Source organism: Cydia amplana, chromosome 14 (genome assembly GCF_948474715.1).
Source record: "Cydia amplana chromosome 14, ilCydAmpl1.1, whole genome shotgun sequence".
Taxonomy (NCBI): domain Eukaryota; kingdom Metazoa; phylum Arthropoda; class Insecta; order Lepidoptera; family Tortricidae; genus Cydia; species Cydia amplana.
Window position 1 is genome coordinate 2,779,634 of NC_086082.1, and position 266,899 is coordinate 3,046,532.

Below are 266,899 nucleotides of genomic sequence, written 5' to 3' on the forward strand. Positions count from 1 at the left end.
AATAAATATCTAATAATTTTACCAAATAGGAACCACAGCTAATATTTAATGTAAAAAAAAGGTTCAAGGAAATGCCTTAAGAGCACAAAAATTGCTAAAAAATAATTTAATTTTGTAACAATACATGTTTCACAAGGCACTAGCGCAAGTATACTTCAACACCTTTGTTTTTCTTAGGGTTAAGTTTCAAAGATGGCGATCCAAAGTGCCGAAAATACCACTGTCAAAGTACCACTTGCGTATACTTTTAAACATGCGCCTATGTTCTCTTCAGGTTAAGTTTCAGCCGAAGTGTACGGACACTGCGAAGGGCGCTATAGAGGTGCCAACATGGTAGTCCCTAGGGCTTCTGTTGGGACAGAAGGAGGGGCCGCAATGATTTAAGTCGCAAACGCCAGGAATATCACGCTTCGCAAGGCACTTACGTATACCTCAAACAAGCGCCTATGTTCTCCTCAGGATTAAGTTTCAAAGATAACGATCCAAAGTGCCCAAAATGTCCACTTCATGCTTCGCAAGCCACTTGCGTATAGCTCAAACATGCGCCTATGTTCTCTTTAAGATTAAGTTTCAAATATAGCGCTCCAAAGTGCCCAAAAATATCCACATCATGCTTCGCAAGGCACTTGCGTATACCTCAAACATGCGCCTATGTTCTCCTCAGGATTACGCTTCAAAGACGGCGGGCCGAAGTGCACGGACACTGCGAAGGGCGTTATGGAGGTGTCGACGTGGCAGTCCCTAGGACTTCTGTTTGGACAGAAAGAGGAGCCGCAGTGGTGGGGGTCGCAGACGCCAGACATCAGGGCAGAGCTCTGAAGGGGACAAATAACAGAGTTTAAACTTAGAGAACCAATAAAACGGGTAAGATAGACCAGATAAAATCATGACATTTATTCGTGGCGTATACATTCAGATATACGACTACATAAGAGTATATTCGAAGATTAAGGGTAATAACATTCCATTTCTGACCGCAGCTGCACTACTGGTACTGAACGCGTCGGTGTTACTGTCAATTTCCATAGTAAAATGAACAGTAGTGCAGCTGCGGTTGGAAATGGACTGTCACCTTTAGTTGAATATTTATTTATTTAAACTTTTTTGCACAGAAAAAATATACAGTGACAAAAGACGGACTTAATGCCACACGGCATTCTTTACCAGTCAACCTTGACCAAACAGAGAAGCATAGTTGGATATATTTGTTAAGATGTGACTATTTTTTTAATTGATGCAATTCTGAGATTTCTGAGGCATGATTTTTATGTTCATAAATGACAAACATAGCTCAGACAAATAAAATAAAAATAGGTACCTATTAATATTGAGACAGTGACCCATATAGTGGTTGTATTGGAATTTACGGTGACCCTTATTTTGCCAAAAATATCAAAACCACTCACCGACACAAAATACTCGTTCTCACACGGAATCGTGATCCTGTCCCTGCATCGCAGCCTCCCATAACCCCCCTTCAGCCCCTCCCCGAACTGCCCATAACCGGTGTACCGGATCCTGTCATCTTCAGGCAGCGCGTAGTGTTGAGCATAGGGCGACCAGTGCCAGGACAGCGTGCGGGCCTGCCAGAGCCAGGGGGGCCAAATATAGCTCCAGATCTGTGGGGTTAGTTAGGTTAGGGGTAGGGGCTACTTGGAACATGGGGTTTGGAGAAGGGGCTACTTGGACGTTTTTTGGGATAAATTATATGATTAGGTGGAATTTAAAAAGCCATGTTACCAAAGTATGAAAGGACTGATAAGCTGGCATTTGAAAAGTAGGATTTTAAATGCATAAAATATATAAAGGTATAACGAAAATAACTACGTTGTGAATATCATTTGGTATCTTAAACTCAGGGTTTTAGGGTTGTTATGATTCTTAATAAGTATTTCTATGTAATTATAATAACCAGACACTTATACAACTATACAAATCAAATTATTTTATGAAATATTTTGATTTGTGTTTTTAAGTAGTCCACCGGTGGCCGAGGCGAGAATCAAACCCGCGTCTTCAGCTTACGCGGCTAACGTCCTTACCACTAGACCACCAGTTACGCGGCTAACGTCCTTACCACTAGACCACCAGTTACGCGGCTAACGTCTTTACCTCTAGACCACCAGTTACGCGGCTAACGTCCTTACCTCTAGACCACCAGTTACGCGGCTAACGTCCTTACCTCTAGACCACCAGTTACGCGGCTAACGCCCTTACCACTAGACCACCAGTTACGCGGCTAACGTCACCACTAGACCACCCGGCCACAAAGCGTAAGCGTAATGCGGTGGCTAGTGGTAAGGTAAAGACGTTAGCTGCGGGTTCGATTCCCGATTTCCCGTCTCGGCCACCGGTGGACTTAGTCACTTTTTCTTTAGTGTATGATATCTATTTCAGTGTATAATTCAGATACTTATACTTAATGTCTAAGGAACAACAAATTACGACTCCAAGAAATAAAACCGGCCAAGTGCGAGTCGGACTCGCGCACGGAGGGTTCCGCACCATCAACAAAAAATAGAGCAAAACAAGCAAAAAAACGGTCACCCATCCAAGTACTAACCCCGCCCGACGTTGCTTAACTTCGGTCAAAAATCACGTTTGTTGTATGGGAGCCCCACTTAAATCTTTATTTTATTCTGTTTTTAGTATTTGTTGTTATAGCGGCAACAGAAATACATCATCTGTGAAAATTTCAACTGTCTAGCTATCACGGTTCGTGAGATACAGCCTGGTGACAGACGGACGGACGGACGGACGGACGGACCACGGAGCCTTAGTAATGGGTCCCGTTTGGGTACAGAACCCTAAAAAGAAAATTAATATTGATCAAAATATCATACTATTTCAATAACTATTTTCAATAGTCCCAAGTTCGATGAATAATAAAAGCAATAAAGCAAGAAATTCAATATTCGAATACAAATCATCATTTTCTAGATTTCAAATGTTACCAATAAACAGAATTTTCTCTTTTGTCAGCATTTATCTGTAGCGTATTCAGATTTTGAAAATACGATATTGATTTGATTTTAATTTTATTGCGTCCTTCTTGCAACAATAAAACTACGAAGAAGATATAAGGTAAACGTACTAGTGCTCGACATGCTAATGCCCAATAGATGACACCCTGCTGTCACCTCTATTGGCAATGACTTAAGTTTCAAGATGACATTTACTGGGACCGCGACGAGCACCAGTACGTTTACCTTGCTGAGATTAAAATGTAATCAATATCATGATTTGCAAATCGAAATAGAGTTACAATTCAGACGAAGGCTTTTCAGACAAATAATAAAGATCTAGCTCCGATGATTTATATCGCCTAATAATACTAACATAAAATGAATTTATTACTTTAACGTGAATTGAGAGGTGTATTTGTCTGTGGATCTCTTGAGATATCGGAGATATCTGAGGTAAGTATAGGTTCTTATTATTTTCCTATAATTTACTGGACTTAAAACATCATGATTTTTTATAAAGTGTCATGATTTAACTGTAATTTAGTTAGGTAAGTATAAGTTTTTTTGGGTTACGCCTATGGATTTTTATTGTTCAAAATACATTTATTTTATTTTATTTATTTATTCAAAGCCAGGAAATTAGAAGGAAATAAAAAAAACACTGGCGCACTGCGCGACACTTGCTACATGTCAATACCTCGTGTGGACCTTAGGCACAGGGCGGACACGCCATACATCAAAAATGATTTGCGTTTTTATGTGTGCGCGGCACGTCTGTTCACGCGTCATTGAGTTTCTGACGGAAACCTGACATGCTCTCAGTAGAGCGACTTACGCACACATTCATGTCGCGGCCTATCGCGGGCGAGGCAATTCGAATCGGGGCGGGGCGGTGCGTGTCCGTTCTGTATGATAATACTATTACTTATTCTGTGCCTTAGGCTTAGGCCGAGGTCTTAAACACGAGGTATTGCCATGAAATCAAAGTTTTATTTTACTGACATCTGCCTATCTTTCATTAAACTCAGTGATTGCAATAACAAATAATCAAATGGTTTATAATAGTTCATACCCTGGAAGCCATACTGGGTGCAGGCGTGGCTTGCACAGCCGGTGCGATCTGAGGATCAGCTCCTGACCCTTCCATCTCATCCTCCTGGTTCTGGACCTCGTTTACTGGCATCATCTCGTCTTCCATCACATCTGAGGGTTTGACAAAGATTAGACATTTTATAATTACGTAGCAACAGTAGTAAGCACTTTAATTGTTGACGTCAAAATATCTCTTTCTCGCTGTAACTTATAGCTGCGTCCTTAACGCACGTACGGCGACCTTCTACATACTATCGATACGTGCACCGCACCGCGACCTTGGTGCGGTAGTCTGTTACAGCTTATTACAGAAATTGAGGTAGGTACAAAGGACAAACGCAATTCGCACGAACCTTTTGTCTTAGCCTACGTAGAAAATGCCCGTCAATATTAAAGATCAAAACTTTACAGACTTCGCAACAGTTTGGACACTGAGAAATTATTTTTCCGATAATCCTCTTTCATAAATTGCTTATACTTAACAAATATAGGCAATCTTATCGACTCCTACGCCAAAAAAAGAATGATGCTATAAAGATTATTTACGTAATTTTTTTAGATATTCATGCGAGGAAAACTATGTTAAACTGACTTAATTTGCCTCTTATTCTATTAAGCAAATCATTAATATGGAAACAAGTAAACTAAACATACCTAGAAGCTGTGGTAAAATTAAAGTAGTATCAATATTAAGGTTTTACTATACTCGATACTTATATTACGAATAGAAAAGGAAAATATACCTTAGAGAATAAAATAATATTTCAAGATAGGAGTATGTTAGGATTCTAATAAGACAAAAACTAATGAGAAAATAAAGTACCTAATATTACAAGCCAGAAGAAATCATCTTTTAACTGTGGACGTTAACAATGTTATTTAATTAGTCTAAGGTCCATATTTGTAATTTAAAGGTCTGTAGGTTTTTACTTTTTAGGTAGTTTTAGTTTAGTATATGTTTAGTTAGTAGTTTATTTTATTTTTGTTAGATGTAATTAATTACTTTTATTTCTATCTCTAAATATTCTAGTTATGTACCTATTTGTGATTAATAATTGATTATAGAAACCGAATGGTTACAGACATCTTAGGTAATATGGTATTTTTTAATTCCCAAGATTCATCAGGACCTTAAAATCCAAGGGTCTACATTTCTACAACGGAACCATCCCCAAGGATCCCAAAACCTAGGGTCAATTAACCATTCATGGTGTCCACTGGCATGAGGTCCGACACGGGAGTGGGAGCGGTGGAGGCCCCAGGCCCCGTGTTGACCCCTGGACCCAAGTAGGCCCCGTCCGGCCCGTAGAAGCCAGTGCCTGCACCACCTAGGCCTCCGGGGCCCGGCTCCAAGCTTATGTAAGCTGAAAGGTCACCAGGCACTAAAAATCCACTAAATCTTTGTAGAACATTTTATGTAGATTTGTAATAGAACATTTTTTGCTACGGGCACAGAATAAATAATAGTAGACTCACTCCCTAACAAAACGCGTCTGTTACGATCAGCACAGATATGACCGCTAGGTGGCGACAGCGCCACGCGCGGCTTATGGCTAGCCACCAAAATTGGTGTGGAACGGATGTACTTTTAGCTACCTGTAGCAAAGCGACGAAATCGCGGAGTGAGCCACGCCTGCTACGGGCCACCGTTTAAGAGTTATTTACGAAAATCTTTAAAAAGGGATCTTTCATATCTGCACTCATATTTTCATTCCGTGATTACGTAATCAACATACCACGTTATTACTTGATACGAATCTTATTTTCAAAAATGATTCAGAAATGGCTCGCTGCTATGGGGTAACCAACTGTACCGTTGGCTGCTTGCCAACTATTGACGTTTGAATGTATAACGTCTGATACCGCCCTTAACAACCTCTTGATACTTTAAAATGAAACATTTTCAAATACAAAATAAGGTCGATTATTAAATATCAGATTGATATGAAAGGAGGTTTTGAAAGGTATAGTTCACTTAAAACAAAGTGCCGATAATTGGGTGAGGCTCCAATGAAACGGCAAACAACGTTGGCTTAACGTTTCCTTTGCCAAATGTCGGGTGTCTTTTATGAACACTGGAATTTCCTGGTATTTGAAGCGCTTCTGACCTGATTGACGGTTCTGGTATGGCTTAGGAAAATAGCAATGGTTTCAAATTATGTTCTTTTTTCCCTAGCTAGGAATATCAAATGGCAGCCTCTTTCTTTATTTATTATTTTGTTGTTATGTGCATTAACTATTGGAGTGTAATTTTGACTACATCAGTAAGCAACCCAAGATTGCTGCAGTGCTTTGAAATTTGTTTGTTGGGGGGTCAACTATATCTGCAGCTGACTGTATATCAAGAGCATGTTCGCTTGAACTCGTAATGATCTGGGGCCCGTTTCTCAAAAGCTTGTAACTTGTAATACAAGCGGATGCCACTTTTTGACAGCTTTTGTTAGAAAGGGACTTCCACTTGTATTACTAGTTACAAGCTTTTGAAAAACGGGCCCCTGCTCTAAGATGATAAAAAAGTATCTTACCGTCTACCTGCTGCGCGCCTCCTATCCTAAAAGACCGGTTGTCACACGGGGTGTATCTGACGGAGCATATCCCAGAGTTACGTCTTATGCACGCTCTGTACTCGTGGTTCGCCAAATGTCTCCCGTTCACGGCGTAGTTGAAGGTCCTTATTGTGCCTGTGGACATACAATTCTCAGTTAGAAGAGGGTCACTATTGTTTTCCAAAAAGTTTTTAAGTTATAACGTATTGTTTGCCCGCATTTTCGTTAGTCATAAGTAATTCATTTGGTTTAGAAACGCGTCACTTCTCAGGATTGCCATAAAACAAACCTAACCTAACCTATCTATAAGATAACCTTACGAAAATCCTGAAAGTTAACGGTTTCAGTTTTATGACTAATGATAATATGACAAACTATACATTATGACTTAAAACTTTATTGGAAACAAAGGGATCCCGTTAAAAGAACATCGGCCAAGAGTGTGCCCGAACTGTGCCGTCGGAAAGTTCCCAAAATTGCAAAGTTTCTACATAGAAAATGTATAAAAATAAAGTCCTCGGTTCAAAAGTATATGTTCAATCACAAGTCGCTGTTATTTATATTTTAAATCCATCATACTCCAGAAGTAGCACTCAACAATGAGATTTGATTTCATCCGACCAATGTAGCACGAGAGTTCTTGAGAGTTGAGATAAAAATCTTAAGGGCCTTTCACACGGTACGAGTTTCTCGTCTATGAAGTTAATGACGTGCCGTCGGAAAGTTTCCAGAACTACGAAATTTCCACATGGAAATATTTCGGATCTTTTTTTGTAAGGGAATCGAAATTTTCCATTAAAATTAAAGTTTCCTTTGTTTTATGTGATCCTGAAAATTCCGAGAACTTTTCCAAACTTTTGGAAACTTTCCGCAATAGGTAATATATGAACGTCATCATCGAATACAAGATTGTGAAAGAATGCACTTTATACAATACTTTATAAATGAAACAAAACAACACAACAAATGCGTTTGTGCATGAAAGCTAAAGGAGGATATTTTGACGATACTTCATTTTTTTAGGGAAATACATAAAAAAAATGTTTTTTTTTTAAATTCTCAACGTAAGTTTTGACCAACCCGTATTATAGTAACATTGGACAAATGGCGATAACGAAAACCGAATTACGATTATTATTTTTATTTACAAATTATTTAAAACGCAGTACCTAGCTTACATTTCCAGCTCACTAACGACGGTGTTAGCTTGCTTTAATCAAGTCATATGAAACGCCTGCGTAAATAATTTATTGCTAACATAACCTGAAAAAATTGCTAATTTAAACATGTAAGCGCTTCGAAAAATTACTTGCATGTGTTAGAACGCGCGCGCAAAACAAAAGCACACAAGTAACGTAATACGTTAGCTGATTTTAGACTTTATACATCATTGTTATGGTTGATATTTGACTGACTTGAAAACCGATTTATTACATTTTAAACTTTAAGGCTGGCGTGGCAAAAATATGATATGTATACGCAGGATATCTCTTTTTGGTGCCACTGGGATTTCATGGATAGATTTAGCTATATGCCACGACTAGAGACATGTGGCTCAATATACACCACATATTAATGCTAAAGCAAACTCACCGTTATTCCCCGTGTAATACTGCCTACAATCATGCGGCGCAGAATGAGCTAGAAAAAGAGACTGGTTCATTGTGTACATGTGGCTCAATGTACACCACATATTACCATCAAAGCAAACTCACCGTTATTGCTCGTGTAATACTGTCTACAATCGTGTGGTGCAGAATGAGCTAGAGGCATCTGCGCGAGCCGTAGCAACCAAAGTCTGGGCATGTCACTCCCGCCATACAGACTGTACTTAAAGAGTCTGGTTCATTGTGTACATTTGGCTCAATGTACACCACATATTATCATTAAAGCAAACTCACCGTTATTGCTCGTGTAATACTGTCTACAATCGTGTGGTGCAGAATGAGCTAGAGGCATCTGCGCGAGCCGTAGCAACCAAAGTCTGGGCATGTCACTCCCGCGCATGCGCACTGTGATTTTGGTCGACGCTGATGAGGGCAGCTCGTCGTCGAGGTCATGTTTTTCGCTGGTTGTTGATAGAGTGTAGTATACTGGAAATAATCAGCACTTTTTTTACTGTCTAGTAGCGAATAAAGATCGATATATTATGTTGCAGAGATATTTGACCCCACCAAACAAATTTCTATAGAGGGGGTCAGTTATCACTGCAGTCGACTTTACATCGAGGCAGAGCGTGAGTATCTGGAGCTTAATAAAATAAAGTATACTAAAATCTACTTTATAGTCAATCAATAATCACTAATAGTATTTTTTTTGTAGTATAAAAATTGTACAACTTCACTACTATTTCCCCACAACACAAGACCGAAGGATAACCTAGAGTAGGCATATGCGTAGTATGCCTTAAGGGCAGTCTCGGTAAATGTATGTAGGTATAAGAAACAACACTATTGGAAATAATCGTGGAATAATCCCATTCGAGTTATGTCGTTATTAGTAATTCGTCGGTGCGAATAAAAAAATCGCCATGTATTTTTTAGCTACTTTACAGGAGACAAAAAAAAGCGGCCAAGTGCGAGTCGGACTCGCCCATGAAGGGTTCCGTATTTAGGCGATTTATGACGTATTAAAAAAAAACTACTTGCTAGATCTCGTTCAAACCAATTTTCGGTGGAAGTTTACATGGTAATGTACATCATATATTTTTTTTAGTTTTATCATTCTCTTATTTTAGAAGTTAGGGGGGGGACACACATTTTACCACTTTGGAAGTGTCTCTCGCGCAAACTATTCAGTTTAGAAAAAAATGATATTAGAAACCTCAATATCATTTTTGAAGACCTATCCATAGATACCCCACACGTATGGGTTTGATGAAAAAAAAAATTTTGAGTTTCAGTTCGAAGTATGGGGAACCCCAAAAATTTATTGTTTTTTTTTTTATTTTTGTGTGAAAATCTTAATGCGGTTCACAGAATACATCTACTTACCAAGTTTCAACAGTATAGTTCTTATAGTTTCGGAGAAAAGTGGCTGTGACATACGGACGGACAGACAGACGGACAGACAGACAGACAGACAGACAGACATGATGAATCTATAAGGGTTCCGTTTTTTGCCATTTGGCTACGGAACCCTAAAAAAAAACTGTTTATTTTCCTGTTTGTAATATATTTGTTGCACCTGTATTTTTTTTGTGGTAGATCATTGGTTTTTACATGATACTTATGCAGAAAATAAACAGTTTTTTTCGTAAATTTTCACAATATAAATTATTTTAACCAGAATTTTGATACATAGCGACTTTAATTTGGTTCACTTAAAATCGTCATGTGTAAAGTTTACACATAGCGATTTGTTGCCAAAGTAACGTAGCACGAAAAATGCTACATAGCGGATTTTAGGGTCCATAAATCGCCATGTGCAACATTTTCGCCATCACCCTCGACGGAAAACAAGGCATTTAATTTCATTATGTGCAAAAAAAATCACATAGCTATTTTTTTGTACAAATTTTGTTAGTTATTTTCAAAACTAGTATAGATATAAAAAAAATATTGATATAGGTCGACGGGAAATTGAAAAATCAATTAAAATATGCCACAATCAAAAAATCGTAAAAAAACACATAGCGATTTTATTATTCGCACCGACGAATTGGAAACATAATTAACTAGGTTACAATATCGTCTAGACCAGCTGTAGACTGCCTCCCGTAGACTCCACATTATGTGTTATAAATTCCATACATTAGTTTGCTTTACATTGCTACTGACATATCCAGTTTGACAGACTATAAATACATTTTTAGTCCGTAGGTAGCCGGCTGGGCACCATTCCCAGTTGTGTCGGACATGTAGTATGTGTACTATGCCTCACCCACACACGTACGTAGTGGTAGTATATAATAGCATGTACGCGTTAGTTTAAGGGAAGATATTCGTATTTAGACACCAACAGTTGTATCATTGACGCCACACCTTACATGGCGATCCTGCCAGTGCGGCCTCACGCTGCACTGGCAGCGCGCTGCGCTTGCCAGTCAAGGACGTGGACAAAAATCAAAATTTTAAGCTGAAGGACTATGTTAAACAAAATTGTATCGGACATTTGTGATTAAATCAGAACAAAGTGAAAATGGGATAAGTGAATATATTAAAATCGTGCATAATTGGACAGTAATTGCCAGGACTAGATACATATTATTTAAAACGAACTCTACACGCGGAAGGTTGTTGTAAAACATTGGTGGATGACTTTATTGCGGATTAGTATCATAAAAACGGTAAAAGTGGACAGTTTTGATACTTCAACAGAAAGACTCCAATAAAAAGTAAAATGCTGACGGGGGCAAAGCTAGTAATGATGGTTTGCAGCAGGGAGTTGTTGGTGTCCTTGGTCGAGTGTGGCGTCTGGAGGTCCAGGGACTACAAGGAAAGAGTAGGTTGGTGTGTGGAAAAACGATAAAGTGATAAGTGTAGTTTAGTGCTATGCCGTACAAAAAGGGACATTTAATTATTTTAATTGTTTATTTTTTATGTTAGCTCCATAGTTCAATTTTTTTTTAATAATAGATACCTACATTTTAACGTTTTTGTTGGACTTTATATTAAAGGTCCGTATGTTAGTTTTTTAATGTGACTATTGAATAAAATCCTATTTTAGTAAGTATAACTGTGCCGCTTGATGACAAAACCATAATATATGGGTGGTCTAAAATACATACATGTGATAGTTTCGTTTTATTAAATTTCATATATCTTATACTTAGTAAAATGACATGCTTTTATTCCTTATAACTTACAAATATGGCACATAACATAACGGCGGCGCGTGCACTCCTTAAAGGGATCGGTATGCGGCGTCTGTTATTTCATCTCTAATTTCATAGTTTGTGCACTGATTTAGATTACTTAAACATTATTGTAATGATATTAAATTGAAAGAATAAGTAGTAAGTAATAATTAAAATATTTCAAATCTCAGATCTTAAAATATAAATGTATGTCAGTACCGACTTTTAACCATAAGTACTTTATTTTTAATTAGAATTCGAATTGTGTTTTTTTTTATGATAGCGAGTTACAATTGTATCGGACAAGACTTTTTTTAATTCACGGATCTGACATATTTAACAAAGAAAATAATGACCAAGTATTATAATTATGGATATTATGACTTTTAAAGTAAATAGTGGTATTGCAAAGAAGATCTGTGGTATTGTAGGTATGGGCTTGTTTAGGAAAAGATTTAACGTTGGTTTTTAAGAATTTAAAGAGCGCAAGTTTCGTATAAATGTTAGTAAATGAATGTTTGTGGTAAGTTTAAGAAAGGTAAGGAATGTGAAATAATGGTTAGCATGGTTGTCGATTGTATTATTAGTAAAATGGAATTTGTATGTTATTGGAAAAGTGGTGTGAGTGTATGGGAAAACTTAAACACGTAAGTGTTTCAAAGAACGATTAGCCTGATCAACTAAGAGTTGCTGAAATTCTTATATGTTAAAGTATTCATGGTGTTTGAGTTATTATGTGGTTGCATTTTGAGTGTTGGTTTATTGTGAGTGGGAAATGAAAGAAAGTCATTGAAAAATAAATAATTATGTACCTATCGCATCTTCGGTGGCCCGAGAGGCGGCCTTGAGCGATTAGGTTAGCAAGGGTACGCCAGGATACAAGGCAGGCACGGAATCCTTGGACGTCTGACCATGATTCGGTCGAGTATCAATCGTGGAGACTCCTTGGACACACGGAATGATATTATGTATGGATGTGTTAAAAGAACTGCCTGTATGAATAAATAAATAGTATGTGTGCGCGCTTAAAAATAAATATCCTTGTATCCTGAGCAAATAAATAAATAATTATAGTAAGGTCGGCCGACCACGTATGTAAAAGCGTTGCGTACCCTTGATCTTTGATTTCAGTGAAGCATAAAAGATGCCACTATAAATGAATAAGTTAAATTAAATAAAACAAAGAAAATATATTTAAATGAATGACGTCATAATAAAATAACTTGCAAGGAACTGATAATGTACAATAAAAAATTAGAAATGATATTATAAGGTACCAATGACGAGTAACAAACCTATGTTTGTAACTAAGTAAGACTTAAAAGGACGAAGAAACGAATTGTATTGACGAATACACTACCAAATTTGGAAATAGTTCTTGTAATTTTTGAATTTAGTTCATAAAATATGTCTAGTGTAGTTTTTAAGTGTTTATCTTTTTTTTGTGTTTTTATTTTTATTAGAGTTAACATACATATTAGTAGTTTTTTTTTAATAAATTTTGTTTATCATTAATTTTAATATATATTTTATAAATAAGTAAATGAAGTTATTTTGTGTATTTAAGTAGGTATATTTCATAGAGTAAGTTATATAACGGTAATTAAAATAAATTGGTTCGATTCGTCATCAAGGCATTCATAAATATATTCTTATATTATAAATTTTTATGCCATAATTTTGATATCAATTGTATGTTTTGATTGTAAGTTAAATTGTTTTGATTTAATAAGCACATTAATTTCATCTGTGTCTAATTTTCTTTTAAATTTGAATTTATCTACTGCTTTGATTGTTTTCATGTACAATCCTTTTTTTTGTAATAATTGTTTTACTACAATGTATTCAATGCTTACGTAAAAAAAAATAGATTAAGTTTTATATTTTAATCATTTTTTTTTCTTCAAGGGGGGAGGTGTAGTATGTGTACTATGCCTCACCCACACACGTACGTAGTGGTAGTATATAATAGCATGTACGCGTTAGTTTAAGGGAAGATATTCGTATTTAGACACCAACAGTTGTATCATTGACGCCACACCTTACAGACATAACCGTCCGGTACGGGCCGGCGGCATGCATAAGCATTCTGTCCCCCACCGCAATAAAAGCTAAGAAGGAGATATTTGACCTGATAACGTATAAAAAAATTTAAAAATGTTTATTTCGCTAAAAAAGTACTTAAATCTACATACATATGTGTGAAAATTTTCTAGTATGAGATCATGTTTGATATCTTAGCTTTAAATTTAACGGTATATAATATATTACAAATTTCTACATGTTATTAAGGTAGCTGCCACACGCGTCACATCCCCGACAAAGTAGACCTGATTGTGGAATGCCTCATCTAGTGAGTGAGATCTGCGATTTGCCTTTCGATCAGAATATTCATCTCAGGCTGAGCTAGAATATTCTATGCAACGAAACGTGCATTTCTGAGCTACTTGCAACAACTGCAGACGTGCCATGTTTACGTTGCATTTACGATGGTAATTGGGTTCTACACTCAACACCAGCGAAAACAGGGTTTATTCCTGGTTCGTCGTATTCCTGTTTCGTCGTATTACTGTTTCGTCGGATTCCTGATTCGTCGTATTCTTGTTTCGTACGTATGCTAGAAAAAGTACGATCACTGGTGATTACATTAAATCTTCATATTTAGTAAATACTGGTTTACTGCACGACATATTTAATTATATGTATATAATTCCGACAAAACAAAAATACGACGAATCAGGAATCCGACGAAACAGGAATACGACGAACCAGGAACAAACCGAAAACAGGTAGCTTTATCGTACATGGTGACTAAAAATAACTGCATTCCCGTTGCCAGGGAGGTTTTGGGATTATACTGAGCAAATTTTACTGTGGGACCAACCCCGAAATCGCGAAAAAGTAGCTACGTACTGTGCTGGCCATGGTTTTGTCCACAGATCCTGAATTCGTTGTCTCCCTCGCCCACGCTCATGACGTCCTCGTCGCACTCCCCTGTCAGCCGGTTGGGTTGGCCCTGCACATTTCAAAAACAATAGAGGACACTGTCACCATCTTGATGAGAGTAAGTACATCGTATATTATATTAAAAGACCAGAAGGATGACAAAACAAACATTTAAAAAGAAACTAAGCAATTTTTTATTAAACAAAATACTAAGTCAATAATACGTTACATTTTTTTTTTTACTGTACGCTAAGAATATAAAGTTAACCCCTTACTTCATGTCATAAATAAAAAGTATTTGTTTAAAAATTAACTTTGATAGTTGCTATATAGGACTCCGCATGCGGTAAAGGGTTAAGTAGATACCTAAGTTTAAGTTACCTGTCAACTACCTAGCTTGCATAAACATAAAGGAGCCTCGTTTGCCAACAAACCACTCTGTGGTTTGGCGGAAGAATATATGTAATTAGTTGTAAGCAAGATTTCTGAATAAACGTTTTTTTTTTTTTTTACATTATTTCGCATTTTTAATATTAGTAGGGATACGTAGAATAGTTCCGATTTCGAGATCCTATTTTTGACGATTTTTGACCCCCCCCCCGCTCCCCCAATTTGAAATGACGTAATTTTATGAATAGCCCCTAAACAGTACAACTTACAAATTGTAAAATGTACGAAGTCGATCCTCAACTGCATGGATGCTGCAATCCCTCTCCCCGGTCCAGAGCTCCGGGAAACCGGGAGGAGTAGGGGGGTTGTTCACTTACAATAGTAAAATGTACGAAGTCGATCTTCAGCTGCATGATGCCGGCGTGCGTCTTCTCCACAGTGATGCTGCAGTCCCTCTCTCCGGTCCAGAGCTCCGGGAAACCTGGGGGGGAAGGTGAAGTAGGGGGGTTGTTCACTTACAATAGTAAAGTGTACGAAGTCGATCCTCAACTGCATGATGCCGGCATGCGTCTTCTCCACAGTGATGCTGCAATCGCTCTCCCCGCTCCAGAGCTCCGGGAAACCTGGGGGGGAAGGTGAAGTAAAGGGGTTGTTCACTTACAATAGTAAAGTGTACGAAGTCGATCTTCAGCTGCATGATGCCGGCGTGCGTCTTCTCCACAGTGATGCTGCAGTCCCTCTCTCCGGTCCAGAGCTCCGGGAAACCTGGGGGGGAAGGTGAAGTAGGGGGGTTGTTCACTTACAATAGTAAAGTGTACGAAGTCGATCCTCAGCTGCATGATGCCGGCGTGCGTCTTCTCCACAGTGATGCTGCAGTCCCTCTCTCCGGTCCAGAGCTCCGGGAAACCAGGGGATATGAAGTACGTGAGGTTGTTCTGGACCACCCCGCCGCAGGACACTTCAACTGGAAACAAATGTTGCAGGTTAGTTTCCATTATTATAGCCGGTCCCATATTGGAATACCCGCCGCCAACTGGTTTAAATCTTCTCGAGGCAGAAGTCTAGGGTTAGAGGCGGTGTAGCTTTATTGGACGTTCATAAGTGCATTGCATGTATGCATCACTCGTAGTGCGTGTCATTCGTATTTATGGCAATCTTAATGAGATCAATTTGAGATCAGTTGTAATTTTAATGCGGCTTAAGATTACATACCTACATTGTATGCGAGTTAAATTGATCATTATAAATTCTTCAACGATGTTAAACTTGAGTAGGTAGTTAACAATGCTGCAATGTGATTTCTGTAATTCTTTCAAAGATTACGGTTATTAGACAATGTATAGACAATGGTACGAGATGCTGTCACGAAGATGAAAGTTTGGATAGTAATAATTACCCACGGTTTAGATTACCTAATGACGTTACGACAGTCTTTGTTACTAAGCAAGAAACTAACGCACAACTAAAGCACCGGGCGGACACGCCATACATCAAAAATCATTTGCGTTTATATGTGTGCGCGGCACGTCTATACACGCGTCATTGTGTATGTGTGGGTAAGTCGTTTTACTGAGAGTACGCCAGACGGTCTAGCATGAGTTGCGTTCTCGTGCGCGACTCCATACATCTATAGCGCGACTTCAAGTATGGGCTCGCGCACGAGAACGCAACTCATGCTAGACCGCCAGAAGTCCGCCAAATTCATGTCGCGGGGCGAGCACGGGGCGAGGTAATGCGAGTCGGGGCGGCGGGCGGGGCGGTGCGTGGTCGTTCTGTATGATAATACTATTAATTATTCTGTGACTAAAGTCAGGAAACAGTCTTGTTTAATCACTATCACTACATAGTATAAAACAAAGTCGCTTCCCGATGTCTGTCTGCCCCTATGTATGCTTAGATCTTTAAAACTACGCAACGGATTTTGATGCGGTTTTTAATAGATAGAAGTGATTCAAGAGGAAGGTTTATGTGTAATTTGTTAACCCGTGCGAAGCCGGGGCGGGACGCTAGTAAATAATAAAAGGACAATATTTTATACATACTTTAGTTTTATAGACACACGGTAATGTAAGGTTACATCTGTCAATTTGTCAAGTCAAATGAGCCCCCAATCATATTAGCGCTCCAGTCATCTTACGACGGACTTCTTGACTTGAAAAACCATTGACTTATATAGGTATTACTTCGTAAACATGGGCCTTAAGAGCACTATAAGAGCGGTTTCGCACTACGTCCGATCCGAATCTGATCCGAATCCGTGAAAATATGGTCCGAAGTAGCCGTAGAACTATTTCTATGGTAATTTACGCACTAGATCCGTCTGATTTCTTTCCGAAATCGGATGACGGAGTACGGAGACTTTAAACTCGCGCGTTTTGTACACATATTTAATTTCACAAACGGGTCTAACGCGATATAATATTAAATTCCGACGTTTCAGCTGAGTTGCACCAGCTGTGGTCACGGAAAGATTGACAACCCAGCAAATGTCAACGGAAATATTAACGGACGGTGTTAAGAGCACTAACAATGGTGCCAGTCAGTAGGTACAGCGGTGTCACGCACACGAATTCGAACCAATCGTGCAGTCTATAACGACATAACGCCATTGGCTGTCGAGTTCACATCACGCGCGCGATAGGTCGCAACACTCGCAACTAGTTGCGTTAGACTGCACGATTGGCACGAATTCATGAGTGACACCGCTGAACTCGCACCATTCTTAGTGCCCGTCTTTATAATATAAGTCAATGTGAAAAAATATCTCACGATCTCTATTAAAACTGCAAGAGGCGAACAATTAAAGTTTTATGGACAAACTAAAGCCAGTACAATAAAGCGAAGCGTCGTAACCTGGTTTATGGCAGGTCAGTCTGGATTTAATGGCACCAGCGTACAATGTATGGAAAAACAATACAGTGGCTAGGTACAGTCACACTGTACCTGGGCATTTTCACTTAAAAGTGTACTCCATTTACTTATTTTTTTCGAAAATCCATCATCTTTTGGGTTAGGTATTTCTACTCAGGATCACGAGGACTATAAAATGTTTGACATATAGGTACCTAAGTGCTAAGTAAATAAATATTTTAAAGGTAAATCTCCACTGGCCTGACGGAATCAGATTTATAGCTAGAATTTTTAAGCGCACGTATGAAGTTGTAAACACTCGGAATTTTAAGCAAAAATAAAAAGGCAACACAGAAAAGGCGCCCACTTTTTTCTAATTAAAAGCGTTTCGCGGCTGCGGGTACTGTGATAAGGCTTATTAGCTGCTTTGCCGCAAACAGCCATAATTGCCTACCTGCGCTAACAAGGAGTTGAAAATATTTAGAGGAAAACAATTAAAATTAAGGAAAAGAGGAAAAAAATCGTCCCTGGAGAGACTCGCTCGAACTCGCCTTAGGGCTCATTCAGACCGTGCGAAAACTCGCATGCGAGTTTCATTACATTGCGTCATTTGATCGGTCGGCTGAATTGACGTAACCTCAATGGTCCGCAATGAAACTAAAATCGTATACGAGTTCGCGCGCCGTCTATTGCACTCTAAAAAAAATTTGGTTGGCCCTATCAATATCTTGATAGTCGTAATCAAGCATCTTGATTCCATACGAGCCTAACAAGAACTTAGACACATCAAATAAGGTAATTCTGATTGCTATTACTATATCTATGTAACTGAACCAATTAAGATCTTGTTCAATATTTACACGAAAAATAATTATGCTAACTAATTGATCCTAGCAAGATCAACTAAGGGCTTGATAATTATTATCATGATATGTTACTGTACCAACTAATACAAACAAGTCAGTTTAACTAAGATGTAGGTCAATATTAACATGAAGAATTACCGTATTAACTATTTGACCCAAATAAGTTCAACTAACAACTTGATTACATCGACTAATGCACCTTATTATCCTGAACTAAGATATTGTTAAATTTGAATCTCAATTGTTTAATCATTTCAACTAAGATGTAAATCAATGTTAACATGAAGAATTACTGTATCAACTATTTGACCCTTAAAGTTTAACTAAGAACATGATTGCACCGACTTATGCATCTTATTAGCCTGAACTAAGAAATTGTTAAATTTGAATCTCAATTGTTTAATCAGTTCAACTATGAAGCTTGTCTAGTACAATATACCAATCTTCTTCAATTGTACTATGACTCTTTGTCTTATTTACTAAGACATTTCTTTCAGATCTCTACTTTTTATGCGCACCGTGCTGAATAATGCTGATCCTCGTACTCATATTATACTCAAGGTCTTAAATGCTAAGATGTACATTTATTTCAGATCTTTTTGGCGATCGACCTAGACCGGTTTCACGAGCACGCCTCCTCCCGTGTTTGTAAAGCTAAACCGGTCTAGGTCGATCGCCAAAAAGATCTGAAATAAATGTATATCTTAGTATTTAAGACCTTGAGTATAATATGAGTACGAGGATCAGCATTATTCAGCACGGTGCGCATAAAAAGTAGAGATCTGAAAGAAATGTCTTAGTAAATGAGACAAAGAGTCATAGTACAATTGAAGAAGAATGGTATATTGTACTAGACAAGCTTCATAGTTGAACTGATTAAACAATTGAGATTCAAATTTAACAAAGTAAAGTTTTATGAAAAGGGGGTAAATGAATAAAACAAAAAATATATATAATAAGATGTTATTTATTCATCTAAACATTTAGAAAACTAAACGTTTTACATATATATTATAATTAACATTTAAAACGGGCTACAAATATAATGACCGTTTGGCGTACAACCGTCGATTTCCCCCTTATGGGTACCCGTTGGCGGCAGGCTCGGGGACGTCTGTCGCCTACACGAGGGTCCCTGGGATGGCCAATGCGCAAAAAATGGCGCACTCATAGAGAAGTAAAGGGAAACAGTTCCTCCGAAGTCGAGTCCGCAGTTCGGACAGCCACTGGCGGGGTTTCGGAAGCATGGTCCCGATCGTTTCCCGTGCCTCGCCTTAAAGCCTTAAAGGCGGCCAACAGAGGGGTTTTACTGGGTGGACCTGGGGTCTCATTAGCCCACAACAGGGATTCCCACATAACCATCCCGGCCCGTCCCCGCGCCGGGTGGTATGCGTAACGCATTTGAACTGCTATCAGTTAAGGGGTTAGGTTAGATTAGCACTTCCTCCATGTTGCACATACACTATTATACATTAGGTACACAAAGCAAAGGTAACACGTTCACTGTTCCGGGCTTGCCGTGAAATAAATGCACAAGTTAAGTTTATTTCGTTGACGCGTACTTGAATGGCTAAGTAGTTGAATACTGAACGTTGAGGCTGAGACTAGCTAGTCCCCGCTCGCATCGCACGGTCTCAGACGCCACAGGGGCGCGGGCGGGGAGGAACGCGGGTGCACCGGCGCCCCCCTACTTATCTCTTGATTGAACGGATTACCTGATTATTTAATTTAATTATGAAGAAAATCGATTTAACAAATAATTCTTAGTAGAATGGAATATTAGTTTCGTAATTAATACAATAACTTGATCATAATGGGATTGAATGTTTTATCTTCGTTGTTCTAAATATTATATGTTTAGTTGATTAAAATACCAAGTCTTATGTAAATCAACAAAGACAAAATAATCACATAAACTATTAAAATGTTCATAACTATTAACATATTTATCTGTTTTAATTAATTTGTTAAGGATTGAATCAACCTACGTTACATAATTATGCCAACAAGTTAATGATAGATGCAAAGTATACAATTGTTAGGATTAATAACATACCTACTTTATTAGTTCAATCACAGATACACTTATTGTTTTAAGAAATCAGCTTTCTTTGATTTATATAAGATCGTTATTGTTATAATTAACTTAACGTCAACTAAGAGAAAACTGCTCTTAGTTGGTCTTCATTTTTTAGAGTGATGGGTTCTGTGCTCGAAGGCGCATTAGGGATGATTCACGTAAGACAGGGCCGGGGCCGGGCCGGAGCTTCCGGCGCTTCGTTTTCTATGGAAGCACCACGTGATCACCGACCAGCCGTCATAGAAAATGAGATGTCGGACACCTCAGCCTGGGCACGGCCCGGTCTAGTGTGAGTCATCCTTTGTGATGGAAATATTCGCTTTCAAGCGCATATGAAGGATATGGTGGAAATATTCATTGTTAAGGGGTAAGTCTCATCGGTCTCAGTAGCTTAGTTGGTCGGGCGGCAGGCTAGTATCCCGGAGTCGAGAGTTCAGATATTTGTGAGCATTTTGGCCGCTCCGATACCTATATCTGATGGCGACTGTACTACTACTAGTGAGTGTAGTGTAGTCACAGTTCATACACAGCTGCTATCAGCTGATACTTGATACCTATCTCCCATATATGTATTTTACTATTTTACAGAACATTAAGTTAACGATGCCATAAACCTTGACTTACTGTAATTTGCTATACAATGGTTAATGACCATTGCCATAACTTCCACTCGATTAAACCTGTTAAAACCTTAGTATATAAGGCCAGCGCTTTCTACCAATATATTCAGTATTTTTACTCGACTCTTGTGTTATCATTGTAACCCCTGAACGCCGAACACTTCATAAGAGTGACTAGAAAGTTTTGTTTCCACCAATATTATTCCTAAGTGCATCTCATTATTATCAAAGTTGAGTTTCGTTCCGTCTAAAACTCTGTAGCTACATTGTATCTAATCTGCTACTCTCTACATAGTAGATAAATTACAGTCATATACTTACATTGTATGATAATATCGATCTCAGAACGACACGAGACATGTCACGCATTAAATGATGTCGATAAATTCTGTAATTCTGTACTACAGACCTAGAATACGCGTTCGCTTAAATATATTGAAGTGAAATTAACATTTCATGAGTGCGAAAGAGGCACACAAAGGACTACAAATAAAAAACGTGAACGTGCTTCACAGCGGCCGCTAACAGCCGCTAGCGGTACACAAAATCAAAATGTAATAGTAAGTAAAATAGAAAAAGCAGTATTCAGAAAATACGGTACCTATGCTGTTACAAGAGCAAATAACTGACATCATCATATTTATTTCTGGATTAAATACCTATACTTACTCCATCGTAATGAACATTTGACATTATTCAGATTTTGGTCGATATGGCCGTTGGCGGAAAGGTTCTCGAGTGGCGACCTCGTACCGGAAGGCGCAGCATGGGTAGACCCACGGTAGACCCCACAAGGTGGACTGATGACCTGGTAAAGGTCGCGCGAGTCCGCTGGATGCGGGTGGCGCAAGACCGGTCATTGTGGCACTCTTTGGGGGAGGCCTATGTCCAGCAGTGGACGTCTTCTGGGTGATATGATGATGATGAATGATATTTGACAGGGAATCTTGTATACCCTAGATCTGAGTTCTGTATATAGTTACTTACTTTTGAGCCCAACCTAGTTCGTATTTCATTGGGCTCGGTTGAAGTGTCCATTCGATTTTACTACTAACATTAATAGGCATACGTCCTAGTATTGTATAAATATTGGCCTAGACTTAAGACGTGTTCACATCAAAGAAATTTACCAATAAAATATCCAATAACGTTCCATCACATAGTCGCATACACAGAGATAGTAATAATACTAATAATATTAAGATAGTCTATGCACGTTTGCGGCACAATTGGACAGATGTGTGGTTTTATGTCAGATCGTGAAAATGCCCTGTAGGCATAGGTTGAAGCGAGTTAAAAGGTATAAAACAATTAGCTTTTGTGACACACACTTTTATTGCTGACTGTACTTCTACTCATTCGCATGTCTATCAAGTACTTCTCGAGGCCCTTCTAAAGAGCCTAAACTCGTTGTGTTTTTGTTACTCCGTCGAGGAGTTCCTTCGATTACCTTCCGACTGCATCATCAGATCAGCTCCATGTTAGCATATTATTGCATTGCCATCGGAATTACGATAGTGCAAATTTCAGCTGAATGAAATACCGGAAAGTGGTTCAAATTTTAGTAAAGGACAAGACTTGAAGCACACATATAACTTACTTAGTTTAAACCCAGTGAAGCTAAATAAAAGTGTGTAAAAAATCCAAGAGGGTTGACATAAATTGATTTGTTGCAAGACTCGTTCCATATTTTTTCGCAGATTTACAAGCAAACATTTCCTTACTTATTACTTATTTTTCTGCCAACCCTTATTTTCAATGATCAGCAACATTGAACGGGGTTTGGCTGCTAGTGAAAATGAGATAATCAGGCGGCCTAGCCATGGTGACAATCGCTTGTCGCAGCTATCGAATCGCTTTGTGTCTCTCTATCACTCTTGCATATTAGTGTGACAGTGACAGTTGCGTTTCGTTCACTACGGAGCGTTAGCGATTGGCATGTTGTCTACGGGGCCAGATGCCTTTAAAAAGTTCAAAATGTTATTATGCTCAAGAAAACAAACAGCAACACTCTTAACTGTCCATCGGTGGACCTTATGCCTCTTGTAATAAGGTTTATGAACAGTCAGTTAACAGTGTGGGCGATGGTAGTAAAAGGCAACATTCATAGGTATTCCGAAGCGACTCACGTAGTAGAAACTCCATTTAAATCCGATCGCTGTCGCTTCCAACTTTGAATACAAACGCAACGAGAAAACAATGGGGGGGGGGGTATGTAAAGTGGGAGGAGTGTTCTGCTGATTGAGATTTGATCTTATCCTGACAAGGTTTTGCTGAATCGGGAATATCTCGATTTAATTTGGAACAGTTCCACTAAAGTTATACTTACTCCTGAGTCTTGAATGTGGACTCCTCGTGATTAAATTCCCAATATCTCGGAAAACATATAAAAACTCAAAAATGCGCGTTTTCGCCCCTGAAAACCCCCATATAGCATATTTCATGGAAATCGTTAGCTCGCTTTGCTCGTTTAAAGCACACAGAGGTTCTACCGCGAAAAGACATACAAAATCGGGCTCATTTCGCCGCTGTCTGATAAATAAGACAAAACTTCGTGTGTAACTTCGTACCCCCCGGCGACACGAGCACGCTCGATGACGTATTCTATGGCGGTTAAAAGGTTAAAGGATGACTCCCGCTAAAACAGTCCGGGCCCGAGCCAAGCCACTTCGTCTTCTATGACGGGTGATCGGCGATCACGTGAAATTCACGTGATGCTTTCTATATGTTGACCTGTAGGACTCATTTTCTCGAAAGTCGAAACAAAATGTCTTAAATACCTACCTACGAGCTATCCATTTAATCGACACAGAAAACGTAATTTTAGCAAACAATGCATCATTTACACTTAGCTATGTACAAACGCAAAATCTTAAACAATATATCGTTAGAAGCAAAATTGCGTGCGGTTCTACATCCGTCTAACAAGCACGCTAAGCGTAGCGCAAGCGTAGCTAAGTGTTTTATTCCAAGTGTTATTTTGATTTCTTATGTGCCATTATAAGCTTACTTTTGTAAAATAAAGAAACTATGTGTTGTTTTGAAAAGATGTGTCCCGCCGAGTTTGTTGCCGGGTTAAATCTTCTCGGGTCAGAGGTGTAGGGTTGGAACCGGTTTAGTTTGACTTAAATAAAGATTTGAACGATTTCATGTGATCTTTTTATTTTTATTGAATTCCGATTCCATCGTAAGATCGTTTAGTTATTTTTATTATTTAGTACTGAAATAATAGTAGGCACTAGTATGGTTAATGAGTCCGAATGTTTATTTCATGCGTAGGTAGCATACCTACTATTTTGGTTGTGAAGTAATACATCTAGGTACTACCCCCACGCGCCCACCGCCATCGGGACCATCCGTCGCCGACATCAGCAAGTGGGATGGATGCGGAGTTTCATGTATTGCTTACACAGCCACCTGGGAGCGTGGTGTATTTCTGGTGACCTACATTCCATAATCTGGACACGTGGTAAATGGTAAGCTCACGTGTCTAACCTTCATTGAAAGGTGAGTGCAGTTCATTATGTTATTTGGTGTGAATCATTGTGAATTATGATTGGGGCTGTCGAACAGAGTGGTAGTGACGTGACGTCATCTCTGGTATCGCCACGTTTCTTTATAATTAATTTTTGTAATCCATTTAAATTGAAGCGATCTTGAGTTATTTTGATTTGAAATCCATACTGTTAATTAAAACCAAGTATTAGCTATCACGACGTGATATTATTTCATCGCTCACTTGTGAATCTACCCTCAATAATCGATTTTTCATGAAAATACAATTAATTTTTAAAATCTATTTAGATCTAAGTGATCTTAAGTTATTTTGATGTGAAAACCATATTGTTAATTAAAATCAAATATTGGCTGTCGCGACGTGATATTATTTCATCGTTCACTTGTGCATCAACCCTCAAAAAATATTTTTTTTCATGAAAATACAATGCACCGTTAGAAATTGACCCTGCTGATTTGCCAATGCAAGGATTATGTAATCTTTACCCTGTAACCGCCGCCTGTATGCCGTGATAGATCACAAATCGTGCATAATATGGAAACATGAGCTACGCATATGAAAATTAATGTTACAGTGTCCTGCAGCCAGAGCCGAGCGAACTTGCAGACATCATACCATTACGCCCGTGACACAGAAGCAGCTGTGCAGTATCTTCTGTGCTGGAGATTTGGAAATAAAAGGACAGGTTTCGTTCTAATTGTTTATTAGTGAATTTTATTTTGAGTGTAATGGCGAAGCATAACAGTCGAACGTAACTAATAAGCTGTCACTTTTCGTATTGGCCCATTTTACCTTGTTACTTATTTTTGGAACACGTGTTTGTTTGTTCATAGAAAGAAATAAAACGCACTCATTAAAGTTTAAATTTTATTCTGAGATTTTTGAAGTCCCGTATACATTGGAAACATGTTTTTTTTGTGTCTGCTACCTTGCATTTCATAAACCTTTTGAGTTTAGCCTGCATACATGATAAACCTAATACCGTGCAAATGATGATTTCAGTAACAGCCAGCTATGTTGAACCACATCGTGTCTCTCGCAATCTGCCGCAGCAACGGCAACGGCAAGCGGAAAGGATCAGCCTCCGTGCTTGGGTTGGACCTCACCACCACCACCTTTGACTTGGTCGCGTGCATCATACTTTATTAAGCTGGTGAGCAGTTCCCATTTCGTTGGGATTATTTTGAGATGTTTTACTTCTGCATAGAAGTCTTGAGCGAGTTTCTGTTGTTAAAGCTAAAGAAGAAAGCTATCTTTAGTGATTTTGATCAGTAATGTTCAGTTTCAGTTGATTTGTTGACGCTGATAGTACCAATGGTTCTGAGTAACATGATTTAAAGACCTGTTTTTATTTTCTTTTTTTTGGAATTCACTGTTAACATTGTTTTGCTTTCGACGGACTGAAAGCTTGTACTTTCGTAGGACTGAAATTATGCCCGATGGACTGGGCACTACTGTTTTGCTTTCAATAGACTGAAGGCACGCCCGATGGACTGGGCAATACTGTCATGCTTTCGATGGACTGAAGGCATGCCCGATGGACTGGGCAATACTGTTTTGCTTTCGATGGACTGAAAGTACGCCCGATGGACTGGGCACTAGTGTTTTGCTTTCGATGGACTGGGTATTGTTTAGTGACCGCATCAGAAGTGCCGGAGCATGTAAGAGGTGCACGTGGTCTGCTTTTTATGTGCAGAATGCTCTTTGCGAGGAGTAGCACTTACGCGGCTGAGATGGTTACTTCTGACGAGGGTCTGGTATCTGCCGAAGGACTGTCAATGCACCGAAGGACTGGTGTTGTTTTGTTAAAAATGAATTCCCGTTTATGTACTGTGTTCATATGAGTACAATTGGAACTATCAATTCAGAATCTTATTTATTTTAAGATGTCTTACAAAAATTTAGATCACATATGACCAATTTTTTTTTTATGCCAGATAATTTCCCCGTAAATTGATATTGACGAGTTTGACGACAATAGTAGTGATACTAGTGATACTGTCGAGCAATGAATTAGAGCTGTTGTGATTTGTGTTTTTGATGTTTGGGATTGTTCTGTTTTCACATAAATTTGAGAGTATCCGCCAGATGGAGGCGATGATTATTGGAGTGTATCCGTTAGATAGCGGCGATGATTACTGACGAGTATTTTTATTTAGTCGTTGCTCGATGGACTATTTTTGACTAGAGAATTGAGGATTGTTAAAGTAATTTTGACCAATTATTTTTTCTGGTTTGATTGATAACAAAGCTTGATTTTAATAGTAATTTGAGTGAGACCCAAATTGTGGGTCAGGAATGACCGAACGATGAGATACTGTGCTGTATATTTTGTTACAGAATCAAATGCATACATCCACACACGAGGACGTGTGTAGCGCAGGACGGCCGTGTCGGAGCGAGACACCAGAAAGACGTATTGCAGCATTACAGTTCTTACAGTTCATAGTTAGACGCCTGTATAAAATCGATTAGCAATGTTTGGCTACGTAGTATTTGCTTGTAACTAAATAATAAAGTTGCGTAGTGAATAACGCCACCATCTATTGGCGTATTAATGAACTAAAATGACAGGTAGAAGGCTTTGGAACGTCAAGAGGAGTATCTTGAGTGAACGTAGGCACGAGCAGGCATTTTTGTCGTTATGTTGGTAGACTGGTCAGGCAGGTTTACCAACTTGAATTGGAGGCGGGAGCGGTTGGCTCCGCCGCTGGAACTGGCTTCCTTCTTCTTGATCGGACCGCGCTAGAGATCGGACGTTAGCCAAGCTCGTGCCTAATTCGCTACGTTCCTGAAGGCTTACACCTGAAGGATTATTCTGAAAGCTAACGCTCACGTTCTTTAACCGTTTAGCTAAGTGTTTTATTCCAAGTGTTATTTTGATTTCTTATGTGCCATTATAAGCTTACTTTTGTAAAATAAAGAAACTATGTGTTGTTTTGAAAAGATGTGTCCCGCCGAGTTTGTTGCCGGGTTAAATCTTCTCGGGTCAGAGGTGTAGGGTTGGAACCGGTTTAGTTTGACTTAAATAAAGATTTGAACGATTTCATGTGATCTTTTTATTTTTATTGAATTCCGATTCCATCGTAAGATCGTTTAGTTATTTTTATTATTTAGTACTGAAATAATAGTAGGCACTAGTATGGTTAATGAGTCCGAATGTTTATTTCATGCGTAGGTAGCATACCTACTATTTTGGTTGTGAAGTAATACATCTAGGTACTACCCCCACGCGCCCACCGCCATCGGGACCATCCGTCGCCGACATATATAAGTTACCCTTTTTACCAACGTTGTCATCGACATAGCTCAGAGAATTGCCAGACCTTAAGTGGCAGTGGGCGGGCCACATTGCTCGCAAAATCGATGGCCGATGGGGCAAAAAGGTTCTCGAGTGGCGACCACGTACCGAAAGACGCAGCTTGGGAAGGCCCCAGACTAGATGGACCGTTCGTTGTGGAGATCCTTGGCGGAGGTCTTGATGATGATGACCCTTTTTAAATTTCCTGCAATAATGTTGCGCAGTAATATTGCAGCAATCATGCCGCTGTAGTATAAATCCGAACGGTGCGTCAATACTCGTACAGTGCGTACAATGTAGGGTAGTAGGGGAGACTGACCGTAAATTCTGTATGTAACGAGTAATAAGTATTAACTTTCTTAAAGTTGTCAACATTTGTTTAAGTTTCTGACGGGTAAATGTTTATTTATTCTTGTTTTACTTCAAAACAAAGGGAACTTCGTAATAATCACTTACAGGTGTAGGTATTTATGTCCACGGATCATTTCCCTGTTAGATGGTGCGCGAGACGCTTCGACTTTACCACATATTGTAGTTATAGTAATAAGTACTGCATATCATTCAAATTAATTATTATCTCTGCCTACCCCTCCGGCAAATAGGCGTGATTATAGTTATGTATGTATTAAGTAAATAGTTTTGTATTTGTATGTATGTATTAAGTAAAAAAAAGCGGGCCGTCTTGTAGTATGACATACGGGTTCAGGCAGATGCCGGCGCGAGCAGTCTTGTAGTGTGATATATACTTACACACGCAACAAACTCCCAGTCCGTGCGCGCAGTCGCCGGCGCTCTGTCCGTCCCTCTGACGACAGTCGTACGGGTTCAGGCAGATGCCGGCGCGGGCAGTCTTGTAGTGTGATATATACTTACACACGCAACAAACTCCCAGTCCGTGCGCGCAGTCGCCGGCGCTCTGTCCGTCCCGCTGACGGCAGTCGTACGGATTCAGGCAGATGCCGGCGCGGGCAGTCTTGTAGTGTGATATATACTTACACACGCAACAAACTCCCAGTCCGTGCGCGCAGTCGCCGGCGCTCTGTCCGTCCCGCTGACGGCAGTCGTACGGATTCAGGCAGATGCCGGCGCGGGCAGTCTTGTAGCCTGTCGGTTGACATTCGCGCTCGCCGCCCACTGGAAAGAAGTTGAGAACCTTGCCGAGAGTGAAGAGGCCACCTGGAAGAGAAAAAAACAAAAAAGACTATTAATGAGAAAACCCAATCTGTGTACAACTCAAAAACAGTTCTACTTAGTATCTCAGTTAATATTTTCAATATGCATATATTCCTACATATAAACACATCGCGAATCCGAACTACACAAAGGCTACCCGTGTAGGTATCAAGTTTTCCAGATAGCCTACAATTTTCAATTTATAGAGCATATTTCTCCAATTACATTCGGTCTGCATAGCACAAGCATACAAAATTACAGGCTATCAAATATTCTGTTTTGTAGACCAAGAGCTGACCCCCGAAAAATGACTTACACGTTTAATGTTTTAATTTCCCGTGCCCCCACATATGGGTCACGGCAAGCCTCTATTACAAATTACGGTTGAAAGCTGACAGTTGGGACAGTGAACGTGTTAAGTGTTAACAAATTCATGAACAACGAAAACTGGATAATCATATTGCTGTAATAAGTATTCTTATTATACTAGATACGATCGCGTCTGGCTGTCGTCGCTCCTGTGCTAGGCCTGCCGCTTTCTATTAATAAGACAACTTTGACACTTTTCACGTACTTTGGCATTGCTTTATCCTAAACGAAAAGTTTTGCTGGTTGTCACTCCGACCTTCAATGAACAGCTGCCAGATTCCCAGATCTAGTAATAAAGGATAGTACAGAAAACTTACTAGAAAGGTTTTGGTGCTCTCTAAATTGTTTTTTTTTTATGAATATCTACGAGTAAATAAATAATTGTTTCGGAACAGTCTGACACAGATCGACCAAACAACATCCATAACACACAATACGAGGGGCGTTCAATAAAAAGTGAGAATGAGTATGTTATATACAACTTTTATTAAATGTTATTTTATTTTTCGACATAGTCACCTTTTAGCATAATACACTTAGTATATCTTTTTTCTAAACTTAATATTCCTATTCTAAAAAAGGTTTTATCTTGAGTACTTAAAAAATCTTGTACTGCAGCGACTACCGCGTCGTCGTCTTCAAATTTCTTGCCTCTTAGGTATTTCTTCAATCTCGGAAATAGGTAGAAATCACTAGGGGCGAGGTCTGGTGAATACGGAGGACGCTTAAGGATATCGAACCCAGCATCACGTATTGCAGCCATTGCAACGGCGGACTTGTGTGCCGGTGCATTGTCCTGATGGAACAACAGAATTTTCGAGAGTTTACCTCGCCGTTTTTCACGGATCTCATTGCGCAATGTTGCTATTTGTTTGGCATATAAAGAGCCCGTAATAGTGGCTCCATGCTCGAGATACTCAATCACTACGACCCCTTTACCATCCCAAAAAACAGAGCCCATGACCTTATCGGCAGATGGGCCCACCTTGAATTTCTTCGGAGTTGGAGATGATGGCCTTTTCCATGTCATAGACTGCAGTTTCGTTTCAGGGTCGTAATGATGGAGCCATGTTTCGTCCATTGTTATAAATCGCGCCAAAAAAAGTTCCCGGTCTTGCTGTATCAGGTCCAAAGCTTCTTGACAAATCTCGACTCTAGTTTGTTTATGCGTGTCAGTAAGCATTCTGGGTACCCAACGCGCTGATACCTTTTTCATACCCAAGCGTTCATGTAAAATATTATGCACGCTCCCCGTTGAAATCTTTACATTTTCAGCAATAAAACGAACCGTGACACGATGATCCGCCAAAACTAAGTTTTCGACTTTTTTCACAATTTCTTCAGTTACTGCTGTAGTAGGGCGTCCGGAGCGGGGGTCATCCATGGTCGATGTTCTTCCACGTCTAAATTCGGCGCACCAACGTGTAACTGTCGAATATGGAAGAGCATTAGACCTTAAAGTGTCCCGTAAATCTAAATTGACTTGGTCCGTAGAAAAAATTTTCAAACACAAGTATTTAATAACGGCGCGCAGTTCAATTTTCTCCATTTTCGCTAACGTACTCAACAGCATCGCAAAGAAATCGCCGTATTTTTTTTTTAAACAAAAAACAGTTCGTTTTTTTTTTCATGGCAATCAGCTAGGTAGATTAGCTTTACCGGCCAGTATTTACTTTCCTAATATTTAAAGAGTTTGCATCTCATTCTCATTATATATTGAACGCCCCTCGTACACACATAATATGGGCATATTATGTGTGTTCTTCGTAAGGGCTTACCGGGATTCGAACCCGGACCCTGCTTCCGACTGGGTCACTGCCGACTAAGCTAGGAGACAGTTTTTTGAGACTAGCTCTTATCTGTTGGCAGTAAAGTACAATGTTGAAAACCAATATTGAAATGTTCAGCACCAACAAAATTCTCTCTGCACTTCATAAAAGATACATATTCGCGTTATTCTGAATTCAATCGGAAGTTCGCAATTTACCAGCGGTTTTCGCAAATAAAACTTTCCCCTAGGTGATAACGGCACCGCGAAATGTAAATTCTTCACCAATATTACCAGAGACGAGTTATTTATAAGGACAGTCTAACAATAAAGTGCGTTGGGGTAGCTTCGAAACCGTAAGCAAAAAACCTTGGTAAAGCTAGCAGTAGCGTAAGTTCTTCTGTGCACCCATAACCTCGTAGTACTCATGATCCTAATTACAGTATGTATCTCTCTCAGTTACTTAAAGGTTAGCTGGAAGAGATCCCTTAATGGGATAAGTTCGCCTTTGTACACATTTACTGTATTATTTCTGTGTTATGTACTTGTTTTGTGCAATAAACTCTTTACTACTGCTACTACTACTACTACAGTAGGTCCTTCAGTTCAATGAAATTTGAGTCATTTTCAACTGGAACAGAGTTGTATAAGGAATCGAAAGGAAGCACCTTTCGTGCTATTTTGAAACAAAACCAAATCAACTTTATTTCCTACACTACAGGTTCAAATATCACTAGCAAATTATGGATTAACCATTTGTATGGCTGGGATATCAGGAGGATATTTATATGAAAACAGAGCAGAATCAGAATCAGACTTGAGAGTACCCAAAAAAACACTTACATTGTTTGTTATAACGTTTTGTATACGTAACCAATGCTAGTCTATATTATTAACTTATCTTTGATATTGCTAAAACATGCACTGATGCATATTGCACGGAAAATTCCAACAACAAACCAAATTGAAATAAAATGAACCTTAAATATACACAATACGGTTTATTTTTACAAGTTTGTTAAATGAAAATCAAGTTGGTAGATATTCTAGAATTAGCATAAGATAAGCTCGGTGCTTCTGCGGAAATGGGTAAAATGGTGGCTTATTCGCTTTTAACGTATCAAAGTGGTAACAAAAACGTATTGATGGAGTCATGGAGGAAAAATACTGTACAGATGTAGAGCATTTATGCTTTATATATTTATGCAATTATAATTGTTTTCCATCGTATTTTCACGGAAACGTTCTTATTTGTCATGCTACTTCAATCAACCTAAGTACTTTTTGTACCGCGACTGACTGAAATTGAAATAGCAACACACGTTCGTACGTTTCCGTGAAAATACGAAGGAAAATAAATGCACTACATCTGTACGTAAACTTGCATTGAGAGGATAGTGGGCGACCGCTTCGCTTCTCGATACACACGTAGTCCTCATTTTCCTCCGTCTCCCTTTTGTCAGGAATTACATTTTAAAAACACGTTTATTTCTTTCCAACAACAACACTTAACACCCCCGAGGTCTTGGGCTCCGCGAGTAGGTACAGCTTGGCAAAAAAGAGTAGAAATTAAAAAGTTGCAACATTGTAGTGTCGTCCCTTTCAAACAAATTTATATAAGAAAACGGGACGACACTACAGTGTTGTCATTTTTTAATTTGTATTCTTTTTTGCCAAGCTGTATGTATCACCAAAGAATTTCACAAGCCATTTTCTGTCTTATAACCTATTTTGATTTAAGCAACTAAGTTTTTAAAATAAATATTGATAAAAAACACAGTAATGAAGAAATAAGTTTCCACTCTATTTTAGTTTGCAAAAAATGACTTATTTCGCCTTTAAAAGCGGAGTAAATAAGAATAAAGTGACTTGATAAATCCATAACGCTGTAAACTCGGAACATACCTCGGTATGTACCCAGGCTCGCCTGGGGCGCTTGGCTCACGACATACTAGATACTAGATTACATAATGTTTCAGTAGATATGCCACTTAAACACCTACTTTCACACACACACACACACACATACACACACACCCTACAAGCATTACTCTTACACCTTATCACCCACTCTCACACTAATAGTCACTAGTTTAACAGTTTTGAATGATTCACGGTTAGTTTCACTACCAACCAACCAACCGAGAACAGATATATGCATGTAACTGCGTCAAAATATCGGGAGCTCGAAAACAATGCAAAAGGTAAACACGGTTCATATCCCGGTCTATATAAGTCTAGGTACCTAGTCTAGGTTTAGTTTATCCAATGTCCCATCTGTTAGTTACTCTTTTTTGTGAGTACCCAAATACAGGCTCAGCCTAGCTTGGGGCTTACCACCTTTTGTGCATGCTACTGTATTTCTTAGTTAAATGTATTCTTATTCTTAAATAGAATAAAGTGAGTTGATAAATTCATCACGCTCTAAATTCGGAGCATACCGAACCGGGGGCGGGGTAGGTATGCCACTAGGCCACTACCTTTAGAGTAGTAGTTAGAGTCGGATCAAGTAAGTGCGCAATCTCCAAGCCTATAACTGGCAGGAGATTAGTATCGAGACAACTGGGGGCCTAGTCAAGATAACAATACACGCCAAACGAAAACAAAAATGTACTAACATTATTTGTTTCAATTGGCACATTGGATTGTGATTGTGTAATCTGGAAGAGGTCGCTTTTTAGCGATAAGACCGCGTGTTGTTTAACTACTTCTTTTCTGTATATTCTTTGTATTGTTTTCTGTAATGAGGTGTTGAATAAAGATTATTTGTATTGTATTGTATTAAATTGTAACAGGCGTTTACGTACTTTACGTGTAGGTCAATACTCATTTTTCGTCGCTGCAGGCCCACTTGCACCATTCCACTAACCTGGGGTTAAGCGGTTAAACCGTTTATCCAGTGTCAAATTATACTTGTAGCTATGGTAATTCCAGGTTTAACCGGTTAACCTGTCGAATCCCACGATATGACGTCACCATAAGCGTTCTGGCTCATATATGAGCCGTGGGAGCTGACAGATTAACCCAGGTTAATGGTATGGTGCAAGTAGACCTAAGTAATTAAGTATTCAGAGTGGCGTATTCTTGCAGGGTACCTAATTTAATCTGTGCCCGAATGGGTTGGCTCAGGGCATACGAGCCCGATACGGTGCCTAGAGCCTAGATGTATGCGCCTTTTGCATAAAAGGCTACAACGGGAGCACGAAACTCAAATAGGTATTGTATTATAATATAACTTAAACATGGGGGCTTAGCCAAGATGAAAATGGTTCGCAGAGAAACGAAAAGAAACTCTATCTAAAAAAATGAGTGACGTTCGCCGCCGCATTTCCTACTGCAGCGATTATATAAAGTACCTACATACTCGTATTCAGCATAGAACATTAACGTTATTAGTAAACCACAAACCAAAGTAAACAAACATGAGTTTTCCAATCTAAAGTCAATTAACCCTGCATTCGTTGACACGTTCGTTAACTCTAACTCGGTCTGACTGTATCATGGTTGACCTGCGGCCGTTTTGTCCGGCTTTTCTCTTTTCATCCTTTGACTTGTAATAGTAGATTGTTAACCAAAGGACGAAAGGCACTCATTCCTGCCGAGGTAGTTTTTCAGAGCATGAGAATTGAAAATATACTATCAGGTTAATTCGAACGTACAACGATATCAGAATGACATCTAAATAATATAATTCGCATAAAAGTATCGTGCATTTCGCTCGTATGTGTCCGTACATGTATTGCCGAGAGCGAGACTCGCGATAACTAATTTACATCATTCAGATCAGAACGATTCTGTTGTCAGTGTAGGTAGGTACGTTCAAATTACCCTGTATGTATTTGTGTATCTATTTGTGGCGTCGCATGTATACTTAGTTCAAAGTGTCTTAAACATTAGGTATCTACGATTTACAAGGACGATTTGATTTGATATTATTATTATTATTATTTTTTATTTATTTGGGGCATCAACAGCAATACAAAAAGTACATGATACATAGCACAATGAACAGAAAACAAAGCCAGTAACAGATGTCCACAATAATACAGCTAACATGCAATAACAAGTGGCAATAATATAAACATCTTTAGGAAAAATGAAGGGAGAGAAAAAAATATATATATACAAAGTAGGTGTGGGCTTGCGTAACGTGTGTGTGTGTGTGTGTGTGTGTTTACTTTGTGTGATTGTGTTTGTGTATGTGTGTATGTGTCTGTGATAGTGTGTATGATGTGAGACGAATGAGGTGTATGATTTACTTACCTAGTTATATTTATTCAAGTTGTCGCTCTTTTTGATTTCAGTAACAGTGATCGAACACGATTTTTTAAGGTTGATTTTGTGCAGTCGAACAAGTCGATGCTACTATTAATAGGAATTTAAATGGAATTATAATGTTTAAGCTGGTAACCCTGCGAGCTAGCAAATTGCTAATCTGTTTACTGGATTGAGAATCGAGCATACAGTGTGCTGGCTGACAAACTAATAGTTTAGCTTGGATCGCTTATTTTCGCGGTTTGGTCTGTTCTATATTAATTACTGACAGTCAAAGCGGGCCATAGATATACATATAACGATTTTGAGAAATACTGAGTAAAAAAAACATGGGCCTTACGGGCACTAATAATGGTACTACTTCAGCGGTGTCACTCACGAATTCGATCCAATCGTGCAGTCTAACGCAACTAGTTGCGACCAATCGCGCGCGTGATGCGAACTCATCAACCAATTGCGTTGTAGCGGTGTCACACCGCTGTGCCCCATTCATGCCCCATTTTTATTGTCCGTAATCAGTCCTGATATACGCGTCAATGAAAAAAAATTAATTTTATATACACATATATACCTATTTACTCATCGTGTTGATTTAGGTTTTATTTAATTTATTTGGCTAAATTATAAAAATACCTTTATATTCTATTTGGATGTAGCATAAAACAAAGAGCATAGAAAGTCGTGAAAATGTTTTCATGTTTATTCCTACTTTGAGATTTAGAAAACCTCTTACAACCTTAATTAGCAAACTAAATGCTACATAATTTGCTGACCGTGGCAAAGGCTACAAACCTAAAAGCTTCGTTTTCTAAAATGCAATTAAGTTACCTTTGTTTTACCCTAAAAGAGAATTGTCAACTAAAGTAACAATTTTACATTATTAATTAATATTAGCTCGTTTTTAACATTTAAGGAAAAACTTTTTGTACTTTAAATAACCTTTATGGGATACAAATTTTTGGATTTTAGAAGCATGGGAATATGTATTTGATCATAGATATATATACTTATGTAACAAAAAATAGTGGGGATCCGTTTAAGCATATTCGGAATCGTGTTCTCACTGATTTGGAAAAAGCAGAAGAAATATTTTTTGACGCGAACTTTTTTTGACCTTTGGAGAGAAAGTTTTGGTATGGAGGGTTGGCCGACTTAGACAACTTGCCCCATAGAAAAAAAAAACTACTTTTTCCTATGCAAATTTACGGCTTCATCGAAAACCGGGAAGTGGGTCAAATTTAACTTGCAAGATTTGACCCATACAAAATACAAACATTTCACAAAAAAAAACTTGTAAGTAGGAAAAACAATGAATAAAAATTCGTTTATTAAAAGAAAAAAGATAAAATTACATAACTAGCTCAGTGGAACACTAGGCTGTGTCGTGGTGACCGCTCTACAGAATCAATACAAACATAAACTTTTTGGGTATATCCTCTAAAACTAAAGTCTCTTACTTTGTATAAAAATTTGGCGATTTGGAGGTTTCTAAACAGGAAAAACCGTAACGAATATTGTAGCTACAAATAAAATTTATCATCTTTACGATCCGACGGCCGACGAAAATAAAAAAAAATACAAAAGGTATTTAAAAAGTGTACGTTCGGTTTTATTTTATCTTTTTTGGCCAGTTTTGGCGCCGCTGGATTTAAATCACTTTCTCTGGCCTAATATAATGCTTTAACTACCTAATCCAAAATGGTAGTAAGTACTTATAACATAGCGCGGAAATGTTTTTCCGGTTCCCGCCTATGTTACTGACGCAATAAATACTAATAAAGTGTAAACAGGCCGCAAAGTGAACGCCAGCCATATAACCTTTTACCGCATTAAAAAATTAATGCCAAGAAAGATAAAATTACCCAGTATGTTCACAACTTCAAGGGCGCTTAGAAAAATAAAACATACTGGGTAATTTTATCTTTCTTGGCATTAATTTTTTTTTAAATCCATTCAGAGATCTAACGATAGTAAATGTTACCATACTGAATTGGCCTATCTATCAGCGTAGCACACAAAAAAAATCAAGCATCTACCGCAATCTTGGAGGATATAATCAAACGGAGACGCCATATCTGTAATTTTCTGTACAAAACAGTCTGCCGATTTTTGCGGGGGAGGGGAACGTCAAATGTATGCGTAACGTAAAAATAGCCATGTCAGATAAACGTTAGTCCATACATTGTGTATGACCGTTGGCCGCCTATTTTCGACAGAGGGGAAAGCCTGTTAATGGCTACTACGTTTAGTTGTATCCTCCAAGACCGCAATAATTCACGTCACCATAAATAAAAATCTCATCGTACTCGGCGATAGGTGAAAAATTAAAAAAAATCATAACTCCGAAAATACGAAAAATCGCGGAACATACATGGGGGTGATTCAGATAGCCCTCTAGGTCCTCTACCTCCCAGCTTCAGCATATCACTACTTCTTGGGACACCCTGTATATCCAATTTACGTGCGCAAGCCCCATTTTTAGGGTTCCGTACCTCAAAAGGAAGAAACGGAACCTGTCTGTCTGTCCGTCCGTCTATCATAGCCTATTCGTGTATGGTCAAGGTGGATAATTCCATTATAGGGACTATTCCGTCCACGAGCATATATTTCTTTAATTTTCAATCGTAGGAAAAAACCATTTGCTTTTGATTGCTAAAACTAAAATCAATCGCTGTTTAGTCGATGAAATTATCAATTTTGTCTTTCTTAGTAGAGCTGTAAAGCATTTTAAGAATTTCAAGGTCATATTTTCAATCTTACAATTAGTAACTAAGTGGATTTGTTTAATATATTATTGAGATATGTCCAGGATTGAATTAGACTGAATTTGACTTGAATTAGGTAAGAAACAGAATCTCCCTTAGCGTATTCATAAGACCGATTTCATTCTTTATTCAATATATTTTTCGCAGAGAAATTGGCGTTCTCGAGATGGCGTAATGAATAGCAAATAAGTTGGTTAGCATTTATTCAAATGGGTTTTTTGCTTATTACACTAATAAATAGGTACTTATCAGCTGTATAATAATAATAATCGGCGTTTATTATTCATATTTCCTTTATATTTTGCCAACCCTTTTTATGACTCCTGGAGCCCGTTTCTCAAAAGCTTGTAACTTGTAATACAAGTGGAAGTCACTTTCTAACAAAAGCTGTCAAAAAGTGACATCCGCTTGTATTACAAGTTACAAGCTTTTGAGAAACGGGCCACTGTTCGTTTTTATTACATAATTTTATCATTTGTAGAAATGTATAATGGCAATCCACTAATTACATGAAGATAATAGGTAATTAATAATATACAGTGTAGAAAGAATTCATGTGCCTAGAGGGAAAGAACCTTAAAACCTTAAGTTATCTCATTATATTTTACTATATATAAGTAAAATGAAACATTATTTTTTATTTTTAAATAGAAACAAAAATGTAGTTATTCAAATCGGGAATCGAACCGCCTAACATTGTAGAAAACATTTTTCACCTCAGCAGCTCGAACAAGGGTACTTTGCTACTTAAAAACAGTGAGCAAAATCGCATTTTGCTCACTGAGTGAGACAAAATGACATTCAAGTGACCTTAATATTCAAATGTCATTTCAACATGCGGGGTCTAATACAAGTTCGAAATACTTGGATTTTATTATCTCTGTCCCTTTCACGTCGTTAGCAAAAAGAAAGAGACAAAAAAAATTTCAAACGACATTCAATGGTATATTGACGGTTTATAATAGACCCCCGAAAACCGTCAGAACGCATCGTTCCAAAACACATACAAGTATGAATTCTTAATATGTAATTAATGAAAATAAAGTTTCAGATTTGATAAAAACTGATAAAAACACTATATTTTACGTAATTTATTGTACGATTAAAATAATGAACTCAAAAAATACACAGTATATCACGTAAAATAAATAATTATACTTTTAATAATCTCTACAATAGTTTACAAATAGTAAGTATCCGTAATTCGGACCGTATCTTACAATGTTTTTTTTTACAAAAAAAAAGTTGCCGATTCAAATGTCAATCAATTGATGGTCGTTGTTTTCATATATTACCTATTTTACTGAAATTTACTACGTTTGTTTGTTTGTTTTTGTGTTTGATTGCGGTAATTATACTTAATTGTTAGTATATCTTAAGAAACATGACCAAATAGGTAAGTGATGAAGAAGGATTACATTTTTCGGGTTGTCTAAATGTTCTTACTGCTGAGGTGAAAAGTTTTATGAACTACACGAGATCAAAGTTATTTACATCTCGTGCGCTTTTGAGTCCCTTACTACGCTCAAGATTCTAAATTAGATTCACTCGCTACGCTCGTGAATCTACTATAGAATCTTTCGCTTGCACGGGACTCAAAATAAGCACTCGAAGATATATCAAACTTTGATCTCTTGTTGTACAAATAACTATTTCCGCAATTTGAAGTACATATGTACCTATATAAATCTCAGCTAAGCACCTTCGTTTGATTTTATTCGATTAAATTACTGTAAGAGAGTATGAAATTTCTTTATCGCTCATAAAATGATCAACAATATACCTACAGTAATTTATGTGCAATATTATCCAAAATGTCAACATCCCACGGAAAAAACTGGAGGCTCCGTTTGAATGGGATAGCGGTCCGGTCATGCACTACCATGTTAATCCGTGCTGGTAACCCATAAACCGTAGAAAGCAAGGATGGGCTACAGGGCATCCTCCGGCCGCATTCCGACGAGTAACTGCGACCGGTTATTTTTTGCGATTTATACTTGTAACCGTTTTCCCGTGGGCAGCTGACACGCGCCGTATTTTAGCTGCGCTATTTAACTTTATGTGACAGCTAACATACTAAAGGTATCTCGAAAGATAATAACTATGCTAATTTTAACTTATTGGTATTGGTAGGTATGTAACTTGTAGAAGTAAAGGTAGCAACATGACTTGGTAAGTAAAGTAAGTACTTACTTACCTATAATTTCGCAAATATCAAAAAAACCTTGATGTAGGTCGTGGATTATTTAATTTTATAATCATATTCCTGTTAAATAAAAATACCTACCTGTAAAATCTAAATCCATACCATATTTTTTAGGGTTCCGTACCCAAAGGGTAAAAACGGGACCCTATTAGGTACTAAGACTCCACTGTCCATCCTTCTGTCATAAGGCTGTATCCGTGATAGCTAGAAAATTGAAATTTTCACAGATAACAACAAATACTAAAAAGTACGAAACCCTCAGTGGGCGAGGCCTATTCGCACTTGTCCGATTTTTAGATTTTGCCGTAGGTCATTCACCTAAGCAATTCATAAAACCATATTTGTTATTTATGTCAAAAGTCTGAATAAATGTTGTTCAAACTCCAACATTAAATTCAAACAATATAAAATTCCTTTTTACCTCGCTACATTTCACAGTCGTACATTCCCGAAATAAACGACAAAATTGTCGACAACTTTGCAAAAAAACAGCCAACTTTTCCCACCAAATTAGGGAACACTCCTTCGTTATTATCCAGATGCTCGCCGCCACAGATAATGTACAGAATGCGAGTTTTATTTATTGCCAAGTTGGACCCAAGTTTTCTTTTGTTAGGTAGGCAGAACGGCCGTAAAGCTCTGCTTGCCGCATGTTGGTGGGAAAGTTTGTGTTATAATGTTGGTAATATTGTAAGTTATATATCTGTTTTGTTTTATGACAGTGAACTTGCTATAGAAAGTCGGGAGAAGTTTACGTTAGTTGGTACTATTATTAGTAATAAGTAAATTAAATTAGACACAAGAGTAGGTACAAGACATCGGAATATGACGGAAAGAAAATATACAAGCTAATATCAAGGACTAGCGCATAACTGTATGTACATATCTAAGTAACAAATATGTTTGATATTTTCAGTACCTACCAAATATTATTACAATTATAATCCCTTCTTTTAATCAGCACACAATTATTCTACCCTAGCACCTAACACGTGTCTCAAGTCTACTTCCAAAGTGAACTTTAATACACAGCACTAAAGTTTACTTTACTGTGCATGTGACGGTTGAAGATATTTATTCATCGAAGCCTAACATCGTTATCCCAATCTAGAGTATCTAGACAGGATTAATTTTGTTTCAGCAAATTAATATCTGAAATTGATTTCGGGAAAATACTTTGTTTCCCCCGAAACCAGAAATCCCTTTTATAATGGGTCTCCCTCGCGATCTCTAACAACGTTTGTCCTAAACTCACTTGCCCTAACTGTTTTTTCCTAATGGGCACTATCCCTAACGATCAATTGTCATAACAATTATTTTCCATAATATAATGGTTGTCCTAAAACTCATTTGTCCTAAGCATTTTTACCATAACTATCAATATTCCTAATGATATTTTCCATAATCCTCGCAATCCCTAACAACGTTAGTCCTTAATATCACTTGTCCTAACTTATTTTTCCTAATGACAATTTGTCCTAACTATCAATTGTCATAACAAATATTTTCCATAATGTAATCATTGGCCTAAAACTCATTTGTCCGAAGCATGTTTACCATAAATATCAGTATCCCTAATGTTTTTGCAATAACTCTGCGAAAACGAACCGCTGTATGAAAAGTAGGTTAGGTTAGGTTTGAACTGCGACCATTATGACATGAATGACCATTATGACAAATGATCATTATGACAAACCATATTAGGGAATGCAAAAATAGGATAAAAAAATTTAGGGATTCCGATATAGATCCTTTATAATGTATTAATATGAATAAATTATTTAGTTTTCCAAAGATTCTTTAACAAAAATACAATTTTGTATAAGGTGCAGAGGGTCAACTTAGACTGCGGGATAATTTAAACAAATCGAAATATCTTCCATGTTTTACATTATTAACTAGAGTCACACACAACACCATCATCTTTTTCGCTATCTGGACATATATGGCACTCTAGTTAATAATGTAAAACATGGAAGATATTTCGATTACTTTCATTTAATCCGCAGTCCGCAGTCTAAATTGCCCTCCTGCAGCGAGGGTCGCATTTTTATCACTTGTCACGCCATGCGTCACTTTCGCATTTACATATTTGTTAGAACGTGATAGGCATGGTGACAAATGATAAAGAGCCGACCATCTTAGCCCTACTGTACCTTATCTACTTGTTTTTGTGAATTTAAAAACTTTCAGTATAACCTAAGTAGTTTTTACTTGTTCGATATGTCACATTTTATTAACTCGTATTATTTACATATTTATTTTCGCCCTAGCTTTTTCGTCTTATTTACGTATTAACTTCACAATACTAAACTTTACACTTTATCGCAGTTCCCGACGATTCCTAAGAGATTTGGTTTCATAAGATTAATGCCTTCATCACGAATTTGGGACTGAAGGCTATCAATTATGTACAAAGTTTCTTAATGTACAACTCGAGATCGGGTGATCTATCGGTCAAACTGTCACTGAACTAATAAACATGTTCGTTATGTTCATTCTACGAATCCTTCACCGACGGTTTTGAGTGTCTCTTGCGTTACTCAATGTACAGGCAGGCGTGGCTCACTCCGCGATTTCGTCGCTTTGCTACAGATAGCTAAAAGCAGAGATGCGATTTATTTGAAATACTTCTATTTAAAATGCAAATACAAAATGCAAAATACCTATTTTGTATTTTGCATTTAAATGCCTTTTAGTAAAAAACATTTTGTATTTTATTTGAAATACTTTTCGAGATGTATTTTGCATTTTTAATATTCATTTCAAAATGCAAAATACTTTGTGATTAAGTTTAGCCAACATTACCAGTCAAACAAAATGAAATGAACGAATAACGCTTGTATTGCCGAATTTGACCGATAGAGGCGTCCGCCCTTTTTATTTCTTTGGTCAGAGTGCGCGCCTTATAGCCGTCATAGAGAAAAAAAAAAAGCGGCCAAGTGCGAGTCGGACTCGCCCATGAAGGGTTCCGTATTTAGGCGATTTATGACGTATAAAAAAAAACTACTTACTAGATTTCGTTCAAACCAATTTTCGGTGGAAGTTTACATGGTAATGTACATCATATATTTTTTTTAGTTTTATCATTCTCTTATTTTAGAAGTTACAGGGGGGGACACACATTTTACCACTTTGGAAGTGTCTCTCGCGCAAACTATTCAGTTTAGAAAAAAATAATATTAGAAACCTCAATATCATTTTTGAAGACCTATCCATAGATACCCCACACGTATGGGTTTGATGAAAAAAAAAATTTTGAGTTTCAGTTCGAAGTATGGGGAACCCCAAAGATTTATTGTTTTTTTTCTATTTTTGTGTGAAAATCTTAATGCGGTTCACAGAATACATCTACTTACCAAGTTTCAACAGTATAGTTCTTATAGTTTCGGAGAAAAGTGGCTGTGATATACGGACAGACAGACAGACGGACAGACAGACAGACAGACATGACGAATCTATAAGGGTTCCATTTTTTGCCATTTGGCTACGGAACCCTAAAAATACATAGAGTGCTCACTCCATACATCAGTTTTAGTACCAAAAAGACTATTAGCATCTAGTATCGAGTAGCGGAACTATCAGTACTGCTACTTTTTTTTTTTTTTTTGTTGACGGAGTGGGAATGCATTTACGCACGGTGTGTGGGACTCGCCGCTCCTTGTCCCTCTCTTGGCGAGAGGGGGGGAGAATTTGGCCCTACCCACTAAACCCACTCCGGCGTTTCATCCTCTTTGCCGTTCGTGAGGGCGCACTGGGATCGATATCATACCACCACGGCGCCCTCCGGCAGCCCCGGCTTATCGCCAGGGCACCCTCACAATGCAGGGGGGGGATCAGAAACGCTTGATCCCCACCCCTACGACGTGTGTGGGGCCGTGCAATGCAGGTTCGGTACCCGCCGGCCCCACTAGGGCTCGAGGCGAGCATATGCCCTTCGCCTTCGACCCTGCCGCCTGCGTCGGAGAGGAAGCGCGTCAGCAGCCGCTTCTCGCTCCCTTTCCGCCTCCTCCTTCTGCGACATAACCTCTTCGCAGAAGGAGGCCACCGCTTCCCATTTCCTCTCGCTACCCAGCATCGCCGCTATTATGACAATAGATGTAGCACCGACCGGAAAGTCTTATGCTGTTGAGATAAGACTTTCCGGTCGGTGCGAGATCTATTGTCAAGTAGCAGTACTGATAGTTCCGCTACTCGATGCTAGATGTAGACACTGAAATTAGTGAAATTAATAGTCTGAACTGATGTATGGAGTGAGCACTCTTGTCTTACTTATTTCTCTATGTAGCCGTTTAGACTCGCGGCTCGGCTCCCGGCGCGTCTCGTGGCTCGCCTCGACACACTCGCATTCGGCTTGTCATTCGGTTATAAACCTTATGCCGTGCCGTTAGTGTTTAAATTATATTAGCTCGACGAGCTTGCGAGCCACGAGAGTCTAAACCGGCTATTATGTCTGACTAGTGTCAATGTGAAACGAAAATGACAAACATTATCTATTCTATGGCTATTCTCATGATAAATACCTAAAATAAACAAAAATATCTGAGATTTGGTCAAAAGGTATTTTATTTTGAAAAAGCATTTTGAAAATACCTATTTTGCATTTAGCATTTGAAATACAAAACGCCAAACTATTTGGTATTTTGCATTTGAAATAGTAAATCTGAAAAGTATTTTGCATTTTGTATTTAAATGCTTTTTTAAAACCATTTTGTACATCTCTGGCTAAAAGTACATCCGTTCCACGACAATTTTGGTGGCTAGCCATAAGCCGCGCGTGGCGCTGTCGCCACCTAGCGGCCATATCTGTGCTGATTGTAACAGACGCGTTTTGTTAGAGAGTGAGTCTTCTGTACCTAGTACTATTATTTATTCTGTGGTACAGGGTCATCTTAAACTATGCTGGGCCCCTGGGCACATAAAAATTTGGGGCCCTTTTGGAAAGTAAAGAAAGCTAATTAAACTAACATTTTTCTACTATGTTCTTCTAATTATTATGGGTAATCAAATATACTGTTACTCATGTTACTGTCTGTCCTTGGGGGCCCCTGAGGATGGGGGCCCTGGGCACGGGCCCCGTGCGCCCTTATGGTAAAGACGGTACTTTCAATGTATCTCTGGAGTTACCAAGAAATCGGGCTCCAAATACATCGTTTCTGTTTAACAGTTGGGGCCTTAAATGTTTTAACATACACCATAAACTGAAACATAGAAAAGCTTTAAGTAATCTTAAAGGTGAAATGTTTTAACGAAGTAAAAAGTTGTGGACAGATTTGTGTCAGTCATAAATTCGCTCCATTATTAAAGTTATGATTTTTACACGAACGTTGCCCTTTAATTTATAGATACACTCTTCTTTTAATGAACTTAATACTAGGTATATTATCGCTACTTAATTTTATAAATGCGAAAGCAACTGTCAGTCTGTCACCTCTTGACGCTTAAAACGCTGAGTCGATTTTGTCGAGAGCGCTCTTTAGCGATAAGACAGCCTGTTATTTAACTCTACCTTATCTTTAATTAATTGTTTTCTACCCTAACCCTAATCTACCTATTTGGACATTTAGACCTATAGACAAGACGCAAAGTTTTTCCACAGCTGTAAAAGCTCGGCTCTCTCTCTACCGTATTTTTCGTTTGTACTGTTCATATAGACTTTCTTTAAAAAAATATCAAGCAAGTTATTTTGTAATTAACTCGATTGGAACAATCAGATTGTAATATGGCCCATAAATGTAAGTACTTAAACTTATTACCTAGCTATTTCTAGCAACTAACAGGTCAGGCATAGGTCACACCGAAGTAGGGCTAAAGCTAAAGGTCACTGCCAACCTGTTTCCAACCTAACTTTGCGTGACTAGAAATCTTGGATAGCCCACAAAATGTACACCTACTTATATGCTGACCGATATATGCTGAGAGTGGATGGGATATGGTGGTGAAATAAATTACTGGTGAACTATGAACTATGACTCATGCGATCTTGGCTAGGAAATTTGATTATTTTGACTCAGAATCACGAGCTTTTTCGATTTTAATAGAGGAAATTGTTTTGTGAAAAGGGGGCAAAGTTCTTCTTTAAGTCCTCGTGCTTATAGTGATACCCGAGCAAGCGAAATTTTCCACGAGCGCGGCACTAGCAAGCGGTTCGAAGAGTGGTAAAAAATAGGTACCTACTTTGTGTAACCCCAATTTCACCATATCAATATGAATTGTCTTCACAGAAATCACAGAAGGGTTTATTATACTAGATAGGTACTTGTATTTTCCCTAGTAAAGGGGTTATAGAAAGGTACTTAAGGGCCTACTGCAGCCGCGTCTGGCGCTTCGTAAACCACGCCCGCTAGTTCTTCCCTCCCCGCTAACACGCACACATGGAAACGCTTCGCGCCGCACGTGAAGTTTGTGTGACCTTTTAGCACCATCTAACGTTACAGAAGTTAACTACCATTATACGCGGTCGCTGCGGTCGGCCAGAAACTTAAATTCGGAAAAAATTTAAACAGATGGCGTTGTTACTTGTTCATAATAGCAAACAATAAAAATAATTAATAAACCTGAATATTTATTGTTGTTTTGGAAGATGTTAACAGCATAGAAGCAGCAGCGTATATAGCATATACGTTAAGAGTATTGATAATAAGAAAATAGCACAAGAACAGAAAAGAGATTATTTTTGATAAAATATGATGAAAACAGATTTACTTGATTACGCTCACCTGACTTTGCGGTCACTAAATGCAAATTTCAACCTTATTGTTATGGGGTTACAATACCCCTGGGGTTGCAGGTGTCCATAGTCGTTATTATTATAAATACTTTGGTTGAAATGCTTTTTAACCCTCGAATTTTTCATAGGTACAGTCACCTGCAATAATATGTTACTCTTCGACGGCCGCAAAAATATGCGACACGCTCGCTCTTATGGCTCTACAAATAAGATCTAACATGATCTACCGCAAAACGGCCTTCGGTGTGTAACATATTATTGCAGCTGACTGTACTCGTATTCATTGTTGTATAGGTAGGTATTAATATCTTTTATCCGATCGATTTGCATTTATTTGAAATAAATCACAGTGTTTAGTAATTATATGTTTTATTGAATAAGAGATTATTTAGGTATGTAATGAATACAGGGTGCCTTTTTGAAACACTCATTTTTAGGGTTTCGTAGCCAAATGGCAAAAAACGGAACCCTTATAGATTAGTCATGTCTGTCTGTCTGTCTGTCCGTCTGTCCGTCCGTATGTCACAGCCACTTTTTTCCGAAACTATAAGAACTATACTGTTGAAACTTGGTAAGTAGATGTATTCTGTGAACCGCATTAAGATTTTCACACAAAAATAGAAAAAAAAATTTTTTTGGGGGTTCCCCATACTTAGATAGAACTGAAACTCAAAAAATTTTTTTCATCAAACCCATACGTGTGGGGTATCTATGGATAGGTCTTCAAAAATGATATTGAGGTTTCTAACATCATTTTTTTCTAAACTGAATAGTTTGCGCGAGAGACACTTCCGAAGTGGTAAAATGTGTGTCCCCCCCCCCCCCCCCCTGTAACTTCTAAAATAAGAGAATGATAAAACTAAAAAAAATATATGATGTACATTACCATGCAAACTTCCACCGAAAATTGTTTTGAACAAGATCTAGTAAGTAGTTTTTTTTTAATACATCATAAATCCCCTAAATACGGAACCCTTCATGGGCGAGTCCGACTCGCACTTGGCCGCTTTTTCTGGATAATTTTGAATTTCAATTGTCAGGGGTGCCTACATTATTTTTTAATACATTTTACAACGACAACAAACAAAAGTTCAAATTCGCCGTATTTTTATTACCCGGGTCGATCGCAACAAAATAGAAAATCATGTTTTTCAAATCTAAGCGTTATTGTAATTTATCTCAAATAACCAAAAAGTCAATCTGACTAGAACTTAAAAACGAACTGAATTATTTTAATATGTCGATTTTTCTTGGTGACCCAGGAGAATTTTTTTTGTATCCCATATAAAAAGAGCGTATCCCAATTCCCAATCGCGTATCGGTTTTGGTTTTTACTTATAAGTGTGAAAAATATATTTCATATTTCATTTATTGCATAGTCATGAACATAAATTACATAATAAGATGTTACAGTTAAGTTGGTCAATTCATGACACCCTGTTAGGGCACACAATATTTAGCTTACTATCTAATACCTATAAAACATTTCATAACATATCTATCGTTATCAGTGTGTAAAAAAGAAATAGTCAAATAATAATAACATGGTAAAATTAAATAAAAGATAAAATTAAATAACATTCCATACATTAACATTTCATGCAATAATTCAAAATTCCATGTCACAACAAATTAAGTTTGACGTATTTTAAGTAGGTGATAGATGATATAAAAAAAAAACATCGACAAATTATGTTCAAAGAATTAATATCAAAACAGATGTCATAATTAGGATTGGCTACTTTAAGAAAGGGACAGAGAGATTTAATCCTCTCGCTCTGCACGTTTTTCTCATTCCTCCTTGTCAAGCCAAAATAAACTATAAAATGATAGTAACACAGTACATTGTAATATTCACTTTTTCCACGGTATCATGTCATTGTAAATTACTTATGTGAAATTGTAGTGGCGTGCGACTTTCAAACCGGAGGTCACGGGTTCGAACCCCGGCCCGTGCAAGTGAGTTTTTGTAAGTAGGGACCTTTTTTTAGTGGTACTTAAATATAATAACTTTTCGTATTATTGAAATAAAATATTTTATTCAAACAAACTTAATAATATAATAATTAAAACGAATAATATCCATTAGTTTTTAATATTTATACAATTATTTTAAATTATTTGAGCATGAAACATACTAGATTTATTTTTATCATTACAATAGAAAAAAAGCAAAAAATATATTCTTATAGATAGTTTATTTTCAAACAAAAATAAAGCAAAAAGTTACGGTTAGATTCTGATGGCTAAATACCAAACAGCTACCGATACATTTCAATATCTGTCTGACAAAGAGTATAGATTTCGACGTAGCATGACGTAGCCTAGCAAACACGCACACATGCGTAACGTATAGGCCTGTAAGAAGGCACCATCATAGGTTTACCTCCGATTCCGTTACTACTCAATGGAGTTACGACTCAACGTTTATTGGATATTAAAATTTTACGTAATTCGGAGCGCTGCGCGAAGTGACATAGGTCTTACCTCTTTGAGGCACGACGGCCATCTAACATTACTGGCATAAAGGATGCATTTATGACTTTGACGCATGACAGAATGAGAAACCGAACTGCGTAAAATGGGCGTTTGCTGTTGAATTCATAAAATCAAAAATCGATAATAAATCCATCGGTAAAGGATAATAAGTTAATATTTAGTTCTTTGAAAGTTAAGACGAGATGAAAACCTTTGCTGTAAGGTGGGTTGTGCTGGATATGGATGTGTTTTCTAGTTGCACGAAGCTAAAACCGAAAAATGAACACGTAAGTTTGGATTTATTTTCTATCGAGAAAATTTTAAGCATTCGTGTTTCGACTACTACGAAATCTCTTATCATATAGTCAAGAAACATATATCCGAAAATCACTACTGTTTGTTTCCGGGGCTAGCCACTGCCACCTTTCTAAGATCCTGTTATTTTTCGATGCACGGCCTTAACTAAACCACAATCCGCAATATAGGCGAAACCGAATCCTCAGGTTTATGCCATCCACACCTGCGTTACACTTTCTTCGTATTTATTTGTACGTGGTAGGATTACTGATTTGAGGATTTTTTCTCTTTGCGTACCTACGTATTCGAGTAGGTCACATGTTTAGTTTTTATTTCAGTTTTGATATGTATATAAGTACATATGTATACCTAATAACGCTAGAGCAGTAAAAGCGTGCGACGTCCGACATTCAATCCGAAGTTCGCTGGTTCAAACCCCGGTCGTTATGAATGAGTTTTTCGGAAGTTATGTATTAGGATATATCATTTGATACCGTTTCGTTTGTCGATCGTCGTCGCTTTTCGGTGAAGGAAAACATCGTGAGTAAACCGGACTCACTAATGCATTACCTAAGGCCTAATATCTTTGTTAAGGCCTAATGTCTAAGCTCGAAGGTCAGATGGCAGTCGCTTAGTGCTTACGCCAACCCAATTCTTGGGATTAGTTGCCATGCGGACGTCATAGGCGCCCATAAGCCGTGGCAAAAAGCCTTGTCATCGCCATGAAGGTGATGATGATGAGAATATACCAGAAAGTGAAGACTGTGGAAATGACCGTGAAAAATATTTACAAATAAAATATTATTTCAAGGAAAATGTTTAACGAATTCATTATATCAATCATACTAACTTAAATATAATTTCGTTGAGATAACTTTCTTGTGCCGGCCCTTCGTCGCAGTAACAATATCCAGTATTTAAAACACTACACTTTTCACTCAGAAGTTTTTTCAGGTCATGTAAGTACATCAGACATAACTAAACCGAAAACATTTATATATTAAATAAATTAATTAAAAATTAAAAAACACGACTGCAGTTTAAAACCGAACTGAAAAGCTAAAAATAATTTTTAGTTATGTTAGTTACTCAACTTAATGAATGTAAAATATAATATATAAGTGTCCTGTCAGGGTCGTAAACAGCAAACGGAAAAGCTTAGGCTCATTTAGGATCGTGATTGTACCTGTATATTTTATTTCGATGCAGTCGGGGACCTGTGAATGGGAGAAATTCAATATATCAAGGTCCCCGACTGCATCGAAATAAAATATACAGGTACAATCACGATCCTAAATGAGCCTAAGCTTTTCCGTTTGCTGTTTACGACCCTGACAGGACACTTATATATTATATTTTACATTCATTAAGTTGAGTAACTAACATAACTAAAAATTATTTTTAGCTTTTCAGTTCGGTTTTAAACTGCAGTCGTGTTTTTTAATTTTTAATTAATTTATTTTATTTTATACATTTTAGTGACCATACAAACCAATCACATTTTTTATATGATTTAAGGCACTTAAGTTGCTTCAAGGAGCTTTCATCATGTTGATATTTGATATGTTAGCATAAAACGTGCTTAAAAACCTAAGTAGGTCGGACCCAAAAACCAGACGTATTGAAAAGTGCTATGGCTTAATATCTCTGCAACTACATAATTATTTCCCATTAGTTGGCTTTCGGCCTTCGCAATTAAGATACTTAGGGAAGCTGCAGAAAACATGCACCTATCTTACGTTCCGGGCCTTCGGCCCTACGCGAAGCTCGGCCTTCGGCCTTTGCAATTAAGAATCTTGGGGAAGCTACAGAAAGCGCGCACCTTTCTCACGCTCTGGGCCTTCGGCCCTACGCGAAGGTCGGCCTTCGGCCTTCGCAATTAAGAAACTTGGAAAAGCTGCAGAAAGCGTGCACCTTTCATACGCTCCGGGCCTTCGGCCCTACGCGAAGCTCGGCCTTCGGCCTTCGCAATTAAGATACTTCGAGCTGCAGAAAGCGTGCACCTTTCTTAAGCTCCGGGCCTTCGGCCCTACGCGAAGCTCGGCCTTCGGCCTTCGCAATTGAGATTCTTGGGGAAGCTACAGAAAGCGTGCACCTTTCTTACGCTCTGGGCCTTCGGCCCTACGCGAAGGTCGGCCTTCGGCCTTCGCAATTAAGAAAATTGGAAAAGCTGCAGAAAGCGTGCACCTTTCTTACGCTCCGGGCCTTCGGCCCTACGCGAAGCTCGGCCTTCGGCCTTCGCAATTAAGATACTTCGAGCTGCAGAAAGCGTGCGTCTCTCTTACGCTCCGGGCCTTCGGCCCTACGCGAAGCTCGGCCTTCGGTATTTACAATTAAGAAACTTGGGGAAACTGCAAAAAGCGTGCACCTTTCTTACGCTCCGGGCCTTCGGCCCTACGCGGAGCTCGATCGGCCTTCGGCCTTCGCAATTAAGATACTTGGGGAATTTACAGGAAGCACGCACCTGCCTTACGCTTCGGAGCGTCGACCCTATGCGGAGTTCGGCCTTCGGCTTTCGTTATTAATATACTCGGGGAAGTTGCAGGAAGAGCCCATCTGTCTTAAGCTCCCAGTCTTTGCTTCTCTAAAATATTGTTTCACAACAGTAGGTAGCACGTGTGCTCCGGGATTTGCAAAATTTGTCGTGCAAACTTAAAATCAATTCAGAGTACCTGAGCATTTCTCAAATAATTTGTACATTTCGATCACATCTTAGATTAATTCTTCTTATTCTATAAAAATTGGTATGCTGGTAAAGTGAAGCTGAACAATTTCCTTACACATTTGGTAACAAAAAAGGAATGTTTCATACAAACTTTCTTGGACATTTTGGGAAATATGGTGGAAATTGTTCAGCTTCATGTACTTTACCAGCATACCAATTTTTATAGAAATCTAAGATGTGATCGAAATGTACAATTTTTTTGAGAAATGCTCACCTAGTCAATCGTTCAAACCGTTGCTTTCGTATTTGACACTTTCGCAATTGAAAATAACGTAAGCGCCACGTATGACGTTGTCGTATATAGCTGCAAAGAGAAATGTCATTAGCGCGATGTAGAACATTTCGTATTTTCTCTCCAACGATACAATTAAACATATAACTTATATATATTCGTATGATCGCCTTAAAAAATCCTTTCTTCTAATATCCCATTCAATAGATTTAGACAATTCATTTATCTTTGCGTTATACTTACATTTTGTAAAATCTTGTCCTACCAAATGAATAGTTTAAACCATATTTTGTGTACAGTTTTAGAATCGTCTTTCAAAATCCTTTATTTTAATACCCAACTCGATAGGTTTATAAGTTTTATTTTTGTTTCGGTTGCACAATTTGCAGTGCATAATCCGCCATATTGGTTTTGTGATGACGTCACATAGCCTATGTTACTCGGGATGACGTAAGGATTCCAATGACATATCAAACACCTAAATCGGTTCAGGCACTTAGCTGTTACGGTGTAACAAAGAAACTTACATACCCACATACAAACATGAACCCTGAAAACAATACACTCTTTTTTTGGGGCAGTCGTGTAAAAAAAAAACAGGTTATTGCTTTTTGCAAAATTAGCCGAATTTTTAGTCATCTTGAACAAAGAACTTAATCTCGAACAAAGTCGCAGGCGAAAACCAATGTTACAGAATCTCTGTATAAATTATCTGTGTCTTAATAAGGTTGTCTGGAAGAGATCGCTCTTTTGCGATAAGACCGCCTGTTGTCTACCATAGTTTAAGTTATACTTAATTTGTGTCATGTTCTTTTTACACGACTGCCCCAAAAAAAGAGTGTATTGTTTTCAGGGTTCATGTTTGTATGTGGGTATGTAAGTTTCTTTGTTACACCGTAACAGCTAAGTGCCTGAACCGATTTAGGTGTTTGATATGTCATTGGAATCCTTACGTCATCCCGAGTAACATAGGCTATGTGACGTCATCACAAAACCAATATGGCGGATTATGCACTGCAAATTGTGCAACCGAAACAAAAATAAAACTTATAAACCTATCGAGTTGGGTATTAAAATAAAGGATTTTGAAAGACGATTCTAAAACTGTACACAAAATATGGTTTAAACTATTCATTTGGTAGGACAAGATTTTACAAAATGTAAGTATAACGCAAAGATAAATGAATTGTCTAAATCTATTGAATGGGATATTAGAAGAAAGGATTTTTTAAGGCGATCATACGAATATATATAAGTTATATGTTTAATTGTATCGTTGGAGAGAAAATACGAAATGTTCTACATCGCGCTAATGACATTTCTCTTTGCAGCTATATACGACAACGTCATACGTGGCGCTTACGTTATTTTCAATTGCGAAAGTGTCAAATACGAAAGCAACGGTTTGAACGATTGACTAGGTGAGCATTTCTCAAAAAAATTGTACATTTCGATCACATCTTAGATTTCTATAAAAATTGGTATGCTGGTAAAGTACATGAAGCTGAACAATTTCCACCATATTTCCCAAAATGTCCAAGAAAGTTTGTATGAAACATTCCTTTTTTGTTACCAAATGTGTAAGGAAATTGTTCAGCTTCACTTTACCAGCATACCAATTTTTATAGAATAAGAAGAATTAATCTAAGATGTGATCGAAATGTACAAATTATTTGAGAAATGCTCAGGTACTCTGAATTGATTTTAAGTTTGCACGACAAATTTTGCAAATCCCGGAGCACACGTGCTACCTACTGTTGTGAAACAATATTTTAGAGAAGCAAAGACTGGGAGCTTAAGACAGATGGGCTCTTCCTGCAACTTCCCCGAGTATATTAATAACGAAAGCCGAAGGCCGAACTCCGCATAGGGTCGACGCTCCGAAGCGTAAGGCAGGTGCGTGCTTCCTGTAAATTCCCCAAGTATCTTAATTGCGAAGGTCGAAGGCCGATCGAGCTCCGCGTAGGGCCGAAGGCCCGGAGCGTAAGAAAGGTGCACGCTTTTTGCAGTTTCCCCAAGTTTCTTAATTGTAAATACCGAAGGCCGAGCTTCGCGTAGGGCCGAAGGCCCGGAGCGTAAGAGAGACGCACGCTTTCTGCAGCTCGAAGTATCTTAATTGCGAAGGCCGAAGGCCGAGCTTCGCGTAGGGCCGAAGGCCCGGAGCGTAAGAAAGGTGCACGCTTTCTGCAGCTTTTCCAATTTTCTTAATTGCGAAGGCCGAAGGCCGACCTTCGCGTAGGGCCGAAGGCCCAGAGCGTAAGAAAGGTGCACGCTTTCTGTAGCTTCCCCAAGAATCTCAATTGCGAAGGCCGAAGGCCGAGCTTCGCGTAGGGCCGAAGGCCCGGAGCTTAAGAAAGGTGCACGCTTTCTGCAGCTCGAAGTATCTTAATTGCGAAGGCCGAAGGCCGAGCTTCGCGTAGGGCCGAAGGCCCGGAGCGTATGAAAGGTGCACGCTTTCTGCAGCTTTTCCAAGTTTCTTAATTGCGAAGGCCGAAGGCCGACCTTCGCGTAGGGCCGAAGGCCCAGAGCGTGAGAAAGGTGCGCGCTTTCTGTAGCTTCCCCAAGATTCTTAATTGCAAAGGCCGAAGGCCGAGCTTCGCGTAGGGCCGAAGGCCCGGAACGTAAGATAGGTGCATGTTTTCTGCAGCTTCCCTAAGTATCTTAATTGCGAAGGCCGAAAGCCAACTAATGGGAAATAATTATGTAGTTGCAGAGATATTAAGCCATAGCACTTTTCAATACGTCTGGTTTTTGGGTCCGACCTACTTAGGTTTTTAAGCACGTTTTATGCTAACATATCAAATATCAACATGATGAAAGCTCCTTGAAGCAACTTAAGTGCCTTAAATCATATAAAAAATGTGATTGGTTTGTATGGTCACTAAAATGTATAAAATAAAATAAATTAATTAAAAATTAAAAAACACGACTGCAGTTTAAAACCGAACTGAAAAGCTAAAAATAATTTTTAGTTATGTTAGTTACTCAACTTAATGAATGTAAAATATAATATATAAGTGTCCTGTCAGGGTCGTAAACAGCAAACGGAAAAGCTTAGGCTCATTTAGGATCGTGATTGTACCTGTATATTTTATTTCGATGCAGTCGGGGACCTTGATATATTGAATTTCTCCCATTCACAGGTCCCCGACTGCATCGAAATAAAATATACAGGTACAATCACGATCCTAAATGAGCCTAAGCTTTTCCGTTTGCTGTTTACGACCCTGACAGGACACTTATATATTATATTTTACATTCATTAAGTTGAGTAACTAACATAACTAAAAATTATTTTTAGCTTTTCAGTTCGGTTTTAAACTGCAGTCGTGTTTTTTAATTTTTAATTATTCATATTGGTGAGCAATAAAAAATATTTGGTTTGTATTGTAATAATAATAATAATGAGTATAGTCCGCCGGTTCCTCTCTCTGCGGCCCTGACCACCGGTAGCTTGGGCCTTGCCCCGCTGCCGGCGGCACCCTAGGTTAGGTTTCTTTATAATATGTTTATATGTATTTTTTATTGTTTTGTAACTGTTTTTATATTTTACTTTTATATTCATATTGTAAAAAACCCTAACTTAGAGAAGATAAATAAATAAAGGAATAATAATGACTCCACGGCCGATTCGGCCACGGCGACTGCTTCAACTCCGTTGCTGTCTGGTGTGCTCGCAAGTGGCTGACGTAGCCGATCTTGTTACAAAAAGTTCGCAAACATTGCGGGCATGTGAGCACACCATTTGAGTAATTATAATGTATTGCCGCAGGTGGTCTGGCTTTTAATTCGGCGCGCTTGGCATCCAGCTCCAAGCACCGTCGTGATTCATATTCAGTTATTTTGGTATTTATTGCAGACCGCCATTCCGCTCGTGTGGCTGCCTGCTGCTCCTGTTTGTATTGTATCGGATCATTATACTGTCCGAGATGTTTTTACTACGTCGTTCGGACGCTCCGATTCGCATCGCGACTCGCGACCATGGCTGACCGTGAAAACGAAAGTGATGTGATGTTAATATAACTTTCTATGCGTTGCATCACATTATAGTTTATTGCCGTTGCATTCGATATTTTTCCGGTTAGACCTTCAAGACCGGCTATTATCTAATCTATCTAATACCTTTAAACGAGCAATTCTTGTTTATATATTTCGGGGATCTCGGAAACGGCTCTAACGATTTCGATGAAATTTCCTATATGGGGGTTTTCGGGGGCGAAAAATCGATCTAGCTAGGTCTTTTCTCTGGGAAAACGCGTATATTTGAGTTTTTATGTTTTCCGAGCAAAGCTCGGTCTCCCAGATACATTATTATAATAAATAAAAATAAATACCTACATAAAACTAATTTATTTCAGACAATTGAGTTGAGAGTCCATATTTTTTTATACCGGTGAGTGATGTTTGGTCTTTTTAATTTTCTTTGCCATTAGAGAGGAGAAAAGATGCCATTATGTTCTAAATGTTCAAATTTTTTGGCGTGATAAGCAAAAAGCCATATATTTTTGGTCTAAGGCATAATGATGAAATAGGTGTGCGCCTTTATTCGTCTAGTAGTACATAGGGTAAGCATCATCATCATCATCTTCCTCGCGTTGTCCCGGCATTTTGCCACGGCTCATGGGAGCCTGGGGTCCACTTGGCAACTAATCCCAAGAATTGGCACAGGCACGAGTTTTTACGGCTGCCATCTGGCCTTTCAACCAAGGGGGTAAACTAGGCCTTATGGGATTAGTCCGGTTTCCTCACGATGTTTTCCTACATACCTATAGGTATGCATAAGGCACAAATACTAATAAAATCACTATAGAAAACAAAGATACTGACCGTCGACAAGAGTGTATTTTAATCCATTTTATATTACAGTTATGTGTAACGTTAGAACGTTATACTTAAAACGCGGCCTAATCTAACCTGATCAGGTTTTTTGCACAGTTTTTGCTATGACAAACTCGTTTAAGAGTGATTGAGGACGGCCATTTAACATTATTATTTTGTCACTTAACCTATTATTTGGTAAGTTTTTGATCTGTAAGATTATTTTTATTCGACCTTAATCTTAACGACCCGAATTATAACTACATATTAGAGTTAACCCGACACACCAACCCGAAGAAAATATTGACTGCGGTATTAACTGTAATACAAAATATCAAACAAAATCAACCCAAATCAAATCCAAATGAATGTTATTAAATATTTATCATTCAAAATCATTATTTAAAAAGTCTATTCTACCAGCAAATATAAGAAAACAACTCCAAATTTGCATTTGATTACTTTGCCTCACATCTCACATGTCATCAATTAATAGTACATTATTGCAGAGGCCGGGAAAGGGCAATTCGTGGATGAGTTTCGATTTTGTCGGACGACGCGTAGTGGATTCCGACAAAGAAGACGAATCCACGAATTGCTATTCCTGCCGAGGCATATATATAGTGCTTTTCTCCAAAACATGCGAGGAAATAAAGTAAAATAATAATTATTTAAGCATCGAGCATCACTCAAATCGAAACTTCACATCAAAATCGTCAAAAACAATTTCCCTCTTTAATTTATTTTTAAAAGTTAAAGGCACATACTTATTCTGCCATTCAGTACCATTCAATATTCGTTCATTGAAAATATAGTTGGTGTAGTGTGTATACTACACCATACCCACACACATACATGCGCATAGGTACTATAGTATTTAAGGCCTTGTAAGTGTTATTTAATGCATTATACGTTTATACTCGAACCTAGTTGTTTGTCTCAACGCTCATCCCTACATGGCGACCCTGCCAGTGCGGCCTCGTGCTGCACTGGCGGTGCGCTGCGCCAGCCAGAAATAATGGCCGTTGTCCTTGGTGAAAAATATTGGACCATTTGAATGAAAAGGGGAAGTTAATAAAAAAAATGTAATATAATAAAAGGACTAATACAAGAAAAAGTGAAAGTGTAAGGTTGAAAGACTAATAGAACTTTGGTTTGGTGTTTTACGACAAATAAACATTATGTGTAATGTGGGCGTAACTAAATAGTATAAGTGTTAAAATACATATATTAATATTTAAAATTGGACAAGTGGCGAAAAATCAGAAGTGGAAATGGACTAAAATAAAACAAATTATATTTTTTTAAATAAAAGTCTGTGAAGCTGGAAGTTGCAGCAGGGAGCTTGTTCGCGTCCCGGGACCCAGACGTGACCTTGCTGGAGATGGAGTCGAGGAGAATGGCGTGTGATTTTGTCACGGTCCCGCCACAACGGAAATGGAATTGAGAGATTTGGGGAAAGCCAGGAGCAGTATGACTATTTTAGGTTATGTTATAAGCAGTTGACTTGGTTGATGTTGATGACATTCTTTTTTTTTTCGGGGAAACGTCGTGTTATATTCAACAGTTATTTTAAATTTCTTTTTCGTTGGTTGTAATATTAGCAATTGCTATCTTGGATTTTTTAACAGTGTTTTTATATAGTTTCTCAATAATAATTTCCCTAGTTTTTGGTGATGTGTGTTATTTTTTTTTATTAAATATGTATGCTTGATGACGAAATAACAATATGGTTAAAGGAATGGCACATATTCATAACGTTTCCTAGCTCCAAGTAAATTGAATGTATAGGTAATTTAATCTCATTTTAATATTTCGTGTTTTTATTTCATCTGTTTAACTTAACAATAGAACTTTTCTACACTTAGATACAATATTTGTCATAGCCTACAAATGAGGCGCGCCATCCGCGGCGCGTGTTCACATATAAGGAATTGGTATGTAGCTTCTGTTATTACATCTCAAATTTCATAGTCGTCGTGCACTGTTTTGAATCAAATATTTTTTTTGTTGTAACATTAAAGTTAAAAAGTAGAAAGAGTACTTAACACTTAGCACACTTATATTTTAAAATTTAAGAATGCGACGCAATATGTGCCTACTATTAACCATATACATATTATACTAAACTAACATTGTATACAATTTAGGATAATTTTAGTTGGGTTTTAAGACATTTATTATTATGAATCATAATGTGTATCGGACTTGACATTTTAATACGGATGTGACATATTAATACAGAGTTACGAAGTGGCTTCGTTATAATAATGAGTAAAATATATGGGGATGGTACTGTATCGAGATAATATAGGAATTTATGAAAGGATGTAGTTTTGTTGGTAAAAGAATGTTTTGGTTTGTTTCAATGATGGATTATATGGGTAGATGTTTCGTTAAATGTTTTGTTATTGTATGTTAGAATGGTGTAGTGTAGAGGTAAAATAAATACGTAAATGGTTTGGTTTTAGAGTTATAAATGGTATGATGGAATTTGTTAGATTTTTGGATGGCGATTAAGCATTTGTTGTTGGGAAAACTGATATATATGTAAGCTTTTCAAAGGACGATTAGCCTGATCAACTAAGAGTTGTTGAAATTCTTATATATGTTAAAGTTTTCAATGAATGAGTATTTTGTCTGCGATTTTGAATGGGTTTTTTTTGTTGTAAAGATTGGGAAATTATGAATGATAATAATTGAAAAAAATGCCAATCGCATCTTCGGTGGCCCGAGAGGCGGCCTTGAGCGATTAGGTTAGCATGGGTACACCAAGACACAAGGCAGGTAGGGAATCCTTGGAGGTCTGACCATGATTCGATCGAGCATCAATCGTGGAGACTCCTTGGACACATGGAAGGATATAATGTAAGGATGTGTTAAAAGAACTGCCTGAATGAATAAATATAAAGTATGTTTGCGCGCTTAAAAAAAAATACCTTGTGTCTTGAGCAATAAATAAATAAATTTTATTACAAGGTCGGCCGACCACGAAATATGCGTTGTGTACCCATGTCACAAGTATGTAATGCCCGCTTAAGAGGCACTATTGAAATGAGTCTTCTATAATTATAATTATTAACTGACGTCAGAAAAATAAAATGAATATGCATAAAGTAGGTAAGTAACAATTTTTATCACGGATAAAGACATTTTTTTTTTGCAAAGAAAAAAAACTAGGTGCCTAAAAAGAAACGATTTTTTTTATTGATTAATGTTAACATATATTATTTGTAGTTTTCTTTACATGTGTATCTTAAAACATATTTTTTTTTACTTTCACTTTGATAATTATATAGCTACTTGCATTGTTTCTTATATAAATAAAATTATTTTAATGTTACATTTTAAGTGTATTTTTATCAGGTTAGTTACTTATGTAAAATACTAACTAAAATGTTTCGTATGCAAAAATATTTTATTATATTTTTTTTTTACATAATGTTTAAGGTTAATGTAAATTGTATTTTTTGTGTAAACAAATATTAAACTTAGCACATTGTTGCTACATTTAAGTCCAACTTCTTCTGCTATACTCGTAATAGCGTAATAAATGTGTTTTCATATATGTAATCTCTTATTTTGTAATGCAGTTTATATTTTTTTAGCTTATCTGAGTGGCCCACTGTATACTAAAAAAAAATAGATTAACTTTTAGATTTTAATTATTTTTTTTTCTTCAAGGGGGGAGGTGTAGTGTGTATACTACACCATACCCACACACATACATGCGCATAGGTACTATAGTATTTAAGGCCTTGTAAGTGTTATTTAATGCATTATACGTTTATACTCGAACCTAGTTGTTTGTCTCAACGCCCATCCCTACATTGGTCAAACCAAATTGTCAGTAAATAAGAACAAAAAAACTATACTCATCCTTTTCTTTCGCGTTCTAGTACTGGTGTAAGACAAAGATAGAAACTATAATTGTGCAATATAAGCTTTATGAACACGGATGAGATCCTTAAAAAAATATAAAAATAATCTTTGATTTTATTAAGCAGTATTTGCACGATCATACACGAGCACAACGGTCTTGTAAGAACGAGACATGTAAGGTCGTTTATATTACTATCTCACTCTATCCTATAGCTTGAAATGATAGCTGATCGGGTCGTGTAGACGCGGCCCGCGGCTATAATAATTGGCTGTTTGCGTTTTTTATTTTTAAAAAGTAAAAAACACTACAGTAATAAGTTATTACTGTAGTGTTTTTTTACTTCCCGTCCGCTAGAACAGGAAAGCGATAGTTTTATTTTTTTAAATTAGAGTTTGTCAATAAAGAAGTACTTCCGGTACTATTTTTGCTACAATAAGGTGAACATTTCCGAGCATATTGGAGAAAATGCAACTTTGCTATCAGTTTTTGAACAATCAAGAGAGCCTTTACCAGTTGGTGCGGTGAAATTCTCACGGTTTTTTACCGTTTATTATAATCAAATGAAAACCAAAACTACACTCTTATTACCTATTTCACTAAGCCACTAATTAATAAAATAATCTGCGGAATGTGAATGTGTAAAAGCTACGGTTAATGTGCTGGCCTCCGCAAACACGCATTAAATATATAATACGAGGAGAGAATAACGAAATATTTTACGAGTGTATAAAGTACAGTCAGCAGCAAAAGTAGCGGTAGAGACTACGCGACAAAAGTAGGTATATCTATGGGTCGCAGACCGCAGCCCCAGGAAGGGCTTTGTTGAAAAAAAAACCGGCTAAGTGCGAGTGGGACTCGCGTTCCACGGGTTCCGTACATTAAGTCCGACTCACGCTTGACTACACATATCTAATAGGTTTTCCTGTCATCTATAGGTAAAGAACTATTTTGTGTATTTTTTTTTTCATAATTTTAGACCCAGTAGTTCGGATATAAAGGGGGGAATGGTCGGACAAATTTCAACTTAATTGGTAGGTACAGTAGTTTCCAAGAAAATAGGCTGTGACAGACGGACAGACAGACGCACGAGTGATCCTATAAGGGTTCCATTTTTTCCTTTTGAGGTAATCGCAATTTTTTTAATGCAATAATAATTGCTGTTGTATCTGTTTGTACCTACTAAAAATATTTGTATAAATATAAGAGGAAAGCAAATACTTTTATCCCGTTGTTCTAATCGCTACTGTTGATTCTGACTGTACCTATTTAATGGTAGGAGGTAACGTGACTTGGTTTATAATTGATAATATTGATATAGGCGTAGTGCCGCAGTGTCATTCGTTTTGCATAAACTTAAAAATTACAAGTTAAAATATAACAAGTACTTCTTCTAATTAATCGGATATATGCAAGAAGAAAAAAAACAACGGGTTGCACTCCGGGAGTGCGGGCAGAAGTGAAAACTCAATGACATTGTAACAGTTTTTCGATCAGGTCACGTGTCCGTCTTACGAATCTGTCGGTCCCGTGACCTGTCGCGAGTTTAACATTTTTTCCCCACCTCAAAAAGTCCACAGCGCCGCTAAAGAAGTTTTCACTTCAAAAAAATAGGCATTTGGAATATATGGCATTGTTATTCAGAGGTGTCTTAAAAAAGCGGCCAAGTGCGAGTCGGACTCGCCCATGAAGGGTTCCGTATTTAGGCGATTTATGACGTATAAAAAAAAACTACTTACTAGATCTTGTTCAAACCAATTTTCGGTGGAAGTTTACATGGTAATGTACATCATATATTTTTTTTAGTTTTATCATTCTCTTATTTTAGAAGTTACAGGGGGGGGGACACACATTTTACCACTTTGGAAGTGTCTCTCGCGCAAACTATTCAGTTTAGAAAAAAATGATATTAGAAACCTCAATATCATTTTTGAAGACCTATCCATAGATAGCCCACACGTATGGGTTTGATGAAAAAAAAATTTTTGAGTTTCAGTTCGAAGTATGGGGAACCCCAAAAATTTATTGTTTTTTTTCTATTTTTGTGTGAAAATCTTAATGCGGTTCACAGAATACATCTACTTACCAAGTTTCAACAGTATAGTTCTTATAGTTTCGGAGAAAAGTGGCTGTGACATACGGACGGACAGACAGACGGACAGACGGACAGACAGACAGACAGACATGACGAATCTATAAGGGTTCCGTTTTTTGCCATTTGGCTACGGAACCCTAAAAAGTAGACAAGTTTCAGCTCAAACAAATAGGCAAAGAGACAAGTGACGACATAACTGCTTTAAACATAAAATAATGTCCATCTTCATAAAAACGAACACCCCCCCAGGTACCGGTCATTGAAAGTGATAAAAACACCTTTTTGGGACATGCATTATCCAGTTATGGACGGGGAGATAAATTTTATCGCCTTTCTGTCGATAAACTTGATATGACCGTCTCAGGTCATGTCTTCATCTGAAAGGTCGTAACGGTTTACAAATTATGACTATTTTATGACTTTGGTTTAGTTGCAGAAAAGTATTGCAGGACATGAAATATATGTCAAAAGTCAATAGAAGAAAAAGTTTTGAAAACCTGTAACCTACCTACCTAAACTCCTAACCTATCATTATTTTTTTAGAATAGAGCATGTCTCTTTAGAAGCCATTTAACTCTTAATCTTAATATAAACATTCGGGAAGACATTTAAGACGAACCGATTCAAACATCTTTCATTAAAATTAATGGTAATACAAGCAATTACTAATACCCTCTTCCTGACAAGAAACAGTTAGAGGACATTTTCTAAAATCAATCAGAAGTAAGTAGATGTTGCAATCATTTAAATCCCCCTGCCGTTTCTTTTCGCCATCGCTCTACTCGACAACATTTCCATCACCACCACTTGAATGGTAGGCAGTCCATTCAGTTGTGGTGATGATTCTCAGGGCCATCCCACACTCCCACACTTAGCGTCTCCCGAGCGTAAAAAGACGCTAGTATGGGGTCTCTCAAACCTACAAGAAAACAGCGGTTCCCGTAACTAGCGTATCTTAAAAGCCGTGAACTCACTTGCAACGCCTCTGGTATTACAGGTGTCCCTGGGCGACATTAATTGCTTGCCATCAGGCAATTCGTCTGCTCATTGCCTCCTGTAAAAAATCTGCATGGGCATAACTACTTCGCCTTAAACACAAGTCGTAAAACATGCGCAAAATAAACCTAGGTACGGATCATTATGGTAATGAGGACCTAGTTTTAGCGCTGAATGAGCTTAATGCAATTGCATGCAACTGGCAAGGTCGCATTACGAGCCGTTTGCCTACTTAACAGCTTTCCAACACACCCTGTACCTGGCGGTGATTCACGTGGCTTAGCGAGCTTAGGGCGTCCGCTAGATGGCGCTGGTGAGCGGGTTAACGAAATATATATTTGATCTTTGAGCAACGCTACCGACGCGAACACGTGCGGCGGATTTTACCTCCAACAAAGAGAATTAAGAAGACATAGAGTGCTCACTCCATACATCCATTTTGTTACCAATACGACTATTATTTTCGTAGTTGGCGTCTAGCGTCAAGTAGCGGAACTATCAGTATCATCAATCATTTGAGTAAAAGAGAAAGATCCCCGCAATTTGCGAATTTCTTTTTTCGTGGTAGCCCCTCTGAGCAGTCAACTCGCCTGTGCAAGTGAAGCGATAGTAATAAGTGACACTTAGACCGGTTACTTACTTGCTCGTCGCCTGCCTGGTTAGTGGGATGAGCGGTTATCGGTTTAGTTGGACAGTGGGGTAAGTTTCCATCTGACATCTCTGTAAGATCCGGCTACAGAATGACTAGAATGGATCATAGGGATTTCTTTCGTGGAACAAATGAGTAGAGTTGAAGAGTTCAGTCAAAGAAATATGTAGCTGGATATTCTGGATGACAACTAAAAGGGTCTGTTTAACAGATGTATGTATGTTATATGTATAAATTACTTGCGGCCCGCCCTGGCTTCGCACGGGTTAACAAATTATACATAAACCTTCCACCTTGAATCACTTTATCTATTTAAAAAACCGCATCAAAATCCGTTGCATAGTTTTAAAAATCTAAGCACACAGAGGGACAGACAGACAGCGGGAAGCGACTTTGTTTTATACTATATAGGTAATTGATAGGTGAAAACCGCATGAAAATCCGTTCCGTGGTTTTTGAGTTTATCGCGAGCATACAAACAGACAGACGCGGACGGGGACTTTGTTTTATAAGGTATGATAAGGTGTAGTGATGATATATGATATGAGTTATAATTCAAATATTATTTACCCAAAGACAATTCATCCAAAAAATTGAAGAAAGGACTGTAATGTCTGTGATTAGTATACATTTATAATGTTATTGTTATTGTACGCAAATCACTACATTCACTATGCAACACTAAAAAAATAACACATGCTATAACAATATATTACATTTACATAATATATACCTACCTATATTTTCGGGCTGGGTGCAGCGAATAAATAATTAAATATATTCTCTTTTCACTTTCATTATTGCTAAGAAAAGTAGGAAAGTAATAAGTAGTAATAAAACTAATCACCTCCGGTAGGTAAATGGATATTTACATCACGCGATACTGTAATGTTATTAGTAAAATGTTGTGTTTTTCAAACATGAACCTTGGAAACAAAACTTTCTTCAGACACAGACCTATTAAATATATTAAAACGAGTCACTCACGTATTTGATTGATCGACATATTTCGCTCTATTATGAGGAGCTTCAACGGGAGCACGCGTTGGCAGACCGACGCAAACTGCGACTTAAAATACGTGAATTACCCGTTATAATAAATTTAACATGAATCTTATCTAGAGCTAATAATAATAAGCTATTATGTGTAGGTACCTTCACCATTTTAAGACGTACGATAATACGGGAAAAGGTTTATCAAATTTAAGGAAATAAGTCCGCCATTTGTAAGTACTTATATGTGCAATAATGTTTAAATAAATACATATAAATTTGGTCAACTTAGTTCATAAGTTTTGTCTTAATAAAAATAGATTTAATTGTTCCCAATTCAACTGTACTAGGTGTGACTAGGTTGAAATTAGGGCTAATACAAAATATTGTCAGTCCGGTAACACAACGGTATGCTGACGCCAGAGCGCCATCTATTACAGCTGTTAAAACTGTTTCTCCAATATTATACGCTGCTTTACGCGTCTATTTCGTCGCCTATGATATGAACAAGCGTAGCGTGACTGGATACAATGGAAATGGACTTTACTAGGTATCTGATCACTTTCACGCTATTTAAAATTAATATAAACGGTGGAGACGTTTTGTTTAATGTAACGCATATTATGTATAAAAAAATAAAAATAAATAAAATAACTTCATTTAGCATCATGTAGCTCATAACTGCTTACAAATAATAAGTGATACAAGATGATCTTATCATTGTCCGTAAATAACTACACATAAGTTTTTAAGGTAAATGCAATGAAACATTGAGTAAGCGTCATCTGATCCCCGTACTAGTAAAAACTGTATCACGGTGGAACAGGCTTTCCCTTGTCGTTGTTTACATTAATGTTTAATTATTATGAGTAGGTCTATTATATCATGATCTTTTATATTTCCTCCAGACTCTTCTACAAGTGGTTTTCGAGCTGGCTAAAGTTAGCCTGTGTTGGGTTAAAACAAGATTTTCAACTAAGGAACAAATAAAATTATTTTATGGAATATTGTGTTATTAAGTATGTACCTAGTCACGCTACTTAAATTATAAGCTGATATAGATATCATACACTAAACGAACTACACACAAACATAAACGAAACTTGGTCACTTTTTCTTTAGTGTATGATAGGTACATAATTCGGGATAAGAAGATAGCAGAATAATAACGGATAGGTAAACATAAAAAAACCGGCCAAGTGCGAGTCGGACTCGCGCACCGAGGGTTCCGCACCATCAACAAAAAATAGAACAAAACAAGCAATAAAAAAACAAGCAAAAAAAACGGTCACCCATCCAAGTACTGACCCCGCCCGACGTTGCTTAACTTCGGTCAAAAATCACGTTTGTTGTATGGGAGCCCCACTTAAATCTTTATTTTATTCTGTTTTTAGTATTTGTTGTTACAGTGGCAACGGAAATACATCATCTGTGAAAATTTCAACTGTCTAACTATCACGGTTCGTGAGATACAGCCTGGTGACAGACGGACGGACGGACGGACGGACGGACGGACGGACAGCGGAGTCTTAGTAATAGGGTCCCGTTTTTACCCTTTGGGTACGGAACCCTAAAAACTCCAACCAGTTTCAAGTCTTCTAAACCTAAAAAGATGGCAGAAAATGTGAGTCCAAATTGGAAGCCTTATTCTCAGACTCATTGGCGATCTCCCAAGGAAACCATCTGTTAGTGCACTTACAAGCAGTACATCGAAATATCTTCAGCGTATTATCCAGTAAATAAATTCTACAAAGTTCCCCTTTACGACCGTCCGTGCCAATACCTTGCAACAAGGGAACACGTTTTACGACACAACTTTTTCGCAATAACGTGGGCTCATCTGGTCAGAAAAAGCAATAAGAAATTTCACATCGCAACGAGCTTATTTATGTCCTGGCTGTACGAGTCAATTCCTTTGACCCACTTCAAGGGCAAAAAGACGGTCGTTGACTCCGTGATATTAAAAAGTTACAACTCACCTGGCGGGAAAAATCCGCGCGAAGTTTCAATGTCACTCGAGTTTTTGACAATCCGTTTAAGTGAGTTGCTAGTCACATCACTAAAACTTTCCACTTTTCTTTTAATTTTTCTCCTCCCCTCACACGTGCACATTAAAAATATCACAGCAAACAGCAAGCATTTTTTAAACATCGATTTCGTGACCATTTTAAATTATTCATATTGAGCAAAATCTTTGGTAATTTTAATTTGATTGGAACATCACTTTTTATTTAGGCTATTTAAATTAAGAACGAACGTAAACATTTTTGAAAATGGAATACGTTTTGGCGCGCATTTGCGACGTCCATGTTGGAACGGCCGGCGGCGGCGCGCTGCGGTGTGCGGACTGACCGAATGCGCGCCATTCGCGTATCTCGGCCACAAAATTAAAGCAACAAAAAAGTAATTTTGTTTTGTTAAAAGTGGACAGTACATTTAAGTGAGCAATTTTTCGAGTGATACTGCCGGTATGTTGCTTTCTCTCGTTTACTATGAAACAGTGTAATCTACTTAATCTAGGCTGCAAACTAGTCGCATCCTACGGGTGAATTGTCTCTTGTAAAGGTATTATGCATTCCGCTTGAGGTTGTAAAGTTAACATAATTACTCAGTTGATGTACCTAGTTTTTATGGCTATAAAACGTAGAGCATTAACGTTTTATAGTAAGTTCTTCATTAGCATGAACTAGGGAAAGCCGTTTTGTAGTTTACTGAATCCCATAGCCCAGAATTTAGTCTATCGCTATCGCTTTCACTCAATAGCCTAGTTCATTTTAGATTCCATCAACTCTCTATAGTCCTTACACCCTGGCAGGTTGCTAGGTACTTCTGCCAGGTGCGTGCGTCCCATGACATGTGCAAGGGCAACATCCGCTCGGTGGACCCTTTACATATCATTAGTGTCAAAATGGCATCTACGTGACGTGTTGTGACGCCCCCAAATGTCCGGAACACCATTGTTCCGTTATGGGTAAAGACATAGGGCATGAATCTAGTATTAAACTGGATTGGCCATGAGTGGTGGGGATAACTGACAGAACGGGATAGTCTTATGTATCTTTCAGTAGGAGTAGCAGCGAAAGCGCTATTATTGTTTGTCCTTGTCACGGTCTCACTTTTTTTTATTCCCCACCGTAAATTAGTATGCATGATTGGTCGAATTGATTTGTTGCCCACCATAACAAATAAATTCGACCAATCATAGCGTCGCATTGCGTATGTTTTGTCCCTCACGGAGGCACGCGTAGACCACTTCTATAGGATGCTACCTTCTATGACATAGGGTGACAGCTATAGTTATTGGACACTATAGATGGTCAACCAAATCTTGTCAGTAAAAAAAGGCGCGAAATTCAAATTTTCTATGGGACGATATCCCTTTGCGCCTACATTTTTCAAATTTGCTTTTTCTACTGAAAAGATCTGCTTGACCAAGTATATCATAGTCACTCCTAACAAGTCAGAATGAAACAAGCCAATTGAAGCCTTAAGGGGCCCACTGATTAACATTCCGCCGGACGGTATCGGCCTGTCAGTTAAGGGTCCTATCTACGATTGCGGATAGAGTTGACTGTCCGTACATGGTGCACTGTTGTGGGCTTCATGGGCGCAGTAGCGGTGTACTATTATAAGTTAAGGTATTTATTGTAACTAACATAGTTTATTTTTATTGTAGGTACATAACTAACATTTTATAAGCCATGAGCTTGAAATAAACCTTATTTAATTTAATTTAAGGGGCCCTCTGATTGGCCACTCTTTATTGTTAAGAGTGGCCTATTGTTAAGAGTGGCCAATTAATATGTTTTCTATTCTATGTAGTGGCCAATAACTTTAGCATTAACCCTATTAATGTTATTATGATTAGCGAAAAAGGGAAAAGAAAGAAAATGAAAGACTAGTGATGTCGTATTTTTTATATTATTTCGTTTATTTTTTCATCTACTAAATTGTAAACAATTCGTTGAAATTATTATTGATTATAAACAACTTTTAATAACTATTACTTAATTGGCCATATAAAATAAAAGTATAAGTACCTAAGAGTAAAACAATTCTATATAAAAATAATACCAATACAGAATAATATTTCAAACTTTAACAGATTAATATATACTTCCAAAACAATAAATTGAAGTTATATTACCATAGTTTTAATAGTTACTTTAAATACTGATTATTGTCAATTTCAAAATACATTTCAGCAAATAACGATATTTAATACAATATTTCGTTTTAAAAATGTACAATATAATTATATCAAAAAACAATATTAGCGAACAACTAATATCAAACTTAATATTAATATCAGATCAAATTAAAGTTAACTTATTAGCTAAGCTCTTGTTAGCCACCACTATGTCGCAATGTTTGTGCTGTGACCGTTCTAAACAAATTATAATATGGTAACTTTCTATTCACTCGCAAGATCGTCGAGGGTCTGGGCCCGATTCGGATTTTGTAATAGACATCTATTAAATATCTTTTAGACATCGCCAAGATACAATAACGATATGTTTAAGATCTAACCTGTCAAATTTGACATTTCCGCGATTCTGGAGATACTCTTGAACGATTTCCACAAGATATTACTTAGAGATCTAATTCACATCTAATAGATATCTAACACGATCTATAGTAAAAGTGACATTGGTTGCCTGAATTGCGCTGCAAAAGAGAACTAGTTGAAATCTAAACTATAACGTATCTAGAATGGATCTAGTACGTGTCGTCTCTTGTGAATATCTTGAAGTTCGAATACGGCAGTCTGTATGGAGTTATTGTTATAAATAAATTGCAGTGTACGGAATTCAAGACTGAAATAAACCTTTTAACCGCTTTTTATACGAGTCAGTGACCTAATAAATTGTTGAAAAGTAGAACATTTCGAGTTCAATTTCCGATATGAAGCGGAAAAATTGTAAATTTAAAAATTTATAATTTTACTTTACAATAAGCAGATAATTAGTGAAAATCTTTGCTCTATAGCGGACTTGAAGTACATACATATTAACATAGTTTTATAGTCAAAATATTAAGAAACAAATGAAACCTACTAAATACTTCAAAATTCCATCTTATCTCCCGTTCATACAAAATCCATTAAACTCTTGTCCTAACCAAATCACATCCAAGGGTTGAAAATTGTTTTTCTAAACTTTAAAACTTTTGAAAGATATTGGAACTGTTCAAGGATTAACAAATGATACCTATTACTGAATACAGTCAGCAGCAGAAGTAGCTGAGCGGACAACGTGCTCAAAATGATATGAACACAACTTTATTAACCCTTTACTAGGCTAAGGAATATTTCCCACATACGGCACTTCAAATATGTGTTCTATTTTCGATGAGTAAGACTGACATTCGATTGTCATTTTTGAAATGTCAGTCTGGTAAAGTGTAAAGAGAATAAGGGCGTGTACATGTAAAGGTAATTTAACAACATCTCGCCCGCTAAGTAACTTATACCGAGTGTCTTATAGTGAGTGAGTGTGAGTGTAGGTCTGTGTGTGCGAGTAATTTCGGACCCACTATCAAATAACGGTTTTGCGTACGGGTTCTTAAATCTAAATAAACTTGCGAACAAGCTTGTGGATGCAAAAGCAATAGCGTTAAAACGTAATATAAAATCATGTCTCTATACAAAAACTTAACTAAATGTGGTGAATAATAAATCGAGTAAAAAAAGCCTCACATGTAAACCAATGAGATCTAGAAACTGGACTGTCTTCATGAATTGCGTCACTTACATTCGATGCTATAACGTTATAAGTGCGAAAAGGACGACATGTTCTAAAACGGGGTTAATAGAAACGTATCTGGTCATGCGGCTCGTCGTAAACCGTCAGTTTTTGACCTAGTACGGAGCCCTGATTATTTCATGGCGACTTGCCGCGTTGTTTTTATCGCTATACTATCTCGAACTCAAATCTCTTGCCATAGCGACAAACGTTAAATAAATAATGTCAAAAACAAGGAAAAAACCCGGTCAAGTGCGAGTCGGACTCGCGTTCCAAGGGTTCCGTAGATAACCCAATTTTTAATAATGTATTAATTTAGTGGAACGTGAATGTAATGTCTTTAAAAACCCGTAGGGGTCAGACCAAAAACGAATTAAGTCCGACTTACGCTTGACAGCACATTTCTAATAGGTTTTCCTGTCATCTATAGGTAAAGAACTATTTTGTGTATTTTTTTTTTCAAAATTTTAGATCCAGTAGTTTCGGAGATAAACGGGGGGGAATGGTCGGACAGACAGACAGACGCAGGAGTGATCCTATAAGGGTTCCGTTTTTTCCTATTGACGTACGGAACCCTATAAATAAGAATAACGACTGTAGATCACCATAAACAAAACAGTATCTAACTGTGATAATTCCAACGATGTTTTGTTCATAATCATAATTCATAATATTTTAATAACCCAGTTAGATTGCGAAAAAAACGAACAACAAGCACTATATGATGAATCTAAACAATTAAAATAAGACATCGCAAAAAATCTCTCTCGTTAAAAACTATTACAAACCTCATTGCAAATTTCACCGACACCCGAATTTGATATCAAACTTCAAGTATTAGAGTCTAAAATCGTTTGACACGTAATTTGACGAATCACGATTTGACATCAAGGTTATTGTTTTGAAAAACACGCGTTTCGCCTCGGGCGGTCAGTATGTGGGACAGGGTGACCACACAATTGTTTTTTATGAGCTAGAATGTAGGACTCTTGTAGGTTGTGGTCACTGCTTAGATGTTCGCAATTTTTTTTTGCAAGTTGATAAATACAGTTTTAAATATGTCTTTAAGACGATTAGCAGTTCAGAACTTGAACTTATCTTATTTAGAGTCGAACCAAGCTCTCTCTGCCATGGCATTTGCAATGGCGAAGTGTGGAAATGTCCTCATTAATTGCAAATGTCTATGAAAATATGACCTTTATAATGACCAGTGATCGTTAATTTTCCAGCAATTTTGGTGCAGCATTGTTGGTTAAAAGCATCTGTATGCCCTGCTCTAGGTGGAATAGATAATTAGGGTTAATAACAGTAATATTAACCTTAACCATTCCTGTCCCTAGAAAAAAATTGAAGAAAATCCTTTATTTTTGCTATGCTGCACCAAAATTGCTGGAAAAGTAACGATCACTGATAATGACACTTCCTCAGTTCTGTTCAAGTTAAGTTAGCTTTGAAGGATTCTCGCAAATATGATTGAATCGAAAGGCTGAGTTTCTTTTTAAACTCCGTAGTCAATAGAAAAAATCTTTTTAGCCAATTATAGTATGCTTACACTACGATATAACTCGGTCCCTTTCGGTCATTTTCTAAAAAAAATTGCCTTTAAATGCATAAAATACAACGCTCTTGAACTATCAGTTTCACATTGCAATCTATTGCTACAATAATTATTTTACACGATTTGTAGATTATTGCTTATAGAAATTGAGTGAAAAACAACCATATGTTTGGCACTAACTATATAGAGTTGGAGTATTTTGGCGTTATTCAAAAACGGCTGCTAACTTAATCAGTTGATGATCGTCGTTTGTCCCTATCTATCGTTATGCCATACAGAGGGACAAACGACGATCATCAGCTGATTAACTTAGCATATGTGACGTTCCACGGTAAAAGGTACCTTATAGCCGCTGGCGCTTACGTCGCATAGCGCCGCAATAATATTGGAGCGGCGTTAATAATAGCGTAAGCGCCAACCGCCATAAGGTACCTTTACCCGTGGGACGTCACATATGTTTATGAATAACGCCGTTTATCTTTTGGCTTGACCGAAAATATAACATAATCTTAGTCTCGCTATGTAAGATCTAAGCATGAATACTCAATTCGAGATGAATCTATTCTGTACAATGTCGATATCGATTTCATTTCTATGGTATCTCGAATAGATAACATCTCTATCTAGCTGAATGATATTAAATGGGGTGACTTTAGAAATCCGGGATACATTCATAGACTCTAAACTGCTTTAATCGCACTGTTTGATGTGTTCTTACAACAGAAATCTTCGAAGACAATCACTTCACTTTCAAAGTCACCCCATTTTATGGTACATTATATAAGTATCATTACAAATTTATGAGACCACCGTTTTATAATTATTTTATCAACTTTCTTATTTAAAAACAACCTTTTGACATTTAAGTTATCTTTGTCGCTTAGCGGCACTTGCACCAACCCACTAACCCGGGGTTAAGCAGTTAAATCGTTAACCCAATGTCAAATTCTACTGGTAATCATGGTAACTCCAGGTTAAACCGATTAACCCCGGGTTAGTGGGATGGTGCAAGTGGAGCTAAGAGTCGGACCAAGCTAACTTTACATATCATTTGCAATGACAAAGTATGACAATGTCATAATTATTGACAAATTGATGAAAAACACTCCCACACAGTGCTCAAGGCGGTGCAAAGTTAGCTTAGAAGGACTTTACACTGTTGTTACCATTGAGGTATATACAAGAGACGACATTTCGAACAAAATGTTTCCGCACCTCAGAGAAGTGCATGCACTTCTTTGCTTTTAGTACGTCACCGACCACTGACGAGATGCCACACATGTACAAAAAAAAATATTAAAAAATGCCTTCGTGCGTGTTAAAAAGTTGCAACAATAGCACAAGAAAATATAATAAAAGGGATGGAATAACATTTCACCGGTAAGCAATGGAATAACTGTTGATTTACTATTATTTAGTTTTCAAAGTAAATGTTTGGTCGTAGAAAAAGTATTGTATGCAACGTTGTTTAACTAAGTCAAGAAATACTCGTGGCGTCTTTATTAACAATTTTCGGCTTCGCATGCATGCATGCACTTCTCTGAGGTGCGGAAACATTTTGTTCGAGATGTCGTCTCTTGTTATATACCTCAATGGTTGTTACCTACGTTACTCCAAACCCATATATTTATATTTTCGTCGGTTAAACCATAATTTTCGTATATAAAAGACGGCATCGTTAAATACGTGTACATATATCACTAGAACTACAGTCTGTACGATCGTAGGTATGCATAAGTTGCCTAAAACCTTCCCTTACTCTGGATAGCACGGAAATACATGTTAGTTAGAAATGTACTAAATAAATTAAAAATGTCTTCCAAAAAATGTCTACAAATCTGTCATAGCCCATTCTACCGGAGGGATAAATAACAGTTTAATTTATAATGTAAATAATGTATGTACTTAAATATAAGTTGTTTTGTCAATACTAACATAGTCGAATTTAAACTGTTGTAAGACATACTAACATTGCTTGGGAAAGGAGACCTAGGCCTAGGCTCTCCGAAACATGTCGCGCGAGTGACTTAAAACAAGTGAGTCTAAACCGTAAAATTATTCAACTAACATACATAGTGTTAAGTAATTGGATCTGTAATGTCCGAAATAAAGTCTTAATAATAGGGATCATCATTGGACGCGCGAGGTATAGTCTGTTCGACACGCATTTTCAAGCAAGTTTGGACGCGCAACAGCAGTACTGCCCCCTTAAGCCAATTAGCGGTATCTCAAAAACAAATAATGTTGAAAACAATGATATTATATAACCATAGAGTGCCATAGATAGGTTATACTCATATTTGAGGAGCACAAAAAATTCGAAGAAATATGTTATTTTTGATTAATTTTCTCATTCCATCCATCTTAGTCACACTACATAATCTCGTCTCTTTCTCTTTCGGTGTGCGAGAGCTCGTTAGCACGTGTACATGTCTCGCTTGCCCAGGTGCGACTAAAGGCAACTTGTCCAATTTGTCACAAGGTAAGCGCTTCAATATTGGAACGCCTATAACCTATCTTGAGTTAGGTATAAATCATTGGTTGAAAATGGAATTGTAAGATAAAGATTAAAGTATGTGTTTGCATTAAATTTTGATTTGTGATACCGCTAATTGGCTTAAGGGGGCAGAGTAGGTAATGGCTGTGACATTAACGCTTCCAAGCGAATTTTATAGTGTCTCTAACGCGCGCATTAATCTGGAGATGCAAACATTGATAGGCCCGAGTAATACTAGCATACCGGTCCACACCGACCACACATCTTATCTTATCTTATGTGAACTACAATGGCGCTATTTTTTTACTAATTTAAAAAAGTTTATGGCAGAAATTTCATTTTGGTACAGTCGCCATCAAATATATCGGAGCGGCCAAGGTGCTCACAAATATCTGAACACGCCTCTATTATCAAGGCATTAGAGTGCGTGTTCAGATATTTTTGAGCACCTCAGCCGCTCCTATATATCTGATGGCGACTGTACAAGCTTACCGCTGACCGTTCTTTTCTTTCCACAGGCTAATACTCATGGAGACAATTCTAACAACCCCAAACACAATTAGTTTGCGTTGTTTTATCACAGAGTTCCCATGGCCACCTCCTGTCGCCATCATCAGTTCAACACCATGTCATCATAATATTGCATTATCATCCGATTTACATATATATGCATAATTTCAGCTCAATCGGGAAGTAGGTCCAATTTAGCTTTCAAGATTTAAACCACACTAACAAAATATTTACAATACAGTCGGCAGCAGAAGTTGTTATGCGGACCAGGTATTCAAAAATGATCTTGACGCGACTTTATTGCCTAAACTTCAGACACCGGGAAGTGGTTCAAACTTGAGTTACAAGATTTGATCCACATATTATACAAATATACGCAGTGAAGCTAAATAAAAGTGTGTAAAAACATCGTAACGGTACGGTAGGTGTGGACTACGTCGTTAGCGATTTAATCTCGCTCGTTATATGCAAACGACAGTTTAAGTGACGTCACGCAACAGGTTCTCTTTACAGTCGTTTCACAGTTACAACTGGGACGTTTTATCACGGCGCCATCATTCAATCACTTCACGCTGTAGACAATTTAACACGTATACTTGGTCAAACAAATCTTGTCCGTAGAAAGTTGCGGCAAATTTGAAACAAGTGACCATCAAAAATATTTTTTGTTGCAAACTTTTATTGCTGACTGTACTTTCTCACCTTTACATATCTAAAAAGTGCTTCTCGAGATCTTTCTAATAAGCCTAAACTTAATGTGTTTATATTTTTCCATTGAAGAGTTCCTTTGGCTATATTCCGACTGCATTTTAAAACACTGCATTGGATTTTTTTAACGCGAAATAATGTATTGAAAACGCGAAAGGTTTTTTTAACATTATACACTAGCGTATTTCTTTTGCCTAGGAGAGGCCATAAAAACCCAAAAAATATAAAGGCTTGAAAATGTCCGATATACTTAGATATATATCATGGCTTTTCCTAAGCATTTCCGTGCTATCAGTATTTCAGTATGTTTCACATTACTCATATAAGAAGTAAACTACTCCTATACTTTAAAAGTTACTATAAAAACTTGATATATTTTTCTATAATACATAAACATCTATAAACACAACAAAAAGTATTTCGTACTATACATACACTAATAGAACCCTACAGAATTATTCTATATCTACGGATTGTCTTATATCGTATATGAAATACATATGATATAGTTATAATTATTATAAATATTGCTTGGAACGGTATACCATTATACAAGGTTATTATCAAGTGTAAGTTATACATATTGGTGCGAAAAATAACTAGTTAGGCCAACCATACATTTTCCAAGCATTTCTTTTTTAATCTTTTGACCGCTACAGAAGTCAACTGACGCGCGCGGCTACAGCCCAATATCAACCTTATTGCATTCCAACAAGGTTCACAATGACGCGCCGCGGATTCAAAAGGTAATTTTTTTCTATACCAAACAGACCTAAAACATAATGTAGGTATAGGTTACTACCTGTAACCTTACTAGGTTACAGAAAAATGATTATAGCAAATCCAAAGCTTTGAAAATGTACAGTTTTGAGAAGAGTAACGTAAAAATCATAATAACGTTAAATTCTCATTTGTTCTTTTACTTTTACTTTTTTAAATTACTATGAGCTAAATGTCATAGAAAATATTTATATTTTTATTAATTTTCTATGGAAACCCGATGATTTAAAAGCTAAAAGACTTATGCTAATGAAGTAGTCAAAAAAACGTTTTATTTTTTTATAATTTTTTTTTTAATGTAAGTTTTTTTTCGAGATAATTTTTGACGCGCATGACGCATTATTGCTTCGAAATATTCTCTTGACAATAGAATCAGTTAGGTACTAGGTACACTGGCGTTCAAAAGTGCATGGACATGTTTCAACCGTAATATTAAGGCATTACGGTCGACATCTATCCATGCACTTTTGAACGCCATTGTACTCGACTCTCTTTTCTTAAAAATATACTTAGCTATTACTATCGCTATCAAGCGTATACCTACGGAAAATATGAGAGAAATAACACCGTGATTTTTACGCTACTCATTTCAGCGGCCATGTGCAAACCTATGTTACAAATTCGTATTTTCGTCAAGTCCATAATTATTATTTATTACTAGAGATCGGACAAATTGGCGTCATTGCTCGCAATAATGTGGACATGACTCCAAATTTGATTAAATAATTTTATTATTTTTTTACCTGAGATTTAATTTTGTTCCCTAGTCAATAAATAGCACTTAAATATATTTTTGATATAAAAAAAATGAGTACTTACAGAAAATTTGGAAAACATTCTGATTTATTTCTGTAATAAATTTACATTATGAGAAATCTTTGTGTTATTTATTGATTAGGAATCAAAATTAAACCTCAAATTATTTAAATGATTAATTATTTAATCAATTTTGGAGTCATGTCCACATTATTGCGAGCAATGACGCCAATTTGTCCGATCTCTGTTTATTACATACGAATAAATAAGTATATTTTATGTTTTTCAGTTAAGAGATTAAACTACTACGAGCAAGATAAGAAAAATGCGTCTAAACATCTAAATTTAGGCATTTTAAAGATTATAGCAAATAGTTACGAGAAAAACTCTAGTGTGTCACTGAAAACTGTCTGTAGTTTCAGGCATTTTGAAGTTTGTAGAGTATAACGCTTGTCAGAGCTTATAAAAGAGTACTTAGCACCAAATACTTGGTTTACTACGATTTTAGACCATTCTGAACACTCACGTTGTTTCCAAATTAAATAACGGGACGTGCGTCCAAATAAGCACCAAATAAATTCTTTAAATGCACCAAGGTAAGAGCGATTTTAAGACGAAAGTTTTCATACAAACGTTGTCCTCATTTCCATTTCTGGATAATATTATAAAAAATATTTTGACAAATTGTTGTATATTAAAGCTAGAGTTAGACCAAGATAAGTCTGCAACGATTTTGATAGCACACGCAGTGCAAGTGTTATTTTAAACGTCAAACTTCTATGAAATAGTGACGTACCTATAAATAAAACTTGTACTGCGTGTGCTATCAAAATTGTTGCAGACTTATCTTGGTCTAACTCTATGCCCCTACGTACTTTTATTTTTTAATTTTTAAAAATTATTATAAGAGTTAGGAGCATTTAAAAATTGGTATGAAGTATGTTTTTCACTGCTAAATTTTACAATAGTCAAATAACCGGAAAAAATCAAACGTATGGGCATAGCTATGGTTAATATACATCAAAATATTTTCCATAATGCCAATATCCAGAGAGGAAAATGGGGACTACGTTTGTATAGAGGAGCGGCCGTTCCCTTTCCTCTTAATAGGATTTCCAAAGACCTTTAATCGCTTTGAGTTTTGGGGATTTTTTGGTCGCTTCGAATTCTTGCTTGAAGCTGATTATAAACTTGTCTCTTAAACTTAAGCGGGGTGGAGTCGGTTTCAGCAGAAACTGTTTTAAATCGTTAGTGAAACTCTTAGCTGTATAGTTCGGTTCATCCTTCCTAGACTCCTCATTGCTGGATTCCAAGAACGAAACAGATTTTATGGATTGCGTGGAATTCTTCCGCTCTCTAGTTTTTTTAGGCGTCGATCGCGATCTAGAGCTAGTGGTCGCTCGACTAGAAGGTAAGCTATAGCTTTTAGACACAAGGGAGTACTGATCATCATCTATAGAATCAAGCGTGTCTGTAGATTTGTTACAAACGCGACAGCATAGCTGGCAATGCTCCTGATCGCTATGGTATCTTCCATTGCAATACACGTAAGTCGCTTTAGGTCTAGTCGGTTTTTTGGTTTTCTCCTTTCTAGTTTCTTTATAATTTCTGGATCTTTTACGTCTGCATTTAGGGCAGTTGTGTCTAGCGATTTTCCGCAGCTCTTTCAAGAATTCGTAGTCGATTTCGAAGTAGTTTTTGGCGTCGGGTTCGGAGTAGTATTTTAGGTCGCTATCGGTGGAGTCTTGTTTGGGTTTTTTCTTCGTTTTGGGGTCTCGTCCCGGGTCTGAGTAGTAGCGTAGGTCGCGGTCTGAGAGGTGGTAGGGTTTCTCGTACTTACAGTGAGGGCAGAAGGTGACGGACTTGGGGCAGGGGCGGGGCGCGGGGGGCAGGGGTCAGGCCTGCACGGAGGGGACCCAGAGCGTCTTGTTCTGTTCCTCTTCGACTGCCTCTTTGATTTGTGTGCACATGTACGCTATGTTGACGCCTGCGGGGATTTCGGCTGTGGACAAACATGTTTTGTGAGTAATATGCTCGTTTTGTTGTTTTTTTTTTTATTTGACTGACAAGAAACTGATCCTCTCGAGGACCACGTAATTAATTCTGAAGTGCAAGTGTAAAAATCATAATAGTTTAAAGCAGTATATAAAAAAGCGGCCAAGTGCGAGTCGGACTCGCCCATGAAGGGTTCCGTATTTAGGCGATTTATGACGTATTAAAAAAAACTACTTACTAGATTTCGTTCAAACCAATTTTCGGTGGAAGTTTACACGGTAATGTACATCATATATTTTTTTTAGTTTTATCATTCTGTTATTTTAGAAGTTACAGGGGGGGGGGACACATTTTACCACTTTGGAAGTGTCTCTCGCGCAAACTATTCAGTTTAGAAAAAAATGATATTAGAAACCTCAATATCATTTTTGAAGACCTATCCATAGATACCCCACACGTATAGGTTTGATGAAAAAAAAAATTGAGTTTCAATTCTAAGTATAGGGAACCCCAAAAATTTATTGTTTTTTTTCTATTTTTGTGTGAAAATCTTAATGCGGTTCACAGAATACATCTACTTACCAAGTTTCAACAGTATAGTTCTTATAGTTTCGGAGAAAAGTGACTGTGACATACACGGACAGACGGACAGACAGACAGACAGACAGACAGACAGACATGACGAATCTATAAGGGTTCCGTTTTTTGCCATTTGGCTACGGAACCCTAAAAAGGGTTTGAGGTCACTTTAGAAGTTTAGAACAATGGTGATGAGGCGCCTTTGGAATGAGATGTAAATTACCTGCCATTTTAAGTCAACATTATAAATAAAATAGATTTAGGCAGGAAATAAACATCGCATTATTATTGTTGTGCATTTGTAAACTTTACGTCCACATATATACACATTTGGAACACGTATCCAAGTAAAAAGCGGCCAAGTGCGAGTCGGACTCGCCCATGAAGGGTTCCGTATATAGGCGATTTATGACGTATAAAAAAAAAACTACTTACTAGATCTCGTTCAAACCAATTTTCGGTGGAAGTTTACATGGTAATGTACATCATATATTTTTTTTAGTTTTATCATTCTCTTATTTTAGAAGTTACAGGGGGGGGGGACACACATTTTACCACTTTGGAAGTGTCTCTCGCGCAAACTATTCAGTTTAGAAAAAAATGATATTAGGAACCTCAATATCATTTTTGAAGACCTATCCATAGATACCCCACACGTATGGGTTTGATGAAAAAAAAATTTTTGAGTTTCAGTTCGAAGTATGGGGAACCCCAAAAATTTATCGTTTTTTTTCTATTTTTGTGTGAAAATCTTAATGCGGTTCACAGAATACATCTACTTACCAAGTTTCAACAGTATAGTTCTTATAGTTTCGGAGAAAAGTGGCTGTGACATACGGACGGACAGACAGACGGACAGACGGACAGACGGACAGACGGACAGACGGACAGACGGACAGACAGACAGACAGACATGACGAATCTATAAGGGTTCCGTTTTTTGCCATTTGGCTACGGAACCCTAAAAATGTACAAGATACGATAAATAATTCCAAAAAGTAGGAAACGTTCTCAGAAATTATGAGGAATTTCACAGGAGACAAGGAAAAGTTCATACATAAATATGAGAAGTTTCTGAAATGTTTCCTTGTACAGATTTCGCAAATTTGGAAATTTTTCAACGACACATCAGTAATAGGGATGATGACACATGTTGAATTTTATAACAAAATCTAGTAAAATAGATGGCAAACAAGCAATTTATCACAATAATGTGGATATTAAAATAATATATTGAAAAATTACAAAAATAGAGGACCTGAAAGTTTCAAAATTTAAGTTTTTTTTAAACTTCCAAAAACGATAAAAGTAAGGGTACCATTCGATTCCTTACATTTCATCCAAAAAAATATTGTAGAGAAACTATATACATACATAAACGCAATATTTCACCGACAAAAACGCAATTTTCTTGTTTTGTCCATACTACAAGATGGGCTCCCAGAGACCTTGACGTCACGTTCCCTTGCCGTTTTGTATAGGGCGTTTCGCGAGTGAAGTGCGACTGTCGGCCTTTGACTACAATTTCTGACTTTTGTGTTACTTTAATGCAATGGGTCCCATATAGACATTTGATCCTAAAAACAAACCCGATCGATTGATACCATAAATGAAAATTAGTCATGTAGCCTATTTCCCAGTGTAACTCTTACCTGAGATATAACTTCTGTATTCATTTTCAATCTTCAGTCCGTGTTCATACATCTCCTTCGCAGCCTTAGCGGACACCTTATCCGCGGGGTACCGGGTATCTTTGACCTCCTTGATTTGCTTGCACGATTTGAACTTTATGAGCAAGACAATAGGGTACATCTGTTGCTTGTGGAGTTTCTCTATGGTCGCCACGCTTATGTCGAGGATGCAATGCATGCCCTGAGAAAGAACAGATTAGATTATTAAATTATACAACGGGACTTAATCGCGTATCTAAGTTTTAAGATTTACCTCCGACGTTTCGAGGACGGCGTTGTCCCCGTGGTCTCGGAGAAGACTGGCTTAAGTTGACATCAGCATCGTCTAACCGCGCGAGTTTTTCGAACTACCCGCACTTGGCCTTGTTTATCCGCTTGAACGTTTTGCGCACTAGTTGTATAATTTAATAATGTGTAAAAATCGTGAAAGTTTAAATCAGTGTTAACAGATTAGATTGTTTATCAGATCAGAAAAAAAGTCTAAACAAACAACCAAACAAACAAACAAACAACCAAAACTAAATTCCCGTCAAGTGCGAGACGCACTTGCGTTCCAAGGGTGTCGTACATTACCCAATTTTTAATAATGTATTTTTTTTTATGTGAAAAAACCCGTAGGGGTCGGATCAAAAACTAAGTAATTAAGTTCGACTCACGCTTGACTGCACATAGGTTTTCCTGTCATCTATAGGTAAAGAACTACTCGTATTTTGTGTATTTATTTCAAAAATGTAGACCCAGTAGTTTCGGAGATAGAAGGGAATGGTCGGACAGACAGACGCACGAGTGATCCTATAAGGGTTCCGCTTTTTCCTTTTGAGGTACGGAATCCTAAAAAGTCTATAAACACAAGGCTTCTTTTTATATGGAATAGGAATGAAATAGAATAGGTTTTTAAGCGTTAAAAACTTAAGTCTTATTTTTAATCGTGTTTTATATTTACCCCACCTGACCCTAAGTAGATGAGAAATATATTATACTCCTTGATAGCCTGCAATGGTATACAGTCGAAATGCGTAAAATCCCTTCTCGGCCTTGGCTCCAAATGCGTGCCTCTCGCCAAGGCTCGTTCTAAGGCTGCTCCTTGGGCTGCGATTGGTTCGAGACGGACGCAAGCAAACACGCCCGGCCAATCAGAGATCAGTTTCGCGTACTGCATAGTAACTATAGTAATATTTACCTTCTCAGCGAGCTCCTTGATAGCCTGCAGCGGTATACAGTCAAAATGCGTCGAGTCTCGCCTCGGCCGGGGTTCTAAATGCGCGCCTCTCGCTAAGGCTCGTTCTAAGGCTGCTCGTTGGACCGCGATTGGTCCGGGACAAACGCGAGCGAACACGCCCGGCCAGTCAAAGATCATTATTATTATTATATATTACCTTCTCAGCGAGCTCCTTGATAGCCTGTAGCTGTATGCAGTCGAAATGCGTAGAGTCCCTTCTCGGTCTTGGTTCTAAATGCGTGCCTCTCGCCAAGGCTCGTTCTAAGGCTGCTCCTTGGACCGCGATTGGTTCGGGACGGACGCGTGCGAACACGCCCGGCCAGTCAGAGATCAGTTTCGCGTACTGCATAGTAACTATAGTAATATTTACCTTCTCAGCGAGCTCCTTGATAGCCTGCAGCGGTATACAGTCGAAATGCGTAGAATCCCTTCTCGGTCTTGGTTCTAAATGCGTGCCTCTCGCCAAGGCTCGTTCTAAGGCTGCTCGTTGGACCGCGATTGGTCCGGGACAAACGCGAGCGAACACGCCCGGCCAATCAGAGATCAGTTTCGCGTACTGCATAGTAACTATAGTAATATTTACCTTCTCAGCGAGCTCCTTGATAGCCTGTAGCGGTATGCAGTCGAAATGCGTCGAGTCTCGCCTAGGCCGGGGTTCTAAATGCGTGCCTCTCGCTAAGGCTCGTTCTAAGGCTGCTTGTTGGACCGCGATTGGTCCGGGACAAACGCGAGCGAACACGCCCGGCCAATCAGAGATCAGTTTCGCGTACTGCGTAGTAACTATAGTAATATTTACCTTCTCAGCGAGCTCCTTGATAGCCTGCAGCGGTATACAGTCGAAATGCGTAGAATCCCTTCTCGGTCTTGGTTCTAAATGCGTGCCTCTCGCCAAGGCTCGTTCTAAGGCTGCTCCTTGGACCGCGATTGGTTCGGGACGGACGCGTGCGAACACGCCCGGCCAGTCAGAGATCAGTTTCGCGTACTGCATAGTAACTATAGTAATATTTACCTTCTCAGCGAGCTCCTTGATAGCCTGCAGCGGTATACAGTCGAAATGCGTAGAATCCCTTCTCGGTCTTGGTTCTAAATGCGTGCCTCTCGCCAAGGCTCGTTCTAAGGCTGCTCCTTGGACCGCGATTGGTTCGGGACGAACGCGAGCGAACACGCCCGGCCAATCAGAGATCAGTTTCGCGGCGACGCAGTCACGGAGCGGCCCGAGAACTACAACAGGACGATGGCTGCCGTCTGGACAAAATTTTAAGTAGTATAGTATAACAATAATAGATGCTGTAAGTGGTGACATAGAGAAAAAATACATAGAGTGCTCACTCCATACATCAGTTTTAGTACCAAAAAGACTATTAGCATCTAGCATCGAGTAGCGGAACTATCAGTACTGCTACTTGACAATAGATGTAGCACCGACCGGAAAGTCTTATGCTGTTGAGATAAGACTTTCCGGTCGGTGCTACATCTATTGTCAAGTAGCAGTACTGACAGTTTCGCTACTCGATGCTAGATGTAGACACTGAAATTAATAGTCTGAACTGATGTATGGAGTGAGCACTCTTGTCTTACTTATTTCTCTATGGTGGTGATGACAAGGTGCCGTAAAGGGTTTTAAGGGTGTTATTTGACCTTTGACCTCCCACGTCCTTAGATTTTCTCCTTAACCGGGGTTCGATGGTTAAATCGTTTACAGTCGTATATACATATACAGTCAGCAGCAGAAGTTGCTAAGCGTTTTGACCACCTCGCCCGCCTAGCAACATCTGCTGCTGACTGTACATGAAAATTGTTTCAAGTGTAGAAAGTTTTTGATAATCGATTTTGGTTTCAAAATTGAACGAAACAAACAAATTACGGCACCTTTTCCTAAACCAAAACTAGATCTGTACTGGAGAAGGCACTGACAACTTTAGGCAGCGGGAAGATAATGTTACGTGGATACGCGGTTGCATACAAAAACTAAGTTGCGGCGCACCGTCGCGGCTCAATCGCAAGTGCGTGTGGTTAAGGAGACAAATCACGGAATCATCATCTTCCTCGCGTTGTCCCGGCATTTTGCCACGGCTCATGGGAGCCTGGGGTCCGCTTGGCAACTAATCCCAGGAATTGGCGTGGGCACTAGTTTTTACGAAAGCGACTGCCATCTGACCTTCCAACCCAGAGTATAGTAGGTAAACTAGGCCTTATTGGGATTAGTCCGGTTTCCTCACGATGTTTTCCTTCACCGAAAAGCGACTGGTAAATATCAAATGACATTTCGTACATAAGTTCCGAAAAACTCATTGGTACGAGCCGGGGTTCGAACCCGCGACCTCCGGATTGCAAGTCGCACGCTCTTACCGCTAGGCCACCAGCGCTTCACGGACAAATCACGGAATATCGTGGTATTATTTGTTTGATAGAAATACTTACAGTGCAACCTCTCGACACGCTGATATGTGAGCAACGTCTCGTGCGAGACGAGCGCGCCAGAATCACTCCAGCATCCCAGCTCCGTGTTGGAAAACGAGGCCAGTTCCTATAAATACCAAAAATATTAATCAATACATCTTATAAAACAAAGTCCCTCGCCACGTCTGTTTGTATGTTCGCGATAAACTCAAAAACTACTAAACGGATTTTCATGCGGCTTTCACCTATGAATAGAGTGATACTTGAGGAAGGTTTGGGTGTATAATTTGTTAACCCGTGCGAAGCCGCTAGTATTTCCTAATACTACTCTATAAAGAGCAGGCTTCACAATATATTACTAGGTCTTCATCAGCAGTTTTATTTCACCTATTGTCGCTTTCGAGAGAAATTAATTTGGAAAAAGAATTTCCTAAATCGGTTAATCATATTTGAGAAACCAGGGAAAATGCATAAAAAAACAAAGATGCCGACAAATTGATGTCAGACAAAAACAGAATTTCGTGTGTGAATAGATGACTACCAATACGGTCTAGTTTCGCCTCTGGGTTAGACGTTCAGTTCAGACGGGTCGCTTTCGTAAAAACCAGCCTTTCCAATTATTTGTATTAGGTAAAATACCGAATGAATTAAGAAATTTAGAGGATATGACAAGTTTTAAAAGTAAAGTATTTAAATATTTAGTTGACAAAACATATTATAGTGTAAGCGAATTTTTGTTAGACTATAATTAATGGTAACTGTGCACTACAGCATGTATATAGTCACCAGTGGCGGCGCGTCCATAAAAGCCGATTCCCACCGGCTTGCCTGTTTTTGGACGTTTGAGCAGAGTTGTAAAGGAAATATGTAAGCCAAATTAGGCGGCTTGCCTATGGATATGTTTGACGCGCCGCCACTGATAGTCACAGTCCATTAATGACAAAAAATTGTACACCTCACGGCACAACATAGTGATACAACAGTAATATTATAAGATCTGTAGTTATGTACTATCCATACCTGTGTTGGACAAATAAACGATTTTGTATTCTGTAGGTTGCCAAAAGCGAGGGTAAGACCCATTAGGGCCACCGCACACTAGCGTCACCCGAGCGTCGGCGTCTCGTCAAACTCTTTGGCAGCTGCTGGACGCAACGTTGGCGCAACTGCGCAGCGACGCTCAAACAGACGGCCTAGCCAAGGTGACAATCGCTTGCGCTTCGCCATCGAATCGCTTTGTTTCTCTATCACTCTTCCATATTAGTGCGACAGTGACAGTTGCGTTTCGATCACTACGGAGCGTAAAGCGGCAATTACACTGCGTCGTTCACCTAATGCGGTCGCCGAATTCATTTTAAACTACTTAGGCCAACAAACGTCGTCTTCACATTAGTCTGTCCGTCTACTACGGCGACCGCATGACTCTTGAATGGATTCGTTCAACGAACGTCGTCTTTACACTAGTCTGTCCGCCTAATGCGGTGGCCGAATGTTATTTGTGACAACTTCAAATATAAGTGGCCAATGCCAACGATATAATGAGTACATTTGCATAGAGGTTTTACTTTATCAAATGATCTGCGGTCGCCGCTGTCGGTAATAAGGCGGACAGATGTCGTATACACTGCTTCGGTCGCCTTATAAGCGTTGGCAGCTGTCGATCCCCGAATACGACCGACTAACGTGTTCTTTACAATTTTTTCTACTCCAGCACTTAAATGTGTCAATTAAATGACTGACAGTGATATCTAAAGCAATGTCATTTGAATGCTTTGTCTATAGGCTCATAAGATGACTGCTAGCAGTCATCTTATGAGTATAATACAACTGCTTTATTTTTTTTAAAGATACATGTTCCGATCATCTTGATTGAAAGAGGTATGTTTTCATTTACAATAATAACTCTTTTTTTTTTTAAATAATAACTCAATTTTTTTTAAATAATAACTCTTTTTTTTTAATAATAACTCTTTTTTTTTAATAATAACTCTTTTTTTTTAATCTGCAGCTGTCATAGAAAAAGTAATGTATGCAACAGCTCATAATTGGTTCCCTTATTATATCACTGTTGCATAAACTACTATTGCGGTCGCCGCATGCAGACGAAGTGTAATTGCCGCTTAAGCGATTGGCATGTTGGCTACGCGGCCAGAGCTTCTACGCTCAAATCGTACCTTGCTGTCTCGATGTTTCTTTCGGCGGAAGAAAGAGCGCCTCGCGGTGCTCGAGGCCCGCCTTTGCGCTTCGCCGTCGAGAGATCCCATGGAACGTCGAAGTAGTTCTTCAACCCTTAGGGATGATATGCAAAATATTTACAATTCGAAATATTCGATAAAATATAATAGTTCGTTTTTTTTTAGCATTAGAAATAAGGTAAACAATCTTGATGTGTCTTTTAATTGAAAAACACATTTTAAAAATAAGTTACGGCAAATATGTAACAATTATGAATCTAATACGATCATTTATATTCTTCTGCTTTCATAATAGTTACTGATTTTTAAAAAGCGTTTTTCAATTAAAAGACATGTCAAGATTGCTTACCTTCTTTCAAGTTCTTTCTAATGCTAAAAAAACGAACTATAGCTTGCCCTGTCAAACCCTAGAATTGTGTCAAAATTTTATTTTTAATGCCCTGGATGCCAGCCCTTTAAGCCAAATCTCATTAAAAAAAGGGGCAAGCTATGATGGCGCCATCTATGCAAACCTTTGACAGTTGCCAACCGTTCATCGTGGATACAGGGAGACAAATTTTCAAAAAATAAAATACGAAAAGAGAGAAATCCCTACATATATAGTTTGAACTTTGAACATTCATTGTTTTGATAGCTCAGTAAACTAAAAACGGCACATTGCTATTTATGTTATGACTTTGACACGTTAAATTGAACTATCATGACCGTTGTTTATGATAAGTTCAATCTGCTATGTCCATTTGTAAAAATGTTTGGTAAATAAACGATTTGTATTGTATTTGTATTGTATTGTCACAGGCACAACTCTATAACGAAAAGCATGTTATGTACACATTTAACCCTCTCAAAGACGTCACTGGCTGTATGAGTGTTGTCCACAAACAGATGTTATAGGGTGCATTGAGGAAAATCCGAAGACGGGATAATTTTGAAAATGGCAAATATCTACTACACTAGAAACGCTTTATTCTTTATTCTTTATTATATTGCAGTCATGTTCATTTTACATTAGGTGTTACGATTTGAGAATGGTAGGTACATGACACCCTGTAAGGGCACTCAATATTTCTTAAGTCTACACTTCATACTTTAGCAACACTTACGCCGCTGCAACGCTTACATGGCATCTTGCGTACTGTTGCTACACTAGAAAGAGTTTCTAGTTTAGTAGATATTGCTGGACGTGAACAAATATTTCTATAGGTAGAAAATTGGAATTTAGATTTAAATGAACACCTACTTAAATGTTAATACAGGCTATGAAGGCATGTATTCCCCTATAGCTAGCAATTCATATTTTCTTTTATATACGCAAAGAGACTGGTACGGGCTGAAAAACAGCGCTGTGCAGTCACCTGACTCGCGGCACAAGCTGAGTCCCGAGCCTATTGTCGCACTTAAATAGTAGGTATTTATATGTTAACAAATAGTTCTAAATGTTATACCTATTAGATAAGTAGTTATTAATAGATGTATGTATACTTATCGCTACTTTACTGCTGCTGTAATTAATGCTTATTGCCCTTATAGGGTGGTTGACTGTCAGGTAAAATCAAGTTCTTTTTTTTTCTCGAACTGTCGGAACGGTTAGATACTAGTGTATATGAAACGCACACACGACGTCACGTTCAAATTAACTCCTCCTTCTACATAGTTATAATTAAACATATATATATTTATACAGTCAGCAACCCTATTGGACTTATGTGCTTATTGTGTCTTTTTTCTTTTTCCTTGTTTGTTTTATTTTGTTACTGTGTTTTGCGACAATAAATGACTTTTTATTTATTTTTATTTTTTTTATATTTGCCATTTTCAAAATTACCCCGCCTTCGGACTTACCCCAATGAACTATACTCACTTAAACTTGCTGGGTATGGTGCCCCAGTGTCGTTTCTGCCCCTTGCAGTCTAATTGCCACGCCCGCCATAAGCCCGGAGCGCCGTTGAACAGAGTGTTGTCTACAAACAACACCTCGTCTTTCCGGAACCACAGCGAATATTCGTCTATCGTATCTACACCTGAAATGATAGTTTGTTAGACTTGAAGAGATTAAAAAAGTTTTCACCAAAAAAGGTCCCATTTGCAGCTAGCACGATACCTTTTATAAAACCTTCGTAGTTTTATCTATAAATAAATAAATAAATAAATATTATAGGACATTTTTTTTTACACAAATTGACTAAGCCCCACAGTAAGCTCAAGAAGGCTTGTGTTGTGGGTACTCAGACAACGGTATATATAATATACAAATACTTAAATACATAGAAAACAACCATGACTCAGGAACAAATATCACACAAATAAATGCCCTTACTGGGATTCGAACCCAGGACCGCGGCTTCACAGGCAGGGTCACTACCCACTAGGCCAGACCGGTCGTCAAAACACATCTATACATGTTTTCTAGCAAGTATAATTGCAACGGGACTAACTACGTATAAGTTGGCGGTGAAAAGCATTGAGCTACTAGTACTGACTGTTCCCAAAAGTCAACAAAATATATTTTTTCTCTTAACCTCGTGCCGCCCAATGTACATTAGGATGTACACTCAGTTTCAATGGAATTTCAACCTTAATTAACAATAAAGTAGGTAGCATTTCATTTGTCTCGTAAAATTTTCGAACAAATGAAATTCAACCTAATTGAAATTACAACAAGATTCCAACTTCTTTGGCTATAATTTTGTATGGTGGGTGGCCCAAGGTTAAGTATCTTAATCAAAGCCATATTCCTCTCTTGCATGAGATGAGGCCTGTGCCCAGCAGTGGGACGTACACAAAGTAGGTTGATGTATTATCAGTGTTTCTCTGTATGTTCAAATGGTGAAAAATTTGTTAATAGGCTAGCAACAGCAATAGCAGCACACAGTTCAAAAAGATTCTCGCATTCTCGAGTCTAGCTCGCAAGGCGAAGATAAAATCCAAGCATAGACAAAAATACTAATTTCTTCTAGTTCTTTTGTCTATGATTCAAGACATTTCTTTTAGTTCTTTTGTCTATGATTCAAGACAAGTAGTAACACCAAAAATACGCATGTACACACGTTTTAAAAGAAAATTCTTACATTCGAAGTCCACCGCTTCTTTGCTCTGCGTTTCTTGCCCTGACGAACCTAAATTATTTCATTTCATTATAAATTTGAACAACTATTTATTGAGTTACTCTGTTTACTGAGATACATACATACATACATATAATCACGCCTATTTCCCGGAGGGGTAGGTAGAGACCACGGATTTCCACTTGCTACGATCCTGACATACCTCTTTCGCTTCCGTTACTTTCATAACATTCCTCATACACGCTGCGCCTCGTACTGAGATACATTGGATTTATTTCAAATTTAGTTCCAGATATCATATACTTCTGCTGTAGTTGAGTAAAAATTGTAAAGAGAGATTTAAAAAAGGTATTCAAAGTGTATTGTGTAATGAATACTAATGATTATTCATAGTATAGCATAACTGTCATGTGTTAACTGTAAGTAATGTTCTCACGTTTTAGAACATTCTAAATTGTTTATATTGGAACGTCCATGGATTATTTCCTAATATCCGTGATTATTTCCTATAAAAAAAACTCAAAATAGATCCGACAACGGGAATTTAATATTATTTCTAATAAGATAAAGATAAAAGATAGTCAATAGGCATATTACAATGCGCTTATGAACGTCAAATAAAGCTACACCGGCTCCAACCCTACAACCTCTACCTCTGACTCGAGAAGATTTAAACCCCCCCTCAATTGGAGGAGGGTATCCCAATATGGGACCGGCAACATTAGGTGTATAGAGAAGAGACAGATAGTACGCTGATATCTGGCATCCGGCCGGATATAAAAATAAGGGCCGGATACTGAATAGTAACCGAATATTCGGTGCATCTCTAGAAGCCTCTGACTATTTTTTAAGAGTCCGGGCAACACGTTAAATAACGTACCTGTGGATGTGATTTTAGCACATCGGTCGAAGCCGGCTCGGATGTAAAAGGCGTCGCCAGGTTTATCCTTGATGTCGTGGTATTGCTGTAGGTCTAGGCGGACTAACACGGACACCTAAAAAGAGGGATTTAATAAACAATTCAACTCTTAGCACAAAATAGAAACGATGCAGAACCAGCAAGAAAAGCACTACCAACATCTGGTGTCTAATGGGGTTGGCAACTGTTTGCATAGATGGCGCCATCATAGCTTGCCCCTTTTTCTATGAGATTTGGCTTAAAAGGGCTGGCATCCAGGGCATTAAAAAAACAAAAAAATTACACAATTCTAGGGATTGACAGGGCAAGCTATGATGGCGCCATCTGCTAAATACTTCGACCGGCGTATTTCAATATATTGCTATAGATTTGTCCTAGCTTGAAGCCATCATCATAGCTAGAATGTCGCGATTAGCGCTGAATGGGTTATAAGTCTTAATTTCTTAGTTATAAATTTAACAATTAATCGGCGAAATGTTTCCGAGTTGTGTGACGTCAGCAACTAAGGCAATATGCAGCCCTAAATAAGTGTATGGCCTGAGTGGACGCTCGAGTTGGGCGTGCAGCGGGGCGGGGCGTGCGGCGTGCATGTTAAACAAATGCAAACGTATAGGAGCGGCCTTAGTACACGCTGCTCTAATTACTCCTGATCTTGACGCCACGCTGCACGTCCCGCCGAACGCTCCGCTTCGAGCGTCTACTCAGGCCTTACACTTAGATGAAAAAAGTTAAAATGCAACTGCAACTCACCTTTTCCGCTGGCTTGGCCAACTCCAAAGCGGCCTGCTCAGCCGTCGCTCTCCTCAAATCCACATTATTGTACTCCATAATCTGGTCCCCCGTCCTCAACCCCGCATTATACGCAGGCGAGTCGATCTGCACACTATGCACAAAGATACCCACTGCGTTACCCCCCACCAAACTGATCCCAAGATCGGAACAGTTCCTCATTTCTATTATCAGAAACCTGGGCAAATCTTTACTCGTCTGCGACTGTCTTAAAGTCGCGACTTCAGTCGATGGCGCTTCCATTCTTAAAGACTGCTGCGGACCTGGGGAATTCCTAGGAGTTGGGGACCCCGAGAGGGAAACTTCTTCATCATGAGAACTTTCTCCTGATGATGAACTCCCAGACACTTCGACCTCGTCCTTGTATTTCTCAGGGCTGTATTGCACTAGCATGGTTATCGAATTGCCTATTTGTCTTAACACGCTGGCGGCGAGACTGTAGGTAGCTGATCTCATGTTAATACCGCAAACTTCAAGCAACTGATCGCCGACTTGTAAACCTACTTGACTGGCAAGTGAGTTGTCGTTTACAGTTGACACGAACACACCTCCGCTGCTTGGTGGACAGTAGATCTGTATGCCTAACGGCTGTTGACTCTTATCTATGTGCACTCTCCTAAGTTCTCCCGGTAATGGCTTATTCCAGCCCAAGCCTGTGTATTCAGGCATTGAATTCCTGGTCGCTTTATGAGCTATCTGCTTCGCTCCCCTTCCTGGACTTAATATTTCTACATGATAGGTCGGCATCGGAGAATTTCTTTCTGAACTCCTCTCAATAGAGCCTGTGCTTAGTTTTCCAGCTGAATTCTTAGAAGTCACACTAGGATTTGAAGGGATTCTGAATCTCTGATTCTCTTTCTTTCTCGGGAATGTGCCGCCTTCGTAAACGTGAGGGTAGTCGCCTAATACTCTATTCGCACGTGGTACAGGCTGGAGATCAGACATGTTGTGAGTATGTGAGGGAAAGGAATGCATTTCATAGCTCGTGCCGATGCTTTCCCCTGACTGACTCTGTGGTATGTTAGTCGGGCTCGCTAAATGAGGGTATCGACTCGATGTGTGAGGATTCGAATTTACGAAAGGTCCTCTGTAATACTGAGATTGTAACCGCGATTGGGACGGCAATGTTCCTGTCATAGCGAAATTGGTGTTGCTATTTAAACTGTCCGGACCGAAGCTGTCACTGTCCGATGGATATTTGTTCACCGTTTTTGGCGATGAAGACTTTTTAGGAGCATAATACTGTTCTAGAATAGGGTGATTCTTCATCTGGTGCTCGAGCGAAGTTGGTGTTTTTCTCGAAATAAAATCTAAGGAACTAGGTCCTTTATTGACATTGAAGTCTAAGGAATGGGGGCTTTTAGTTCTGTTTCTGGTCACTGGCTGGTAGTCTAAAGAATCGTCGGACGGGTTCAGAGCTAGGCTGAGTCTGTTCGGTGTGATGTCATGTTCGGAATAGTCGCTCATGGACATTTTATCTTTCTCCAGCGTCCGGATTTTCTCGAAGTTCATGCTTGGGGACGTGAATTGCGGATGGGGATTATGGATAGAAAGTGGGGCAGGTTTCGGAAAATGGGCTATAGCTGGGGATGATTCTATGGATTTGTAGACGGAGTGTCGCGCTGGGGTGGTGACTTGAGTTAAGGGTGCGTGGCCTAGAGGTATGGGGTTTGAGTTCCGATTGGTATTAGACCTTTGTGGTTCTGGTTGTAGCTTTGTGGGTGGACTTAGGAGCATGGATAATGGTGGTCGTTCTTTCCTCGAGCGTGGTTGGACGATGGTCCCAGTAGGGTTCTCCTCTAGGCCGAAGTTAGCCCGTGCTTTAGGCCAAGTGCCCCCATTTTTAGAATCACTCTGCGACTCTTTGTTTTTTCTTCGCGACCGTTTCAGGACACTGCTGGTTTCTTTGACTGTAAATAATAAATACACGAATATACAGGAAAAGCTTTGATTAGAAATGCAAAATTTACTCATTACAGTTATGTTAACTTTTATCACAAAAATTATATATGTAATAGGGTTTACCCTTGAATTGCCGACAGACATTTCATCGAATGTTATTTCGAAGACAACGTTTCAAGTATTTTCATTTCATCGACAAGTCATTGCGTCGAGGAATCGATACTAGTTAATTTAAATCTCGGACTTTTAATTGGTACTTGAGTTATTTTGCATATAGTTTATATCGTGGTATTTCTTTACGGGTTTTCTTATTTCATTTTGGATTGCATTTAATAAAATTTATAACGCATAATATTATTTCAATTTGTAATATTTCATATTTATTTAATATTTGTAATACTTTGAAAGCCGTTCGTTTCTGTATGGGGTCGCAGTTCTAACCTAACCTAAACCTACTTTGATAGCCGTTCGTTTTTGTGTAGGTTCTCAGTTCTAACCTAGCCTAACCGAAACCTACTTAGTTTTATTATACATATTTGTATGACAAAATTATATACATAATTTGAAAATTCTTACAACAGAAAAATGTATAAATGTGTATTACGACATATAAAAATATATTAAAGTAATACGTCGAACAAATGAATTGCAATGTTTAGTAGTTGTGTCAATTATAAAATAATTTGAAACGAATCAGCGATCAAGTAATATTCATTGAATAGTATTTCTACGCAGTAAGAAAAATTGAAATAAATAGTATATGAAACAAAATAACGCCAAACAATATTACGAGTACTAATGTTTCGATGAATCGTTGTCGATGAAATAATATTCGATGAAAAGTTTGTCGACAAAACAAGGGTACACCATGTAATAGTTTACTAGTTGCTAGAAGTGGTCACTTACTTGTTTTTCCATGATAGCTGTCGATGACAGAATCCAACTCTGCTATCGCGTCTGACTCTGGTACCTGGATTATAGATTATTTATATCATTCAAATGTAATCAATTGGTACACGAAAAAATGCGAAAATATCGGGAAGACAATGATCGCTGAAAATACATTTCAGATAGAGAATCAAGATTGAAGCATTTGTCCGTAAGAGCGTAAATCAAAATACCTATGTATTATCATATGAATCATTTGCAATAAATTTCTTATTACGCATTCAATGACACAAGTACCAACCGGAAATTTTGCTATCGCGACAACAGAAATCTTTATCGCTGCTGTCAAACAATTATAACAAACAATCCGACTTCGTAAACAACTTTAAAGTACACATTATATTATACTAATAATGTTTTTTATACAAAATACTTATTATTTATTGACAAATGTTGATATGAAATATCTTTATCGTTAAAAAACATAGAATAAACGTAATCGTGTGACGTTCAGTTTTATAAATATGACCCGTTGAAATCTTACAAGTATCTAATAAGTATATAGTATTAGTAAGGTTGAATAGCTCTACTTTTACTACTAGGAAAAAACATCTCAGAGGCATGAATTATGTAACCATTTTATTTTATTGATACCATATTTAAAAACGGAAATAAACTTAACATCCTAAGACAAACCATACAAAAAATTTTGTCAAGTGAATTTGAAATCAATAATGAAGGAAATATGGTTAAAAACCTTTTGTTTTGAAATGGAACGAAACACATGAAAAACAATTCTGTTCCAATTTAAAACGGTTTAAATTACACTGAAGTAACTAAAACTACGTGGGCCTAAAATTGTACAAGAAAACACTTGGTTTGTAACTTTAACACATTCAGTGCCGAAAACCCGACTATCGGGTATTTTATGATTTCGTTCCCAGGCCGGACGACCCGATAGTCGGGATCCTGGCACTACAGTTTTAAATGACGAAATTTTTGTGGCCTTGCGGCAATTTTTGTGGGTGGCAATGAATTTGTTAACTAATCTTACCTTAACACTGATTTAAACTTTCACGATTTTTACACATTATTAAATCCAGAATTAATCCAGTCATTAGTAAATGTAAGCGTAAACGAATATCGACAGTCGATAAATCGAATATCGTTAGTGTTGTGTGTCGACAGAGTGACATCCCTAGTGCGCATAACGTTCAAGTTGATAAACAAGACCAAGCGCGGGTAGTTCGAAAAACTCGCGCGGTTAGAAGCTGATGTCAACTTAAGCCAGTCTTCTCCGAGACCACGGGGACAACGCCGTCCTCGAAACGTCGGAGGTAAATCTTGAAACTTAGATACGCGATTAAGTCCCGTTGTACAATTTAATAATCTTACCTTATTTTGTTTATCCTTCGACTTGCTGCGCCCCGTGACCGCTTCTATCTTCCCTCTGATCATGTCCCATGTACCTGATAACATCGATAACGTATCGATAAAGTGTCGATAGCTTATCTTATCGATTAGTTTCCTACTCTAGCGCCTTTGGCCCACATTAGGTATTTATCTTTATCAAACACAAAGATATAGAAATGAATGAATAAAGTAAGTATATAATTAAATTCGCTGAGAAATGTGATAATGCAATAATAGGTTAGTATGAAAAGGATTAAGAATCTTTTACAGATTTTTTTTTGTGTAACCCTGTGTAGTATATTCTTCTGGTGATGTACAGATGCTATTTATACATTTGATTTTTTACCTAGTAGTACCTAATCATAAGTTAATATTAAAAGTATCCTGAAGACCCATCACGACGATTATTCTACGGTTTTAGGCTTCTACTGCGATTGCTGAGGACAATGGTTCGATTCCAGCATTGGGTACTGGAGGCCTTGGTCACTTTTCTTTCGTAATATGACATTTATTAAGTTAAAATATTTTGGTATCATAAAATTGGTATTAATAATTATTCATTAAGTATGTACCAACCTCTCTCCTGATGTATCTTGCCCTGGCTTCCAGCTGCTACATGGTACACGTACCGACGGTCAAAATCCGGTACACCGTGCTCTATGTGGACCTGATAAAAAAAAACAATGTTAGTCACATGTTTCATATTTTCCTTCTTTAGTAGTTAAGGGTGGTATTCCACCTGTCCAATTTCTTTGTCAAATGTGCATCGCGTCTCACTCTCTCATCAAGCACAATGTGAGATGCAAATACACATTGGACAAAGATATTGGACAGATGGAATACCACCATAAGGAGCCGTCCATCAAAGATTAGGCTTGTTATATTGTTTCGAGCAGTGTCGTTTATGTCGCAGTAATCCATAGTGTTACTGCTAAACACGTAAAGTGGCAAATAGGGAGTATTACTGCAATGTTTTGCCGCCAGAGTGCAGCACTAGTGACTTAAGTATACCATAGAGTAACTTATACATACTGTACCTTAAAGTTTTCACAAACAATCAAATATGACATTGATACATCAAGGCGGTTTGTTTACAAAGGGCCTACCGGGAAACGCGAAATCGAAACTCAGCTACCTGCCTCTTTATCTCTCGAATACGCAAGAGTGATAGAGAGGTTAGATAACAAAATGTCGACTCTCTTCGTTTGCGGTAGACCCTTAGATTGTGACTTATTGTGGGAGTGACGCCACCTACGCAGAGTTTCGCGTAATATTCCCTATTACCATATTACAAAACTATCATGGGTGTGGTGGTCTAAAATCGTCGGTTTAAAGTAAACCTCGGTTGTGATGTATAAAGCAGAAAACTCGCTCTCGAAAAATTTCCAAAAAGTACTAAAAATTCTGTTTAGGGAAGGGAGGGGGGGCTAATACAGAGAGAAAATGCTAACTTTAAGAAAAAATACTTATTTACCTTAGAGTCGGAAGGTGGGTGCAGAAATGGAGACCAGTCTTCAGTCTGCGAGCAAAGACTTAGAATCTTGCCTTCGCTGGAGTCAAACAGTGATAGCCTGTAAAAAATATATATTTTTATGTCAAATTAGAGTGTCATGGACTCTTCATGCTATATTTTACCTAATTGCAGACAATAACTTTTGATTAAAACTAGAAAAAAAAAAACACAAACTACCTATAAAATAAAATAAAACACAAACTACCTATATACTTACCTACCTATAAACCAACTACAAAAAGAATTGCTGAGTTAAGATCTACTGAACGGTGATCTTAAAACCCAGATACTACAATGTCAGTTGAAATTGCTAATTTACCCTCATCGTTACCTACTGTTTTTGTACTAAAAAAACAGACCGGTCAAACAAATATAAAAACTAGGTTTAATTAGTACAAACGTCACGCCGGTTTTTGGGTTTCGATGTTTAGTAAGTCCCGCGTACTTGTACAAGTACACTTTTTTTCTCGTATATAAAAATTCCAACATTTAAAATGCAAAATTTGGGGTGAAACTTTAAATAGAAATACCCAGAAACAAAAGAATATAGAACATATTCAAAAATACAAAATGTTCCCTGGATCTTAAGAGATCAAATACTTACTACATGATTTCACTTACATAATACTTCATAAATTATTTCATGTCATCAGTAATCGTAATAAAAATGGTTGAACAAACTTTTAACACTTAAGTAGTGTAGCCCGCGAGAGATACAAAACACGATTGAGATGCATAATTGTGAAAACACTAACATATTTTCCTCCATTGTGAGATGCGATTGCGTAAATTCAAAAATGCGTAAACAGACCTAACGTAAATATTGATTTTATATGTCAATTCAATCCAAATGGAAAAGAATAGTCAAGTTTCACATTCGATTGGAGCTTTAATTTGACGGCGTATAGCATTATAACCAAATTATTCAGTAAGCGTCCTAATTGACGCGGCAATATCGGTTTGCAACAACAAGATTAAATAAGAAAAGTGACAACTACCTACAATCTGACCAGCTATGGTCGCATTTTTATTCCCTTGTCATGCTATGCGTCACTTTCTCACTTACATATTTGTTAGAACGTGACAGCCATGGTGACAAATGATAAAGAGCCGGCCATCTTAGCCCTACAGCATACAACTAAAATATACTGTATTATGGAGATGCACTACTGCAATACTGGTACAGTCCGACTTAGCTAAATCTGCACCTATAGGGAAACCAGTATTTGCTAGTACATCACAAAATTATTTGAGCAGTACATCAACTCATTTGCGCGTTGTCTTTGACGCATTACGTAAAAGGTCGACAGAATGATGAAGTCGAATGTTTCCCTCTTTGAGGAGTGCCCACACTTCCGACACGCTCTTCATGCCTTTCGACAATCTGTTGTTGGTCTGTCAATGTGCTTATATGTCTATATAACAGACGTACCTGTTCGCATCTAAGCAGCAGGGATAGAGCGGCCGCAACAACGTAAGTGTCACAGTTTCGTATTGACACTCGTTGAGGAGTGCCCACACTTCCGACACGCTCTTCATGCCTTCGAGCGATCTGTTGTTCTGTCATAATATGTCTATGTAACAGACGTACCTGTTCGCATCCAAGCAGCAGGGATAGAGCGGCCGCAACAACGTAAGTGTCACAGTTTCGTATTGACACTCGTTGAGGAGTGCCCACACTTCCGACACGCTCTTCATGCCTTCGAGCGATCTGTTGTTCTGTCATTGTACAATATGTCTATATAACAGACGTACCTGTTCGCATCTAAGCAGCAGGGATAGAGCGGCCGCAACAACGTAAGTGTCACAGTTTCGTATTGACACTCGTTGAGGAGTGCCCACACTTCCGACACGCTCTTCATGCCTTCGAGCGATCTGTTGTTCTGTCATTGTACAATATGTCTATATAACAGACGTACCTGTTCGCATCTAAGCAGCAGGGATAGAGCGGCCGCAACAACGTAAGTGTCACGGTTTCGTATTGACACTCGTTGAGGAGTGCCCACACTTCCGACACGCTTTTCATGCCTTCGAGCGATCTGTTGTTCTGTCATTGTAAAATATGTCTATATAACAGACTTACCTGTTCGCATCTAAGCAGCAGGGATAGAGCGGCCGCAACAACGTAAGTGTCACAGTTTCGTATTGACACTCGTTGAGAAGTGCCCACACTTCCGACACGCTCTTCATGCCTTCAAGGGATCTGTTGTTCTGTCATTGTACAATATGTCTATATAACAGACGTACCTGTTCGCATCTAAGCAGCAGGGATAGAGCGGCCGCAACAACGTAAGTGTCACAGTTTCGTATTGACACTCGTTGAGGAGTGCCCACACTTCCGACACGCTCTTCATGCCTTCGAGCGATCTGTTGTTCTGTCATTGTACAATATGTCTATATAACAGACTTACCTGTTCGCATCTAAGCAGCAGGGATAGAGCGGCCGCAACAACGTAAGTGTCACAGTTTCGTATTGACACTCGTTGAGGAGTGCCCACACTTCTGACACGCTCTTCATGCCTTCAAGGGATCTGTTGTTCTGTCATTGTACAATATGTCTATATAACAGACGTACCTGTTCGCATCTAAGCAGCAGGGATAGAGCGGCCGCAACAACGTAAGTGTCACAGTTTCGTATTGACACTCGTTGAGGAGTGCCCACACTTCCGACACGCTCTTCATGCCTTCGAGCGATCTGTTGTTCTGTCATTGTACAATATGTCTATATAACAGACTTACCTGTTCGCATCTAAGCAGCAGGGATAGAGCGGCCGCAACAACGTAAGTGTCACAGTTTCGTATTGACACTCGTTGAGGAGTGCCCACACTTCCGACACGCTCTTCATGCCTTCGAGCGATCTGTTGTTCTGTCATTGTACAATATGTCTATATAACAGACTTACCTGTTCGCATCTAAGCAGCAGGGATAGACCGGCCGCAACAACGTAAGTGTCACAGTTTCGTATTGACACTCGTTGAGGAGTGCCCACACTTCCGACACGCTCTTCATGCCTTCGAGCGATCTGTTGTTCTGTCATTGTACAATATGTCTATAGACCAGACTTACCTGTTCGCATCTAAGCAGCAGGGATAGAGCGGCCGCAACAACGTAAGTGTCACAGTTTCGTATTGACACTCGTTGAGAAGTGCCCACACTTCCGACACGCTCTTCATGCCTTCAAGGGATCTGTTGTTCTGTCATTGTACAATATGTCTATATAACAGACGTACCTGTTCGCATCTAAGCAGCAGGGATAGAGCGGCCGCAACAACGTAAGTGTCACAGTTTCGTATTGACACTCGTTGAGGAGTGCCCACACTTCTGACACGCTCTTCATGCCTTCAAGGGATCTGTTGTTCTGTCATTGTACAATATGTCTATATAACAGACTTACCTGTTTGCATCCAAGCAGCAGGGATAGAGCGGCCGCAACAACGTAAGTGTCACAGTTTCGTATTGACACTCGTTGAGGAGTGCCCACACTTCCGACACGCTCTTCATGCCTTCGAGCGATCTGTTGTTCTGTCATTGTACAATATGTCTATAGACCAGACTTACCTGTTCGCATCTAAGCAGCAGGGATAGAGCGGCCGCAACAACGTAAGTGTCACAGTTTCGTATTGACACTCGTTGAGAAGTGCCCACACTTCCGACACGCTCTTCATGCCTTCAAGGGATCTGTTGTTCTGTCATTGTACAATATGTCTATATAACAGACGTACCTGTTCGCATCTAAGCAGCAGGGATAGAGCGGCCGCAACAACGTAAGTGTCACAGTTTCGTATTGACACTCGTTGAGGAGTGCCCATACTTCCGAAACACTCTTCATGCCTTCAAGGGATCTGTTGTTAATCTGTCAATATAAAATGTACGGCGGTTTATTTTAATACCTTTTATAAAAACCCTACTAACTTGAAATAGAGTCTGTTCGGAAAGAGAAGAGTCGTGGAATGTATTGGGGCCCATACATTCCACGACTATTCTTTTTCCGCACACTCTAGCTAAAATTGTCTTCAGTCACTTAGAAATTTTAATAAGACGTGACGTGACGGACTTGACAGTGACAAAAATACACCCATTTATGACCATAATATGTAAAACAAAATCTAAATCAGCCCCAGTTCTAAAATTATGTATTTTAATTTAGATTAGTAGTAGTAGTTTTTAAATCTAATGGAAAATTGGTATAAAGTTGAAGAATTAGCTGGCACTTACACTAGCTATGCGATCTCCTACGAAGATGTTGTCGTCTTTTGCTATAGCGCTACCCGGAGATATTTTACTGATGAAAATACCTGGTAAAGACATTCGAAAATTAAGTAGGTTATTAAAAAAAACAACGTGTTGCACTCAGGGAGTGCCGGCAGAAGTGAAAACTCAATGACTAGTGCAAAATGCACTATGTATAATTGAGGTTAACGCCATCTACGTTAGCGTTAATTACATGAAACCCACTGTTAGTACACATCACTGTTAGTAGGTACTCGAGTTATATTAATACCAGTTAGAGCGAAACTCACTAGATGGCATTTAAATCAATAAAGAAAAACTCAATGACATTACATGTAACAGTTTTTCATGAATTGAGTTTTTCTTTATTGATAATTGATTTAAATGCCATCTAAATGAGTGAGTGGCCATCTAAATCTTACGGTCACGTGATCGTCTTACGCTGTCTCGAGTGTAAAATTTTTTCCCCACCTCAAAAAATGCACAGCGCCGCTAAAGAAGTTTTCACTTCAATAAAAACATAAAATACAAAACAAATGCAACTTTATGTGAAACGGTATTGTGAAAATTAGTCAGGCGCTAAGTTTGCTCACTTCAGACGGCTTACCGCGAACACCGAAGTTCGCAAATTGCCGACATCTAGCTTTCTCTGTCACTCTAATTACGCCCTAACTGGAGTAAGAGATAAAGATGCTTGCAATTATCGAATTTCGGTGTTCGTGGTAGACATTCAGCTGTCAATGGTTACAATATTTTAAATATCGTATGTCATAAACACAAACATCACTCAAACGCCAAAGTCCCGGGCGCAAGGGAGCTAATGTAAACCTTACTTGAAAGTGTGAAGGTTACTTTGACAACGTCCGCGATAATACCTATCCTCATAAGACCCACCAGATAAAGTTTTCTAATTTTTTAATTTGAACCCTATTCTATAATTTCGTTTGGTTTAAAAAGCAATGAATCAAAATAAATGCTACTTTATTTGGTTCAAGAAAGGTTCAAATTAGATTGCACGAATATGTACATTATAATGTACATTTAGTCTCAGGAGGCTATAGTTGTCCTTGAGGGCACGACTAGTAGTTTTCGTTAGAATCGCTAGAATTGTAAGTAGCTGTTAACATTTTGTGCCCTATCAGGGTGTCATGTACCAACTACCTGTAACTAACATCTTTTATAATGCACATGACATGTAATGTTGAAATAAATTGGAATTGAAATAGTAACGACGACGACGGTGTTCTTGGCGTTCAAAAGGTTTCCTCATTTTTCATTTCTTAAGAAAAGGCAGGGGAAGCCAGTAGTCACCCAGTCTACTCACCGTGCTGCAGGTGCAACGCGCTGGTGTCGGCGAGCCGCAGTGCGCGGCGCAGGCGGCGCGCGGCGGCGCGCTGCAGCCGCAGCTGCGCGCCGCCGCGCATGGTGGCTGCGCGTAAAGCCGCCGCGCATGCGCCAGCGCGCGCCCAGCCGGCCGCGCCGCCGCCTATTACGCGGTCCAGTACTCTGTAGGACAGAAACATGGTTACTTCAACATTTCAATAGGGATGTTGACACATGTTGAATTTTATAACAAAATTCTAGTAAAATAGATAGCAAACGAGCAATTTATCACAATAATGTGGATATTAAAATAAAATATTGAAAGATTACAAAAATACAAGACCTGAAAGTTTCAAAATTTAAGTTTTTTTTAACTTCCAAAAACGATAAAAGTAAGGGTACCATTCGATTCCTTACATTTCACCAAAAAAAAATATTGTATAGCAACTATATACATAAACGCAATATTTCACCGACAAAAACGCAATTTTCTTGTTTTGTCCATACTACAACGTGGGCGATGACGTCACGGCCTCTGTCCGTTTTGTATAGGGCGTTTCGCGAGTGAAATGCGACTGTCGGACTTTGACTACAATTTCTGACTTTTGTGTTACTTTAATGCAATGGGTCCCATAAAGAGATTTGATCCTAAAAACAAACCCGATCGATTGATACCATAAAAAAAATTAGTCATGTAGCCTATATTCACATGAGTCTCTAGGAGCGTACGTCGAAAAATCGAAAATCGTTATCTGCCTCTCTATCGCTCGAATGTGCAGGAGGGATAGAGGCAGAAAACATTTTGTGATCTTTCGATGTTGCCAGTTGGCGCTCTGTTATGTTCTTACACCATCACAACGGCCCTACGCAGACCTCGACATTTTCGCCATCGGACCTTCGGCCCTGTAACTAATTAAACACTATACCATGATTGTATGCTTAAAAGCTCTAACCTCCCGCAGATCGGCCTTCGGCCTCGCTTTAAATTACTGGAGTTTGACATACTCAGCAGCTCCGGGCCTTTAGCCTCCCGGCCTTAAGCTCGCCCTTCACATTCGCGAAACACAGTATTTATATTGGATTTTGCTTTGTTCATCACTTTCGCAACGAAGCCTTCGGTCTCACCCAAAATTACTAGGGCTAATCATTACGTTGGACCCTTACAGAGACTTAAGGTTTATTTATGCCCTTAATACTCACTTGATCTTCCCTTCAGCCACTGAACCCTTGGCCACCGAAGTGACGTAGACGCTAGGGTCGTTGGGGAAGTACGGCTCGTCTCTACCGCCGGCCAGTTCCACGCCGAGCTCGCCGTCTGCGTTGGAACCGCTCAGTTCTACGTCGATTACTTCTCACTATATCCTGTGGATACTCACTTGATCTTCCCTTCAGCCACTGAACCCTTGGCCACCGAAGTGACGTAGACGCTAGGGTCGTTGGGGAAGTACGGCTCGTCTCTACCGCCGGCCAGTTCCACGCCGAGCTCGCCGTCTGCGTTGGAACCACTCAGTTCTACGTCGATGACTTCTCACTATATCCTGTGGATACTCACTTGATCTTCCCTTCAGCCACTGAACCCTTGGCCACCGAAGTGACGTAGACGCTAGGGTCGTTGGGGAAGTAAGGCTCGTCTCTACCGCCGGCCAGTTCCACGCCGAGCTCGCCGTCTGCGTTGGAACCGCTCAGTTCTACGTCGATTACTTCCCATTCTATGTCCTGTGGAAAAATAATAGCCAAGATTAAGTTATATTAATGATTGTGTGAAGTTTGTGCTTCGGATTTGAAAATTAATAAAGGCTTCTGGTTGTCAAAATTAAATGTCTGAATGGAAAGGTGTTTTGTAGAATGAGGAGACTCAGAAAACTTTTAGGTAAGAATAGACATGGAAAAATCATTGGTAATTTGATACGATACGACCAGCTATTTAAAACTATTTTGGAGGAGTGTATCTGGGTCAATCAACTATTTCTTGTTGTTATTCTGTCCCATCAGCGAGGAGACAATAGTAGCATAGATTGTTAGAAGATCTGCTGTACCATGTTCTACTAACATGCTCAGTAGATGTCCCATTATGGAAAGGTCTTATAACTACTATAAAATGCAAGTTTGGTTCATTTAAATACGAAAAACCTAGAGTTTTAAGAGTGACTCAGGAGACCGTAACCATAGCAACATGTGACAAGAAAAAGTTGATTAACCCATCTCGTGTGTCCTATACGCTAGAGGCAGAAATGCTTTACCTGCACATGATCGACAGCCGTCTCCCGATGGTCGCGGCGCGCGCGCTCTGTGTTCGCGCCGCCGTGGCGCCGCGCGTCCGCCAACTCGCCCACCATGGCGTCCCTTTCCTGCACACGATATCATTTAAATCTAGGTTACAATTCCCATCTATTACCACCACCAAAAAAAACCGGCCAAGTGCGAGTCGGACTCGCGCACGGAGGGTTCCGAAAATAGAGCAAAACAAGCAAAAAAACGGTCAACCATCCAAGTACTGACCCCGCCCGACGTTGCTTAACTTCGGTCAAAAATCACGTTTGTTGTATGGGAGCCCCACTTAAATCTTTATTTTATTCTGTTTTTAGTATTTGTTGTTATAGCGGCAACAGAAATACATCATCTGTGAAAATTTCAACTGTCTAGCTATCACGGTTCGTGAGATACAACCTGGTGACAGACGGACGGACGGACGGACGGACAGCGGAGGCTTAGTAATAGGGTCCCGTTTTTACCCTTTGGGTACGGAACCCTAAAAAAGGCTGTGTGTCAGCTCCGACGCACGACTGGAGTTTACTCCTTATGAACGATTATAAAATACATTATAAAATGTATATTAATAGATATTTATAGACGGGTCTATCGCGAATTTTTACTGACGTTTCGACACAGGTTTCACTGGTCGTGGCCGCGGCTAACTGGTGTCCCAGCAAAATGTCAAAACAGAGATTTGTGCAGCTACCCGACGGAAAGTGTATGAAAAAGTTTGGGGTAGACGTCACATTAAAACGTAAAATGTATGATCAAAACTCCGCAAATTGACAGTTGTTATTTGTTGAAATGGGATACCTAAATTAAAGCCGTTGCTCGGGGATGCGCAAGCTAAGTTGCGCACAAAACCATGCACTCACCTTTCGTAATCGGTTGCAGAGCGCTTTGACGCTCTCTCGCTCTTGCAGCAGTTTGTCTCGTTCGGAGAACGCCCAGTCTCGACGCCGTTTCGATACCTAAATAAAAGTAGTTTTTTTTTAACATAATGAGTTGTATTTTCATTTTGACATAATTCTATTTCTATACAATATATGTTGGACCCAAATAGCAAGCCAGGATAAGTTTCACAAAGTTTATTTTGATGTCTATCAACAAAGACAATTTAAATAGAGACGTATTGAGTAATTTTTCACAATAAATTTACTGCCAAATGCGCCATTTGACTTTGATCCTAATCCGTTCACTAATATGTCTTAAATTTGTTAAATATCTAAAGCCTCGCCATCTACTCGAGTATAGCCCAAAGGTATCGACCTTTGGCCTTTGGCATACCATGGCACAGAATAAATAATGGTACTAAGTACTAAGTAAGTGTTACGATCAGCACAGATATGGCCGCTAGGTGGCGACAGCGCCACGTGCGGCTTATGGCTTTCCCCAAAATTGGGGCCGAACGGATGTACTTTTAGCTACCTGTAGCAAAGCGATGAAATCGCGGAGTGAGACACGCCTGACCATGGCTTGTTCGAGGTTATCTCCTTGTCCAAACATGCAACACTTATAGCACTTCATCGACATACCTTGGTCTACCATTGTACCTGGCTATTACTCACGGTCTTGATCGAGGTTGCTCCTTGTAACACTTTCACAACCACTACCAATAACTGGTCCCAATCTGCAACAATTATAACACTTCATAGACATACCTCGGCCTCTCGTGCGTCGTTCAGGTCGGCGACGGCGCGATCGAGTTGTTTCCGTAGTCGGTACAGCTCCTGGATAGCTTGTTCAAGTGACCCTTGTAACTTCCTGGATAAGTGGTCCAAACATGCAACAATTATAGCACTTCATAGACATACCTCCGCCTCTCGTGCGTCGTTCAGGTCGGAGACGGCGCGATCGAGCTGTTTCCGTAGACGCTACAGCTCCTGGATAGCTTGTTCAAGTGTCCCTTTGTAACTTCCTGGATAAGTGGTCCAAACATGCAACAATTATAGCACTTCATAGGCATACCTCGGCCTCTCGTGCGTCGTTCAGGTCGGCGACGGCGCGATCGAGTTGTTTCCGTAGTCGGTACAGCTCCTGGATAGCTTGTTCGAGATTGTCCCCTTGTAACTTCCTGGATAAGTGGTCCAAACATGCAACAATTATAGCACTTCATAGACATACCTCGGCCTCTCGTTGTGAGTCGTTCAGGTCAACACCGGCGCGGTCTAGCTGTTTCCGTAGTCGCTACAGCTCCTGGATAGCTTGTTCGAGATTGTCCCCTTGTAACTTCCTGGATAAGTGGTCCAAACATGCAACAATTATAGCACTTCATAGGCATACCTCGGCCTCTCGTTGTGCGTCGTTCAGGTCGGCGACGGCGCGATCGAGCTGTTTCCGTAGCCGCTACAGCTCCTGGATAGCTTTATCGAGTGTCCCCTTGTAACTTCCTGGATAAGTGGTCCAAACATGCAACAATTGTAGCACTTCATAGACATACCTCGGCCTCTCGTTGTGCGTCGTTCAGGTCTGCCACGGCGCGATCGAGCTGTTTCCGTAGTCGCTGCAGTTCCTGATTGGCTTGCTCGAGATTGTCCACGCGCTCTTTGTCGGCGCCATCGCCGGACATACCCACTAGACCTGCAAAAATTCAATTATAGTCTGGCAAAAAGGAGTAGAAATTAAAAAGTGGCAATACTTTTACTGTGATAGGTACTCTTATATTTTAGTTTTATTATTATTTTTCTCTTAGTTTATTGTTGTATGCACAAATAGCTCTGTTTTACTCTGTAGAAAACAATTTGAATTAACATGATGTTAAAATATTTTCATTAAGGAAACTGTAAGTCTAGTTTTAAGAAAATTTCCAGTGTTATATATAACTATAAAAGACTGTTTGTTTCTTGAATAAATAAATAAATAAATAAATAAATAAATAAGTAAATAAATACTGTAGTGTTGTCCCTTTCAAATTAATCTAAGAAAAACGGGACACTATATTGTTGCCACTTTTTAATTACTACTATTTTTGTCAGACTGTAGGTTTAGGTATCGCAACGCGAAAATTCCACACAAGTTTTCCTCATGCCCCAATATGAAAGACGTTGCGGTGCGACACACAACACAAAAATACATAAAGTGTCATTCTATGGAACTTGCTAACTGTGTAAACAAACCGCCATATTGAAATTGTATCTAAATGATGAATTTACTAGTGACTTGTTAACATAGTTAGCAAGTTCGATAAAATGACACTTTAGGCTAATCAGATACATTGACTCATCTCATAAAATCATAACACAGGATATGATTTGTTATTAAACTTAAATACCCCCAGCCCCAGCCCCATATGTACTGTAAAACGTTGTTCGATACACGTGCGAATAGGTAATTCGCAACTCGTGTCGATTTAAAACACTCCCTTCGGTCGCGTTATCGCCACTCGTTTCGAATTTCCTCTTTTTCGCACTTGTATCGAAAATAACTATTACCTTGTAACTTATCCAACGAGGGATCATTGGAATGTTGTCCGTTGAGGAACCCGTCGGTACCAACACCGCTTGCGAGCCCCAAGTGGTGATACGCTGAGTTGTCTTGTCTGCCAACAATATTTGAGTTATAGATGGTTAAGCAGATCTTGTCAGTAGAAAAAGGCGGCAATTTTGAAAAATGTAGGGGATAAGGGATATCGTCCCATAGAAAATTTGAATTTCGCGCCTTATTTATAGGGTTCCGTACCTCAATCATGCGCCTGTCTGCCTGACCATCCCCCCCCCCCTCTCCGAAACTACTGGGTCTACAATGTTGAAAAAAATACACAAAATAGTTCTTGACCTATAGATGACAGGAAAACCTATTAGAAATGTGCAGTCAAGCGTGAGTCGGACTTAATGTACGGAACCCTTGTACGGAGTCCGACTCGCACTTGGCCGGTATTTCATCACGCTGGCACCTATTTAACACTGAAAATGTCTGTCCATTTTATTTTATTTTTATTCATGAACAATATGACAATTGTTAATTGGCTACTTTCCTACTAGTCAAACCAACTTCTTTTTTAGACCTGTCAAAACGATTCGCTAATATGGAATTTATATGAAAACATGTGTAGTGACGTCACGGTCAACTAATCTACTTTTTATATTTCAATCCGATTTATTAAATTAAGTAGAGGAAAGTACCCAATTGTATTTGAACATAACTACATACTAAGTTCCTTAAATCTAGGTCCTTAAATTAGGTCTAAGGTCCATTCATTCACAAGGTAGCTGACGCTTGAACGTGCACGGCATTTGTACCGATTTTTTGACAAACTGCTACAAATTGACGAAGTGCTTATTTACCGGGATTTCCCTAGTGTGGATGTGTTCTGTGGAGTCTTCAGGTCGGTGCACTCCTTGATGGCGCGGTCGCGGTCCACGAGCGCGGGGTCAATATCTCGACGTTATTACTTAAAACTTGTGTGTGGACAGCATGACAACTGGCGCCGCCATGTTTGACGTTGATCAGTTTGTTGTTAGTATATTTACCGTGATTTTCCTAGTGTGGATGTGTTCTGTGGAGTCTTCAGGTCGGTGCACTCCTTGATGGCGCGGTCGCGGTCCACGAGCGCGGGGTTAATATCTCGACGTAATTACTTAAAACTTGTGTGTGGACAGCATGACAACTGGCGCCGCCATGTTTGACGTTGATCAGTTAGTTGTTAGTATATTTACCGGGATTTCCCTAGTGTGGATGTGTTCTGTGGAGTCTTCAGGTCTGTGCACTTCTTGATGGCGCGGTCGCGGTCCACGAGCGCGGGGTCAATATCTCGACGTAATTACTTAAAACGTGTGTGGACAGCATGACAACTGGCGCCGCCATGTTTGACGTTGATCAGTTAGTTGTTAGTATATTTACCGGGATTTTCCTAGTGTGGATGTGTTCTGTGGAGTCTTCAGGTCGGTGCACTCCTTGATGGCGCGGTCGCGGTCCACGAGTGCGGACTCGATCTCGCGACGAAGACTCTCCGCCTGTAAACAATTCAAAATTTGTGTTATACAGGGTGGCCAACTTAGAGGTATACAACTTTTTTTTGCCGCCATTTTATTTTGGCGGTAAATATGACAGTTATTGCATGAAAATTAGTTTGTGTAGATACGGCAAATTTATTATGGAGCGTTTTACGACGGAACAACGTGTTTTAATCATTAAAAACAATAGAAACATTAAAAATAACGTTTCCCGGTCGATTAATTTCGAGAAACGGTGACATTGACTGGCCCCCAAGATCGCCTGATTTAACAGCTCCTGACTTTTTTCTGTGGGGCTATCTAAAGGGACGTGTCTATGCTAATAGGCCAACGAACCTTCAGCAATTAAAACAAAATATTCGAAACACTGTCGCTGAGATAACGCCAGAAATGTGTGAAAAAGTGATGAAAAACGCGATGAAAAGGGTTCGCATCTGCCATGCTGCTAGAGGTGGACATTTGTCTGACATTATTTTCCATGTGTAATTGCTGACCCTACATATTATATTTAACAAGGAATACTTAATATTTTTTTATGTTTTATAGCATAAAATTTCAAAAATAAAGTGTATACCTCTTATTTGGCCACCCTGTACTATGCTCCAGGCCATAAGGCCAGAAAAACGGCCAGTATAGGCATTAACACAGAATAAATAATAGTACTAGGTACAGAAGATTCACTCTCTAACAAAACGCGTCTTATAAGACAGATATGACCGGTAGGTGGCGCGAGAGCCAGCAGGCGTCCGTTTCGTTCGTAGTACTATGACTAGACACCACAATTGGTGTGGGTTGCATGTACTTGTAGGTACTTTTAGCGACGCGACGAAATCGCGGTGTGAGCCACGCCTGGCATTAGTGAAAAATTTATTGCTCTTTGAACTGGAACTTTTAGTTTTCGTCGTCTGTACAAGGCACGTTTAAAAAAAATTGCTAATTATTGGACTAGAGCGAAAGGGGATTTGGTTATTTAAAATTGATCTTTTGCTAATGGGGTTTGTGTGGTAATTACTCTGCCACCAATGTAATTAGGCACAGATCTGAAGATGGTCTTTAAGATCACTACACCTTATAAAACAAAGTCCCCCGCCACGACGCTATAAACTCAAAAACGAATGAACGGATTTTCATGCGGTTTTCACCTATCAATAGAGTGATTCTCGAGAAAGATTTAGCTGAGGTGGAAAGTATATGTATCACCTGTAGAGCTTGTGCGCGTTGCTTTTCTCTAGAGAGCTGTAACGCGGATTCTAAAGCTGTGCCACCCTTTCCAGCACCGCATAGAGATCGTCTGTGACTGTCTCCATTTCTTAGTGGACTGTGTATTATAAAGACAACCTACACTATTTTAATATGAGCTGAGGGAACTATATGTATCACCTGTAGAGCTTGTGCGCGTTGCTCGTCTCTAGAGAGCTGCAACGCAGATTCTAAAGCAGCCACCCTTTTCATCGCCGCCTGAAGGTCGTCTGTGAGTTTCTCCATCTCTTTATGAACCGTGTCCCTGTGAAAAACATAATCATTAATACACGTATTTCATATCCTCCCACAGACAAGACATCCTCTAGACTGAGCATAGTAACCTGGGATGTTGCGGATGCCGATTTTTTGACATCCGCGGATGCGGATGCGGATGCGGATTTTTAAAGGCTCACATCCGCGGATGCGGATGTCAAGATAGGTACATAAAAAACGTCAAATATTACATTTTAGTAATTTTTATTTAAAAAAACCGGCCAAGTGCGAGTCGGACTCGCGTTCCAAGGGTTCCGTACATTAAGTCCCACTCACGCTTGACTGCTAATTTCTAATAGGTTTTTTTGGCTAATGACTAAATTACCTAGCAGTCTAGCACTTACGCCGATGCTAAGACGTTCCTGTACCGAACTGTTCCACATCCGCATCCGCATTAAATCCGCATCGATTTTATGCGGATGCGGATGCGGATGTTGAAAATAATGCGGAAGTTCCGCGGTTGCGGATGCGGATATTCGCAACATCCCTGATAGTAACGCTCACAGAACAAGTAGAATGGCGACGCGAGCAGGGTACGTGTCGCCGCCGGTTATGAGCAAACGCTCGCATGCTAGTACTCGCCCGCGCTGACCGAAAAACGTAAACATGCATTTTGCGCCACAATAACGTTCAGATTAAGAAGCCAGACATCAAATGTGTCTAAAGGAGGCGTATCCATTCACCAGGCACACAAGTTTTTACTACCGTTGCGCGAGAAATGTGGAAATGTGGAGAGGAACGAGCGGCGACACCGGTTCCGATACTAACTGCGCGCGATAGCCGTTCTAACCTCTTTAATATGTTCTGTGGTAACGCTAGCACCACGGTAGCGCCACGCCACTATATACGGTAGTTTTACGGTAAGTGTCAGAATCCCGTGCCGTGATTGGTCCGTGTCTTTGAACGCACCAATCACGGCACGGGATTCGCTCACCTCGTCCCCCGCACCCCCGTATTTTTGGCAGCATCGGTTTCATGAAATAATTGCTCTAAACTCCGTCTAGAGGATTCCTAGTCTATGTAACCTCCTAAGGCCCAAGTTCCTACCTATAGTACCTATTCAGTTCGATGTAATTTAAACCATGTTCAATTGGAACAGTCGCTTTTGCTTTGTTTCGTTCAATTTTCAAACAACGCAAAATCAACTCTATTTCCTACAGTTTAGGTTCAAATTTCAGTGGGAAATTTTGGATGTTTCGTTTGTATGGAGGATATTATTTCAATCCGTTGTAATTTATATCTTAACATGAATAAAATAGAGTTAATATTTAAAACACCCGCTCTCTCGTATGAAGGGTGTAACAGAGTCTATGATTATTACAAGGTAGAAAATCAGATTTTGATAACCTAGCAAACACAAACTAAAGATATAATAGCAATGTATGTAGCAATGCATGTGTGTGTGTGATGTCCGGTCTCGCCTAGTGGGTAGTGACTCTGCCTGTGAAGCCGATGGTCCTGGGTTCGAATCCCGGTAAGGAGATTTATTTGTGTGAGCACAGATATTTGAGTCTTTTGTCTGAGTACCCACAACACACCTTCTTGAACTTACTGTGGGCGTGGAACTTTCGGGCGTGGCTCGTCAACCACACGTGACAAGTCATGGCACTCATTGGGTATATCAGGTTTTCAGATTATTACTGATTTTTCGATCCAATTCCCCAGTTTTTTTTTTTACTTACATACTTGAATGCCAGCCTCGTGACACTAAACGGCCTCGCTTCAATATTCAATTCAGTTTTAATTTAATTTTAATTAAAAAATCCCACTTTTCGTAATTCTTATTACCTCTCGCTCATTATAAGCGTGTACTCGGCCATAGCAGCGTTCCGCTCGTCCGTTAGCCTCTTCATATCGGCACGGTCCCGAGCGCCGCCCTCCCATTGGCGGACAACGTTTGCTACTTGCTGCTTTAGAGTGTTTCGTTCACGAATCTGTAAAAAAAAATGGTCGTCTGTAAAGTCGGTTTACGGACGATAATTTTGCGTGATAACGTCATAAGAAATCATTGATGAAAAATTGCATACTTTTATACGTTACCATGGAGATCTGTCCACAACGTGACACTTTTTCGTGCATGCTACCGGTGTTCATCAATTTATAAGACGTTATCACGTCAACAAACACAATTTGTCTTTTTCAAAATAAGCGGCACATATGAAAAAGTAGGCGCGAAGGATCGAAATTTTATACAAATATCGAGTTTCGCGCCTTTTTCTACTGTCAAAGTTGCTTACTAGAGTATATTCTACATCGTGAGCCCGCGTCTACTGTTGGAGCTGTCATTGAACTATGGAACTTAACTTTTGTACAGAAGGTTCAAAGTCATTCTGTGAGATCGTGGTTTTTCAGGCGGTTCTCCAACACGATGTGTGGCACGTCTTACTAGAGTCAGAGGAATTTGAACCTTCTATACAGTAATTACGTTTCATATTTGAGTGGCGGAGATGTGAGATACGTAGTATAAAAACAAAGATCACACTTACATTTTCACTAAATAGTCCACTTTTGCTAAGCTAATACGTATATCGAAATAATAAGTTAGAACTGCTGTTTAATTACACAACTACCCTCCATGTATATTTCTTGACCATAACTGTCAGAACATTAGTAACGTAAATAAAGTATCCTATAATAATAAGCCATGATATTAAATTCGTATTAATTTGCTATTAATTATTCTATAATAAATTAAATTAAAATGTAGCAAATACATTTGTTAAATTGAATTATTATGATAACCGGATGTGCCGCAAACATCTTACTTGTTATTCCTACCAAGAAGTGGTGGAAGGGGTGAAGTCTGATCGAATATAAGCGGGTGTCTGACAGTTGTGGCTCACTTCTCAGTTGGAGAGCTAACAATGACAAACGAAGCTAAGTATCTATTTTATTGTGTTTTTATGACTTTTATGTTTTCTTTGTGTTATAGTCTGATGGTATGTACGTTACAACCTTTGATGACCTTTTAACAATTGCTATGTAACGTATATTCCAACTGATTACGGTGTAATACATCAAGTAGCTTATTGCTAGATCTTTATTACTGTTTTAAATTATGTCAAGTGTGTACGGTAAGGTAGCCAGTACTAACTATAAGCCACCGATATCTATTACGCAGCGTACCTACTTGACTAATTAATTTAGCAATACAATTATTAAGATTTTTGTGAATTATGTGGTAATAAAGCCGATTAATTGTTCAGTAAATTTACAATATACTTTTACTTACAATTTGCTTATATAAATATATTACTTAAATAATGTTTGCCATTTTTATATTCTAAACCTTGTAGTTGTCCCTATAATAAATACATTACTTGAGCAATAACTAACTGATCTTAATTAAATACTGCATTACATCCTGATTTCCTATGTTATTAATGATTTTACTGGTGGTAAATCTGACATCAGAAGTGGGATAGTATCCAGCTACATTTTACATATATACTTATATAATTTCAGATGAATTTGGAAGCTGTGGAAAGCCTTCTGATAGCGGTTACGAAAACCGTCTCCGGTGCTCGCGGAAGAGACAAAGACATCGCTTTGCCCACCTTTGACCCACTACAAGCGACAGTGGAGCAGAGTCCTGGTGTACCATGAAGCTATCGTCACGTAGGTAATTAATATGTTTAAATGTGCAATGATTCGTCAGATTGGCCGAACGATATTTGGAAAGGTATTTTTTTTTGTATTTTACACAAGATAATATCTACTGTAGATTTGATATGTGATCGCTATGTCTGTGTATGATTTGGCATTTATGATACATGCTACCGAGGCTGACGTGATGTGATAAGTAAAACAGTAGCATGGTGATTGTAACTAGGATTATTGCTGCCGAGCCAACGAGCTCTCGCTTGATGTAAGTGAAAAAGTAGCAATATAGGGACCTGCTGCAGAGCCTGTGTGCCCCACTTGATGTTATAAGTGGACCAGTAGCCAACTCAGGGCGATACATGCTACCGAGGCTGACTTGATGTGATAAGTGCCCGTAGCATGGTGATTGTAAGTAGGATAATTGCTGCCGAGCCTGCGAGCCCTCGCTTGATGTAAGTGAAAAAGTAGCAATATAGGGACCTGCTGCCGAGCCTGCGAGCTCTCATTTGATTAATGTGATATGTGATATAGTATCTGACTAATAAAAAATAGTCATTGCATACACTAAGTTTAATATGATTGCAGAAATAAGGTACTTCGAGAACGAAGCACCTGTCAGTATGGCCGTGTGAGATACGTAGTATAAAAACAAAGATCACACTTACATTTTCACTAAATAGTCCACTTTTGCTAAGCTAATACGTATATCGAAATAATAAGTTAGAACTGCTGTTTAATTACACAACTACCCTCCATGTATATTTCTTGACCATAACTGTCAGAACATTAGTAACGTAAATAAAGTATCCTATAATAATAAGCCATGATATTAAATTCGTATTAATTTGCTATTAATTATTCTATAATAAATTAAATTAAAATGTAGCAAATACATTTGTTAAATTGAATTATTATGATAACCGGATGTGCCGCAAACATCTTACTTGTTATTCCTACCAAGAAGTGGTGGAAGGGGTGAAGTCTGATCGAATATAAGCGGGTGTCTGACAGTTGTGGCTCACTTCTCAGTTGGAGAGCTAACAATGACAAACGAAGCTAAGTATCTATTTTATTGTGTTTTTATGACTTTTATGTTTTCTTTGTGTTATAGTCTGATGGTATGTACGTTACAACCTTTGATGACCTTTTAACAATTGCTATGTAACGTATATTCCAACTGATTACGGTGTAATACATCAAGTAGCTTATTGCTAGATCTTTATTACTGTTTTAAATTATGTCAAGTGTGTACGGTAAGGTAGCCAGTACTAACTATAAGCCACCGATATCTATTACGCAGCGTACCTACTTGACTAATTAATTTAGCAATACAATTATTAAGATTTTTGTGAATTATGTGGTAATAAAGCCGATTAATTGTTCAGTAAATTTACAATATACTTTTACTTACAATTTGCTTATATAAATATATTACTTAAATAATGTTTGCCATTTTTATATTCTAAACCTTGTAGTTGTCCCTATAATAAATACATTACTTGAGCAATAACTAACTGATCTTAATTAAATACTGCATTACATCCTGATTTCCTATGTTATTAATGATTTTACTGGTGGTAAATCTGACAGAGACGTATCACTAGCTCGCGACCATTGGAGCTGTCATTCAACTATGGAACATAAGTTCTGTACAGAAGATTCAAATTCCTTTGACCAGTGAATGTGAACTTACGACAGCGTTCCTTTCTTGCGTGAGTTCGTGGCACTGCGTCTTCAGGCGGCTGTTATCCAACACGATGTGAGGCACGTCTTACTAGAGTCAGAGGAATTTGAACCTTCTACACAGTAATTACGTTTCATATTTCAGTGGCAGCGACGTATCACTAGCTCGCGACCGTTCAACTATGGAACATAAGTTCTGTACAGAAGATTCAAATTCCTTTGGCCAGTGAAATACTTGTGAACTTACGACAGCGTTCCTCTCTTGCGTGAGTTCGTGGCACTGCGTCTTCAGGCGGCTGTTATCCAACACGATGTGGGGCACGTCTTACTAGAGTCAGAGGAATTTGAACCTTCTATACAGTAATTACGTTTCATATTTGAGTGGCAGCGACGTATCACTAGCTCGCGACCAGGGATGTTGCGAATATCCGCATCCGCATCCGCAACCGCGGAACTTCCGCATTATTTTCAACATCCGCATCCGCATCCGCATAAAATCGATGCGGATTTAATGCGGATGCGGATGTGGAACAGTTCGGTACAGGAACGTCTTAGCATCGGCGTAAGTGCTAGACTGCTAGGTAATTTAGTCATTAGCCAAAAAAACCTATTACAAATTAGCAGTCAAGCGTGAGTGGGACTTAATGTACGGAACCCTTAGAACGCGAATCCGACTCGCACTTGGCCGGTTTTTTGAAATTAAAATTACTAAAATGTAATATGTGACGTTTTTTATGTACCTATCTTGACATCCGCATCCGCATCCGCATCCGCGGATGTGAGGGTTTAAAAATCCGCATCCTCGGATGTCAAAAAATCGGCATCCGCAACATCCCTGCTCGCGACCATTCAACTATGGAACATAAGTTCTGTACAGAAGATTCAAATTCCTTTGACCAGTGAATGTGAACTTACGACAGCGTTCCTTTCTTGCGTGAGTTCGTGGCACTGCGTCTTCAGGCGGCTGTTATCCAACACGATGTGGGGCACGTCTTACTAGAGTCAGAGGAATTTGAACCTTCTATACAGTAATTACGTTTCATATTTGAGTGGCAGCGACGTATCACTAGCTCGCGACCATTCAACTATGGAACATAAGTTCTGTACAGAAGATTCAAATTGCTTTGACCAGTGAATGTGAACTTACGACAGCGTTCCTTTCTTGCGTGAGTTCGTGGCACTGCGTCTTCAGACGGCTGTTATCCAACACGATGTGGGGCACGTCTTACTAGAGTCAGAGGAATTTGAACCTTATATACAGTAATTACGTTTCATATTTGAGTGGCAGCGACGTATCACTAGCTCGCGACCGTTCAACTATGGAACATAAGTTCTGTACAGAAGATTCAAATTCCTTTGGCCAGTGAAATACTTGTGAACTTACGACAGCGTTCCTCTCTTGCGTGAGTTCGTGGCACTGCGTCTTCAGACGGCTGTTTTCCTCTTGAATTAGGCGGAGTTTTTCCAAGGTCACGTTGTGATTTTCTAGTAGATCGTCATATCTGTGCACAATGTTCAAAAATAAATTATTTATTATGTTCAAGCGAATGATTAACACTTTTGAATGATAACAGAAATTACTAGTCGAATAAGTAGTCGGCGATAAATAAATAGGCTAGATTTCTAGTGGTCACTTAAGTTCAATTACTGTCAAGTACACACGTAAAAATCTTCACTTATGTATGTTACGTCTATATGAACTTAAAATTGACCACCACTTCACTTCACTAAATTCTTCACTTTTAATTCATTTAAACGTAACACGTAAAAATCTGCAAGTCTCGCACCCAATAAATTCTAATGAAATATAACCAAGTGTATAATGCAGGTGCTTGCAATTTCAACGTCAAAAACTTTTATCAGAAACCTCAATTTTTTTTACAATACCACGAGTTTGTTATCTTGCTGGTGGGACTCAAATGGTTACATACCTCTTCTGGTAGCACTCAAACTCCTCCTTAAGTGCCTCGTATTTTCTGAGTGTGTGGACCAGAGCATCGGAGCTGCCTTCCGCGGTTCCACTTTGCTGTAGATGTTGAACTTCACGCTCCAACCTTTAACAATATTGAAGCATAAGTTAGGATTTTGTTCTGTCTACCCCATTATCAGAATCTCCGGGCCTAAAACACTACATAGAATAAAACAAAGTCGCTTCCCTGTCTGTCTGTCTGTATGCTTAGATCTTTAAAACTACGCAACGGATTTTGATGCGTTTTTTTTAATAGATAGAGTGATTCAAGAGGAAGGTTTATATATAATAAGTTATATATAATTCGGGGCGGGTCGCTAGTTAAGAATACAGTTAAACCTATAAGAGACATTAGTCTAAAGAAATTTTTGACTTTATGATAATTATACTAACGGAGAAAATAAAATGGATAAAAACAAAGCCATACTTACTGTTATTGATATTTACCAGTAAAAAAAAAACATTGTTAGTCGTTACGTTAGTTAATTACTTCAAGCTTCAAGTTAGTTACTCATCAAAATAAGGCCTAATTTCCCATATGAGTTGGAGAGCAGGTATCAGTCACGGTTAATAAAAGTGAGTTCTGGGCTAGAATCAGTGTGGGCCGAATCGTTAATGCAATTGAAAATGTTGGCCATTAACCATTATAAATTGAACCGTAAACTGTAATCGTCCGTTACGGTTTAAGGTTCAATTTATAATGGTTAATGGCCAACATTTTCAATTGCATTAACGTTTCGGCCAACACTGGCTAGAATGCAACCAGTAAAATACTAAGATGTATATGGGGACATACCTTTGATTGTCATTCAGCAAGTCCCCATACTTCCCCCGAAGACTTGAGGCCTCCTGTGCGGATACTTCTAGCTGGTTCATGGCTGCTCTGTGCTGTCCGCGGAAGTATTCCAATTCCTACAACAAAAACATATTTCACATTTGCGTTTTATAATTATTGTTCTTGATCCAGTACCCAAAGAAAGCAGACAATGTATTATAAAGAGGTTACAAAGAACGTGAGAGGTGCGTTGTAGGTACATCGCCCACACTGTAATGTTAACCGACAGTTCGTAAACCTTATTACAAAAGGCATAAGGTCCACCGATGGACAGTTAAGAGTGTTGCTGTTTTTACACATAGATGCAATTTCACTTGACTGGCCACTTGTAGACCTTATCTCGTTGCAATAAGGTTGACAAATGTATTATTTACCTTCATAACATGCTTGCAGCGCCTCGACGTCTCTGTATGCTGCCTCCTAAGCTGATTAAGCTCATGTAGCGCCTTCTCGCACTGCTGTTTCAAGCTCTCATTGGTCTGTTTGTGTTTGTAGTTTTGTTTGTAATTCAGTTAATGTTTGTAGTTAAATTAGTGTTGTATATTTACCTTCATAACATGCTCGCAGCGCCTCGACGTCTCTGTATGCTGCCTCCTAAGCTGATTCAGCTCATGTAGCGCCTTCTCGCATTGCTGCTTCAAGCTCTCATTGGTCTGTTTGTGTTTGTAGTTTTGTTTGTAATTCAGTTAATGTTTGTAGTTAAATTAGTGTTGTATATTTACCTTCATAACATGCTCGCAGCGCCTCGACGTCTCAGTATGCTGCCTCCTAAGCTGATTCAGCTCATGTAGCGCTCCACACACTGCTGTTTCAATCTCTCATTGGTCTGTTTGTGTCTGTAGTTTTGCTTGTAATTCAGTTAATGTTTGTAGTTAAATTAGTGTCGTATTTACCTTCATAACATGCTCGCAGCGCCTCGACGTCTCTGTATGCTGCCTCCTAAGCTGATTCAGCTCATGTAGCGCCTTCTCGCATTGCTGCTTCAAGCTCTCATTGGTCTGTTTGTGTTTGTAGTTTTGTTTGTAATTCAGTTAATGTTTGTAGTTAGTGTTGTATATTTACCTTCATAACATGCTCGCAGCGCCTCGACGTCTCTGTATGCTGCCTCCTAAGCTGATTCAGCTCATGTAGCGCCTTCTCGCATTGCTGCTTCAAGCTCTCATTGGTCTGTTTGTGTTTGTAGTTTTGTTTGTAATTCAGTTAATGTTTGTAGTTAAATTAGTGTTGTATATTTACCTTCATAACATGCTCGCAGCGCCTCGACGTCTCAGTATGCTGCCTCCTAAGCTGATTCAGCTCATGTAGCGCTCCACACACTGCTGTTTCAATCTCTCATTGGTCTGTTTGTGTCTGTAGTTTTGTTTGTAATTCAGTTAATGTTTGTAGTTAAATTAGTGTCATATTTACCTTCATAACATGCTCGCAGCGCCTCGACGTCTCAGTATGCTGCCTCCTAAGCTGATTCAGCTCATGTAGCGCTCCACACACTGCTGTTTCAATCTCTCATTGGTCTGTTTGTGTCTGTAGTTTTGCTTGTAATTCAGTTAATGTTTGTAGTTAAATTAGTGTCGTATTTACCTTCATAACATGCTCGCAGCGCCTCGACGTCTCTGTATGCTGCCTCCTAAGCTGATTCAGCTCATGTAGCGCCTTCTCGCATTGCTGCTTCAAGCTCTCATTGGTCTGTTTGTGTTTGTAGTTTTGTTTGTAATTCAGTTAATGTTTGTAGTTAGTGTTGTATATTTACCTTCATAACATGCTCGCAGCGCCTCGACGTCTCTGTATGCTGCCTCCTAAGCTGATTCAGCTCATGTAGCGCCTTCTCGCATTGCTGCTTCAAGCTCTCATTGGTCTGTTTGTGTTTGTAGTTTTGTTTGTAATTCAGTTAATGTTTGTAGTTAAATTAGTGTTGTATATTTACCTTCATAACATGCTCGCAGCGCCTCGACGTCTCAGTATGCTGCCTCCTAAGCTGATTCAGCTCATGTAGCGCTCCACACACTGCTGTTTCAATCTCTCATTGGTCTGTTTGTGTCTGTAGTTTTGTTTGTAATTCAGTTAATGTTTGTAGTTAAATTAGTGTCATATTTACCTTCATAACATGCTCGCAGCGCCTCGACGTCTCAGTATGCTGCCTCCTAAGCTGATTCAGCTCATGTAGCGCTCCACACACTGCTGTTTCAATCTCTCATTGGTCTGTTTGTGTCTGTAGTTTTGCTTGTAATTCAGTTAATGTTTGTAGTTAAATTAGTGTCGTATTTACCTTCATAACATGCTCGCAGCGCCTCGACGTCTCTGTATGCTGCCTCCTAAGCTGATTCAGCTCATGTAGCGCCTTCTCGCATTGCTGCTTCAAGCTCTCATTGGTCTGTTTGTGTTTGTAGTTTTGTTTGTAATTCAGTTAATGTTTGTAGTTAGTGTTGTATATTTACCTTCATAACATGCTCGCAGCGCCTCGACGTCTCTGTATGCTGCCTCCTAAGCTGATTCAGCTCATGTAGCGCCTTCTCGCATTGCTGCTTCAAGCTCTCATTGGTCTGTTTGTGTTTGTAGTTTTGTTTGTAATTCAGTTAATGTTTGTAGTTAAATTAGTGTTGTATATTTACCTTCATAACATGCTCGCAGCGCCTCGACGTCTCAGTATGCTGCCTCCTAAGCTGATTCAGCTCATGTAGCGCCTTCTCGCATTGCTGTTTCAAGCTCTCATTGGTCTGTTTGCTAAGCGCGTCATACTCGTACGGGGCGTGGACGTGGCCGTGTTTCACATAGTTCTTATCGTAGTTGCTGTCATAGTCAATGGGAATAGGTATGGTGGGCAGCTGGGATGCATTGTGGCGTTCGTTGCTCACGTACGTGTGGGACATTGACTCTGAATGAGAAATGGTGGTGATTAGAAAAAATATAAAACAAATAATTTACTGTTTCATTAGCCTAGCCTTTATTTAGGGTTCCGTACCCAAAGGGTAAAAAACGGGACCCTATTACTAAGACTCCGCTGTCCGTCCGTCCGTCCGTCTGTCACCAGGCTGTATCTCATGAACCGCGATAGCTAGACAGTTGAAATTTTCACAAATGATGTATCTCTGTTGCTGATATAGCAACAAATACTAAAAATAAAATAAAATAAATATTTAAGGGTTAGGTATTTTTTAGGTTTTGCCCACGATGGGTCTTGTAATATTAACATGCAGGTAACTTGTATTATTCAATAAATTAAAAAAAAAAAAAAAGAAAAAAAAAGGGGGGCTCCCATACAACAAACACGATTTTTTTTGCTCTATTTTTTGTTGATGGTGCGGAACCCTCCGTGGGCGAGTCCGACTCGCACTTGGCCGGTTTTTTAAATCAGTACAGTATGTAAGTCTAAATAAATTATCTAATTTAAAAGTGATAGTATGAACAATACCGTACATGGCGGGAAGAAGTTGATAACTGCCGGGAAAATATTGAAGAAATTTGAACCTTATGTAATTATATTTAAAGTTCTAATTTCTTCAATAAAATACCCGAGTTATCAACTTCTTCCCGCCTTGTATGTTATAATCCCATAGTTGCATTATCCCCGTTGACATTACTCAAGTAAGAATTAAAATCTTGTGACATGTACCTTACCTACATGTATGATGTATGTAACAAAGTTCAATTGCACCTACCATTACTGCCATTGCTCTCCAAAGAAGAGTTTCCAGATGCCATAATAATACAGGAGCTGTAGCAAAAAACAATACATAAATATATTAAATGAAAAAAAAAACATTTAGACTATTAAAGCCTAGGGCCATATTATTGCTCTGAAATACAATTTATATCTTCAGTGAATGTCTAATTAACATGTTTTTACTCTACATTGATTGATAAATATAGCTTTTTGCTTATCTTACTCCTTAATAAGCAAAAACCTTGTTAACACTTACTTGTAGGCTTAGGATCTGATGCCCATTATGTCAATCTCCCACAGGATCTGAAATACCAATTTCCAATAAGATCAAAAGTACAAGTAAAAACAATGTTTTACCGATCGCATCATTACTTCAGGGCGCCTGACACATTTTCTACGCTCTAACGACTATTGCAAAACTGAGAAACCGCAAAGGCGGATAGCGTAATACGAATAAAGTAAGTACGTAAGATAATTGACATTACCAATTTTGTGACACGATACAGTCTTAACAGTAAATGGACAAGGTCTATCAACAACTTCACCAAAGCACTGAATTACTTATCAGAGACCAAAAAAAGGCACAAAAGCTCTCCTTTCTCCAGAAAAAAGAACTTCACATCACACAATATAATACCTATCAAATCGACAATGTAAACAAGCTGAAATATCACCAGGAAAGTCCTTACACATAATACATACAGAGTTTCACACGAATCACAGCTAATCCAAGGAAATTAGTGCTAAAACAAAGAGGTAACACAAATTTCTCGTCACTAATTTGCCAACACTTGTCGTCCGTTGCGAGACCTTTTTTTAGCTAGTAGACAAGTGAATGAATGAAATGACGGGCATGACGGACTTGTCGGACATTTTGAACTAGTGTTGCCATTGTAAAAAAAAATCAGTAAAAGCATCTACAGATTGTCGCATGTTGCTATCATGACCAACTCACTTCGTTAATTGTTATTGCATGGGGTTGGCAACTGTCAAAGGTTTGCATAGATGGCGCCATCATAGCTTACCCCTTTTTTATGAGATTTGATTAACTCTGGGCATATTCCCACCTCTTCTCCATTAATTGTTTAAGGAGGAATAACTGGTCTACTGTGCTTCTGTTCCTTCGGAATACACACTGGTCCCTTCGGAATCCCCTATGGAGACAAAAGTTGCTGTCATTCAAACGCTTTTTTAGCGCGCGTTGTAAAAGCGCTCGTAGTTATGAGGCCTTACACAAAAGTGTCGCAATGAGGTTGGCCGGTCGAAGTATTTAGCAGATGGCGCCATCATAGCTTGCCCTGTCAATCTCGTGTAAATTTTTTGTTTTTTAATGCCCTGGATGCCAGCCGTTAAAGCCAAATCTCATAGAGTCTGTGCGGAAAGAGAAGAGTCGTAGAATGTATGGGGCCCATTACATAGTCATACCACGACCCTTCTCTTTCCAAACAGACTCTAGAAAAAGGGGCAGGCTATGATGGCGCCATCTATGCAAACCTTTCACAGTTGCCAATCCCATTAGTTAAGCTTTGGATTCCTCCGAAAAGCTTTGGATTCCTCCGAAAGCGGTGCCGTCAATAGCGGCCGCAAAAGACGGCTTATTTATTTAAAGAAGCTATAGCATCACATAGCATCTTTTTTCTTAAGATGTCAAAAGTAACGCAACGACAAATTCTTCGAGCAACACTGGCTTCCGACTCACGACGAAACCCAAAAATTAGTTTATACTATAGTCGGATTATTCGTATTTGCATTATTTGACACATTATGACTGACGTATATAGAGATGTAACTAACCCAAATCGATTGTCACAGCAAGCGATTACGATTGGATGGCACCTAGACTGAGGTATCGAATTGTGACGTTTAATTTAATAATGTTTAAAAATTTGACGTGTAAAATGTATATTTTATGAATAAAACATTGAATTGAATTGAATTGTTGCGACCTGAAATGAAAAAATTATATCGATTTACTTAGACGACTACCGATTCATAACGGTCCGTCTAAGTAAGTCCGGCCAACCCTAATTAAAAAAAAAACACAACGGTTTGCAATCAGGGAGTGCCGGCAGAAGTGAAAACTCAATGACTATTGCAAAATGCACTATGTATGATTGAGGTTAACGCCATCTAGCGTTAGCGTTAATTACTTGGAACCCCTAAGCACATCACTGATAGTACTCTAGTTATATTAATACCAGTTAGAGCGAAACTCAATAAAGAAAAACTCAATGACATTACATGTAACAGTTTTTCGATCAGGTCACGTGTCCGTCTTACGGTCACGTGATCGTCTTACGCTGTCTCGCTCGAGTTTAACATTTTTTCCCCACCTCAAAAAGTGTCTTCCTTTGTGATTTCGATGTGCAAGACATTTTATTTTACGTTGTATATTGCTGTTGTGAGTGACATGTGTCATATAATGCAAATACGAACGCACAAAGTATAGAATCTTATTTTCGTTTGTCGGATAGCCGGTTTAAACTCTCGGGCGAGCCACGAGACGAGTCGCGAGCCGCGCCACGAGACGCGAGTCCACCGCTTACACTCGCGTTCGGCTTGTCATTCGATTATAAACCTTATGCCGTGCCGTTAGTGTTTAAATTATATTAGCTCGACGAGCTTGCGAGCCACGAGACGAGCCGCGAGCCCACCACTTACACTCGCGTCTCGTAGCGCGGCTCGCGGCTCGTCTCGTGGCTCGCGCGAGAGTTCAAACCGGCTAGGAGAGATACAACAAGAATATTTTTTTGGGCAAATACGGTGGTCATTTGTGTTGTGTATGGTTGGCAGATAAAGTGACCACAGCAAAAAAAAGGAAAGTAAAGGCACTCCAACACAGACAACGAAATCAGATCTACGATAAAAAATATTATTTACATACAATTATGTTTATGCACGAGTAAAATTAAAATATAAAAAAAAACGTAATGTCCAAATAAATCGGCATCATTTTCATTTTATCTCGATGATTCAAGAAAGTTCATAATTGAGAACTGCCTGCAGTCTGCGCAAAGGACCACGTTTTGAGCCCTCTACACGTCTAGTTTTTTGCGCATCGTACTTGAATATTTCCGAGTGTAGTATAGTATTCCGCCGTACAAATAAATGACACGCAATAGAACCAATAAAAAACGATGCGCAGTTTTTATAAATCGAGTGATTGCATAGACGAAAACTGAACAGTAAATCTCTAATTTGGTTTGTAACAGCCGAGAAGTTTCATAACAGTGCGGGAACTGCAGGATAGTAGTAAAATTGAATGTTTTGATGTCATGCAGAGGCATGACTTCCATGCCCTGCGATACGGAAGGGCGTGCGGTGCATTACGTTTACTATGAATGATTTTATCTCTTTCTAAACTCTAGTGTCTGTGAATGACCGAGTGAAATAGCGTACCAAATTATGGATTGAATAGTGTTGTTGATGTATTTTGTTATTTTCATAACGTAACGCGATTAGGATAAAATTATTGTTATCGTGGCCGCGAGGAATCAGTGTGGCGAGTGGCTCGGCGCCTCGGAGCCGCATATACGGAACTGCGTCGGTTCGCGAATCGGGCGTTAGATTTATCGTCTGGCGCGTTACTATTTACGCACTTTTCGAAAAAGATAGTACGTATTTTTAGTCGCCGCGCGTGTTTCACGTGAACCGTCGGGAGCGTCTCGTCAGGTCGGGTGACCGCGATCGCGGAATTCGTAAACAACCTCAAGGTCGGCGGGCATGTGCCAGAGTCGCTAGGGCTGCGATGCGGGCACGCTGACATGTCTGCGGCGGGCGGGGGCGGCGCGGGCGCCGTGGTGCGCCAGGGGCACCTGCGGAAGCTGAAGACGATGAAGAAGAAATACTTCGTGCTGCGAGCGGAGAGTGCAGATTGCTCGGCTCGGCTGGATTACTATGAATCTGAGAAGAAATTTCGTGCTGGCGCGGCGCCTCGCCGAGTTTTACCTCTAAAGAGTTGTTACAACATTACGCGCCGCTTGGACCTTAAGCAGAAGCATGTGATAGCACTATTTACTCGTGAAGAACAGTTTTGTGTGGTGGCAGAGAACGAGCAGGAGCTGCATGGCTGGTTGACTGCCATCTTGCGGCAACACTCCTCCGATGAAAACAGTGATGAACTCCTACATCCTATCCGTAAGTAAATTCTTATTAGATCATCCTGTTTTGATAAACTATTTGGGACAAGTAAGGATTTTACATTGTGTACTAGTTCACTTGTAAACTAAAACAGTCAAGATAATAATTTCTTTTCTTATTATTTGCTACTTAATTTAGGTTATGTAGATTTCTACCACTTTTTAAATGATTTGTTTTGTGTGGCAAAAATAAGCAAGAGTTAGAACAACATGTCAACAACACACTGTTAATTGGAGTTTTATGTCTATGATTTATGAAAATCTTTATTTTTATTATAATCATATTTTTTTTTAAATTCTGCTTATAAATTTATCATTTATCCTTACATAACAAGTCAAAAATTAAATGTAAATTACAGGTATCATTAAATAGCTGTGTTCTTTCATATGAAAAAATATTTTTAAACAACTTCCAACATGGACTAGCTTGTACGTTTGGGTTTTCATACTTAAAAAAAAAGTCTTAATCATATATTTTAAGAGAATTAGATATAGTACATTATTGTCGAGGTTCGGAAGTAGCTACTTGCAGGCTGAGGATTCGTTTTAAACGGACGACCTTGGGAGTCCGTTTAATTGAATCCGAAGCCAGCAAGTAGCCTTCCAGCCGAGTCATATATAGTGCTTTTCTCAAAAATGGTGCAAGAAATAGAAATATTTTACAGAACTTACAGAAGCAACGTTCTAATTTTCACAGAAAAAAATACAACCATTAAAAAAATTTGCTTGCCGCCTTTAAAAAAAAAAAAGAAGTGTATTTTTCTGCTGAAAATACGCCAACCTATTTGAGACACCTAAATAGTCACGGTACCAACATTAAGCCTGTAACAGACTATCGCACCGCACCGCGACCTTGGAGCGTCGCACCCATAAGTGAGAGCGAGAAAGAGATATCTGTTTCTAGCTCTCACTTATAGGTGCGACGCTCCAAGGTCGCGGTGCGGTGCGATAGTCTGTTATAGGCTTTATAATAATAAGTGCTGATCATCTGTTTGGCTGTTTAAGGGACCTATGCCTTCATTTGATATGGCCATTTAAAGTTTTAAAAAGTTTGGAACTCGTTAAATAATGGAATTTGTATGCGACATTGCAGTCCCGAAATCGAGACTGCAATGTTTTTAACTTTTTAATTTTTTGAATGACCATAAACTACGCACTTCGCGACCTATTTTTTAACCGGCAACGTCGACTTTGCCGTCCATTTTTGAGAAAAATAAATAGTTATTTAAATAGTAAAGATATCAGTCAGTTAAAGATATAGTACTCCCCTGAATATCTCAAATCCTTCTTTCACTTTTTGGGTGACTCTCATGACCGTAAGCTTCGCTCTACCGGCAATAGAGCTCTTTCTATCCCTCTTCATCGGACGGGTTTTATGTCTGATTCATTCTCCATTCAGGTGGTCCACCTCTGGAATGGTCTTCCCCCTAACATTAGAAAAGCACCTAACAAGTATGCTTTTAAAAAATCTATGCGTGATTTCTTTGCTGGCAGTTCAAAGAAGAATTAAGTATCTGTCTGTCAAGTTGTATAATATCTATATATTTATATATATATATATATATGTATGTATTATTAATCTATATTTATGTATTAATGCCATATTTATTAAAGATTCATGTGATATATGTATATATGTACATTGTATGTATTTTGTTTCTAGTTTAAGTTCTCTTTTGGTTTTCTAATGCACCACCTACAATATTTTCTGCTTGGCCTTAAGGTTGACTGGTAGAGAATGCCTCATGGCATTAAGTTCGCCTTTTGTACATTAAGTTATTCTTTTGTGCAATAAAGTTTAAATAAAATAAATAGTAAAAATTATAGGTCTTAAGTCAAAAACAATAGTCATTAATTTCAATGACATTTTACTGGTGTTAATGTGGGTTGGAACATATGTGCATAACTACATACATGTAGAAATTAATTTTGCTTGTTAGAAATGTAGACGATTATGTATTTCAAGAATTGGGTTATATTGCCACGGCACTGATTTCAAGAATTGGGTTATATTGCCAAGGTACTGTTGCTTGATCATAATCACCGAAAATATGAATCATCTGAAAATATGGACAAGGCCTGATAGTTGCTTGTCAGTATAGCATAGGCATAGAGAATCATACTTTCTTTTTTATATGGTAACTAACAACCCAAGCCCTGTGAAAACCGCATAAAAATCCTTTAGTAGTTATAATAAACTATTATTGCAAACACAATTTGTTTTTAAAACTATAAAATATAGGCATATATTAAATTTTTCTTAGTAGTCTATTTATTTCCTGTCTGTGTTTTTACCATATGGCACTATTATTCTCCAATGCTCAAATAATTAAAAAAATTGTTTGTCTATGCTTTTTTGTCAATGTTTTTTTAATATACAAGGTGTCCCAAGAAGTAGTGATATACTGAAGCTGGGAGGTAGAGGACCTAGAGGGCTATCTGAATCACCCCCATGTATGTTCCGCGATTTTTCGTATTTTCGGAGTTATGATTTTTTTTAAGGTTTCACCTATCGCCGAGTACGATGAGATTTTTATTTATGGTGACGTGAATTATTGCGGTAGATGCTTGATTTTTTTTGTGTGCTAAGCTGATAGATAGGCCAATCCAGTATGGTAACATTTACTATCGTTAGATCTTTGAATGGAATTAAAAAAAATTTAATGCCAAGAAAGATAAAATTACCCAGTATGTTTTATTTTTTTAAGCGCCCTTGAAGTTGTGAACATACTGGGTATATTGAGTTGTTTTTTCTACAAACTTGGTTTTTTGGCAAAACACTGTGATAAAAAACATAATTTGAGAGTCGATTTTGACCTACTTCCGTTCATGTTTCTGAAATACAATATTTGAATTGAGGGGCTTTTCCGTTGAGAAGTTCTGATTACAATTGATCTTCTATTGAAATGAATCACAAATAAAACATATTCGCTAGGCGACTGGTGCTGCCCTCATTTTGTGGAATTTTCTACGTTAAATCTTATGAAGTAAAATTAGTTCCAACGGCAGCCACTAGCATTAATGTGCGTCATTCCATAAGATAGCGTGTGTTTATGACAATCAGCCACTTCTTCCTCCACCGACTTTGCACCTTCCCAATGTAAATAAATCATAAATTATTTATTTAAATTTTCAACATTACATGTCATGTGCATTACAAAAAATGTTAGTTACAGGTAGTTAATTATTAATTATCCAAAATCATTATTTAAAAAGTCAAGTCTGGTGGACTTTAGGAAACAACTCTAAATATGCATCAAATTACTTTGCCCACTCTTATGGATAAAATGCATCAGTTTTAGAGAAAGAGAGCCTTTACAAGCTGGTGTGGTGAAAAATATCTAAACTACAGATACTATTCTATTATTATTTAACATATTCAGGTTACCCTGAAATACAGTTACAAATTTATCAAACTACTGTATATGTATACCTACATGTCTTGTTTCATACAAAATTTATATTACTGATCATTTTTATTAAAAAAAAAAGCGGCCAAGTGCGAGTCGGACTCGCCCATGAAGGGTTCCGTATTTAGGGGATTTATGACGTATTAAAAAAAAACTACTTACTAGATCTTGTTCAAACCAATTTTCGGTGGATGTTTGCAGGGTAATGTCACGTAATGTACATCATATATTTTTTTTAGTTTTATCATTCTCTTATTTTAGAAGTTACAGGGCGGGGACACACATTTTACCACTTTGTAAGTGTCTCTCGCGCAAACTATTCAGTTTAGAAAATTTTTCTATTTTTGTGTGAAAATCTTAATGCGGTTCACAGAATACATCTACTTACCAAGTTTCAACAGTATAGTTCTTATAGTTTCGGAAAAAAGTGGCTGTGACATACGGACGGACAGACGGACAGACAGACAGACAGACATTACGAATCTATAAGGGTTCCGTTTTTTGCCATTTGGCTACGGAATCCTAAAAATGAACCCTTCAATTACAAGCACTGCATATAATCATACATACTAATTTAAATAAGCTAACTAATAAATTTCCTTTACCATTGCAAAAGTATTGAGGATAAATGTTTATGCAAATTAGGGAACTCCCGGCACTGAGTTTGTATGGCGAGAACCGGTAATTCCCGGTTCCGGTACTGTATTTGTATAGGAAACCAGTACCGGGAGAACTCCCTAATGCAAACAGTCAAACAATAATGGATCATATTGCCACTTCCTAAAGTCTATAGTCTAGTTCTAGTGAACTAACCAAGGGCGCTTCCAAAGACTAAAGTGCAATAAAAAATACCTAAAGGAAATTTGCTAAGGGGCTTTTCACTGGCAGAAGGAAATAAAAATGTGCCTAATGAAATTTGGTAAGTTATAAATTATAATAGTAAAACATGCAATTGGCTACTTTCCTACTAGTCAAATCAGCTTTTTTAGAACTAATAAAATGATTTGCTAATATGGAATTTATATGAAAACATGTGTAGTGAAGTCATGGTCAACTCGTCTACTTTTTATATTTCAATGTGATTTATTAAATAGAAATAGTGTTTAAAAATAACTGCCATCTATGTTTTTCTAATAATTATCTGGTGTTTTATTTCGTGCACAGTGAAAAATAATTTATTTTAAGTAGAGGAAAGTACCGAATTGTTAGCTAACTCAAAGCTGCTCAAAGTTAAAAACATGACATGATTGATAACTAGATACAAACTACTGTCAAAATAAGTTTTGTGACACATTTTCATTTCTTCTCATTTGTATGTTTAACAGTATTTTGACAAGTTTTCGCAGATAATTTGTTGCAAATAAATATGACATTGATGCATCAAGGCGGTTTGTTTACAGAGACCTACCGCATAAATTTAAATTTCGCTATCTGCTTCTCTATCGTTCGAAAATGCAAGAGTGTCAGAGACGCAGATAACGATATTTTGATTTTCATAATTCGCAGTAGACCCTCTGAATGTGCTAGTGGCTCGGCTACGCAGAGGTTTGAGTAATATTCCCTATTGCCTCTAACTAAGGGAACTCTCAAATAGTGAATGAATGAATGGAAAACATGCTCTCTAACTCAAGGCCCAAGTCAATGACCCTAAAGGTTCACTATAAATAAACAAGCACCCATTAATCTCAATGATATTAACATAAAGGGCCCTTCCGCCCACCTTTAAAACAATATGGAACATATTTACCAATTTGCGTCAATTTATTTTGAATATAAAGATTTCAAAGGTTTTTTAAACTGTTAATATGCGACTTACTTACATTTTTATTGTTAAAAGATGTTAGTGAAGAAAAATGTGGCTTGTTTGTACATAAAATGTTTTGATGTTATTATATAAAATAAACAAATCACATGGTTTTTTTTTGTATCTTCAAAATATTATTTTTATGTAAAATTATTATTGATTGGCCACTTATTTTGTTTTTATAAATGACAAATCAAATAAATTAAATATCTCGCTTTTTACAATTTTAAATTCATGTCCAAATTTGTTAAAAATGATATTTGTTCATCCTATAGCTCAAAAATTATTAAACAAATAAAAAAAAAAATATACATTATTGTACATATATACTTGGTCAACCAGATCTTGACAGTAGAAAAAGGCGACAAATTTGAAAAATGTAGGCGCGAAGGGATATCGTCCCATAGAAAATTTGAATTTCGCGCCTTTTTTTACTGTCAAGATTTGGTTGACCAGCTATATTAAATAATTTCACTTTAAAAACATAGCTGTAAAGGCCTCAGTATTTTGCATGATCTTAAAAAAAAATCAAATTGGCAAAATTATCTACAACTAGAATATTAGATTTAAAAATAATTTCAAAATAAAAGGTGAGTTTTAAAATATTATCAATTTATCATATGTCACTACTATTCAAAATATTATTACTTCAAAAAGTTTACAAAAATATGTCAGTACAGCTAAACATATGTATAAGATAAGATAAGATAAAGATAAAAGATAGTTTATTCAAGTAGGCATAATTACAATGCGCTTATGAACGTCAAATTTCATTTCATTTCATTTTTTATTCAGTCACAATTTACATTGTATATGAATATAAATTATAATTAAAATTAAAAATTTAAATTAAAAATAAATAAAAAATAAAAATAAAACTTAAATAATATCATGCAACTATAACAATTATTTACAAACTTAATAATATTTACAAATTTGGTATGTAGGTTGTAGGTTTAGTCAATAAAGATTATTATCATTAATAAAATCCTGGACAGAATAATAGGACTTCCTTAAAAGAAACGCTTTAAGCCTTGCATTAAAAATACAATGATCTACTATGGATTTCAACTCGATCGGTAATTTATTAAATAATTGAATAGCCTGGACACAAGCAGCATGCTTCGGTATATTGAACTTGGCTATAATCTTATTGGGGATGTCTTTTCTTCTAGACAAGAGCCTGCTCTCTCTTTCGCTCTGGTTTTCAACCTGATGTAAATGTTTTATTAGATCAGAGAGCAGGACAAGAATATACAGGGACGGCACTGGCAAGATTTTAAGTTCGGTGAAGTGATCCACGCAAGAATCTCTTTGCGAGATTCTAACTATGGTACGAATAGCCCTTTTTTGCATCTTGAATGCAGAGTCTGCATTGTATTTATAACCATTGCCCCATAGTTTAATGCTGTACCGAAGCTTTGACTCTACTAACGAATGATATACCATCTTCAAGTGTTTTAAATAAAGCTAGGTAGACCGGCTCCAACCCTACACCTCTGCCCCGAGAAGATTTAAATCCCCCCTCAATTGGAGGAGGGTATCCCAATATGGGACCGGCAACAAACTCGGCGGGACACATCTTTTCAAAAATAATTACATCTTATAATTAACATGCATTACGAGAAAATAAGGGAAAAAATACAATTTAAATTACTATAGAATTCATGCAATTATACACATAAGGTGTAATAGAAATTTGATTTAGAAAATATACATATGTACATGGAATCATACAAAATCGTAGCTCTTTCAGAAAACATATCAAATTCTTACAAAAGGAAAAGAAAATAAAGTTATTAAAAGAAATGGGAAAACATATTATATAAATCTGATTGATTATTATTAATTACCAACATATAATATTTGATGTGCTTTCCTGCTTACCTGAGCTACCTATATATACATATAATCACTTGTTTTCCAAAATTGCTAGCATATGTTAATAGCTATAATGGATGCCTATAGGCACCTACCGTGTGGCCTCGCCCAACAAGAACTATTCCAATAGCTTAGCAAGCAAGAGTTCTAAAAGGTTCATAATTTGTCGCGTATTTGTATGCTTTTTTTTTCAAATTTCAAGGTTTTTTTTAAATACCTATTATACAGTGAATTATTTCGTCGCGTCGCTACAAGTACATGCGGCCCACACCAATTTTGGTGTCTAGCCGTAGGAACCTGGCACCGCTACGGAACGGACGCTTACTCGCGCTTGCGCCACCTAGCGGTCATATCTGCTATAATTAAGCCGATTTGTAATTTAAAAAAAACAAGAGGCGAATGCTTGTTAACTATTCGGATTAACCCTGGGCCGATAACCCTATGTTTACGTCTGACTCACTTATAGCTTAAAACTCTTGCCAAATATACTTTTAAATTGCATCATGTTTGGATATTCGCTGCTTTGGTTTGTTATTGCTTATTAATGTAAGGGTTGTGTATAATAATGTTGAAAGAAAAAATTATGTAGTATTAGATAGCATAAATTCGGCTTCGATAGAAATTGGAATCGAAAATGTGGCATCTTAGTTTGGCAGTCGTTCTTCTCTGAACCCTTTTATCGCTAAAGACAGCCACAGACAGGTTACAGTTTAATATATACCTTCGTGCACTTAGATATAGTTTACGAAGGCGCGTCGTATGGTTCGATTTCGGCCAAAAAACTACGGAACCCGTCGGCCGCGGCGAAACTGTATTTTCGATAGTGGTAAATTTCGGTTTCGGTAGATTAAGGCTCAAAAATCAAGTTTCATCCGAAGGATCGATTTAGGTCGAAACTAGAGCAAAACAGAACCTTTGATTTCGGTTTAGGCGAAAAATCCGGTTTCCGTCGGACACTACTGATCATTCTTAAACCTTATCACAAAGGCATAAGATCCAACGAAATTCAGCTAAGAGTGTTGCCGTTATCGTTAAGTACAGTCCTCCATAAACATGTATACAACCTTTTATCCTACGCTATTGGAATAAGGTGCAAATACGTATACATGTTTATGACCGTGACTGTAAATCTGTTCTTACACTCATTACCTAGTTACTAAATATAGCGTCAATTATGTATGTCATAGTAAACATGCGCTATTTTAAGCCGCAACATTAGTGCTATGAAAACAAACAGATGTACAGTCAGTAGAAGAATAAGCGAGCGAATTTTCCAAAACTATCTCAACACTATTTTATTTGAAACAGGTTATCCTTTTTTGCGTCGGGCTTGCAAAAGTTTTCGCAACCACCTTTGAATTTCTAATGAAACTAAATGTATTGTTTTTTCCGCTACATTTAAATGATCACATGTTTTCCCCACAATCACAGAATAAATAATAGTACTAGGTACAGAAGATTAACTCTGACAAAACGCGTCTATTACGACAGATATGACCGCTAGGTGGCGCAAGCGCGAGCAGGCGTCCGTTTCGTTCGTAGTGGTGCGGGGCAACTACTATGGCTAGACACCAAAATTGGTGTGGGCCGCATGTACTTGAAGCGACGCGACGAAATCGCGAGGTGCGCCATGCCTGCCCAAAGCAACAGGTAAATATTTATTAAATATTTTGCACACCAGTTCTGAGAATTCATTGGTACCGGGATACTAGTGAGTTCTCAGAACTGATGTGCGTAATATTTGATATTTACTGGTAGGTTAGACCAAGATAAGTCTTCGGCGATGTTATTTTAAACGTCAAACTTCTATGAAATTAGGACGTGTAAAAGTATAAATAACATTTGCACTGCAGTCTGCGCTGTCAAGATCGTTGCAGAGTTATCTTGGTCTAAGTCTGTCTTCGTCAGCGACGTCGTCAACCTTATCCCTACGACATAAGACATACAAATGGTCAGTTGTATTGTTGGTGTTTGTACAGTCAGCATCAATAGTAGCAAATAGGGCTTGCAATTCGAATATTCGAATTTGTCGAATATTCGACCTGTTTTGATATTCGAATATTCGGCCGCTCAGGTTTCGAATATTCGATTTTTTTTATTACTATAAAAAATCTATTTTATCCGCTGTAGTTACAGTTTCTGTGTGTTTTCCGGGTATTTACAGTGAATGAGGAACGGTATAGGTACCCAAATACGAAGGAAATAATATTTTTACTGTATTCATCTCGATAGACTTCGTGAATACAGTGAAACCTAACTCAATTTGAAAGAAAACGAAATCAAAAAGTATGTTATTTTTACGGTGTGTAAGTTTTAAGTTAAAGGGTCATTCTGTTTATTCAGTACAAGCGTATGTTAAGCGAATTTTTGAAGTCTAAACCTTGCCACTTATCGCAATTCTCAAATTTGATCATACCAAATCTGCCCAACTAGGTAATCTATATAACCATGCACCTTTAGCTGACGAATAATCCACCCAGTAGTCAACTAACTTTTTCCCTTAAATATTCCAATATTATATAATTAGCCGACCATTAGGTATAAAAACTTGCCAAAACAAATAAAGTCAATAAAGATTCAAAATACAATGGAATTAAAGGCCTTTTTACAGGCCTCTGAGTGACTACAAGTTAATTTAAATCGGAAAATAATTACCTAATAAAAAAAATCTTACATAGGTACCTAGATGTTTGGATGGTTAGAGTTATATTATTTCACGCAACGACGCATTTATAATAAAAGTTTTATCTAGAAATATTGAATACGTCTAATTTTTGCGTTTTACTTGTTTTTATAAAATGTGGGCATCTCATAGTAGCATGATATAATTTTTAAGAAAAAAAAAACCGACTTCTATGCGGCCCGGTGAAAGATTATTGTAGATGGTGCGCTATGTAGAAAAGGAGGTAAAACCACCCACTTTTCTAGTAGCATTTCGTTTCTGTAAGGCTCGCAGTTCTAACCTAACCTAACCCACTTTTGTTCGGTTCTGTGAGGATAGCAGTTCAAACCTAACCTAACCCACTTAACGGCGCATGCGGTGCGGTGTACGGGGGTTTGAGCGGGAGGGGTTTGGCCTCATCATACTTTATACCTACATTTTATGGTAGGTAAGGTCCGGGTCTGTGTCCGAGTCCGGGTCCGAGTCCGGGTCTAGTCCAGGTCCGAGTCCGAGTCCAGGTCCGGGTCCGGGTCCGAACCGGATCCGGGTACGAGTCCGGATCTGGATCCGAGTCCGGGTCCCAGTCCAAGTCAAAGTCGAAATTCGAAATCACCAAACATGTACTATGCGTCGTTGAAGAGTTCTGTTCTGATCATCATCAGCAGTTCCAGTTCATCAAATGCGACAGTTTTTAATGTTAATGCTTTATTTTATGATGAAAATACAGAAAATTCTATACGTGTGCCTTTAAGATTTGAGGAGTTCCCTCGATTTCTCATGGATCCCATGTTCAGAACTTGAGCTTGACATAAATATGGCTTAAAAACCTAACTTGCTTAACAAACATAACGAAAAGGAAAAATCGCCAAACGCGAGCTATGCGTCCTTAAAGAGTTTCGTTCTGGTCATCATCAGCAGTTACACTTCCTCAAATGCTACTTTTTAAATGTATATGCTTGATTTGTTGATTAAAACACAACAATCACTATATGTATGCCTTTAAGATTTGAGGAGTTCCCTCGATTCCTTATGGATCCCATCATCATCAGAACTCAAGCTTGACAGAAATGTGGCTTCAAAACTAAACTTGCTTAACAAACATAACGAAGAGGACAAATCGCCAAACGTGAACTATGGGTCGTTGAAGAGTTCTGTTCTGATCATCATCAGCAGTTCCACTTCATCAAATGCGACAGTTTTTAATAAAAATGCTTGATTTTCTGATGAAAATACAAAAATCTCTATACGCACGCCTTTAAGATTTGAGGAGTTCCCTCGATTCCTCATGGATCCCATCATCAGAACTCGAGCTTGACAAAAATGTGTCTTAAAAACTTAACTTGCTTACGAACATAACGAAGAGGACAAATCGCCAAACGTGAACTATGCGTCGTTGAAGAGTTCTGTTCTGATCATCATCAGCAGTTCCACTTCATCAAATGTCACGTTTCTGAATGTATATGCTTGATTTGTTGATAAAAACACAAAAATCACTATATGTATGCCTTTAAGATTTGAGGAGTTCCCTCGATTCCTCATGGATCCCCTCATCAGAACTGGGTTTTGACAAAAACGGGACCAATCTGTATGCATATACATACAATAAAAAAAAAGAATTTTCAAAATCGGTCCAGTAATGACGGAGATATGGAGTAACAAACATAAAAAAAAACATACAACCGAATTGATAACCTCCTTCTTTGAGATTTGGAAGTCGGTTAAAAATCTAGTCAATTAAGTGGATTTCTGCAAAATATCATTAGTTTTAGCAATATGTGAAAAAATCTTTTGAATAAAACGATAATAAACCGATTTCTCGTTCCTTTTCTTATTTTTTATAATATTCGAATAATTATTCGAATACCTGAATGTTTCGAATATTTGCAATCCCTAGTAGCGGATGAAACAACGCGGAAAAAATATAAACGTTATTCCAAAGACAAAGTTCTCTGACAATCATTGACATCCAGGGTACGAAAGGATAATTATCAATGATAGTTATCTTGATAATTATCGTGATTGATATGCCTGATAATTATCGATTTGATAATAACCAAAAATTTAAAACCTGAAATGTAAGAAAAACCCAATAATTATTTTTTATATCCATCAATATCCATACGATATTTATCGGATAATTATCGCGATAATTATCATAGACTATAATTATCTGGATAATTTCGAACCCTGTTGACAGCACTGTTACTATATACTTACATAATCGTATGTTCTATTTCGAAACGCAACATTGCATGAAAACAAACAACATAATAATTAATTTACTGCCCGTTGTAGGTCAATAGGCCAGATATGTTAGGCATCTTAGTCTAAGATAAGGCTAAGTGCCTACAGATTATAGAACTGTAAAGGCCATTATGGGATATGGGTGAATTATCTAAAAGATGACGCGTCGGATTTTGGATGATGGATATTCGGTCTCAAAAGTTTGGAGAAACTTTAACATTTGTCATTAGTCATTAGACACTTTTACTTAATTTTTACACAACTGCCGAAGGAGGGTTACGATTTCGAGTGTATGGATATGTGTGTGTGTACATACAGGATGGCACAAAAACGCGTTGACTATTTTTTTTACTCCGGCGTATTGTTGATCATTTTAAGAAACGTTTGTGTATTATAGTTAAAGAAGATATTTTGGAGATAATAAGTTTTGTTTTAGTTAAAATTGCTGATGACATTTGGCAAAATACTTGTAAGAAAAAATATGTTTTCTGCACAACCTACACCGTTCGACGGATTACAATGTATATGAGATGTCAATGTCATTAGATTTATCCTTATGCCGCCGCCCAATGTGCAATACAAAGTGACACTTAGTGCTTAAATAAATTCAGTACTTATTAAATTTGTAAATTTCTGTACCTAATAAATAACATCACCCCTTAAAAAGACACAACATTTATTTTCTTGGGTTTGTGAGAATCGGCTTGCGACGTCATCGAGTCAGCAATTTAAAATTATAATATAATCAAATACCATAGCAGTATCATTTTAGTATTAAATATCTAGTGATACTTGCCTAAGGATTTGACAAGCAACGTTTTAAACGGAAGTATAGATACATTCAGAGTATTGAGGTAAAACTTTAAAATCCACGATTTCGCCAAATCTTCAGTCGCAAATATCACGCGGCACGCCATATCTTTTGTTACTTTCTAACTTCCTGGCTTTACGGCCCCACTTAAGTAAGATATCACACCTTAATATTTCAAAACTTTTTTAAACACTAGGAAGCGTGAAATGTTTATTTGTCCGTTTATCTATGCGACTATAAGTTGTTATCTTATCAAACCAGCGGCGTGGCGCCGTTTTCCGTTGATTGACATCTAACATTTTCTAGTTTTATACAAACACGCTACTATGTTTTTCTAGTCGTTAATCGTTCCGATAAAGTTTTTACGTCACCCCGTACGTATTAAGTACGTCATCAGATCAGTGGATCAGCCTGTATACAATTCCAATTATTTTATTGTATGTAATGTATGTATGTATATGTATGTATAAACTCTTTATTATTAAATTATACAACGGGACTTAATCGCGTATCTAAGTTTTAAGATTTACCTCCGACGTTTCGAGGACGGCGTTGTCCCCGTGGTCTCGGAGAAGAGTACTTCTCCGAGTCTCCAGTCTTCTCCGAGACCACGGGGACAACGCCGTCCTCGAAACGTCGGAGGTAAATCTTAAAACTTAGATACGCGATTAAGTCCCGTTGTATAATTTAATAATGTGTAAAAATCGTGAAAGTTTAAATCAGTGTTAAACTCTTTATTGTACAAAACACAGAACACAAATTTATGGCACAGGATAGGCAGTACAAAGGCGAACTTATCCCTTTAAGGGATTTCTTCCAGTTAACCTTTGACTAGTATTGTTTTGTATTTTTGTATGCAACAACTCCATCGCTCGCTGGTTTTCCCAGCTTGCTTGCGGCGAGCTGCTGGAGAGTAGCTCCCCACGTACCAGGGTTCGAAAGGATAATTATCGTGATTCTTATGCCTGATATCGATTTGACATCAACCTAAAATATAAAAAACCCCAAACATTATTTTTAACTGTATCAAAGAATCCAAGAAAATAAATATACTGCATCTGGCCTTCACGATTTTTCCGATCTGATCAGAGAAAGTCTGCCGAGGTCTACCCCCTCCCTCTCCCGCTTTTACTTCTCCCTTATACAGAAAAAAATATTAAAAGGAAATTCAACGTAATATGTAATTAGACTAATTAGATTAGTTTTCCTCGTAATTTCAGAAATACATTTTTTTTACCGCAAGGGAATTCCTTTTTTAGTTAATTAGATTAAATTAATTATACCGGGAAAGTTTTAGGCCAATTAGGAATTACCTAAACAACATTTTCCTTTAGGTACCGATACAAGTGATACAACCTATGTACAAATTAATATGAAACAACACTGACGCACTGTTTTAACACTTACTATAATTATAGCTGTGCTTATGAAAAATAGCGTATGACGCAAGCGTGTAAGGTTCATAATTAAATAGCGGAATGAGTATTTAAGCTCTTCCGATGAATAAGTACTGATTAAAGTTTACAAATAGAATATGTATGTAATTGCAGTTACAAAATCGAGTTTTAAGTCCAAGTCAATAAGGTTCATATTACAACGGCAAGCTATGTATGTAAGCTCTTCTGTTACATACCATTGCCTACACTGTTAATTGACAGTTCGTAAATCTTATTACAAAAGGCATAAGGTCCACGATTGTTGCTGTTTGTATATACAGTCAGTGAGTTGTTTACTATTATTGTTGGACGTTATCGACGCAGAATTCCCATGAGTAATCGCATCCGTGTTTGTGCATAAATATGTATACCAGAAAATGGCATTAGGCGTTTCGACGGTTGTCATTAAGGTTGTAAGGCTATAAAAAACAATTAGAAATCCGTCCTTATTGACAGCCGAAGCGGTACCGTTTGTGGGTGAACGTGTAAGGCGGTTATCACACTGCTCCGCACTTCGGAGCGACGTCCGGTATCGCGAATCGTCGTACGAATCGTACGATACGTCGGACGGAGATACGGTGCGAGTCGCAGGGTATACCACACCGAGCTCCGTAGTACCGTACGGATTTTTGTACATAGACGCGATACGTCGCGCAACTCGCGCACCGCAACTCCGGACAAGGATATGGAGCAAATCGCACCACCGTACCATCGTCGCCGCACGCGAATTCGTCACTTCGCAACGAATCATCAGGGTTCGAAATTATCCAGATAATTATAGTCTTTGACAATTATCCGATAAATATCGGATAATTATCCCAGGTATGGGTATTTTCTTTGAATTCTTTGATAATAAAACATAATTATTGGGCGTTTTTTTGTTTTTTAGGTTTAAAATTTTAGGGTATTATCAAATCGCTACCCACAATCGCTAATCGCTATCAGACATAAAAATTACGATAATTATCGAGACAACTATCATTGATACTAATTATCCTTTCGAACCCTGCAACGAATTGCGGCGGCACGGCAGTGTGATAACCGCCTAAATGTTGCGGTTTTTGGATTTCTCATTGTATGTACTAAATACTATAGCACTCATAACTGACCAATGGTAGGCCTTATGCCTATGGATTAAGGTTTACGAATTGTGAGAATTGTCTGGCAACCTTGGCATTGGAAGTTACAAGACGCCTTTTAGACTAAGTTATTAACTGGAGGTATATTAATTAGGAAAATCATTATTAGGTAAATGTTTTATTTTTAAACGACTTTTTAAGAAGGAGCCGTCAAGATTTTACGGTCCAACGTAGGAAATAAGCAAGATAATAGTATATTTAATAATGAATTAAATATACATATGCGATTAGAGTTCAATTGCGAGAATCATTAGTAAAGCTGCAAACAAATTATCGGACGCGGCTGACGGACGCGGCTGACGCGCGCGTTATAAAAGTGTGCACAGTCAGGAACATCCAGCGCGCCAGATTTCTGTCGGATGTCCGAAGGCTCAAGGTTACGTCCACGGCTTACCTCCGATAGTTTGCAAAGTTCAGTGTATATTCATTATCTAGATACCTATAAGTCGCGGCTGTGAGCCGCCTCCGTCAGCCGCGTCCGATAATTTGTTTCCAGCTTAATAGTAAGATTTATTATAATTGAATACACGATTACTGTAATTAATTGTGTTTATCTTAATTAATTATTAATTGCAATGAAACTGACCTAAACATAAAATTATATGCATTCATAAAATGTATATGCGCTGTTTTCAAATAGAACGGTACTTACAAAAGAAATAGGTATCATTAATGTCCAACAGAAGTTTTGGTTTCGGCAGGTTTCGGTATAAAATTCATGTTTCGGTCGGTCGGTACTAAGACTCCACTGTCCGTCTGTATCTCATGAACCGTGATAACTAGACAGTTGAAATTTTCACAGATGATGCATTTCTGTTACCGTTATAACAACAAATTCAACAAATTCGTTGGGACGACCCAACATTGTACATAGTAATTTATAATTTATTGTAATGTATTTTTATCTTTTTGCTGTCTTTGTCTTTTGTATGTTATATATTAATTTTGTTTTGTATTCATGTTACCTGTCATGATTGTTTCACCGGATGGTCTCATCGGAAGATCAGCGCTGGAAGTCGCCAGCAACATGCTGAGATGAGACCATTTCGTGGCACTTTATCCTTTTATTCTCTTGTGTTATATCTGTTACATCTGTTTCTATTTTGTGTTTGTGCTCACGAATAAAATTATTTATATTCTATTCTATTCTAAATACTAAAAAGTACGGAACCCTCGGTGAGCGAGTCCGACTCTATAAGCTATTTGCAACGTCTTGTTTTATGAATAATGCAATAGGTATATCGTTCACTGCCTGTGTGACCCTATTATCGTTACTTGATGAGTTTATAAACGTAACAAACAATAAACACGACTTGTTTACTGAAGTTAGAAGAAAACAAGTGCATCGTAAACATTGCATCATTTTGTTTGCGTGTTGCCCAATTTGTTTTGTGGAAATGCATTTCAAGGCAAACGGCTTTATACCGTACCGGCAATATAAATACAAATAATTGATTCAACTAAAGAACTATTAATTGGATGATTAATATTTTGAATAAATTATTTGGAGATTTAACACTGGCTTCTGTCTGCGAGTTCGTCTGCGACGAATCATGATTAAATTTTCGTTAATAGCCAAAGTACATAGTAATTTGTTTGCAGGGGGGTCAACTATCTCTGCAGTTGACGTACACGCAATTTTTATTAAACATTTTAGACTATTACGACTAATTATTAGCGATGTATCAATCACGTGTGCCTAAGAAGTTAAGAACGCATTATACACGTCTTGTAACTTTAACAACTTTGGACATTTCTCTCACAACTTAAACCAATTTAAATATGACCATTCTCTTTTCCAGAACACGTTTGGCAAGTAAACGTACAGAAGAAAGGTCTGGGAGCGTCCAAGAACATCCAGGGGCTGTACAACCTGTGCTTGACGGACAAGACGCTGACACTTGTCAAGATCAAGAGTCACAACAACGTCATCAGTGACCTTGGCATCCCGGAGAAGATCGAGTACTCCTTGAAGAACATTAGAAGGTACTTACATGGGGTCTTTACTGTGCTTGACGGACAAGACGCTGACACTTGTCAAGATCAAGACCCACAACAATATTATCAGTGATTTAGGCATCCTGGAGATCGAGTACTCCTTGAAGAACATTAGAAAGTACGTACATGGGGGCTTTATTGTGCTTGACGGACAAGACGCTGACACTTGTCAAGATCGAGAGTCACAACAACGTCATCAGTGACCTTGGCATCCCGGAGAAGACCGAGTACTCCTTGAAAAACATTAGAAGGTACGTACATACCAAGGGCTGTAATATACCTCACTGTGGTACTTGCTAGAAGGCCCAGGCCAAGATGACAGTCTTAAAACCCCGATCGAAAAGAAAAATGTATAGGGATGCCAAAAAGCAACGAATAGTCACGTGATCATTTCCATACATAGTTTCAGCTTTCAAACCTAGCACGGAAAAAGCGGCCACCTAGAGTCCAGAAGGGTATTGTATCTAAGTGTAGCCACAGAATAAATTATAGTAGCCAGACTTACAATCGCTGTTACTTAGATACATCCTTGTATCCTATGCTTTAAGACATGGGGGTTACGATGTGTACAGAGGATTAGAGCCCGTTTGTTATATGTATCTTGCTCATTTACGTGAATACTTCCCTTTTGGACACTTCAGTTATCTTCCGTTCGATTCCAAAGACCACCTTCTGAAATCGGAACCAACCCGGGACAAAGTGATGTACTATGCGAATGTGGCGACCTACAAACAACGCAACATATGTCCAACTACGTGCACTACAGAATACCCCAATAAGAGCTACTTACCCCCCGGGGGTTAGGGGTGGCAAGATCATAGATGTAAGTAAAATGAGGTAGATATGGTACCAGGCGCACGATCGTGAGCCACTAAATATAGGTTACGGAACCTATATTTGGTTAGTCGTATGTTTTACGTAGTTAGACCTATATTTAGTTGTCAAAATCGTTGTATCAAATTTTAGTTTTGTCAACTATGAACGTCACACGTCTACATTAAATAAAAGGTCATTGGGCAAGATATTGGCAAAATGTCCCTTCACACGATAAGAAGTTGTCTTTAAATGTCAGTGCGATAGATCTGTGATACTCAGATATTCATCCTCAACCATACCATTTCAGATGCGGCGATTCAGAGTGTTTCTTCTATATGGAGGTGGGCCGGCAGACGGCGACGGGCGACGGCGAGCTGTGGATGCATACGGACGACTCCAACATCGCTCAGAGCATGCACTCCACCATCTACCAGTGAGTGTAGCCAATTTTTTCCCAAGTTACTCGGTGCTGCGTTCTAACAATTTACATTTTAAACTGATATTTGGGAGCCTCCAATTCTCACCAGCAATATTAAGGAAATCCTACTTGCTGCGACTGCCGGTGCTTGTTCTCCTTTTAAAATATTTTCGTTAATATCAATGATCAATTGTATTGACCAAAGCCGCCAAGGCGTCATTGCTCTACTTCACAACCTACAATTTAAACATATTTAAAGCACTTAGCAGCTGTTTAAAGAAAATAATTACGACTACGTACTTAAGTATAATGCAGTTTAGATACTAAAGTCATCAAAAATATGCCACAGGAGTTGACTGCGATTTTCCTAAAGCGTTTGATTGCATGAGATGACCTATACAAACTAAACTAAAGCACCACGTTTGGCATTTAGGCCTAAATATTATTAGGTTTTACAAACACGAGTGATCCCAATAAATGTTTTTTACTGGAATCTTATAAAATCAACAACATAAAAGCATAACCGTAGCTCGGAATACCACAGGGTTCATCCTGGGCCCTGTTATCTTTCTAATAATCATTCAACTCTTTATTGAACCCAATTCTTACTATTCCAGTGCCATGCGCAACTGTGCGAAAGAGACAGAGAACGAAAGGGATCACATCACGATGCCGAAATCAGACGACGAGCACCCTCGTCCTCGACGGCAAACGGTCTCCGAAGGCCAGAGGCCTAGAGCAGGCCTCACCAATGGTAAGTTTGAAAACTCGACCTTATATCAAAGTGTGAAGAACTATTGTCGGTTGAGAATTATCTCAAGAATTAAAACTGGTCGCGACTTTTATTATGATCTTCTCACTCTGCTCTTAACTTAGTTGTGTTTACGATAAGCTATTAATGACATAAATTGTTTTATAAAAGTCGCAATCAGTTACAAATTAAGCAATGCACATTGAGTTGAAGTTAGACTTTAAATATGAAGGCAGCATCAATAATAGCGGTTAGAACGTGTCAAAATTATTTGTAATACTTTTACAAATAATGATACAGCTACAATTCGCTTTGAAAAGTATCTGCTACATTCTAAGTCACTTACATATTTAGACATATCTCTTTCTGTAAATATATTAGAGAGTAAATTAAGTATCTACACTGTAGGAATCATATTCTTAATGCTACTATTGATGCTGATTGTACACATAAGCGTTAGTTGGTTCCACATAATGTATTTTTTTGTAAATTGAGAGACTCGTAATGACCTCAAACCTACCCTATTGGAATTGGTTCTACCAATCATCATCCCATCGATCGTCGGCACCCGAACGCCTACTAGGTTGCTAAGTTGCTAAGCTGGCCACGTGTTCAAAATGATCTTGACGCGACTTTATTGTTAAGAGAATAAGAGTGTGTCAAGGTAATTTTGAACACCTCGCCCGCTTAGCAACTTCTGCTGCTGTACAAGAAAATTTTGGGCTATAGTCCCTAGTGGTCCATATGGACTACGACGCATATGTGGATCCAACTTAATAGTTTGCATAAAGAAAAACGTTATTTTTTCTTACGTTCTTACTCAAAACCGCTTTATTGGTTCTCAATAAAGACTACTAAAAGTAATCCTTATTGACAACTGACTAGAGTACACTTTTGTCTAAAATAGATTAAGATAAAGCTATGACCACGCTTTCTCACTTTAATAAAATGTTTTTTTTTTCTTTTCGCAAACTACTTTTGGGGTTGTAGCGGCGGATAGAGTAGCATGCACAAAATGGTTTTTGGGTAAAATATTTCATTAGAAAAAATAGGGAGATTAGAACTCAGGTTATATAAAGATATTTTTTAAATATGAAGTTTTATAGTAGTTTTTTTTTAGTGTTAACCTGTAGTATAGTCAGCTTCGCTTAAGTACCCTTTGAATAAAAATGTGACTAACCATTCATTTAGAATAGTAAAGTTATAGTGTAAGCAAGCATTGTTTTGTGTACAGATGCCTCGGAAATTCAAAATCCTATCCCAACTTGAAAAATATCCTTACATCTTGTCCAATAATTTATATTAACTTTACGAAAAACGAAAATATCTATGCGTCATTTAAGCAATAAAATATCATTAAAATTGTGATCTTCAATTCTTCACCCGTTTGTCAATATAGAGATTATTGACATTGACTACTTTTAGTTATTGTGTCCCACATTAACTAGCAAGCTAGCACCCCTAGCTCATTGAGCCTTTGCACTATTTCGCGCGTGACATAGACTATCCGTCTTTTAAGATAATCTATCTCGCGCGACATTGTACCGCGGCGAACATGTGCTAGAGCTAGAGGTTCAGTTTTTGGGAGGTATTCTGCTGGTTTCTTTCACTCATGATCATATTAGTCAAATGAGTCGCCAGTAGTAATGTTTATAAAAGCCCAAAATTTAAGAAAACGAATCAAGAACTTCGTTAAAACTTTGTACATTCAAGGTCTAAAATATCGATACGGATAAAGGGTTAAAAATATCTTTTCAATGTCGTACCTCACTTAGGCAACTCAGCAAGCTTCGTTGCCTAAACACGGTACTCGACTGAAAATCTCTCCATTATATCACGATTGTATAAAATACTAATACATTGTCCTATTGCCTACTTGTCTCGCCAAATAAGTCGTGTAGTGTACACATATTTTGGTCGTTTTGTCTGTGTCAATATTGTTAACTATGAATGTACTTGTGTAATCTATTAATATGAGGTTCTTTTTCCGTTGTCTATCTATTAATAAACTGAAGTCCACAACTGTGAGATTTCATAAGTACCTTACGCTAGCCCAAGACCATCAAAATTGAACCTTCCGACCAAGATGTAAGGTATAAATTAGAGCTCCCGATACACGTGTTACACGCTGACACGGGTACCCGTGTTCTTAAGCCCGGCGGTACTAAGAACCCGAACTACACGAACCCGCCCGGATCCAGAGACGTTTACACGGGTACCCGTGTACCCGTGTACACGGGTACACGGGTACACGAAAGAACGGATCTTATTTACCCGCGGGTTCAACCGTTCATTTTCGTGTAGCAGAGATTCGTGCTATGAAGAGATACGGTGGAATATAAGAGAGATTAGGAAAGTTCGATTACTTTGCAGTTTAACGTGTTATTGATTGGTAATATCAATAATAAAGTAGACTTTGTTTCAATAATTCATATGTTTTGTTTTACTCTAATTAAATTAAAATTAACAATAACTTAGGTACCGTTGAGTTCATTTATATAATTTTCTTCATTGATGTAGTTTTTTGATAATGAAAGTAAACCTATTCTTTATTATATTGTCATCTATAGTCATGCTCATTATACATCAGCTGTTATAATTTGAGGATGGTAGGTACATATATGACACCCTGTTAGGGCACTCCATATTTGTTAAGTCTAGGTAGGTACATGCATTTTATACGTATAGCAATGAAATCTATATTTATAATTTAATATCTAACGACCTAAATGATTATCTAACTAAGACAAATGCATAACTGAAACTACCACGAACGGGGTACTAACAAAATGAGATTAAGTATTTTCAATTGCCATATCGTGTGAAAAACAAAATACATGACATAGATAATAAACAAAGTGCAGAAGTTTCATTCAATAGAACGTGTTGTTTTTACAACGTGCGTTGGTGCTTTTGGTCTTATCTCTTTGTGATAAGCTAGATACATCTGCAAAAAAATACAACAACTAATCTTTCAGGTAGGATTATTCTATTGTTTGGTTGCCGCGCGGCTCTTAAAAGCATTTTACTAGTGACAGAGGCAGTAAACAATGAATAATATCTATGCCTAAGATTTAAAAAGTATCTCATAGAACTTTAGTTAGACTCCAGTTCGCCTATTGGTCAGTTGGATACTAAAGTCTATCTACGTTAATCGTACCGTTTTGTTGTTTTATGTTTGTGTTAATTTTTGTTAAAAAAAAATGAGAAGAAGTTGGGTGTGGAACTTTGCCAGATCCGGTGACAAAGCCTATTGCTCTTTGTGCAATGACCGGGCAAATAACGAGTTTTCGTGCCATGGTGGTTCAACAGGAGCCATAGGAAGATATTTGTTATCAATACATCAAAAATCACCCACCATGACGACCCCTGAGTAAGTACATTTCTTCCTACTTCGTATAGTGAAACCAAAAACTGCGTTAAAATGAATGCGATTTATTTACATTTATAACAGTTATAATTTATTAGAATGTTTAGTATATTTAAATAATCATTTCTGTAGTATATTTGTAATTAAGGTATTGAAACAATAAGGGTCAGAATGGGAATGAGGATGGGATTTAAAACTACCGTTCTTATCAAGTTTTTATCAATCAATCAATAAATCAACTAATGAAATCTTCACATTTTACTTGTAGATACTTTAAGTTTAAAGTAATCAATTCAGAAAATATTATGCACCATAAACAGTCACTACATATTACAAATAATTTTGTGATTAATGGGTCTTTTCTATATGGAAACAAGCACCATTTGTGACAATTTGTAGAAAAACATTTTTTTATATCTTTGAAAATTACTGTTTAATTTAAAATGAGTTTTTGGCAAAAATGTCATTTTTGTTACACGCTTTTATCGCTGACTGTACTTTTCTTACGACAGACAACTAATACTCATCGAGACAATTCTAAAAACCCCTAACACAATTAGGTTGCGTTGTTTCATCACAGAGTTCCTATGGCCACCTCCTGTCTCCATCATCAGATCAGCTCGATGGTACCATAATATTGCATTGTCACCTGACTTACATATGTATGCAAAATTTCAGCTCCATCGGAAGCCGGGAAGTGGATCAAATTTAACTTGCAAGATTCCATTACAATTTAGTTACATACAGGTCGAGTTCCTATGGCCACCTCCTGTCTCCATCATCAGATCAGCTCGATGGTACCATAATATTGCATTGTCACCCGACTTACATGTGTATGCAAAATTTCAGCTCAATCGGAAACCGGGAAGTGGTTCAAATTTAACTTTCAAGATTCCATTACAATTTAGTTACATACAGGTCGACCTAATAAAAGCGTGTTAAAAATGAGAACCGTTGTAAAGCATTTTACAGCCTGTGTCGAATAATAATAGCATTTATGTTTCTTTTTACAATACAATTTGATATTTTAACTAGTACACAAAAATAAATATTTTCATTTCTGTTCACTCTACCAATAACGGTGTCGTTTTTAGCAATTATTTGAAAGCGATATTAAGCGATTAAAATAAGCGGGTCCTGGAGTATTCAAATAAAGAATAAATAAGTTTTTGGCAAAACTTTCATTTTTGGTACAAGATTTTATCGCTGACTGTACTTTTCTTTCCACGAGTATATTCTAAAAACCCCAAACACAATTCGGTTGTTATATCACAGAGTTCATATGGCCTCCTCCTGTCTCCATCATCAGTTCAGCTCCATTAATATTGCATTGTCACCCGACTTACACACGTATGGAAATTTTCAGCTTCATCGGAAGTGGGTCAAATATAACTTGCAAGTCCGAATTTGAAAATCCGATAAAACTGGTAAACAATCGGGGCTCCTGACCCTGAATCTGTGTTTTATTTAATAAATAACTTTAATCTCCGCTACACGTCAAGAACGGGTTAGACCCGCGTGTATTTAAGATCCGTTTCGCCCTGTACACGGGTACACGAGTACACGGATCTTAATTACACGTGTACCCGTGTACACGTGTAGAACGGGTCAGAAAACCGTGTACGTGTAGTACGGAAACGGGTACCGAACACGTGTACACGAAACCCGGACACGACCGCGAGCCCTAGTATAAATTGGCACAAATCTATTGCAGAAAAGGGCCTCTGCGTTGGCTCATGCATTAGACAATGCGTGTGTTCAACCAACACTTACTCCATAGATGACTCGGCGGCCGCCATTGCGCCTCTCACGACCAACGGTAATTTGCACCTTAGCGCAAAGGGATAGGACGCTTTTTTGTATGGCCACGGATATGTGTTGCGGTGGTGATGTGCGGATGGTAAATTTGATGGACCAATCACAGATAAGCACTGACATTGTAAAGTATTGTGGTGTCACATGTCAAAAGGTGTCTTATGTTAGTAACCAAAAGGTACGTTTTGATATGGCAAGCCATTTATAATCTTTCGGTTTTAATCTTTTTATTTTAATAATAAAGAAATATTTCTAATTACTAAGAAACTCCATAGTCGTTTATACGATACAATTATAACGAAATATAGTCTGGCAAACGCAACTTGTAGTCAGTAAGAACCAGGAAAATTATACTCATCCTTTTCTTTTGGGTGCTAGGTCTAACGTAAGACAAGGATAGTATGTCATAATGTAACGCATCACCAGAAAAAGGCGGGAAATTGCCCTTTCGTCTACCAAATACCATCGGCATTTTCATCATGGTAACATATAACGGTGGCTGTACCTGCTTATAGAGTCACAGTGATATTCGAACCGATTCCATCTCGCTTACACCAAGCAAAAGGAAGCGAGATGGATTATCGAGTCGATTCACTGTGACAGCTATATATGTGCAAGCGCCTTGTCTGAACTAACAACGCGTGAACGCTAGAGGTCGCTACTGGCTAAGTTTTTCATTCGATATCAAAAGTGTAGAACGTATTAAAAGTGAAAGAATTTATATCAGTGAGAGTATAAAACAAATTAGGTTGTTTTATTCTATATCCGAAGTAAGTTATCGTTTGAGCCGATTGACTAAGCCCCTTGTAACGTCGAGCATAAACAACGTGTTTGCGCTTGTGTTATATATTCCGCTTCTCACTGTGATACAGATGTAGTGCATAATTATTTCAGTCAGTCTCGGCAGGCGTGGCTCACTCCGCGAATTCGTCGCTTTGCTACAGGTAGCTAAAAGTACATCCGTTCCGGCCCCAATTTTGGGGAAAGCCATAAGCCGCGCGTGGCGCTGTCGCCACCTAGCGGCCATATCTGTGCTGATCGTAACAGACGCGTTTTGTTAGAGAGTGAGTCTTCTGTACTTAGTACTATTATTTATTCTGTGGTCTCGGTCTCGGTACGAATAGTACAGAGGTTGACTGAAGTAGCATGACAAATACGAACATTTTCGAGAAAATACGATGGAATTTTTTTTTGCACTATATCTGTAATGAGGTAGCTAAACAGTTATATCGCATAGGTATATCAAGTTGTTTTTTTATCGAACCTATTTATAGTAGTTTATGTGACTGCTACATAATGAGGCATTAAAATACGAGTTTGGGATCACACGAGTATTTTAATGCCTAATTATGTACAGTTACATACTCTACTTTATCTAAACACAGCATACTTAAAACTAATTAAAAGATAAACTGTACGCCAAATGGCGGTGAATGAAAACTTTTTTCACGCATGTCACACATCCATAGTTTTTTTAAATTCCTAGACAAAAGAATGAAGTCCCTATACTCATGTCACTCGAGATCAAATATCGTGCGGTTTATATTAAAAATCATACTAAACTGACGTTTCGTATCGATAACTGTTTTAATATCTATGGATACTAGAATAGAGTACTCACTTGAGTTTTGAATGCTGTTCCAAATTTAAACTCATAACGATACTAAAAATTTGTAACGTTATAACTACTTATAACATTACAGTACAAATTTTCCTACTACCACAGATAAGAAAGTTCTCATAGTAAAATTGGTTGTAATAAAGCTTGTCATTTCCTACGGTTTCTGAACGCATTATAGAGCACTAATGACATGTGTGTAGATAAAAATTATTAATTATACTAGAACTTTGCGCTATTCATTATACGAATATCTTGGTAAAAATACTATTATAAGAGATTAATTTGTTTGCAAACTAAGAAAAAGTCGAGTGAGAGTCGGTGATTTTATTTACGTTTTTCACCACCGACATAGAATATTCATAGCGCGATGTAGAACTTCATATGGGCAGCTTTTTTGCCGTGACCACTCCATCTAGTACCTAGTACCTAAAAAGTAAATCAATAAATTTATATACCTAGTAAAATAAGTAAATCGTTTGAATCATAATTAGTCACTAGCGACCTTTGGTGAGTGCTAAAACTACCGCCTTGTAAACTTATCTCTGCCAATCCTGTGGTTAAACTATGTATATGTATCCTGCCACTAAATAATTGCCGTTAATCAAACTTTCTAGGGATATAGACAATATACAGTCAGGTTTTAACTATGTTTAATGTAAAAAATAGCATATTATAATTTATAAAATAAGTATGGAATTCACGTCTTACGGCGAATTTAAAACAGAAGAAATATCATTATTTTTACGGGCATTGCCTTGGTGACACTATTTGGTTTTTCTCTAATTTCGTTACTATGAAAGAACCTGGCTCTATATAGTCACATCCCTAAATTGATTTCGATTCGATAACATTCTAAATTTTCGAATGCAGCTTTGCACGGCGCTATTAGTGCAAGCGAGACGAATATCTACGGAACGTTATGTTATCTCGTTTCTTCAGATGATTGTTAGCTAATATTTGTCAAACAAATAGGTAATTACACCCGATAAGTGAACTCACTTTGAATTCACAGCTTAATAAATAGCTGAGTAGGGTGACTGCTATAGTAATTGGCCACTCTTAACAATAAGGCTTAAATTGGCTTGTTTCTTTCTGATTTGTTAGGAGTGGCCAATAACTACGGCAGTCACCCTAAAAGGGGCCATTCTTGTTTTTAGGGTCAGTCAACTATTTTTTGTTGTTATTCTGTCCCATCAGCGAGGAGACAATAAGTAGCATAGATTGTTAGAAGAACTGCTGTACCATGTTCTACTAACATGCTCAGTAGTCCCATTATGGAAAGGTCTTATAACTACCATAAAATGCAAGTTTGGTTCATTAAATACGAAAAACCTGGAATTTTAAGCGTGACTCAGGAGACCGTAACCATAGCAACGTGTGACAAGAAAAAGTTGATTAACCCTTTATCATTATTCATTAATGTAGGTCCCTTGAAGTTTGACAGATATTCGTAAAAACTCTAACCTTGTCAATTAATAAGCTTAACATCTGTTGTTTGATTCAAGACTTGACGAAGTAAATCTTAAGGCTTATAATGCTATAACCGTTTGAATGTATATCAAACTTATGCTTCGCCGCGCTTGGCCGAAAACAGCGAATTGTATTTATAATTATTTTTCTGAAATGATTTGGATGACAGATGTCAGTCACATAGATTACCATAGGTTTTTTTAAACGGGTGCAACAGAAATAAATGGGTAGGTACTAGTTCAGAGAATTCAAACGTTAAGTAGGTACAGTGGGCCAAGAAAGTGGTCTACCAGTTTTGACAAAAGTTTCTGCGAGCCCTAACGATCGCTAAGGTTCACTTTTCTAACGGAGTTTAAAGTAAATCGACCTTGTTGTCTCATGACGTTCAAACGAACCTCAACCGTAGGGTGGTAGACCACATTTTTGGCCGGCTGTACTGAGGTGTACATTTGTCATTCTAATCATTTCTGAAAAAACGCAATATATGCAAAAAAGTTGCTTTTAATGTACCTATTTCCAATTTCCAAGTCACAAAGTCTTGTGCACAAAATAACGTAGGTACAGTTGTAGTGCACGATTGTTTTCCATCGTATTTTCACATATGTACGAACGGTCTTTCTATTTCAGTCAGTCTCGGTACAAAAAGTATTGAGGTTGACTGAAGTAGCATGACAAATACGAAAGTTTCCGAAAAAGTACGATGGAAAACAATTATGCACTACATCTGTATGTTTCGTTGGAAGTTATTTTGGATATAAATTAAATGTACATTTATTGCTTTTGAGCCTAAAGTGTTTGTAATGTTATCTTTGCATAAACGACTTTTAGAAGTGAATATCACAACTATTTTATTCTAAATAACATGTTAATTTTCTCTAGATTAAGTAAAATAATTGTAATTATTTGTATTACAAATAACGATGAATGTGATAGCATGATAGGATGTTATTCTATTAGGTGTTAAGGCATTTTGAGCATTATGACTAATTAATTAAGAGTGATCGCGCATGATCATCGGTGTTCGATATTTGATATCGATTTTCGACATGACAATACATTATTATAATTTCATAATCAAGCCGAGAAAATATGGTATAGAAAATATTACAGAATTTTAAATGCTAAAATCAAAATTGCTAATGAATTTGTGAAATTTTTCATCTTGGGGCCGATACAGACGAAAATAATTATGCACTATATCTGTAAATAATGTTGTCTGTACCATATATTTGCCGGCATATTGTAATAGTGTTACGAGCGATGGTATTTATTTCATTAGGTGGTGGTTCACTTTTTAATGAATTGTGATTAATTTGCAATATGAGTAAGCAATATTGTCACTAACTGGTATTGGTAACATGGATTATTATCATCATGGAATATCATAATAAATATTTTTTTTTGCAATTATGGCACCGAAATAGTGAAATACAAAAACATCAACGCAGTGCCCCCGCCAAGTCGAAAAATAAATTATTTTAGATGTGAATCTTTATTTTAAATATAAAAATCATATTGCATACAGGTTTAAAACCTGAATATGCTGTTTCTTTAAAATGTACAAATTAATTTCTAGTATTTGAATGTCCAAAAAAAGTGTCTTCATAAGGTTTAGGTATTTAAAATTTTGTACAATTATTTCTAATTTTGCGTTTATTCAAGTTACTCTGATTAAAAATCTATGCCGGTGATTCTTGTTCTAATTTACAGTCCACTTCTATAGCTGTAGCAAAGAGAATTGATTGTAATAGAGAGGTAAAGTCTAAAGGAAAAAACGTGCTACTTAGTATGACATCCAAAACAGATGGCTCTGTACTGCGGTCACTGAATTGTCAAACGTCAACTTTTGACAATCAGAATCACCGCATAATATATGGAGCTGTGCAGCCCCATCCCGTTTAGATGTGAAAGTCAAAGCACGAAATTGTCTTAGGTTTTACACATCTTAATCAATGTAGGTATAGTATGTCAAGCTGGATATGTCAGTAGCAATGTAAAGCAAACTAAAGTATGGTATCCCTAGGAAACAAAAAGCAGCAATGTACTTCAAACAACGATGAAATGTAAACAAACAGTTCCACAGATAAGATATAAACGACACGCGATTTTCGAACAATTCAAACGTAGTGTTGCTAACCCGCGATTTTTGAAATTCACCGCCTTTATTTACTGACAAGATTTGCTTGACCAAGTATATTTTTGGCTGTAGGTACATAAACCAATTTTTTTTTTATAATAATATACCAAAAGTAACCAATTTTTTTTTTTTTTTTTTTTTATTAACCAATAAATACCATCGCTCCATCCATGTTAACACACCATCGCACCGGGTGCTTGGTGCTAGTTTGTGTAGCTTCCTTGTATTGTCCGCAGCCGAAAACCATCCACCGAATAACTCACTAATAACAGATAAAACAGAACATCCTCGCCTCATAAAACACCACCGAACCGTCTCACTCCCCACCGGATGCCCGCTCTTTCAAGAACCCCTCAAGATAGTCCACGAGCGAACGAGGTCCGCACCTTTAACTGGGGACGAAGTAGATAGAGTGACTATAGAGAGAGCTCAGAGGCACTCTTCGTGCAAAGCCGTCAATGGAACTGAAACAACGTCGAAGAAAACGCAGTGGAGCCGGCGCGCTAGTACGGGGGCGCGGCTGTCTAAACTATCGCCCGCTCATACAAAGAGTATGTATGCTTGTTCGCATGCTTTATAGTCGTAACACACTGTCGCACCGTTCAAGGTGCGCCGCACCAATAAGTGAGAGCGAGTAAAAGATTTCTTCTCGCTCTCACTTATTGGTGCGACGCACCAAAGTCGCGGTGCGGTGCGATAGTGTGTTACCACTTTTATATCGGGCGTAGTAAGGGTATTAGCTTGTATTAGTGCAACACGTTTATTTAATTTGGTACCTGAAGTGTTGTTAATCTAATGTGAAAATGCATTTGGAAATGTGAAAGAATGGAAACAGATTTTCGTAAATAATTCTTTTTAATTTACGATTAAGTGTTTGGATTAGTCATAGTTTAGTTAATTGGGTTTAATTAATGTTTTTTCTAATGGTTATAAATTATTATGCTTGCTGGAATGAAATAAGTTTATTATATATCCCGCCTTAGATTTAGGAAAACTCTTGCCTCTGTTATAAAGTAAACTTTGATAAAATAAACAACTCGAAATACGCTCAAGTTGATTTTAACTGAAAATTTGTCATGAGCCGGTTAAGAAATATAAAATAAAGCTGTATTCAATTTTAGAATATTAAAGTTTGTTTCAATGGGTTTGGCCGGTCGAAGTATTTAGCAGATGGCGTCATCATAGCTTGCCCTGTCAATCTCTAGAGTTGTGTCAAATTTTTGTTTTTTTTAATGCCCTGGATGCCAGCCCTTTAAGCCAAATCTCATATAAAAAGGGGGCAAGCTATGATGGCGCCATCTGTGCAAACCTTTGACAGTTGCCAACCCCATTTAACTATATTTAGGACTAGGTATAGAGTCCAGGGTTAAAAATTAAAACATTTATTATGATCATTATTGATATTACTTTCATGTTAATTACTAAACAGTACTATATGAACATTATTTAAAAAAATCATCAAGCATAGGTGAATACGTAGGGCCATAGATAATAACCAAATAAACTATGACTATCCATCGCAACTCTGTTTAAACCGTCTGTAATGGAGATACTGGGATCAAAACTAGAAGCGATACTTCTAAAATGCAAGCATACCTAGTTTATTTTATTTCTACCGTAGAAATTCATTCATTTTTTCTCCTATTGGGATTGAAAGAGGTCTAGATTCTGAGTGAATTAATTTAAAAATTGCAAAAAAACTTCACATTCAAAATTGTGGTATTTGGTATTTTTTTTTAAGAAATGCTCTTCTACGTCAACTACGCTAGCGCATATAATATATAATGTATCATTTTAGTAGCTTATAATTAATTTAACCTCGTGAGTTTAAGGGCTCATTTAGATGATGCGAGAACTTGCATGCGAGTTTCATTACATTGCGGGTTTTGATCGGTTGGTTAAATTTGACGTAACCAACAGTCCGCAATGTATCCGTATGTGTCCGTAATGTATGTCTCGCATGCGAGTTCGCGCGCCGTCTAAATGAGCCCTAAATGTACATATTCGTTGCAATCTAATTTGAACCTTTCATGAAACAAATAAAGTAGCATTTCTTTTGGATCACTGCGTTTTTAAACAAACGAAATTCGTTCCAATTTACTTATAGAACAAGGTTCAAATAAAAAAATTTAAAACTCTATGGTGGGTCTTACGAGGTTGAATATAAGTTGCGGTTAGTACGGTTGCACGACGATTCATTTACTAACCTAAGTTATTTTTAAAATTGGTTTTCCACCGGAATGATGCACGCTTACGCTATATCTTTTCATGCGATATATCCTCCTAAGGCCCAAGGACCTATAGTACCTATTCAGTTCGATGTAATTTAAACCATGTTAAAATGGAACAGAGTCGCTTTTGCTTTGTTTCGTTCAATTTTCATACAACGCAAAATCAACTCTTATTTCCTACAATTTAGGTCCATTTCACTGGCAAATTTTGGATGTTACGTTTGTATGGGCCTTAGGAGTATAAAAATTGTATAAAGTCAAAGGAATTCCCAACTAACATTTTGTTTTTCTATAGTCTGTCAAGCAGGATATGTCAGTAGTAATCTAAAGCAAACTAAAGTATGTAAACAAAACAGTTCCACAGATAAGATAGAAATGACGCGCGATTTTCGAACAATTCAAACGTAGTGTTGCTAACCCGCGATTTTTCAAATTTGCCGCCTTTTTCTACTGACAAGATTTGCTTGACCTAGTACATATATTTATAGTGCTTTCGTTTGCAGTGTTACCTTTGTACAAAATTAGCTGTGTAAATAAGCTTACAAGTTTATTATTTCATGTATTTGTAATATTTGTATGACTTGGTTTTTCAGACTTAGATAAAGTACCAAAGATGTTCTTTTTTGTAGTCGCGTATGTTTTAAGAGAAATAAAAATGTATTGGTGATATTTATCTGAGGATTGAAAACTCTTCGGCATGTATGTCGCTTTTTATTTGTGCCTTGGCATGGTCTTGGTCCATGATCGGAGAAACTGACATGATCAGGCGGTCTAGCATGAGTTGAGTTCCCGCGCGTGACGCCATGGCGCGATTTCATGTATGGACTGAAGCTGGGCGGGTATGGCTGTTGCGCGAAAACACAACTCATGCTAGACTACCAGGTTTATATCCGACATAAATGATATAATAAAGCGTTTGTAACAATAGCTATTGTTAATAGGAGCTATTCATAAATTACGTCATCTATTTTTGACGATTTTTTGACCCCCTCCCCCTAAAATCATCCAAAAATCATGTTTCGAATGACCCCGTTTCCTCCTACGTCATGCTACAATCATCCAATGTCCAGACCCCCCCAATTTGAAATGACGTAATTTATGAATAGCCCCATAGGCCAAACGTGAATCATCATCATCACGGTATCATAGTACTATGTGTATATCGACATCGTTATAAACTTAATACTTCTTTTAATTTAATAATTCTCTGTTAAGAATTAAATGATCCCTCTTTATTTATTAACCAAAACCAAAATATCGATAATAACGCCAAATTATACACATTACGCATCTCACGCTTTTCTTCTTAAAAAGCTTGTTTAAAAAATAAAAACTACTTAAGCTACATATGCGAAAAGGCCTCTTCTTTTTGGACATTCTTGTGACTAAGGGCTGATTTAGACGGCGCGCGAACTCGTATGCGATTTTAGTTACATTGCGGACTGTTGGTTACGTCCAATTCAACCGACCGATCACAACCCGCAATGTAATGAAACTCGCATGCGAGTTCTCGCATCGTCTAAATGGGCCCTAATCTAAGATTATAATTGTATATTTGTTTACAGACGCTGTCGGTCCGTTTAGGAATCGTTGCGATAGTATGCCTTCGAAGGCATTTAAGTCTTTGGAGGTGGAGAGGCCCCCTACACGGCATTCGGATCTTATTGAAGGTAACATGGGTTGGTATTGGTAAATAAAGGTTAAAAGAGTGTGGAATATACTGTGTAGGTCTCAGCGTGCCGCTCTTAGCCATTTTGATGACGTCATTACGCGGGAAATGTTCACTTGCGCCACTGTCTCCCGGCAGTTTAGGGGTCCCGGTTACTTTATCTGAACTATGTTCCCACAAGAGACCGTGATAGGTATATAGAAAATAATAGTATATATTACTATAGACTATACAGTATTTTTATAGTATAGAGCACGGGAAATTATTTCTAATAAATACGTTTAATTTGAAGGCCGAGATTTGTGGATACAGCATGTGGAACTCATTGAAGGGTGGTATAGGCAAAGAAAGGTTGCATCGGTCCGCCAACGCGCGCTCCCGATGATTATCGGTATGAATTGAAAAATGTCGCGCAATTTTCGACTTAACCTCCTCCTTTTTAGGGTTCCGTAGCCAAATGGCAAAAAACGGAACCCTTATGGATTCGTCATGTCTGTCTGTCTGTCTGTCCGTCCGTCCGTATGTCACAGCCACTTTTTTCGAAACTATAAGAACTATACTGTTGAAACTCGGTAAGTAGATGTATTCTGTGAACCGCATTAAGATTTTCACACAAAAAAAAACAATAAATTTTGGGGGTTCCCCATACTTAGAACTGAAACTCAAACATTTTTCTTTCGTCAACCCAATACATGTGGGGGATAGGTCTTCAAAAATGATTTATTGAGGTTTTTAATATCATTTTTAGGGTTCCGTAGCCAAATGGCAAAAAACGGAACCCTTATAGATTCGTCATGTCTGTCTGTCTGTCTGTCCGTCTGTCCGTCCGTCACAGCCACTTTTCTCCGAAACTATAAGAACTATACTGTTGAAACTTGGTAAGTAGATGTATTCTGTAAACCGCATTAAGATTTTCACACGAAAATAGAAAAAAAACAATAAATTTTTGGGGTTCCCCATACTTCGAACTGAAACTCAAAAAATTTTTTTTCATCAAACCCATACGTGTGGGGTATTTATGGATAGGTCTTCAAAAATGATATTGAGGTTTCTAATATCATTTTTTTCTAAACTGAATAGTTTGCGCGAGAGACACTTCCAAAGTGGTAAAATGTGTGTCCCCCCCCCCTGTAACTTCTAAAATAACAGAATGATAAAACTAAAAAAAAAATATGATGTACATTACCGTGTAAACTTCCACCGAAAATTGGTTTGAACGAGATCTAGTAAGTAGTTTTTTTTTAATACGTCATAAATCCCCTAAATACGGAACCCTTCATGGGCGAGTCCGACTCGCACTTGGCCACTTTTTTGAAGTCTGTTAAAAATACGGTCAATCGTTTTAACATATTTAATAAGTGTATTTGTCATCAGGCCTGAGTGCTTCCCATGACGAAGCTGATGCAGTGGAGTGGCACCGCACGCCGCGGATACCCGAGGAGCCTGACTACTGCGAAATGGGACCCCGGGATAGGTTTAGGTAAGTCATTACAATAGGCTACTACCAGCAGTAGTCTAAATTTGTCAGCCTAAACACGACCGGGTTTCATAATATGACGTGTATTTGTGTATACTTATGTTGTTTAGCATGAATAAATGAAATGAAATGAAATTACCCTGAGACGGACGCCATATCCTCCTAAGGCACAGCCATACAAATGAAAAATCTAAGATTTGAAATTTGAACCTATAGTGTAGGAAATAGAGTTGATTTTGGGTTGTTGGAAAATTTAACGAATCAAAGCAAAAGCGACTCTGTTCCAATTGAATAGGATTTCAATTTCATCGAACTGAAGAGGTACTGTAGGTAGGGCCTTGTGCCTTAGGAGGATATCACGTCAATGGGACTCGAGGAGTTTAAGTTAAATGTCCAAGGAAGTTGCTCATCAATTTAAAACTAATATTTCAAGCGAAAGTTGGAAATAGAGTTCCGATTATAATATTAGCTGAAAATAGTTGAGGATTAGACTTTCCGTCCGTCGCGACACTCGCGGCATCTTTTGTCAAGTAGCAGTACTGATAAATCCGCTACTTGACGCTAGATGTTGACATTGTCGACTACGAAAATAGGCAGCGTTTTGGTTACGCGCTGGTCAAAGGGATTTGCAGTTTAGTTTTAATATAGTCTATGCGCTTACCTAATTTAACCGTCCACTTCCAATTGGATTAAGGAAAACGTATAGCAAAGTTTTATCCTCCACAGTAAATTGGGTCGCGAACCAGCGAGTCACTCCCGGACCTCCTCAATAGCGGCCTCCGAGACGTCCCCAGAAAACGTCAACGATGGCTACCTGCCCATGGCACCAGAGTACCCTGCTGCGACTGATGGCTACCTTCCCATGGCGCCATTAGATCATGGCTTGGTATCAGCTTCCAGTGGGTCTGTGTGCAGCGGCACGCCTTCGACAGATCCTCGGTTTAGGTAAATATAGTGTAACTAACTCAGATAACGTCAACCATGGCTACCTGCCCATGGCACCAGAGTACCCAGCTGCGACTGATGGCTACCTTCCCATGGCGCCATTAGATCATGGCTTGGTATCAGCTTCCAGTGGGTCTGTGTGCAGCGGCACGCCTTCGACAGATCCTCGGTTTAGGTAAATATAGTGTAACTAACTCAGATAACGTCAACCACGGCTACCTACTCATGGCACCAGAGTACCCAGCTGCGACTGATGGCTACCTTCCCATGGCGCCATTAGATCATGGCTTGGTATCAGCTTCCAGTGGGTCTGTGTGCAGCGGCACGCCTTCGACAGATCCTCGGTTTAGGTAAATATAGTGTAACTAACTCAGATAACGTCAACCACGGCTACCTACTCATGGCACCAGAGTACCCAGCTGCGACTGATGGCTACCTTCCCATGGCGCCATTAGATCATGGCTTGGTATCAGCTTCTAGTGGGTCTGTGTGCAGCGGCACGCCTTCGACAGATCCTCGGTTTAGGTAAATATAGTGTAACGTCCACAGATAACGCCAACCATGGCTACCTGCCCATGGCACCAGAGTACCCTGCTGCGACTGATGGCTACCTTCCCATGGCGCCATTAGACCATGGCTTGGTATCAGCTTCTAGTGGGTCTGTGTGCAGCGGCACGCCTTCGACAGATCCTCGGTTTAGGTAAATATAGTGTAACGTCTTCAGAAAAAGTCAACCATGGTACTGAATAAATAATAGTACTAGGTACAGAAGATTCACTATCTAACAAAACGCGTCTATTACGACTAATATGACCGCTAGGTGGCGCAAGCGCGAGCAGGCGTCCGTTCCGTAGCGGTGCGCGGCAACTACTATCTAGACACCAAAATTGGTGTGGGCCGCATGTACTTGTAGGTACTTGTAGCGACGCGACGAAATCGCGGAGTGAGCCACGCCTGACCATGGCTACCTGCCCTTGGCATCAGAATATCCAGCGGCGACTGATGATCTTCCCATTGATCCACTAGACCATGGACTAGTATCAGCTTCTAGTGGATCTGTCTGCGATAGAACACCTACAAACCCTCGCTTGAGGCACATATTTGTCGTTAATACCCCCAAAAAACGTCAACAACGACCCCATGCCTGCATATGCCCACGGGGATTGACTTTTTTACAGAAGCGTCCGAATTTATGCCGCTAAATATTAATCGTATAGCAAATTAAGAAATGTTTTGATAGTTACTATGCCACTATAGGGTATTTGACTGTATTTAAAATAAATTATTTTACGCCATGCATGAAATAAAGCACCAGATTAATATAGAAACGTTAACGGCTATTTTTAGACACAATTTCTATTTTAAAACCGTGACGTCACATGCTAGTGTTTCATATAAATTTCATAGTAGCAAAATCGTTTTGACAGTTCAACAAAAGAAACCGATTTTACTAGTATTCATATATTCTATTGACTATAAGATTGGACGTAGTTTTGCTAACGGGAACTAGCCCCACAATTTTTTTTAAATCGAACCTGAAGTTAAAATTTAAATGGAGTTTCAAGGTGTCTGGTTACAGAACTACTTCCTATTTATTTTCGTATCAAGTTAGAAAACATATTTGATCCGAAACCTATTGTCCACAGCGAATACCAGCTGGATCCAGCCATGTCGCACATAATAGACGCGGACGAGCGGCCGCCCCGCGCCTACAGCGTGGGCTCGCGGCCCGTGCCGGCGCGGCCCGACGTCACCCGCCTCCGGGCCTACAGGTATGTGGGACCCAGCCATGTCGCACATAATAGACGCGGACGAGCGGCCGAGGTATGTGGATCCAGCCATGTCGCACATAATAGACGCGGACGAGCGGCCGAGGTATGTGGATCCAGCCATGTCGCACATAATAGACGCGGACGAGCGGCCGCCCCGCGCCTACAGCGTGGGCTCGCGGCCCGTGCCGGCGCGGCCCGACGTCACCCGCCTCCGGGCCTACAGGTATGTGGACCCAGCCATGTCGCACATAATAGACGCGGACGAGCGGCCGAGGTATGTGGATCCAGCCATGTCGCACATAATAGACGCGGACGACCGGCCGCCCCGCGCCTACAGCGTGGGCTCGCGGCCCGTGCCGGCGCGGCCCGACGTCACCCGCCTCCGGGCCTACAGGTATGTGGACCCAGCCATGTCGCACATAATAGACGCGGACGAGCGGCCGAGGTATGTGGATCCAGCCATATCGCACATAATAGACGCGGACGAGCGGCCGAGGTATGTGGATCCAGCTATGTCGCACATAATAGACGCGGACGAGCGGCCGAGGTATGTGGATCCAGCCATGTCGCACATAATAGACGTCACCCGCCTCCGGGCCTACAGGTATAGCTGGTCAACCAAATCTTGTCAGTAAAAAAAGGCGCGAAATTCAAATTTGCTATCCCTTCGCGCCTACATTTTTCAAATTTGCCGCCTTTTTCTACTGTCAAGATTTGGTTGACCAAGTATATGTGGATTACCTACAGTTACACTATACATATTCATTCATTCATTAACGCGTAAGGTGCAATTTGGCAATAAAAAACATCTTAGTATATTATGACATTTATTTCAGTTTATAATTTATATAGGGTAATTCGCCTGTAACTGGCCACTGTTAGTAATTGGCCACCAAATGAATTCTATTCAACTGTAAACAGAATTCATTTTAGTATAAGGTTTCAATAACTGGCCAGCCTTCAATAACTAGCCGCCTTATACTAAAATGAATTCTGTTTATAGGTGAATAGAGCTTATTTTTAGTTTAGGGCAGCTTCTTCTTCTTCTTTTGGCGGCCAGTTACTAGAAGTGGCATGTTACTGGCGAATTACCCTAGTAGTGTTTCTACTTGAAATAAAAAACAAATTAAAATATTTTCTGAAAATAATCAGAGAGAGAGAAACTCCCCTATTGTGAGTGTAGTTAATTAGTACCGTCCTTGCCGGTTTCGACCATGGCGACTGATTATTGAGAGCGACGTTCGTGAGCTCTCAGGTGACTGACATAACCGATTTTAGCAGCAAATGTTTTAATGTTTTAATGTTTATTTAGGCACAAACGGTACAATAATACTTACAGATATTAATATTATTCAATACATGAACCAATGAAGTTGCCACTAACTACTAACACGTATACAAAAAATAAACAACGGAATAACAATATCCACAGAACAAACATTTGTCGGCATTACTAATGAATTTAAAAATAAAAGATATTAGTGGGGAAAAAAATGAGTTAAAGTTAAAATATTCTAAGCATTAAGTATTCAATGTACTAAGAACCTCAAACTTAAACTTAACTAACGGAATGTTAAACATATCAATGTGTGAGAAAAGATTATTATTACACTTGCAGGCTTTATCAATGAAGGAATTTGCTTTGTATTTTTTTCGCGTAAAGGGGATGTGAAAGAGTTTGTGATGTCGTGTAAATGTACGGCCACATTCACTGCAGGTCAGCAGTTTGCATCCCTCCGACAAAATTGTAGTTGATGACCGTAGGTGGTCGGGCCTTTAACTCGTCACGCTTTGCGTTGAGTTCCACTCGCCTCTGCTCTTCGAAGGCTTGCACTTTTGCCATGCCTCCACTTCGAAGGCTTGCACTTTTGCCATGCCTCCACTTCGGCCGATCTTGTGCCAAAGTCACCCAGTCCGGTGGCTCAAACTCAGTCGTTGGCGCTTCAGCACATCTTTGTAGCCGTCCTGGTTCCGCTTGCCATTTTGTAGCAGAGTAAAAGATGCGCTTAGCCACTCTGTCATTAGCCCGTTTCTACACTTGTAAGTTTTACTTACAAAGCTATTTGTTAGAATGAGATAACTATATTCATTTCTCATTTTCTAGTATAGCTGTGTCCCTACTTACGTAAGTAAAATTTACAAGTGTAGAAACGGGCTTAGACATACGGGAGACATGACCACACCATCGCAGCTGTCGTCGCATTAGATAGGCTTCAATGCCGTGGTTGGAAAGGCGAGTGTAGTTTAACTATAGTATGGCTCTTCTGAGGTGAACTTTTCGCTTCGAACCTTAATCTTTCAAACAAAGGCCATTGTCTCTATTATCGCAAAACCGCTTGCTCCCGACTTAGCACGTGCCAGTACAACATTCATATTGAAAAACAACCGGTATCGTCATAGTATTAAGGTTCAAATTTAATGTCACTGATATTCTAGATATTACGTTTTGGTAGTGTAGGACGATAGACCGCCCCGAAGCGATACGGCACTCATATTATTTTGATACTTAGTGTGGTGTTAAAAATTAAATGTGGTTTTAAAAATATAATAAATAACCACATTTAATTTTTAACACCACACGTGCTAAGTCGGGAGCAAGCGGCACGTGCTAAGTCGGGAGCAAGCGGTTTTGCGATAATAGAGACAATGGCCTTTGTTTGAAAGATTCAAGGTTCGAAGCGAAAAGTTCACCTCAGAAGAGCCGTACTATAACTGTGTGTGATTGCAGTGTGGGCGCCCGCAACAGCCGCGTGGTGCCTGCGCCGGCGCACCGGGCGGGCGCGCGCGCGTCGTCGTCGGCGCCGCTGCTGCCGCGCACCTCGGCCGACGACCTCATGGAGCTCGACTTCTCACACCCGGACCCCACGCCCACACCCACCCCGGCCAAGGTAATAGCATAGAGAAAAAAATACATAGAGTGCTCACTCCATACACCAGTTTTAGTACCAAAAAGACTATTAGCATCTGGCATCGAGTAGCGGAACTATCAGTACTGCTACTTGACAATAGATGTAGCACCGACCGGAAAATCTTATGCTGTTGAGATAAGACTTTCCGGTCGGTGCTACATCTATTGTCAAGTAGCAGTACTGATAGTTCCGCTACTCGATGCTAGATGTAGGCACTGAAATTAATAGTCTAAACTGATGTATGGAGTGAGCACTCTTGTCTTTATTTCTCTATGGTAATAGGCTACATGACCATTTTTAGGGTTCCGTACCCAAAGGGTAAAAACGGGACCCTATTACTAAGACTCCGCTGTCCGTCCGTCCGTCCGTCTGTCACCAGGCTGTATCTCACGAACCGTGATAGCTAGACAGTTGAAATTTTCACAGATGATGGATTTCTGTTGCCGCTATAACAACAAATACTAAAAACAGAATAAAATAAAGATTTAAGTGGGGCTCCCATACAACAAACTTGATTTTTAACCGAAGTTAAGCAACGTCGGGCGGGGTCAGTACTTGGATGGGTGACCGGTTTTTTGCTTGTTTTGCTCAATTTTTTGTTGATGGTGCGGAACACTCCGTGCGCGAGTCCGACTCGCACTTGGCCGGTTTTTTATTTTTTTATGGTATCAATCGATCGGGTTTGTTTTTAGGATCAAATGTCTATATGGGACCCATTGCATTAAAGTAACACAGAAGTCAGAAATTGTAGTCAAAGTCCGACAGTCGCACTTCACTCGCGAAACGCCCTATACAAAACGGCCAGAGGCCGTGACGTCATCGCCCATCTTGTAGTATGGACAACACAAGAAAATTGCGTTTTTGTCGGTGAAATATTGCGTTTATGTATATAGTTGCTATACAATATTTTTTTGGATAAAATGTAAGGAATCGAATGGTACCCTTACTTTTATCGTTTTTGGAAGTTAAAAAAAACTTAAATTTTGAAACTTTCAGGTCCTGTAATTTTGTAATTTTTCAATATTTTATTTTAATATCCACATTATTGTGATAAATTGCTCGTTTGCTATCTATTTTACTAGATTTTGTTATAAAATTCAACATCTGTCAACATTTGTATAGGGCGTTTCGCGAGTGAAGTACGACTGCCGGCGTTTGACTACAATTTCTGACTTTTGTGTTACTTTAATGCAATGGGTCCCATATAGACATTTGATCCTAAAAACAAACCCGATCGATTGATACCATAAATGAAAATTAGTCATGTAGCCTATTGTTTCACCAAGTATATTCCAATTTCATCGTCACGACCCTAGTTGTCAAGTATTTTGTCGGTCTATTTTCCCAGCTGGCGGTGTCGCTGACGCCCCCGACGGCAGGGTTCACCCACCCGCGGGCCGGTCCTCGGCCGCACACTCGCGAGGAGGACCGCGCGGGCTACGTGGAGATGCGGCCCGGCGCGCCGCGCCCCGACCCCCACCCCCACCCCGCCCCGGCGAGGGTCGCCACCACGCCCGACGGCTACGTCGAGATGAGCCTCGGCTCCAGGTAAACCTCCCCCCTCCCCCTACCATCGCCCGCGCCGTTAACTATCCACCGAGCCCCCCCCCCCCCCGCGTCGCCACCACGCCCGACGGCTACGTCGAGATGAGCCTCGGCTCCAGGTAAACCTGCAAGATACTCGTAATGCCATTTCTAGGCAATGATATTATAACCATAGATAGGTTATACTCATACTTGAGGAGCATAAAAAATACTTCCATATTTATTTCTGTGCCTACGAAGAAATCTGTTATTTTTAGGGTTCCGTACCCAAAGGGTAAAAACGGGACCCTATTACTAAGACTACGCTGTCCGTCCGTCCGTCCGTCCGTCCATCCATCCGTCCGTCCGTCCGTCCGTCCGTCTGTCACCAGGCTGTATCTTACGAACCGTGATAGCTAGACAGTTGAAATTTTCACATATGATGTATTTCTGTTGCCGCTATAACAACAAATACTAAAAACAGAATAAACTAAAATTTAAGTGGGGCTCCCATACAACAAACGTGATTTTTGACCGAAGTTAAGCAACGTCGGGCGGGGTCAGTACTTGGATGGGTGACCGGTTTTTTTGCTTGTTTTTTGTTGATGGTGCGGAACCCTCCGTGCGCGAGTCCGACTCGCACTTGGCCGGTTTTGATTAATTTTCTCATTCCATCCACCTTTGTCACACTCGTTGTTAAACATAAGGTCGTCTCTTTCTCTTTCGGTGTGCGGGAGCTCGTTAGCACGTGCACATTTATCGCTTGTCCAGCCGCGTCTAAAGGCAACTTGTCCAATTTGTCACAAGTTAAGCGCTTCAATTTTGGAACGCCTATAACCTATCTTGAGTTATAAATCATTGTTTCTAAGAATTTTCTAAGCGGCGTGCCTTGGTCACCAAAATAGGGTCTGGTCAAAAATTACAGAGTAACATCATAACTCAAAAAACCGGCCAAGTGCGAGTCGGACTCGCGCACGGAGGGTTCCGCACCATCTACAAAAAATAGAGCAAAACAAGTAAAAAAAAAACAAGTAAAACAACGGTCACCCATCCAAGTACTGACCCCGCCCGACGTTGCTTAACTTCGGTCAAAAATCACGTTTGTTGTATGGGAGCCCCACTTAAATCTTTATTTTATTCTGTTTTTAGTACTTGTTGTTATAGCGGCAACAGAAATACATCATCTGTGAAAATTTCAACTGTCTAGCTATCACGGTTCGTGAGATACAGCCTGGTGACAGACGGACGGACGTACGGACAGCGGAGTCTTAGTAATAGGGTCCCGTTTTTACCCTTTGGGTACGGAACCCTAAAAACTGACGCATACGATACGACCTGCCGGCCTAGCCGAGCTGGCAATCGCTATCGCTTCGACGACGAAACGCTTTGTATCTTTCTATCGATCCTCCATATTAATGCGACAGTGACAGTTGCGTTCCGTTCGCTACGGAGCGTAAGCGATTGGCACGTTGGCTATGCGGCCTGAGGTGGTGAGCGTCCAAATGAGAGTTCCGCGGTACAAACAGCGGTAAAGTGCTCTGTGCTTTCGCATATTTTATGTTTAACATAAACGCCGTACAAACCGCCGAGCGTCCACTCAGTTCGTATACTAAAGCTACGCTAAGGTTGTCCGGAAGAAATCGCTTACAGAGATAAAACTGCCTGTTATACCTTTATTTACTTTATAAATCTGTTATTTTTTTGGTACAATAGAGAATATCAAATATACTTAATTTCTAAAGCGACAGCGTCGTTCATAAAGTGATATCGCTGGACACCACAGTTATTTGAAAGTTATAACCAGCTAAATGACATAATCTTGTTTCAGAACGCCCCTCCGGCCAGCAGTCCTCGCGTCCTCCCCACAAACCCGCTCCGTCTTATCGGACACCCTGTTCCCTCTCACGCTGGAGTCGCCTCCGGAAAGCGTGACGCCGGAACCGGCGAGGCAACCAGCGAAACCGGAACCCAAGCCGGAACCGACGAGGCAACCAGCGAAGCCGGAACCGGCGCCGGAGTTGCATCACCCGCTTACGACTTTGAGGGAGATTTCTGAGGAGTGTCCAAGGAAGTGAGTCTTTTACATACTTATTATATACCCCACAAACCTGCTCCGTCTTATCGGACACCCTGTTCCCTCTCACGCTGGAGTCGCCTCCGGAAAGCGTGGAGTCGGAACCGACGAGACAACCAGCGAAGCCGGTACCCAAGCCGGAACCGACGAGGCAACCAGCGAAACCGGAATCTAACCCGTAACCGGCGCCTGAGTTGCATCACCCGCTTACGACTTTGAGGGAGATTTCTGAGGAGTGTCCAAGGAAGTGAGTCTTTTACATACTTATTATATACCCCACAAACCCGCTCCGTCTTATCGGATACCCTCTTCCCTCTCACGCTGGAGTCGCCTCCGGAAAGCGCGGAGCCGGAACCGGCGAGGCAACCAGCGAAGCCGGTACCCAAGCCGGAACCGACGAGGCAACCAGCGAAACCGGAATCTAAGCCGGAACCGGCGCCTGAGTTGGATCACCCGCTTACGACTTTGAGGGAGATTTCTGAGGAGTGTCCAAGGAAGTGAGTCTTTTACATACTTATTATATACCCCACAAACCCGCTCCGTCTTATCGGATACCCTCTTCCCTCTCACGCTGGAGTCGCCTCCGGAAAGCGTGGAGTCGGAACCGGCGGGGCAACCAGCGAAGCCGGAGCCTAAACCGGAACCGGCGCCGGAGCTGCATTACCCGCTTACGACTTGAGGGAGGTTTCTGAGGAGTGTCTGAAGAAGTGAGTGTTTTAGACAATATTACCTAAAAAGGGACCTTTATCCTTCTTTAGGGTTCCGTTATTCCGTACCGTACCCACAGGGTAAAAACGGGACCCTATTAATAAGACTCCACAGAACGTCTGTGCGTCTGTCACCAGGCTGTATCTATCTCATGAACCGTGATAGCTAAAGTATTTCTGTTGCCGCTATAACAACAAATACTAAAAACAAAATAAAATAAACCATACAACCAACGTGATTTCTATTGCCGTTTTTTCTTTTTTGCTCGAAATTACGGAATGGTACCGGCGAGTGGCGAGTCCGACTCGCACTTTTCTGGTTTTTTAAGTCCCTCGCGGTTTTATTTATTAAGGTATAGTCTGTCAAGCAAGCTGGATATGTAAGTAGCAATGTAAAGCAAAGTAAAGTATGGTATTTCTAGGAAACGAACCAAAAGCACAGAATAAACAATAGTACAAAGTACAGAAGACTCACTCTCTAACAAAACGCGTCTGTTACGATCAGCACAGATATGGCCGCTAGGTGGCGACAGCGCCACGCGCGGCTTATGGCTTTCCCCAAAATTGGGGCCGAACGGATGTACTTTTAGCTACCTGTAGCAAAGCGACGAAATCGCGGAGTGAGACACGCCTGCCAAAAGTAGCAATGTACATCGAATAACGATGAAATGTAAACAAAACAGTTCCACAGATAAGATATAAATGACACGCGATTTTCGAACAATTCAAACGTAGTGTTGCTAACCCGCGATTTTTCATATTTGCCACCTTTTTCTACGGACAGGATTTGCTTGACCAAGTATAATTATTGGAAAGAATAGTGAATGGTTGTTGTTAACCTTTTCGACGCCGTGTCAAACACAAAAGCTGTCTCAGACGCCACGTCACCGAAGTGTCTAAACTGAAATTGAACTTTATGCATATGCACTTAGGTTTATGTTGCTCTGTGGTCTCATCTTCCTCGCGTTGTCCCGGCATTTTTGCCACGGCTCATGGGAGCCTGGGGTCCGCTTGGCAACTAATCCCAGTAATTGGCGTGGGCACTAGTTTTTACGGAAGCGACTGCCATCTGACCTTCCAACCCAGAGGGTAAACTAGGCCCGTATTGGGATTAGTCCGGTTTCCTCACGATGTTTTCCTTCACCGAAAAGCGAACTGTACATAAGTTCCGAAAAACTCATTGGTACGAGCCGGGGTTCGAACCCGCGACCTCCGGATTGCAAATCGCATGCTCTTACCGCTAGGCCACCAGCGCTTTTTGTGTTGTTGCTCTGTGGTCTATGACCGATTAATATGTCTTTGGCGTCGAACCTGCGGTTAATGTTGTTAATTAGTATTTATAATTTCAGAAGTCCCGAGCTATCGTCGTCGCCTTCGTACGTGGCTCTAAGCCGGCAAACCAGTCGCGTGGACACGGAGAAGCAAGGCAACCCGACTATTGTCAAGGTAATTTAAGATATCTTAAGGTTTCATATAAAGTGTCATTCTATTAGTGATGGGTAGGACATCAATTTAAAATGAGTTTGTATGAGTACCTCATTTTCTAAAATGAGGTGTTACAATGTCTTACTTCAAATGAGGTGAGGTACTAGCATATTTTCAGCGTCGACTATTCCATTAATTCCAACGGCGACAAAAATATTTAATGTATATACATATTTATGTATTCATCACTTCCTTTATAAATAAATAAATAGTAACATTTAATTGGAGTGCAATTCTGGAGGTTAAGAATAGAACTTTTAGGAGAAAGATAATTTTAGAATCAAGTAAAATGAATAGAGGAGTGAAGTAAGACATTTTTGCGGTACGAAGTACTGCGACAAATTAACAAAATGAGTGGTACAAATGAGGTGCCTCACGAGTGAGCGACTCAACACTACATTCTATAGGGGCATTCCACGAGAATGTCGCTTACGTAACGACATTATTCTAATACTTCTGAAAATGCTGAGTAAGCTATATTGGGTCTGTTAATATTTCACGACTTGGCTAAGAAATTGGCAGTATAATCTAGAACTTTAGGGATTTGATTAAGGTAGCTGCCATACAAGGCGAAAGCGTTACGTAAGCGACATTCTCGTGGAATGCCCCTATACAACTTGCTAACTATGTAAACAAGCCGCCATATTGAAACTGTCAAAAAATATGAATTTACTAGTGACTTTTGTTTACATAGGTTAGCAAGTTCCATAGAACTTGTGCACTCGTATTTGCGTCATTTGACACATGACACTGACAACAGCAATAGAACGTAAAATATCTTGCACATCGAAATTACAAAGATAGACAAATTGCACTGCGAACGTTTACGTTCTACGTCTTTTTAGGGTTCCGTAGCCAAATGGCAAAAAACGGAACCCTTATAGATTCGTCATGTCTGTCTGTCTGTCCGTCTGTCCGTCTGTCTGTCCGTCCGTATGTCACAGCCACTTTTCTCCGAAACTATAAGAACTATACTGTTGAAACTTGGTAAGTAGATGTATTCTGTGAACCGCATTAAGATTTTCACACAAAAATAGAAAAAAAACAATAAATTTTTGGGGTTCCCCATACTTAGAACTGAAACTCAAAATTTTTTTTTTCATCAAACCCATACGTGTGGGGTATGGATAGGTCTTCAAAAATGATATTGAGGTTTCTAGTATCATTTTTTTCTAAACTGAATAGTTTGCGCGAGAGACACTTCCAAAGTGGTAAAATGTGTCCCCCCCCCTGTAACTTCTAAAATAAGAGAATGATAAAACTAAAAAAAATATATGATGTACATTACCATGTAAACTTCCACCGAAAATTGGTTTGAACGAGATCTAGTAAGTTGTTTTTTTTTATACGCCATAAATCGCCTAAATACGGAACCCTTCATGGGCGAGTCTGACTCGCACTTGGCCGCTTTTTTTGTTTTTAATTTAGTGTTGGCCGGACACCACCGTTATGAATCGGTAGTCGTCTAAGTAAATCGATATAAATTTTACAGTACATATGGGGCTACTTTTCCGCACTAGTGCGTAAAATAGCACTTTTCGTGCGTATGTCGAAACTTTAAAGTGCCATATGTACTGTAAAACGTTGTTCGATACACGTGCGAATAGGTAATTCGCAACTCGTGTCGATTTAAAACACTCCCTTCGGTCGTGTTTTAATTTATCGCCACTCGTTTCGAATATCCTCTTTTTCGCACTTGTATCGAAAATAACTATTTCATTTTAGGTCGCGACAATTCAATTCAATTCAATGTTTTATTCATAAAATATACATTTTACACGTAAACTTTTTAAACATTATTAAATCTAGGTAAATGTTGTTATAAATCATTCATATTACAATAGTTATTCGATATTTATAACAAATGATTATTAAATTTATTATATCGTCTTATTATTATTTATTAACCATATATTTAAATCTCAAATAAAAATTCATTAAACGTCACAATTCGATATCTCAGTCTAGGTGCCATCGATTTGGGTTAGTTACATCTCTATATAAGTCAGTCATAATACTCATAATGTGTCAAAAGACGCAAATAAAAATAATTCCACTATAGGTGTGTGGTCCGATTGGGCGTCATATATTTTTTGTACTTAGTTGCCCCTCAGCCGATCTTTAAATGATATATTACACATATACAGGCGGGTGCAGCGTCAGGGCCCGCTCGGTTCGAGCCGCGGCCCGCGGCCCCCGCCGGCCTCAACTACGCGGCGCTCGACCTCGAGCAGCGCGCGCAGGCCGCGCCCCCCACCCCCCGCACCTACACGCAGATCGACTTCCTGCGCAGCGAGAAGCTCGCCGCCGACAACTAGCCCGCTCGCACACACGGTAACTACACGTAGCGGGAGAGGGATGGCCGCACCGTCTATGTCTATGGGACAGCGCGGCGTGTATAATAGGATGTGCGTGTGTGCGCATAAGCGCGCGGACGCCCGCCGCCGACTAATGTGTGACGAGCTCGCCGCCGACAACTAGCCCGCTCGCACACACGGTAACTACACGTAGCGGGAGAGGGATGGCCGCACCGTCTATGTCTATGGGACAGCGCGGCGTGTATAATAGGATGTGCGTGTGTGCGCATTAAGCGCGCGGACGCCGTCGACTAATGTGTGACGAGCTCGCCGCCGACAACTAGCCCGCTCGCACACACGGTAACTACAAGTAACGGGAGAGAGATAGTTAGGCGTGCGACTAGCCCGCTCACTCACCCGCCACATGTAGCGAGAAAGGGATGGCGGCACCGAATGTCTATGAGACAGCGCGGCGTGTATAATAGGATGTGCGTGTGTGCGCATAAGCGTGCGGACGCCCGCCGTCGACTAATGTGTGACGAGCTCGCCGCCGACAACTAGCCCGCTCGCACACACGGTAACTACACGTAGCGGGAGAGGGATAGTTAGGCGTGCGACTAGCCCGCTCACTCTACCCGCCACATGTAGCGAGAAAGGGATGGCCGCACCGTCTATGTCTATGAGACAGCGCAGCGTGTATAATAGGATGTGCGTGTGTGCGCATAAGCGCGCGGACGCCGTCGACTAATGTGTGACGAGCTCGCCGCCGAAAACTAGCCCGCTCGCACACACGGTAACTACACGTAGCGGGAGAGGGATAGGCGTGCGACTAGCCCGCTCACTCACCGCCACATGTAGCGAGAAAGGGATGGCGGCACCGAATGTCTATGGGACAGCGCGGCGTGTATAATAGGATGTGCGTATGTGTGCTTTAATAAGCGCGCGGACGCCGTCGACTAATGTGTGACGAGCTCGCCGCCGACAACTAGCCCGCTCGCACACACGGTAACTACACGTAGCGGGAGAGGGATAGTTAGGCGTGCGACTAGCCCGCTCACTCTACCCGCCACATGTAGCGAGAAAGGGATGGCCGCACCGTCTATGTCTATGAGACAGCGCGGCGTGTATAATAGGATGTGCGTGTGTGCGCAAAAGCGCGCGGACGCCCGCCGTCGACTAATGTGTGACGAGCTCGCCGCCGACAACTAGCCCGCTCGCACACACGGTAACTACACGTAGCGGGAGAGGGATAGTTATGCGTCCGACTAGCCCGCTCACTCTACAACTCTACAGAAAGGGATGGCCGCACCGTCTATGTCTATGAGACAGCGCGGCGTGTATAATAGGATGTGCGTATGTGTGCTGTAGTAAGCGCGCTAGCTCCGCCGTCGACTAATGTGTGCCCGACGACTAGCCCGCTTACACTAGTGTTCTTCGCGAGTAGCGGGAGCGAGATAGACATGCGCACGTGTGTGTATACCCGCTGACGCATTTAACTTACCGTTGGACCTTATGTCGTTGCGATAGGGTTTACTTATGATCAGTTAATTCTATCAACGATCTACATCAAACGGGTAGAGGCAAAGGGCACGCTAGAGACAAAGGAATTTGAATCTAGATTGTATAAAGTAATTACGTTCCATATTCAAATAGCGACACAACTAATCGCGGCCCTACCACTTCAGTATGAAAAATAAACTATTGTATATAAGATTCAAATTCGTATGTCTTTAGTAAAACGCGCCTAAAAAACTAAAATTACACACACATATGTCGTTGTCGACCTAGGTATAAATATGTATGTTGTCTGTACAAGGCGAAGTTATAGTCGACTGCCATTTATTGTGTTAAGTCGGTTAAATGATTGAGGAATTGGAATGCGGGCTAGCGACTGTTTAAATGTGAAGATTAATTTGTAAAAAAAAACAAGAGATTACACAAGAAATTGTCATTTACAGGAATAAAAAAATAGTTATGTTTAACAAAAAAAATGTATGTCTTACGTCTTCGCTTACGGTATTATACAGTCATGGTCTTAAATTGAAAGTAAACCCTAAGTTACTTTACATTGGACATTGCATACCGTTAGTACTGACAATCAAATTAACTTGAACCCTAAATGGCTCAACATCAGGGAGTATTACTGCAGTGTTTTGCCGCCAGAGTGCAGCACTAGCGCCTTTAGTAAACCATAGAGTAACTTATACATACTGTACCTTAAACTGTTTTTTGACAAGTTTTCACAGACAATCAAATATGACATTGATACATCAAGTTTGTTTACAAAGGGCCTACCGGGAAACGCGAAATCGAAACTCAGCTATCTGCCTTTTTATCGCTCGAATATGCAAGAGTGATAGAGAGGTTAGATAACAAAATTTCGACTCTCGTTTACGGTAGACCCTTAGATTGTGACTTATTGTGGGAGTGGCGCCCCCTACGCAAAGTTTCGCGTAGTATTCCCTATTAAAGTTAGTGAATGTACCCAGGCCAAGCATTAAAAAAAATCTGCGTTTAAATAGTTCGCAACGCCCATTATGACAGACTGTTGTTAATAAGTTGGTATCATGAGTCGATGTTACGAGTATAGCTTTGATGATATACAGATTCGTAGGGAGATGGAAACGCGAATTTGAACTCTAACGTATAGAGTTTAAGTCTTTATTGCCATGGTTCCATCTCTCCAGATTCTTGTAAGAGCGCGTGGTCATAGTTAATAGAAAAAAGTAGGAAGTTTAAATTGATTCGCAAACGTACATACTGCATGTCGTATGACGTTTCTATATTAATGTCCTACTTTTATCTGTATACTGTGTATAGTAAGATTAATGTATACACATTTATTTTTTATTTTTCAAGTTACGATCGCTCTAAATCTTCTCGCTAGCTTCTGATACTATTAATTAATATTTCGTTATTAATATTATTAAAAAAACGGTACGCATGTATTAAAAATTTCGAAATTGAATGTGCGATATCCATTTTAAAAGTGTATAATGTGTTTGTACAGCGGAAAAAAAAGATATTTTAGAAAGTATGATTATTATGTAACATTAATTTCGCTGGAAACTAAAGATATATTTCTATATTATTAATTCATCGTCATTCGTGTTGCTATGTAATGTCAGAGACAGGTAAAGTTACGACTGGTAATCTCCATACAAAGTTGCGTTATTGTTGTAAAAAGGGAAACGTAACTTTGTATAAATACTACCGTTTTGTTTTAAATGTCTTTGGCAATATCGTTTATTATAATTGGTATATACGTGTACTTATAGTTATTATCGTCTGTCTATATTTATAACTTGAAATTACTACTTCTAGTACAATAGCGGAATGCAAAAAGCAATAAAAATATAAAATAAATGTGCGCAGGTAACAACAGTGGCAAAGGAAAAAGCATAAAAATAAATAAAAATACATATATAAATAACCTCCTAAGGTTCAGCATACAAAATAACCTTAAACTAGAATTTTAAAGTTGAATAAAATAATTTCAACTCTATTCCTAACACGTGTAGTTTCAAATTGCGCCGTCTGTATTTTTGTAGTGGGCCTTAGGAGTTAACATAGGGTGTAATAGAGCGATTTTCAAATTTATTGTAATTATTTTCTCATTTCCTTCTGAAACCCAGAGGCCTTTATAAAGGACAAATTACATTTTTTTTTACTTTTGTCAAAGAACACAAGGTTCCAAATTCAAAAACAAAACAAAAGCGTCTAGGATTTAGAAAGCTATAGAAAACCTTAGAACAGTTTTTATTTAAACAGGGCTATAACAGCAAAAATCGAAGTTCATCAGCTGTGGGCATTTTTCTCTGTCACTCTAATTACGTCTTAATAAGAGTAAAAGAGAAAGATCCCCAAAGGTTCAGAACTTTAGACGTCTTGAGCGGTCAAAGGCTGAAAATGAGCATGAAAAGAAAACTTTTGATTTGAGAGAATAAAACACAAAAATGTAGAAAATCGCTCAAACGTCTGACTTTAACACATTCAGTGCCGAAAACCCGACTATCTGGTATTTTATGATTTCGTTCCCAGGCCGGACGACCCGATAGTCGGGATCGTGGTACTACAGCTTTATATGACGAAATTTTTGTGGCCTGGCGCGGATGTCTTGTTTGGCTGGGCAATGAATGTGTTAACACATTCACTGCCAGACAAAAAACGGCGCACTACCCCAGAAACCGGTCGTCTATAGCTGTGTACACAGACAAGACATCCTCCAGACTGAGCATAGTAGCGCTACCCCCTCTGCCACAAATATACGGTAGTTTTACTCCATCTTCGAGTCAAAGTGTCTTTGTGTGACGTCCGTGTCTTTGAACGGACCAATCACGGCACGGGACTCGCTTACCTCGTCCCCCGCACCCCAGTATGTTTGGCAGCATCGGTTTCATGAAATAATTGCTCTAAACTCCGTCTAGAGGATTCCTAGTCTATGGCTGTGTATAAAACAACCCGCCCAGCGGGTTGTCTGGCATCTGAGCAAAGTTCACGAGCGCCTACCGTGGGTTCCTGGTAGGGAATGTGTTAATGTCGGGCGCCTGTGCCAGGGTTGTGACGGAGGCCTAACGTAGCACACTCAGTTTAAGTTCCCTACGATATACTACCTATTGTGTTCTTATAGTACTCTGTTCACTAGAGTATTGTGCAATTTTTACCACACGAGTAAAATAGTTATTTCTACACTGTTACTGTTTGTTGTTGGCCTGTACTTGGCTTTTTGATCCATTCCTGATTATACTGATTCATGATTTATTTATACGTATGCGATTTCTGGATGTATCATATTTGATACATGGGCAGTCGAAAGTTTTAAGTTTTTATCGCTAGAGATTTATAAAGTCGTTTGTTCTTTAAAAAAGGTTATATTTTTTTTATTTATACTCCTTTAAAAGGCACAAAATTAAGGTTTAAAACTACACAAAATAAATGACTATTGAGACTTAGGAGATTATAGCGACGCCCACTAACCTCGCTTGTAAAGTTTTTCATACGTTTTCAATCATATAATCACGAATGGACATCAATTTTATAAATTAACAAGTAATCATATTACAATGAAATAAATATAATGAAAACAATTTTAAGGCTGACAATCGATTTTAAGAGATACGAAATCGATGTGGTTCAAAACTCGGTTGATTACTTGTTAAGAAAATGTAGTCAAGTTATAAATAAAATACTCTGAGCTTGTTTGGAATTGAACCTTTACTCGTTCCCTAAGGCGGGGTCAGAAACTCTACTAAAGTAAGGACGGTAGGCACGAAGGATTTCGTACATTGACCCACCATGTCGTGTAATTATATTGCTGTCCCGCTCGCACAGTGGCATTGACCGCCAGCGTTATCGGCGAGACAGCAATATAATTATGTGCTTGCCATAGTTAGCAAATAGCGGGTCAATGACGTCAATGTACTTAATTCTTCGTGCTTATTATTCTTACTTTAGTTTTCCATGCGTCCTTACTATACATTTTATACTAGCAGTCGGTCATGTCAAAATCTTCACACGGTATAAGGAATATTTGGCTTCATAGTAATTTTGCACAAGCTTGCTTAAAAACTGCTTTTACATACATTCTTTGTGACAAGAGTTAATGTTGTCGCTTCGCACACTTTGAAATAAAATGTACAGCGATGACTTTATAATATATACTAGCGACCCGCCCCGGCTTCACACGGGTTAACAAATTATACATAAACCTTCCTCTTGAATCACTCTATCTATTAAAAGAAACCGCATCAAAGTCCGTTGCGTAGTTTTAAAGATTAAGCATACATAGGGACAGACAGCGGGAAGCGACTTTGTTTTATACTATGTAGTGATATTGAATTCATTGGCGGTTGATACCTTTAGAAAGTAAAATATTAATACAGTTGTCTAAGACAGTATCAAGCATATGGAATTCTCCGCGCGGCCTTGGTTTTGTACCTACGCGTTGTGCACCGTAGAAGGTGCAAATTGAATACAATTCGATCGACCAATCACTGCTTCTATTCATCTTATAGTAATTCTTCCTAGCATTGCTCAATATTCTAAAACAGGCTCAGACATCATGTACGTAAACGATGTGTTCAATAAAGTATCTGTTCAGTGTTCACACCCAAATTATATCGTGAATTATATATTTCACCAGCGTTTGAGATTTTAAAACAGGTAGATCGCTTATTTTCTTTGTTATGAGTGGTATTTATTTCGAGTTGTTATATATTGTGGAAGTATTTTCGTTTAAGGCTTTACAGAACTTTACAATCAAAATGTGTTACGGAGTATTGATTAATACTTGTAATATGATTAATGTAATGTTTGTAATGTAGATTTTTTATTAACATATTGATGATAAATCTAGTGCATTCATCAATATGCTCAGCTAAGTGAAAAACAAATAGCGTTGGCACTAAAGTTGCAGCTAATATTAAGTTATGAAAAAATGCTTTCCAAAGTCAGCTCTCAGTTGTATCATATATGATACATAATCATTCGAGAGGTTTCGTTCTGCGTCGGAAAACAAGAGGTTAAGTCAATTTGTATCTTATTTGATACAAAACGGTTAAATCTCATCCAATGTTTCGTAACACATTGTAGCATGGAATGAAATGCATGGATATCATACTTTTACTTGTTGATTATTGAGTGTGTCGGCTCTGTGACCTATGGTCAATGTGTTGTTTTTATTTTCAATGTTGTCGTTGTCAAAAATATTCCATGTTGTCTATTAAAAAAAAATGATAGTAGACAATGTGGCATCTTTTGCATGTGAACGTCACAATTTTATGCATTTTTTATCCACCGATTGTTCCTTTTATTGATAATTTTATCTTATAATGGATTTTATCTTTCATTAGTATCTATAATGGAATGGTATTTTAAAGATTTTATTGTTTTAATAGTAGTTACCACTACAATTTACCAATGTATTATTTTGCTCCAGTGAGCTTTTCTATTTTAATTGGCATATTTTGACACCATAGAGTCGACCGCACTGTTTTTATTTTCCCGAAAATCGTTTTCGTTATTGTATTATATACGCTGTATAAAATAGTTTTAAGTGATCGTTATACAAAAACAATAGTTCCACAATATTCTTTTGTGTAAGTGCAATTTTAATGTAGTCTTGTAAGTAAAATGGCCCTCCATATTGCGACCTTTTCGCACGAGTTCTTAAAAAAGCGAGATTTTCACTCATTCGCATATTTAATATTCTAAGAGGAAATCTGCCGAAATGTCAGATACTCTATTAACTAAACAGAATGGATGTCACATTCCAGCGATCATACTAGTCTTGTGTGTTCAAAACTGAAACATAGTTAAGGGTTGGACGTGTCAAGTTTATTTACGATCGAAAATCAACCTTATGATGTTCACATAGAAACCGTTTTAGAAAATCCGCTGGCGGCGTACCGGTTCACAAACTTGTTCAAATCAACGATTAATATATTCGATAATTTAACTATTGATTACAGCGTCATCTGTTGTCAAATAATGATATTTGACATGAAAAATACCCTCATTTGGGCTGATATTGTATGAAACTGTGTAATCAAATTCCAATATAGTAAGCCGCTAAAACGGTTACTGTCAAAAGGAAAATAAGTCTAAAAACATGTTATTAAGGTTTGAAATCGTAAACTTGTCACGTCAATACCTGTCGGTCTGAGGATAGTTACATGCGAATTGAGTCTTATGATCATAAACATAGAACTGATATTCCTTTTTAACGCAGACTATCCTTAGATAAGTCGATACGCTTTTTGCCACGCTCTTAAAACGTTTATTAATTAAGAAGTAATGGGACCTGTATACAAATGCCTGACTGAGATAACACCAAATTTTTAATGTTAAAAACGTTATTTATTCTGAACTTGTTTGTACTGGTCTGGGTCGAGCTCGCACTCATTTTGAACCCTAACTGCTTATGAATAAAGCCCATATTTGAATAACTCACAAATCAAAGTACAAAACAGTATTGCCATATCCGTGAGGCCTCTTTTGATGTCAAAAACGACAGCTTTAACGTCTATTGTATAAGTTCAAAATGCAACGACAAAGATTGCTAAATGCTCGACCCAGTTATAACCAATGGAGCCACTGAATTGAAGCCACAAGTACAGGTCGATTCACGAATGGAATGAATGAGTGAATGAAAATATCTGTGTGTATCACGTTAGCCAATAAAACGATGGCTTTGACTATATATAGTTACCGATACAGGTGTCACTCATCATTATGAGTGACACCTGTATCGGGTATTACTTTCATTAAAGTTTCGTTCATTCCATTCTTGCCAGCTGTCATGAATCTACCAGTACTAGTATCGCTTAACACGCGCAATTTAACCTCGTAAGGCCCAATGTGCATTACAATGTACACTCTGTTTCAATCTAATTCAAACCTTACAGAAACTAAATAAGGTAGCATTTCTTTTGTTTCATTGTTTTCTAAAGCAAACGATAGTAACCCTAACCTACTATGCAAAAAGGTTCAAATTAGAAATAGGGAAACTTTACCTTACCAGGTTAATCGTGGTTCACATACTAAGTACTTAAAGCTTTAAACTGCCAGGGACATAACGGGTTTTTTTCTTAAACGAACTCGTTCTTTTTTTTTAATCGTGCGTCGATACTCCAATCATATAGTCCTGTTTGTGGTTATAATTCTTTAAATCAAGATGAAAATTTAGTGTTGATTTATTCACTTCAGTACTCGCCTTAAGCTGCTTTTCTTAGTGTTTTACTAATGTTTTTTGTTACGCTTGCAACTCCTTTTTAAAGCTTAGTAAATATCTAAATGCTTTTTATATGATCAACACACTAAAAATACAACTATAATTTTAAAATTAATTCCCTCACTCAAGGCCTAAATTGATTGGAGATTAAATTTGAAACATGCGCAATAATACAGCAATCGGGCTTGCCTGGCATAACGTAGTACAATTCGGCATAGCCATTTTAAAATTAGGAAATCGTTTTCTTGATTTAGTCGAACCGAACCTATGAGCCTTTTGTTTTTGTATACGAATAGCTAGCCCGAGGGGTCTGTGTAGTATAAAGTAGAACATTGCATCAAAAAGCATTATATTCATTTTACTTCGCGAACGGTTACATTCGAAAAACTGTATTTTGAATAAAGCGCCATCTATTGTCGATTTGTGGTAGCTAGAAGTTGAAACCTACCCTCGTTTTAGCTTAATAACGTAAAATTGCGAAAAATAGGTAATGTTTGCAAAATTTACATGTAATGACATTATTTAGCATGGATAAGACCTCAATCGGGTGACAGTATAGTCAAAATTAATTCAACGCTCACTCCTTAAGCGCTAAATAAGGGTTAGTTAATAGGTATATGATACCATAAAGGCAACTGAATAATCAGTTAGAAGAAAAAACTTTGCTTGGATTTTTTTACGCGAGATATGGCAGATAACGCTTTTTGCAAAACGCATAAATACTTATACGTTTACATACATATAGAAAAAAGTACGGTAATAAGTATATCAATTGTTTCGTTATATCAGACATTAAACCGTTAAAGGGTTGAAATAGGGCGCCTCTATACTTAATACCTACAGTCAGCAGCAGAAGTTGCTAAGCGGGCGAGGTGTTCAAAATTACCTTGACACGCTCTTATTCTCCTAACAATAAAATCGCGTCAAGATCATTCTGAACACCCGGCCCGCTTAGCAACTTCTGCTGCTGACTACAACAGGGGATTGTTGAAACAATTTGTCAGAGTAGTTCGATAAGATTATGGATATAACTGTCCGAAACTTTTTTAGCGTGTCAATTTTCAGGCTTCATGCGGCTAAGTTTGTTTTTATAGTCAAATTGAAGATATATTATTATTTTCAAAATTAAGAATAGATTTACACGGACCCCTGGCTATAAACATTAGTTAAGCCAATACGCAGATAGCTAGCCACCTCGCAACGTAGAACCATGGTCATTATCATTATTATATATACACTTTTATTCCACTTAGTGTAAGTTGTGTTGACTTTAAACTAGGTCTAAGGATAGATGGGTAGAGTTAGTATAATCTTAACTGTGCAGAACGATGACGTAACGAACCTCCTTTTAAAATATGCCATATACACTCATATATACATATATATTATATTAGATTATATACACAATTTTATACAACACGTTACAAGCACAAAAGTCTATTGAATTCGTAATAACTGCAAGGTCACAAAACAGGTTTACAAATTTTGAAAAACAAATATAAAAACGAGTTTTACATGCATATTCTAAAAGGAGCTTTAGGCTTCATTTACATTGGTGAGACTTGTGTTTGGACATCGAATACTAGTGTGAATGCGGCCTTATACACGTATATATAATGTGGATATACATTTACCATACTCCGTGTAGTGACGTCATGACAAGGAGTGTATGAAGTCTATACTAGTCCCATTGCAAGTTAAATAATGTTTTTTGCATAAAATGTTCCTGTACCGGCGTAATAGTGGTTTTTATAAGGTTAATCGTAAGTTTTACTATGTAATGTTAGAACAGATATACATTATAGTACCTACGTATACAGACGGTCGCGTAGCCGTCTGAATTTGAAAGATTATATTTTTTTACAAATGGTGCTACCGTTTTCTGTTTATAGACAACTGGCTTGTCCGCTCTTGTACTGCCATGTAGGTAAAGGTGTATCGCGTAGGCACCATATCACAAGCGATTTAGTATAGTAACATCACCACACCACAAACAAATGTATGATTAAACTCTAGATGTAGTTATAGCTTTTGTAACTTGCAATGCTATTAGGCAATTTACAGCCTTATGAAGTGCTGGTATGGTTGATTTTGCTGTGGATTGCCTCGTGTTGTATGGTCACAGATTCGACAGAGTAACAGCTTTCGTACGTTTACCAACTCTAGTAGGATAAGCGATGGCGGGGTCGCCATGTGAAGCTGATACTCGTCATTTTTCTGTGACCAATTTTTAATATCACAATGTAAGATCGTATTTTGCAATTCGTCAATGTAACGGAGCGTGCCACTGTCGGCTGCGGCCGACGCTCGTTGTTGAATGTCTCGTTTTTGGTACGTTACATTTTGTTTACTTTCATATTATATTGTAAATAAAAATAAAAGCTTTGGATTTGCGTGTTTGTTTTATTATTTACCCCTTCAGATTTTTGTTTAGCTGAACTGGCGGCCTAGCCAAGGTGACAATCGCTATTGCTACGACAACGAAACGCTTTGTGTCTCTATCACTCTTCCATATTAGTGCGACAGTGACAGTGATCGTTACGGAGCGTAAGCGATTGGCATGTTGGCGACGCGGCCTGAATAGGTGTGTTTACGAAATGAGAAGACAACATATTATTACATACTGTTTATTTTACACATACCCTACATACCAAGTATACTAGAGATATACAACATTTGAACCAGTCTCAATCGTATACATACAAACACACAGTTCAACCTTTTTTACGCCAACAACACATAAATGCACAAAAAATTAAACTGACAATATTTAATACAAACATTCAATTTCATTTAACAATGAATCATAGAAACGTAACCTAACAAATGATTTATGCAACAGTTATTATAAGAACATTAAGAACCATTTCCATTGTTCGAGGAACACAAAAACACAACTTGATCATGACAATTATACAACAATTATTTCATTAGAGCTTAGTATGTTAAAAAGTAGTTCAGGTAAACAGGAGTACATTGGCAGCGTCGATTATCTGACTGCGACTAGCTTGGTCACAAAAATGTATTTCGATTTTTAAATGCTTCATTATTATTTGTTCAATCGCCATCAGATATATCGGAGCGGCGGAGGTGCTCAAAAATATCTGTATATAATAGAGGCGCGTGTTAAGACATTTGTAAGCGCCTTGGCCGCTCCGATATATCTGTTGGCAACTTTACAGATTTGTAGACTGACGGAATGACTATATATTAATTAAATAAGTACAAGCGGTGGTAATATGATTTGTTATACTTGGTCAACCAGATCTTGACAGTAGAAAAAGGCGGCAAATTTGAAAAATGTAGGCGCGAAAGGCGGCAAATTTGAAAAATGTAGGCGCGAAAGGCGCATAGAAAATTTGAATTTCGCGCCTTTTTTTACTGACAAGATTTGGTTGACCAGCTATATATATTAAACTATGTAAGATTTTAATCTCGATATGATTAATTTGTGAGCTTTTTATTGGTAAAAACTAAGAATAATAGATAACGACAAACTGAACGATGTTGTATAGCTATTTCTGCTAGATTGACAAAGAATAATCTATGATAGGTAACTAGAAAACTCAACATATTAAAATCACGGATGTACCCCCCGAATCTGGATAGTTGTTACACTTGTTACTTTTTAGGGTTCCGTATTTCAAATGGAAATAACGGAACCCTTATAGGATCATTCGTGCGCATATACTAGGAATCCTCTAGACTGAGCATAGTAACGCTACCCCCTCTGCCACTTATACGGTAGTTTTACTCCATCTTCGAGTCAACCCCGTGCCGTGATTGGTCCGTGTCTTTGAACGGACCAATCACGGCACGGGATTCGCTCACCTCGTCCCCCGCACCCCCGTATTTTTGGCAGCATCGGTTTCATAAAATAATTGCTCTAAATTCAGTCTAGAGGATTCCTAGTCTATGTTCGTGCGAACCCCCTTTATCTCCGAAATTTTATACTGGGCCTAAAATTTTGAAAACAATACACAAAATAGTTCTTTACCTATGGATGATAGGAAAACCTAGTAGAAATGTGCAGTCAAGCATGAGTCGGATTTAATGTACGGAACCCTTGGAACGCGAGTCCGACTCGCACTTGGCCGGTTTTTTTAACTCACGTGATGTAGGTACATTACGCTCGTTATTTTGATCCATTAAGAGGAGCATCGACAGGATCAACATGTAGGAAAGCCCGGCAGACACTGCGCGCATTCAAGGATGAGTATTTCCAATAGCTCACAGCTCAATTCAGTTTGTCGACTATTATACTACTTGGGTGGCGACCGACCGTTCATAACGGTCGGGGCATTTTTCCACGACCTCCCTTTAGGCTTTACTGTGGTCACTTTCTTATTTACCACTCTCTTCTCCGTATACTCCTCATCGGACACGAGTATTTTCTCTCTCCTCTTAGGCTTTTTCTCCTCAAAAGACTCCTCGAACATGTCAGCGCTAGTATTCTTAGGCTCATTCTCTTTAGATCTCTTTAACGGTATCTTGTCTTCTATCACTAAACTTATAGGACTATCGAAGGAGACCACACGCGGGCTACGCCGTTTCTCTAAAGATGTTTGCGTCGCTATATTTATGTGGTTTTTCTTAACAGGCGGCGTGGCCTTTGGAGTTAATTTAGGTTTTTTAACTTTGACGAGAAGCGAGGGTTCCGTTGACTTTCTCTTGGCTTTCTTTTTGGTTTCTGATGCCTTGGGTTCCTCGTTTTCTCCGTTTTCTGCAGTTCTAGGTTGTTTATGGTTGGGATTCCTTTTTTTGACAACTTTAGCGTCTGTTTTCTTCTTTGGCGATTTTTTCACAGGTTCCTCATCACTTTTATCATCAACGGTGATGGTTTTAGCAGAAGTATTCGCTTTTTTGGTGGGTGTGAAGACGAGTTTGCTGTTTCTGGTGACGCCCTGGCTCTTGAGGTAGGTTTCGAAGATTTGGCGGCATTTCGTGTAGTTCGGCACCTCTTTCGGCTTCAACGTGTTTATGTATTCGAAGAATTTTATTAGGGCATCTGAAATAGATACATAATTGAAATATAAGTTGTGTTCATGTCACTGTGACGGGTTGAGAAAAAAAACACTGCCATAAAATTTGAGTAGTGCTAAACCCTAAAACAAGAACAGTCTTTCATAGAAATAGGAAATTATTACCGTAATTTTTAAATAAGAATTTTACCCGAGTGTGTGATTATGTCTGTTCATCATTCTAAATTTCTCTCCTAGCCTCTTTCTAAATTTCAAAGACCCAAAACTATAAGACACATTCGTGAATTCCTGACGATTAGCGACTACAGAAAGTGCAAGTTTCGATAAAGTTAGTAAAGATCTCGGAAATTTCACAAGAAATAAACAAAGAAAATTAAAAGTAAAAATAAACAAAATTGGAAGTATCAATTTATTAAAAATTATGAGAATTCCATGTGGAAATTTCGCATTTTTAGAGACTTTTCCAAGGCACATGGCCGCGTAGCCAACGTGCCAATCGCTTACGCTTCGTAGCGATCGAAACACAACTGTTACTGTCGCACTAAAGCTTTGGGTTCCTCCGAAAACGGTGCCGTCATATGACGGCCGCTATATAGCGGTGAATGACGTCACTAGAACGTTGTCTATGTAAACAAGATGGCGCGGTTTCCTAGACGGCGTTGATTGTCAACATGACGTAAAAAAGCGGTGCCGTCATTTGGATGACGGCCGTCATGACGGTGTCGATAGTTTCGTGAACGTATTATTAGATAGCGGTGACGCCATTTTGAATAAATGACACGAGATTTGAATAAATGATTCCGTATTACGATTATTTTCCTCTTTTGATGATATTTCATCCTCCAAGTAAATTATAGATGGTCAAGCAAATATTTTTTTTTTGTTGTGAATTTCATAATTTAAAAATTATTTAATCTTAATACCATTCCAATTAGCTGACCAAGGGCGGGTTTAAATTCAGCAAGCTGTACCCGCACCTTTTTCATTACTTACACAATTTGTTGCACAATGTTTAGATAAATACTTACCTACTTACTTAATATACCTAAGATGGACTAATTACCTACCTAACCCTTATATTACACCTAAGAACTGATGTAAAAAGTAATGAAATAAATGCATTTGTATTGTATTGTATTGTATTCAAATCTTGTCAGTAGAAAAAGGCGCGAAATACAAATTTTCTATGGGACGATATCCCTTCGCGCCTACATTTTTCAAATATGCGGCTTTGACCTTGGTGGCTGACGGTGTGTTATGACGCCGTGGTACTTTCCACATGTCACCGTAAGGACGGCCGTCTTTTTGCCGCCGCTATATGACGGCCGCTATAAGACGGCACCGCTTTCGGAGGAATCCAAAGCTTAATATGGAAAAGTGATAGGGAGACACAAAGCGTTTCGTTGTCGAAGCGATAGCGATTGTCAGCTTCGCCATAGAGAAATATAGTAAGACAAGAGTGCTCACTCCATACATCAGTTCAGACTATTAATTTCAGTGTCTACATCTAGCTTCGAGTAGCGGAACTATCAGTACTGCTACTTGACAATAGATGTAGCACCGACCGGAAAGTCTTATCTCAACAGCATAAGACTTTCCGGTCGGTGCTACATCTATTGTCAAGTAGCAGTACTGATAGTTCCACTACTCGATGCTAGATGCTAATAGTCTTTTTGGTACTAAAATTGATGTATGGAGTGAGCACTCTATGTATTTTTTTCTCTATGGCTTGGCTAGGCCGGCAGTAATCTTACCAGGTACATTGCCGTTCAGCTTCGCGATACTTGTCTTCACACTCTTCATGAAGGCTTCCTTCATCTCCTGAACAGCCTTGGGCTGTTTAAGCGACTTCTCCCAAGGCAAGGTTCCGACCAGCCACTGCAGCATGTTGTAACCTAGGATCTCAAGGTCGCCGCGCATTGTGGCCACTGGAAAAATAGTTATTTGTACAACAAGAGATCAAAGTTTGATATTTCTTCGAGTGCTTATTTTGAGTCCCGTGCAAGCGAAAGATTCTATAGTAGATTCACGAGCGTAGCGAGTGAATCTAATTTAGAATCTTGAGCGTAGTAAGGGACTCAAAAGAGCACGAGATGTAAATAACTTTGATCTCGTGTAGTTCACAAAACTTTTCACCTCAGCAGTGAGAACATATTAGAGAACCCGAAAAATGTATTCCTTCTTCATCACTTACCTCTATTCACTGATGTTTTCTTAAGATATACCAACAATTAAATTTTCACCTCAGCAGCTCGAACAAGGGTACTTTGCTACTTAAAAACAGTGAGCAAAATGCGATTTTGCTCACTGTTTTTAAGTAGCAAAGTACCCTTGTTCGAGCTGCTGAGGTGAAAATATTATTAAGTTAACCTTTTCGACGCCGTGTCAAACACAAAAGCTGTCACTCGGACGCCAACCGAACCGATCGAAGTGTCAAAACCATAAAACTGAAATTGAACTTTATGCATAAGCACTTAGGTCTATGTTACTCTGTGGTATGTGACTGATTAATCCGTCTTTGGCGTTGGACCTACGGTGCGTCATTATATATATGTATGTATATGCGTCATTGGCGTGCAAAAGGTTAACCTTTTCGACGCCGTGTTAAACACAAAAGCTGTCACGCTGACGCCACGTCACCGAAGTGTCAAAACTGAAATTGAATTTTATGCATTTGCACGTAGGTCTATGTTGGTCTGTCGTCTGTGACCGTTGAACCTACGGTGCGGATATATCGGTCATTGGCGTCCAAAAGGTTAACAAAGCTTTTTGTTGGAGGGTTAATAAATACTATGGTAGATGTTCTAGGCCGGATATGAACGATATGGTGAAAGTATTTGCTGCGCGGGAGTTACATTAACTCAGTCGAGCGGTGGACTGATATCCAATATTCGTGAGTTTTGTTAGGTTATGCTTAGTGAAATAAACAACATGAGGAAACACTTAAAAACAGGTTGGCATAGCTCATTGCCTTGTTTTGACGGGGGCACTACCAAAATCCTCAACCTAAATATTAGCTTTAACTTGGCACTCTGCCAGTCACGTGAATGTATGACTGCACCATATTTTACATAAAACTTGGCAGATAACTTAGCATGGTCCATAGACTAGGAATCCTCTAGACGGAGTTTAGAGCAATTATTTCATGAAACCGATGCTGCCAAAAATACGGGGGTGCGGGGGGACGAGGTGAGCGAATCCCGTGCCGTGATTGGTCCGTTCAAAGACACTGACCAATCACGGCACGGGATTCTGACACTTTGACTCGAAGATGGAGTAAAACTACCGTATATAGTGGCAGAGGGGGTAGCGTTACTATGCTCAGTCTAGAGGATGTCTTGTCTGTGGCATGGTGGGAATCAGGGATGTTGCGAATATCCGCAACCGCTGAACTTCCGCATTATTTCCAACATCCGCATCTGCATCCGCATCCGCATAAAATCGATGCGGAGTTTAATGCGGATGTGGAACAGGTCGGTACAGAAACGTCTTAGCATCGGCGTAAGTGCTAGACTGCTAGGTAATCTAGTCATTAGCCAAAAAAATCTATTAGAAATGAGCAGTCAAGCGTAAGTGGGACTTAATGTACGGAACCCTTGGAACGCGAGACCGACTCGCACTTGGCTCGTTTTTTGAAATAAAAATTACTAAAATGTAATATTTGACGTTTTTTATGTACCTATCTTGACATCCGCATCCGCGGATGTGAGCCTTTAAAAATCCGCATCCGCGGATGTCAAAAAATCGGCATCCGCAACATCCCTGGTCGGAATCTAAAATTCGTTAGACTATAAACCTTTAGCAAGCTTTTAGTTCGATAATTAGCAGTTTCTTACCTCCCATATGCGCATCCCTGCTAGTATACTCTATAGTTCCATTATGCGCACACTTCGGGTCAGGTTTGAACTCTTTATCATTGACTCTCGTGGCCAAGCCGAAGTCCACTAAGTACGCCTGGTTTTCTGTGCCTTTCTTCAGCCCTAGCAGGATATTGGCGCCTTTGATGTCAGCATGGACGTAGCCGCGGCTGTGGATGTACTCTAATACGTCCAACTGTAAAATTAATAAATCTTGATCAATGGAATAGTTAAGCTAGGGATAGTTTTTATGCCATAGTTATATGCCAGATATTAAAATGACAGTTTAATGGCATGGCGGTGGCAACAGTCTAAGATTTAAATAGATGACGCCAGCATAGGCGGCTTCGTTATATAATGCTTAAAGAGCATTCAGGCCATAAAACTAAAAAAAACAGGATTTCCAATTGTAGGACTATCAGGATCTGCCAACCCAATTGCCAATCCACTATCCAATCTACCAATTTGACAATTAAACTGTTGATTTAGTATGTGCGATATAAAAATGTTGATATATGCAAGTAAGTATAACAGGTTAGCACTGATTGACTAGCACGTTATCTTTCAATTCAATTCAATTCAAAATATTTATTAAAACAGGTGGTATATAAAGTTTTCATAATACTTCCTCATTTTACCATAATATGACGCGGATTAGCAAAGTATTATTTTATAAGTAACTAAGGTTTTCTCTTCTGAGCATATGACTAAGCTTACCATCTGCAAGCCAATTTGAAACACAGCTGTCGCTGGGAAAGACCTCCCGCTATCAGTGAACAGACTCCACAGGTCTTTGCCATAGCGCTCCAGCACCAAATATCGGTATTTCTCCCCCTTATAGTCATGTGAACCATTGCCGTAATAAGAGGGCATCCCGAGGCTTGACAGTTTCTTGCTTTTCATGAATGACGTTACTGAAATAATTCAATTAATATCTGGGAGACCGAGCTTTGCTCGGAAAACATATAAAAACTCGAAGATGCGCGTTTTCCCAGAGATAAAACCTAGCTAGATCGATTTTTCGCCCCCAAAAACCCCCATATAGCAAATTTCATCGAAATCGTTAGAGCCGTTCCCGAGTTCCCCGAAATATATATAGATATAAATAAATAAATATGCAAGAATTGCTCCTTTAAAGGTATTAGATTTATAGTTAGTTTTTTTAGCAATGTAAAAAGGTTTTATTGAAAAACACTTTAAAAAAATAAGTCACTGCAAATATGTTACATAGTCTGTAGGGGGCTTATGAATCATATAGGATTATTTACATTCTTTTGCATTCATAAGTAATAGAATTTACTGATTTTTAAAAAGCGTTTTTCAATTAAAAGACTCGCGTAGTCTGATTCTAATGCAAAATAAACGAACTATAGTGGAGTTTGAACCATTATTATTCTTAGAATAAATTTAAAAGTGGAAAAATTACTGTCTTGGGTGAGAATTGAACTCACGGCCTCTGGATCGATATTCCAGCACTCTGCCATCTGAACCACCAAGACCTCATCCATAGCTAGAAATCTTTCCACCATATTATGGGTCTAGGGGACCCTTAGCGACATCTACCGTAAGAGCGTTACACTTCTTAAACAGGTACCGGAGTTGCAAGTCATATTGGAAATTCACCAGTTACGATGTGCTACCCATACTAATTTAATTTTTTACAAGCTGAAATGTCTGCAACCGATGCTATTAAGCTTAGAATAAATTTATTATTATTCTTTATTCCGTTTTAGGCAGGCAGCTGATGCTGGTATGTCTAAATCATAGTTCACTTAGCACAATTTCATTGTTCAGATATCCACAGAAAACCACCAAAATATTAAAGACCAATGCTTGTAATCTATCTTTAACATGGGGAAATTCAGTGGCGATTTGCCCTAAGGCCCAGTAGTGGCAGTTGTGCAGTGCTGAGAAAGGGTGGCTAGTACTTACTACAGAGCCGGGGGCCTAGAGCGGACAAGACAGCAAAGCTGCTGATGGGGAAATTTAAACTTTTTATTTGACATCATGTTTACACATCATTATTAAACAATACATTTTAACTTACTGTCATCCATTTTCGCATTTCTGATGTAGAAATGTTTCTCCACAAACAATGGTCCATTTTCATGAGGTTCCTGGGTAAAAAAGAAATGTTACAAATTGTGGTTAAACATTCCAATGCCGTCACCCTATTTTCTGTCTTTTTAAGCAGTTAGATTTAAGAATTAATGCTATAGCTATAGTTCTCCAATAGACAGGTATCTATATATTTTCGTAGCAAAATTCACATATTTTCCAGTTCTTAATGGTCATCAATAATTATAGAGTCTGTGCGGAAAGAGAAGAATCGTGGAATGTATGGGGCCCAATACATTCCACGACTCTTCTCTTTCCGAACAGACTCTATTAAGCACTTCACACTATATAAAGGTTCGTCACACAGGCGTAAACTTGTAAACTCCTACAGTCCACTTCAACCATATCAAAATGTATGTTTGTACATGACGCCTCATTTGGACTAATTTGCGCCAATTATGGTAAAAATTATTTTAAATATGAAATTCTAAGATTGTCCTTCAACTTGACACTCCAGAAATTAACTATAATGTAGACAAATCACGAGTAAAGCCAAAGAATACATAAATATAGTAACAAAGTGACTCTACTTACAATTTTAACGACAAAAGGATAGTTAGAACCTTTCGGCGTACTATCATGATCACACGCAGAATAAATTTCTCCGAAGCCCCCAACTCCTATGGAAGGTCCGATGCGCCATTTCTTCTTCATGGTAGTATCATGTATTATTTCGCCAGTAGCAATAGGAGCTGGCATTTTATATCCATTAGCCTTTTTCTTCGGCACTGCGGCCTTTTTAGCTCTCCCAGTCATTTTGTGGTTAGATTACGACAGTAACACAATAACAGAAATTAAGTTATATTTAGCCCTAAACTATAAAATTCACAGCATTTTTTCTTACAAAATACACGATTGGATATGCGATTGAAATCAAAATAGCGTCGTTTGTTGACTGAATATGAGAAATGTCAGTTGTCGTTAACCGCCATTAATTTTGAGGTAGGGATGTGCTCTGTTGACAGTTCCGCGTGTTATCGGTTTTCCATTTAAAACCGGTTTTATTAACCATACAATGTCAAAACTATCCATAGATGGCGCTGCGCTTTAATGCTATTCTCGAAGAATTTCTTTCAAGGTGTGATCACGGTGTGATTTAATCATACAATTTAATCAGATTGGCGAAAAATTGTTCCCTTAGTAATAAATTGGTTTTGTGATTTTTTCCTAATTTGACACCATACCAACAAACCATACCGACACCATAATAATTATCTGCACGGTCCTATGTATATAGACATTAAATTTTGTGGAGACGCTTAATTTTTGTATAGTTTTGCAATTTTATCTAACATACATTAAACATAACATTACTATACCTAAGTAGTTATCAGCAACTCGCTTTAGGTGGTAAAAGTAACAGAAATAACCCAAAAATCTCCTTTTAGGTTTCTCTATATAAATAAATAGCACACTTTTCTGGCCTCTGCCTAGCTTATTTGCGGGTAAAGACAGGAATTAGGATAGGTGAAACAGAGAATGCTGTAAAACATTTAAAAATAATTTAATTATTAAATTTTGAAATGACAACAACGTTTATTTTTTATACACTAGCCTTAATTAAAATAAACTACCTATATAAGTTAGTAAAAACAAGAGATAAAATATAAAATCTAAATAAATTAATTGACTCGGGAGCATACGCGATTTACAGTCACAATGTACAAGTTCCATTCGAGAATGGTGTTTTACTTATGGTAATAAACATACAATTTTAACGCCATGGAATAAAAAAAATAACTAGAGAATAAATAAAATAATTTAATCACAAGGTGGGTTTAGATTACAATAACTGATACAGAAGTTCGATTTTCTTATCGCTGACATTATTTTGTCAAAATCAGTACCTGTAAGATGAGATAAAAATAAACCAAATATTATACACCAGTACAATAAAACAGATGTCATTGGGTAGGTACGTTAGTTTTCGTCCAGCTCTAGTTTTCGTCCACTTGACGAAATTTGAATATAAACCTACATTAGTGCAGAAATTTGTACGTATTGCAATTATTAATGTATAAACAATATATCTGTCTACACAAAAATGATATTTCGCTAGTAGAAAATTAAAAACCAAATATATAATTTGCGAATCTGTCAAGTAGACGAAAACTAGCGCACTGATCCTATACGAAAGAAAATGTGACTAAAGCGCACAGTGCCCAGGTCTGGGACGCTGGGTGTATCTCAGCCCTGGGCACTGGAGGTCATGGTCACTTTTTCTTTCATATATAGGACATAAATATTTCAGTTTTTAATTTATAATCGTATAATTTCTACTTGAAATAACTCAAATTAAAATATTTTCATAGTAAGTATAATTTGACGTGAGACATGTCAAATTATAAGGTAAATAGCTCACCCCCACCGAGTTCTGCTTATGACCTTATGCCAGGCCAGTGGTACCTTTCCACTTGTTTGAATATCAGATGGCAGTGGTTTTCGAGAGGTAGATTAGGACCCAAAGTAACTGGAAAAAATCTAAAATGAAAACATAGGGTTCGAATTAAACGCTTACATTTTAAAAGAGATCCTCTTCATCATCATACGCGGACATATACCAGTCCCTAGCAACGTCTTCATATATTACTCTCTTCACTTCTTCCCCGTACTGTGGATGTAATATCCGGGGAGAGCGGGCGCGAAACTCCAAGGGGACGTCGTAGCATTTGCAAACGCAGCAAGCTGGGAACTTGAACCAGTCGGCGAAGATCCCGCGGCATTCATTGCGAGGGTCATAGGCGAGCAGTCTGTGGAGACGATATTGCTGCTCACACCTGGAAATTTCAATCCAATTTTGTGGTTAATATTTTAAAATACAATGGCTTATAATTGGAGGATATATAGGTTGACTACTAAAATTGCTCTTTAAACTTTGCAGCGATAAACCTAATTAGGCTTCTTAGTAAGTACTCGTAGAAAAGTCAAGAGAAGCATTTATATTCGTTTAGAATAAAATGTTAAAGGTGCGCCAACATCGTTAATACACACGAAATAACACGAATTTTAGTAGACCATAACACTTAATTGAATACTGTCGTGAGTCTTACTAATATGAAAGCAATTTTATGGATGATCACATGTAGTACGCGAGTTATGCACTTATGAGTGTTTCAGACGCTATATCTTTGTATTGCACAGTAGTGTAATAAAATTCACAACGCTTCAAAGGGTCCAGGGCCTAGATTAATATTTTTTGATAAGTTGTTTTATTTCAGGATTGAGTAGTGAAACAATACAAACCTGCAGCCCTCCCTGCAATACATTTGCTTCTTCTCGTTCACACAGGTCTCTAGATGGATGTACTGCTCGAAGGGATACATGTTGAGCAGCGCCAGCACCTCGCCACGCGTGCTGTTCGCCCAGAACGGGGCCGCCATTTCCTCTTTGGACTCACATGCGTTCCTGTAATACCACACCTTTATTCATTACCCTGGCCGAGAAAGGAAGGGGTTAAATTAAACAGATATCTTCTGTTTAATTCCTTATTTTATCCAGATAAATTCTAAGCTTGTAACTTGTAGATACTGTTCTCGTTTTCGAATACATACAAATTAATTTTTGATTTGTTACATTGATTAGTCAACTTGTTTTACTGTTTTACTTGTGTTGCGAACGCAACCATTATATTTGTATAAAATCTCAATACCTATATTCCTAAGTGTAAGGCCTGAGTGGACGCTCGAGTTGGGCGTGCAGCGGGGCGGGGCGTGCGGCGTGCATGTTAAACAAATGCAAGCGTATAGGAGCGGCCTTTGAGCCCGATGCCACGCTGCACGCCCCGCCGAACGCTCCGCTTTGAGCGTCCACTCAGGCCTTACACTAATGCATTAGCTAAACGCGGTCGTCGGGCTCGGCTAGTATTCGGAAACTTTTTTTTTCTTCAGCACCATTAGGAGCGCTCCACATACTTTGTATCGCGGCCAATTACAGGCACCTAAATTTAAACCACCTTTTGTACTGATCAAATATTGCAAATCACTCTCTCATCAGCCTCCATGCAATATCCACCACTTCTACATTTAACCATTTTGGCAAGAGCAAGAACCCTTGTAAACCAGTACTTTGGAAAATTATATCAGTTAACTAAGAATTGAAGTTTTTTATTTGAGTCGTCGAGCTCCTGACCTGCACGGCGGCTACAACTTGTTAACTCTAACCCATAACAACCGTACGTAGGTCATTTTAGACTCTTTGAAAAAATCTTTTCCTACTCTAGGTAAATAGGAGTGAGCTAGTAAATTGTTTCCAACCAAAAACGAGTTCTGGTGATATTTATATGTACCTATACTTAAGTAGTGTACTACATACATACGAAGGCTAACAACATGCGAACGCGAAGCGATGCGGCGCGGGGTGATCAATCCGTTGATACGTGGCCAGCCGCGCCGCTTTGCTTCGCGTTCGCAAGTTGTAAGACGCAGCGTTAGGCTAAACTGGCTAAAGTAGTGTACCACACTATATATTTTTTTAGGAATTGGATGTTATTGAACAATAGATAAAACTTACGCTCCTCGTAATTTTATAACTGCAGGTCGCATAGCCTCTGGTTGTGCAGGCTTTGGATGGAACTCTTCCTTCTTCTTGTTGACAATGTTGACATTGGTGTCTATCCTGTCAGTCTTAACCTTCTCGTGCTCTGAAAACAGAAGTGTCGGTGGTAAAGTTGAAGTGTCAGGTGTCATTGGCTTCCAAGCGTCTTTACCCGAGTCTGTGGTCATATCGTCGTACTGCATATCCAGGGTTGTTGTCTCTGTTGAGTTCAGAATGGCTTCTGTTGTTGTTGTGATATTCTTATCCGATGAGCTATTTTTAGCGGCTAAAGCTACTGGTTCACTTTTTACGCTTCCAAAATTTGGGTAGATGCTATTCGTTTCGATGCTTTGTTTTATTACAGCTTCAAGCGTTATGACATCCGGATCCAAATTGTTAAGCTCAATATTAGCAATGCTTTCAAGCTTGGTTTTATAAGATATACCTTTGTCTTCATATACCGTCTCATTACTTGTTATTTCAGTTAAATTTCTATTCCCAGTCTTATTAATTTTGGTATTATTACCGTCAAACACTAACGGTTTTACTCTTAAAGTATCGTTATCAGATTTCCTATTGGAATTTGATTGGATTGGTCTGAAATGTGGCTTTACTTTCATGGCACGTCCATGGCTTTTCTTAGTGTACATCATTTTTGTTTTGATTATGTCTTCGGCAAAATCTGCAGTCTTTTTAACGTTTTCATCCTCGTCGTCTTCTATGAAGTTCTCTAGTTCTGCTTTTAAAACTGCTATGTGACGTTCTTCACCATACATTCTTCTCATGAGACCCTGAAATTAACAAAAAAAAGTTTTGTTAGTCAGGAAAGCCGAAGTTTAGAACTATGGACTCATTTTGAGTGCAACCAAGAAAATATTAAGACTATTTAAATTAATAATAGCAACATGTTTAAACAATGATAAAACGACCCATAAGATGTGTACCTGGTTTTCCCTCACGAACCTCCTGATGGCGTGCCACGGGTAAGCTTCTCCCGGGCTGGTGCAGTAGCTTTGCTTGCTGAGATCGCAGGGGGCGGCGGCGCGCGCGCGCCCCGCGCGTTTCGGCCGCGCGCACGCCGACGCATAGTCGTACCCCAACACGTGAGGCACCTACTTGCAAGAAAAAGGGAGAGTTAGCATATTTATTTGACTTAAAGCAAAGTTAAGTCTGAGAAACCAATTTTGTCAGTAGAAAATGTGTTTCATTTAAAAAATGTAGCCGCAGTGGTTTTTGATCCCACATAAAAAAAACAAATTGGTTTGCCAGACTATGTAAAAATCCCCTGACTCCGCGGATATACTAGAAATTAGGTCAGGGGTTTTGGTATCTTGTGTAGCGACACGAAAATATAAAGAAAAAAAAACCGGTTAACAATACTATGCTATACACCACTATAAATTCAAAATCCGCTGTCAAGTGTTAAGTAGCTAACATACTATCGCACCGCACCGTGACCTTGGAGCGTCGCACCCATAAGTGAGAGCGAGAAAGAGATATATGTTTCTCGCTCTCACTTATGGGTGCGACGCACCAAGGATGCAGTGCGGTGCGATAGTGTTTAACGGACCTTACGGAATTTACGGATACGGAAATAGGTTTTAGGTTCTTTATATAGTTGGTCAAACCACTTTGTCAGTCAGTAAGAACCAGGATAACTATACTCATCCTTTTCTTTTGGGTTCTAGAGTTTATCGATATAAGAACTCTCTACCTACATGTCACTAAATTTTTTCCCCTGAAACCCGACGTCTTAATATACTGATGGGTGGTTGATGTTCGGTAATAAGCGCGTTGGAACAATGACACATAAGTGTATGCCACAGACAAAAATCTACCATGTTGCAATGAGCTAAGGTATTGTTTTTATAATTTTACGTCGAAACGTTTTTGGATGCTGTTTAAGAGCTTGTTAACTCTGTGTTTCGCACCTGCGGGTTGTCGGCAAGATTGATTGTGAATATGGCGCTTAAGCTGTTTAAGGTCGCAGAATGTATAATTTAAATTAAGAGAAGAAAGTGGATTGAATTTAAAGATTTTGAAGCCCTTTCCATTGTATAGGAACACTTATTTATGAGCAACATTTACAAGATAATGTCGAATGTCGTACAGCTGTGCCTAGGGTTGCCAACCGTACTATATTATATAGTATTGTACTATATTTTGGCTCTCTGTACTATATATTTTTGGAAAATATATAGTACGCTAAAATACTATATTTCCGATTAAACGTATAAGTATTACACTTATGTTTAGTATTTTATCTAAAAATACTATATTTTTTGAAATGTACTATATTTTTGATGTCTTATTCTGGAAAATACTATATTCCACCAAAAAATAGTTGGCAACCCTAGCTGTGCCCCCTAGCTAGAGAATACAATGTGTAGGCAATGTGTAGGTACCTAACTAAATGTACGAGTATGAACACTCTCTCCTTGGCCATATGAACTATGAAATATCTCTGAGTCCGGAGTTGCAGGCGACCAAAGTCCGTATAGTATGCTTGTTTGCCACCGATGTGGTAACAAAAGGTCACCATTCACATCAAATACTAGTCTTATACGACTACTCAAAGTCAAAGTGCTATTAACCGGTTATTCTTATTAATTTTTAGTACTCAATGATAGATGTAAATGTAAGTAGACGATAAATGACAAATGTATGCGGGTCGCGACGACGTCGTGAGATCGCGGGACACCTGTATAACTGTGTGGTCTAAGTCACGGGAAACAGCGGTGTATTCTCATTTGTCCCCGGAACAGATGGGAGTAGGTGCGTTCATATGAATCATTCCCATCTGTCCCCGCCTCACGTATCGCGGAGGTATGTGTAGCGGGAACAAATGGGAATACACCGAAATAGTGGAGCGGAGTATCACTCCTTCCACAACTCAGATACCTACTGTTCGTAATTTTTTCGAGCCATAGGGCGGGATTCCACCAGTATTTTTGCAGCAATTTTGTACATAATATGCTTACCTTATTATTAAATTGTACAACTGGACACGGGACTTTATCGCGGATTTAAGTTTTAAGATTTACCTCCGACGTTTCGAGGACGGCGTTGTCCCCGTGGTCTCGGAGAAGACTGGCTAAAGTTGACTTCAACATCTTCGCCAAGGGTACACTACATAATTCCGAAATATTTTATGCCGAATTTTAGAATATCGAATTTTATTATTCCGTTTTTTAAATGCTCGACCCATCAAAATTCCGACTGTCGTAATTACGAACGATGAAAACCACGAAAGTGTATATTTCCGAATAGCAAAAAAGACGATTTTTTAAAATTCCGAACCACATAATTCCGAATATAAAAATCCCGATAGTGATAAACACCGAATTTAACATTTACGATTTTTGAAATCACGAATTCCGAAATGCCATTATTCCGAAAATTTTAATTCCGATTCCACGTGACTCCTATTTTAAATATCCCTATTTTTTTTAATTCCGAATTTATCGATTCGTGCTCCGGCGCTACGGGCAAAGCAGCCCCTTCGCCCTTGCGTATCAAAGCGCAGGCACAATAAATGCTCGCCTACGCAGCTTCGGCTTGCTGGTCGCCTTCGGCGATCAACAGTTTGTTTTCGTGGGGTCGCAGTTCTAACCTAACCTAACCCACTTTTCTGGCAACAGTTCGTTTTCTTGGGGGTCGCAGTTCTAACCTAACCTAACCCACCTTTAAGGCAACAGTTTATTTTCGTGGGGTCGCAGTTCTAACCTAACCTAACCCACTTTTCTGGCAACAGTTCGTTTTCTTGGGGGTTGCAGTTCTAACCTAACCTAACCCACTTTTCAGACAACAGTTCGTTTTCTTGGGGGACGCAGTTTTAACCTAACCTAACCCACTTTTCTGGCAACAGTTTGTTTTCGTGAGGTCGCAGTTCTAACCTAACCTAACCCACTTTTCTGGCAACAGTTTGTTTTCGTGGGGTTGCAGTTCTAACCTAACCTAGGCAAAAGTTTTTTTGTTGGACGCTACGGGCATCTACGGAGCATCTGCTCCGGCGCTACGGGCATTAGCAGCCTCTTCGCCGGGCTTTGCTACGGCGGGCGAGGGCTGATTCCCCTCCGCTCCTCCGGCTTTTTACATACACTCTAGGGGTAGGACAGACAAGACCACGTGGATAGTGGGGTACTCCGATTCGGATTATGGTTAGTTAGATTTAAAAAAGTGCGTTTAAGTCTTATTTTGAAAATCACGAATTTCATTATTCCGAGTTTACAAAAGATCGAATTTCTGAATACCGAATTACTTTATTTCCGATCGGTCAATGATTTTTCGGAATAGACAAATTCGGAAATAGTTATTTGTACAACAAGAGATCAAAGTTTGATATTTCTTCGAGTGCTTATTTTGAGTCCCGTGCAAGCGAAAGATTCTATAATAGATTCACGAGCGTAGCGAGTGAATCTAATTTAGAATCTTGAGCGTAGTAAGGGACTCAAAAGCGCACGAGATGTAAATAACTTTGATCTCGTGTAGTACACAACATTTTTCACCTCAGCAGTGAGAACATATTAGAGAACCCGAAAAATGTATTCCTTCTTCATCACTTACCTCTATTCACTCATGTTTTCTTAAGATATACCAACAATTAAATTTTCACCTCAGCAGCTCGAACAAGGGTACTTTGCTACTTAAAAACAGTGAGCAAAATGCGATTTTGCTCACTGTTTTTAAGTAGCAAAGTACCCTTGTTCGAGCTGCTGAGGTGAAAAAAATATTTTCGGATTTTTTCTAAATCGGAACTTTAAGCTTTCGTCCATATGAAAATCGGATTTTAAGTATTCGGAAATAACACAGTCGTGGTTTTCTTCTTTCGTGGTTTTCAAAGTCGTAATTTCGATATTTCGGACATATAAAAAATCGGGATTATGAAAATCGAGGTTATGAAAGTCGGAAAAACATATTTCGGAATATTTGGGTGTTCCCCTTCGCCAACGTTCAATAAACTAATAGACGGTAGTTCGAAAAACTCGCGCGGCTAGAAGATATTGATGTCAACTTTAGCCAGTCTTCAGACAACGCCGTCCTCGAAACGTCGGAGGTAAATCATAAAATGTAAATACTCGAAACGTCGGAGGTAAATCTTAAAACTTAAATACGCGATTAAGTCCCGTTATACAATTTAATAATGTGTAAAAATCGTGGAAGTTTAAAAAATCAGTGATATGTTTACCTACTCTACTGGTGGTATCCAGCATAATATGCATCGGGTCAATAATGTACAAAGTGAATTCATTCCATGGGATCAAGGGTCACAACGTTCCATAAACTTACCGAATAGAGTTACTTTATATACCGAATAGAGTTTTCTTCTCTTGTTTCCTAATGGAATTAGTGATTAACTCAATAAGCCAGGGGGGCTCCTCTGCCGGGCTAGCACATGATTGGCGCGACAGTATCTCGAGGCGAGAATAGACTAGGTACCCGTCCCTCTTTTAATTAACATAGTTAGAAAAAGACTGGTAGTCTATCTCGTCGCGAGATACAATCGCGCCTATTATGTGCTAGGCCTACTGAAGACTTTCTCTCATGACTTGCACCATCGCCGCTATCGAAAGTAAACGCCCACGCCTAATTGAGCCGTACCTAATGACATCCTCATTTCACTGCTTTCGATCGGCGACAATCGAATAACGGCCGATTGAGATTGTACAGCAAGCACCAAATGTGAATGAATTGCATTCATAAAGCGGGTATGCACTTTTGCAGCTCATAGTACCTCTAGTGTAATCTAGACCTAGAGCACAGAATAACTAATAGTACTACCCCTAGAGGAACATAGTTGTATTTGTGACAACAGGGATGTTGCGGATGCAGATTTTTTGACATCAAATGTCAAATGTCAATATAGACCAGCGGTTCTCAATCTTTTTTTTTGACGGAACCCTTTTGGAAAGCGAAATACCTACTTGATGGAACAATCGTTTTTAGAAGTGTATTTTTTTATTAATAAGCATAATAGGTAATTATGCTTATTTTATTATTCTAAATTCTTGCGGATCCCCTGCAGGGGTGTCGCGGAACCCTAGGGTTCCGCGGAACACACTTTGAGAATGGCTGATCTAGACTATTTCGTTATATGACTAAATTACCTAGCACTTACGCCGCCGCTAAGACGTTCCTGTACCGACTTGTTCGACATCCGCATCCGCATAAGCTCCGCATCGATTTTATGCGGATGCAGATGCAGATGCGGATGTTGAAAATAATGGAAGTTCCGCGGTTGCGGATGCGGATGTTCGCAACAACCCTGGTGACAACACTATACTTGCTTAGTAGGTAGTATTTGATTTGGTAGCAGTAGTAAATCATTTTATTTTATTTAAAAATAAAACTGATTTATAGAGACATTTTATTGGGTAGTTACTAGGTAGTTACCTACTTTTCGCAGTTTTTCAATTCTTATTCAAATTAATTGCTAATAATATGCACATTATGACTTGCTCTTGCGACCTTTTAGGGACATTGATTGATGGACAAGTCTGATAAGGATTAGCACTTTCTCTATCGATATGCTAACAAGTAGGTATTATGGTAGTGGTAGTAGAAATTATACTACTTAAGGTACCTATTATACATAATAGTAGGTGTAGCCGCCGTGCAGGTCAGGATCTCGACGACTCAAATAAAAAGCTTCGATTTAAAGTAAACTGATGTAATCTTCCAAAGATACTGGTTACAAAGGGTTCTTGCCAAACAGTAGGTATTATCGCCACTGGTGATCGTAGAGCTGGCAGCTTCCTCGCACAAATAATAAGTATTGCGATACAGCGAGGAAATGATGCCAGCATCTACGACACCATGCCGCAGGGGATCAGGGTAATCGTTTTTAGCTATTTATTATAAAATTAGTTTTATTTATTTTTAGTTTTAGCACGGGTTAACAAAATATACATAAACCTTCCTCTTGAATCACTCTATCTATTAAAAAAAAAACCGCATTAAAATCCGTTGCGTAATAGTTTTAAAGATCTAAGCATACATACAGACAGACAGACAGCGGGAAGCGACTTTATTTTATACTATGTAGTGAAGTGATATGTAGGTATATTAAGTTTGTATGCTTGAAATAAAATTACTTATAGTATTATGTTCGCTTGAAATATACACCCTAAATTAGGACGGGTGACTCTTCGCGAAACTGACCGTGTAGGAGGTTTTGCCTGTAAACGGCGTTGCACATTTAATGCAACTTAGACGTGCATTGTTTAACCTACGTTTTTTTTTAAAGAAAATTGCAGTTTATAAACATCATTAAAAGGCTGATTTGCCTGTGAGCAACATTATTTTTAGTAGGTAAGTATATTCTAAATAGTTGGTGGGTTCTTGGCATAGTGAGCTAATATTTTCATCAGTTATTTATTACATACATATATTAAATACGAACATTAATAAATACCATAGATAACAATTTCAATTACAAATTCTCAATATCTACAGTGTGTAAATCCAATACGGGCGAATATTTAAACGGTGGTTAGCGTTGGGAAGGACCTAATATGAAGTACCAATATTGAGATAGATTTTGTTTCAAAATACAATGAAAATGTTAACCATACAGAATAATTCGGCCTGCAATGTAATACCAACACTTAAGTTACGGGATACGATACGCTAATTGGCAGTTACTATAAAAAGCTGGTATATCGTGATGTCATGTCATCTTATGTTTCTTAAGAGCCAACAGGAGTGGTCATTTCTCCATATAAACGTACTCGACTGTTTCCTCCGTGGGTTTTGAAGCTAGATCAATGATTTTTTCAACACAGATTAATATTGTCGGACCGTTTTGCTTTTTTTGATATTTTTGTGTTTTAAGGCTCTAGAGCCCTTCAAAAATGGCCAAAATCGCCTAATTGACTATGCCGCAATGAGAGGCGTGGTATTCAAAACTGATATCAATTTCCAAATTTGGTTACGATTGGTTAAGTTTTGGAGGAGGAAACAGTCGAGTACGAAACCTCGATTTTTGAGATTTTTACGCAGGATTTTTCGCCTTGTCCTTATCGCACTAGTTTTAGGAGCCGCTTCCGTTAGCGAGACGGGTATATTTAATTTACCTAAAATATTTAAATCTCAGCTCCTGTTTCGTCTTAATGTCTGCAGTAGGTACATTGCTGGTCGGTACCTAAATCAAAAAAGAAAATTATGCGGGGTCATAATTTAGTGTAGGTAAGTTAAAAAAACTTCTTAATTCATGATTAGGCGGATACATTCTATATCTGGTTTAACTTATTGCCCGTATTAGATTTTCACACTGTATGAATATGACAAGTCTTGGAGTGCATCTCGTTTGCGCTTATTAGTGCACGTGAGCCGTGCCATATTTGGTATTACAATTACATACGCTAATAATAAAGAAATGTAGACAGGTATGAGCGCTTCCACACTAGCGGAACGGCGTTTTTTTTATGATGGACTCAAACTCTAATAGGGTATTTGACTAGGTACTGTACTAGCTTTTTTCGAACTGTTAAAACGATTTTGCTACTATAGAATTTAAACACTAACATGCGACGTCACAATCAAATGACCTTCTCTTTATAGTTTTATACGGGTTTTAAAATAGAAATTGTGTCTAAAAATAACTGCTGTCTACGTTACTCTATTCATCTTTTGCTGCTTTATTTCATGCGTGGTGTAAAATAATGTATTTTAAAACAGTCAAATACCTTATTCCTGTATTTAATAGTGTTCCGGCTCGACGCGTCAAGTGTGAATCGTTATTTGGCAAGTTCAGCACGATACGATGCCCACGCGCATACGCACGCTTTCTCCACCAAAAAGAAGATGTTTACAGCCGTGTGGGCATGCGTTACCGTTGCGCGTTCCGGAGTGTACTAAGATGAGATTTCGCTGCAATTAACATGTGTTTTGCTGTACATTTATAACATGTGTTTGGATAGGTCCAATACGGCATACCTACGGTAAATTTATATCAGTAGCGGAATGAGATATATGACTCTAAATTACCGGATAGCTTGATGGCAATTTGGCTCGCAAAAACTGCCACAATTAAGTTAAGTACATTATAAAACATCACACAATTTAATCAGATTTATGATTAATATAAGAAAAACAAATGTTAAAATGTGTAGTGAGTGTAGGTATCTACTATGCCTAAAGGGGCCCACTGATTAATAGTCCGCCGGACGATATCGGCCTGTCAGTTAGAAAAAGTGGACGGTTCCGAACAACTGACAGGCTGATATCGTCCGGCGGACTGGTAATCAGTGGGCCCCTTAACCCGTAAAACCCACACACGTGCATAATATTTATAGTATATTACAATGGCATGTGTGCGTTATTTGGTACATTACATACTACAATGACGGATAAGGTCACAGAACAAGTAGAATGGCGTGGCGATGCGAGCAGGGTACGTGTCGCCGCCGGTTATGAGCAAACGCTCGCATGCTAATACTCGCCCGCGCTGACCGAAAAACGTAAACATGCCGTTTGCGCCACAATAACCTTCAGATTAAGAAGCCAGACATCAAATCTGTCTAAAGGAGGCGTATCCATTCACCAGGCACACAAGTTTTTACTACCGTTGCGCGAGTGTTAGTAAATGTGGAGAGGAACGAGCGGCGACACCGGTTCCGATACTAACTGCGCGCGATAGCCATTCTAACCTCTTTAATATATTCTGTGGATAAGGTCAAACGATTATCAAGGGCTTGTTACTTAGTTGTTAGACTTCACAAGCGTTTGTGAATAACGCCTATAATTTTCCTTCCCTTTAGACTCTTAAAGGGACGGAAAAGTGTAGAGTTTAGACTTTAGAGCAATTATCGCTGAAATCAAATATCAAGTAACGTAAAGGATCTGACTCACGCTAGACCAGGCCGGGCCCGGGCCGAGGCGTCCAACATGTAATTTTCTATGACGGCTGATCGGTGATCACGTGGTGTTTTCCATAGAAAACGAAGCGCCCGAAGGTTCGGCCCGGCCCCGGCACGGTCTAGCGTGTCATTAGTACCTAGTGGTAATACTGGCGGTCTAGCATGAGTTCCCTTCTTGCGCGCGACTCTATACATCTTGCGCGACTTCAAGTATGGAGTCGCGCGCGAGAACGCAACTCATGCTAGACCGTCTGGTAATAATAATAAGTCAAGATCAAGAGAGAGATAGATGCATGTTGCGATGGCCACGATAGTAAACAACAAACAGATCAACACGCTTCGGCTAAACACACTGAGATGTTATCTCAAGCGATCTAAGTGAGAAAGTGAGATTGCGATGATCTCTACATTATGTCTACTGGGGAATGTTTGTGATTGTTGCTGTTATGACATGATTACAACTGTTACGAGCGATAAGAGTGTCACATCTTTTATTGTTATAGGTACTATGTATACTACTTCGTGAAATGTGTTGAGTATGACAAGTGGTGTACTAGAAGAGAGGCCTATGCTCAGCAGTGGGCGATAGAGGGCTGGTATGATGATGATGATGATGATGATGGTGAGTATGACACGAATCTGATGAATTGATGATGAAGAGAAAGATACTGGAGAAAAAGTGGATCTTTGCCCAAAAGTGGGAACGAAGCCCGGAGACAATGATTAAGTACCTGCTGGCCTAGCCAAGCTGACAATCGCTATCGCTTCGACAATGAAACGCTTTGTCTCTCTCTTTCAAATTAGTGCGACAGTGACAGTTGCGTTTCGATCGCTACGGAGCGTTAGCGATTGGCACGTTGGCTACGCGGCCAGGTCTACACCTACGGATGTGTATTAAGTTGTGAAAAAATTCCAAATTTCTCGGAAATTTCAGGAATATTTCAGGAACAACGCAGCTTTCATTTTTGAAAAGAATAAACATCGATTCCCGTACAAAAATATGAGATGTATCGGAATTTTTCATGTGGTGGTAATGTCACCACCATCACAACATCAGTAGTAGGTACCTACACCATTTAACGCGCAGACATATACATAATTGATATACCTATTGATACCTAATACAGTCATCTGCAGAAGTTGCTAAGCGGGCGAGATGTACAAATTTACCTTGACACGCTCTTATTCTCTTAACAATAAAGTCGCGTCAAGAATATTTAGATCTTCTGGCCCGCTTAGCATCTTCTGCTGCTGGCTGTACCTGTACAGTACATGTCTCAAGATAAAAAGTGATTTTATGGTTTGGCCAAGTCAATGTGGGACGCAAGTGAAATACTTGACGTCGATATCTACTGGCACTAAGTTAGGAAAGGCTTTAGACGTTCGATAGTCGAATGTTTACTAACTATAGGTACTGATCTACGAATGAGAAAGTCTAGTCTAGAAATTTCCGGTCTAGTATTCTCAAAACCTGTTCTTATAGTCAGAAACCTGACCGATTTGATAACAAAAAACTGGAGCCGATTTAACGTAATTTACAAACAAAAAATCTTTGGAGAAACTTAATAAAAAAACAAAAGAGGTTCGAAAGTGTTACATATCATTAGTTAGAAGTGAAAGTAAGTCGTGACGTCACATGGTGCTGATGTAAACATTAAGCAATGTTGTGTTGTGATGGGAGATGGAGCTGTCATTAACTTGAGGTCATTGATACCGTGATGGAGGGTGTTTTGACATTGGTTTGACAAGTTTTGATTATACAAGATATAGTCTGTGCGGAAAGAGAAGAGTCGTGGAATGTATTGGGCTCCATACATTCCACGACTCTTCTCTTTCCGCACAGACTCTAGACGGTAGACAAGTTCTCGAGTGGTGACCGCGTAGCGTTAGGACGCCCTCAAACTAGATGGAGTGATGACCTTTGCAAGGCGGATGGCAAGAGCTGGATAAGAGTTGCCGCAAATCGTGCTCAATGGCGTGCAATAGGAGAGGCCTATGTCCACCAGTAGACGAGAGTAGGTGATGATGATGATGATGATTATACAAGATAATGGCGCAATTACACAGCGTCTGAATCTACTCCCAGACCACTTTATCTTGGATATTTTTAAATCGAGAGTGAATAGACATATTTTAGGTCATGCTCCATCCTAGACCGCATCGGCATTTAAAAACGGGTGAGATTGCGATCAAATAATAAAAATAAGTTTTTGGCAAAAAATACATTTTTTGTACAAGCTTTTATCGCTGACTGTACTTTTCTTTCCACAGGAAACTACTCATCGAAACAAAACCCAGAACGCAATTAGAGTTTGCGTTGTTTTTTCACAGAGTTCCCACGGCCACCTCCTGTCTCCATCATCACCTCCTCTCCTCTCCCTCCACATCCTGTCTCCTCCATCATAAACCACATACCTACTTACATTTGATTGTAGACAGAGCAGTAGCTAAACTTAACACATTTGGTCAGCAAGTGTAACATGTGTGCTCCAAAATAGGGCCGCGAGCGCAGGTGAAAACCCGCCAAACTTTCACTTTGACGTAAGCACATTTGTGTCGTTATGCGGCTTATGTCACAATGTGCTATGTTCTATGTTCATCCTATGCTAAATGTCAAAATCATTTTTAACCAAATTTTTAAGGTCCTCACATAAATAACACTTCGGCCCCGATTTTTCGTAGACGGGTGGATTGATTAGGAAAATTATTGTTTTGTTTGAAAGGGTGTCCTTTACAGGTTGGTCCCTATGTCATCGAGTCAGGATCTGACAGTGGATCTGACGATGGAAGAAGTTATGAAAATTCTTCAAATATATAAGCTAGACCCACTTATAGGAATTTGGTTACAAAGGTGGATCAATTATTTTTTTGTTTTACAGTCGTGTCAGCCAGCCGGCAATAGTAGCATAATTTGTTAGAGGAAATGTTAACCATCATTCTACTAATATGCTAAGTATATAGATGACACATTAAAGAAACGCCTTATAACTAGAGTCTGTTCGGAAAGAGAAGAGTCGTGGAATGTATTGGCCCCATACATTCCACGACTCTTCTTTCCGCACATTAAATTAAAATGTACGTTTGGTTATTTTAAATGGCTAAAATAGATAAGTGACCCAGATGATCGTAACCAATGGGTGACAAGAAAAAGTTGATTCACCCATGTTTTAATAGTAATTCGTGGATTTTCTCTAAGAAAGGTACTTTTAGTGAACTGGAACTGCTGATGGTCTTGAGAAGTCGGTTCTTTATTTGTTAAAGGTTGTGTGTTATGTAGTCTCTTACTATTATCGTATGATAGGAGATAACTCACATGAAGATTGAAGATAATATATATGCCATTCCTTTGTTGCCGCACAAAAGCACAAAAGAACTTCATCACTCAGACTAATAAATTGTAAATATTGTCAGTTTATGAATATTTGCTATTCATAAAGATAATTGGCTGGTCTAGTCGAAAGCAATTAACTTGGTTACGTTACGACCCGCTTCTCACAATTCTAATCCAGTCTATGGTCGGACACAGTCAGACGCACGAGTGATCCTATAAGGGTTCCTTTTGAGGTACGGAACCCTAAAACATATAAGGAATATATTTCCCATAAGAGTTTCATGACCGAATGTGATACATTTGTTTACTTCATTGATGTACATATTAGATTCTAAGAAAGATAAAGTAAGGTTGGTCAGGTGTGTAAAACATTTAAAAGCTAATAATCATTAACAGATAACAAACCTCGTTAAACATGCTTCATCCAACAATGAGGTTCGTTGACCTCAACATAAACAACATTATGTTGAGCTAATGAGCTATTGTTAAAGGGTGTCATGTCAACTTTTGAAGTTTAACTGTTGTTTGCTATATAGTTTCCCATACTATTGATACCATTGGTATTTATTGAGCGAGTTGCGGAAACTAGAAACACAATCGAAGTACATACATTTGAAACTAACTGCGAACTAATTTTCTATGAGGGTTCGCCGGTTAGTCCGTTTGCGCCGAGATTTTTGCAAATTTGCCGTCTTTTTCTACAGAAAAAAATAGTTTCCCAGAGAATAAGAAAAATGTTAGCTTTAATTCCTTGTTACTCTTGTTAGTCCTAACCTGGCCCGATGAGTTTCGTGGAATTATTAATAGTACTTACTGAATATCATTTAATAGGTAGATGTCGTCAGTAACCTTTCGGTGAAAGAAAATATCGCGAGGAAACCAATACTACATTGCCATGGAAATTAAAGATATGTGTGTGACTGAAGTCCCCGTTCTGAATTGACATAGCGTGGGTTTTCGCTTACTACTTTTCTATACTTCAAGACCATCCTCTAAGTTGTCGATAGCGTCGTAAAACACACTGCTAATTGAATACAGTGGTCACTTTAACAGCAAACTAATTGCCTTGAGGCTATAACTCGTTTGCGTTTCCGAAGAAAGTTGAGTTAAACTAGTGTTTGATTAGAAAATGTGCGGTTGCCTTTTGGTTTCTTCAATATGCCATCTTGTAACTCCGTCCTATTATGATTTGTATGTCTTTTCACTTTATTATTATTATTGTATTAAGGACCTTTTGAGTGCCACTTCTACCAACAGTGATCTGTTATGGCAGTTCCTTAAAGATCATTACGAATGCCCGTTGAATCTAGGAAATTCCAGATTCCTTGGGCTCAAAAGGTGTTGTTCCTCATAAAGGTTGCAATATGTCCCGTTCTAAGGGCCACCCCACATCTGGCGTCTTTCAGGCGTCGGCGTCGGTCAGCGCTATGGAAAATAACGTCGCTGCGCAGTTGCGTCGACGTTGCGTCGACGTTGCGTCGATCAGGGCCGTAGAGTTGTAGACCCGAAAGACGCCAGATGTGGGGTGGCCCTAAGCTACCATCTGAAGGTAGAATTGACTTTACTGAGCTAATTACATTACAGATAACTATTGAAGAAAGTTGTGCGAAACGATATGAAATTGCGCGTAAACTTTTCGGTGTACAAACGCCTCCAACACCCCTGTCAACACAATTTGTCACCAGACACTAGCACTTTCGAACTCACCACAAATATCAACGCGATGGCGACTCGCATCTTATCGTACTTTCACTGATTCGCGAGCGTGCATCGTGGCGCGTGGTCTCGTGGCCACGGGTGGGCTCTAACTGGCTATCTTGGTCTACTTTCGCCCTGTCCTTGCCGTATATTCCTACACAGAATCGTACTTTCCAGCCAGCCAGTATAATTTTAACCTAGAGAGCTGCAATCTTGTATAATCGAAAAGCGTGCTTATACTGGTTTTGATAAGACTCCGGACTTTAGGAATGATTTCATGCACCTGTACTTGACCCTGTAGGAAAAGTTGCTTGCGATACGGATTTAATGACTCTTTTTATTGTGAATGAGCTTTATATGCTGTCTACTTACAGGCAATTGATTTCTCTTTGTTTTCGCTGTGAGGTTTGTTTCTATTGATTGACAAGTTAGATTTTCTGCTTGTCATGCTTAGCAAGCGTATGGACATTGGACACTCAATCAAGGTGTTAATGTGAGCCTTCGAGTCTGGGTCGATAGAGTTTTGTGTAGAGTAGATCGAACAAGTTGATAGAGTGCACTCTTAACTTAATCATACTTAATTCATTAATTCTGATGGTATTTCCATTTTGTAAACCTAATTGGATTCATTTAAGCTCCTTATTTTGGATTAGAGATTTATCAGATTTTTTTTACTCTCTTCTGAAATTTGGTAACTCCTTTGATTTTGTGGATACTGTGGCTAATCAGTTAGGTTAATTATATTCACCACATTTATTACTCAAGAAGCAATATATTCAATCAGGTAAATCAGTAAATCACTTACCTGTCACGCGGAGTCGCCAAACAGCCTCGCTAATTAGAAAACATCAATCTTCCACATTTCCTCCTAACCACTGATACCACGATTAAAATAACCCACATGCCTTGCGGCTAAAGAGCGCCACAAACCAGCAATTACCTTAATATCAAACTATTACTCGCTATATACACTCCTCCCAAGCAAAGAACACTATAACGTCCTTATTACCTATACGATAAGACATGTTTTTCACTGAACATGTGTCGCCGTTCGTACATTGCGAATTCTCACGATACAGAAATTAGGTTTCGCTTGGTTGCAAGAAAGAGTGTGCGCGGTCGAGTAGGTCAGTCGAGTAATCGCTTGCCAGCCGCCGTCTGCGACCGTCCCGCTCTAGCACACGCGTTTGCCCGTAAGTGGGAGAGAGGCGGGGCGATGCGCGTGCGCCGCACCGTTATCCAGCGGCGATATCTTGAATGGAGATGGCGTTTTCTCCCGCGCCACTACAATGGCGGGTGCTCGAAAAGGAGAGTTCCCTTATTAATTTAATTGCTTGCGTTAATTAGTGACAGGTTAATTTAGTTCAGTTGAGAGGCTTTAGTTTGGCGTGATAATGATAAATGGTTTTGAGTTCGTAAATATAATGAAATATATACTTATATTGTAGAATAATGTTTATCTACAGGGCAGAAAAATTTATTGAGCTTCGGAGGAATAACTACCAATGCCTGAAATTGTTGAGATAACTTATTCAGCTTTGTGCAGTTCGGCACAGCCATGATGACAATGTCTGTGATGGCAGCTTAGGAAAGCGTAGGCGTAAACTAAAGTCACTTAGAGTACCTATACCGGGCCCAAGATATAGCGGCTTAGAGCGCAGAGCAGTAAAGAGTATCCAGTCACGTCCCTGTCCCTCATTTATGAGGAAACGACAAAGATGTAAAAAAAAACATAGCAAACATTAAGAGATTCAGATCCTTAATTTGATGTGGTTGACTACCTAAATCATGACTTAATGACTCGTTTGCAAGCGAAATGCGAGTAAGCCAAAATTTCAATTCATTTACATTGAGTATGCGTTTTAATCTTATTAAATACCAATACGAGTGTAAGCAGATTTAATTTTGTAGGTATGCGTTAACATTCACTTTCAGAAAGTTGCATTCGAATTCGGATTAATGTTGTCAAAATGAATGGCGGCGGTAATTTAAAAGTAAGTTTTAATCTTACAGTTAAATACCTAAGCAAAATAAAAATGACAATTGAGGGGCTACCGCGAAAACCGAAATTCGCAAATTGCGGGGATCTTTCTCTTTTACTCCAATGAAGGCGTAATTAGAGTGACGAACTTCGATTTTCGCGGTTATAGCCCGGTTTATCTTTTACGCCACCCGGTTACAGACGGACAGATAGACGGACAGGTGAGGTTTTATAGATAGATCCTTTGGGTCCGAAACGCTATAATAGGTAATTAGCTCGAAATGGCATCAATGGTACAACCAACAAATATCTAATTTAATCTCTTTTGCTATTGCAGAAATGAATCGAGAGTACATTGGATTGTGTTATGTGTTTTTTTGGGCTTTTCACATCTTACACAATCAATGTATCATGTTAATTTTTAACAAGCAGAAGCACACTGATAGTTTCGACGCAATAATTAGAAAACGGTGTGCGTCATTAGTCGACCGTCTTCGCCACAGCCCAATAGTATTTTATACAATCGTGATATAATGGAGAGCTTTTCAGTCGAGTACCGCGTTTAGGCAACTCAGCAAGCTTCGTTGCCTAAACGCGGTACTCGACTAAGGAAGGTACGAGATTGGAAAGCTTGACTATATCACTATTGTATACAATACTTTTTCTACGAGTCAACAAAAAAAAAACTAAAAACTAGTAGAAGAATCATAATATATGTAGGTAAAAAAAAAAACAAAAGTATACAGCTAAGATGCGCAAGCAGCCGCGATACCTTCATACTCGTACGCGACCCGGCCCCCGCGCCCCGCGCCCCCGGCCGGTTGGCCAACGACACCTTCTCGTAACTCATGAGGCCCTGGTACTTGCTCCGCGCTTTCGATTGGTCAATTTCATTATAGTTGACTAAACTGTATCGAAATGAATATTATAGTTGCCTAAACAGTATCGAAATGAATATTATAGTTGAGTTGGGGTCCCATAGTGAAAAAAGTATGCGATTTCACTTTGGTATACGAAGTCTTAATTCAAGCATTGCAGTCGACGAGTAGAAAAACAGTAAGTATTCTAAACGTGCTGGCGCGGCGGTGGGACTCGCCTTTGTTCGCGCGCTGGGTGCGGCTGCACGCGCCGCCGCTCGCCGCACCACGCCGCTTTTAATTAGTTAATATTTTGTGTTTGTTTGTATTTGTATCTACTTTTTGTCACTAACTTAGATTTATAAGTTTTGTTTAGCCTTAAGTACTAACAATAATATCGTTTTTTTTATTCGAAATAAAAATATTGAATTGAATTGAAAAGAAACGTCTGCGAAGTCTAACCTAAGGCAGTAATTTTTCCACTTTTAAATTTATTCTAAGCTTAGTGTATAATTTGCTGATAGTGATAACTGAGTGACAATGAACTTATGTTCGCAGGATCTTTTGAATCAGGTAAAGGCCCCAAGGGACTCCAAGGGACTCCAAGGGACTCCAAGGGACGCATTAATGTGTTAGAGGGAGGATGTGATATTGCTATCTCATTCTACCGCATGGCTGCGTCCCTTGGACTGGCCGGCGATGGCCCATTGTGTACAGGGGCCTTAAGTCAAGATGTCAGTAGAAAGTCAGGTGTGGGTGAAACCTGCTGTGCTTTCTGTCAATATTGGCTTTATTGCACTTTCCTTTACGAACTTTCTCGAGGATAATGTAACCGAAACTTTATTCCATTCAACATAATACCTACCTATACTTCCTACTTAATGTTATAAGTCCGAAAGTAATCTAGCTGTCTGTTACCTATTCACGCTTAAACTGCAGAACCCATTAGATTAAAGTATGCCTCACGTTAGACCGGGCCGTGTCCGGGCCGGAGCTTCCGACGCTTACTTTTCTATGACAGATGACAGGTGATCACGTGATGCTTTTCATAGAAAACGAAGCTTCGGAAGCTCCGGCCCGGATTCGGCCCGGTCTAACGTGAGTCATCCTTTGGCATGGAGATAGTTCGAGGCCCGAGGAAGGACATAGGGTAGTTTTATAATCATCATCTTTCGAAGCAGACGAATGGGCAGAAGCTAGTTATAAATAAAGATAGTAGATTATCTTACAAGGGTGGCAAATGACTGAGAAATGTGGCAATCATTATATTGGGACCGTAATAAAGCCTTGATGTTTTAAATGATTATTAAATAGATACATTTAGCATAAATTTAAAAGTGGAAAAATAACTGTCTTGGGTGAGACTTGAACTCACGGCCTCTGGCTGGATCGATACTCCAGCGCTCTGCCATCTGAGCCACCAAGATCTCATCCATAGCCAGCAAATCTTTCCACCATATGGGTCAAGGGGACCCAAACACCATCGTTCACAGACGTTTCTGCTTGTTAAAAATTAAAACTATTAAATAGATAATTATTGATTTACTACTTATATTGTTTCAGATGGAAGGTGAATTAAATAAAATTATAAAATTTAAAAAATGTATAATAAAACAAATGATGAAACATGTTTTACTTCTTTGATAAAACATTTTTCAATTTCTTCCAAAATTCCTCTGGATTATTTTCGTCCCAGGAATGGTAAATCTTTGTCTTAAGAAGATACTTTAAAGTCGTTGTCAAATATTTGTTATCTATCTCACCTATTTTTATCAACACCAACGGATCATACGCAGATCCATCTTCTAGAAATAGTCTATGATATTCAGCTAGCTGTGTCTCCCATCGGCACCATTGTGACCTAACAAAACTGTTGCTTATGACTAATATTATATATCTACTCTCATTTATGCTTGATACTATAGATTCTGAGATAAACGTACCAATTTCGAAGTCTCTCTCATAAACACAAAGCTTTAAATATGGAGGCGACGATTCTAAATGCGATACCATCTCCATAACAAAATCCCTATCATCAGCACAATATGACACGAAGGAATCATATTTATAAGCCTTTTCAAACATGTTTTCTGTTTTTGGACTTTTGGCTATCAACGTTCTTCCTAGAGCTAATTTAGCCAAGAATATCCAATATCTAATGTATATCCTGTATCTGTAGATAATCGTTACAGAAGACACAATTAATAGAATCGTAACGAGAGATGGTGCTGTCCAAACGAGGACCATGATGTTTGAAATCTTTTGGTAAACTAAACAGTGTAATTTCTTCACGGATGATAAGTATTCTGAGACCTTTCTGTCCTCCCAAACGTCAGGACTGCTACATTGGAACTGTGATTGAGCAAAATAATCCTTAAGTACAGTAGACCCGTTTTTGTCGAGCCATAAGTATGTGTCGTACATTGTGCTGCAGTCACAAACGAAGATGTTGTCCATGAGATCCACTTCCGTAGTCAAATTTCTCCCATCTTCCAAAAGATAGCTGATATCTTGCATCATGCTGACTGAAAAATGTGATATCTTGTTGTTCATTAAATATAATCGCTTGGGTGCAACTCCGGCAGCCAAAAACAGAGGCTTCCACCAAGATATAATAAGGTTTTCACTTAAGTCTAATACCTGTAGAAACTTTAATGGTTTGATGGTTTCAGCTGTGATATAGTACAGTAGATTGTTTTTCAAGTTTAAATGTGTCAGATTTGGCATCGTTTCAAAGATATTGTCATGGTCGTAGAACCGTTTAATGCCACAGTTCATCAATATAAGTATTTTCAGTTCATTGAGGCCGTTAAACTGTGCGCTAGTTAGGTTCTCATTGGCGACTAAAGGATTGTTTGCTAGGTTAAGCATTTCAAGTTGTTTGAGCGGCCTGAATGTATCTTGCCCTATAAAATATATTGTGCCATTTTCAAGATTCAAAGTCCGTAATTTCTCCAGTCCTCTAAATGTATATTCAAATATAGTTTTTATTCGATTATAGGAAAGGTTAAGAACTCTCAGTTTCTTACTTTGGCTGAATGTGTCTTTGCCTATTTCGTAATACAAAGGGTTTGCTGCGCTACCCTTATTACTGGATACGTCTAGCAGAATGAGTTGGTTGGATAGGTGAGTTTGGTGATCTCCGGGCAAGTTATTTCCTCCCAGCAATAATACTTTTAGGTTAGGAAACCTTGTATCGTCAAACGTGTTCGGTCCTATTGTTATTGCGGAGACTCTTCTCAAATCCAGCACTTCTATATTTTCCATGCGAGGAAAGGCATCATCGTTGATCACTTCAAACTGGTTTTGGGCCAAGTTGAGACTCTTTATAGTTGTTTGCGCTATAATGTTGATGAGCCGTTGCGGCGGCTGTTTTCTGAAGCCCATACCAGATAAGTCTAGGCTTGTCAAATTGATGCCTTCTTCCATCATTTTCAGTAAAAAATTGCCAATCAAACTAGAGTTAAGATCGTTTTCTCCAACATGCAGCTCTTTCAAGTTCCTTAACGGTAGGAAACTATTGGGATGTATGAAGTCAAGAGAACACAAATGTATTTCGAGGTGTTTTAGTGAAGTTCCCACCATTGGAATGAAGGCTTCTTCAGGTATTTGCTCGAAACAGTTCTCTGATAAGTCCAGGCCTCTTAAAGAGGGTAGGACGCTGACTTTGAATGCGGGAGTCAGGTCAAGTACGTTCTTGAACCCGTTATTAACTAAGGTAAGGTTGTGGAGATTGGTAAGGCCTTCGAATGTGTCTTGAGCCAGGGTTTGAAGGCGAGTGTTGTAGGAGATGGAGAGTTGCTGCAGGTTGCTCATGTTGCGGAACACGCCTGATTCAATGTGCCTGAGCATGTGATTGGCTTCAACCTCTAGGATTTTCAGGTGATGCAGGGTGTCTAGGTCGCCTTTTCGTAAACTTGTGATGGCTGTGGTCCGTACACGGAGGGACTTGCTTATATATCGAATCTGAAAAAAGATATTTGGGAGATTTAATTATTTCATAAAACTTACCATTTAGTTTAAGTAAGGGATATAAATATAAATAGGTACACCGCCCTTCGCCTATACCTTGCGAGCGCAAGGGAAGAAGACGAAGCCGTGTAACTATTAGATACTGTTATTGCGATTTCGAAATTTTAATTGGATATTTATTTACATTTCATAAATGTTAATTCAACTCAATGAGAGAACAGGCCGAGGAGAATATTGTGTTATTCATTTTGACATTTTTTTTTGTAATGATATTACTGCAAGCCCAGTGCAAGGATACCGTTAAGAAATGCTTGGCAGGGAAAGTGGAATCAATCGAGGAGCATGCTGTGACATGATTTTTGTTATATTACTTAATAATATGGGTTTTAATTATTATTATTTATAACCCTTGTGGCAATAAATGCTTTATCTATCTATATATCTATCTATCTATATATATAAATGCAAGTGTCCTGACTGACTGACTGACTGACTGACTGACTGACTGATTCATCAACGCAGAGCCGAAACTACAAAAGCTAGAAAGTTGAAATTTGCACACTAGGTTGCATTTATAAAGTGTACAAGAGATAAGAAGCGATTTTGAAAAATTCAACCCCTAAGGGGGTTAAAAAGGGGATGAAAGGTTGTATGGGGTACAAGTTTTATTTTAAGCTAGGAATTTAAAACTTTGTAAAAATGTATTATATTAAAAAACAAGAAAACTAATTTCAGCGTTTTTGAAAATTCATCCCCCAAGGTGGTGAAAAAGGGGTTGAAAGTTTGTATGGAGATCAAATATTTTTGTGAGTGTGGGACTTGAAACTTTGTATATGGGGATATTATTATAAGATAGGAAAAGTAATTTCAGCGTTTTTGAAAATTCATCCCCTAACAGGGTTAAAAAGGGGTTGAAAGATTGAATCCATTACAAATGCTTTGAAACTTCTAAGAAAGGCATAATAGCCGATTACAAAATAAAGTAATTGCGACGTTTTTGGAAATTCAACCCCTAAGGGGGTTAAAAAGGGGATGAAAGTTCGTCTTGGGGTGCAAATTTCATTTTAAGCTAGGAACTTGAAACTTTGCAAAAAGATATTAAATTTAAATACAAGAAAACTAATTTCAGCGTTTTTGAAAATTCATCCCCTAAGGTGGTGAAAAAAGGGTTGAAAGTTTGTATGGATATCAAACATTTTTTCGAGCGCGGGACTTGAATCTTTGTATTTGGGGATATTATTAAAAGACAAGAAAAGTAATTTCAGCCTTTTGTAAAATTCATCCCCTAACATGGTTAAAAAGAGGTTGAAAGATTGTATGTGGTTCAAATTTTATTTTAAGCTAGGTACTTGAAAGTTCGTAAAAAGATATATTATTAAAATACAAAAAAAATAAATTCAGCGTTTTTGAAAATTCATCCCCTAAGGTGGTGAAAAAAGGGTTGAAAGTTTGTATGGATATCAAACATTTTTTCGAGCGCGGGACTGGAATCTTTGTATTTGGGGATATTATTAAAAGAGAGGAAAAGTAATTTCAGCCTTTTGTAAAATTAATCCCCTAACAGGGTTAAAAAGAGGTTGAAAGTTTGTATGTGGTTCAAATTTTATTTTAAGCTAGGTACTTGAAAGTTCGTAAAAAGATATATTATTAAAATACAAGAAAAATAATTTCAGCGTTTTGAAAATTCATCCCCTAAGGTGGTGAAAAAAGGGTTGAAAGTTTGTATGGATATCAAACATTTTTTCGAGTGCGGGACTGGAATCTTTGTATTTGGGGATATTATTAAAAGACAGGAAAAGTAATTTCAGCGTTTTGTAAAATTCATCCCCTAACAGGGTTATAAAGAGGTTGAAAGTTTGTATGTGGTTCAAATTTTATTTTAAGCTAGGTACTTGAAAGTTCGTAAAAGGATATAAGTATTATTAAAATGCAAGAAAACTAATTTCAGCGTTTTTGAAAGTTTATCCCCTAAGGTGGTGAAAAAAGGGTTGAAAGTTTGTATGGATATCAAACATTTTTTCGAGCGCGGGACTGGAATCTTTGTATTTGGAGATATAATGAAAAGACAGGAAAAGTGATTTCAGCGTTTTGTAAAATTCATCCCCTAACAGGGTTAAAAAGAGGTTGAAAGTTTGTATGTGGTTCAAATTTTATTTTAAGCTAGGTACTTGAAAGTTCGTAAAAAGATATATTATTAAAATATAAGAAAACAAATTTCTGCGTTTTTGAATATTCATCCCGTAAAGTGGTAAAAAAGGGGTTAAAAGTTTGAATCCATAACAAATGCTTTGAAACTTCTTAGAAAGGCATGATAGCCGATTACAAAATAAAGTAATTGCAACGTTTTTGGAAGTTCAAACCCCTAAGGGATTTAAAAAGGGGATGAAAGTTCGTCTTGGGGTGCAAATTTTATTTTAAGGTAGGAACTTGAAAATTTGCAAAAAGATATTAAATTTAAACACAAGAAAACTAATTTCAGTGTTTTTGAAAGTTCATCCCCTAAGGTGACGAAAAAGGGGTTGAAAGTTTGTATGGATATCAAATTTTTTTTCGAGCGCGGGACTTGAATCTTTGTATTTGAGGATATTATTAGAAGATAATACAAGTAATTTCAGCGTTTTGTAAAATTCATCCCCTAACAGGTTTAAAAAGGGGTTGAAAGTTTGTACAGGGTACAAATTTTATTTTAAGCTAGGAACTTGAAACTTCATAAAAAGATATTAAATTAAAACGAAAAAAAAATTTACAGCGTTTTTGAAAATTTATATCTCAAGGTGGTGAAAAAGGGGTTGAAATTTTGTATGGAGTTCAAACATTTTTGTGAGAACGGGTTGTTGAATCTTTGTACAGAGGCATATTATTAGAATACAAGAAAAGTAATTTCAGCGTTTTTAAAAATTCATCCCCTAAAATGGTTAAAAAGGGGTTGAAAGTTTATATAGGGTTCAAATTTTATTTACTTCAAACTACGTAAATAGGTAGTTAGGTAGTAGGTCTTATTAAATAGAGGACATGAAAATCTTCTAAGGGGGTTGAGAGGAATTATGTCGAGAACAATTTTATTTAGTTAGGGGCTAGAAACTTCGTGGGTTGTGAAAGACAAATCTCATGCGTTGTATAATATTAATAATTAACAAATGATTAACCGTCCTACTGCAATATTTTGCTGCATAATGTTCTAAGCTAATGTAGAATATATAACCACCAATATACAAATCCACGCGTACGAACTACGAAGTCGCGGGCAACAGCTATCTATCTATCTATATCTAAAAATGCACGTGTCCTGACTGATTGACTGACTGACTGACTCATCAACGCAGAGCCGAAACTACAAATGCTAGAAAGTTAAAATTTGGACACGAGGTTGCATTTATAAAATGTATAAGAGCTAAGAAGCGATTTTGAGAAATTCTACCCCTAAGGGGGTTAAAAAGGGGATGAAAGTTTGTATGGGGTTCAAGTTTTATTTTGAACTAGGAATTAGAAACTTTATCAAAAGGTATAATATTAAAAAACAAGAAAACTAATTTTAGCGTTTTTGAAAATTCATCCCCTAAGGTGGTGAAAAAGGGGTTGAAAGTTTGTATGGAGAAGAAAAATTTTTTTGTTTGCGGGCCTTGAAACTTCGTATATGGAGATATTATTAGAATACAAGAAAAGTAATTTCAGCGTTTTTGAAAATTCATCTCCTAAAAGGGATATAAAGGGGTTGAAAATTTGAATCCATTACAAATGCTTTGAAACTTCTTAGAAAGGCATAATAGCCGATTACAAAAAAAAGCTATGGGACGTTTTTTGGAAATTGAACCCCTAAGGGGGTTAAAAAGGGGATGAAAGTTTGTCTTGGGGTTCAAATTTTATTGTAAGCTAGGAACTTGAAACTTCGTAAAAAGGTATTATAATAAAATAGAAGAAAACTAATTTCAGCGTTTTGGAAAATTCATCCCTCAAGGTGGTGAAAAAGGGGTTTGTTCACGCACCTACTAGCGACATCTAGCGGCGCTGCGACGACAACTGCTATACCGCCCCTCTCCGCGCTCATCTTGTCTCGTCCATTCGCCTCGATATACGACACGATAAACACGTTACTCTTTACATTTAAATTTTGAGCTGTATAAAGCCACTTTTTGTAATAAACGAATTTTCTATATATTTTAATAAACGTCTTCATTGAATGGACCCTGGAAAACCACCGAATCCTGCACATAATTTGATCCTCGAGCCGGATACTGCGAGAGAAGTCAGCTCGTCGGGAAGACGAAATACCCTTGCGAGACGACACCAGCACCTCATCAGCGTCTGCAGCAGTGAACGGTCAGGTCTACCAATCCCGTCTATTCCTTTCCTAATCGATCTGTGTTAAAACCGAGTTTTTTTGTGCATTCCAGTGCCGCTCGTTACGCAAGTCGCGCAGCAGCAGTTTGTGATCTACCGTACCAGTTTGGAATTTGTGCACGTGAGTAGTTCCAATTTCTCTTAATCTTTCGAAATGGGTGAGGGGGATGAAACTGGTGCTAAATTGACTATTCCTTCTGGATCAGGGTCACCTAGAAAAAGTCAGGCTACAATTTCAGACCTACGCAAACAAAGGGGTACCTTGAAAGGCCGGCTTACGCAATTCAAAAAATTCGTTGATTCTCTTTTATCGGTGACTCCTTCTAAAGTACAAATTGCTGAATTAAAATTACGTATGCAAGCAGCTACAGAGACCTTTAAAATTTTTAATGACATTGAAAGCCAAATCGAACTTTGCTCTCCAGAAACAGAAATGTCAGCCAATTCTGAATACGTAGAAACTTTCGAGGAGTTATATTTCGGTACTATGGCTAGCGCTAATTGTTTAGTCGATGGTGTGGAGACAAATAACGTTACTATTTCAAGTTGTGACCATGCTGCCGTGAACAAACCGTTTTCAAAATTTAAACTACCCGAAATTAAGTTGCCCTCGTTCGATGGTTCGTATGATCGTTGGCTCGAATTTAAACATTCTTATGAAACAATGATTCATAAACATTCCGATCTCGACGCGATTCAAAAGTTTCATTACCTTCGATCATCGCTAAGTGGTAGTGCATTACAAGTAATTAGTGCGTTAGAATTCACGGCTGCCAACTACATTCAAGCATGGGAATTGCTTGAAATTCGCTTTCATAACCCTAGGCTTTTAGTACATAATCACATAAAATCGTTGTTCAATATTTCAGCCTTGAAACAAGAATCTTCGACTCAAATACGTAGACTGATAGATACCGTGTTACGTAATTTACGCGCTTTAAAAACGTTAGATGAACCTACCGACTCGTGGGATACGTTGATTATTCATTTAATTGTGTCGAAACTCGATACGACCACGGAGCGTAAGTGGGAATCTCACATAGGGTCTATCTCGGATAAGTCAATCAATAATGAGTCTAAGAAACTTAAGCTGGAAGATCTCTTATCGTTCCTCAGAAACCGGGCGGATACGTTAGAAATGATAAACTCTAATCACTCTAAGGCACCGACCGCGGTTAGTACTAAGCCCAATTACACGTCCAATAAACCTACGCAAGTGGTCAGTTGTGTCTCTGCTAGTGTCAATGCTAATAATAAATCAAAGCCTTTAAATAATAAACGTTTTCGAAACTGTGCGATGTGTAACGAGAATCATGCGCTTTATACGTGTGCTAAGTTTTTAAATTTATCTGTCCAAGATAGGTTAAACTTAATTCGTAATAAAAACATATGTAATAACTGTTTACGCGAAGGGCATTCCTTAAATGAATGCATATTCGGTCCGTGTAAGCAGTGTCAACAAAAACATAATAGTTTATTGCATATGGATAGTACTCGCGATGATAATGTGTGCGTGAGGCCGTCGAGTGCGCCTGCACACAACGCGCCGTTATCAGTGCCGAGTACATCTAGCTACTGTGTATCAGCTGACCGCGCGCCTATGGCTCAGTGCGAAGGTGGCGCGGAAGGTAATCGGTTCATTCCCAGGCGAGGCTTACTTACTACTGCGTTAATAGAAGTAGCCGACGCGAACAATCAATACCATACGTGTCGCGCGTTTTTAGACAATGGGAGTGAACATTGTTTTATAACGGAAGAGTTACGTAATCGATTAAACGTTAAACCCATACAGTCCACTATTCAGATTTCCGGTGTTTCAGAAATAGTTACACAGTCAAATCAGTCATGCGATGTAACTATAAGATCTAAAAATTCGGATTATTCTATGTCATTAAGGTGTTTTGTCTTGAAGCGCGTAACATCCAGTTTGCCCTCGACTTACATAGACTTAGATAGTATACGTATTCCTGATAACATTCAGTTAGCAGATCCCAATTTTAACGTGCCTTCAGAAATCGATATACTGATAGGTTCAGAGATATTTTGGGACCTTTTAGACGGTGAAAAGATTCGATTGCCAACAGGGCCGTACTTAATAAATTCGAAATTCGGCTGGTTGGTATCTGGTCCAAATAATACACGGAACTTGCGCATTAATAATCAAGTCCATTGTTATTTTACTCAAACGATTGACTCTCAACTTAGAAAGTTTTGGGAGATCGAGGATATCCCTCAGGTAGATAGTATTCTTACAGCTGACGAGCAGAAATGTGAGGATATTTTTATCAATACGACTAAACGCGAAGAAGACGGTCGGTTCTCCGTCCGAATGCCGCTAAGAGAATCAGCTGATACGTTGGGCGATTCTTATACGTTAGCGAAAAATCGATTTTTATCCTTAGAACGTAAACTAGAACGTTTGCCGGAATATAAACGTTTATATTGTGATTTCATGCGAGAGTACGAAGAAATGGGTCACATGACTCGTGTTACCGACTATGGTACACCTAATTACTTCCATCCTCATCATGGTGTATTTAGGGAGGGGAGTGCCACCACTAAATTACGCGTTGTGTATAGTGGTGCTGCCCCCACCACCACGAATAAATCGTTAAATAGCATTCAGCTGCCGGGTCCAGCACTTCAAAACGATATTTTTGCTATTCTGCTACGTTTCCGTCAATACAAGTACGTTGCTTGTGCTGACGTGGAGAAAATGTTTCGGCAGGTTTTGATCCAACCAGATCAGAGATCCTTGCAAATGATCCTCTGGCGTGAAAAACCTACCGATCCATTACACGTTTATGAACTCAATACGGTCACATATGGGCAAACTAGTGCGCCATATTTAAGTCAACGTTGTATACGACAGTTAGCGTTGGAATGTGGTGATGACGTCATCGCGCGCGTTATCAACCAAGATATATTCGTAGACGATTTAATCACGGGAGATGATGATTTCCAAAATTTACTTGACATATGTCAAAAAACGTATGACGTTCTGCAATCAGGATGCTTTCCTTTACGTAAATGGACCTTTAATTGTGACGTTACGCAGGATAAGTCCAAGAAGCATTTTGTTGGTGAGCACACCCAGAACAAAACGCTCGGGGTAGGTTGGGATAATACGCGCGATGAATTGTATTACACTACAAAAATCGATCCCTCGCCTAACTCGTCGTACTTAAATAAACGAATGATGTTATCGATTATTTCACAGATTTACGATCCGTTAGGTTTACTTTCTCCTGCGGTGATAATTTCCAAAATTTTGCTTCAAAAATTATGGTTAAGTCGTATCGATTGGGACACCCCGGTCCCAGAAGACATTAAATCGATGTGGAATAATTTCATAAATACTTTGAGCCGTTTAAACGATTTACGGATTCCGCGTCATGTAAGGGGTGTACACACTCGACACACGGAATTGCATATTTTCTCAGATGCATCGTTGCATGCTTACGGCGCGTGCGCTTATATTCGGACATATGCTGAAGGGTCGGATGTAACTGTTAGATTATTGTGTGCTAAAAGTAAAGTCGCACCCCTGAAATCTCTAACTATCCCGAAACTCGAACTTTCAGGAGCGCTCGTTGGTGCTAAACTTTACAAGAAAATAACCGATTCCTTAAGGTTAGCGTTCACTAAAGTTTACTTCTGGTGTGACTCGACTATAGTAATTTCGTGGTTAGGCATGTCTCCGCATTTATTGAAGCCTTTTGTTCAAAATCGCGTTACGCAAATAAACGATCTCACCGGTAATGCGACATGGTTGCATGTGAGAAGCGAAGACAACCCTAGTGATTTATTGTCTAGAGGCGTTGCTTTAGATAATTTAATTGATTGTAACTTGTGGTGGTTCGGACCATCATTTTTGCAAGACACAAAATCGGATTTTATTCATGACGATACGAGTAAAAATACGGCAATCGAAGATTTACCCGAGTTACGTTCGACCGCGGTAAGTTTAGTTTGCAATCAGCAAGATGAACTATTTAATTTCGATAGATGTTCATTTTACAATAAATTAATTAGAATCGGCGCGTATGTACTCCGCTTTATATTAAACTCACGCATTAACTCTGAGCGTAAACAACTCCGCCAAACCGGTTCATTATCGGTGGACGAGCTGAGTGCATCACGTCTTATGCTAGTTAGATTTGCACAGATGCAATCATTTCCGGACGTCTACGATAGTTTACTTAAAAATAAACCGATTAAGACGAATAGTAAACAATATAATCGTATATCCGGTCTTAACGTGTTTTTAGACGATCGTAATAATTCAAAAGTGATTAGAGTCGGTGGTAGATTGTGTAATTCCACAAGTTTCGATTACAACAAAAAACATCCCATGTTATTGTGCAGTAAACATAAGTTAACGGTGTTGTTATTCAATTATGAACACAAGCGGCTGCTACATGGCGGACCGCAGCTACTCTTATCTACTTTGCGTGAATGTTGGTGGCCTTTAGGTGCGCGAAATTTGGCAAAGAAGATAGTTCGAGAATGCGTTACCTGTATTCGAATGAAAGGTAAAGTACCTAGTCCTATCATGGGTAATGTTATTTTGGATCGTTTAGAGCCTGGTTTCCCGTTCATTCGCACAGCCGTTGATTATGGCGGGCCAATTTTCATCCTTAATCGAAAGGGGAGAGGAGCTCAGCTTATTAAATCGTATATTTGTTTGTTCATATGTATGGTCACACGAGCCGTTCATTTGGAACTTGTTACGAGTCTCACCACTGAAGATTATTTATTAGCGCTTAAACGTTTTATTAGTAGACGAGGAAAGCCTCATATAATTTATTCGGATAACGGAAAATGCTTTGTTGGGGCCGAAAAAGAATTTTCCACATTCTTAAAAAATAATTCGAAGGATATAGTCGATTTCGCTGCCAATGACGGCATCAAATTCAGTTTCATTCCTCCTTATTCCCCCCATTTTGGCGGATTGTGGGAGGCTGGAATAAAAGCGTGCAAATTTCATTTAAAACGGGTAGTAGGTAATGCTAGGTTAACGTACCAGGAATTCAGCTCGGTTTTGACACAGGCCGAAGCCATCCTGAATTCCCGGCCCATGTCACCCTTGTCCACAGATCCTACTGATCTATCCCCGCTCACGCCTGCCCATTTCCTAATTGGTCGGCCGTTGACCTGCCCTGCTAGCGAGGACCTGACGGACGTGCAGCCTTCCCGCCTGTCTCGCTACGCCAGGATCGAAGCCCTACGTCAACACTTCTGGCGTCGTTGGGCCACGGAGTACGTTGCGGAGCTCCAGCGACGAACCAAGTGGAAGACGCAGAAAGACGACATAGCGTTGAACAGTCTTGTTCTAATCAAAGACGATAACCTGCCTCCTCTCAAATGGCGGTTAGGCCGAGTCACGCGTCTATACCCTGGGAGCGATGGCGTGAACCGTGTCGCCGACATCCTCACGGCGACAGGAACAATACGACGCAGCTTTTCAAAGATCTGCCCGCTACTACCAGAGCCGGCAGACCTAGACGGATGAAGACTACTTTGGGAGACGGTGCTCCCAAGGCCGGGGGCATGTTCACGCACCTACTAGCGACATCTAGCGGCGCTGCGACGACAACTGCTATACCGCCCCTCTCCGCGCTCATCTTGTCTCGTCCATTCGCCTCGATATACGACACGATAAACACGTTACTCTTTACATTTAAATTTTGAGCTGTATAAAGCCACTTTTTGTAATAAACGAATTTTCTATATATTTTAATAAACGTCTTCATTGAATGGACCCTGGAAAACCACCGAATCCTGCACAGGGTTGAATGTTTGTATGCACATCAAAAATTTTTTTGAGTGCGGGACTTGAATCTTTGTACAAGGGCATACTATAAGAATACAAGAAAAGTAATTTCAGCGTTTTTAAAAATTCCTCCCTTGAAAGGGTTAAATAGGGGTTGAAAGTTTGTATGGAGATCAAACATTTTTTTTGAGTGCGGGACTTGAATCTTTGTATAAAGGCATATTATTAGAATACAAGAAAAGTAATTTCAGCGTTTTTGAAAATTCATCCCCCAATGTGGTGAAAAAGGGGTTGAAAGTTTGTATGCACATCAAATATTTTATTGAGTGTGGGATTTGAATCTTCGTATAAGGGCATATTATAAGAATACAAGAAAAGTAATTTCAGCGTTTTTGAAAATTCATCCCCCAAGGTGGTGAAAAAGGGGTTGAAAGTTTGTATGGAGATCAAACATTTTTGTGTGCGGGACTTGAATCTTTGTATAAAGACATATTATTAGAATACAAGAAAAGTAATTTCGGCAATTTTGAAAATTCTTCCCTCAAGTTGGTAAAAAAGGGGTTGAAAATTTGTATGGAGGTCAAACATTTTTTTGAGTGTGGGGCTTGAATCGTTGTATAAAGGCATATTATTATAATACATAATAAGTAATTTCAGCTTTTTTAAAAATTCATCCCCTAAAAGGTTTAAGAAGGGGTTGAAAGTTGGTAGAGAGTTCAAATTTTATTTAAAGCTAGGAACTTCAAACTTCGTAAATAGGTAGTTAGGTAGTAGGTTTTACTAAATAGTGGACTTGAAAATATGCTGGGGGTTGAGAGGGATTATATCGAGAACAATTTTATTCAGTTAGGGGCTTGAAACTTCGTAGCCAGGTTGTGTATAATAATTAACAAATGATTAACTGCAGTCCCTACTGCTATCGTTTTCTGCATAATGTTCTAAGCTAATATAGAATATATAACCACCAATATACAAATCCACGCGTACGAAGTCGCGGGCAACAGCTAGTGTATCTATATGCCGTCCATGAGCGTCAGCGTCAGGAGGAGACGCAACTGTGTGCACATACTAAACACATTCTTATCGCCATTCGTTTACGTTCAGTTATCGAATTTCACGATAGATGGCGCAGCCTGTCCTTTAGATGGCGCTATCGTTTGTTTCCCGTGAGTTGTATATAACATTTGAGGAAACTTTATTGTATATTCTGATTTTCCGAGACATAAGTCTCACCCCCACCGCAGTAGCTAGTTAGACTTCCCTTGCCACCCAGGGAGGTCCATAGCTATTCAGGAACCGGTATTGGCAAGGTACCGGGCAATTTTCCTTGCCACAGTAATAATTTAAATAAAAGCTCAGTTCAGTTCTCTAAGCTCAGTTCATTTATGTTGATTGGACGACGAAATGAAAAAAAAAATCATAATGCCAGATAGATTTTTTTTTATTATGCGTATTACTATAGCTCCATTTTAAATTGGAACACATTATTTTTGTAGCAGTAGCCTTAAAATCCCTTCTCACCCCCCTCTCAAACCTTCTCTCCCCATTCATAACCCACCTCTCCCCGCGAAACCTACTCACCCCGTTTTACGGTACTATATCCGACATAGATTCTACTGTTACTTGTTTTTGCGACTTATTTTTAATTTGTTGTTATCTTATCATGTGCAATAAAAATAAGGTTCTAAAGTCTATTTTTTTATTCGGTAGACTGAAATGACAGTTAATAGTATGAAATGACATTTCATGTTCATACTATTAACTGTCATTTCAGTCTACCGAATAAAAAAATAGACTTTAGTTCTCGATTTATATTAAACAGAATTAAAGCGGTAGCGGTTCATTCACATGTGTAGTTAATACGTAATTTAAACGTCGGCAAATGTAAAGGAAAACGTCGAGAAAGTTGCTCTGAAAACCTGTTGTGTTGTTTTAAACATTGAAAGTTGCCGTAAAAAACTAAAAATACGATTTCACTACAAAAAAATAATACTATGCTTTAAATTGCGTAAGTGCTAAGAACTAAGAGAAAGTAAAAGAAATTATTACTTGGGTGAAAAACTTTTTAGCAATCAATGTAAGTTTATAAATACTTAAGACGTATTTGTAGACATGATAAAATAAACCACCTTTACGGTTTTTTTAGTTACTTTATTCTTAGGGCAGGTTAAACCTTAAATGTTGTATTATGAGTCTTAGAAAATTGTATCCAAATTGTTAACTTTTGGAATGTCCATATTTTCTACAATGTTGTGTTGTCAGATATCACAAATGTTATAACATATAAATTCGTTTACTTATAGTTTGGTTATGAGAATTATGAGCACTTAAGGATGTGTCCGGGCTGGAGTTTCCAGCGCTTACTTTTCTATGACAGATGATCACGTGATGCTTTCCATAGAAAACGAAGCTCCGGAAGCTCCGGCCCGGACACGGCCCGGTCAAACGTGAGTCCGTGCTCAGCTCCACCGGCAGGTCCACGCTGCTTCATCCTGAAGAGAACATTTAGGGACACGTACCTTGGGAAACGTCTTGCACTCGTAGTTGCCGAAGCACACGATGACGTGTCGGTGCTTGCTGGCGCGGCAGATACAGCCGGAGGCAGTGTCCGTGCCCAGTTCTACCGGCAGATCCACGCTGCGGTCTTCATTCTGAAGAGAACGTTTTAATTTACTAGTGTTTTACACTAAAATTCATTGAGACATTTCTAAAATTAAATGTCCAAGCGGCTTTCAACCATCTATCACGTTGTGCGTTCTGGCACCATAGAATCCAGAGGAATATCCTTTAAAGTCCAGGTTTCCTTTGAAAAGGACAGAATCAAATCAAAATTTTAACTAAGTATTTTGGGATAAAAGGAGGTTCCAAAACCAAATTGTCATCACCGACCTGACCAGTAAAGAGGTCAGCCCTAGTAGCACGGTCGCATTTTTATCATTTATCACCATGCATGTCACGTTCTAACAAGTATGTAAGTGCGAAAGTGACGGGCATAGTGATAGTGGATAAAAATGGAACCGTGCTGAGCCCGCTGGTCGGATGACAATGTCGTCAACGCCAGGCGGTCTACCAGAAACACTTACCTGGGAGAGGATGGTAGCAACGCCTTCGTAGTCAGTGTCGAGATTGGCTCTTGCACACTGCGCGTAACACAACAGCAGCCACAGGCATCGAGCGCCGAACATTTCACGTAGACTCTGCGGGGAAACATAAATTAATTAATTTTATTAAGTAATGAAAAAATAACTAAATGTGATAATTAAAGTGGTAAGGTAGGCGACTTTCCTATACTAGTCTTAAGTTCGTTCCTCAACAGTACTCGACACCCACCAGAAAGTTTCTTAGATCGGATTGAATGATCCAATTGGTACCTAATATCTACGAAATATCATTTGATATTTACCTAAAAGTTTGATCTGTAATACCGTGGTTTGCAACAAATAAATGATTATAATTATGACCATATGTTGAAGCTTGCCCTAAAACTGCCAACCACTAAACGCAACTTAGGCAAATCATCTACCACCTGCCGGCATCTGCCGGGCTAGCACATGATTGGCGCGACAGTATCTCGCGGCGAGATAGACTACCCGTCCTTATTTTATTAACATACCTACTTAGTTAGAAAAAGACGGGTCTCGAGAATTCGAGATACTGTCGCGCCAATCATGTGCTAGGCCTACTGATGGACGACGTTTGAAAAAGAACTAAAAGAAGCTCATTTAAATAAAGACGAAGCGCAAGACCGCGCTACATGGAAATAGAACCCAAGGCAGGCCGAACCCAAGTATATAAATGGGAACAGGTCTAGCAGGAAGAAGAATGATCTTCGGCGTATGAAAAATATATGAAAACACAGCGAGATAACCGGACTAATTCCAACAAGGTATATAGGTATCCCTATGGATTGGAAAGTCTGATGATGAATGTATAAGTATAAGTTTATACCAAGCTCGCAAGAATAGTCGTGTAGGGTATGCGATGAAAGCTTTGCAATTACAGTTTTGAATGATTCACGGTTAGTTTTACTAGACTTATATCGGGATATGAAGCGTGATGTCCTTGATTACCTTTTGTATTGGTTTCGAGCGATATCGCTCGAAACCATAAAAGGTAGTGTAATCACGGTTCATATCCCGGTCGATATAATTCTAGCTTTGCAATTGTACCTGTTTTTACTTTGATTCTGTTTAAGTTTGACTGTCGCAAGGCAAATTACAGTAGCATACCTTATACTTTCTCTAGGTATCAATACGTCAAGTACAAATACAAAATAGAATAAAAGGAAAAACCCTGTACCTACTTATAGACCGTATCGCTGAATGACTATTGAAATATTGTTCTCCGTTAGTTTTCCATGTCAAAACAATGCAATAAAACGCATGTGCAGTCAAACGCAGGAAGCGAATGTTTGCAAGGCGTGAACTAGATCGTATGTTTGTCAATCGCAATCCCTATTAAAACAACGCAACTTAGTTATTTTTAGTTATTCTAGACTATCCTAGAACAGTGTCGCCGGAGTCGCGCCGGTCGGAAGCGAATCGGTAGACAGTAGGCATAATTGGCCATGATTGGCCCGACAATATTATCTCGCGGAGAGATAAACTAAGACTTCCTCTCTGAATATTGACATTATGGAAAATGGATTTTACATGATTTGATGCACAATATTAACCATAGCTATTTGCCCCTACATTTGATTTATTTCGATTTTTAGGGTTCCGTACCCAAAGGGTAAAAACGGGACCCTATTACTAAGACTCCCCTGTCTGTCCGTCCGTCCGTCCGTCCGTCCGTCCGTCCGTCCGTCCGTCCGTCCGTTCGTCCGTCCGTCCGTCTGTCACCAGGCTGTATCTCACGAACCGTGATAGCTAGACAGTTGAAATTTTCACAGATGATGTATGTATTTCTGTTGCCGCTATAACAACAAATACTAAAAACAGAATAAAATAAAGATTTAAGTGGGGCTCCCATACAACAAACGTGATTTTTGACCGAAGTTAAGCAACGTCGGGCGGGATCAGTACTTGGATGGGTGACCGTTTTTTTGCTTGTTTTGCTCTATTTTTTGTTGATGGTGCGGAACCCTCCGTGCGCGAGTCCGACTCGCACTTGGCCGGTTTTTTGATTATTGTAAAAATTAGGAGCGAAAAACAGATTTCATACCAATTTTTAAATGTTCCTAACTCTTACAATAATTAAAAATTCGGACAAAATCGAAGTTAGGGGCATATATACCTACAACAAATTGTTTCAAAATATTTTCAATAATGTTAATATCCAGGGAGGAAAATGAGGACTTTGAGGTTTCATTTCATTTCATTTATTTATTCGCGATAAATTGTATGTTTACATAAGATGGTATTACCTTTTTATAACATGTTGTATTGTCTCAATACAATTTTACCAGATCGGGGTAGATTTCCTTTCGTCTTAAGGGGCCCACTGATTAACAGTCCGCCGGACGTTATCGGCCTGTCAGTTACAACAAAAAGTTGATACCGTCCGGCGGAAAGTTAATCAGTGGGGCCCCTTTAATGCCGATTGTACCTACTACGGTACCGTGCTACCGTTTGGCGTGGGCAGTAGGTACTTAAACTATTTGCTATTTAAACTAGCTAAAGTAATATTTAATTTATTTATTAGCGTAAATGGCAGAGCTTACCTACATAACAGTGCGAGTATCACATCCTTGATTATGTACTATGGGCCCGATTCGGATTTTGAAATAGACATCTACTAGATATCTTTTAGACGTCACAAGATACGATAACGATATGTTTAAGATCTAACCTGTCAAATTTGACGTTTCTGCGATTCTGGAGATACTCTTGAACGATTTCCACAAGATATGACTTAGAGATCCAATTCACATCTAATAGATATCTAACACTAGCTCACGTAAAAGTGACATTGGTTGCCCGAATTGAGCTGAAAAAGAGAACTAGTTGAAATCTAAACTATAACGTATCTAGAATGGATCTAGTACCTACGTGTCGTCTCTTGTGAATATCTTGAAGTTCGAATACGGCAGTATGTGTCATGTGTATGTATGTTATTATGTTCTATGTGGCTACCACCAGTTTGGCACTGACATAAACGCTATCGAGAACGTAACTTACTTTCTAATGTATCACGCTCTTACTCGCTTATTAGTGCGGATTTAGGAAAATGCTCTTTCGAGATTAAACTTTCGTGAGACTTAAACTGTTTAGACGACAACGGTTTTACTCACTTGAATTTGAGGCGGGGGTTTTAGGTTTGACTTGACGCGGGCGGCGCGGTCATTGCACGAAGTACAGCCGCCGCGGGCACTCGAGCCTGAGGAAGGACCCCCGACGGGCCCAAAACATGTCGCCAATAGCGACTAAAAATCGTTGTCGTCTAAACAGTTTAAAATGTTAATTTTTCAAAAAGGCAGATGAGCAGATGCATCGCCTGATGGTAAGCAATTACCGTAGACCATGAAAGTTCCTTGCCGGCCTTTAAGATGGGAGTACGCTTTTCTTGATGGTTTGGGACCGATTCGAACTTTAAGATGCGACAATTAATAGATCTAGAAACGATATGAATTAGATATGTCAGTGTCAAATATGACGTTAAAACAAAAACGTTACTTTTGACACTGATATATCTAATCCATATCGTTTCTAGGTTTATTAATTGACGTATCTCAAAGTTCGAATCGGGCAGCTAGAAGGTAGAAGTTGCTTAAGCTTAAAGTCTATTTTTTTATTCGGTAGATTGAAATGACAGTTAATAGTATGAACATGAAATGTCATTCCATACTATTAACTGTCATTTCAGTCTACCGAATAAAAAAATAGACTTTAGGTACCTACTTTTCAATCGATCCCAAAAGTACACCTCCACAAATCACTGCTATTGTTTACCAGCGCAGCGCTTAACCCATCACACTCACTCTTCGAAAACCACGATATACAAAGTTTTCCACGACAACTCCAAAAGAAACCAACTCATCACAACATAGCTCACTCTCTTTCTATTTTCTCGCGATTCGCGAATGTTTTGTACAAAACATGTAAGTTGTTTGGTTGGGTATTAGGAGATAACTGAACTGAGTGTGACGCAAGGAACGCCACGATTGGACGCATAGACGAAGGTGTTAAGGCCAAGCCACATAATAAATAATAGTACTACCGTACAGAAAGGACACATCCTATACAAAACCGAAGTTTGACAGCGATTCAGGGCAGATCTGCACAACTCCCGTTGTTGTGCTTTTTCCGGCCAACTGATGATGGTGTTGGTGTCTAAGTTATTCCGCCATCTCCGTCTGGGTCTGCCACGTAAAAACATTTTAAAATAATATTGAACTCTGATTATAAATTATAATGATAACGCTACGGAGCCTTAACTTCTGTTGACTCTTCTCGTTGATACATTTACTTAGGTTCCGCAGAAATAGTTGCATAACTAACTCAGACATATTCTATGTTTTAGCGACCGAGATGTTTGAAAAATGATAACCTGATATTTTGGCATGGCAAAAGGACTCCCCTAAAATTTTTCGGAGTTGGGGCCAAAATATATAAAAAAACTGTTTAGTTGAAATTTCAATCACAGATGATGTGTTTCTGTTGCCACTATAACAACAAACACTAAAAACATAATAAAATAAATATTTAACTGGGGCTCCCATACAAACGTGATTTTTTGCCGTTTTTTGCTCGATATTACGGAATAGTACGGAAACATTCGTCCGCGAGTTCGACTCGCACTAGGCCGGTTTTTTTTATATATGAAAACTATATCACTAGAGTCTGTTCGGAAAGAGAAGAGTCGTGAAATGTATGGGGCCCAATACATTTCACGACTCTTCTCTTTCCGAACAGACTCTATATCAGGCACATTTTACGATACCCTCCGCCATCTACTCCCGTTCTTGCCAGCTTGAATAGCTTGTCCAAGTTTGTCGTGGTGACACTTTTATTAATTAAAAGCAGTGCTAATAGAGCAGGGAAAGCGGGACAACCGGCCTAGCCAAGGTGACTATCGCTATCGCTTCGCCATCGAATCGCTTTGTCACTTATCACTCTTCCCTATTAGTACCTATGACAGTGACAATTGCGCTTCATTCGCTACGGAGCGTTAGCGATTGGCATGTTGGCTACGGGGCCAGGTCCCTAGAATAGAAAAAACGCGTTGCGTTGCTATCTATGTAGCCAGAAGCATTTTATGACGGCGTACGTAGGTCAATGTACTGTGTAGGGCTTGCGTTATATGTTGAACGCTAAAATCGCATGTTGAACAATAACATTTTAAGACAATGGACTAAACATTTGAAAGAAATGGTGTATGAGGTAATGTAATGGTTTGTTTATATGTTTATTTAAATTTTATTGCACAAAATCCAAACGAGCTTTGGAGCTATTGTAAACAACTAAAAAACACATTAAACTATACACAAACAATTAAACGGATTAAACCCCTTAACTATAGATTCGCGTAAGGGATTCGTGTAAGGAGGTGCAAGCACCTACTGCTCGTCCTATAGATTTAGATTAGATTAGATTTCTTTATTTCAAGATGAAAATTACAATATAAATTTGTTACATTCGTCAAAATTATGTTTATCTTTTCATCATGATCGTCAAAAATTACATTATAAATTTAAAATAAAAAATAATAAGATTAATTGTGTCTCCCAATAAGGATCGTCATGTACAAAGAAAAACCGGCCAAGTGCGAGTCGGACTCGCGTTCCAAGGGTTCCGTACATTAAGTCCGACTCACGCTTGACTGCACATTTCTTATAGGTTTCCTGTCATCTATAGGTAAAGAACTATTTTGTGTATTTTTTTTTCAAAATTTTAGACCCAGTAGTTCTGGAGATAAGGGGGGGGGAATGGTCATTTTTTGCCTATTTTCTTGAATAACTGCTAAACTACATATTTACCCTAAAATTATAAAATATATATATATGAGATTCTTATAATGAGCTCTTTCATTTGATATGTAACACGATATAGTTTGAAAAACTTTATTTTTTAATTTTCTCATTTACCCCCCAAAAATGGCCTCCATATTTAAAATTCATTTATTTACGTTACACGTCCATCTTTGGGTCACAAACTTACATATGTGTGCCAAATTTCAACTTAATTGGTCCAGTAGTTTCGGAGAAAATAGGCTGTGACAGACGGACGGACAGACAGACACGCGAGAGATCCTATTAGGGTTCCGTTTTTTCCTTTTGAGTTAACATTAAAGTCTATGTCAACGTAAATGATTTGTAACTGTTATGTCATTAAAATGTCAAATAAAGATAAAAATAATACAAATGAACCAAAGAACTAAATGTCATGTTTAAATACAAATCAACAATTTAATAATAAATAAAATTTGTATTGTTTTTGTAAGTGTTCTGAGAAATTAAATGAATAAAGGAAATAAAATTACATATGTCGTTACAAATTCAATTCCATGTACTCATTTACAGAGTACAGGGGGTTATCCAACAAAAGGTTTCTCAATTTGCGCTTAAATGTTTCGTCATACGGCTCATTTCTGAGATCAGCAGGTAGGTGCTCGTAGTAAGTCGGGCCGATGACACGTGGGTTCTTTCTTGAAAGTGCCATGCGACGGGGAACTGTTCTCAGACGCCCTGCAGCTCGAAGCCGTTTGCCCGGAAAGTTAACATGTGCAAATTGGGATATATTCTGTCTTACATATATCAGTACATCGAACAGGTATTGTGAGTAGTGCGTCATTATACGTTGAGAACCAAAGAGCTCTTTACAAGGGTGCCTGTCTTTTACACCGGTAAGTGTACGTATTGCGCGATTCTGCATTATTAGAACTCTTTTTGCATCTGTTGAATTGCCCCAGAGCAGTGAGCCCTATGCCATAATAGAATGGAAATGCGCAAAGTACACCAGCTTTAAGGCTTCTGATGAGATAAGTGGCTTCAGTTTCCTCAACGCAAACGACGCACCACCCAATCGATCGCAAAGGTTGTCTACATGGCACTTCCAATTTAGAGTGTTTGTCAATCATAAACCCTAGGAACTTACTCTTTTCGCACATGGGCATCGGAAAGTTAGCCATGCACGGTGGCAGTTGAACCTTTCGACCGGAAAACAACATAACATTTGATTTCGAATAATTAAGCAATAGCCCATTTGCTGAGAACCATGCCTCCAATTGGTTGCAAGCATCATGAATTTTTAAAGCCAGTTGGTCATAAGAGCTTGCACCAACCAACACAGTTGTGTCATCCGCAAACAATACAGACAAGCCAGATCCAATATTCGATGGTAGGTCGTTGACAAATAACAAAAATAAGGTACCTATTTCCAAGGGAGGAACTATAGACTAGTCAAAGCCGAGTCTTTCAAAGATTGCATATCTGTATTGGCTGTATTGCATTTACTCGAGGGAGTCGAGAGTTTGGGAGAGTACCGCCGTAGCTGGGTGGGGTGGCCTTGAGCTTAGGGCGTTAGCCAACGTAAACTGGCCGCGTAGCCAACGTGCCAATCGCTAACGCTACGTAGCGAACGAAACGCAACTGTCACTGTCACACTAATATGGAAGAGTGATAGAGAGACACAAAGAGATTCGATGGCGAAGCGCAAGCGATTGTCACCTTGACTGGACCGCTTGAAGATGTCGGTTCGATTTCGGTCCCGGCCAGCCAATTTTTTTATCTAGAATGTACAGTATTTCAATGCTTAGGTATTGCCGTGGTAATTGGCATATAGGTGTGACTTTGTGCACAACGAACTCTTTTAAGATTCGACCTTCGATTTATGTCGAATCATTTAGCAAATATACCATCGTGGATTTTTTTCGCGTTATAAAAATAGTTAGGTAATGCAAAATTCAGCAACTATGGAGATAAGTTGGTTTTGTTGCAGAATTTTAATATGAGTCCCGAGCGAGCGGAAGATTAATTTAACATAATCAAAAGCGAAATCTAAAGGATCTTAACCCTGGCGAAATATTTAATATGTAGACTAAGGGCGAATGAATTGCCTATAAAAATATATTAATCACTGACAGAATACTTAAAGTAATTATTATGCGAAGGAATAAAAAACTATAACCAAATTAACTCAATTTATTTGACTAGTTCGGTATACAGTGTACCTATAGGGATCAATAATAATGAAAATGTATTGTATCCTATGTAAGTTAAGTATTTAGTACGGAGCGAGCTCTATCTATGGGAACCTAGCCAACATGATAATCGTTGATAGAAAACATTGAAACTAAAAGGGTCATATTCCACCTGTCCAAAGTCTACTCTCTCATTAAGCAAAATGTGAGACACCAATACACATTGAACCAATGATTTATAACTCAAGATAGGTTATAGGCGTTCCAAAATTGAAGCGCTTACCTTGTGACAAATTGGACAAGTTGCCTTTAGTCTCGGCTGGACAAGCGAGAAATGTGTACGTGCTAACGAGCTCCCGTACACCGAAAGTGAAAGGGACGACCTTATGTTTAACAACGAGTGTGACAAAGATGGATGGAATGAGAAAATTAATCAAAAAGAACAGATTTCTTCGTAGGCACAGAAATTAATATGGAAGTATTTTGTGTGCTCCTCAAGTATGAGTATAACCTATCTATGGTTTTATATAATATCATTGCATTGAACAAAGAAATTGGGTAGGTGTAGTACCACCCTAATGTACAGAAATAGTCACGTGACTTTTCGTAGCGTCTATCATCCCGATACATTTTTTCTTTTAGCGTATGTACGATTGTCATGTTGGCTAGCCTGATCATACGCAATAACCGCAACCATAATACGATTTCTTGTCGGCCCGATTCAAACTTTAAGATACGCCAATTAATAGAGATCTAGAAGCGACATGGATTAGATATGTCAGTGTTAAATGTGACATTTCTTCAAACAAAAACGACACTGACACATCTGATACATATCGTTTCTTGATCTATTAATTGACGTATCTTAAAGTTCGAATCGGGCAGTGTATGTTTAAAGAGGGGCGGGTAGATTGGCAGCCAAGTTCTTGATGAGCTCGTCCATATGTATGATGTTGGAGCGCGCCTGCTGAGCGATGCGGCCTTCAGGTAGTTCTGGGGGCTCGTGCTTCAGCAGTTGCACGGATTGCAGCAGAATTCGCCGGGATTCCTGCAATACAATACAATATAAATCCAGCAAGCTGTACCCGCACCTTTTTCATTACTTAATCAAATTGTTGCACAATGTTTAGATAAATACTTACCTACTTACTCTTTATATCTAAGATGGGCTAATTACCTGCCTATTACTCTATAACTAAGAACAGCTGTAAACCGAGCATGACCCCTGGACCATCAGTCATGGACTTCCTCCGTCCAGTCTCTGCCACTGCAGCATGTAGCTCGAAGAGCTGCGTGCCCCGTAGTCTGACACCTGCTGCAAACTGCGTTATATGGTGACATTCGTACATACCGAGACATATCCCAGCATGACCCCTAGCCCATCAGTCATGGACTTCCTCCGTCCAGTCTCTGCCACAGCAGCATGTAGCTCGAAGAGCACGGTGCCCCGTAGTCTCACACCTGCTGCAAACTGCGTTATATGGTGACATTCGTACATACCGAGATATATCCGAACATGACCCCTGGACCATCAGTCATGGACTTCCTCCGTCCAGTCTCTGCCACTGCAGCATGAAGCTCGAAGAGCAGGGTGCCCCGCAGGCGGACCTCCGCTGCAAAAATGCAATTTAAAGATGAAAATCGGTCCCCGGTCAATGGTAAAACTATGCAAACTATCTTACACTGGCCTAACTTGGTTTGTAGCTTTGTAACATATCATATAATGGATCAATCCCACGCACTTATTGATACGATCATTATGTAACACAATAAACGTTTTTATTACCAGGTGCTAAGGTCTCAAGTAGATCAGCAATGCCGCGACAGAGTTGCGTCTTCAGTAGAAGCCTGTCATCGCTCACTGAAGCCAAACCCAGCTCGCTCTCTTGGCCAATCAGCTGGGCGAGGGCTAGAGAGACGTCTGTTAGGTAGTAGTGCCGAGGATAAAGGTAGGCGCTGCAGTGGTTTATGAACCTGGGAAAGAAATTGCCAAATATTAATGTCAAATATTTTGACGACTGGTCTGGCCCAGTGGGTTAGTGATAACAATATAACAGTAATAACATATACTAATCTATGAGTGACCCTGCCTGTGAAGCCGCGGTCCTGGGTTCGAATCCCGGTAAGGGCATTTATTTGCGTGATGAGCGCTGATATTTGTTCCTGGTTTACTATGTATTTATGTATGTGTATATGATATATATCTTTGTCTGAGTACCCACAACACTAGCCTTCTTGAGCTTACTGTGGGACTTAGTCAATGAATGTCCTATAATATTTATTTATTTAATGTAACGAAAACATGTATGTACACGTCAGATTACATTACTTACAGAGATAAGAGCTAGTTAGTTCTCTAACAATAACAGTTCTGTAAAATGACGCTTGGTCTTCGCTAAACAGCGGAGAAGAATATACTCAAGCTTAACAAAAGTATTCTTGAGATAAGGTTGCTAAAAATGTAAGGCTGGCTCTGTTGTAGGATTCCACCAGAAAACCGCTTAGATAAGATAACTAAAAATGACTTGAATTGAAATTTAATCTTACCAAGACGAGGTAAGCTTATGGTCTGAGCCTGTCCAGAAAAAACCCATTAAAACACTACCTTTCACAAGCATCAGCATCTCCCTTCGGCATGATGCTGAGCTCCCTCCCAATGTCTTGCAGAAGCTGTTGCATGATGGCGTCAGAGACGGCATCCTTGCAGACCCGGCAGATCCACATCTTCTGGTCCAGGTTGCGGGTCGACGGGTCTGGGGACTTGGTTTTGTGGAGGATTGGGACGAGGAAGGTCTCCGGGAGGAGGTAGCCTTTGCAGTCCCTGTGGTGATGGAATGAGCGTTGTTTTAAAATGTAATACAGACAATGCTACGATTTCTACTGATATATCAACTACCTGGCGTGGATTCCTCCACGTTAATAGATATATCTAACATAGCATAGCATCTAGTTAATATATATTTATATTTAAATACTATTTATTGGAAATCGGAAATCGGCTAAAAATTATAATTTTCTGACAGGTCAAGTGTAATGAAGAATTATAAACAAACATTTTTGAACTCATTATTTTTTAAGTTGATGATATTTTTAATTCATGTCACCCGGGCGAAAAAGTGGATTCATTTGCTACCTATAAAATGTAATTGTATCGCTACATTCGCTACCCTAGAATTAGGTACTACACAAATACATCCACCTATAATCACATAACATATTGAATGCTTGAACTAACCTATAACCATAGAGAAAAAAATACATAGATTGCTCACTCCATACATCAGTTTTAGTACCAAAAAGACTATTAGCATCTAGCATCGAGTAGCGGAACTATCAGTACTGCTACTTGACAATAGATGTAGCAGTACTGATAGTTCTGCTACTCGATGCTAGATGTAGGCACTGAAATTAATAGTCTAACTGATGTATGGAGTGAGCACTCTTGTCTTACTATATTTCTCTATGCCTATAATTAACCCTTCCTTCCCTTTTTTTTGTCCATTGTCGAGTTAAAGGAAGTAAGCTCATAATCATAATTCATAATGTACCAGTCAGTAGAGTTTTTGCAGATATTTAGGTACTCTAGAATTCTAGATAATTAAGTTTAGTAGATATAATGTGATCTTTTAATTGCGAACACCATGCCACTTGTTTGATTACTTTGATTACAGATCTTTGATCTCGCTGGTTTCTTATCAACTCGTCACAGATAAGATAAGGTCTTTTAGGTGTTTTTTTAGGGCACGCAATGATTTAGTGCGAATTATGTGTTACGGTAGACTGTTCAAATAATGTTGTTGTGTTCAAATAATGTTAAACTATAAGCTACGTACTCTGCACCGACTTTTCCGTGATAAAACGTGAAATAAATTTTAATAAAAGTCATATTTACATAATATATAGTTTATGGTGACACTGCCACACTCTGCAACTACAAAGCGGAGTTACCTTGGTCCTACTCTATCATCACGTGTATCGTCACGTGTTCCTTTGATAAATCATTATATCGCATAATTGTGCTCAGAGATTATGAAGACAGTAAACTTTCGTATCAATTCACGCGTAGAATCAGAAAATTAAATGCAGCGCATTATCAGACTTTTCTTTAGAATATTCTTATCTTTTATAAATAATTATCGTGATGGACGTGAGAGCAAATTTAGCAGACGGTTCTTTTTTAGTTAAAGCAAACAGTCTTGTTTTGCGAAAAATCGAAACACGAGCAAGTAAGATGAGTACGATTATAACAGTGTGGGTAATAATTTTGCATAGTAACTGTTTGCTTTATGTGGCTCATACCGTGACACCATGCTGAGTGAAAACCATTTAGACCAACTTTTATAATTTCGTATCATCATTTTTAGTTAATTTAATATAAGTGTATTGTGTTAATAAATTGCCTTTCTTTTCTTTTTATTTCTTAACCCTTCAAGTGGCATACGTCATTTTTCAGTAGGTAGTTGGAATTTTAATTTTACTTTAATTTGTCAAATTTAAAATTTAATTAACATTATCGACCACGAGCCGGTGACCTGCCACTTGAACGGTTAAAGGTAACCTAACTTACTTCTTTTTACATTTAATGGCACTATAATTAGTTCCAAGTTCCGTTGGATCCGCGCAACGCGCACACGCACATTCGAAGAACTTGGAGTCCGCGAGATGGTGGCGACGGGCTTCGGTGCCCCAAAGAGGGTCTGTGTAGCAGACGGTGATGTGGCTGCCTGAGGGGATGTCCTGGCCGGCGCAGAGGACCTGGGGAGCATGCAGTGGTTTAAAAATGGTCAAGTGAATAGACTTCCTTCCGCACTAAAAGTCAACGGTTTAAAAAAATTCGGATCATGCCTAAGCTTAGTTTTTCCTCTGGGTTGAATGGTCAGGGTGTGACATTCGTTGACGCTCCGTAGCGTAGCGTGGGTACTGCATGGTTATGTTACGTGCGACAGGAGCGTTTTGTTTCGCATTTTGTCTACGCATGTTGTTTTCCTAAAAACCAATTCCTGCGCAGATTTTTGGGATGCGGTGGACTAGTGCCCGGGCTCTATTAGGATGTAACCGAGAGCGCTATTGCAAGTAAATACCTGTTATCAGTGTTATCACCGTTTAGTCTATGGAGTATAACAGTTCTTGTTTTGTTTCTATGGATGAAAGAACAGTAGGTATAATAGCGACAGAAACTTGTGTTTACGTGTAATGTATTTCGCGTGTGTGTACATTGTAATATACAGTCGTGTGTGTGTCCATTTATTTTTCATTCGTTCCATTCGCTTCTAGGCAAGTTATAAGACTTACAATCTGCCCATCAGAAGTGAAGCTCTTGTTGCAGTTTGCGCGGCAGTTGTGCTCCACCATGGAGATGCGATCGAAGACGGACACATACTCCGGCTCTAGTAATGGAACTTCGTGGCCGTTTATCTGTAAATGAAATCAAAGAGTTAAATCACAGGAGACCGAACAGCTAGCAGCTAGTTTAGATCGCAACAAAAGCTTCCTGTGGTTATAAAATATACTGCCGTAACACTGGCAGTGTTGGCCGAACGTTGATTGCAATTGACCATTAACCAGTACAAATTGAACCGCAAACCGTAACGGACGGTTACAGTTTACGGTTCAATTTATAATACTTAATGGTCAAAACTGGTCAATTGCATTAACGTTTCGGCCACACTGGCCGCTGTAAAGGAGCAAGGTGCTAAACTTAACATGACTTAACACACTTATTTTTGCACCCAAAGTAATATAATAGGTCTACGATTGCACCCCACTAAACTCACTTGCAAAGGATTGGCGTGGAACTTATATGTATTAGAGACTAAAGTTACCTGTAAAATCCCGCAGCACTTCATAATCTCCTCTTCACTGAACACCCCCTCCAACTTGAAGAACTTCCAGATAAAATCCGCGATCATCTTCCTGTCGTTCTGCCATTTGTCAGTCCCACGGCGATCTTCGCAGTGTGACTCCAGGGCTTGGAGCTTCTCCCAGAGTTGGACGTCGTGGTCGCGCTGGTAGAGGCAGCGGAGGACAGTGATACACTGGTAGTTTGGGTGCGGCACGCCAAATGATGAGGATGGTATGGATACCTGGTATAAAAGTTGGAGAGCTAAGGAATAAGAAACATATTTTTAAGAAGGGAAATTAGGGATAGCGGAATTGGAATTAAAACAATAAACAATTGGAAGAACGGAGGCCCAAGAAAACAGAATAGGACTTAGGATAAGAAATATACTTATTGAAGAAGGAATGCCATGCATAGGCAGTGAAATACGACTCGTCCATATTGGGAACCTTTGTTCTGTAGGTAAGTTACATATACCGTACGTTTGGTTGGCATCCATTACTTTCTAACGGAATATTGATGATAAACTTGAGAAGTTTATATGACAAGAAGTCCTCCCGTAGCTTCTAAATTTTTTATGTATTTAGTCATTATTACCTACACTTATTTTTTTACTTTACCTTCTCCCCCCTTTTCTCGGTGTAGTGGCACTCTGGTGTATGCTCGTCCCGCATAGTGCAGTCTTGAGAGCAGAAGGGCCAACCGCAAAGCTCGCAGTCCACCGTTTTACCAGCTTCCAACTGCTTGTAACAACCGAGGCATACCGGTGGAGTCACCTGCAACAGTTTATCGTTACTATCTTTCTATGTAGATAGGTATTATCTAGTCATCCAGCTGGAATAGCTGTACCGGATATTTGGAACACAGTAAAGGCTAAATTCGGAAACACTTATATTGGCCGGGATATGAACCGTGATTACCTTTTGTATTGTTTTCGAGCTCCCGATATTGCTGCTAGTGTGCTTGGATAGACCAACAAGTGTGAACGCGACCGGACCAACGAGTGAGAACGCGTCCGGTGGTAACGTTAAAAGCGAACGCAGACGACGCGCACGAATGAGGGTAGACCGAGCGCGGTCTACACAACTTTGACACCCACCCTCATCTTCAGTTACCGTAAAATGGGGTGAGTAGGCGCAAAACTGACATTCAAACCTCGATAACATTTTATTTTTACATATGCAAACTGAATGTAAACAGTATAATAAGTGTTCCGGACGTTTGTATTTTAGTTTTTATCTTATTTTGGGTAGTTCCATTTCATAACTTTGACGATAAAGAGGAAAACCCACCTCACCCCGTAGTGCCTCGTATTTGGGGTGAGAGGGCTTTTCATACAAAGGTGATTTTGGAAGAATGTTGGATCGATTTTTTTTATTATGCGTATTACTATAGCTCCATAATAAATTGGAATACATTATTTTTGTAGCAGTAGCCTTAAAATCCCTTCTCACCCCCCTCTCAAACCTTCTCTCCCCATTCATAACCCACCTCTCCCCGCGAAACCTACTCACCCCATTTTACGGTACCCGTGAACAAGATGATGAACAAGATGCATGTAACTGCGTCGAAATATCGGGAGCTCGAAAACAATACAAAAGGTAAATATAAGTCTAGTGAAACTAACCGTGAATCATTCAAAACTGTTAAATTCGCAAAGTTAGGATAATTTACCGATCTTAATTAGTCTGCACCAATGCACTCAAGAAGAACTGACATGGAGGTTTTGTAATAAAGGAACTTACTTGAGAAGGTCCGGTTATCAGAGGCTTTTCTTTCACCACAACATCACCAGGCTTGATATCCCTAGTGGCTTCTAGGAACCTCCCTACTTTATCATCCTCTTTCACCCTGACTGGTGTACATTGGTGCTTGTGCTGTTTCCAGTGCTGCTTCTGATGCTCTCGGGAGCAGTAGTGGACTTCTTGGCAGCCGGAGCATTTTTGGGAGGACGGGGCGAGACAGACGTAGCAGGAGCCGAGGGACTTCATTGTCAGCTGAAACGTGAAGGTAAAGAAGATTTTAAATTATGGTGGTTTTAAATTATTGGTGGGGGATTTTTAGGAAAAAGTTTTTGAAAACTCGTGATATTTTGATTGTATGCCGTCGCTTGAAAGTTAAATTTAAAATGCCTTTGCTTATACTAATAAAAATGTATTTAATTATAATACTAGCCGTTTACATACATATAGGTAGTGATATGCCGACTACGAGCAGCTAGGTAGTTAGTGGGATACAATTCTCATATCTTTGATAATGATATTTGCTATCTGTTCCATTTTCTCAGGCAGTTAATAAGTTTCATATTTAAAACAAAAAGAAATTGTATAATTAGAAACGAAAAGTCCAAATAATAGGCATTTAAATATTCGATAAACATTGCTATTGCAAATTACAAGGCGTTACCGGCTTTTGGCTTGGATATAATTATGCATGGCTTTTGGCTTATAAAGCTGGTGATTAAGTATTAGGTAGGTATTTTAACCAACGTTTAATAATATCCAATACAAAGAACGTAGGAATCATATCAATGCAACTACAAGAGTTAACTGTCGGCAAGTTTTTGCGCTCTATTTTCGTTTTCACACAATACCTATACTACCTGCGTTATAGTTTGGAACAAATATATTGTTGTTCATGAATTCGCATCGCATGGAAAAATTCGCACGACACTACGAGAACCAGGTACGAAACTAGTTAGTCAAAATCATTTTACTGATTTTTAAACACAAGAACGCCCTAAATTTTCTTGTCAGGATAAAATCAGCATAATTTCTCGTCTCACCGAAACCGGTTCCGAGCAAAATTGTGGACACTTCACTGTTCTTAAATTTTGTATAGGTACAAAAAAATCTGTGTAGTTGCTGCTGCATACCTTAGTTTAAGAATCCAATTTATCACAACGAAAGCTACGCTCCACGTGCGCGCGCGCCGGGAGACTGCATGCGATGGCAAAAATAGCATTGCGCTGAAATTACTGAAGCTACTCGAAGAAATTTGAGGCCGCATTTAAGGGTGCGTTACACGACGCGTTTTGTCGGCAAAAGCCATACGAAATTGATAGAAAACGCCAATATCAAAACTTAATTAAATGTATGGAAATAGTCACGTGACTTTTCGTAGCATATATATCTCATCCCGATACATTTTTTCTGTTCGTTTAGCGTTTGTCGATATCGATAGCGGATAGTCCCCTTGTAAGGAGTCGGGTGGGTATGAACGATTCTACCCTCTGATAAATCAAATAGGGAGCGATTTCTAGCATACTTAACATAGTAGGCGGGGCGTCTTCTCTAACATTAGAACCTTGGAGAATAATATGTAGTGTTACTATAACCTACCTATTTATTGGGAGTGTAAGTGTAAGACAAACGGAGAAAGTCGCTTCGAGCGTGGTAAATAGGAAAGGAGTTTGATATTTTAACTAGTAGGAAGACGTTATCAATGGAGGCTTGATCTACCGCCATGATATCGGGGAGTCACTTTAGCAGTAGGTAGACTGAAATCTGAATACAATGGTAATTATAATGCCCGACAGGAAGGGATGTAAATAAAATACCTAGGGACTCCGTGCACACTAAAAGAGGCATTTAGCGAACTGAAAACATTCATGGAGGAGCTGGGGCGGTTAGAGTAGCGCTACCTCGTTTCACGCAAAATGCACAATGGTTGTCGATTTGCGGAAAATGCTCAGAAGCACTATAACAAACTAAGGGATGTAAATGAAAGACTACATAGGTACCTACTTTTTTTGGTTTGCTGACAGTTGGAACCAATTTCAATTTCAGGACAGTGATAGAGGCACAAAGAAATACGCTGGGCGCCCGTTGAACTGAAATGGGTCGGGAAATGTGTACACCGCGTAACGGAATTAGTTTGCGCAGTTATCCGTAAGATGTCGCTAGTTTACGCAGAGCGGTTTTTATTTTTCTTGTCTTTGTTTAGCGTTGCTATTGAAAATAGACTGTTTTGATTGTTACATTTAATATTAACGCCTACCTATATCGAATTGCTTCCTAACTTGCTAAGCTATGCTACGAGAATGTTCTAGTGCATTGTAAATTAGTATTCCCTTTATGTAGGAGACGGTCGCCTACAGAGACATCTACGATAGCTCAAGGTTCAAGGGTTCAAAATCAAAAGGGATCTGATTGTATCTGTTATAATAATGGTTCTTATGGAAATTACAAGGATCACTGTAACTTAGGTTCACGACAACACTAACTTAGGTCTAAGCTTGGGTTCTAGCCTAGGATCGGGTCACTTAGATTCGCGTTTTAATCGTTCGGGTCCTGAATAACAACTAAACTGTTCGGTTTGGGTCCTGGTCACAACTAACTCGAATTTTACAGGGACTTTTAGCCAATGACAATCGCAAGTTCGCGGCTCTCTCCATGGTAACTTACAGAGACCAGGATAGTTTACACACACATACAAACCAAGGGACGCGTCCGATCTAGCGACTGTGATTGGCTTATGCGATTTCGGTAAAAATGCACAAGTTCAGACTTATTTGCTTGAATTTTCTCTTTCAATTTGGTAAGAATCTAGGTTTCCTACTTCGAGCTAAATCGTTCAGCTATACTATTATATGTTATTAGATGCGTCTACTTACGCTCTATAGACTGGCAATAGTTTAAACAAGTGCATGATTACGGTCTAGCTACAAGGTTCAGATTAATGAGCCAAAATCTGCCAAGAATGACAAATGCTAGGCACGCTTTCTCGCCCTACGGTTCGAGGAGAGATGTGAGAGTCTAGATTTTACCTAGATCAACACCGTTACCTTTTCTACAATGATAATCATACGTACTTTTAGCTATAGTTCTAAGCCTGAAGTAGGTATGAGTATCAAAGTGTTTCTCCAAAATAATTGGAGAAAATTACCATTTTTATACCTGTCTAGCTCACACACTCTCTCGCTCTACTGGTGACCAATTAGAGGGCGAAAAAGCTGGCTTTCGCCGTGGTATCGGCGACCACGTAAATATAAATGGAATGTAGGCATAATCGGGCTCATTATTATTATGACTGGGATAGAGACAAGGTTCTAGTACTCATTTTAAAACTAACGGTTCAGTTAGGTCTTAACTAATTACAACTTAGGCATAATACATGGTCTACCTAGGTCTTAGGCTACCTCCGTTGATCAAGATCTTTATTTTTAGCTATTACAACTTAAGTAAGGAATTGAATTTATATCTTAGGGTCATCTATGTAATAATAATAGGTACGGTCGTGGTCAGCGGGTCGGCTGTCGCCCACACTCCCCTCGTCGACTTGCTATGTCGACTCTGGATCGTCCGGCAAGACAGCCAGCCTGGTAGTGGGTCTTCGGAAGACGCCGCCCTTGGTCCGCACCTCCGCGCTGCGAACGCCGCCGTCTGGTCCCGGGTAGACTCGTTCGACCACGCCGCGTGGCCATACGTTGCGTGGCAGTGAGGGGTCGACGACGATGACTAGGTCGCCGACCGATAGTGGCCGCTCGCCCGTCGCTGAGGATCGTCGCGGGGCGAGGGTGGGTAGGATCTCGCGCACCCAGCGACGCCAGAAGGAGTCAGCGAGTGCCTGGCTGACTTTCCAGGCCCGTCGGTTGACCTCGCCACAGGGACCAGTGAGAGGGGTCCCCGTGGGGCCGTTGAGCAGGAAATGGTTCGGTGTCAGCGCCTCGGGATCGCGTGGATCAACCGAGACATGTGTGAGAGGCCGAGCGTTGACGCACGCCTCGGCCTCGGCCAGTAAAGTCGCAAGCACCTCTTCCTTGGGCGCTCGCGAGTGTAGCGTGGCCATGAGAGCAGTCTTCACAGAGCGGACCATCCGCTCCCAGGCGCCGCCTTGGTTTGGGGCACCGGGGGGAATGAACCGCCAGTCCATGCGATACTGCAGACCGTACTGCTGCAGTGCGGGCAGCCATTCTTCGTAGGCAGCCCGTAGCTCCGCCGTAGCGCCACGGAAATTGGTTCCGTTGTCGCTCCACATCGTGCGGGGCCAGCCCCGCCGCGCGGCCATGCGGCGAAGTGACATGATGGCGGAGTCAGTGCTGAGGGAGTGCACCAGCTCCAGGTGCACCGCCCGGGTCGTCAGGCAGGTGTAGAGCGCCACCCAGCGCTTTTCGTGTCGCCTCCCGATGGTAACTGTAATGTGACCGAATAGATCTACACCAGTGTTCGTAAAGGGTCTACAAAATGGCTCTATGCGCGACAGCGGCAAATCTCCCATAGGCGGGGCGCGTGGATTCGCTCTTCTAATTCGACAGAGTTGACAAGCGCTAGCGATCGCACGCACAGTCGGTCTTAGGCGCAATATCCAATATTCTTGTCTAACATCGTTTACAACGCGTTCATTGTTAGCGTGCGCCGCTCTTCTATGCAGTCTAAATATAATAAGTCTGGCCAACCGGTTACGTCCGTGTAGAATGGCCGGCCTCTTGTTGATAGGCACGGGCGCGGCGTCGATGCGCCCCCGCATGCGGAGCACGTTGTCGGCTGCGAGCTCAGGGTCCAGCTCGAAGAGCGCGCTGCCTTTGGTTAGAGGCTCGCCGCGGCGGAGGCTCCGAAGCTCGTCGGCGAAGTCCTCGCTCTGCGCTCTCTGCAATAGTAAACGTTCAGCGGCCAGTATATGTTCTGTTTGTATGTTCATCTTAGTTTTAGATTTTAGAATGTCAATAAATTGCAACATTCGTGCAGTGGCTCCCAGTAAACGGTCGTAACTTGAAAATCGGCTCACATCTGGCAGCGGTGGCGAGGCAGCCTCGCGGCTCGCAAGGCATTGTTTGACCTCCAGTACTTCTAGCTCTGGTTCTGGCTGGTTAGATGGTTCTTGCGGCCATTCTGTTGCTGGTAGCCGTAAGAAGGCGGGTCCTTGGAACCATCTATGTGTTATGTCAAACTCACGTGTACTGTCCGCTCGAGTGGCGTCATCTGCGACGTTCTGGCGTGTCGGCACCCAACGCCACTGTTCTGGTTCCGTGAGCTCGGCGATCTCGCCCAGGCGGTGCGAGACATAGGCGCTGTAGCGGCGAGCGTTTTCTCTTACCCAATGGAGTGTCGTTCGGCTGTCAGACCACATGACGACTTCCGCTACCTCGTAACTGTGTTGTTCTAGAATAGTCTTCTTCAGTCGAGCTCCGATCAAGGCTGACTGTAGCTCCGCTCGTGGTATCGAAATGGATCGTGTTGGCCCCACTTTAGCCTTTGCCGCGATCAGGGTGACGTAGACCTCCCCTCGTCTTTCGATACGCCAGTAAGCGACCGCTGCGTATGCTTGTGAGGACGCGTCAACAAAAATATGGAGGGTTCGTCTCACCATTTCCATAGGTCCGTAGTGGCGGGGGATGCGCAGTCCACCGACGTGTTCCAGCGCTCGCAGCCATGTCTGGAACTCCTCGCACTCGTCTGGTGGCAGCGGAGCGTTCCAATCCAAACCCAGGCTCCAGAGTCGCTGTAGCTGGATCTTTACTGTAATTGAGAAATATGAGATTATTCCCAACGGATCATAAATACTCATTACTGCGCTTAGAGTCTCTCTTTTCGTCGGAGCCCTTTTAAGCTCCTTCACCTCTCTTGGGACTCTGATCATGGTCGTGTTGAAGCCGAGATGGTCCGTTCTTGCATCCCAGGTTAGACCCAATACCTTCTGTTCCTTATCGCCGATCGGCGTGGGTGTGTGTGTGTCGGCTCGTAGCTCCTCTGGGATCCGTTCTATGAGAAGTGTCGAGTTACTAGACCACCCACGGAGATGAAATCCAGCCTGCTGGTGGCAAGCGGAGACCTCTTCGGCGCACGCAATAGCATCTGCTTCGTTTTCATAACTAGAAACGTAATCGTCCATATAGTGGTTCCTTACTATGTCTTCTAGGGCCCTCGGGTAGCGGTTCTCCTGAGCGTAAGCATTGTAATTTCTTACCGAATGTGCGAGGAATGGTGAGCTCGCGATTCCAAACACCATTGACTTCATTCTGTACACATCAGGGGCGCCGCTTCGGCGCGCCGCTCGCCACAGGAACATCTGCGAGTTTCTGTCTTCTTCACGGATCTGGACTCTCAGGAACATCTCTTCTACATCTGCAGTCACAGCAAATGCACCTTCCCTGAAGCGTAACATTATACCGATAAGTGATTGTAACATATCCGGTCCTTCAAGAATGAAGTCGTTCAGGCTCTGTCCTTGATTTAATGCTGCGGCATCAAAGACCAGACGGATCTTCTTTGGTTTGTTCGGATTAGTGACAGAAAAGTGAGGGAGATAGTATGACCCTGGATCTGGGCCTGGTTCACTTACTCTCTCGGCGTACCCCTTGTTCAGTAAATTATCCACTTGGGCGGTGTATTTCGCGGCGAAGCTCGGGTCCCTATCCATCTTCCGTTCTATTCCGCGCAGTCTCGTTAGGGCCATGTTGTAGCTAGGCGGTAGTCTAGGGTCATCATCACGCCATAGTTGCCCTACTTCGTATCTTGGGCCTTCTGGTGTACTCACTTGCTTTACAGTATCGTTGAACAACCTTTGGGCTCGCTCGTCCTGCGGGCGCACCTTATCAATCAGCTTTATACCGAGTGAGTCAATTTCAAAATATCGCTGCAATTGTTTGTTCAACTCACCGTCTCGTTCGCTCGGTTGTGAGAGGTGTAGCACTCGTTCAGCTCGTCGCGGGGTCTGCGGCGCGCGTCCATATATTACCCAGCCAAGATCTATCTTAACTGCTGCGGGTTCATTTCTTGCTCCGACTCGGGTCTCAAGCGGTAATATCATGTGCCAGTTGTCCGATCCGATGAGCACTCGAGGCGTGGCGGTGTCATACGTGGCCTCCCGTAGGCCCCTCAGGTGCTTGTAGCGGTCGATCAAAGTTCTTGGCACTTGTTGAGAGTTAATACCTAGGTCTTTTACCGTTCTAAGTTGGACGAGATGCGTATGTCCCTCGATCAGCCCGCGTATCTGTACCGTCACGCGTCGGCTGGGCTCAATTGATGTCATCGGACCAATCCCGTTGATGTGTAGTGGCGCATCGACACCCACTGCACCCACGGCGCTGGCCAGCGACTCCTCGCACAGACTAATAGTCGATCCGTCATCACAAAGTGCGTAGCATTTGATCTCGCCTGTCGGTCCAGATAAAAGTATAGGTATTACCTTAAGTAAAACGTCTGACGGCTCCTGGTGCTCCGTGTTCAGCACGAAGTGGTGCGCTGGTGGCGCCCTCTCTCGTTCCAGTCGTTCCGCCATCATCAACGTGTGCTCCCTCTGTGCGCGCTCTGGCTCGATGGGCGCGCTGGCAGGCTTCGCTGAGGCTGCTTCGTCATGCCGTGAAGACTGTCGTTCCCTTCGTAGGAGTGTAGATTCATCATGTAGCAGCCGGTGATGCGGATGCTGGCATCCTTGCTCTCCGCACACACCTGCCTTGCAGCTGCCACGCCTGTGTTTCCTGTTAAGACATTTAAAACAAATTTTGTTATTCTTCGCCCATTCCCATCGAGCCGCGACACTCATACCTAACACACGCCTACACTCTGTGGCCGGGTGTACGGCACCACAACAAAGACAAGGTTCTGTTTTGTCAGTTGTATATGTTTGCACACGATTTGAGTTATTGTTATTATACTTGCGGACCGCTCCACCACTTGACAGCTGATTCGATGCCGGAGGTCGTCGACCTCCGCGCGCGTCTTCACGCGAAGGCGCCGGCGCACCGCGACGAATGCCGCCTCCGCGCGCATGGCTGTACTGTAGTTCTTTATCACTTATGTCAAGCAGGAAGTTAACCATAAGCGTGAGCTCGGATTCGGTCTCCTCGAGCTTATCTTCTGCATATTCACACCACCGCGATCGCACGTGGGGTGACAGGCGTTCCGTGATTTCTCGTATAAGGAAGGGATTATTTGCGTACGCACGTCGATTTAAACTTGCAAGTGTCGTCACAATGTTCACTACTTTAATGGCAAAGTCATTTAGGTCCACCGCACTGGGCCCTAGGTTCGGTAATTTACGTAGTTCGTTCAACGCTTTATCTATTAAAAGGTCGGATCTGCCAAAGTTTTTCTTCAAAACTCTTAATATTAACTCTGGATCAGCTGACGACGCTAACATATGCAGGACGCAATCTCTCGCTTCGCCCTTAAGACAATGTCTTAGCCGGGATAGGTTCTCCCAATTGGTAAATTTATAGCGGCTGCTAGATTCTGTATAAGCAGTATAAAATGTAATCCACTCACTGGGTAGTCCTGTAAATATGGGCAAGTCCCATACTTGCTTCGACGACGTCGGTCTGCTGTTCAGGGCCACTAGCTGTGTCATAATTTGTTCTAGACTGGCCGTCGCACCCGATGACTGCTCCCGTGAACTACATTTGCAGTAATCGGCACATTGCACTTTATTATTACATACTTCGTACTGTCGGCGTTCGCATGTACGGTCGCGTACCTCTACCGGCCGTGCGGGCGGCGTGCGCACGCGGCGGGTACCCGGGGTTGACTGGAATGGCGGCCGCGCAGGCTGCGCAGGCCGCGCGCGCTCGGCCTCGGCTCGCGGCGCATGCGCGATCGTAGGCACGGGCACGGCGTGGCGCGGTGGGCGCGGAGCAGACGCGCGGGGCCCCCCGCCGTCCGCGTCCGGACTTGTTTCGTCGTTATCACTCACGTTCACGTTGGTATGATTTTCTTCCAGCCAATCATTTATAGTGATATTAACCATCGATTTGTTAGACGAACTCGATCCAGTCTCTTTCCTTTCAATTTCGAGCTGACTCAGCTCGATTTGATGGTCTAGCTCTAAAAGCTCGCGTTCAATTTGAAGTTCGCGCCGAGAAATCTCAATTAGCCTCCGTTGAGATTCTTGTTGTGCGATCTGTCTACGTAGCTCCACGATAGACGTACGCGATGCTACAGATGCTCGTGAGGATCGACGGCGTTCTTTTAGCACTGGAGCAGAACTCGGCGGCGCTGCGCGGGGTTCGTGGTTCAAGGTCAGGATCGCATCCGCGCGCGCTGGTGAACCGGGGAGTGAGGCCGCTCCGGGATCAGGGAGCGGGGCCGACGGGCCAGGTTCTTGTCCTCGGGCTAACCTTTCTGGAGCCCTCCTCGGTGTTCTCGGCATTAGCAATACCGATTGGGGCGTGTCCTCTCGATCGTCGGTTGGACGGGTCTGCTCGGAGCGCGGAGCACCTCCGCCGGCCGCGGCGCGTGTCGCTGCGGCTGCGGCCTGGGCCTCGCGCTGTCGTTCTAGCTGCTGGCGTTCCATTTCAGCTCGTCTGTCGCCGCTCGGGGACCGGATCGTCACGCCCATTTTAACATTATTCGTACTACACTGAATTTATGGATCAAAATTACACTGCACTACTGACTGTTCATGAAATAATTTTAACCGGCGATTTAACGGATCACAACTTATATCCGGCTTCGCGAAGGACCACAACTGTAGGAGACGGTCGCCTACAGAGACATCTACGATAGCTCAAGGTTCAAGGGTTCAAAATCAAAAGGGATCTGATTGTATCTGTTATAATAATGGTTCTTATGGAAATTACAAGGATCACTGTAACTTAGGTTCACGACAACACTAACTTAGGTCTAAGCTTGGGTTCTAGCCTAGGATCGGGTCACTTAGATTCGCGTTTTAATCGTTCGGGTCCTGAATAACAACTAAACTGTTCGGTTTGGGTCCTGGTCACAACTAACTCGAATTTTACAGGCCCGCTCGTATTTATACGTTTGCGAGTGTAGACTTTTAGCCAATGACAATCGCAAGTTCGCGGCTCTCTCCATGGTAACTTACAGAGACCAGGATAGTTTACACACACATACAAACCAAGGGACGCGTCCGATCTAGCGACTGTGATTGGCTTATGCGATTTCGGTAAAAATGCACAAGTTCAGACTTATTTGCTTGAATTTTCTCTTTCAATTTGGTAAGAATCTAGGTTTCCTACTTCGAGCTAAATCGTTCAGCTATACTATTATATGTTATTAGATGCGTCTACTTACGCTCTATAGACTGGCAATAGTTTAAACAAGTGCATGATTACGGTCTAGCTACAAGGTTCAGATTAATGAGCCAAAATCTGCCAAGAATGACAAATGCTAGGCACGCTTTCTCGCCCTACGGTTCGAGGAGAGATGTGAGAGTCTAGATTTTACCTAGATCAACACCGTTACCTTTTCTACAATGATAATCATACGTACTTTTAGCTATAGTTCTAAGCCTGAAGTAGGTATGAGTATCAAAGTGTTTCTCCAAAATAATTGGAGAAAATTACCATTTTTATACCTGTCTAGCTCACACACTCTCTCGCTCTACTGGTGACCAATTAGAGGGCGAAAAAGCTGGCTTTCGCCGTGGTATCGGCGACCACGTAAATATAAATGGAATGTAGGCATAATCGGGCTCATTATTATTATGACTGGGATAGAGACAAGGTTCTAGTACTCATTTTAAAACTAACGGTTCAGTTAGGTCTTAACTAATTACAAATTAGGCATAATACATGGTCTACCTAGGTCTTAGGCTACCTCCGTTGATCAAGATCTTTATTTTTAGCTATTACAACTTAAGTAAGGAATTGAATTTATATCTTAGGGTCATCTATGTAATAATAATAGGTACGGTCGTGGTCAGCGGGTCGGCTGTCGCCCACACTTTATCTGACTAAAGAAGTAATTAAGTAGTTGCTATTTTTAGAATATACCAACAATTTGTTTTTAGGTTACTCATGTCAGTGAGCACAGTTCTGGACAGTTCTCGATCAGTATGGATCACAGCCTATACCATAACCAGCTGATATAGCTATATCAGAAGCGTTAGTAGTTTAGAGGTAAGGCTTCCGGCTTCCAAACCTTCTTACTAGATGTCGTTAGTGGTATCAAAAACTTATTGATTTTGAAAGATGTGGAATGTCTAAAACAATTTCATGCTTCGAATTTGACAGCTAAACGAATTGACTCGTGCGTTTCGGTTTATTAAGTGGTAACTTTGGTTATCAAAAGTTGATAATTGGAAATTCATTGACCACAAAACATACGGCGCAGTACAGCGCCATTGGTTTCGGCTGTCAAACTAGGGGCAACATTATCTCTTAGACCTTCTAATGTGGTAGGTATTGACCACAACGACTAGATTAGGTACCTACTTATAATTGGTATATGGTCGTTTCGGCTATATTATATTAACATTTTAGCCATAACAGTTCTCACGGTTAGTTTCACTAGACTTATATCGGCCGGGATATGAAAGATAATCATGGTTCATATCCGGGTCGATATAAGTCATTTTAGCTATGTTTATTTACTAATACTCACACCTTCTTCTTTTTAGTTACCTATATTCTAAGAACTGGTAGTAGATGGCGTTATCTATACCAAAATCATATAATAAACGTATTTTAGGCATGTAGTTTAAAGTACAGCGCCAATAGCGCCATCTATGTATTGAACTCTTAAGGAGAGTAACTGGACGGGTGAGAAGGCGCGACCATGCATTAGAATATTTACATATTCTTTGTATGTAGGTACTTAAATGTGTATGAAGGTATGGTATGAATACAGTGATAAGTACAAAAATAAAACTCAGAATATGTTTTTATTTAAAAAGTATATTTTAATAATAACATTAAATTAGTATCTAAAACAAAATTTTTTCTGTATACAATTCACACGATCATTAATTTGTCTTTTATTAGTGGAAGGAATGAATATAATTTCAAAAAAATTATAATAAAGGTAGAGATTCATAAAATAGATATTTTGATATAATTACAAGATAGCATACATAAAATATAAAAGTATATTAATTCATAATTCATATAAGTTTGTATAGTCAGCTTCTAAGAAACTAAATTTATTAGAACCTTGTCATTTTGCCCGTTGCTTCAAACATGATAAATTAAAAGTGTGTACAGTAAAATAATTTAATTTCGTACCTTGTCACAGTGACAATAGTACGAGATTTCTAGCGACTTTCATATTGATTTTCACTGTAACAAGGTACGAAATGGGTCGGAAAATAAATTCTTTGACTGTATCTCTATTATTTATCTTCATCCTCACCTTAAATATGCAAGAGCAATAGAATTATGTATAGAAATCTTAGTGTTTTATGATATTACTACCATTTACTAGTGACTACTGAAGCTGACTCTAAACTAAAGAACGTTTTCCAAAAAATGTGTACATTTCATTCATGTTTTCAAAATATTGACTTCTTAGGCTCATTTTACTTAGAATCATTTGTACATTCACGCCTCATACATAAAAAAATGTGTCCAAAGATTTCCTTTCCAGATCGTCACATTCTTGTATGAATTTTTTATTTATTCGTATGAACGTGACGCACTGGAAAAAAAAAAAATACAAAATTTTGGGACACCTTTTTTCATGTATGAGGCGTGAATGTACAAATGATTCTGAGTAAAATGAGCCCAAGAAGTCAATATTTTGAAGACATGAATGAAATGTACACTTTTTTTGGAAAACGCTCAATTATACAAGTTAATAAGTAGATCACATTTAAATTTCACAGAAAGTGTTTACTTAAATCTAAAGTTAGTTTGAGTAGGTAAATGTTGAAGTAGGTATTAGGCAATAATAATTTAATTTAGTAGGTACCTATAGTACTATTATTTTAACGTTATTATACATGGTTTCGTTCCAAATTATAACTGAAAATATGATTGAAGATGAAGAACATTTCTAGAACAACATATGTAGAGCTAAAATGTTAAATAAATACTTCTCAAATGCTAGCGTCTCTAGCGGACCGAAAACAATCTAAAATTATAAATTTCAATAAACCTCATCATCAAAAAGTGCCCTTCAACTGTCAGCTAAAGAACACAACAATTTTGTACCTTTCATATCAATTATTGTTCGAAGACATAAAGTGGTCACTTATCTTATAGTAAGATTTTTCTAGGCACCATTTATAAAGTTTACGTCCGAAGTCAGATTGTTCAAGTATTTTAATTTCATTAGGCAAGTGGTTAAATGAGTGAACAGACATATTTATAAAACACACTCTTTCTTAAGTAAGCTGTTTTGTGATCAATGGGATAGCACAAGTTAAAGCCATGGAGTTTGGACGTTATTCTCGGATTGCTTTTTTGTATATTAAACTTGTGTAGATTTTTTTTCACAAAGACAGATTTCATATACATGTAAAGAGGGGACCGTTAGTATTTGTAATTCGTTGAACAATGGCAGGCACGAGTCTCTACTTCGGGCGCTACAGATCGCCCTTACACATTTTTTCTGCAGCTTAAAAACTCTGTTAATGTCTTTGCAATTGCCCCATAAGATGATGCCATAGCGGAGGTTGGACATTATATGGCCATGAAATGCCGTTATCGATGCTTGCCTGGAAGCGATATTCCTCAATCTACGCAGAGC

The 266,899-nt window shown here is 39.1% G+C and overlaps 9 protein-coding genes and 3 long non-coding RNA genes across 13 annotated transcripts; 5 read left to right on the forward strand and 7 right to left on the reverse strand.

The window, feature by feature from the left end:
• Nucleotides 1-511: 511 nt before the first annotated feature.
• On the reverse strand, nt 512-68,867 carry LOC134653946 (uncharacterized). The gene is made up of 9 exons (XM_063509316.1): nt 68,401-68,867; nt 28,723-29,148; nt 15,542-15,702; nt 14,316-14,418; nt 8,506-8,697; nt 6,584-6,739; nt 4,039-4,169; nt 1,407-1,619; nt 512-815 (listed from the first exon to the last, which is right to left on the reverse strand). The coding sequence occupies exons 1-9, from the start codon at nt 68,585-68,587 to the stop codon at nt 609-611; spliced, it is 1,776 nt and encodes a 591-aa protein (XP_063365386.1). The 5' UTR covers nt 68,588-68,867; the 3' UTR covers nt 512-608.
• Nucleotides 68,868-80,077: 11,210 nt separating this feature from the next.
• Nucleotides 80,078-80,869, reverse strand: LOC134653932 (uncharacterized; the record flags this gene model as incomplete). Its single annotated transcript, XM_063509302.1, has 1 exon — nt 80,078-80,869. A coding segment is annotated over one exon (792 nt), but the record flags the coding sequence as incomplete, so codon positions are not given.
• LOC134653933 (disks large homolog 5) lies at nt 80,839-126,460 on the reverse strand. The gene is made up of 29 exons (XM_063509303.1): nt 125,821-126,460; nt 125,560-125,615; nt 124,513-124,775; nt 121,868-121,983; nt 121,034-121,156; nt 120,487-120,604; nt 115,605-115,750; nt 113,682-113,805; nt 112,189-112,301; nt 110,781-110,887; nt 109,790-109,929; nt 108,225-108,320; nt 107,337-107,444; nt 106,649-106,812; nt 105,098-105,279; nt 103,759-103,838; nt 103,266-103,396; nt 99,504-99,600; nt 98,606-98,696; nt 98,012-98,085; nt 96,635-96,698; nt 93,788-95,736; nt 92,999-93,113; nt 90,915-91,074; nt 89,033-89,147; nt 86,880-86,985; nt 85,468-85,703; nt 83,201-83,420; nt 80,839-80,976 (listed from the first exon to the last, which is right to left on the reverse strand). Exons 2-29 carry the CDS (start codon nt 125,600-125,602, stop codon nt 80,870-80,872), a joined length of 5,388 nt encoding a protein of 1,795 aa, XP_063365373.1. The 5' UTR covers nt 125,603-125,615; nt 125,821-126,460; the 3' UTR covers nt 80,839-80,869.
• Nucleotides 122,798-123,211, forward strand: LOC134653873 (uncharacterized). Its single transcript, XR_010097293.1, has 3 exons — nt 122,798-122,916; nt 122,955-123,085; nt 123,129-123,211. It is a non-coding gene; the product is annotated as an uncharacterized LOC134653873 (long non-coding RNA).
• On the forward strand, nt 123,483-123,896 carry LOC134653872 (uncharacterized). The gene is made up of 3 exons (XR_010097292.1): nt 123,483-123,601; nt 123,640-123,770; nt 123,814-123,896. It is a non-coding gene; the product is annotated as an uncharacterized LOC134653872 (long non-coding RNA).
• Nucleotides 124,162-124,612, forward strand: LOC134653955 (uncharacterized). The gene is made up of 3 exons (XR_010097298.1): nt 124,162-124,286; nt 124,325-124,455; nt 124,499-124,612. It is a non-coding gene; the product is annotated as an uncharacterized LOC134653955 (long non-coding RNA).
• A 2,008-nt stretch (nt 126,461-128,468) lies between the features above and the next one.
• Nucleotides 128,469-178,600, forward strand: LOC134654313 (serine/arginine repetitive matrix protein 1). Its single transcript, XM_063509778.1, has 17 exons — nt 128,469-129,701; nt 146,893-147,076; nt 148,212-148,337; nt 148,940-149,076; nt 154,158-154,262; nt 159,723-160,037; nt 163,283-163,387; nt 164,761-164,866; nt 165,590-165,808; nt 167,455-167,632; nt 167,676-168,184; nt 170,309-170,468; nt 171,838-172,037; nt 173,842-174,084; nt 174,429-174,584; nt 176,144-176,240; nt 178,427-178,600. The coding sequence occupies exons 1-17, from the start codon at nt 129,329-129,331 to the stop codon at nt 178,595-178,597; spliced, it is 3,384 nt and encodes a 1,127-aa protein (XP_063365848.1). The 5' UTR covers nt 128,469-129,328; the 3' UTR covers nt 178,598-178,600.
• A 12,953-nt stretch (nt 178,601-191,553) lies between these two features.
• On the reverse strand, nt 191,554-199,203 carry LOC134653909 (serine/threonine-protein kinase VRK1-like). The gene is made up of 6 exons (XM_063509273.1): nt 198,799-199,203; nt 198,194-198,263; nt 196,864-197,060; nt 196,126-196,342; nt 194,044-194,217; nt 191,554-192,315 (listed from the first exon to the last, which is right to left on the reverse strand). Exons 1-6 carry the CDS (start codon nt 199,018-199,020, stop codon nt 191,570-191,572), a joined length of 1,626 nt encoding a protein of 541 aa, XP_063365343.1. The 5' UTR covers nt 199,021-199,203; the 3' UTR covers nt 191,554-191,569.
• Nucleotides 199,204-200,785: 1,582 nt separating this feature from the next.
• LOC134653790 (protein spaetzle 4) lies at nt 200,786-217,963 on the reverse strand. 2 transcript variants are annotated; one of them, XM_063509156.1, is made up of 5 exons: nt 217,696-217,963; nt 203,742-203,909; nt 202,774-203,588; nt 201,508-201,669; nt 200,786-201,041 (listed from the first exon to the last, which is right to left on the reverse strand). In XM_063509156.1, the coding sequence occupies exons 1-5, from the start codon at nt 217,723-217,725 to the stop codon at nt 200,786-200,788; spliced, it is 1,431 nt and encodes a 476-aa protein (XP_063365226.1). In that variant the 5' UTR covers nt 217,726-217,963. The 2 variants fall into 2 exon arrangements, with proteins under 2 accessions (XP_063365226.1, XP_063365227.1); XM_063509157.1 differs by having other exon boundaries at nt 203,742-203,912; nt 217,696-217,962.
• Nucleotides 217,964-222,156: 4,193 nt separating this feature from the next.
• On the reverse strand, nt 222,157-241,638 carry LOC134653902 (toll-like receptor 2). Its single transcript, XM_063509266.1, has 4 exons — nt 241,453-241,638; nt 237,694-237,807; nt 237,130-237,261; nt 222,157-224,490 (listed from the first exon to the last, which is right to left on the reverse strand). Exons 2-4 carry the CDS (start codon nt 237,793-237,795, stop codon nt 222,157-222,159), a joined length of 2,568 nt encoding a protein of 855 aa, XP_063365336.1. The 5' UTR covers nt 237,796-237,807; nt 241,453-241,638.
• On the forward strand, nt 230,628-234,461 carry LOC134653901 (uncharacterized). The gene is made up of 2 exons (XM_063509265.1): nt 230,628-233,369; nt 233,934-234,461. The coding sequence occupies exons 1-2, from the start codon at nt 230,720-230,722 to the stop codon at nt 234,347-234,349; spliced, it is 3,066 nt and encodes a 1,021-aa protein (XP_063365335.1). The 5' UTR covers nt 230,628-230,719; the 3' UTR covers nt 234,350-234,461.
• A 4,946-nt stretch (nt 241,639-246,584) lies between the features above and the next one.
• On the reverse strand, nt 246,585-254,482 carry LOC134653907 (SET domain-containing protein SmydA-8). Its single transcript, XM_063509270.1, has 10 exons — nt 254,407-254,482; nt 253,277-253,528; nt 252,152-252,307; nt 251,515-251,775; nt 250,985-251,107; nt 250,260-250,447; nt 248,298-248,513; nt 247,479-247,666; nt 247,193-247,305; nt 246,585-246,740 (listed from the first exon to the last, which is right to left on the reverse strand). Exons 2-10 carry the CDS (start codon nt 253,520-253,522, stop codon nt 246,585-246,587), a joined length of 1,647 nt encoding a protein of 548 aa, XP_063365340.1. The 5' UTR covers nt 253,523-253,528; nt 254,407-254,482.
• Nucleotides 254,483-266,899: the final 12,417 nt, after the last annotated feature.

Coding starts and splice junctions, on each gene's coding strand:
- LOC134653946 (XM_063509316.1), bottom strand. CDS start 68,587: ATGGTCACGAAATCGATGTTTAAAAAATGCTTGCTGTTTGCTGTGATA. Junction 8,698..14,315: donor ACAAAACCATGGCCAGCACA/GTACGTAGCTAC, acceptor GATTATTTCCAG/TATACTACACTCTATCAACA. Junction 6,740..8,505: donor GTATTACACGAGCAATAACG/GTGAGTTTGCTT, acceptor GTATGTCCACAG/GCACAATAAGGACCTTCAAC.
- LOC134653933 (XM_063509303.1), bottom strand. CDS start 125,602: ATGGCATCTGGAAACTCTTCTTTGGAGAGCAATGGCAGTAATG. Junction 121,984..124,512: donor GCTGCGAGCATGTTATGAAG/GTAAATATACAA, acceptor TTTTTGTTGTAG/GAATTGGAATACTTCCGCGG. Junction 113,806..115,604: donor ACGCTTATAATGAGCGAGAG/GTAATAAGAATT, acceptor TGTTTTTCACAG/GGACACGGTTCATAAAGAGA.
- LOC134654313 (XM_063509778.1), top strand. CDS start 129,329: ATGTCTGCGGCGGGCGGGGGCGGCGCGGGCGCCGTGGTGCGCCAGGGG. Junction 154,263..159,722: donor TGCGCCTCTCACGACCAACG/GTAATTTGCACC, acceptor TATTGTCCGCAG/CCGAAAACCATCCACCGAAT. Junction 165,809..167,454: donor TCGACAGATCCTCGGTTTAG/GTAAATATAGTG, acceptor TATTGTCCACAG/CGAATACCAGCTGGATCCAG.
- LOC134653909 (XM_063509273.1), bottom strand. CDS start 199,020: ATGACTGGGAGAGCTAAAAAGGCCGCAGTGCCGAAGAAAAAGGCTAAT. Junction 194,218..196,125: donor CAGGGATGCGCATATGGGAG/GTAAGAAACTGC, acceptor CTATTTTTCCAG/TGGCCACAATGCGCGGCGAC. Junction 192,316..194,043: donor GCTGAACGGCAATGTACCTG/GTAAGATTACTG, acceptor TATCTATTTCAG/ATGCCCTAATAAAATTCTTC.
- LOC134653790 (XM_063509156.1), bottom strand. CDS start 217,725: ATGCGAGTCGCCATCGCGTTGATATTTGTG. Junction 203,910..217,695: donor CCATCGCGTTGATATTTGTG/GTGAGTTCGAAA, acceptor TCTTGCAAGTAG/GTGCCTCACGTGTTGGGGTA. Junction 201,042..201,507: donor TATTGCAGGGAGGGCTGCAG/GTTTGTATTGTT, acceptor TGAAATTTCCAG/GTGTGAGCAGCAATATCGTC.
- LOC134653901 (XM_063509265.1), top strand. CDS start 230,720: ATGTCATTAAGGTGTTTTGTCTTGAAGCGCGTAACATCCAGTTTGCCC. Junction 233,370..233,933: donor TACCTGTATTCGAATGAAAG/GTAAAGTACCTA, acceptor CCTTGTCCACAG/ATCCTACTGATCTATCCCCG.
- LOC134653902 (XM_063509266.1), bottom strand. CDS start 237,795: ATGTTCGGCGCTCGATGCCTGTGGCTGCTGTTGTGTTACGCGCAGTGT. Junction 237,262..237,693: donor TTGCTACCATCCTCTCCCAG/GTAAGTGTTTCT, acceptor CGTTCTCTTCAG/AATGAAGACCGCAGCGTGGA. Junction 224,491..237,129: donor AGTGCAAGACGTTTCCCAAG/GTACGTGTCCCT, acceptor ATCTTTTTTCAG/ATTCGATATATAAGCAAGTC.
- LOC134653907 (XM_063509270.1), bottom strand. CDS start 253,522: ATGAAGTCCCTCGGCTCCTGCTACGTCTGTCTCGCCCCGTCCTCCCAA. Junction 251,776..252,151: donor CCGAGAAAAGGGGGGAGAAG/GTAAAGTAAAAA, acceptor CTTTTATACCAG/GTATCCATACCATCCTCATC. Junction 250,448..250,984: donor TCACTTCTGATGGGCAGATT/GTAAGTCTTATA, acceptor CATGCTCCCCAG/GTCCTCTGCGCCGGCCAGGA.